The sequence below is a fragment of the Pleuronectes platessa genome, chromosome 14 (genome assembly GCF_947347685.1).
Source record: "Pleuronectes platessa chromosome 14, fPlePla1.1, whole genome shotgun sequence".
Lineage (NCBI taxonomy): Eukaryota > Metazoa > Chordata > Actinopteri > Pleuronectiformes > Pleuronectidae > Pleuronectes > Pleuronectes platessa.
In genome coordinates, this window is record NC_070639.1 from 10,455,166 (window position 1) to 10,730,155 (window position 274,990).

The 274,990-nt window shown below is 41.7% G+C and overlaps 13 protein-coding genes, 1 long non-coding RNA gene and 1 pseudogene across 35 annotated transcripts; 7 read left to right on the top strand and 8 right to left on the bottom strand.

The window, feature by feature from the left end:
* Positions 1–6,013: 6,013 nt before the first annotated feature.
* On the bottom strand, positions 6,014–32,129 carry gsk3ba (glycogen synthase kinase 3 beta, genome duplicate a). Of its 2 annotated transcripts, none has more exons than XM_053440630.1 (11): positions 31,273–32,129; positions 23,767–23,960; positions 16,893–16,976; positions 11,217–11,327; positions 10,149–10,279; positions 8,924–9,030; positions 8,643–8,740; positions 8,414–8,509; positions 6,770–6,956; positions 6,485–6,583; positions 6,014–6,084 (listed from the first exon to the last, which is right to left on the bottom strand). In XM_053440630.1, the coding sequence occupies exons 1-11, from the start codon at positions 31,358–31,360 to the stop codon at positions 6,014–6,016; spliced, it is 1,266 nt and encodes a 421-aa protein (XP_053296605.1). In that variant the 5' UTR covers positions 31,361–32,129. The 2 variants fall into 2 exon arrangements, with proteins under 2 accessions (XP_053296605.1, XP_053296604.1); XM_053440629.1 differs by having other exon boundaries at positions 8,402–8,509.
* Positions 32,130–33,624: 1,495 nt separating this feature from the next.
* gpr156 (G protein-coupled receptor 156) lies at positions 33,625–47,687 on the bottom strand. Its single transcript, XM_053440704.1, has 10 exons — positions 47,439–47,687; positions 44,738–44,890; positions 40,791–40,918; positions 40,565–40,700; positions 40,365–40,475; positions 39,770–39,895; positions 39,549–39,644; positions 39,218–39,454; positions 37,726–37,884; positions 33,625–37,047 (listed from the first exon to the last, which is right to left on the bottom strand). Exons 2-10 carry the CDS (start codon positions 44,852–44,854, stop codon positions 35,713–35,715), a joined length of 2,445 nt encoding a protein of 814 aa, XP_053296679.1. The 5' UTR covers positions 44,855–44,890; positions 47,439–47,687; the 3' UTR covers positions 33,625–35,712.
* LOC128456507 (E3 ubiquitin-protein ligase TRIM68) lies at positions 41,200–43,873 on the bottom strand. The gene is made up of 2 exons (XM_053440706.1): positions 43,624–43,873; positions 41,200–43,205 (listed from the first exon to the last, which is right to left on the bottom strand). Exons 1-2 carry the CDS (start codon positions 43,814–43,816, stop codon positions 41,557–41,559), a joined length of 1,842 nt encoding a protein of 613 aa, XP_053296681.1. The 5' UTR covers positions 43,817–43,873; the 3' UTR covers positions 41,200–41,556.
* A 4,600-nt stretch (positions 47,688–52,287) lies between the features above and the next one.
* LOC128456229 (leucine-rich repeat-containing protein 58) lies at positions 52,288–62,207 on the bottom strand. Its single transcript, XM_053440319.1, has 4 exons — positions 61,463–62,207; positions 55,492–55,620; positions 55,105–55,382; positions 52,288–54,676 (listed from the first exon to the last, which is right to left on the bottom strand). The coding sequence occupies exons 1-4, from the start codon at positions 61,921–61,923 to the stop codon at positions 54,483–54,485; spliced, it is 1,062 nt and encodes a 353-aa protein (XP_053296294.1). The 5' UTR covers positions 61,924–62,207; the 3' UTR covers positions 52,288–54,482.
* Positions 62,208–63,140: 933 nt separating this feature from the next.
* LOC128456488 (follistatin-related protein 1) lies at positions 63,141–85,669 on the bottom strand. Of its 2 annotated transcripts, XM_053440680.1 has the most exons (11): positions 85,480–85,662; positions 85,337–85,393; positions 71,497–71,598; positions 71,096–71,225; positions 69,537–69,569; positions 69,033–69,163; positions 67,772–67,890; positions 67,261–67,373; positions 66,122–66,232; positions 65,897–65,991; positions 63,141–64,439 (listed from the first exon to the last, which is right to left on the bottom strand). In XM_053440680.1, the coding sequence occupies exons 1-11, from the start codon at positions 85,636–85,638 to the stop codon at positions 64,398–64,400; spliced, it is 1,092 nt and encodes a 363-aa protein (XP_053296655.1). In that variant the 5' UTR covers positions 85,639–85,662; the 3' UTR covers positions 63,141–64,397. The 2 variants fall into 2 exon arrangements, with proteins under 2 accessions (XP_053296655.1, XP_053296657.1); XM_053440682.1 differs by lacking the exons at positions 63,141–64,439; positions 65,897–65,991 and having other exon boundaries at positions 66,108–66,232; positions 85,480–85,669.
* An 8,187-nt stretch (positions 85,670–93,856) lies between these two features.
* Positions 93,857–148,665, top strand: LOC128456483 (nectin-4). 9 transcript variants are annotated; one of them, XR_008341843.1, is made up of 18 exons: positions 93,857–93,964; positions 94,077–94,680; positions 94,778–95,104; positions 95,186–95,273; positions 97,324–97,393; positions 97,493–99,672; positions 99,766–100,083; positions 100,165–100,252; positions 100,778–100,913; positions 102,277–102,718; positions 102,818–103,144; positions 103,226–103,313; positions 103,839–103,974; positions 105,338–105,772; positions 105,870–106,196; positions 106,278–106,365; positions 106,914–107,001; positions 107,121–108,069. XR_008341843.1 is itself a non-coding variant. In XM_053440675.1 (8 exons), exons 1-7 carry the CDS (start codon positions 108,906–108,908, stop codon positions 115,694–115,696), a joined length of 1,125 nt encoding a protein of 374 aa, XP_053296650.1. In that variant the 5' UTR covers positions 108,237–108,905; the 3' UTR covers positions 115,697–115,699; positions 115,916–116,499. The 9 variants fall into 9 exon arrangements, 1 of the variants encoding a protein (XP_053296650.1); XR_008341847.1 differs by lacking the exon at positions 93,857–93,964 and adding an exon at positions 110,423–110,542 and having other exon boundaries at positions 93,989–94,680; positions 107,121–107,243; XR_008341844.1 differs by lacking the exon at positions 93,857–93,964 and having other exon boundaries at positions 93,991–94,680; positions 105,338–105,437; positions 105,592–105,772; positions 107,121–108,068.
* LOC128456487 (nectin-4-like) lies at positions 119,074–137,567 on the top strand (annotated as a pseudogene).
* LOC128456482 (nectin-4) lies at positions 140,551–148,665 on the top strand. The gene is made up of 8 exons (XM_053440674.1): positions 140,551–140,709; positions 142,220–142,558; positions 142,654–142,956; positions 144,820–144,916; positions 145,747–145,901; positions 146,591–146,705; positions 146,779–146,866; positions 147,083–148,665. Exons 1-7 carry the CDS (start codon positions 140,661–140,663, stop codon positions 146,861–146,863), a joined length of 1,143 nt encoding a protein of 380 aa, XP_053296649.1. The 5' UTR covers positions 140,551–140,660; the 3' UTR covers positions 146,864–146,866; positions 147,083–148,665.
* A 2,612-nt stretch (positions 148,666–151,277) lies between these two features.
* On the top strand, positions 151,278–179,342 carry LOC128456485 (nectin-4). Of its 4 annotated transcripts, none has more exons than XM_053440679.1 (8): positions 151,279–151,590; positions 154,126–154,464; positions 154,560–154,862; positions 155,849–155,945; positions 164,055–164,209; positions 164,882–164,990; positions 165,064–165,152; positions 165,369–167,904. In XM_053440679.1, the coding sequence occupies exons 1-7, from the start codon at positions 151,542–151,544 to the stop codon at positions 165,122–165,124; spliced, it is 1,113 nt and encodes a 370-aa protein (XP_053296654.1). In that variant the 5' UTR covers positions 151,279–151,541; the 3' UTR covers positions 165,125–165,152; positions 165,369–167,904. The 4 variants fall into 4 exon arrangements, 3 of the variants coding, with proteins under 3 accessions (XP_053296654.1, XP_053296653.1, XP_053296652.1); XM_053440678.1 differs by lacking the exons at positions 154,126–154,464; positions 154,560–154,862; positions 155,849–155,945; ... (2 more) ...; positions 165,064–165,152; positions 165,369–167,904 and adding exons at positions 172,978–173,316; positions 173,412–173,714; positions 175,482–175,578; ... (2 more) ...; positions 177,440–177,528; positions 177,745–179,342 and having other exon boundaries at positions 151,360–151,590; XM_053440677.1 differs by lacking the exons at positions 151,279–151,590; positions 154,126–154,464; positions 154,560–154,862; ... (3 more) ...; positions 165,064–165,152; positions 165,369–167,904 and adding exons at positions 170,886–171,046; positions 172,978–173,316; positions 173,412–173,714; ... (3 more) ...; positions 177,440–177,528; positions 177,745–179,342.
* On the bottom strand, positions 151,985–170,944 carry LOC128456490 (uncharacterized). The gene is made up of 4 exons (XR_008341851.1): positions 170,073–170,944; positions 169,871–169,970; positions 154,754–154,819; positions 151,985–153,441 (listed from the first exon to the last, which is right to left on the bottom strand). It is a non-coding gene; the product is annotated as an uncharacterized LOC128456490 (long non-coding RNA).
* Positions 179,343–181,783: 2,441 nt separating the features above from the next.
* On the top strand, positions 181,784–190,711 carry LOC128456484 (nectin-4). The gene is made up of 7 exons (XM_053440676.1): positions 181,784–182,182; positions 184,692–185,030; positions 185,126–185,428; positions 186,779–186,875; positions 187,701–187,855; positions 188,541–188,722; positions 188,941–190,711. The coding sequence occupies exons 1-6, from the start codon at positions 182,134–182,136 to the stop codon at positions 188,717–188,719; spliced, it is 1,122 nt and encodes a 373-aa protein (XP_053296651.1). The 5' UTR covers positions 181,784–182,133; the 3' UTR covers positions 188,720–188,722; positions 188,941–190,711.
* A 910-nt stretch (positions 190,712–191,621) lies between these two features.
* LOC128456489 (gap junction alpha-8 protein-like) lies at positions 191,622–201,112 on the bottom strand. The gene is given in 7 exon segments (XM_053440683.1): positions 191,622–192,310; positions 192,446–192,473; positions 192,564–192,696; positions 193,224–193,529; positions 194,180–194,275; positions 199,185–199,226; positions 199,840–201,112. Coding segments are annotated over 7 exon segments (1,974 nt in total). The 5' UTR covers positions 201,104–201,112; the 3' UTR covers positions 191,622–192,205.
* A 20,274-nt stretch (positions 201,113–221,386) lies between these two features.
* gja5a (gap junction protein, alpha 5a) lies at positions 221,387–230,869 on the top strand. 2 transcript variants are annotated; one of them, XM_053440538.1, is made up of 2 exons: positions 221,387–221,641; positions 228,313–230,869. In XM_053440538.1, the coding sequence occupies exon 2, from the start codon at positions 228,417–228,419 to the stop codon at positions 229,572–229,574; it is 1,158 nt and encodes a 385-aa protein (XP_053296513.1). In that variant the 5' UTR covers positions 221,387–221,641; positions 228,313–228,416; the 3' UTR covers positions 229,575–230,869. The 2 variants fall into 2 exon arrangements, with proteins under 2 accessions (XP_053296513.1, XP_053296514.1); XM_053440539.1 differs by lacking the exon at positions 221,387–221,641 and adding an exon at positions 227,045–227,340.
* Positions 230,870–232,136: 1,267 nt separating this feature from the next.
* Positions 232,137–238,810, top strand: acp6 (acid phosphatase 6, lysophosphatidic). Of its 3 annotated transcripts, none has more exons than XM_053439630.1 (11): positions 232,137–232,333; positions 233,535–233,760; positions 233,842–233,970; positions 234,794–234,924; positions 235,087–235,166; positions 235,244–235,331; positions 235,518–235,650; positions 236,411–236,511; positions 236,669–236,761; positions 236,845–237,010; positions 237,097–238,810. In XM_053439630.1, exons 2-11 carry the CDS (start codon positions 233,542–233,544, stop codon positions 237,229–237,231), a joined length of 1,275 nt encoding a protein of 424 aa, XP_053295605.1. In that variant the 5' UTR covers positions 232,137–232,333; positions 233,535–233,541; the 3' UTR covers positions 237,232–238,810. The 3 variants fall into 3 exon arrangements, with proteins under 3 accessions (XP_053295605.1, XP_053295604.1, XP_053295606.1); XM_053439629.1 differs by having other exon boundaries at positions 232,138–232,324; XM_053439631.1 differs by lacking the exon at positions 232,137–232,333 and adding an exon at positions 232,359–232,714.
* A 319-nt stretch (positions 238,811–239,129) lies between these two features.
* bcl9 (BCL9 transcription coactivator) lies at positions 239,130–268,270 on the bottom strand. Of its 6 annotated transcripts, XM_053439900.1 has the most exons (11): positions 267,024–267,079; positions 266,805–266,910; positions 265,552–265,711; positions 250,504–250,984; positions 246,459–246,772; positions 245,748–245,855; positions 245,414–245,600; positions 244,685–244,781; positions 242,415–244,581; positions 241,652–241,921; positions 239,130–241,538 (listed from the first exon to the last, which is right to left on the bottom strand). In XM_053439900.1, the coding sequence occupies exons 4-11, from the start codon at positions 250,788–250,790 to the stop codon at positions 240,508–240,510; spliced, it is 4,461 nt and encodes a 1,486-aa protein (XP_053295875.1). In that variant the 5' UTR covers positions 250,791–250,984; positions 265,552–265,711; positions 266,805–266,910; positions 267,024–267,079; the 3' UTR covers positions 239,130–240,507. The 6 variants fall into 6 exon arrangements, with proteins under 6 accessions (XP_053295875.1, XP_053295871.1, XP_053295874.1 ...); XM_053439896.1 differs by lacking the exons at positions 266,805–266,910; positions 267,024–267,079 and adding an exon at positions 267,938–268,270; XM_053439899.1 differs by lacking the exons at positions 266,805–266,910; positions 267,024–267,079 and adding an exon at positions 267,538–267,871.
* Between the last annotated feature and the right edge of the window lie 6,720 nt (positions 268,271–274,990).

Here is a 274,990-nt window from a genome sequence, read left to right on the forward strand (position 1 = left end):
ATGATTGATTTACAGCGGTTACGTTCAAAAGCAAAAAAAATAAATACACGGGAAGATGTTGCATTGTTAAGTCTTGTACACAGACATGCAGATATACAGAACTCAGCCCAGTGCAGCTTCTCTGCTTTTAGTGACAGACGCACAGTAACACAGGCAGCACTTAGTTCATGACTGTGGGTAAATGTGAAAGAGGCTTCAGTTGCTGCTGCTTTACTGGTTTAATTGGTTCACTTGACTATTCTCATCATTTGTGTCAGTTTCATGTCTCTATAGCTTTTTTCTACTGCCCCCAAGTGGTCAAAAAAGTTTTTTATTTGAGTTTGAAGCTCAGCATCGCGTTAGTTCATGCAGGACACGAAGGTATGTACGGTGGCCCTGAAAGCTCAACGAACGGCAACTTAAGAAAACACATGCAAGTTGACAAAACACCTGCAAAAAGAGAAAAGCGCTGCAAATACCGGAACGAGCTGCAAATAGAGAAACGCGCAGCAAATACCGTAACGCGTTGCAAATAGAGAAACGCGCAGCAAATACCGTAACGCGTTGCAAAAAGCCAAACGCGCAGCAAGAAGCCAAACGCGCAGCAAGAAGGCAAACGCGCAGCAAGAAGCCAAACGCGCAGCAAGAAGAGGCCACAACACAACGGAAGTGTTTCCAGGGGACAGCTAAAAGTGATGGACACTGCTGCCACAAAAACGTCCAATACACCATAGAAATTCGGTTCCACACAGGGTTCGGCCACCCGCGGCTCTTCGGCCCCTCTGCAGTGGCTGTACAGTACAATGTTGTGCATATGTTTAGCGAACGCTGAACTTAACGAATCAGTTTTCATATTATTAACGTGAACGTAACGATGAACGTGAGTGAACGTCACGTACATTTTTTAAATCATCACCGTATCAGGCCATCATGAAATACCAGGAGCGGGCGAGTGTGTGTGTGTGTGTGTGTGTGTGTGTGTGTGTGTGTGTGTGTGTAGCGAGTGCTCCGGTCCCGGGCATAGACTGTATATAGGTCCCGGGTCCCGGGGCTCAGACCCCGCCCACTCGCTCTTTTGATAGTAAAGGTTTTGTACCCCTGCACACTATGGACAATATATTGCCTCACAAACAGGGGCTTTCTTGTTAGCGCTGTTTACTCAGTTTAACAGGAGAAGACGACATGTCTCTAGATCGGATCATCTTCCGTGATCAGAGCTCACTGTGGCTCTCTCCGAGTGAGTGGGCGGGGTCGGAGCGCCGGGGGACACACGTACACACACACACACACACACACACACACACACACACACACACACACACACACACACACTCGCCCGCTCCTGGTATTTCATGATGGCCTGATACGGTGATGATTTAAAAAATGTACGTGACGTTCACTCACGTTCATCGTTACGTTCACGTTAATAATATGAAAACTGATTCGTTAAGTTCAGCGTTCGCTAAACATATGCACAACATTGTACTGTACAGCCACTGCAGAGGGGCCGAAGAGCCGCGGGTGGCCGAACCCTGTGTGGAACCGAATGTCTATGGTGTATTGGACGTTTTTGTGGCAGCAGTGTCCATCACTTTTAGCTGTCCCCTGGAAACACTTCCGTTGTGTTGTGGCCTCTTCTTGCTGCGCGTTTGCCTTCTTGCTGCGCGTTTGCCTTCTTGCTGCGCGTTTGGCTTCTTGCTGCGCGTTTGGCTTTTTGCAACGCGTTACGGTATTTGCTGCGCGTTTCTCTATTTGCAACGCGTTACGGTATTTGCTGCGCGTTTCTCTATTTGCAGCTCGTTCCGGTATTTGCAGCGCTTTTCTCTTTTTGCAGGTGTTTTGTCAACTTGCATGTGTTTTCTTAAGTTGCCGTTCGTTGAGCTTTCAGGGCCACCGTAGGTATGTGCTCAGCTGTCATAAGCTGTCAGCTACTGAGAGGTTTATACATGGGGCTCGTCAGTAACTCATCAGCCCCCTCCCTCAACAAAGCCGTCACTTTAAATACGACCTCCTCCTCACTGATCCCAACTCTGCCACTCATGCCCTGCCTTGCTTGCCTACAACCCCAGGGTGCTGCATGGCTAATCCGGGGAACATCCAAAGAAAGGATCCATCCGCGCCAAGCATAACCGTATTCCCATTTGTGCAAGTGTTCCTGACTGAGTGTATCATACTGAAATTGTCATTTATGTTTTTTGAATTAGCTTTCTGTTATTATACAGTGTGTTGAATGTTTACTTGAAGTTGATTTGATGTTTTTTTGAATAGACTATCCCAGACAAGTGTGTGCTTTCTCAGAGAATGAAAAGAGCTGCTGTGGCAAAGACAAACACATGTTTGTTTCTTCAGGCTGCAGTTTTGCATTTTGGATCATGCACAACAAGAATGAGGTCAAATAGAATTGCTCCTAAAAGTAAAGTGTCATTTGCAGCAAGACAAACAGTGCCCCCTAGCGGTCGTACTGGAGCAAAGGATAACTGATAAAATATGAGACTGACCGATCTGTTGGTGCCACAGAAAAAATAAAGCTGGTTATGTGTAAAACCAAAGAATGTTCTAAAAATGTACGTTGGGTAAAAAGAATGATGTTCTAAAAAGAATTTAATAAACAAATATTAATAAACATGATTCTTAAGAGTCAGGGTTAACCCTTTGTTTTTGTAAATTTACTGCAAATAGATCCAACTATGCTAAATTGTATGTAGTACACACTCTAGAGAATTAAAGAGCCCTGACAGGTGTCCAAGGCTGATGCATCAGAGCGCTGAGAACAGATTGTATTTGACATCTAAGAACTAAAGGAAAATTGCAACCTTTTAAAAAAATGTAAAGACATCCATGAAGGAGAGACAAAGAGACACTAAAAGAAGATGTAAAGACAGTCTTATTTTATCATTTCCAGGCTATCCTACTCTTTATTTAATGCAAATTACAGTACCAGGAACTATTCCTCAGAGCACGCAGGGGGGATATTTACAGAGGTGCACATTTAGCATACCTTCACAGAAACAAAACAAAAAACAAAAACAAAAAAAACAAATGAAATAAAAATTTCAGTCACAAACAGAGGCATTCAAGTAGTAGTACTGTTTATACAGGATGTTTTTTGTATTTTTTCTTTTCATTAGCCCCAGTTAAACCCAGTGAGCATTTGGAACAAGTATATATGGTGGCATAATAAAATGAATTATAATATACCAGCACATTTACTCGCTCGTCTTCTTTTTTGGTAGCTTTTGTGGTTGTTTTTTATTGAAGGGTGAAGTGGTCAGAATTTCCGGTTGAGGGTAGCAACACGTTCATGAATGCGAAATTACAGCAAGCGGGAGACAAGGAGAAAGGCTACATGACTCGACGACCCCTTTAGGTGCTACTGAATTCCCCCCACCCCATCCCCACTTCGAAAATAGAGGAGAGAAGCAACAGAAATATCCAGAGAGAAAAGAGTCAGAATACGTTATTGCCTCTGAGGATGGCTCATCACAACTACATCATAGTTTGGCTTTGGTAACAGAACCAAAACTTTGAGTAATACAGAAACGGTACTGTATTCGTATATATACAGTAAATGAGGCCTTTTTTCTTTTAGAACCCCTGCTGTCATCCACAACACGCCACCTCCCCCCAAATTCGCCACACACGCCCCGGAGTCCGTCTAAGGACTGCTGTGTTGTACATGTGAGTGTGTCCAAGATAAAACATCTATTAAAATAAACACTTGTCTATATTTTTCCATCTTCAGTTAAGGAAAAATATCCTCACGATTACCAATGTCTGTATAGGACATTAAATGTGCAATGAAAAGGGAGAAAGAGTGGGAGAGAGAGGGAGGTTGGAAAGTTGTGTGTGTGTGTGTGTGTGTGTGTGTGTGTGGCGGGTTAGCAGGACATTCAACAGCACCAAAGGGAGAGTCACAATATTCGGGTGGGTCGGTGGCGTGGGCTGGGTGAGGAGGGGGCGAGGAAACAAGGCGAAGGTGTATGAAAGCAAAGGCACTCCAAACTATAGTTACACTATACATGACTAGTTCTTGTTACAATAATACAGCTGTCATCTACTGTACTGTACAGGTAAGATTGAACATATGGCTGGATAAAGCTGATCATTATCGTCATCTACAATATCCATGAACATCAGTTTCGCCCTGATTCTGGTTTTTCTTTTCATCTTCTTTTTTTTTTATCTTTCCCTACCCTTCGTCATCTTTGTTTTTGCTCATAAACAGTACATGGGTCTGCATATATACATACCTTGAACACATGAAAAACGATAAATCAACGTAACATTTAAAAAAGAAAAAAAAACAGACAAGTCAGAATTTTGGTGAGGAGCATTTATACTGTATATACAAATTCTGCTTTTTTTATTAATGTATTTATTTTTATTTGCTTTTTCTTTTGTTTTTTTTTAATGTAGTGAGTATTCTCTGTAAATAAGACGCTTGGACAGACTGTACCGTGTGGCTTTATGTGCGGCATGTGGAGGACAGAGAGAGAGAGAGAGGGCGAGTGCTAGGCTAACACTTCAGTCAGTGGTCACAACACATGAGGAAGTCAGCGGTGGAGCCGAGGAGGACGACCGCCGAGACTTCTCAAAGAGTCGAGAGAAGAAAGAAAAGTTTTCAGAAACAATCTCGACTTCTTCACGGAGACGAAGAGGAAGATCTAGACCGTGGGGAGAGGAGGTGTCTAGACGCTGCACTGTCACAGAAAAAAACACTGTTACAGACAGAGTCGGTAAAAAGACAGAGAATAGAGCGGTGCCCTAAATCCACTGACGGCCTTAATACAGACGACACAGGGGAACGGAGAAGTGACGGCTGGAGTCCGACTGCGCTCCAGCAACAAACTGAGGAAAAAACAAAAACACCACCACATCTAAATCTATCGTCTTTAGGCAGCGGCAAATATTGCCACTGCTCTACCAGATATGAGCTCACCATAACTGATTTCTGAACCATTGTAGTTAATATACATATATCTATATATACTTTTTATACATAAGGAAAAGTAATATATAAACTGTGTATGTATGCATGTTTTTTTTTTTGTATTGTATGTATATATTATACAAGCACACAGGACCAGATACATGTCACATCCATCGCACATGGCGATCCGAAAAAACTAAATAAAATAAAAAGCCTGCCCGGGAGTAAATCAAAGGAAAATTAAGAACAAGGTCGAGTAAAACCGTTCGCTAAACATTTAAAAACAAACCCCAGGCAATGAAAAAAAACGTGTCAAAACATTACCTCCACGGTTGGACTGCTTTTTTTCCCACATACATCAGGATCGTCATGCATCCATGTGTGTGTGTGTGTGTGTGTGTGTGTGTGTTTATGTTTATTGAATGTGTGTGTATACGCGTGCGTGAGCCTCATGCCTTGTTTGCAGAAGTGGAGATGAGAAATGAGAGGGTATGGTGACCCCCCCCCGAGGTGATCCTAACCATACTCAGGCCATGCACTACAAGACAAACCAAAGGAGGGAGGGAGGGAGAGGAGGGTGTGGGGGGAGGCAGAGGATGAAGATGCAGAAAAATGGATCAATGCAGGGGGGAGGACGAGAGGAGTCAGGGTTGAGGGACGAGGGGAACAGCTCAGGACTTTTTTTCTACAGATTGTCCTCTTACAAACATTAGCAGGCTAGCATTGTGTATACATGTACAGTGTACTTTTAACAATAGTACAGTCGACAACACCTTTGGCCCTGCGCATTGCTTCCCCGCTGAAAGAGCACGGAGAGACGTCTTCGATGGAGGATGGAGTAGAGTTCAAACAGCTGGATCGGGCGTGGGGGGGGTGGGGGTTGTCAGTCGGGGATAAAAGAGAGAGAGGCTTGGGTTTTGTGTTCGTGGTCGCGTAAGGGCTGTCGTCTTAGCTGTTGAGACCGGACTGCGTCAGCATCGCTCCGCTGGTGTCAGGGAGGAGAGCAGGGCAGAGCAGAGCTGGGCAGTGCTCCCCCCCTTGGCCGGGGCAATGGAGAGGCCGTGGGGCTGAGACCGGGGCGGGGCGCGGTGGCGGTCTGCGGGCTCAGGAGGTGGAGTTGGATGCCGAGGCCGAGGCGGTGGTGGTGCTGGGACCTCGCTCTGTGCTGCTGCCATCTACGGTCAGGAAGAGGAGATGATCTTAGAGCGACAGAGACACAGTGAGAGCATAAGGTAAAAGTCTGTGTTTTCATTATTACGCAGACTTTACAGCAACTGCACTGGAAAAAATGTAAAGCAGGGAAGGTTTGTTTCCTCCTGCAGCCACTGCTGTGAGCTCAGCTTCAGGGTGGACTCACACTCCCAGGAGTAAATAAGTGAAACTGACTCAGTAGTATAGGTATGTCCATGCTTTCTGCTCAATGTTAAAAATTGTATAAAAGCATAAACTGCTCAGAATGACTTCTAGCATGATGTTAGGAACAAGGATGAAACTTGTTTGCACACTGGCAGCAATAAAAAGCCTCAAGTTTAGCCTCAGACAACAAGTGGCCAGTGGAGGAGGCGTTGCTCTAACCTGTGGTGGCAGAGGTGTTGGTTGGGGTGGAGGCGGAGGCCTGGCTGCGGGCGTGGGCCGGGATGAGTATGGAGGCCAAAGAGGGATTACTGGATAATTCTGAAAGAAAAAGAATGAGATATGATGTTGTGTCTCTGTGACTTTTGTAAAAAAGGGGAAAGGCAGGAAAAGTTTGAAGTAAAAAGAGGGATGTAATCAGTTACATTAACAATAATAAAACTGACACTATATGATACATTTTCGTCCTCTCAGAAAATGGATCTGTTTGAACTTCAGTGTTCATACCTTGGGTGGTGAAGTTGAAGAGGGAGGGCTTCTCTCTCCCGTTGGGCAGCTTGACGTTGGGTTCGCGCAGCTCGTCAAAGAAGGAGTGTGCGCAGGCCTCCAGGGGAGTGAGGCGGGCCGTGGGCGTGTACTCCAGCAGACGAGAGCACAGGGCGATGGCCTCGGGGGGCGTGCGCGGCCGGAACACCTGAACACCAGTCAGACACAAAGACGGGTGTCAAAACGGAGATAGTACGAGGTATATTCTATTTTTGTCAAGACATTTCACACACACACACACACAACAAGTAGATGTTTCCTCCACAATGGTTGAACTGATCTAAATGCTGAGTCACATGTAACACGATGAAGGTATATGAATGAATGAATCTGATTGTTGCAGCAGTGAACAGTAGTAAACTGATTGCAGTAACAGCGAGCGACCACAGCAGGGAGTCCAATAACCTAACAAGAGAGCCTGCTGCAGCCTGCTGATTGGATGACTCTGTTATCCAATTGAACAGCTGTGGGTGGGACTGCTGAGGGGGAACCAGGTAGAGAGAAGGTCCCTGAATCTTTTACTGACAGATTAATACTTCATATAACTTAAAATGAAAGCATTAACCATGAGAGATGGGTTCATATGTCATCATCAGACTGAAACAGAGAAGAGAGTAAGGAGCGGCTGAATGAGCAGGGACCAGCCATCTCATATGTATTCAGGCGGCTGTTCAGATTTGCCCTGAGGTTTCAAGGCTATGAGGAGGAGGTTTTACCTGAGATGACACGGGTTCAACACCACAACCCACCCTACAAACATGTTGGGCAGCATTGTTCAAGTGTTCCTGAACTCACAGGTGCTTGGGACTTCACAATTTTTTTTCGAAAAACGTCCATCTATCAGGTTTTCATGTCTTTGTGCTACAGATTGTTAAGAACAAAAGTTGGAAAACATTCTCAGGTTGATGGACATTTTCTTTCCCCAGCCGGTTTAACCACCAAGGGCTGAACACAATATTGTGGCACAAGCATTTTGACAGGTTTTTGACAGGACCGCGGGAACAAGAAAAGCTCTAATCTAAAGTTTTCTTACATTTTTTCATCCACACTAAATGGGAAACCTTTGCATTCATAAGACAATTTGAAAAAGGAGCAAAAGGCCGTTTGATGAGAGTATAAAGCTGCCACACTGAATGGGTAAGAGCAGAGTTCATACATTGAGCATCGTTGTGAGTTCAGCAGCTAAAGCTGTTTATCCCCAAAAATATAGGAGCTTTATTTGTAATAGTTTGAAGGTTAATTTCTCTTTTCTTTTTGTCAAGTAAGCCTCGTTAACATTTGCTCACCGAGGATTTTAATATTGTATTAATGAGACTTGGCGATGGGGTTGCACACATATATGCAAATCTCATCAGCCACTGGCTAATCGTGAAGGAAATTATGTAGTGTGAACTTAGCTTAAGAGCTTTATTGCAACTGTTTACAAATGTATTATTCTATATATTTATCCTTCTAAAAACACGTGGGTTAGTGGGACAGCAGCTGTATTGGATGGAGGTGATGTCTATGGAGCAGCAAGCAGGTATGTGGTCTCAACAAGCATGGAGAGATGAGGTGGCGGTGAATCTTAAAGAAGTAAAAGGGCTCCTGTACCTGTTGACTCACCTTAGTCCAAGGATGTGCCTTGATCTGGGGGAACTTGAACTCGGTGTAGTTGGGGTTCATCTCACGGATCTGCTCTCGGGTCGGGGTGCCGAGAACCTGGACAGAAAAAGATAACAGGCAGAACACAGCGTTACATCTCCTGTTTACTTCTTCAGTCACCTCAGTGCTGTGTATAGAGGGTTTTTACTCCATGTGAACCCCCCCCCCCCCCCCCCCCCCCAGTCTTTACCTTGATGATTTCAACCAATTGATCCACTCCACTGTCACCAGGAAAGATTGGCTGCCCTAGCAACAGCTCTGCCAGTACGCAGCCGGCTGACCACACATCTGAAGGAAGAGGCCAGTCAATGACAAGAAGAAGAAAAGGAAACAAATACGACACCAATCTACTGTTGTGATGCCAAAAACACATAACACGTGATAATGTTCTCTTCTCTTTGTCGACTTATTAAAATAATGAGTAAAATTCAATAACCCACTTAAATGTAGTGAGAGCTGGAGTCAGCGTACCTATACTGGAAGTGTAGTCAGTGGCACCAAAGATGAGCTCAGGGGCTCGATAGTAGCGAGAGCAGATGTAGGAAACATTTGGCTCTCCACGGACCAGCTGCTTAGCACTGCACACACACAACAATAATAATCAACATCATCAACATCATCATCATAGTCATCAAGAGCATCAACATCCTACTCTGTAGCATTTTGGCGAAAAGAAAGGAAATATCGGCCTAAGGAAAAGCAATGTAAATAGGATTTGCATGTGTGAACTAAATAAAAATTCTGCCTGCCTGCTTATTCCAAATGACACTGGGTAGTAGTATCAGTTGTTACACACATCATTACCCATTGGTCTGCAACACAGACTCTAACTTGCACAAGTAACATAATTTGGAGCCAGTCTGTGCGTGGTGATCGAGGGATGGACCAATCGTAACTCAGTCTCAGCTGTCAATCATGACATTTCAACCCATTTTCATAGCATTAAATAACTAATTAAAACCAAACTTAATGCAAAATCCACACTTGCACAAACGTCCTTGAGATAAAAACTACTTAACCTGACAGACAACTTCTTTGAGAGAAAATTATCCCTTAGTTTTTACTTTATAGTTTGGCCCATGTCCCATCTGCTAACATGGAGGGGTATATTGTATTTGTATGACCTAATCAGCAGTCAAACATCACAGGGTGATCGAGGCGCTTTGGTGTCATATTTGGGGAGCTGTCACGTCGACCATTTTTATACAGTCTAAAGTCTACAGGGTCCATATGTGTCAGTTTGATGAGCAAAGGAACAGGTCAGCAATTTGAGGAAATACACTTCTGATCGATACCATTCTCATATCTGTAAAATGCCTATGAGGATACAAGTAGCAGCCAGTTAGCTTAGCTTAGATTAAAACCTGGAAACTGACGACTCAGCTCTGTCAAAGGATAAAGGAATCTGCCTGCAGCACCTTTAACTTCGAAACATTTTAAAGTTGGAAAATCACTTTATTGCAGAATAAGCCTGGAAATGTGCAGGACTATTTCTTTGCAGGACACCTTGTCATTACCTCATATATACCAAACAGATAAGAGTGGCATTGATCCTCTTGTCTAAGACTCAGCATAAGGTGGAATAAGCATTTTTTCCAAAATAATAATAATAATTCACACTGCTCCTTCAAATGCCAGGAAAAGCCAGCTCACAGTTGAGTAAACTCCACAAAGTTGTGCGTTCTGGGTTGCTCACCTGCCAAAGTCACAGAGCTTGAGCACAGCGGTCTCCGGGTCCAGCAGCAGATTCTGGGGTTTGATGTCCCGATGGCAGATTCCAAACGAATGGATGTAGGCCAGGCTCCTGAACAGCTGGTACATGTACAACTACACGCACAGAAACAGGCACACACACACAGGTTATGACTACACAAACAGCAAGCTCAGTTTTCATTACAGGGTTTAAGTCTGGACACAACCACTCGAGAATCGATTTCAGCCCAGTCAAGTGTGTAATGTTTTATCAGCAAATGTTTAGACGACAGAGTCACACGCCGCTTCTTTAACTCCTGAATCTTGTTAGTCAGGCCGTGTCGCGATAAAATAAACTATTTTCCTGCAGCTGCATGGTCTGCTTCTTCCCTCTGATTCAATCAGAGGACTTGTTATTTTGGTGGACGGTGCACTGGGGTATATAAACTGATCCATATTTCATGTTATACATGTTGATCTTTCATATACACTTTTTAAACTACTCAGAATTTAAAATAGTAATGTATTCCGACATATGTGGAATTAAATGGAGCAAGATGAAGACAAATTTATGTTAAAACGAGTAAACGCATGAAAGGTCATCTCCTCAAAATGTCCATCTTTTGCAGTGTGGAAATGATTAACTGTGGGGTTTTGTTTCAATGACTCCACTGTGATTAGAAAGTTAATGTCGTTTTGCGATCTCAAATTATTCTCATATTTGTTTCACATATCTGTCAGTTTTACAGTGTGGAAAAAAATAAGTCATATTAGAGGTGGAGGAGGTTAAGTTTACCTTGTTGGGTAGCTATCTTGCTGATTCTTTACCATATATATATATATAAATACATATTTTCATAATAAAGTAAATTTATTAATTAACCTGAAGCAGAAGCAGTGGTGATACCTGGTCAATTAGCCTGATTAATAAATTAAGAAAATGAATCTGGACATAACTGATTCTAATATTAAAATACAGTGCGAGATATCGGTGAAATATCTCCCTGTTCTTGTTAATAAATGATCAAATATATTCTGGCCATGATGGTTACAGACACACACACTTTGATACCTTGACAAAAACCATGGGCAGGGTCTGTTTGGCTCGGCTGTAGTGTCTTGCCACTCTGTAGACAGTCTCAGGAACGTAGTCCAGGACCAAGTTCAGATACACTTCATCTTTCTGTTGGAGAGAAGCACAAACAAGAACAAAGAGGTTAAACCATGTGCACAAACACAAACCAGGTGAATAAAGCAGAAAAACTGGAAATTGGGACTTTTGCAGAAAAGCAAACAGAAGAATTAACCCCTACAAGACGCCCTTGTAAGGCTACAGATCCCAACGAAATTCCTTTTAAATAAATTGAATAAAAATTACATATATGATCTATATATGCACACATTCATGCACGTCTCCTTTATTTTTCTTTTCTCTCTCTCTGTCTGTACTCCCTCTCGTTTCTCGTTGTCTAGTGTGTCTCCCTGATGAAGGAAGCTGATACAACTCATGTTCTCCTTCACAGCACTCGTTTCAATGTCTCACTGCAGGATTCGGCCCCTTGCATCTCTTTCCTCTCTCTAACTGGGGATCCATTGTACAAGGCTCTATCCCAAGGGCAGGAAACACACAGGCATGCATCATGATGGCCTGTACTCCAACAGCGGCCACAGACAATGATATCATTTCCTCATTTCCTGGTTGGACGAGGCCCGCCTTGGAGGGCAGGGTCGTGCACGTTTGACCCTGAAAGGATGCTGCATCTGAGGCTTCTCTACCCAATTATTCCAGGACTTCCTGTTTGAACGGAGTTACTGGGTGTTTCTCGTGAAACTATTGTTCAGGAGATTTAAGTCACGACCGCAAACCGCACTCGTGCTGAAATGCAACAGTTGGGAAATATTTTTAGACACAATGCACCTTATAAACTGACAAAGGAAGTTACCCTCATACTCAGACATCCTCAGTCATGCATTCACAACTCGCCTGCTGCTCCTTGATAGTGCGTTAGGAGGGAGAGCAGCAGACGTCAGATGACACATTTGGACTGGGTGACGTGAAGAATACTTCCTCTATCATTTATGCGATCTTTGACTGGGAGCTGGTGTGGGGTTTTTTTTGTCTGATTTTAAAATCAGAATATTCTACTAAATCAAATGATGCATTACTCCATCTCTCCCTACTTTGCCAATGACACCAACGCTGCTTTCAGATAGGCACTGAACTTAACACATTCTCCTGACATTTTCTGGAGGGGCTGAATCTGAAAACACAAATGTACGAGTTAGTTTTCCTTTGTGTGGGAAAAGTCTTGCAGGAAACATGTCTGCAACATAATGTGTTTAATGGACCTGGAATCTTGGAGAGCTGGATTTCACCAGTGGGGAAGAGAACGTGTGAGTGGCCGCTGTCGATGACCAGTGTCCGACCAACAAACACACACCTGTGAGACTTTCTGCCTCAGGATAATAAATCCAGGCTTTCAAATTAAATTAATAAAATTGTTTCCCTGCTGTTCCTCTCTTCCCCTTTCACTTGGTTAGGGAATTGGTTCGTATCCGCCTCCATGTGTGAATGTGTGAACAGTCTGCACAACATGCAGCTTCGGCGGTGAACAGAGCTGGTCTGCCGAGCGCAATGAGCGAGCTGGACCTGTGAAAGCTAGACCTTTAAACACACACCTCTGTCACTGCTATCACACCAGCCCCGTAACACCCCTGTCTCTCCAGTAACCACGTGTGTATGTGTGTGCGTGTGTGTGAGTGTGTTCGGTTGTGTGTGCGAACAAGCCCTTTCCTCCTTCACTAGCAAACCTCCCATTGATAACATTTGTGACGGCTGCAAGGCCCTGCTCCGCCTCCCGCTAGTGCCACCAAAGCTATATTTAGCCTAGCAACAGCGATGACTCACTTCCTGCCTCACTACAAAGCCACTTCCTTGGCTTGTTCCCAGATGGTTAGCCGGGCGGGGATCTGATTGGCTTCTCACTCGCTCCCCGGCTAAATAATTCAGCCTCTAATTTGCTGAGGAGATCGCCTGCGCCTGAACAACGGCCTCAGCTATCCATCAACGGCAATCACTGTTATGTCATGTTGCAGGATTGACGGATGGAAGCGGTGCTGTGTGGAAGTCACAGCTGAGCTGGACGCAGCATACACGACAGTTTCTACAAGTCTAGTTTATGTGCTTCATGGTCAGGTGCCCCTTGTTGAGCTTGGCAATCATAGTTGACAAATTACATTACATTACAAGTCAGCACTTGACTTAATGCAAATGGCAATCCAAATCATTTTAGTCATTTGCACAACAGTCGGTGCTAATGAATCTGTGAAATTGAGAAGGATGACAGAAAGATTAATGAATGAGGACAGATACAACACAATGCACATCTGTGAATAAGCCTATAATATGAGTCATATGAGACGCATACATGTCATCTTATACACGTGTCCCTTTTCTCTCACTGTTTCAGCAGCTCTACAGACCAATCACCACACCTTACTTAAAGACTAGACGCAACCATATGCCGTCTATTAACATGTGGAGGTGGTCATATATTTTGGAGTACATGTCCTGTATGTAGGGGTCTGTTTCATAATCCCTTATATTAAAGAACCCAATAGGATTTTCACCACTGGAAGGACCCAGGGCAAAACTGTGCTGCAGTCTCTTGCAGCACATTTCCTCCTCCTCTCTGTGAATAATAGTATGAACCTAGTCATTTTATTTGCCCATCACATAAAGTGTATGCTTACTATGTATTCATGCTCGCTATCCTTTCAATCAAAAGGACAACAGAAGGGACTGGAACTTATAATTATAGTTTATACTCTGTTTCAATGACCAATATTATGAGACAAATTTTCAGTTAAATCGCAAAAAATAATTGCCACGCAGAAATACTGAGGCAATGAGAGTATCTGAGGGTTAGGAGCCAGGAACGGTTGCCCTCTTTGCCCAGCTGCTAATCCAGCCTAATGTGAGAGTTCATTACATCAAACATTCAAATGTAAACAAATATATAAGTTCTGCAGGACAACTGACAAAAGGAGCTTGTTCTTCAATAGGTAAAGAAAATAGACACAGACGGGTCCTCGGTATAGAAAGACAACAAAGGCTCCACTCAAGGCTTTAGAAGACTAAATACCTTTGTGTTATATGCTTTCAAATGTAATATTCCTAATTAAGTTGTATTTATTTTAATTTATTGGTAATTTATTTCAGCACAGAGTCATTGACACACTGGGATCAGATGGTGTGACGCAGTAGGAGGACTGGTGGGCTCTGAGTCTTTGCAAGATAATTAAGCCCAACAACACGTGGGTTTATATCTTCATGCCTTGAGTGGTTTATGAATCATAATTAACGTTGATGAAATAAATTCAACAAAACCTGAGAAAGAACTGAATGTTGGAGCAGAAATAAAAGAAGGTAACTTAAACCTGCTGCCAAGAATGGTGTGTGACAGAATATTGATTTGTACATCAGATTATCAAACTGTAGCTGAAAGCAAATGTGTGCAAATGTATGTGGATGTGATTTGAGAGTCAATAAAAGCAGAGGGAAACTGTGTCAGCTGAATGTCGTGCACTCTTGCTCTGAGGAGTTGAAAGTCAACCCGCTATTTGCTAACCTGCCCACGCCGTTTGGTGCAGTGGCCTCCTGTTTGAACAGTATAATACAAGTGGTTAAAGGGTAAAAGCAAAAAGGACACCGTGTGTGTCAAGCACACCACATGTAAGTGGTTACATAAGACTACCTGTGCACATGCTGACGGCTACAGTTGCAGCAGTCCCGGGCCATCTCACAGCTGCACCCAGCATGACCCTCACATCAGGACACCAGCAGCACCGGCATACACTTGACCTGACCTCATCTTGACTTTTCGTCAGCCTTGATTTCCCTTTTATATCCATCAACTTGCCGGCAACTACATAGTCGTCCACCCACCTCTCTTTCCTAGTGACATTACCTTTTCCCCTACTTCACTACTCTTTTTTTCCAACGCAGGGCTCTATGGGTGGTAAATCCCCACACCAACATGGTGCCAGTCTCCATAATTAGCCCAGAGTCATACGGTGAGGGGGGCGGAGAAGGGAGAAGAAATGTATACATGACAGCAGACATAGGAGGGGGGGTTTAAAGGGTCTAAAGGTGAAACTAATCTAAGATGCAAACAAGAGTAGCAGATTATTAAAAATCATGTGATTGTGAAAGGCAGGCTGGGACGGAGTAGGGCTGCTCAGTGTGTCAGTATACCAAGACGGCGCTGCCTGCCCAGTGGTTAGTGGGCTCATGACATGACAAGAGGGGTGGGAAGACGGTGGGGCTTAAAGCGTGGAGGGGAGGGATTCTTTAGGCTATAATTAACCAACACCCTCCAGTCCAGTAGACTAATGCCCCCTACCCATCTTTTCCCACCACTCAACATCACCACCACCCTATAATCCAAGACAGCTTTCCATGGCCTCAGCTAGTGTGCGACAGGGAAGCATTCCTCAACGCAGAGTCATGGGTATAGTCCCAACAGCCTGTGTGCCAGCTCCATGTGTGTCTATATTTGACACATGGACCTCTGGCTGTTTGTCAGCTAGCTGAATGACATAGTCCAGCCTTGTAGTCTCCAGGGGAAGGGCCGAGGGTTGACGGAGATAGACAGAAGGCCGAGAGGGACTTCCCTGTCATGATGTACAGTATGTACTAATGTAAGGCACCACAGGCCAGCAGGCAGACAGCTGAGGGGAGATGGGGGCAGCACAGGGAATATTGAAAAAATAGGATAGGCAGAAATATCCCAGGAAAATAAAGACAAACTCTGGCTGAAGAGTAATGGAGAAAGTTAGAAAGTGCTGTGACCATGAGAGAAAGCTAAATTATTGGACTAATCTCAATGCTCACTCACTTTAAATACCCACTAAGCTCAGGGATAGGGTTGGGCATGGAGGTTCCAATCTTAAGGGAGGATGCAAAACTAACCTGACTAAACACCTTGGTCTGCACGGTATCCAAATTAACGAGAGTAGAGGTTTCAACGTGTTGCGCCGGTCTCCCTCTCCCTCAGAAACCCAGACATCCTCCTCAGTCAACCCTCAGCCAGCACCTCATAGCAATCGGGTAAGTGAAAATTAAGTAACATCTGTCTTACCCTTATTCTGTGTTGTTGCAAGTGCAAGTGCACCAGCAACCCACACAGACGTACCTAATCGTCTCTCATCAACGCCCACACGCTACAGCTCTCTAAACTGTAAATTAATCGACTGTTGCTGTGTTGTCACTTTAGCAGGTTTCAATGTTACAGTTACACTGCATTGAATGAATAAAAGAAACAAGATTTTATTAAATCATGTCATTCGACAGCAACTGCTTGAAATGTTTTTCCAAGGTCCATAAACTGAGGTCAGCTGTGAATATGAATACGGCTTGTGTAAAGGTTTATAAAAATAAATATTCTTTCTGTGAAATTTTCTGGTCCAGCCTTTTAAAGAATCGAAAATGAGAATCAGTAAGAACTGGAAGAATCAAAATCATTAAAAATCAAACGATACCCAACCCAATATATATGTATATATACCCTAGTTTCCTTCTTCTCATTTGGCCTAAAAGTGCCTGAATAACATTTTTTCTTGGTGACAAAAATTACCTCGAAAAACTCGACACTATCTTCTCATCGCTGAATTGAAAGTGCAGCACTTCATGCGGATACAGTTAAAATGAAGATACCAGAGGGGGGAAAAAACTCAGTGAGCTGACCTTATCACCACTGGAGTAGAAGAAGTAACGCAGGCGGACGATGTTGCAGTGGTCCAACTTCCTCATGATCTGCAGCTCACGGTTCTGAAAAGACAAACAAACATAAAGGACATGTTCAATTTAAGATTCAGACATTTAATGCGAGTGTGTGAACATTGAGAACTTGTCGTTGGACCCAGAGCACAACGAAGGGCGGTTTTATATAACTGTTAGACACTTGGACGTGACAATAATCTGGAAGTGTTAGGTGTCAGCAAATCAAAGTCCAGCAGTAATGGTTGCAATATGGCAATATCGAATGGTGCTTAAAAAACCTGCATCACTACGTCTCATGACACACACAATAGAAAACACACATCCTACTAATAATCCTCCCGAACACAAAATCGTCTTGTTGTCAACCTCGTCACTGTCACAAACTCAGCGCACTAGATTGTAAGGAATGAGAATTTGGAGGGAAAAAAATATGAAGTTGGTAGCTGCAAAAGAATGTTGATAAACAGGAAAGTGGATACTCATTCTTTCATGGAAGATCGGCTCCCACAGGATAGAACATGACGACGTGATTATGCAGGATGTGAGAATAATGTGTTCAGCGTACTTATTGGTCCAATTCAGTCTTCACAGAAAAAGGTTGTGGATATGGACTTTTTCAAGGACAGGCAGGAATTCAAGCATTACATTAAGGTAAAACAGCTCCATTATAGCTCACCCTGTCACCCCCAGTGCATTGTGTGTTGAATTTATATAAAGTGCTTGTGTAACATTGTGCGGAGTGCGGACTCACTTTAGACACTGCGACAAGAGGATGCTCGAAAAACAGAAATGGAAACAATACACCGACAAAACCGGTCAGTGGTAGATTCATATATTAATATATTAATATACATATTATTTTTCTGAATATCAGGGTATGCGATTTACATAAAATCAACACCTGTTTCTCCCTCAAATTTGCATAAATTGAAATAACTAAGCATAATAAGCAAGCTAACATAATTTTTTTCACATCTGTGCTCAGTGGTTTCTGGGAGCAGCGAGCGATTTCCATGCAAGAGCCAGCTCCTGTACGGAAGAAGTATAATAAGAAAGAAGAAATCAGCTTATAGCTCACTACCGAGCATATTCAGGTGCATGTACAGCACCACCTGACACAGTGACTCACTAGTACGATAACTCACAGGCTAATTTCCTGCTTGACAGACTGAGCCTACTGGCTGAGAAGCAAACTGCGTGGTTGTCTGGCTCATTAAAAACAGAAAAGCCAATTGAGCAACACAAAAATATTCAACCTACACAATGCTTACCGTGGTTTTCTGGACTAATACAGTTTCAGGATGTGCAATTAACTAGGTGACCTAACCGCTAGATCTAATTGGCTAAAATGGATGACATGGATTTTGGGGGCCGCTGCTGATATTCGTGAGTTTAAAATTTCACATTCTAAAGTATTGGCTGATAGATAGATTTGAAACAGAATAAGCAATGCTTTCCAATATGTCATTATCAAACCCTTACAGACAGAGAAACATAAATTAAGCTTAATATTTTACAGGTTAACCATAAACTTTACAATAAAAAAATTTAAAAAAGGAGAGATTCTATTTTTGTTTGAAATCTTGAGTGGCTGACAGGCTGACGAGCTCAACTACCCGACTGTCTGAATGTGCTGCCAGCTGACGCACCGAGTGTGTGACTAATGAGATCCCCTGTTAGGTGGGTCAGGTCCACACTGGCTGGTGCAGGCGGATATGCTGTTGCTCTTCAACACTCTTTACGAGGATTTAATTCACACTGTCATTTTTTTAACAGAGCAGAGTGAGTCGACTGTCCACCTACACCCCCTCCATCCTGAAGCATTGACAAGCTCCAACACGTACAGTTCACACAAACCGCCCTCTGCTTTTTCTCACCACACACAGACACACACACACAACCCTCAAATCATGAAGTGACATCATAGCATGTGGGTCACAGTCCAGCCATGGAACCATCGAGCGCTGCAGGCAACGCCCTCGTCTTCTTGCGGAGTACTGGGGAGATTGTTTGAGGTTGTGTTTCACTCTGTGTATATGTGTGTGTGTGTGTGTGTGTGTGTGCGTTGCAATGTGTGAGAAAGGTGGTACCATGTGGAGGAAGAGCAGACGGGCGGTTCAGTGAAGCCCTGCTCAGCTCCAGTTATACTGCAGTCATTCCTGCTGACCTGTCATCCTCTAGTGTGTCAGCAGAGCAGCAAGCAGAGACAGAGAGAGGCAGAAACGAGACAGATGGAGGGGGGAGAGAGTGAGGGAGAGAGAGAGAGAGAGAGAGAGAGAGAGAGAGAGAGAGAGAGTGAGCGAAAGAGAGAGAATGCCCCAATTGCAAGCTGCTAGGAGTGCCACACCTGAGCGCTTCAATCTGCAAGACTAATCCACATCCAGTTCCCAAAAAGATTAACAGCAGAGGGCAATCTCACAACAACCCAATACACACGCATAGTCTTCCACTTATAAAACACTTACTGTTCAGTTAGTAAATTACATGAAATGCAGAGAGTGGATCAATCTCAGAGGAAAAGGTGATATTCATTGTCATTAACATTGCTAATGGTCGATGTCACAAAGGTATGTGTCTGATTCACTCAATTTAAACTTGCATGTTTCTGGTAGTATGTCCCTCAGTACTTTGGCTGCCCTGTCTGTGGTCAGTCTCAAGTAGAGTGTGGATAACTCGACTTTGGAAGTGACTTTTGAGTTTGGGTCGGGCTTTGTTAGTTTTCTCTTGGGCTCAAGACATGTTCGGACAGAAAATTGCGGCCAGAGCCTCACTATAGTCTCAACGCCCTTCAAATTTAATCAAACAAATGGACACTATTTTCAGCTAGTATTTACAATGTATTCAAAGTATACCATAGTTTGCAACTTTATCATTGACGTGGTTTTAATTGTGATGGGATATTTAGCTACACAAGGTTGTGACTACACAAACAATACCTGTTAAGCCTGAAACATGCTTCTGCGACTGCGTCTTTTCACGCCGCTGTGGCGCAAGACTCGTTGTCATCCATGCTTCCCCAACCGTTGCGCGTCTTACAAAGCAATTCCGCGCCAGAACACTAGGCGGAGTAATGCTTTTTGTCGAAGACGACCTGAGAGATGCCTTCTTTGTGGGTGTGGCAATCGTTGTTGACTGTTTATTTACCTTCTTCCAGTCGTGTTCTCCATTACAAACACACGGTGAACCATGGCAGAGAGTGTATTCACGATTCGAACCGAACAACAATTGATTGTGCTCATATTTTCGGACCTCTTCCGACAGGAGTTCTTCCCGGTTGTCCATTCTTCTCTTTAAAATCTTCCGTTGTTTCTGCCTGTATTATGGGGCATGAAACCGGAAATGCAGCTCCAGAAGGGATGTAGAGCAGACCAATCACAGCCTTGCGGGCTGAGTGAGCTTGCGGAGCTTTGCCGTAAATTTTAGAAAAGTGGGGCGACGCCCGTCAGCACGTAAGAAGGGATACATAAGCACGTAAGGGACCCGGAAGGGCTCTTGCGCTTACGGGCCCATGAAAACGCAGAAGCATGTTTCAGGCTTTAGTCCTAAACATTTATTGGTTGGTATTTCTTTACTACAAAAAATATAGACAAAAAGCAATGCTCCATAAGAACAAATACCAGAAATGCTCTCACACTGTGCGTTAATTCATATGTGAGCATCCATTTTCCAATAGGCATGTGATCCCTCAGATGGGAGACGAGAAGAACCCATCCCATAATGCACCAGGAGCCAACTGTAAGCCCACCAACATTGTCTCACACATTCATCAGCTACACAATAACACAGATCCTTTTCACATGATTAGTTCAAGGAAAAGGAACAGTAGAACGCAGGTGTTTGGTTGTGTGTTTGCGTGCAGCGTGGGTACATACACTCGACGGCGCATGCTTGGCAGTCATGTGAGGAGTCTTAGCTGTCGTTTGCCAAATTTTTTTCTTGTAACAAGCTGTTCAGAAGGACAGGCCGAGGGTGTGTGTGGGAGCAGTGAGACAGAAAAGCGGATACACAGCAAGAGACTGCCGAGGTCGAGGATCTGCTTTAAAGAAGAGATTGAATGATCTTTATCTGACCACTGAGCAACCTGCTAGTGTGCACCAACAACAGGCAGGATATGACCTCACCGTGGTCCGCCTGCAGTCACAAGTAGAGAGAGGGGGGGGGGGGGGGGTATCCCTAACAAAGATTGCACATCTTGTGACAGATGGCTGACCCCCCACACCACAAAGGGACCTCATTCATATTGTCTAGTTTCGGCTAGCTGTGGACCAGCACCTGCTGAAACACTGTGTTGAATCTGCATGAGGCTAAGCCCAGGGCAGAAAGCTGCTCAAGTATTTAGGTGAACCGGTTGGCTCAGCGCAGCTTTCCCAGGGTGAGCGAAAAAAAACGCTACAAGCAAACACATGTGACTTAACTTCAGAAACTCACTGTAGTTATAGTTTGTCCTGCCATCCCCCTTCATTGTCATACTGCGCTTACACACCCTGACCCTCCTGAGTCAACGTAAATCAATCTGAAGGAGACAGCAACTTACGCTCATAGTGGAGTGAGAGTGAATCCGGTGCACATTAAACACAAATGTGTTACTTTTCATCTTTACTAATTTAATGGTTATTTTCATGGGGATAAGTAGATAACATGGCAGTGGGTTAATATCAAGAATGTATTTAACTATAATAAATTAAATTTGAGACCAATGTCATTAAGACATGAAGGAATACCTGAGTCTTACAATTACTAACACTACCCCATAACTGAAGTCGCAGAGTACAGAAGAATCCTTCAAACTCCATTTTATCTCTCAAACTACTGGCAGAGACAATAGGTAGCAACAGGTTTTCCCACAGCCAATCCAAGTGTACTGAGATAAATTATGTAGATGTGTTTGTTGATAGTTATCAGTTACACTTTGCTCTTGTTAAAGTGCTAATATCTGTATCATTGAGAAACAACTATTACAAATGGAGATAAACTATGCATTTCACCAAAATATTTCTATTAAAGTATGAGACAGAATATGTAATATTTGAACGCATTTAAAACTTTTATGGCATACAATTTAGATTACAAAAGGTTTGCCTTTTTCGACCCCACGGATAGGCTGCATGGACACCCAGTGCTGGAGGCTGGACTTTGTTGTGTTTGGACAGAGCCGGGCATTACGTTTGTCATCTTTGTGGTAAGCTAAGCTAACTGGCTGCGTGGTGTAGCTTCATTTTTTGCATACAGACATGAGACACGTGGTTTTGATCTCAGCACTGAAGACATTTTTTAAGAATATACAAAGAGGGAAACCTTTGACCTCATCAGTTTCTGTTCTCTGAGCTGGAAATATGTGTACAAACAGAAACTGTGCAAATGCAAGGCAGGTTATCTAGGTTTTTCAAACCACATGAGGATCCATTAGAGTCATGCATTGTATTGCATCATCTTGACTGTGTGCCCTGTTCATTAAAAGCCACGGCACGTGTGATATTAACTGAGAATTAACTAATGTGTGGAGAGCTCAGTGCAACCCGGGGCATACCGTTCATAAAAAAAATAGCTTTGTTCTGCAGCAGTTGGATCCTATGAGGCTTCTCATTAAAAAACGCATTCGGTTCTCAAGCCTCAACCACTGGCGAGTGGGGGAGTTGATAACGCGTCTCAAGTGTGACACGCAAACATTTAAATACCAAAAATAAATCAAACGTAGAAGACGCCGATGAATATTGTGTAAAAAGTTCGGGGTGATAAAAGCTGTCAAGAAAATCATGTGATCTACGCAGCGGAGTTAATACGTAATTTCCTGCCTCTGTCTGCTGCACCCAGCTGCTCCACCTCTCGCCTTAAAAATGTGGGGGATTTGTTGCTGTTAAGAATGCGACTTTTCAGAGAAACTCCCGCTGTGCTGTGCATGTGTGAAAGGCAGTAAACTCTGTTGCCAATTCTCCGTGTTTACCGGCAGATCGTGTCTGAAAATGGCTTAATACTTGTTTATTACAAAAACGAGATATATAGTTTTCAAATAAGGGGACACATGCCAATAAGTGTGAGTAAAGAAGTCTTTTGCCCCACGGAATGAGGATTGCATGCATTGCATCCATTCCAGACAAAAGCCAGTTGTGAGTTTTTCGACCAGTGGAAAAAGGGTTTTAAACTGGACCTTATTCAATAATATATACAAATCCTGTTTCACCTTAGCCCGATCATGTTGGGCTCCTCTAACCCTTAAGCCTTTAAAACTTAATGAGAATCTTAACAGCTGTCCTGCAGGCTTTAAAGTCTCAGTTCTTTTATCTGTGAGCTGGAAAACAGCAGCTGGAAAACAGCAGCGGTAAAACCGGCGGTAGCCCCCCCACCCCCCCACTGACCAAAGGGACAGAGACAATGTCGCCCCAGCCGAGGGACAACAAGGCCATCAGTCAAATCTATTCAAAGACCAAGAGTAGGATTCCAGCGGAGCTTTGCTTGGTAGGAAATATTTCCTCAAAACTAAATCTGACAGATGAGTTAATGGGTTCATGTTTGTTTTTGGATGAGGAGACCTTCCTACCACTACCGTATACAAACAAATGAGAAGAAAATACACTCATCTCAGTATGAACGTGTCAATAGAAAAGTTCTGAGCTCCTTTTGTTCGGCAGATTCTCTGATCTCACTGTTCTTGTGAAAGATCACTCCATTCATGTCTCTCCCAGTTACTCAGTCACCTTCATTGATTGAACAAACTTCCATTCTGGTTACGTAACAATGTAACATGCAGCTTTTCTCTGTCCTTTTCTTATCTGTTATTGACGAGTGACAAAGTTGAGTAAGCTGAAAGATAATGTGGATTGTGTGAGTGCATGTTCTTTACCTTAAACCTCTTGTCTTGCAGGACCTTCTTGATGGCCACCAGCTCTCCGGAGTCGCAGAGCTTAGCCTGGTAGACGACGCCGAACGAGCCGTTGCCAATGACCTTGGTGTCTGTGTAGCTCACCTCCTGTGGCCGATCTGGGCCTTGGCCCGGAGTGGCCACAACTGTTGTTACCTTGCTTCCATCCTTATCCCCTAAAAATGGAGAGATAGAAAAAAAAACAGATGCTCAGAACAAGGTAGTGATTTTGCAAAAATCAAAACAGACAAGTTGAATACTTTCCCAGAGCCAAACTGCTGCATCTAATGACGAAATTTGACAGTTGACCTTCTCTGCTGTCAAATGTCTTGGCTGAGATAACCAGAACAATATGGCCTCCTTCTTTAGATCCAGCCAGTTTAAACCCCACTGGTTCAAGCAATGCTTCCTGCAGCTGTTGTACTAATCTGCTCCCAGCTGACTGGTTGACTGAATGTGACTCATGTCTGAGCTGATACCGAGCATCTAAGCTGCAAATATGTCTCAAACAAATACTTCAACTGTTTGAACACCGTGATGAAATATGATTGCATTGACCTCCTGACACAACAGATCTTTAATTTTTTATATCAGAAAGCATTGGTGCATTTCTGCAAATCAATGCATCAAATAGGGATTAGTATAAAGTTCGGCTAACTTTCTTGATCCATCCCAACAAGACAAACTCACCATCTACAATATATACACGGACCAACGCAATACCCTCCCTGCCTATTCATACCTGGCAGTTCTCCATCTCCATAATAATGTAAAATACCTCTTTAATACAGATATATCCAACTATACCGCCATTTACTTTGCCACCTTTGCTTAATTACAGTGTCTGATTTTTAATTGCATGCCAGCAACCCGGAATCAAAAGTGTGATCCAATGTCTCCACCCAGCTCTCCCTTATACACAGACATCCATTTCCACTACTGGCATACAGGCAGAACAGTTATTACCCCCATTCCTAGATTCTATCTTTTATAAGGAACAGTGAGGCGTAATTAAGGCACAACATTTTAGTGTTGAACAGGCTGTGTAAAGGAGGCTATAGGCCAAGCATCCACCACACTATGCGACAAATCCTCAGAACACCACCTGCATCCCCTCTAAATCAATATCCCTACTGGAGGGACTCATGTCATATTAGTGTACATCTCCTCTACACAAACAGCTGCAGAACAGCGTTGCATGTTCTAATTTAGGTGAGTTGCTGAGACAGAGGTGAAACACATTTGTCAACAGCCCACACTCATGATGATTAGTGGATTAGTGCTGCTTAATAACCGTGGCATGGTGTTATTTAATGGAAATGTTATGCATCAAGCTGTGGTAGCAGACCACCTTCACATAGAGGACACGTGTGATCATCTCGTGCCGACTTCTGGCAAACTCCCAGTATACAATCAGAGTGTGTGTGAGTTTCAACACCGACACACATCACAACATGGTTAAATAAACATCCATGGTTCATATTTAACACTAGAAACTAAGTCAATCTTTTGTCTGAGACACTAACTCAGGGGACAACTGGTCTGATCCATTTTCATACCCATTGGCTGGGCTTTTTTTGAAGCAGGGGCATTTTGGACACACACAGTGCTTTCATCAACACACACAGTTTCACACATTGGCGAAAGGAAATAAATGCCTTTCAGTATCAAACCCAGAACCATACAAAACCCCCAAGTTAATATGATTATGTTCAAAGAATGAGGCGAATAAGGGTGAGAGAAAGGTGTAGGGTTTGCGATAAAGAGGCTTAACTAACCAAGCCTGACCTGAAGCCAACAGGCATTTGTTTCGTTTTTTTTAAGAGGCCGACCCAAGCCCAAGATCAAGTAGATAGCCCAAACCCTGCATATCATTTTCAATTTTTTGTCCAATCCAACCGTCAGATCCTGGTGGGTCCCAACATGCTCTGCCGGGTAATCACTCTAATTTGCTCTCCAGGACAATGTCTAGAAAGAGAAACTGAAGACGGATTCCAAAAAGACTGAAATAGACTTTCTAGGAGAGAGAGAGCGAGAGAGAGAGAGAGACGCCTCTGTACTTCCTCTAACTGTGAGAAAAGTCTGTATATGCACACATACACAGCCCACAGCGAAGTCCTGTGTGAGACTATAAGGAAATAAGGACTGACCAGGCAATCCAAAAATAAATATTTGTTGCCTTGTGGGTGACTGATGATGAGGTCGGTGTGTAGTGTGACCTTTCACACACTAATCTGCTGAAGCTGGAAAATCATTTTCATAATCTTCAAAGATTTCCTTTCATTTTTATACAGATAGGGAAAATTGTCATAAACACAACCAGTGAAGGATTATCTTCACACAAAAGTCAACCAAAATTGAAATGAATCATTGAATCATTGCCATGGTTTATCGATCGGCCTGTCACAACAATAGAACTGGCGTGACAAATCAGCACGATTTAATGTATGTACGCCGTATTACTCAACTGGAAGTGCGAGCCAGGAGACAGCTGCTGGGACCTTTAGCCAGAGGCACCAATAGTTAATTCGGGTCACCAGGCTAGTTCAGGTCACAACTGAACACAGCTAATGTCCAAACAACACTATTGTTGAGCAGTGACAGAACACATGTGGGGTGTGGATATCCTTACACAAAGTAAGCAGTTTTGTCTGTGGTACAAAACTGTGTGGGCACGTTTTTCCACGAAACAAAATGAGGAAAACTGACCAATGATCAAATAAAGTAACTTGATTATAGGCTTGTATGAGGGTAAATAAAGTGTTGAATGATGTCCTGAAATTCTCCTTGTGACTGTTTTAATCTGAAATGTGGTTGGGTTTTTATTTCTTCAATGTCGCACATGGAACCCTCTTTTCTGCGGAGACTCTACTAAGATGTTAGCAGAAGCATTTCAGGTCCATATCTTCAAATCTTTTCTACACATTTGCAAATTGAATTCTATAAGGAGCCATTTTCTTTCATTGGTTTATTATGGATCAGATACAATTGCAGGCTTTCAACCTGTTTCTCAACAGCTGTGGACTGCAGGTCAAAGTGGCATCTGTGAAGAATGTATGAAGAGATTTGCAAAATTCCTCAACAGCAAAACAGAGTGCAACACAAGCAGAAGTGCAAATACATTACCTTGATGCGTGCAGGTATGCACACACACTCACCCTCGAAATGTTCCACTACTATTGCGATGCCGATTCGATAATCTACTTCATTGTTGGAACATCAAAGGAATGTCACCGCTGATACATGTCAGGCTTGGCTGAGCAGCGCTTAAATCGAGACATAATGGTATGAGTGTATCATTGACTTGACATGACATGGATGCATGGATTTTTAATTATCAGAGTGGTGTGGAGCCTGCAGAGACGTGGATGTCCAGTCCTGCCAACACATTGTCTACACCCAGAGACTGATCATCTCCTCGTCTCTTTATCTCCACATGCAGCTTTCCTTTAAATCTTTTGTGAGAGAGATTCTTCACTAATTGTCAACGTTTCATGAGGAATCAGAGAGCGTAATTAGTTCATTTTGTTTCTATCATCATCTGCTAAATGTCAGGAAGGGAGGGAAGGGAAAGAGGGAGAGAGAGCCGGAGCTTTGAAATGCTAAACAAGACACTTATTGTTCTTGGCCAGCTGCCTCACCCCAAAAAACAAAACCCAAGGGTGCTCATGTGAGCGTGTGAATGTATGCATGTATATGTACGTGTGTGTGTGTGTGTGTTTCCGTCTGCCTGTGTGGGAGGGGTAAGAGTATTCTCTCCAGAACACACTGGCTCCAGCTGCTTGAGATCACCAGCCAAGTTATTCACAGTGTCTGTGTGTGTCTGTGCGTGTGCGTGTGTGTGTGTGTGCGTAGCAGTGCGTGTGTAATGTGGATGTGGTGGACAGGTTAACACTCAGTGACATACAGAGGAAGAAGACAAGAAAAAAAGCTCAGGTAGATAACAAAATGGTAGAATATTTGAATAGCAAAGTCTATGAATGAAAATTCTTATTTTAGAAAGAAAATGCCAGAAGATAAATAGTCTATTTAAGTGTCTGTTGACATTTGTTGATGAGGACACCATGTTTTTCTATAAAGAAAACCCTTACAAGACAGTTGAGTCGAACTAAAACAAAAATTGCTAGTTACAGTTTAATTTGTCATCCTTTGTCTTCCATAACAGAAAACGTATAAACTTTAACACTAGAATTATTTTTCTCACAAAACAAGCAAATTTAAGACACTGCCTTTATCTGTAAGAATTTGTAAAGGGGTAATTTTCTTTCTTCTTTTTTTGGGGGCCGATAAGATTAATTATTGGTTGTGTTCGCGCTGCAATTAAACACAAATAAAAAAGGTCAGAGATACATGGCATCTAAATCTATATTTAGAACCATTTCTGAATTTAATTAGCCAGAGGTAAAGGGCAGTTCCTGACATTTCACTCAGAAGCACAAAGACAGCCCCAAAACTCAATGTGTCCTTCACCATTTAAGTCCAGAATAAGACGATACATGATAATGTTACAATAACGAAAGCCTATATCAAGTATCATACTACGTTACTCACACTACATCGAGGGGTTGCTTCACCCAGTCCTACATCACAGGTTTCATTCAAGTCAACAAGTGCAGCTGCTTTTATTATGGACACATGTCGACCCACAAACCTTGAGGATCAGTGTCAGACTCTTCAGCAATCATCAAACCAGTTCCTGAATCATGTTCATCAGCTGGACAACAAACAGGAGTGGTCTGATCATTTCAACTAGCACCTTTTGTCCGAGTCCTTGCCACAATTTAAATGGATTGTCTTTAAATATTGTTGCTTAACCACTTCACTCTGTGGCTACATCCGTATTAATGGGTTTTTTGTTTTAAACCTGGGCTTGAAACTAAAATTATCTCTGTCTAAAATGAGCGTTTTAGGTAACGCACCTGAAGACTCATACCACGTGACCATTCAAGTACACTTAGCATGTGTGTGCTGTTGCAAACAGGAAGCAGATCTTCTGCTCTGCAGCTGGTTGCTTGGTTACAGAAAATACGAACAAAAGCAGTGATGGTGAAAAGTTAAACGAGGGATTTCCTTTGTTTTCATTCAAACCAATAAATTGGTTTGCCATGCAAAGTTATTCTGTTTTTGTAAGTAAAGTATATTATTAGTCATTTTCAGGCTGATTTAATGGCAACTTCACAGGCATGAATGGCACAGAATTGTCTGATTAGATTTCCATTGGACCTATTGTAACAAACTGTGAAAACCAAATGAAGATAAATGATAGAAACAGCCAAGAAACCCACCAATATCAGCTCCCCAAAGTAGCTTATTTTTATTTGAACACAAATAATCTTCATAATGTGTTCAGTGAGCAAACAAAATAAGAGTCGAAAATGAGCAGACTTTTCCCTTTAAAAATTCAGTTTCTGTAAAATGTTCCAGCTTCTTGCGTGATGTCACAATCTCTATTTTATTTATTATTATTATTTGGTTTATATACACTTTACCTCAGAAAGCTCCTGAGCCGTCACATCCTCTACTTTTCTCTAGGGGACTGAACACCACCTGCGTGTAGGAATACGATTATTTAACACCTATTTAATTGGACGATCCCGCTATAGACTTCAATGACTGATAACGATGTATCGACCTACCAGATGAGCCTCTTGTAGAGAACAATATTTTCAGGTTTCATATTTTCAAGAAACTAAGGCAAAATTGTCTGGTGTAAAACTGGTGCAATGTTAAGTCCACAAGGTCAGTCAGGCATTCTGGAGCTAATTCAGTAGATTATATCTACACAATAATTAGGCCAAAGACTCTCAGATCTCAGTTGAGCCAACTTACTGACCAGCACAACACTTCGTAAGGGGAATAGCATTTTATAACATCGCCATGAAGGATCCACACTGACACGAGCACACCAAAGCTTCAACACCCATATCTGGGGCAGGAGAAGTATTGGGTTAGGGCTGGGAGTGCTTCTGTGCGCGAGTGCGTGCGTGCGTGCACCCTGGTCCGCTAAGTGGTTTTCAGTGCCAAGGCCCAGAGGAGAGCCTCAGCCTCAGGCCTCACCCCACTAACACACATCATGACAGCCTCACTTTTTCCGAACACACACCCAAGATGTGTCTGCATTGCAAGATAAGAGTGGCGAGGCTAGGTAGGTAGATGTGTCGAGACAGGACAGTCATTAGTCATTAATACTGTGGATTTAACAGTTAATGATTCATCATGCTAAACTAGGACCGGCTAATAAACTCACATTTAACCATTATTATAAGATAAACTTCTAAATTTCATATTTCCATGTAAGAAACTAGATTAAGTAGATTTTAATAACTTGAATTGGGGCTGAGCAATAAAACTATCACCACCTAACGGAATATGATTTTGATCGATGGCAATATAATAAGGGTTCAATAAATAGCAATATATATTGATTGTGCATTGTGTAAGCAGAACTAGGAGTTACAACAAACAACTGATCTACCTCGGATTTGTTTCAAGGAGTTTAAAACCTCAACATTCACTCAGGAGCAAAAAAATCTGGTTTTAAACATTAATGTGACATGTATCGCGATAATTATCGATATTGACGATATTAATATTTGAATCTGGATATCTTTTTGGGCTCTATGCAGCTAATATGATATATATAGCCCTAACGTGAACTTACAGTATCTGCAGTCTATGACACCCACACATACACACCCTGTGATAAAATGCGGTAAGTTGAGAAAAGGGAGACATTTGAATATCCAACATGAACTGTCAGATGAATGAGTGTAACAGGGACGGATAACAGGGATGTCACGAGGGGGAGACATTTAAATAGATTTGTCTGTGGACCAACACGGCAGCCTCCCTTATTCAGCAGGTACAGGCCTGGGCGGTCTCGTGGCTCCATCTCTGCAGCCAGGCTATAACCGGCCTCTTGCCTAGGTGCCGCTTCATGACACGGGGTATGGTTTTGTCACACTCCCTGACAGACGTCCGATTTCGACACACAGCACGCAGGATCAGCACAGAACCGGCCCCTCTCCGGGATCAGTTTCCCCCCGAGTCAACTATGGGCGCACCTTCCGCTCTGACAGTTGCGTAACAGACCGGCCCTATCGCTTTAACCTTATTACGCATATGGTCGGCGATGTGTAGCAACACCGCCGTGAGATCCGATCAAGGCTGAACAGTGCGGTGATCCGACCGCATTGTGCGGGCGAAGAAAGCGGCTTGCCTTGTGGAATCTAGGCCGGAGCCGGTGCTGCCTTCACTCCCGGCCACGGCACTGCCCGGTGCGGCCTGCTAACCCCGAAGCAGGCGGTGTGGCCCCCGGGGACCAGGCGGTGTGGGCGAGCCGTGTGCCGCTGAGCACCGGACAGTCTCAGACACTGATACAGACATGCAGCGGTGCTAAAGCTAACACATTTGAGTGAGGGGGGACATGTAGCCCACACTGGGGCCTGGTGCATGCAGAGAGGGGTAGGCTACTAGAGGTGTACTTACTGCTGACTTTCATGCTGCCGAAAGCGGAGGGCTGCGGCACTGGTTTGCAGCTCTCCGCGAAGGATGTGGTCCTGGGCCGACCCGACATGATCCAAATCCCCGATACGTTTCTCTCGACCTCCGGGAGACTGTGACTTGCTTAAGCGGCGGGGCTGATCGATTCGCAGACCCTTCTCATCCAAAGGAGGACTGCCAGTAAATGAATAATGTCACAGTAATGCACAGGGTGGTCAGGCAGAAAGATACCCCTTTATCCCGCTGGTTCCTAATAAAACGACCCTGTTCTGTCTCAGCAGCGGTCGATCAGAGCATCGTCTCCTCTTTATATTCCAGGTTTTTCTCAGCGGGCCTTAGCAGACACGTCTCCGACTGAAATAGTCATGGATCTGGCCTCTCCCTGTGGCCCCCCGGTTAAAACCCGACTGCAATTTTTCCTTCTGGAGGCAGAATCAGTTTCACAAAAGATGAAGCGGGGCTGGGTTCGGATAAATCGCGGATAAATGCGGCGTTTACGTGACGATTCGGGGACACATGCGGCTCCTCTTCATATCCCGATGTGGAGGCTCAATGATCCGGCTGCCATGGCGGCTCCTTCGCTATATACGCTAGCCTACAGAAGCTCCAACGGAAAATCTGCCAGTGGACACGGTCTTCTTCGGCGGCTTCACGCTGGCTCCACAACCCGCTCTGCCGCCGTCTTATTTCGGCGTCTTCACCGAGGCCCCCGGGGCAGCGAGCTCCACAGAAAACGACGGACTCTGGACGAACAGTGCGACGATACCCGATTTCTTTTTTTATTCCTTCCCCATAGGTTTCGGTCTCGCTGTCTTTGTCGCGGCGCACATAAGCTACGCTACTTCCGTACGGGGCTACAGGGATAGCTCCGCCGTCGAGGGAGGCGGTTCACGCTGCTGACGTAACCCGCGACGGAGAATAGGAAAATCTGTGAACGCGCAAACGTCGAATCTGGGGTGGCTAGTTCAGCCAATCAGGGAGACTTTCCTTCACCAATGGGCGTTGACCTTATTGCTCTGAGCCAATAGGAACGCGGCTCTCCAGCACCACATGGCCCAATTTGCTTGGCACCGCCCTCGTGACTTCTAAAGCTTTTTTCCCAGTGCCGCCACAGGGACAAGGGGCGGGCCTGCACCCGGGATTGATGACTCCGTCGGCCAATGGGAGCTCCAGGAGCGGCCTGTCAGTTCAGGCGGCCCCAGCTGTCACAGTGCACCGGTGCTCATGCAGCACTGTTGCTATGTTAGTCCCACAAGTCCCCCCCCCCCAGTCCCTCCTCAACACTTTTAAACTCATATAAGTCATGATCATGTACGTGGGAGTATGTGCATGGCCGCCCCGTCACAGCAGCTCTCTAACCGGCTCAGTTTGATCTTTACATATTTATCTATGGGCCCTTAAAGCAACACTATATGCAACTTTTACTACATTAGAATTTTAGAATATAGGGCAAGATGGTGACTGTCCCTTGAACATGTCAAGGTCTTCTGCACAATTTAAAGGGATAGTCCACCGTAAAATGAAAATGCACTCATTATCGACTCACCACTCTACTAGTGGAGGGGTGGGTGAAGTGTTGCAGTCCACAAAACCCTTTTGGAGTTCCAGGGGTAAAGAGCGTTACAGCCAAATCCAATACAATTGAAGTAAATGTGGACCATTTCTTCGAATGTAAAAAACTACAAATTTGACTCGAAATGACATCATGTGCTTGGTCTATATTTTAAAAGTAGCGGTCATTATGTTGGATTTGGCTGCAAGGCTGTTTACCCCTGAAACCTCAGAAGTGTTTTGTGGACTCAAACACTTCACCCACCCCTCCATCGGCACAGGGCTGAGTAGATAATGAGCCAATACATTTTTTTTAATGGACTATCCCTTTAAGGCAACACTATATGCAATTTATTTACCTTCAAATTTTGAATATAGGACTAAATGGTGCGTTTGCAGGTCTTCTGTGCAATTTAAGATACCAATACCATTATCTTTTCCTCTCCATTTTATGTTTGTGGCTTTATATGGACAGCTAGACCTTGAACGTTGAACCTGTACCAACGCTTTAGATTAATATCAGTTGATACTAGCTATTTATTTTGGTTCTTGGCAAATTGTTATTGTTTATGCCTCTGTTATAAATGTCGATGAGCCATGAATAAACGTTTACCAAGTTGTTAATATTTGACTTTTGCTCCCAATCCTAAACGGCTCTTTGCATAAATTAGACACTGCGATTTTTGCAATCTGGTTCCCATCCAAAAAATGTTCATGTCAAAGGCTTTTAAGTGATCAACAAAGCATTAGCAGATGATTTATTTACTATTAATAAAACTACTTACAACTTGACCCAGTACAAAGAATTACTTATTAGAAATCGTTTGTGCGTCTCTAATGACCTTAATCCATCTGGGGTGAAGTCTATTGGAACTAATCTTCATCTATTTCTATTTTTGCAATAAGTGTGGAATGTCTGTTGCGTTACTTGGAGAAATATTTATAAGTATGATAAACTATTTTTATTCCACAATTCTACATTTGCTCCACTGTTTTCTGATCTGAGACAGAATGCAGGTCACTTATCTGGGCTTGGCAGGAAAGTAGTTCCCTCTCCAGAAAGATGCTGGTAGTCAGTCTTTTGTGTGGTTTATTAATACTCTGCTCTTTATCAAAGGGAATTTCTCCCAGGCTGCCCCTCAATGGTCCACATGCAGAATAGAGAGAAACAGCGTCTCAAAAACCAAGCAGCCGAGCTGAAGTAACGCAAGAAGCTGCTTTTCCAGCATCTCCCCAGGCGAACTCACGTTTTCCCATTAGATGAAGGGAAAAAATTAAAATACAGAGAGAAGATAGAGGGCTAGAGGGAGATAAAGAGATGGGTACATTAGGAAAGAGACATTTAAAATAACAGGGGGAGCTGGGTGCTGATTCTGTTTCTGTCTGTGCTGGAGAGATATAATAAAACTCCAGAATCTGTCTTTAGGAAGTATTTTGGTAATGATTAAGGTTAACATTAAGAGAGTCTGCTTTTTGTCCCCCCCCTGACAGACTAATCCTGCTTTATGCCAGACCAACAGTTTAAATCACTTTCTGTTTGTCTGTCTGTTATTTATGCAGTACATTTTTTATTATAGTATTATATAGTATTAAAGTATTGCCCTTGGGGTGAAGTAGTTTTCCTTCCTGTTATATGTCGTATTAAAAGAGGTGAAGATGCAGCATGAATATGAAGTGATGTGGTCTTTCTCTAGAGAAAACCGCTGATGATTTGAGGATCTGATTAAAAACAATACAATGGTACTGGGAAAAGTGTAGAAATGTACCAGTGACCTGTTTACACCAGTTGCTCTGACAGCGTGCGGTGTCCCATAAACCAGCTGTGGATGGGAAGCATGTGACGACAAGTGCTGTGTTGTACAGACAACGCAGGGCCTTTAAAACTTAAAGTAAACAACAAAATGCAGATTATGCAACAAAATGGCAGTGCAACATTTTCATTAACGCATTTGACAGTGAGAAACAATAAAAGAGACAGAAAATGACTCTGTACTCCCAAAACAACCGCTAATAAATATTAAAATAAATATAACATAACTAATAACTGTCACGTGAAAACTTTTCAATTAGATTTTCTTTGTTTTTCTCTACTCTAAATGGCTGGCTTAGCCCTAGAACACTAACGTCGGGTGTTCTTTAGCCGAGCGAGTGTGATCGTGGGATTCTCATTGTGTGGCTGCTGTCTGAGTGGCGTGGGTCCTTGGGTAGCTTCAGTCTGCTCACTGACGCCATAGAAGGTCGGCTAGTTTCCCTGCTCCCATCCCTGTTTTTTCCAATAGGCACGTGTTCGGGTAATTTTTTCACCCGGAGTTAGTGATAGAGGGTAAAATATTTGTTGAATATGATATAAGTTGTAAATGATGCAGGGAGACTGTGCCTTCACCAGACATGTCCCAAGAACGGCTGGACCGGAGAACAATTTTCCAGCTCTATTATTTTTTTTGGGGGGGATTTTTCTTTAACGACCCCCTAATTTTGTACTAATTTTAGATCCTTTTTATAGGGTCCCCCATGATACCTTTTTCCCGTTTTATGAGATGTTACATCCGCGAAAAGAAGAGTACTTCAAATTGCCATGTATTGTTGTACATTAATATATTTTGATCATTAGCATTTTGTATCGGGTATATTATATCGACGTTAGTGATGGTGTGACTAATTTCACGTTAGTGTTCTATGGTTCAGACAGTTTTGGAATGAAAGGGTTTCATGTGACAGCAGAAATAAGACCATAAGTAATATTTTAAAAAGTAAACAGCAGGACATATTCACTCAAATTATATACGATACGAATTTGCCATATGTTTAATACAATTTACGACATGATTCCAATGGTAAAAAGGCATGGCCCTGTAAAGTGCAGTGAACCCGTGCTCATACAAAGGTGGGTTTGAGGTCTTCTTTGAACACCACAGGGTGCGAGGAGCGGTACAGGCTGGCGAAGCTTTCGTACTCGCTGTCCGAGGAGTCCGAGGAGTCCGAGGAGGAGAGGAGCGAGCCCCGCTGCAGGCAGGAGTCGCAGTACGGACGATGGTAGTAACAGTAGTCTGTTGAGCTGCTGGAGTCTGAGTCCCAGTACCCACAGGAGTCTCTAATGCGTCTGTGGTGCTGCTCATTATCCCCACCTGCCTCCACATCAGGCGGATCTGTGTGATTGTTTTCTGTGCAGCGCAACGCTGAACATCTGTGACACCTCGAAACGCTCCTCCGACTCTTTCTTTGGGCTTTATGGCTTTCTGCCTCCTCCTCATCCTCCTCCTGCAGCCCAAGGTCACTGTTATTGACCTGGAGGAAGGTCCCATCCACAGTCGCCTTGTCATGGTTCCCCCCTGGATGTTGGCGTTCATACTTTTCCTTTATCTTCCCACATCCGGTGTAGAAGCAGGGAGGCGTCAAACCTCTTCTGGAAGAGTTGAACGGCGGCCGACGTTTTCTCATGGCGTACGGGGAGATGCTGGGGTAACGGAAGAGGACGGGCGGATGAGGGGAGCGTGGCGTCCGCAGGGACAGTGGCGAGAGTGCAGAGAATTTTGACTCAGAGGGCGTCCTGGCTGTTTGACTGGGAGATCGCAGTGCGCCTTCCAAGACCGCATCCAGGCTGAGCTCATGGAGGATCTCCTGCAACTGCTCACTGCTCACAAAGCCAGTCGGCCTCAGCTGAGATGCCTGGCCACAATAGTTGCTAAAAGTTTCAACTGGAAAGGGGTTCAACCCTCTACGGCCCTGTAGGGACGTGACAAAGTTGACGGTCTGCTCTGCTGTCCGAGGTATTCCAGAGGACGGGAGGGACACGGGCTGTTTGAGATCCCCCCCTGTTCTTGTGTCTTTGTCTGTAGAGCCAGGGATCGACACACTCTTTAGATTTTCATCCGCATACACATCGTGAGATAGCGGGGAGGAAGCCGTCCTGGGGTTCGAGGAGTTCGGAGCATCGGGACACTCTGACGACAGCGTAATGCCGTGTGACGAAACAGCAGCAGCAGTGAGGTGAGGAGGTGAGAGTTGAGATTTAGCGACTCTCTGAGGTAGAGAAGAAGAAGAGGGGCCGTCGGACTGAAGCTCCGTGGTCTGAGTGGAGGAGGAGTTGAGGTTGGTGGCAGAGGAGTCCATGTTCTGGTCCTCGCACGACTGGCTGGCTGACATGAGGCGCAGCAGTTTGTCCTTGGCGTTGCCAACCTGCTCCTGGAGGCTGTCAATCACAGCGTTTTTCTACAAATTATAAACACAAAAAATATTTTTAGATGTAGAAAAAAATTCGATATCTCAACAAGATTTGCAGTTTTCTGACTGAAATGTTAAATGTAATATTATTAAGCACAAATTGTATATATATATATATTATATTTTCGACTCTATTAAAATGTCATCGGCATGCTTTTGTAATGCTATTGAAACCCTCAGTTCCTTCAGTCTACCTCATATGAAAAGGCTTTGTCTGAATGAGTAGCACTAAATGTAAGGAACAGCCAAGGTCAATGGGAGTACAACTGGTTTTGCATGTAGTTTTGCATTTGGTCACTAACTGGAAAAATTCAATGGCAATCCATTTTGCAGCTGCTGATATTTCAGTCTGGACCAAAGTGATCTCTATTAACAAACCCTGCATGTCAGATGACAGCCAATGGGCTCCGAGATTGGGACCAAAGTGGAAGATTGACGGACAGATAAACATTACCACGAGTATGATTGAGCTTCAATATATCCCACTGTGCTTTCTAATGTCAGACACCACCAGCAATAATGTTAAAGAGAAGTGTAATCTAAATAGCTGACAACAACAAAAAATCTTTGTTGTTGCATTATGAGAAAAACATCGACATGCTCATAGAGATTCAGTAAACTTCTAATTCCTACTTGTTAAGAAGCAGATAAGAACTGCTGCAGTACCTCATTGAGGAGTTTTTTCATGGAGTTGTTCTCGCCCAGCAGGTAGTAGATCTCATCCTGGCTGTACGCAGACGGCTGGCTCTTACTGGGGCTGCTGAAATACTTCGCCATCTGACCCGGGTTGTTCTGATCCTCTTCAAACTGCCGCCACTGGGTCAGCTGTGTAAGAAGGTTTGGAGGCGTTAAAGAATGCACAGATCGTCTGCCTGACTTTCAGCTAAACATGGCAGGAAGCAGTGAGATAAAAAAAAAAAAAACTGAAAGCAGGGAGGAGGACAAGTAGTAAGAGTTGTAGATGCAGGGCTGTTTGCAGGTCGTTTAGGTGCACACCTCATTCCATTCTGGCGTGCAGGGAACACTGTTTTCAGTGTTTTGTGTTGTGGGAGATTTATTGTTCTTGTGTACTTCAGGTTTGTTTACCTGCAGGGTTGAAGGCAGCGCTGGTTGTCAGCAGGACAGTAAATTGTTGTGCCTGGTATTTTAAAGTTTAGTCTTGAAAAATCTTGGAAAATCTGTATGAATTATAATGTAGTTGCAGCAAAGTGTTATTTTAAGGTTTTTTATATTTGTTTCCCTGCAGAGCACCAGTGGGCCACTTGCTGCTCTTGCCACTTGACTATTTTCTTTCAATTTCAATTGCTAGGGTTGCTTTTTCTTCCTTCTCCGCCCTGGAGAATGAGCTGATAGCAGAAAAACATCCTGGTACGTGTATTACCCGTGGGGTGAACTGGTTTCCTTTTTTTATTGCTATTGGTTGCTTACCGAGTCAACTTGTTGTCTCCTTTCTCACTTTAAGTGCTCTAGGGTTGGTCACAGATATGCAGTCAGGACGGGCTTTACACTGTTAGTGTGAAAATGTTGCGCTGTGTTAACTCAATTGATGTGCAGGAGTAATGAAATCAGTGTGTGCGGGTGTACATGTGGAACTCAGCCAAAGTAGAGCCGAACTTCTCCTTTATTGTCATTCCTTATATTATAGCGACCTGTTCAGGGTGTAACATGTAGAAATACACAGGTTAAAAGTAAACGTCACCGGGATGTTTGACCAGGTGTGTTTGAGTGGGTTACTCATCGTTCAGATATTTCCTTCCTCTCTCCAGTGAGGAGGCATTCCTGTACCGTCACATAAACCAACTCGCAGAAACCCGGAGAGTCGTAAATCCGTTTGCCGCAGCCTACGTAATTTTGACTCATAAACACTTTCTGTGTGAATCACCCTCCTGTGAAAGAGTCGGCGCATTTAGAAATAGGGCGGAGCGGGCACCAAAGTCACTCACAACGTTTACCGGTTATGTCGAAACAAGAAAGGGAAGTCATACAAGTATCTGTGATTCGTCTGTCTGTTTGTCATATGTCTGTCTGATTAACTGTCTATATCCACAGACGGTTTCCAGACTAAAATCCTCCCACGACACTTCAAAAGCATTTCAGGTGAATAAAGTTTCTTTCTTCCTCAGCACACTCATGCATCTTGTGTTTGTTTTCCTCTGACCTGAGGCACAAACAGCATACAGTTAGTGGCTAGTGTGCACATGAAGATGGCTCCAGCCACGGTGCTGTAGACCAGGTTGGGCCAAGCGTGCAAGAAGACGGACACAGGGATGACCACAGCCGAGGAGAGGGTGACCAGGGTGACGGCGGTTATGATGGTGGGAGACTGGTTGACTGGAGGGTGGCTGACGTTGCTGGTCAACCCTGCCAGGTAAGTGCCATAGAGGAGGAGACTGCCCTGAGGAAAGATGGAGGAGACAAAGGGCAAAGATGATGTGAAGCAACAAGTTGAAATCCCTCAGCTAATGCAGGTTAAGTCTGAGATGACTTACCTTCTGAACAGCAATAATGATAGCCCATAGATCTGAGTAGACACAAGAGCAAGAGTCCATCTGTGACAATGTGTAGGAAACGTCTCTGTCCACCACCTACATCAGAAAATAAAACGCTTCAGTAATGACTTTAAATCTGATTATATTTTCGGAATACTTAGTTGACACAATGGTCCCCACACTGTTCTTCCATTCTTTGCAAAATCCCCGTTCGATTCTACCTTGACAGCAGCTGCGACAGACCGTGAACACCTGATGGGGTCTGTGAGGTTCCAGAAGGTGAGAACCAGCAGGTCCACCAGGATCAACAGAGCCACCAAGCCCATCAGCTGGATGTCTCGGATGATCTGAGACAGAAATCGGCGTCAAATAGAGATCGCATCAAAAAAACAAGCTTGTTTTATCGAGAGCTACCTCTGTGTTTCCCAACACTCAGTGGATACTATGAGTCTCTGACTGTGATGCATTGGACTAAGAATCACTGTGTAAGTTGATCCAGCTTTGCATAATAGAAAACATGTGACAGAATTTATTTATATCTCTTTGCTTATTCGTCATTGGTTTAATTTCAACTGAAGTATTTCGAGATATGCCATTATATACTAAAGAAATATAAACAAATAAATATGAAAATTACAGAAAATATGTTGACCTATATTCAAACTATATTTTTTACCGATACTATTTTAGACCCCATGTCTGCTTTGCTTCTGCAGAAACCCAGCCTAAAGTTCAAACTGTTTACCAAATGTTAAAAAAAAGGTCTAAAAGTTGCATGCATGATGGAGGGAGGAGTGAGTGAAGAGCAGGCCTCACCACTCTCTTGTCGGGCAGTCGCTGGGTGAAAACCCGGTACAGTCTCCACGTCTTCCCCAAAATCGGGCCGAACACCAGGGTACTGCCGACACACAGGGTCCAGGTTCGAGCCTGTAAAGTAGGAGAAAACGCTGCAGCATTTCCTGACTGAGATTTATCCAACTGTATGATGAACAGGGTGATGTGGCGCGAGCGCTTACTTGGATCACAGCCGAAGACGCTCCACCCTGCCAGTGTGTGCGTTCATCCACGGCAAATAGGAAGCCACTGCTGTAGGTGAGGAGACTCCCCACCAGAGTCAGGATGTTCAGATTAGGACTGGACATCTTCACTATCCTGGGGACACGACAAATGCGACAATTAACCTTCAGTAAATTAATTATTAGAGTTTTTATACTGCGTGTTTATCTATATTTTTTACTGCACCTGTTGTTCTTGAAGCGCAGCGTGAAGAGGAGGAAGCAGAAGGCCAGCAGGATGCCACCGGAGAGCAGCGTCCACACCACAGCACTGAGCACCGGGGAGAGCGAGCGCCTCGGGAGCTCCACTGCCAGCTGTGCACACACACACATGCACATGGACACGTCTTAGAATCACATCTGATATATCGGACATGTCGTTTTTATACATCAATGTCGTTGGAGTATTGTTTAGATGTATTCAAAACTTTCACTTTGTTGGAAAAGAAACAGAAAAGAGTGAACAGGGTGCATTCGAGTGAACGGAACTTTATTAAATAAAACAGAGCAAGAATCATCATGTGAAAGATTTTCTAACTCTAACCAAGGGGCACTCAGTAGAGAACATCTCTCCACCAAGGCCCAACAATCGCCATTTAAAGGAAAACACACATTTTTATCTGGATCTGCACCAAATTGCATGTAATCATCCGTCCACTGAACATATTTTCCATCAAGAGCCATGAATTATTTTGTGGGATAATGCCCTATTTCAAAATGTTTAAGAAAGAGAAAAAATAATCTTGGATCTTCCCCCTGATCCAGATCTGCACCAAAAGTTAGTGGTTTCTTCCGTGACCCATACCACATCTTTCCAACCTGGTAATCTGTCTGGTAGTTTTCGCGTAATCCTGCGAACAAACAAACAAACAAACAAACAAACACAGACGAAAACATAACCTCCTTGGTAGAAGTAATGATACAAAAAGAGCCAAAAGCATTCGAGCCGATTTTTAGACGTTGACAGGCGAGATGATCAGAGGTGCAGAGTTGATGCCACCATGATTTCGCCGTGGGTTGAAGTAGGGGAAGAGTCGCTCCTTGAAGGAGTACCCAGTGAAGGAGTATATATGGGAGGCAGATTCCGCATTGTAAAAAGAGACCTGCCCCCACTCCACATCCACGTAGACCCCGACTCTCAGCGGATTCTCGACCAGCGGCACGCAGACCGGAGTGCTGCTGAGCGCCCAGTAGCTCTTGTCCCTTCTCATCCCCAGGGTCCAGTAGCCTCCTTCGGGGTTGAGCATACTTCCTCCTTTTCTGTTGACGGATTCCAGCCCGACTCCGATATCCCACTCTGTCTTCCCTTTCACTTGGACCTCGTAGTAGAACCTGCCACAGGAGAAACCCTGCTTCCCCAGAATACTAACACCGGGGTAGAATCTCTCGGGGTTGTCAGGGAGGCTCAGCGCCACATCCCCGTGATGGACCTGTTTCCTGTTCTCAGACAGCACCAGTTTGGGATGGGCCGTGTCCATGTCCAGAGTCACATTCACAGCAAACTGCTGAACCCGCCGAAACTCGCTCTCACACAGCCTCTTCACCTCAGTCTTGACGGTCTCCTCCAGCTGAGTGACCACTCTCCGGACCGCTCTCCTCACCGTGCCCACGTACACAGCGCTCTCCACCTCAGTGTCGGACCAGTCTTTGGTGGCTGGTGGTGCGGAATAAGCTGGAAAGCTCTGGAGAAGGTAGAAGTCATCATCAGAGTGTGAGAGCTGATCCAGCTCTGTGCTTCTTCGCCTCAGCTCATCGATCTCCTGCTCCAGCTCAGCGACGAGTCCCCTGGCCCTGCTTTCAACTTGTTTCTGCTTTGCACCGATCGCCTCCACCACCTCCGTCTGTCCTCTCTGGACAATCTGCAGCAGTTTGGTGAAGACTTGCAAACTATCCTCAAGCTCTCTTTCTGTGCTTCCTTTGCTGAGCTCAAAGGTTTTGTCAATTTTGCTGATTTTCTGCTGTCGACCTCGGATCCTCTCTTCCACCTCTTGGTTTACCTTCATGATCTGAGCTCTCTTTTCTCTGCTCTCGTCTTCAATGGGAACCGTGCGATGTGCCTTGTGGTCTCTCTTGATGCACAGCTGGCACACGTACGACTGGTCGGTGCTGCAGAACAGCTCCAGGAGTTTCTCGTGCTTCTCACACACTCTGTCTCTCATGTCCATCGTGGGATTGACCAGCCGGTGTTTTTTGAAGGTGCCTAGAACATGATGAGGCTCCAGATGGGTCTCACAGAAGGAGGCCAAACAGTCCAGGCAGGATTTCTGAGCCTTGACTCTTTTCCCGACGCACACGTCACATGAAACGTTTCCCGAACATCGGCCCCCTGCGCTGGCTTCGCTTTTGTCTTTTTTCTCCAACGACTTCTTGAACTGGGAGGCCACCTCTGAAATGAAGGTGTTCACTTTGAGCTCGGGCCTCCGGGGGAACTTCTGCTTGCACATGGGGCACTGCGACACATTCGCGCTCTTCCAGTATCCCTGTACGCAGTCTCTGCAGAAGTTGTGCCCACAAGGAGTGGAGACCGGCTGGTCGAACAGATCCAGACAGATGGGGCAGAGGAGCTGCTCCTTAGACAACACACTGCCGGCAGACGCCATATCTGGGAACACATCCAGAGAGAAAGGCAGGTGGGATTTTAGAGAATAAATTGGCTGCATTCCTGGTATGTTTTTTTCTTTGCACTGTACTATGAGTGCTGAATACAGTTGTTCCTCATGAGCCAACTGCTTCCACGAATAGTAACAAATGTACGGTGTTAAATTTCCTCAGAGGATGTTTCATTGTAGCAGCCACTTTTAATGTCAGGGGAGTAAAACATACAATAATAAAGACGGACCGTTTAGACGTTAAAACTAAATAAAACAGTACATTCAAACTCTATCTTGTCTCATTAAGCATTACCATAACAAAGCACAAACAGCTCCCTCTTCTCTTTCCCCTGGGTGAAGATCTACACTTTGAGACCGACACATAAATGATCAACATGAAGCACGAACGAAATCAAAGAGATAACTCACCTAGATTCTGTGTGTTGCAGAGCGGAGAGGAGTGTGTTTGTGTTTCCAGACGCGGCGCCTCTGCTGCTTTCGTTTCTATTTGGAAAGTCACATTACACGCTCCTGCCTCATGTTGCTGATCTCCACTCGCTCTTCTCTTAAAGGCACCAGTGACTGTGACGATACTAAACATAGCTGCGCCAGTCCTTCCCATTAACCTCTCCAGATCCCAACAGCTGAACCGACCTCTTGAGTAGATTTAGAACCCATGTGATGTGTTTGATTTGAGTCTGTGCATCCTTAATCTTCAGACAATTCACCAACATAAAATAGTGGACAAAGAAAACTTTTAAAGGTGGTTTTAAAATGCCGGATTAACTTTGTAATTGTAATTGAATTGACTTGTTACTGAGTCAAAATAATATCTATAATAAACATTCAACTGAAATATCTACATCACTTACAGGGTTTCTATTTACCCTTTAACCTTTTGGATGGCCCAGGAATATTCTGCTGGTCAGAAAAGCTGGATTTTATGGAGCTTTGTCTGCAAACATGTGGACATGTATGAGCCTGGGGGTATGTCAGCCGCACTGTGTTTTTTTTTGTGTTTGCATGTACATATACAGTATATAAATACACAGACAAATGCGTGTGTACATGGCATTTTCATACCTCAAGCATCATATGTACACCATATTAATAGATTTACTTTTGCATGTGCATGTGTGTTTGTGTGTGCAACGGAGACAGAGAGGAATTCGAATTCCTCCGCAAAGGCCCAACAGACGCCTTAAATTCAGGAGAGGTCAAGCTGCACCAAATTGTGCAGACTGGTTGATATCAGTCCCCCAAATATGCAAGATGTTTTTAAATCAATTTACCTGGAAGGTTCCTTGGAAAATGGGTGAAAATGTCAGAAGAAATTACTATCTCACAATGTTAAAGAACGTGACAACATTTCCTGCTTCTGCTCCTTTGTCCAGATCTGCACCAAAATTGAATGATGTCTTCCAAGGCCCATGTCCCATTACACGAAGTTGCATGCAAATTGGTGAAGTAATTTTTGAGTAATGCTTCTGACAAATAAACAAACAAACAAACCAACATAGACTCCTTGGCGGATGTAACTTACCGTGCTGAGGCTGCATAGTCTCTGCAGAATGTCAAGACCCTCCTGCCTGTTGACCCCTGCGTGGATGAAGCACAGAGGGGAATCACAGTGGGAGCTGCAGTTTAGCTCAGGCTCCATGACTGGCCCCGGTCTGTCTACTCTTACACACACATCCTGAGGAGAGAAAAAACAAGAAGACATGATGGGTTTGAAGACGTTTGAGAATGAAACACACAGCCCTCCACTGAGCTGCAGAACAGGAAACACACTGGGCACCGGGGAGACACATTAATGTGAAGTGCTGGTTCTATTCCCTGATCTATAATTCACTCAACTGTTGTAGGGCTTGTAGTCACCACAGTGTGGTGCTGTCACAGGAACCTCTGAGAGGAAACAGTGGGAGCATGGATGTCATTTGAGCTGAATTTATATTATACCAAAAAGGAAAAGGACCCCAGGCACACATCGATGGAAGAGAAGATCACAATTTAATCAAGATCAGATCTAACCGAGATTAATTAAGTATTTTTTGTTCCCACCACAAAACAAATTGAGCTGTCGAGACTTGGCGTGTGGGACAGGAAGCCTGTCAGTGTGTGTGTTTCTGCTTATCCTCAGTTTCCACAAGCACTGCGTCACCACAGAAGTGAAGCAGCCAACACCTGCTCACACACACACACACACCGCTGTGTCACACACATCTGTGCACAAGACCGAGACACTGCGAGTGAAACACAGCAGAGCTATCATTTACAGTTTCACTCAGGGACAAATGATGTGCAATCATCCGGGTTATTTATGGCACTTCGGAGAGAATCACTAAACAACTGTTTGTCACTCCTGCCAAAGGCATTTTTATGAGGCTGAAAGCCGCGCTGCACTGACATGTTGCAGGTTTAATGATGCGCCGTGCTATCACCTGATGCTCTGAGCTGGAACTCGCACAGACTCTGGGGAAAACGCTGCCGTGACTCAGGTACGTGTCGCTGAGACTATGTGTGACCACTTGCATTGATGGAATTAGGCAGACAGGTGAGTGTTGAGATGAGTAGCGTGTTGTTAGGAATCGTGTCACGTCATTGTCTGTGGAGTGACTAAGATAACCTGAGGGCTTTGTTTAGTTAGATTACAGAATGAATCAAAAAAAGTGGGGTAAATATATACTGACAAACTAAATCAGATTAGGACATGATAAGTAAATAAACCTCACAGTGACATGAAGAACTATTCGATTAGTAATAGAGTTAGTCGGGAGTGACCTATTTCCAAAAAGTAATGATGTTAACAGAACAATGAGGACCTCTGGGCAGCATGTGTGGGAAATGTCTGGAGATCCTGTCCAGGGCCTTTCGTCACTTTCCTATTTTAGATCACAGCTCTGCTGCTTCCTGCAGGAAAAGCCGGCAGAGAGAGGCATTTCCGCCCGTTTTTCAAAATCCTGGATCCATCGATCTCAGCTCAGGAGAAAACCCTGCAGAGGTCAGGAAAGGTCGGCCAACACCTACCATGGAGGGGTCACCATGAGCTACGAGCACAGGGCCCGTCCCCCGGGCTGAGTTTGGTTTTATGGACGTGTTTTGACAGTTCACGAGTCACGAGGAGTGTCTGAAGCCTAAACCGCAGGTAATACCTGAGCTACCTGCGGCCTTGGAGGTTTCACTTAAATGTAGGGCGGGCCTAACCTGTGTGCAGCAAAGCTTTTAGCTGTAAAGGGAGGCCCTGTGTCCTCCAGTTGCATCTATTTAAATAACTAATACATTTTCTGAACTAAGTCTGACATACTTTTTTACAAAAAAAGAGTTAAAACGTTTCATTGTCCTGTCAATCTCTGTGCTTCCCTTTTAAGATTAGAGAGGCGGCCGCTGCCAGATGTAAAGCTCGCTTCAGGGGCCAATATTGAAACATTCCTCCTCACTCAGTAATCCGTTTATAGGTTTATTCTTTAAGCTGAGTTAGAATGCAATTTACTGACCCTGAAATCTCACGTCAAGCTCGACACACGTCCAGATTAGGCTGCAGGTTGGTTCCATAGACTGGTCACACATGTCAAAATGACATCTAAAAAAGCCTGCATGGGTGCAGTATAGAAGGGCTATGTCTGTGTCTTTGTATGTCCATGACTCTGTGTATCAGTCTATGATCTGCATATGTGAATGTAGAATAAAATATAATATTTTCACTAAAATGAAAGAAATGCATATTTAATAATAATAACAAGAAGAAGAAGAAGAAGAAGAAGAAGAAGAAGATGAAGAAGAAGAAGAAGAAGAAGAAGAAGAAGAAGAAGAAGAAGAAGAAGAAGAAGAAGAGGAATAGCCCTTTGAAATGATAGATAGATAGATAGATAGATAGATAGATAGATAGATAGATAGATTAATATTTTGACTATTATCCATGGGAATAGGGAAATAATGGCGATTCTGGTTCTTTGAAACATACTAATATAGTATAATATTATTTACTAAATTCATTTATAGAGTATTTTACGTCTTCTATGCTCTTCACCTGTAACAGACTTGATCATTGGTAGATTTAAGTCATTGGAAACGATGCGTAAAAATTCGTTAAACCATGTGTTTCCTCTGCGCTGCATCCAGTCGCAGTCGGTGAACGGTCAAATATGAGAGTGATGGACAAGACTTATTTAGAAGAAATAAACACGTTGATAAAGATCAAGGAATAAAAGATAAAGCTCCGAAAAGAGAAAAAAAAAGAGAGAAACCTGTGTCTCCAAAGCGCGCGGTGGTTCCCGTCGCCTCGTCCCGCTCCAGACTCCATTGCGTAAAACTCCGACAGCTTTTAAGGTGAGTAGAAAGCAGATGAGTGGATGGTGTGTTCTCTAACATAGCGGCAAAGTTCCCATAGCGACACGGCCGACTTGGATTGAATCCCGCACACTGATCCGTTCATCAACCCGTCGGTGCGCAGCCCGGGAAGGTCGAGTCACTCAGGGAAACGCTCCTTAGCAGACTGCCCAAGTTTTCATCTGAGTGCGCAGGGAGGCGTGTGCGTCCGAGGAGGGAGGCGTGTGAGAGAGTGTGTGTGTGTGTGTGTGTGTGTGTGTGTGTGTGTGTGTGTGTGTGTGTGTGTGTGTGTGTGTGTGTGTGTGTGTGTGTGTGTGTGCGTGATACTTTTCACCTCCACAGATGAGGGATGGGGGGTGTGACGTGAACCATGCCGCGCAGGAAGGCTGTGACCGTGCGGGTGCATCGTGTTGCAGCAGGGTCACCCGGGGGACTGGGTGGCGCGCTCCCTGTCCACAGTGCAAATAAATACACTGAATAACAGCACCTGCTTTAATGGAAAGACAAACACACATAATCTCTATTTTCAAACGCATGACCTCCATGGGAAAGAGAGTGCGGGCTGGTAATCAACAGAGTGCGGCACGAGAAATCTCTGCTGCATTTTTCTCAGCCAGAAATAAGAAGCATGAAGGTGTTATTAAAATGTCACAGAGATTTACAGTGTGAGCCTCATACACCGGGTCATTCCTGATGAGGGAGTGTCACCATTTCTGTCAGCGGTGTGTGGGGAAAGACCTTGTTCACCCCTTATTCACATACACACACACACACACACACACACACACACACACACACACACAGGTTGTGGTTTAGTTACATGCAGTTTGCATTTTATAAAACACGTTTTTTAAGAATTGTCTTCAGCACATTTGTGTCTCGGTTGTGAAAATCATTGTGCTGCTGCAGTTTGTCTTTTGGAAAGGTGATAAACTCATTTCCCTTCATTGTGTTTGCACCCAAATGTTTCAGTTTCAAATTCTGCCTAGTTTTAATGGAGATGAGAACAACCAGGTGAAACCAGCACTGATGCTTTCTATCAGACTGATTTTCATTTTGCACACTACTTGGCTCATGAATGCTTTACGCCCATTTTCACTATGTGTATTCATTAATATGAACATCGGCACCTGTAGTTCCTGAGTACATTAACCAATAGACTAAACTTAATGAGAAGTTGCAGAGATCAAATATTTATGTTTTTGGATTTTTTAAAGGAGACATGTTAATGCCGCTTTTCAACAATTTGACATGTGTTTCTCTGGGCCTTACTAAAACATTTGTCATATACTTTGGTCGAAATAGCAAAAAGGATGAAAAACCAAACTGCAGTGATATTGCCATTTTTCTAAAACGTTTTTTTATAAGATGTCCCCTTTAAATTGAGATGAAAAGCAATTACTGACAACAGTGTTTCTTTTAACTGATCTCCTCTTCTGCCGATGGAAACTCTGACGACTACAGTCACACTATGAGGTCAACAGAAAGGATAAACCCATCCTGAGGTAATCATCTAGCAACCAAAGCTCTGATGCAGAGAAACAAGGGGAAAAAAACCTTTCCTCTCGTGTGTTTTGGATCAAATTAGTTACATTGTCGTCCCTTTGAAGGACTGATTCCCTGTCGCCGGCTCAGTTTCACCCAAAGCGTGGCGATCGCTCTCAGGTTTCTCCCAAGATCAGGTTCAAGACAGACGGCCCCAGCAGCAGGTGGACTGCAGCCGCGCTCAGGTTACCAGGAGCGTGAATATTTTATACTCAAAAAGCAGGAGTCAAAGAAGAGAAGCTGACTCTGGATGAAACGGGACGCGTGTCGTCCGTCTGAGGTTACCAGGGATCAAGTCTTACATTAAGATGTTCTAATTAACAAATACAGGTGTCAACGATGGTCTCTGTGTTTTCTCTAGACCACCACATTGCCTGCAAGTCAACAAAATAAACCACTGTGTCCTGACATGGAAGCATCGGCACCTCTTACTCTACCTGGTGCTAGCAATGGAATCACAGATATGTTTCTCACCCTGCAGTTGTTTCCACATGCGCAAATAGGACATTTGTGAAGCAGCTCTACAGAAAATATTACAGCACAAATTTGAATCACGACAAAATATTCAAACAGCTACAAGCACTTCACGCTTCAATGAAATGGGGGCGCACAAGTTTTTTCTCACAAGCCCAAAATATGTCCTGCAAAGGTTTATCAAACATTCAAAAACTTGAAGTCGGAGATCATCGTGATCATCATGTATGGCTGCAGAGGGCGCTGTTGCTCAGTAAAAGTGACATAGTGGTGCTTTAAAGTTGCAAGAAATCCTTTGATTTATAAATTAGATTATTCAGATAGATGCATTCAGGTTTTTTTACAAGCACACAAAATGTGATATACAACTGCAGAGTGTGGAGTTATTTGTTTCGCAAAATTGAAAATACCAGTGACTCTTATTTGACTCATAACTTCCAGAGAGTCACTCCAGCCTGTAGCGGTTGAGACTGTGTCGATGGAAAAGCATTGTTCTCTGTGTGTGAAGCACCTCCGACCCCCTCCAGCCCAACCGCGTCCTTGCCAGAGCCTGGACGCTCCCCTGTGACATGCCCAGGTTTGCCCGCTAACATACCCAGAAACAAATCCCTCTCTGGAACGCCACAGCTCCTCCTGCAGCGTTGCCATGGACCAGGATTATGGTCCTGATCAAAGCTCCCCAGCAGGCGCCATTCATTGTGTCTCTATAGTGAAGGCAGGGCCAAGCATCAGCCTCCTCTCAGTTTCTAAAAGGAATCTTCCAGGTTGGGTGTTGAAAAGCAGCAACTGATGATGCAATAACTGGCAGATAATGTGTTGGATGAGCCAACACATTATCACTTATAATTAAGTTGTTCATATGACACATAACAGTTTATGCAATCAGTGATTTATTGAGGGTGTAAAAACAATTATTACTAATAATGTGAAAGTAAGCATTTCATTTCTTTCCATACAAACATTATTTTGAGTTAAATGAGAAAGTTCTTCTCAGCTTTTCATGGATTATAAAGTTCCCTAAGCGTGCACGTTGCGTGATGTGGCTAAACGTGACACCTTGACTTGACTCGGGAGCCATTCATCTAAACTTTTCTTATTGACTCCGCTGAAAGGGTGATGTTTTCTTCACTGTCTGTTTGTTTGTCAGTAAGCAAAATGACACAAAAAGAACTCAACAAATGCCTACGATGTTTGCAGGAAGGATTCATTTTGGTTGGGAATCCGAAAAAGGAGACGGATCCAGGAATATTTGTTTTACCTTCCTCAACTTTGCATTTTCACAGTCGGGGAATATTTCATGAATCTTGACCAGGCATTTTCAGGAAACTGATATGTGTGTGTGTAACTGTCACAGCTTGATTAGAAGAGATTGTTGAATAAGGGAATAACATGGGGTCATGATTTACCATCACTTAGGATCAATGGCACATTCAGAGGAATTGAAAGGCGGTAAGAACAAGTTGTTCACCACAGCAATCAAACATGGTAACACAGCAGTGGGTACATTTCTTTCCTTCCCTCTCTAACCCCCTCACCTCCACCGAGACCTCCTCCTGTGCTGCGGCCTCCAACCAGGTTTTTGTCCAAGTAAGAGTTGGATTGTCATCATTGTGCAAAAGCTTGGGCTGAAATTTGAAACATCTAATGTGTGAGGTCTGGCGTGCATGTTAATTCACACTGGTTATACTGTGAGGTTATTTGTGCCGGTACGTCTCTGACCGAGGTGATAAGAGGCTTAGAGTATAAAAAAAAACCTTTATGTGAAAGCACCGCTTTGTTTGACCCACTGATCACCACGGATACTGTATGTGCGACTGGTGACCAGTTTCAAAATCTGCAGCCAAAATAGGTTTTGCATGGCAGATACATACCACATAGATTTATGAGACACAAAACAACACAATGGAACATTTACCTGGCAGAGTTGCGGACGATTAAGACAGAGAAAATAGCTTCCTTCATTGAAATCAATCCATTTTCAAATCCGGCTTTTATGGTCCTAAATTCAAGGTTTATTTTATTTTCTGTGATCCAGAGAAACCTCATCCAGAGCTGCATCTGCCTTTTACAACTCATTTCTTCAAGCTCATCATCAGCTGCATCTCAGGTTGCATCTGTGACAGCGTCCCAGGACCAAGAAAACATGCCGCGTGCGAGCCTGCATACTCATGTGCACACCGACCTACGTTAGTGCAACATGATCTACACAATCCACACGTCCACACAATGTGGCCGTGTGGATCATTTCCTGGGTGCCTGCTGTCGCTGGAAGGGTCCTAGCTGCACATCAAAATGAAGGTGTAAAAAATAAAGAAAAAATAACACAGGAACCCAGCTGTGACCATTCAAAACAACAACAAATATGTGAAACTGAAAGAGCATCGATGTGACCAGACGGGCCTTAAGAGAAACAGCGAGGTGAAACAAAAGTTAACGGGATGGGAGCAGAAAGTGTGAAAGGACGAGGGAGGAGAAAAAGTGGCTGGTGGCTCTTGGCAGGTGATGTTAGAGGATTAGCAGATCGGTTCTGGGTTACAGAAAAACTTTTTCAGTATTATTCAGCCACGAAAATGAACTCACCTTCAAATGCAAATGAAACCTGGACACATTCAAACAACTTCAACTGCTTCACGTAAACACACACAAACTCTCCGACAGCACAAACACACTGTATCTATGAAACCTTAATTAAAAACTGCACATGAAATACCTATTCTATTCATTTGGCAATGATGAAATCACACAATATTGGCATTTTAAAATATTACAATCAGTCTTTATTAATGTTATATATAACTGTACAGTCTACATACATTATCCGAATGGGGTAATAGTACATACAATTAATATATATATATATATCAATATATCTTCTATGTAAGTGCCATCTATTCCTGCAGACATTTAAATATGTGTTTAACATTAGAAAAGGGATTTGTATAAAAGAAGTTCATTTTGTTATAAAAGGTTACTCTCTCTCTTAATCGTGGTTAAGCTGATGAGTATAAAAATCACTTATAAAAAGGACTTGTTAAACTTGTCACATTTCAGGGTGCATAGATCACATTTCTTCAAACTCTTGTCTCGCTGTATTAGAAGTCACCATTAGTAAGGCACTTGATATGCTCATGTGTAGATGCTACTGTAACAGAGGGGCGTCGCTGGTTTTCCTTCTCGCTAATGGACACTAAAATACCTCCCAGCCTCCCACACAAGCTGAAGGATGAAGCAGTGATGTAACTGGGAACAGAACCACTATCGTCTCGGTTCCTGCCTCAAAAAAAAGAAAAAGGTAAACTACTTCTGGCTGCAGGCTGCGTTCGCTCACTTTAACTGTAAATGTTTATGTCCGAGAGAAAACCTACAGCCCCGAACACAAACATTAAAGGGTGCCACTGTGTTTGGCTGAATAGCTATTGTTTCGGAGCGAACACGGTTTCCCTGGTCCTTCCCACATCCACTTCCTGTGAGTAAGCCTGGACAAGCATTCCATCACATACACACAGAACCCTTATCCTGGGTTAATTTATAACAACAATACCATAATGTCAAAAAATTAAAACTTTCAAGGTTGTGTTCAATGTGCTGACGGGGCAAAAAAAGGTTTAAATCTTGATCTGCTCAAATTATGCGAGACGGCCTAATTGCACCACACACACAGCGTAAATAAGGTCATCTCACACGTTGTGCTCGGTCGGCTCAGAGAACCGTGGTGACAAACTGGTTATTGTTTCTGTTGACGTACAAGACAAAGCCCAGACTTTCTTTTTTTTTCCAGTTAGCAGAGCAGCTTTGAAGTTCACTTGATCAAAGCACTTAAAAACCAAAGCTTGCTAAGTGTTTTCCAGTAGTTGGACAAAACCCACTTTGTTCATATCCAAACTCTCAGAGAATACAGACTAATGCACTTAATGGATAGAAGAAACAAAAGCACCAAGTATTGTATTAAAGAGAACGTATGGTTCCCTGGAAAGGAAAAGAATCCTGCCGATGCCTCAGTGTTCACAGTCCAAACAGGAGCTTTACTGCCCTCCAATGTTCCACCATGACAGCAGCACTTTCACACAGTCATGAGTGTGGATTTGCAGCTTCGAGGGAAATGATTCCTTTATTCGTCATGTGGAGAGTGATGTCATGAGGGAACTCATTTCCATCCAACCATTTTCATAAAATGGTCGAAATTTTTTCCAAGACCCCAGTAGTAAATGTTTTAGTGGCTATATGTAAAACTCAATGTACAGTACATCCAGGAAGTATTCAGACCCCTTCACTTTCGCCACATTTGGTTATGTTGCTTCCTTATGCTGTAACGGTCTGACATTTCAAATTTAGTGCATGTGTCACATTTCTCATCTGTAAGATGTTTTGACATATTGATTGGAGTCAACCTTTGGTAAATTCAATTGATTAGACAGGACTTTGAAAGGCACACACTGGTCTATATAAGGTCTCACAGTTGCATATCAGAGTAAAAACTAAGCTATGAGAATGAAGAACCTGCCTGAGCTAAGACAGAGGATTGTGTCGAAGCAGGGAATTGGGTAAGACTGCAAAAATCTGCTGCATTGAAGGTTCCTAAGAGCAAAGGGGCCTCCAACAACCAGACTTCTTCCAATTAGATAGTAAGGATGCATCAAATCTAAAACCAAGACTGAAAGGGTACTGAAAAACATCCACAATCTCATACAGGAGATCTTTAAACCCCAAACTATTTTCACTTTATCATTTCGGGCATTCAGTGACGATTGATGAGACAGAATAAATCTTCAGAGTGAAAAAAAGATTTAGGAGTCTGATTACTTCCTGAATGCACCGTATGAGTGCGTATTTGTATGTGCATTTATGTAAAGGCAAGTCTGACGAGCCAAGGTCGTGTCTGTATAAATGTTGAGCACAGTGACAAACTGACGAGGCTGGGCGTGGTCACAGGTTCCTGTGGCGTGCTATCCCAGAAGCACCCTCTGAAGGCGGGCCGCCGGCACGCTGCTCTCGTCTTCCGAGTCCGCGTCGCTCGGGGGGTTGGAGCTACAGGGAGAGGTGCATTCTGGGGAGCACAGGTAGTGCATGAGGGGCAGCCGGTACTTCCCACAGAAGTCCACAAATTTGATCTGGCGCACACATGAATCAAAGTAGACGCCTGGAGAAAGTGGAAAAACCAAGTCAGGTTCAAGTGGCTGGTCAGTGACCTGAATTGTTCAATGTGACAAATGCATACAATAACACAACACAATTAATACAATAAATCGCCACCATCACCAGGCAGGAAACGGTAAAGGGAAAGACAAATACGGGAAATGTTATCACATCACTTCCCGACAGAGATCAAGACCCTACAAGAGTCTACAAGATAAAACTGATGAGTCACCGGATCATAAAAAGAAGAAGACACATAAAGCACATTCATGAAAAACAAACTTTCCTCATTCATTTGTGTTTTTCTTTAAATGAATAGATGTTTACTTCTAGGTCTTTATAAGTCACACATATTGAATGATATATGACGGAGCTGCAGAAAAGTATTCTAACATTACAAATCTGTTTTTTTCTCAGACACTAAACTCTTACCGGCACACTTAGGGTTGGGACACTTGCTGGCCAGGTCCAGGTATCGTAGCAGATTCGAAGGCATGTCACCGGGGTAGTATTGAATATTTCCGCTCTTGACCGTACGTCCGGCCAATTCTAGCAGCGAGGGGGGGTCGTAGGTCATCTCCTTGACAAAGCGCACCACCAGTGGGTTGCCTCTGAGGCTGAGCTCATGCAGGTGCACCAGGCAGAGGATTTCCCTTGGCAGGTAGGTGAGCAAGTTGTTGTGGAGACTTAAAGATCGCAGCGAGTGGAGCCTGGGGCGAGACACAGAGGTAATGAATTCAAGAGGGCAATAACGTTCTGTAGGGATGTGATACACTGCAGGTTGCACTGGAAGGACGTTGGTGGAGGACAGCAGTTTACCTGGTGAGTTGTGGGGGGACACTTTGGATGCGATTGTCACACAGGACCAGGTAGCTGAGGTAGGGCAGGTTCGCCACTTCCGGGGGAATGGCTGTGATGAGGTTTCCGCCCAGATACAACAGCTCCAGACTGACAGCAAAAAAAAAAGAGGCGGAGAAAATCAATATCACAATTCATTTAGGATTTGAATGCGTTTTGGTCGCAAATGCTCTTTTATCAGAAGTCCCTGAATTCACTTTTAAACTTTTTCCCACAGTCAGTCATTATGTATAAAGTTGGTCCTGTTAGAGTGCTTTACTGCATTTAACCCATTTGACGGAGATACAATTATTGATGTTTAGGTTTTTAGTAAGTCTTTCAAACCTTTCTGCTTGCTGAATAATTTTTACCTACTCAATTGCAGAGAATGGTATTAGATGGTACAGTCGGCTCAGAGAAGGGGTGGAGCTCTACTTCTACTACTGCTTTACTATAGTACAGGGAGTAGTATAGCAAAGCAGATGACCCTTTCATTTCTTATATATTATTATTACATTTCATTTTTTTTAATGAAACAAGTTGTGGTTGTTTGCAGGGTTTGCACCAGTTGCAGGGTTTCTAGAGGTGACATTTCTCCACCTGCTGCTTGTACTTATACTATCTTTCTATTTCAATGGGTTAAGATGCAATCGAGGGGAATTGTTCCAACCCTAACCCAAAGCAAAATGACCCGAGTCCAGAACTGATACACACCACAAGGGGGAGCTAAAGACATGTGGTTTCATGCAAAATAATCCATAAAGTTGTGCCTATGTTTCTGTGTTAATTCTTAGAAAATATCACAGACAACATACAGAGGTAAAAACACTACAAAAAATACCAATGATTTAACGAATCACCAGAGTATTATTTTATTTTTTTCACTATGACATCCATGTCTTTATGCATCATCCCCTCACAGAAAGTTTGCAAAAAACATTCAAGACCAACAATATTATTCATGCGATGACCCGCATCAAATTTATATATAAGGCCAAACTGTGAAGTTCATTAGTTAGTTTTATTAAGACAACTAAAGGACCCTGGAAGGTTAATGGAGGTATGGAGCACCCAGGAGATGATAGTGAGTGAACCGGAGAGACGGGGAGAGGGCGATGGATCGCTGGTCAGCGGAAGTAAGCCGTCGGGCCATCTGCCTGCAGGAACTGATGACACAGCGACTGCGGGACAGGAAGCCATTATGCTGTCCTTGGTGGCTGAGCACTGAGCGAGCTCCTCTGTGACGGGAATGGAGACATTCAGAGTCTGCTCTCTGTCCTCACTGACACAGTGACACAAATCAGCCCCCAGAGATTACAGTGGTTTATGGGGCGTATCAAGGACAATACACAAACTGTTTTTGCAAGCAAGCAAAATCTTTCTCTCCATTCTCCATTCTTTCACTTGATGGTGAAAGAATGGCTAAGATTTTGGAAAGGAAAGAGACCCACAGGAGGAGGACCCTGTGTCTTTCTCTACACACGTCAAGACATGATCATTCACATTCTGCCTGAATTCGGTGTAAATTGTTTTTTTTTAAAGGAACTCTTTTTCATAAAGTTCTACCTCCTGTTTGATAAATGTGACGATATACCAAAGAGGCAGATATTCAATATGAGGACCCCACCCCACTGAGGTTATTTTTACTTGCTCAAAGCTTTTCTAAGATGACCAAATTGGGCTTCTCTCAATAACGCCCATTATTCTTTGCATGTAAACATCGAGCTGGAGAAGCAAAGTTAGAACCTCTGACCTCAATCTACAGAATTTGACACTCTCCCTCACCCACAGCTGCTTGTTGGCTGCTGTCCACCTCCTCTCCCACATGTCTCACTTTATTAGCTAAAGCTATCCTTACATGACCCTGTTTTGCTGCTTCAGCCGACAACAGCAGCACTGGTTGGATCCTGTGCTGCTGTACTATTCATTTTGAACTATTCAAAATGCAGTGCTAAGCATACCAATTGGAGTATTCAGCTTCCCCTCCTGTGTTTGGTCAAGTTTGGGTTGTATCTCTTGTACAGACGTTTTGCAGCTCCTCAAGGTGAGCTCATAGATGAGTCTGTTTTCTGACGTATGTATTTGTGTGAGGGGGTAGGATAAGGAGGGACTGGGAGAATCCATGCTTCGGCAGTAGCTCCATAACCATGACATTTAGAATATTACCTACAATGCTAATAAATGACTTGCAGGGTGCAGGAGAAATGAGAAAAAACTCATCAACAACCACATTAGCTTGATGAAAATGAAAACATCCACTAAATGTACGGTTATTTTAAACATTCACAGATCCTCAAGAAGGGCTGGGCGATATGGGAAAAGATCTGATATATATTGCCATATAAATCAAATGATCAGAATATATTTACATTTGTGTTTATGTACAATGTCCTTCTTGTACAAATGTCTTTTCGTATGCATAAAACTGAATTTACTTGCACGTACAATCATCCTGTGCCACTGCACTTTACTTGACGTGATAGTGTGTATTGTTAATGTGTCCCACACAGGACGACCGGACCTTTAACGAGCGTCTGACCCAGGAGCAGTGGTGTTAAAAAATTATTCAGCGGTGGAAACCCGCTAAAACAATGAACGTAGCAGAAAACGTGATTATGTTCAGTCACTGTATCGATGCAGAGTCGTCCACCTCTCTGCAGGAGCCCAAACATTAGCACATGTGATGCTGCTTCTGCTGCTCCTACACTCTGTGCCATGAGCATCAACCTAACATGACTTGGCTGTAGCTCTATTCGAGCCACATGATTGGTTCGGCGCTGCTATTCTCATTATCATTGGATGTTCTTTAAGCCTGTCAAAACATGTCTATCAAGAAAAAGTTAAATCACAATTTTTCTCTTTTCATTATCGTTTTATCGCTCATCCTTTTCCTCCAGGTAAGATCTCTATAAGTTTAGGGTGCATATGAGTAAGCAGCTCGAGATGTTTGTTAAGTTCATGAGACCTGGCTCCATGTGACTAGGTTCAGAGGCGGCTTTCATCCTCTGCCTCTGTGAAAAGCCACACTGATTTGTTTGTGTGTGATCAAATGAAGACGGTTGGATGTTTGACCTTTGGCCTGCCACCTGTCACTGACTTGCTACTGTTAAACTGAGGAAATGATAAGATAGACACAGTTGGCTGGCCTTTCTCGGTCAGATTAGTCGCTGCTGCTACATACACAGTTGTAAAATTGGTGCCATTGTTCTCTTGTACATTCACTCATGACTTATGTTCCTTCTCCTCACAAGAGATTGATTAGACCTACTTGTTTGCCTGTGTGGCCACATGTACTAACAGCAGTGTCTCTGCCTTTATTTTCTGCAATGCTGTTTTCAATATGTTTTTCTTTATTAAGGAGCTTTTGTTTTAAATGTTTTGCTCAACACTACTGGATACCTCCCATTAGTTATAACAGCCACTTTGTTCATGTCTCCAAACCACATCCTGATGGTTACAGGAACGGTTCTCAATTATCCTGCTTCCAGAATGAATCATGATGTTTACAGGATAAACTGACGGGAAATGAACATGCGAGATAGCGACAGGAATAAAACTGATAGTAGTAAACAAAATTTCCTTAAAAGTAATTCTGAACCAACGTGTAGCATGAATTGATCACCTGAACATGGTCAGTTCTTCTCTCTATTCACTTTTTTTTAATTCAAGTGCTTAAGACTCTTGCTTGATAACAAAAGTGTGTCAACTCTTCTGACTTACATGAAACAGCAGCTTAAGTGTGAGTCAAGTAAACAAGAAGGTATTCAAAGCAGATGTATCACATAGATAGCAACAGCATAATAAAAGCTGACTCTGGCAAACAGCAACCAAAGACTCTTGATGTCAGGATGAACTTTGGTGTTGCCATTTCGCCAGAGGCCAAACATCATTGTGAAGATAACACTGAATGAGAGGAGGTTCAGAACCACTACTTACATGCCTTGAACATCTTCTGCATCTGTAATACATTATTGTATATTCTAAAACCGTTTCACTGACTGATCTTGTACTTTCCTGTCTTTAGATTTTTCCTCCAACTACTGTACTTGCCTCTTAATTTGCTTTATCTAACTTATCTTTGATATTTATAATATCTTTGATATTTATCCACTTCATAGCTTTGTTATGCACCAAACACCAAAGCCTTATATGTCAAAAACCTACCGATTCTGAAATGTGCCAAATGTGGCACTGCAACTTAAAAACAACTTTCAATCCTTCACTGTTCTGCAAATTGTTGCCTCATACATTTACTTAAAGTAGTTGTGTTAGTAGCTAAATCTCCAAAGTGGCGTGCCCAAAAAACCTGCTTCGTTTTTCAAAGAGGTTAGTAGGTGAAACGTTTATCACCAGTCTGTAATGAAAGCTTGACTATCAAAGGCACCTGTACTTTGGTAGTTAGGGTTCAGATTAAATAAACATGATGATGACCTTTTAGCTTACAAAACTCACGTGGGAAACAAAGTGCCTAAAGCAACTGTTGCCCAGGTGCTTCTGCAGATGCAGCTTGACAGAAGAGTGACAAAGGGCAATAATATCAACATGTTTTTGAAAGTATCAGAGAAAAAAAGTGGGGGTCTATATTTTGCAACTGCATGATAAACTGCAATAACTCCAATTTATGCATGTGGTTGAATATCAACAGTGTCCTTGAGATGTTTAGGCCAAAAAGTATTGCTTGCAAACCTTATCAAACATGACTGATAATAGTATTAAAAAGGTCCAGTGTGGAAGTTTTAGGTGAAAGGGATCTTTTGGCAGGAATTGAATATAAAATAATCCTGCTTGTGTTTACATGCGTGTTTCATTTAAATAGACCAAATTAGCCTAGTACTGGCTCTTCACATTTAAATACTTTCTATTTGAATCTGGAGCAGGTCCTCTCTGCGGAGGCTGCCATGTATTTTACAGTAGCCCAGACGGGACAAACTAAACCCCTTTTCAGTTTTAATGACAACTGACGGCTACTACAAGTTTCCTTTAATGTTTGGAAGGCGAGGGTGAGGAATATTCAGCTGCAACATGCAACTTCACCAGTAGATGTCACAGTATTCTACACACTGAACCTTTAACTTCATACTGCAAACGGGGTGAAAATGGATGGACCAAGTGGGAGAATGAACTGGCTGCTTCGTCTCCAATGTCCACACGGAACAATCCAGTAAGTTCAACTAAACTAGCAAACTAGCTAGCTATGAAGAGTGATGCAAGGCTACACGAATTGGTCTACACCATAGATATATATAAAGGCTAGATGTCTCGGCCAATGGAGTCGAACATCCGCACATGGGGGCCATCTTGCCACAGGCAGCTCGCTCACCCATAACATTGTGTTGTAGTGGTACGTACTTTTTAAATAACCATAACTTGCTAAATTCTCAACCGATTTTTAAACGGTTCGGTTTGTAATAAACGTCAGAGATGTAGTTATGTAGTTATCTAGCCTTTATATATATATATATATATATATATATATATATATATATATATATATATATATATATATATATATATATATATATCTATGGTCGACACTGTATCCATACTTATTCTCACTTTTAAAGATTGGTGTTGGGTAAAGGTTGCTTGTAGAATTCGGTGACATCTAGTGGTAAAGTTGCACGTTGCAACCCCCCCTTCCAAACATGAAAGGGAACCTGGGGTAGCCTTCAGCTGTCATAAAACTCAAATGGGGTCTGGTTTGTCTCAGTTGGGCTACTGTCAAAAACATGGTGGCCTCCGTAGAGAGGACCCAATGTAGATTTATAGTATTTTATATAACGGGCTCATTCTAGGCTAAAGAAAGCAACACTTTACAAATTAGATGAATACATCACTAGGATTAATTTATACAGAATTTCTGCCAATGGATCCTTTTCAACCAAATCAGATACCCTGGACCTTTAAGTCATGGCGGGTCGGGGGGGGGGGGGGGGGGGGGCAGTTGACCCACCTTGTCAGGTTCTCTATCTCCGCAGGTATGCTCTTCAGTCTGTTTCCGCCGAGCGACAGCGACTGCAGCCGCGGCAGCTTGGTGCACTGCAGCGGGATCTCCGTGAATCGGTTCCCGCTGAAGTTCAGCACCTCGAGCCGCAGGCAGCCGAACTCCTTTGGCAGCGAGAACTCGTCCAGGCGGTTGTTCTTGGCGACGAGGGTCCGCAGGTTGCTCAGCCGCGTTATGCCCTCGCAGATGGCGGACAGTCCGTTGTTGCTGATGTCCAGGAACTCCAAGTTGCAGAACAAGCAGACGGACGAGGGCAGCGCGAGGAGCCGGTTGTAGTTCAGGTACAGCTGCCGGGTGTCCCGCTTCCTCTCCTCGCTGACACCGTCGGTGCTGAACGTGCTCAGGCTGAGGCGAGAGAAATCCAGGACTCCGTCGCCCACCGCCGCCGCTGCTCCTTCGTGAATCTCCATTTTGAGTGATTTACTGTGAATGTAAAAGTGAACAAAGTCCTCGCAAGAGCTGTGGTGTCGGCTCAGCGCCCCCGTCAGACCTCGGGTTAGCCCCAGGAGTTGTTGTGGATGTTCGGCCAGGAGCTCGGGAACTCTTCTCTGCGACCGCCCGCAACATTTACCCGCATCTCTGGTGAGAAACTGGGTCTAGTTGAGTCCTGAGGTGGAACTACGGCGGCTCCGCATGACTCCACCGAACAGACTGACCACAGAGCAGCACGGAGCCTCTGCAGCTATGCTCCCAGAGGAGGGACACAGGCTTTCTGGCTTAATGATTGGACAATACCCGTAGTAAATCACGCCCACTCCGATGCTGATTGGCTAATCTTTCAATCTGTCACTATACAGAACTTCACATAAATAATCTATAACAAGTTTATTAGTACGTTTTTTATAACTTTACGCAACAATAGCTCTGGTTGTTGTTGTTGTGAGTAAGTTTACACGTTTTCCAACAGTACGGTGGCCGTGACGCCGACTGCCTTGCTTCCATATGCGATTATGCAACCTCCCTCCTCTGTTGCATTATGCAACTTATTGAGATGTGCATAGAATGAGAAGGAGGCGCAGGGCTGTGTTCTGGCCAAATGCATAGGACCATGCAGCCTCAAAGCAAATTGCACTACATTATATCATGTGTTCTGTGCAGTTTCAAGCAAATGTGTAAAGATTTTAGAATAAAAAAAATGACAGGATCTCACAACATATGATGCACTGTGGCAACATCCAAAAGTATATGAATATATATAACTGTCCCACCAAGAGCAACTGAAACCCTAATTTGTCTTATGCATTGTGAAACCTACAAACAATTTAAATAGTGTAAGTATGTGAAGGTGTATTCATGCAGTATTTGCCATATACCAAACAGTAAGGATGTGCACTCAAATGCAACAAAATACAATTAAGAGATTATAAAGTTGGGAACATAAGTAAGTCATTATGAGCTTCTTAGTATTTGTCGAGGTAACCTTAAATTGGTGTAATAATAGTAATAGGTTTATGTCAGGTATGTGCAGAATTTTTTTTTGGGGGGGGGGGGTATTAGAGAGTATTTTGTAATATACTCTCTAGTTCAGATTCAGACATTCTAAATCAGACATATTAAGGAGTAATTCCTCATTCTTTACTCTGTATTTAAAATGTTGGTCAGATAAAATCACCCACGCACAAAGCAGTTTTGTAGTGTATGGGCTTTATTGGCATACATACATGTTCCTTACAGTCTCTGCACTTTTGGTGAAATACAGAGTTTAGCTAGAACCAGGTAATGCAACTTTCACACAGTTGATGGAGTCACAAAGCACTAGGTTAATGCTAAACGTCAGTAAAGCGCACTCGCTCTGCCATGTGGCCATAAGAGCCCCTGTGCAGGCAAAGAGAGACCTATACTGTCTGCAGGTCTAAGGCACTGATTTTTATTGTCAACCCTCCCAATTCAGATACAGGATTTTAACAAATAATTTTTTTTAACAAAACCAAACTTCTCTCAGCATCACACCTTATCAGCACACACTCATCACACACGTTCACACACACACACGCACACACACACACACACACACACACAAGCACTTTATATGCACCAAAAAATGATGCGTCTAAGCTACTTAAGTTTACAGTGAGGCTAGTCCTGCTGTTAGAGTGGATTTGAAAGCACAGGTATATTGTTGTTGCTGGGTCCAGAGTAATGTTTTACCTGGAGAGTTTTGTACATCATTCAAACATGTCATCAAGACTTTGGTTTCAGTTTTCATCGTGCTATATTCAGATCATGTCTCTGTTTTTTGCAGTAAAATCATCACCTAAGCACTAAGATATAAACAGAGTTCAGGCTTGTGATAAACTAAAGCCTAGGGAAGCAAGAGAGAAAAAAAAAGAAGTGCAATGGTCAAGTAGTGGCTGACTGTGGCAGTTCTACATGGCTGCAAAATCAAAAACACTAGTAGCTATACCCTCATATCTATTCCAGCTCCTACAACCAAACTCCTGACCATTAAACCTAAAAATGCTGCACCAGGTCTGCAGAAGTCAGTCTTAAGCTCTGCATTCTCAACAGGTGGATTCTCATAGTTCCTCAACACTGTAAGCCTTCTCAAACAACGACTCCCACTTTCCAGAAACGACTCAATAGTTTGTTTCAGAATTACTGTAAAAATATAAAGGATTGTGGTAAAAAAATTGCCCCGGGGCTAGTGTGGGGGCAAAGTAATACAATCAAACAAGACAGTACTGAACACAAGGGGAATCCTAGGATACTCTTTGATAGCCCCTGAATCTAACAGACAACATCACAAACACTTGCACAATGTAAAAATGTATAATTGACAAAGCAGAGCAAAAAAAGTCAGCTTAATACTGACACACGGCCACAAGGTAAATCAAGTATGAAAGAAGGTCGATGGCGTGCATCCTCTCCTTCACAGCGCCCTTGTTTAGGCCTCCTTTGTGCTGCTCTTCATCTTCTCCACGGTTTCCTGTATTTTCAATAACAACAAACATGGACTCAAACATTTGATATATATATATATATATATCACATCATTTAAATAGTGTATAAACAATAATGTGAGAACAGATTTGCATAAGCACCTTCCAGCTTTTTGGATGTTTTAAGTTTATCTGAAGTACACATATGATATACAGTTGGGTAGGTATGTAGGTATGAAGGTAGGTCAGAAAAAAGGTAGGTCAGAGATAAGAATTAGATAAGTAGATGGGAAGGTATCTATCTGGGATATTTTATTGATCCTAAACTGAAAAATTCCTGTGTTACAGCAGCAATGTATCACTGAAGTCGTATCCTTTAAAAGCAGCAAAGGTCCCCATGAGAGAATCTAGCATTAATCTGGTCACACTGTAACCCACAGAGCTGCATTCGCATAAAGTGTCATTATATTCCGGCCTTCTGGAGAACATACATGACCTTGCTGACCCAACCATGGCTTCCAGCCAAAGCCTGTCATGCTCTCATACCATCATGTGAGCACACAAACACACACACACACAGGCTTCTCACACATTTAGATGTTGTACAGGTTTTAGAACTAGGCCATAAAGCAAGAGTGGTTCTAGAACTCTATTCTTTATTCTAAATTGGCGGAGGTTCTTTAATAGTATTCAATATCTACACCCATTGTTCTTTGTCTGGGGAGGTTCTAGAAATTCAGAAGAGGCAGTGGTGATTGTGCCGTTCTAGCTGTTGGACATTAGCCATTGTTTGCCCAGAGAGACTAAACTATTCCTGATAGCACTATGGTTCTGACAGTCTGGAGAGGTTCTAGACTAATTTGTGTGGTCAACTACTGCATCACAAAGGGAAATTGGTTCTATCCGATGTCCGGAGATGTTCCTGTAATTTCCCAGAAGGGCTGTGAGTAAGAACGCACATGTCCAACTCAAATGCTCCACACATTTTTTCCAGCTAACCCCCTGTCAAATGGACTTACAAAAATGTACGAGTGAGTCCATGTGATAATACAGAAGTAAAATGTCTAAAGAATACAATAATAATCGTGTTCATTTGCTTGTTTTATCTACCCTCTATTTCATATTCATTGGCCTTTCATAGTTGTATTGATTTCATTTAGAAAACATTTGTGTATTTCACAACTTTTGATTTGTTGTTCGCCTTTTGTGCCAAGAGCCGTAAACCCTACTCACTCAGATTGTCACATAAAAATTTACAACTACCAATTACTATGTGAATTATATTGTGCTGGCTTGGCAGTTTGATTCAAATTCTATATCCAGAAACAGTTTAGACACACAGGCCATGTCAGTATTATTTGATAGATCTGGAATCCTATCAGCAGTGGGTAATGATGGAGCTTCACACTTTGCCCAGAGCATCTGTCCTTTAATGTGCAGACAGTCTGAGATATTTGCAATTAATATGATTCACTAAATTATTGTTTTTATTGCAAAAACAGACCTGGTGCTTGTTGAGCTCAGCCACACGGAGGTTCCACTCCTCCTCAGTCATCTCTGCCCCGGTATCTGTGGAATCATCCAGAGCCGCCATTTTGTCTGCAGAGGTGATAAAACAATAAGAAGAGATAGAATGAGACGGTCAAATGGGATCATTTAACTTGTGAGTCGATTAAAAACATTCAAATGAATAAATGGTGTAAAAATGATCTACACTACTTTGACTCACCAGTGCAGGTCATGGCAGTGCACACCCAGTTGCCGCATGCACAAACACAGCGGTTACACTCCACCTGGGTCTCTGCTCCGTCCTCGTATGTCTCATCCTCCAACGCGCATTCTGCAGAAAGACATGTGAGGAGCTGCTCAAGACCACAGATAAGAGACTGTAGCAGAGGGAACATTTCAACTGTGTCACTTAAATTATTTCAACCATGACCCAGAGATGTCAGCATTTAAAAATGCTTCATCATTAATCCAGAAGCTTAATTTTGAAGTCATATGCCTTGTTTGCTGACTAGTTTTGACTTACTAGTAAAAAGACAGCATATCTGGCAACCCACATGATAATCATCTGTGTTGGAGAGCCTGTGAGTGTGTGTGTGTGTGTGTGTTGGTAATAAGCTTCCTTAGTGCAAATATTTCCGATTGAGGACAGCTTGACCCATTGAAGACAAAAAAACGTGCCTCAAATTGGAAAACAAGCTGAAATATTGGTGGTTAAAGTTAGGTTATGTTTAAGGTTATTTTTAAGGGTTAAGCTAAGGGTGTTAGGCAAGTAGTTATTATGGTTATGGTTAGAGTAGGGGAAAGTTTTCAGGAAATTAATATAACGTCCCACAATGTCATTCATCAAGTGAAGCTTTTTGGTTCAGTGACCTAAAGTGAATCTTTTCTACTCATGGCTTATTTGTGCTGCCTCAACGTATGAAAACAGATTTGTCTGTTTCAAACAATGTAACCGCCACTGTCCACGTATAATCCGTCCTTTTCGAAGGCATGGTTTTCAAGCAATACATCCACAAACATGTCGACCACAGAGAAGGTTTTGATTGGTCTTAAGTAAGAGGCCAAAGCCAGAAAAAGGTTAGGTGACATCGTAAAGAAGCCTGTAGTTTCTAACTAGGTCACTAAGCCTCCTCTTTAAAGGTTCAGCCATTGTTTAAATTCCTTCCTCATGTCTTTCGGTCGACTTACTTGAACTATTAGCTCCTTCTGTTTTCATAATGTATGAATCTATGGTCAAGGACTAAAGAGAAGAGACTGAGGCTAATTTCCACAGCTCACTGGATGTCTAACCCTGTCAGACCTGCATCCTTATAATATATCTAACTTTATGTCAAAGTATAGTTGTCCCTTTGAGCTCACTCTTCTCTGGTGGATTGAAGCCAGGTTTCAGGCAGTTGAGGAACTCGTCAAAGCTCAGTTTCCAGTCTGCGTTCTCATCCGAGAGCTCGATGAGGGCGTCAACACACAGGCTCCTGTGAATCACACACACACAAAAACAGAATAAATATCAGCTGCTCCATACACTGAGAACAAGATCCAGAAGAAATGAGTATTCTCTGAAAATACTCATTGGTTTAGAGTGTTTTATTCTTCAGAGCACAGGTGCTTGTGGCGGAGTTGGCTCCCACAGGAGGCCTTCAGTAATGTTGGCACTGGACTGGAAAGGGTTCAGTGACACACTGTGTGAGCTCAAAATAGCAGCTCAGGAAAAAAGATACGGGTCTGTCTGTACAAACATAACCACAGAAGAAAATGTTCCCATGGTCTGTGGCACTGATGAAACAAACTAGAATCCAAACAGTAGTTATCCCCCTCCACCCTCCACCCTTCACCCTTCACACACACACTCATGTAAGCAAGCAGACCCGACCTGAGCAGCTTGTTGCTCTCCTGGTCGGCGTAGGACTGCATCTCCACGACCGACTCGTTGTGCTGGATGAACTTGAGGAGCTCTGAGGAGTCCAGCTGAGAATCACCGTTGTCGTAGGACTGCAGAGACATGGACAGACACAAGGGAGGCACAGTCAAAGTCTCTGTAGAGTATGAAGAAAAAGGCTAAAATGTCACAATGAAATTCTCTACTGTCTGAAGCAAATATTACACAATCAGGGAGCCACACTTTACTTTATCAACATGTGTCATGTGCACATGCGTGATAGACATTTTTAATCGAAAGAATTCATTAGTGATACTAGGTCCAGGAAATAATGCCCTGCTGGGATCGCATTATTTCCTATACAGTGTGGAGATATCTACTACGCATATGCTCGTAGAAGATGGACTTTCCGCCATCTTGTCTGCAGGCAGGTCCCTCTCAGGCCAAACAGAATGAATCACTATGTGTGGCTGCAGAGGGCGCTGTTGTTCAGATATCTTATTCACATACGTGTATGCAATCTTTTTACATACACACAAAAGGTGATATTCAACTGCAGAAAGTGGAATTATTTGTAAACAATGAAATGCTCAAAATATTAGTGGCCCTTATTTGTCTTATTTGAGTGTCCGTCCCTTCTGTAGAGGTTGAGACTGCGTGGATGGAAACAGTATTATTCTGGGTGTGTGAAGCACCTCAGACCACCATGAGTAATATCCAGTGTTCAGTCAGTTCAGTGAGTGGGACCAGGAAGTCAGAGCTCCAGTCAAGACACATATGTTTTTCTCTATGTGGAAACCACCTAAACGCAATGGAAATGGAGCCCAAAAGTTTAAATAGTGTTGCATTAAATACCAAAATAAATGCTTTTACACATCCTCACCCCCCCCCCCCCCTTCTCTCTGGAGCTCTAACAAGAATAGGTCATTTTATGTCTGCTGAGCCTCTCATCTGATTGGCTGAAGAGTACAATCTACTCTTCTGCTTTTATGTCACTCATGTCTGCCCACAGTGTGGCTGGGGTCCTCCTCTACAGGTCAGAGATCCTCATTAAACTCAATACAAACTTATTGGCTGATTCAAAGGTCTGTCCTATGAAAAATTTGACACAATCTGAGCTGTAAGGGGTCATAGTGGCTGGTGGAGGCCTGCATGGATAAACATATCAAGGTATTTGGTGAAAAGGATGATGCCCGTGTTCATTAACCGGGGTCCATTAGACTTCTCTGCACCCCAGCAGAGAAACGATACCCACCTTGAAGTATCTTTGCAGGATGTTGGAGAAGTTGGATCCTTTGACAAACCAGCCATCGGGGACAACCTCAGTCTGCAGCCACTGGATCACGCGACCCCGCAGTTCATTGCGGTCGGCGGCGTAGCACACCACTGCAGGGCGGGGACAATTCAATACGTCAATGGCATTAATAATCATCCAAGGATCAAAAGGATCCAATCTAACTTGCAGGCTATGTCAAGGCTGACCCCTGTCCCTGTGTGACTACGTCAGTATGAGAATTGTTCTTTCCATCAGATCATAAACTACAGTTATGTCACACACGTAACAGCCACATCTTAATACATAAGACCAGACATTAACCCCGAAATCCTGAATTCAAACTAGAAAGTAATTCAATTTTTTTAATTTTTTTATTTTACTAAATACACTTGAAAACCTCCAAACATAATTTCACATTTCTATATGGTACATGCAACCTATGCAAGCAAGCACACACTCACACATGCCCTCACACACACTCACCTGGGCTGGCAGCTGCCTGCTCTCTTTTCCTCTCTAAAAGGGATTTAAAAACAGAGAAATCAATCAATCAAACAGTTTTGCATTTGTTTTCCTTTTCTTCCACAGCTCAGATCAATGTTCATGCCAGCGTGGACAAAAACAGTGACATCATCGTCATGTGAGAGCAGCGAAAGTTAAGTCAAGATAGGAGTGTAATATTAGATATATAATAGATAGGGTCAAGGCCCGGAGTGTGAACTTGATGGCAAAGTGATTCATGGTTGTGGCTTTATAAGGCTCTCTATGAACCCGCTCACCTCACATATCAGTGCTGTGTATATGGGCTCGTTCAGAGATCAGCTCAGTTCCCTGTATTCACTTATCAGCATTTTTGTCTGGTGGGGCAAACGTAAAGAGGAGCAAACTGTCTCTATGTTTCTCTACATCGCACATTTTGCAAATCAGAGTTCAAGGAGAATGTGAGATTCTCAGTGTCATGGGGTAATAAAGATTTGAGCTCGTTTTTCATATCGGGCCAATGCTGAAATAAACGAGTAATAACAAAGTTACAGTGAAATATTCCGACCCTGCATTTAACAGATGATACGTCAATGCACATCTGAGGACAAACTTTATGTATTTTCTCTATTCTTCAATATTACTACTATTATATTTTACTATTTTATTACAATAAAAGTATGAATTGTATCTGTGTTAATTGTATGAATTCTAATTGTTTTTCTAAAAGTACTTTTCTTGACATTCTACATTGTATCATTACTACATATAAGATAATCTTTTTAAACTATTTATTAAATAATAATTTAACCACAATTGTTTCTATTTATAAAAATCTTATACCTGTACACCAATGTATCATTGTATTGGTCATGTTCCAAAATGTGTGTGTCCTACAAGATGGAGTTTCTGAACTTTTTATATTTTCTGACATCTCTCTACTCTATTCTGATTAACTTTGAAAAATGCCATGAATATAAAATGTGTTATTATTATTAGGGGTAGTGATGCACTGATATGAGATCTGGTATTGTTGTCCATACTTACCTTTTCATGTTGGACCAGTTTCCCCGGCATTAAGAATGAATTGTTTCCAATACCAGTAAAATATTTCAATATTTTATTGCAGGCAACTGATTTAAATGAGCAAGATCCGTATAAACCTATACAATGTCAGCTGTGTCTGTGTGGCTGAATCACACAATTTCAGTAATGTCTCAGAATCAGAATATAAAAGACATAGACATAAAAGAAATAACAACTTCAAAGTCATGTAAAAGGCCTTGCACCCTGTCCAGGTGCAAGTACCCCAGACTATCAAAACACTATATTACCCTTGATAAGAACAACTTTTTAATTATTGACGAAATATTATTATGGTCCTAATTTTCCACTTGGAAGGGCAATCTGAACTTGGAAACAACAGGTGATAATATTATTATCAAGGCCAAGCTTTTTCCATGACAACAGGGCAAAAATAAGCTGTTGCGGTACATTGTGTGACACTATTGGACGTTGTGGTGGAACGGTTCAGTCGACAGTATTATCTTGTGTTCTCTTACCTTGGCAGTGTCCGTCATGGGCCACCTGGATTTTCAGGCCGGTCAGACAGGCGTCTCTGTGCAGCTCACAGTGATTCCTGTAGGTCTTAGCATTGCTGCCGCACACTGACCTCTTGTGGGGCTTACAGGTCTGCAGAGTGAGAGGAGAATGTCATCTCATAAAGTCTTTTCAATTTTCTTCTGTTCTTGTTGTCCCCTACTTTCAATGCCCTCCCTAATAATACGTTTAAAAAAAAAAAGAAAAGGTACACAAGGAAGTTCTTTATGTGAAGAAACGAAGTTAACCTGATTTTATTTTCGAGTTTAAGGAGGTATGAACTTCTAAGGCCTAAATTTCCACAAAGAAAACCTGCACAGTATTCCAGTTTAATAGTCACGATACACTAAAGCCATACACTCACCTCTATACACAGACAGCTGGGCTCCCCCTTCTCATTGACAGCACACTCTCTGCCGGCCCCACAGAACACGTTGGCACACACTTTGCTTTTACTCTGCAACTCCTGAGAGAAGAAGAAAAAACAGATTGATGCTTTAAAAAAAAACACTGGTTTTACACACAGGGCTACGCTGTTGAACTAATAACGGATCTGAAAGCACTGAGATGACACCGGCCACGTTTCATAACACATACTAATTACTGATTTGCATACGGTATGGAGAGCAATTTATTTAAAGGACAAAAAACAATTAGTGCATAACTCCTGAAGAATCTAAATAAACTGTAAAGTCTTAAAAAAGTGTAATGGATTTGTCTATTGATATTCTATCAACACACATTAAAAACATGTATAAATAACAGAAATAACTTTCAACTCAAATATATTTGATCTAATCCTCCCAAACTCTGGTACATAGTTCAACATTTTGCATGAACCCGATCCAAATCACTGTTTGACATAGATTCCTTCTCGAGAGCATTCACCTCTAGGGCAAACCTTCAATGACTAATAGCAGTTCCCCACTAGGTGGTGCTACACCATGAATTTCCACTACATCCACCAACGTGTTGAATTCAAATGTCCATAACTTTGGGCTCAGGGTTCTTGCAATTTTTTAACATTCACTCTAAACAAATTCAGAAGGCAGAATATGAACACTTCATAGTTAAAGCTTGAACGCTTCTCTATAATGCAGTATTCATGTTTTGGTATCTCCACTATTTACTGAGATCTCCAGAGACACATTTATGTTTGCCGGTATAGTTGCCATGTCAACCATAGCCAGACTCGGCTCCAACAGTGTCAGCTGACCGTGCTGCACTCAGACAGTAATGGAAACAGTGGAGCTGGTGTCTTGAGTGTTGATTAAGTAAGGTAACGCTGCACATCAAAAAACTGGAAGGTCTGAGGGCTGCTGTACATCTGAACGAGCTTTTTCTAAATTAAAACCTTGAAGATCCTCATTCCTTTTCATTTAAATGTCTAAAGATATCTTGTTTCAGTCCATCTTATCACTCCAATTTCCTCTTGTTGACATTTTAACGCTTCTGTTTCTTTATCCTTCATTTGTTTGCTATTGCAGACCACCGGTGGACTCGCCAAATAAAAAAAAAAAAAGAAGAAGTTCGCTGGAGCTACAAACCGACCAATCACAAGACGCCAAGCGTAGCTCCAAGAGAGGTTTTACGACCTCACACCTCCTCCTTCTCCGTGACTGCTTGTACATGTGTGACACTTTATTTTTTGTGTAGTTGTGTGTGTGTGTGTGTGCGTGTGTGTGTGATTGTGTGTACAGGGTGCTTCCACATCTGGAGCCTGAGCTGTGTTTTCCTTTGGGCCCATTCCCATACCCCGTGAAATCTTTTCTCCGCCCTATTTTTCCAGACTCCCCTCCTCCTCGTCCTCTCTAAGCTGCGGTTTCCTGTAAGAGCCAGACGAAAAGTTGGCCTTCTGCGTATGACGGCACGTGAGTTGGCCCTAAAGCCCCGGCGCCTGTTTGCGAGCTCCAAGGTCCTGGTATGTGGGTTAAAATGAAGGTGGATCCACGTGTCTTGAGCTCTCGTAAGCCCAGCAGTGATGGAACATAACTAGATGGATACAGGGGAGGGGTGGTGGTCACATGCGAGCATCAGAGTACAGCAATTTTAACCCTGAAGTGGTGAGACGAAAGGGATTGTAGGTTTCTGCTCTATGCAGGCGCATACACACACACACACTCCCACATACACATTTGCACTCAAGAGTTGAGGTCATGGAAAATCTTCAAAGCGATCCCTGTGGCCTTGAGCATGTTGGACAATCCAGTTTGTTAGACACAGATGGGCGAGAGAGAGAGAAGCCTGTTGAAACCTGTAGAAACCTCAGATGAGAAGATGAATAATGGATGGACTCCTCTCATGAATCTGGTATAAATGAAGAGCGCCGTCTGTCTGTCTCTCTTCGACTACAGGCAGCAGAGCAACCCTGACATTTAGCTAACGACCACAGAAGCACAGGGCCCTTTTTTTTCTGATCAAGTGGATTGTTGCTATGATGAGAACATGCGCCTGCTCTGGTGGCAAGATATAAGATGTGTCAGTCAAATGCCACCGGGTACCATAATTAGAACACAGGAGAGTGTGTTGTTCAGATTTGATGACTGACACAGTGACGTGGAAGACGTCAGACAAAGTGAAACAAACAGCTCTCGAGATGTCAGAGTGGTCCGTCCACCTTATGAGATCATAAATCATTTTCTGTGTTAAGCCTGGAGCCCTTGTTGTTGCTATGAACAGCAGAAATTCACCATTACATGCACCATCATAGAACATTTACTTTTGATCATGATGCAGGATGTGGCATTCACATACAGGCAATATAGCGACAGCTCTTCATAAATTCCCATTTATATATGAATGTGACATTATCCATGTTTCTGATTATCCGTATTATAGACGGCATATACAGATGGATGACATGACTGCGCCCAAAAAGTGAAGCCTAACCCCCCACTGATGGCTGGCTGCAGTATGGGTTATAAACCCTGTCTCTTACATGTTAGTAGATGGGACATGAACTTAACTGAAAACTAAAAAAGTCAATCTATCAGTTTTAATATCCAATATGTAAATCCTCTCAAGTAAGTAATGTAGAATCTAATTGTTTAAACCTCAAACACATAACCAGGAATCTCTAGAATTCCTCCAGAACTGAGATGGTGCAGGGCATGTTAACACACTTATCAACCCAATCACCGACAGAACAGTCGTTAGGGAAAAAGTACAAACTCATCACAAACAAAAACAAACACACCCCGCTTTGTGCGCGTCCTACTTTAAAGACATCAATTTTACATCGCGGCCAACAAATGCCTGCCTCATTTACCTCCTCTCCATTTAAAAACGATTACAGAAGCCAGAGCTCTGATAAGTGACTGGCGAATCGTACCAGATTAAACAGAGCCTTTCAAACCAATGCTGCCTCCAGCATATTACTGACTGCATATATATATATATATATATATATATATATATATATACACACACACACACACACACATTCGTCACACATCCTTTTCCTTTGCCATTTTCCCAGTTCCACTCCTTATTTGTCAGGAGGTTGAAGAAGATTAACACATTTAAGTTATGTCTCTCACGACTCTCGGAGCTCCATTTTTCATCTTTCTACCTCTGAGTGGAGCCTCACACCTCACGTCTATGTGTGCTTTAAATTTCTGTTGTGCTGTAATTCTCACCATCTTGTCATCTTATTCCCTGTGCCATGCCCTTTTATGGCTGCAAGACGGGTGCCAGTGAACCGAGACCAGACAAATGAGGAAAAAATAAGATGAGCAGAGGAGGAAGAATAAGAGAAGGAAGAAAGAGGCTTTGAGGACAGAATGACTGTTAACTGAGGAACAGGTAGATGGTGGAGAAAGAAGAGGAGAGGCGATGTGCGCTCCGATTTTAATTTATCTCCTGTCACATGTTGAATGGCTCCACACTGAGGCAGACGTGAAATTAAAGGGCAATGTATTGGCCTCAATTAAAAAGCGTCTTTTATTTTCCACTGCTGATGAGAACACATACAGTCGGGCAGCACTGGGGCTAAATCTGCATTTACAACACCTTTGAACAGCTTCCTGAACATCATCCTGCACGTCTGTGTCCTCACACAGACACACACACACACACACACACACACACTGTGTCTACAGCTACTAGGGCCAAAATTGTCTGGCTTCAGACAGCTGATGTCTGGGCCAAGATTCTATTTTCCTTTCATCGTACACTGTTTTTCTTTTATCAAACAAAACACAAACAGTGATACTTTTTTACAAGGTGTTTTTAGGTCTAGGCGTCATTTTGGATAAAATCTCCATAAGCAGCTATCTACTTATGAATGCTAATAAATGTAAAAGCCGAGAGCCGATGTGTTCAGCATTTTCTTGCACTCTCCATGGACAGTTACCTGCAGGCAACCATCGGCTGCTAAACTGTGATTGGTCAGGCTAGAAGCAGAAAGCAGAAGTCTTACTGCCCCAAGATCTTGTCCCTGTCTGCAGATTCTGCATCTTCACATAGAGAAGATACGTTTTACCTCATCAGGACTGTGCTTTGGTCCCCATGAGGTCTACACACATTTCAGTGTTTATGCTCGAAAAGATCTTAAAGAGGAAACAAAAACGAGTACACACACACACATACGCACAGCTCGACTAATGGAGCTTATCCGCTGATAAGTGCATGTTTTGCGTGTCGTATGTGTGTTTGAGTGCATCTTAACGATGCTCCATCGATCTAACACACCAATCAATGACTCTGCTGTGGGTGTCACCTTATGGCCACTGTGGATCGGTTCCCACAATGCACTCTGCCCATCATTAGCACAGGAGGCATTGATCAACACGCTGCCATGGATGTAACGACAACAAGCAGCATAGAGGAAATTGCTTGAAAAAAAAAGAAGAATAAGTTCATTATTCTGTGAATGAATAATGGGATAACATGAATTTCTATAGCAATCAACATGACTAATCAGTTTAATTAGAGTACCTGACATAATAAGCTTCATTTAATGCAATCCACTACAAGAAGCCTGCAGCAAATCCTTCACATATCGAGCTTTTCTTCACACTGTTGGAGAGGTGTTGATGCAGCTTATTGTGGAGGCTCTATACTTTCCTGCTGTTGTCGAAACCGTTCTGCATTTCTAAAAGGTCAAAGGTCGATCAGATTGAACTGCATTGACATCTATATTACACAGTTTCTGTGACTGAATGTGACTGAATGTCATGTGATCAATTTCATAAAGATAGGATTCATAGGTTTTTGTGTAGATGAAGTGAGAAGGCTCGCTGTTTTCCTTCCCCTCAGGTACAGTGAGTCTGGCGTGTGTGTTTTCATGAATAAAATATTGTGATATTTGACAACTTGAAATATAATATATCCCAGGAGGGGGGAAGGAGATGGACGATGATATTACAATTCATTCGAGTTGCCAGTGCACATTCACTGTTTGTTCTACCCAAGAAAAAACAGCTCTGACTACTTTTTCTCAAACCTGCTCCTCCCTTGAATTTGTCACAGCAAAAGAACATAAATCTGAATAATAAATGACAATCAGAGTGAAGGCAGTTGATGGTAATTTAATTTTGTATGAAAAATAATGAGATGAATGCAGAGTATGGACAGAGGGCTCCATCCGTTTTCGTATACGCAACCAACGTTTAGCATAAATGAGCCTTTAGACACAGCCAGATTAAAATCTTAACCGCTGTCTGTAGCTGAGATGCTCGCTGTGGTTTCATGTCTACTTTACAGACACGAGAGAGGTATTCAACACACGTCAATTGTGAGAACCATCACAAGCAGAGCAACACTGATGTTTGCCGTTGTAAAACAACAGTGACGCTAGTTTCACAACCGCAGCTGCGACCTTCAGACTGACAGATGGACGGACAAATGCATGCACACACAGCAAGTCTTCTTCACCCTCGCAGCCTCAAGGTGTCAGTCCCCTGTGTTTTACATGCATGTTTTAATGACAGCGAGCTGAAACACTGGAGACAGAGCAAGAGACAGAATCGGGAGAATGAGAAGGTGGTGAGGAAGGGGAGGGGGGATGTACATTCCTGAGCTGTGTGCGCCTCAGCTGGGGTCCAACAGAGTTCGCCTTGAGCCAAAATGTCCTCAGTATCTAGGCCACAGAGTCGCCCCTGCTCTCCCCCCCTTCTCTTGCAATTCCCTCTTTACCCCTGTGTTGTCTCTGCAGCTCTCGTTCGTCCGGTGGAATCATTAGGTGGACACAGGAGGAAGGAGGACAGGGAGGGCAGCCCGTCTCCTTCACCTCCCTCTCCCTCTAACCAGGCCTTAAACCCCAGTTTTCCTCTGCAAAGGAGTTTGGGTGAGCTCATGGCTAAATTGGCAGCACAGGGGAGAAACTTCACAGCATGTCATCGGCTGCAGTTTTGAGTCATAGACAGAAAAGCTGTAGCGTTTAGCCTCAATAATTCAAGTTCCTTCCATTCTCAAACTCTCTAGTCTTCTTTTCTTGTCATCTCTAAAGTTGTTCGACTGTATCTTCATACATATCAAATCGGGTTCAGCCTCATCTCGTCTGTACTCGACAGCCTCTGGAGATCAGACGTACAGTAAAGCAAGAAGCGCACAGTCAACCCACAAAAATAACACAATCCGGTGACATGCTTCCTTTTGAGCCGAAACGCCTTGTTAGTGTTTTGTGGCTTCATACGACAGGGAGTTGATAGTGGAACTGGCAGGATGTGTCCTTGGAATAATAAGGCCAAAGGCAGACTAATTTGAGTGTGTTAGAAAGATATGAGCGCTTTGCGGCCGCTCGACGGGTGGTCTCAAACACTCTCTGTGGGGACAGGACTGAGATTAGATGTGCAGAAACAAAAGGGGCCGTGCATGGGTAACGACCGCTCTACACCGACCTCCCTGTTTTTCTTCCCCCTGTGTCTTAGTCAATGTGAAAGGAATGCACCAGCAGACGGGATGATGTCACCCCAAGTCTGCAGCCCCTTGCTCTACACCCACCGGCCTCCGAAGAGAGCTGAAATGTACCAACTGCGCCCTGAAAGAAGTGAGACAACAAAGCGGGGAATAACCTCCAGAAAAACATGGGGAAAAGATAAACAAAGGACACGAGGAGAGACGGAGAGGGAACAGAGAAAGTAAGAGAGAGAGAGAAAGAGACGAAAGAAAAGCAGGAAATAAGTCATGGTCTGAGCACAGCCACATCTGTTAGCAGTTAAAACGTCACCAGAGAACATAAAACGCTATGAACACAGCACCACCCCCCGGCCTGCCCTCCCTTGTTTGCCCTGTTGTCACACTGCAGAGACCAATCTGTCCCCTGTCCCCCACCACTTGACCCACGTCAATCCCATGGCAGATTTGTCCCACCATCCCCTCATAAAGTGCAGATCTTGTCAGATTTTCTCTCCGCCTCTCTTCTTTGTAACCCTATGAATTTGACATCGACCCTAAATTTTCCGCCTACTTTCTCTCTCGCTCTCTGTCCACTTTTCTCTCCAACCCCTGCTCCATTCTGGGCATTCCTCCACTGCCAGAGAGGAAAGGAGGGAGGAAGAGGAGGAAGGAGGGAGTGAGGAGGGAGTGAGGAGGGAGGGTCTGTGCTCGGCTCAGGCCAGGGGAATGAGTAGATTCCTTGCCCTCGTCTCTGTTCCCTCTTTTGAGGCCAGTATCGGGGCTAAAGGCTGGAGCATGTTTGTAGAAGGAAATTAAGCGATTTACAGGCTATAGGATGGGTTCCAGCCAAATTTAAAAACTGTTTAAGTACGAGCATGCAACTTTCCACCACCCTGATCTTGTCAGATACGATGGGTTACTGTGGAGGTGATGGGACACAAACCAGGTCTGATAAACTCCAACTAGACATAACTGTTCCTCACAGTTCACAGGGAAACAGTTTGAAACTAAAATGGCAGATCTCATACCTCCACCAAGGCTCAACAATCACCGTAAGCCAGATCAGGCTGCACCAAACTGCACACACTTAAAATCAGGCCCTAAACAGGCTTGATTTTATTCAGCAAGATTCCAGCTTCAAAGAGTAGTTGATTAATCAGTAATCTACTTTTCTAAACTAACTATCGCCTGACAATTAAATACTGAAATATTTCCATGGGAGGGTTCTCCAGCTCAATGTGTTGATCAGATTAAACAGATTCATGTTTCCATGACGACTCCTGCTTAACATGTTTTTCGCAGTTGAACTCACAAATAAACCTGATGACCTGCACAATCCTTTACAAGTCTTTTACACAGGACACAGGTAAAAGACACAACGTCCCACACATATGTCTGCAATGCTTTTTATAGGGAAGACACAGACTCACTGAAGACTGGAAAAACGTAGCCTGCTCTGATTAATCCGGATTTCTGAAGCACATAGATGTTACAGTCAGACTTTGGTGTTAACTCTATGAATGCATGGAACCAACCCGCCTTGTGTCAACAGGATATAGTGATGGTGTTGTGGGTGTAATGGTTTGTAGAAGGTTTGCACAATTTTTGGCACATTCTTAATACCACATCATTGTTTTAGAGGCTACAGCCTATTTGAGTAAAGCTGCTGACCATGTGAAAGGCTTTACGGACTCAATTTGCCATCTTCTAATGGCTTCTTCCAGGATGATAATGCTCCGAAGCCTACGGTCACAGAGTGGTATCATGGAAACTCAGTGAGTTCAGTGGACTTCACTGGCTCCACAGTCAAAACAGAACATTTGGGATGTTGTAAAAAATGAGATTGCCAGAATGAATGTGCATCTGACAAATGTGCAGAAATGATGGGATGCCGCGTCGCCATGTAGCAGAATCTCAAACAGATTGCCACAGATATCAGGATCAGGATTGCCTCCCAAATAAAACGTCTGTTTCCACAAAGTCTGGGTATCAGAATCAATATTGGGAAAGGAACATTGGTGTGACCCACACGTTGTGCAGTTTAGCAAAACATCTCTTGCAGTTTAACTTGAAAAATAGTTGATGATTATTTTTCTGTCCTAATCAGCTTATAGTTTTAGTTCTAAAGGAAGACAGGCTGAACAGAACGAACATTTCTGAAACACTCACAAATTGAATCAGCAGATCAAAAGAAGCCAAGTTGTTTTAATTCTGTAATAGAGATCTGTAAGCCGCCTTCAAGCTGCAGTAGCTGTCGAGGTGTCTGCTCTGTGGTACAAGGATTTTTATAACGACGGCCAAGGAGTGCAATTGTCACCAGTTAGTCACTCATCCTACCGTGACCTCCTGCTCACAAAGCGCAGTGCATTTCACATGCAGGACCTGCTCTCAAGGTGCATCCTCGACCCAGTGTGATCTCTGGTGGACGTGAATGGGCAGCATAAACTTTCTTTGTCAGTTAACCTTATCAGAAAACTCTGTGATGCATGTAGGTCGCTTTGACTGAAGTAAATGGACCCATTCTTGGATTTCAAACTATTTTTTCTCACACGTCGCACTAATGACGGTGATTCATTGCCCCCGACAAATAGAAAGGAGGAGAACAATGGGAAATTGTCTCGGTTTATAACCTGCATTCACTACTTATCTCTAGCAAAAATGTCTGCACAGTGGTTTCTGGATATACTCCAGAGTTTGTCTTTCACTGTTTCGGGTTAGACCCGTTCATGACAACATAACAATCTCCAAAGCGTTCAGGTGCCATCAGTTCTATATGTTTGGCACCTCTTCTTCATTCTCAAAGGTCTGGATTCTTTTTTTTCAGCTTTACGCTCATCGCGTCACCTCATCGATATCCTCCGAATAATCTCCTGCTGTATTATCATGTGGGCTCACTCAGACATTCTCTTTTTTACTTTGTGGCTGGCAGGAGATACTCCAGAGCCTCTGACATAGACATTTGTATTCTCACACACAGTCACTGCAGATGGCTTTTTCCGAGATTAACCGGAGTTGAGTGCACGTAAAAAAGCAGATTCTGACTCCTCTTTGGTTTGACGAGGGATCTCATTAAAAACCAGGCCGTCCAGATGTTTTTCAACTCCCAAACCTCCAGTGGTGCATGTTGGTATGTTACATATATTAATTATCTCTTACTCACAAACCCTCGGAGTAGAGTTTAGCACTCCTGTTTGTCATTTGTGTGTGCGTGTTAATTTGTGTGTGGTGCCTTCAAGTGCAGGGTGCCCGTAATGATACGATACCGGCACAGCTGCTGAGCTAAATGAGGACTCCTTTTAAGACAAGCCAGGAGTGAGGAGAACACACTGCAGGGACATGAAACACAGTCCACCCCCACCTTCTTTCTCTAGCGCCCTCACTGCACAGCCAAGTCTTACCTAAACCCCACTCCCCCCGGCCGCAACTGCACGACTGTGGCTCCATTTCCTCTCTGTTTTACATCACTCTATCTCGCCAGCGAGACCACGCTCTGTGCGCAGAACCCATGACTGGATGTTGAGCTTCAGTAATTAGAGCAGGCTGATATAGACAGAGGACACAGCGCCCCCCGCCCCCTTTCCACCCGCTTCAAGCTCATGTTCCCTCCACCTGGGCGGATATTTTTAGCCCACCTTGAGTGAGAGAGGAACTGTTGTCAACATGGCGACACGTTGGGTTGTGGCTGTGACTCAATCAGAGCCTGTTACAAATCTGTGGCCTCAATGAGAGAGCATCGTCTTCCTCTAGCCAGCTGGTCTCCTTTATCTTCAGAACTCTCTCGCTTTCGATGTCTGCGTTCCTCAAGCTCCAGAGCTGCTGGCGATAACTAATTTAACCCAAGTGTCATTCCACCCTGTCCAACCGATGAAGCAGGGTGACACAATAAACACTGCAGGCCACGCAAACAGAAGTAAACACCATTCTCTCTGTTTGTATATGCATTTGTGTGTGTGCGTGTGTGTGCGTGTGTGCATGTCCTCTGAGGCCGCAAACTCTTACGACTTTACTGTGCCTGCGTCTCGACCTCCTCTGCATATCAAACAAAGTGCAAAACATCCAGATTTTTATTCACAAGATGCTTATCTAGTTGCCAGCCTGCGCGCACCAAGTTCTCCCACATAGTCTTGACCCCGGCAGACCCCTGCCACACTACATCTCCGGGTTGCTTATCTTCAAGAGCTGCAATTTCTCGCCTCAGGAAGCACACAGGCATTCTCCTTCATAATAAATCAGGAGATTTTAATAGCCTACCTACACCCATTGCGGAAAATAAAAACAGCCTCATCGGATCCACTACTGCGAGGGGCTTTGCTCCGACTTGTTGACCTCCTTTAGACAGCTCACTGGTATGCCAGTTCAGGCCCTGCCCACGGCCGGTCAACAGACCATATATTATCAGGGTAATTACCTTTGGAGAAAAGATGCCTTTCTAATACCTCCCCATTAACTTCCCGGCTACACTCAGCTGACTCTGGCTCTGTGCTCCGCATTCACCGAGCCATACCTCGCAGATCACGGCCATGAATCTAATAAAGATTCAAACAAAAGGACATTGTGCAGCTACAAAAAGGTAGGGACAGAGGTTTAGGCTCAGCTGAGGGGGGGGGGGGGGGGCTATCATGTCATAATGGCTGTTGAGGCAGTTGAGACGCTAACAGCCATGTGTGTGTAGCTGTAAAGACAAAGTGAGTGTTTAGAAGATTCTATCCTCTAATTAGTCAACAGCAAATCTGGACAAAAATGAAAGGAAGTGAGTTGGCTGTTTATTTTCTGCCTCCTTGACTGTCAACAGGTCAACAGACGAGTCAACACAAAGCCAGGTGTTCAACAGCTGTGTCTGGTGAGGTTAAGAACGTCAAACACTACCGGCTGTCTTTCTCTCTCTTAAAGGGAGGGTTTGACACTTTGGACACGTACGCCGAGACCACCAAACCAAAGACGATGGTAGTGGTCGTGTCATGGTGCCTCATATAGCAACAGAGCTGCAATTAGACACGATGAGAAAGTTTTGAGTATTTTTTAACACGTGCGCCTTTAGCTGTTCGGTTGAGTTGAAGCCTGATACTTTAGCATCACACGTCTCTAGCTTACAGGCGTATGAGTCGTGGGATAGGTTTGCCTGAGAGGGATCGTTTCTCTCTCTGATGGAGGGCAGAATTTGTCAGAGGCTTTGAAATGGGACGGACTAATTGTGCCGCAGTGACGCAATCTTATTGACCCATGGCCGCTGAATCGAAACACAGCTCTTCCCCTTTCCAGACTTTATGCTCAGCAGAGCTAAGTGGCTACTGGTTCTAACTTTAGAATTGGTCTTGAGAGTGGTACCCATCTCATCCGAGCGTCATGAACCAAAATAAAACTGCAAATTCCTCAACATGTCAAACTATTCCTGAACTGAAACTTTATTGATTCTCTGTTTTATATTTCCAATCCTTCCCTGCATGCCACAACAGCAGCTAATCCAACAGCACATCCTCTCAGTGTTTACCCAGAGGTTGGACCACTTAGTGATGCAGTGCGAGACCCTTACGCTGAGTATTCTCTCAACCCTTGAGCACACAGGCAAACACACATGTTGACTCTGAGTGACCACCCAAACATGTTTGTGTTTGTCCGCCATTAGAGCAACTGCCAGTTGCCGAGGCGTTTTTTTTTGCTGAACCACGCGGCAACATTGACAACCAGGGCCGGGCAAAGCTCAGGGCGAGCAGGGCCTGTGTGATATACACAAACACCCGCCCTCCCAGTCTCTCTCTTCTTTTCACAGCTGTCTGTCACTCCTGTGTCACTCTTGCCTTCTTGTGTCGCCTTTTGCTGAGCTGTTAACTTCACAACTCCAAAAAAAGACAAATCTAGAAGGGCTCTATGAGAGTACGTACTACAGCCAAGACCCACCAGTCCCCACACACTCATAAATATCAGTATTCAAAGCATGTTTGAACTTATTCATCAGGATCCACGAATTAGTCTCTCTCAACGAAAATGTTGAATAATGAAAAATCTGAAAAAAAAAAAAAGATCATGGATTTGCCCCCTGATCAGAATCCACACATTTACTTTAAATGGATGCTTCCCTGACACATAACACACCCTTCCATCAAGTTTCATGCAAACAATCTGCTGCTGTTTGCTTCACCCCATAACTAAAAAACGAATTAAAAATAAACTAAACAACCGGTGACAATATCACGGTCACTGACACTGACTCCAAAACTAGTATTATGTGTAACATTAGAGCATACACCATCTACCAGCTGCTCACATTATATATATTATAATGTAGGTTTTTTTGTTTTATGCACGAAACACCAAAGCAAATTCCTTGTATGTTAATTTTCATGTTTGTGTGTGTTTCTGTGTGTGTGTGTGTGTGTGTGTGTGTGTGTGTGTGTGTGTGTGTGTGTGTGTGTAGGGGTGGTTGTGGGTGTGTTTCCGTGTGTGTGTGTGGGTGTGTATGTGGGTGTGGGTGTGTGTGTGAGTGTGTGGGTGTGTCTGTATGTGTGTGTGTTTGTGTGTGTGGGTGTGGGTGTGGGTGTGTGTGTGTGTGGGTGTGTGTTTGTGTGTGTGGGTGTGGGTGTGGGTGTGAGTGTGGGTGAGTTGTCCAGTAGAATGCAAAAAGTGATTTGTTTCAGCTCCCAGACAACAACAACCACCACATGCCTTTCCAGTGCATCATAGGTCTGGTTAAACAATATCAATAATTAGCCCAATGAGAGAGAGAGAGAGAGAGAGAGAGAGAGAGAGAGAGAGAGAGAGAGAGAGCAGTGAGAGAGCATAATTGATGTGCTTCAGAATTATGATTAATGGGTGTTGGTCAGTCTCTGCTCATAAAGAAGAGTTTAAAACCACAACCTTCACTCAGGAGCCAAAATCTCTTTTCAGACTGAAAATAAACGATAGTGTGACATTTACGCGTGATAACTAGCAACATCGTGTGCCGTGAAACCTTGTTATCATGATATAATTGTCGATGGTATCGTGGAATGTTTATCTTAGAAATGAGAGCGGTGTCCCCGTTGGAAGAAAACTCTCCCACTGGCAATTAAGTAGAAGTGTGAGCTCGACTGTCTCCATAATGAGGCTCATCATCGGGTACATCGCCGACATTAATGCCATAATTGGTTCTCCTAAAGAAGATAAATGCCACAACAGGCTGACTCAGTCCTGGAGGGGAGGGGGGGATTTCCCCACAGCACCGTCAGTTAATGGACTGACTGATTCCAGATGTGTTCTGGAGCCGGGTCGTCTTTGAGAATAGGAAGAAACCCGCTGTGTTGTTCAAGTAACTCCAGACGCCACTGAGTCAGGAGACAGTTGGTGGTTAATGAAGAAAATGTCTTTTGAAGAATTGAGGCCAAACTTACCTCGGCGCTGCAGAGCGCGAGGGAGAGCAGGAGGAGCGCGGCGACACTTCGCAACATCTGGACAGAAATAGGAGAAAGTGACGTTTAGTGAAGAGGAAAAGAACCTCCGCTTCTCCGAGGGAGAAAAACTTCTTCCTCGTTACCGTGTGTGTTTGAGGGGCTGCTCCGCTCGGAGGGGGATGTGCAGGACGGGAGCTGGTCTCTGGTCTGGGCGCTCGGTCGGGACAGGGTCGAAGCAGGAGCCTCCGAGATTTTCGAGAAATTTGAGGAGCGCTGAGGAATTCGTGTCGGTCCATCAGCATCTCCCTCCTCCTCCTCTTCCTCCTCCTCCTCCTCCTCCTCCTCCTACTCTCTGCAGCCAATCAAAACTCCTGGGATCCCGAGAGGACGTTTACTCAGCAGAGGAGGGGGAGGGGCCAGGGAAAGTGTGTGTGTGTGTGTGTGTGTGTGTGTGTGTGTGTGTGTGTGTGTGTGTGTGAGTGTGTGTGTGTGTCTGTGTCTGTGTAACAGTCAACGGTGTGGAATCAAAGTCCCTAATATTAAAAAGAATTCATTTAGCAACAGATTTTGCCTTACGTTCAGGTTTACAGTTAAAATCACAGATGGCCAAGTTGGTTTGAGAACAACTTTTATGTCTAAGCATATGTTGACTTTTGTCCAATAGGCGTCAAAAGAACATTTGATGTTGTGGTATTTTCTATTTCTAAAGATGCTTTTATTCATGTGGCCTACCTATTTAAAAAATATTTTAAAGGTATTTGTTTTCAAATATACTTTTCAGCTTTTGATTATTATTGATCACGTACTCACATGGTTATTGCTGTTTTGAGTTTGTACCCTTATGGTTTTATGCACTTATTGGATATTGCTTTGGATAAAAGCATCAGCCAAATGATATATAATGTAATGTGCCAACAGTATATCCTTCCGTACACTTTTCTGCTTTGGTAAAGTATGTTTTAGTTTTTCAGTCACAATAAGATGTGATGTAAGTATAGTTTATAGTGTAAATACCAAAAAAAAGCTCCAGGAGGCTTAGATTTGTGATGTGTACCGAGGATATTTATCCATGTGAAATCCTATTTCAGCTGGACATCACACATTGTTCAAGCTACATTATACAATGTCCCTTTCTCTCTGTGCCCTTCAATCAGACCAACGGGTTAGGGTTAGTTTATTCACAAAGGCCGTGTGTAGAAAGACCTTTCCCCCCCGTGTGCTGAAAGATTAATGTTAAAGGGTTCCTAGGATTTCTGTATTTCAGGGTTACAAACCACCACTGGTGTGCGTGCCCCAGCAGCGGTAATTAAAGAGTGGTTAAGCGGGACGTTCTGAGGCATCGAACACCGTAGCACACTGAATTTTGAATAGAAAGAATGGAATAAATGAATTTTTTCCCCTCTGCAAGCCATCAATTATAAATAGCTCCATCCCCTCTGAGGAAGAATACCTGTTAAAATAGACGCTGTGATTATTCAACACCCTCGGGCTCTTTGTCATGTGTTGTTTGTTTTTTTATTTCAGAGTCCGTGTGCCTGTGTGTGTGTTTTTCTGGTGTTTCTCATTCTTCCTGCAGATATCTCGAATAACGATCGACAAAAAAGGGGAAAGAGCGGAGCTTTAGGTATGAAAAAGTTTATTTTATGCTCTTAAAGTGGCTCTGTGCATATTACTGTGCATGGAAATGTTTTAATCCATTGTCTCACTTGACCTTTGTTTGCCTCCCTGGTTTGCTGGCACACAGGAAGCTGTGTGAAATAGAGGAAAAGTTTTTATTTTTATTTCTCTGCTTGCCCTTGGGGGCTACAAAACAATTATTCAACTGTGAAGCTAACCTGGAATACTAATGCAGAGATGACCTTCACTCAGCATGTTGGAGCGACGACCGACCTAAACCTAACTTTCTGGGTTAAATGTTAGAACTTGTTGGCAGCCAGTCTGGACTCATACAAAACACGACCGTATACATGGACACTTTTGAAAATGCAAAAATATTAACACTGAAAGAGAAGCATCAGTCTCTTTACAGGTCTTGAGGATAACTACTGTGTATATATATATAGGTAGTTATCTGTATTCTGTTGCTCCCGAGGGACCTTTGTGAAACCTGAAAAATTTTGGGTAATGTAGGAAAGACCTAGCCTGAAGTTGTCATACTCACAATTCTAGTCAGAATGTGAGTCTGATACTGATCCATTGGGCTGTGATTATGGGGCGTGTTTCAACCGAACCAGGAAAAAAAAACCTACAACCAATCAGAGCAACGTAGTATGTGACGTATGTTAAGCGACTCATTGTGAGTTATTTACTAAAGGCCGAATATAGTCGGGTTGCACGCACGCACGTATGCACGCAAGACACGCAACACGCCCCTTTCGTGCCCTCTGCGGGCTTGCGTGCGTCCGCCAATTTTTTTAACTACACGACAAAGCGACGCGAGCCTCACGCAGCCGGAAACTAGACTCCGGACGGGATGTAGTAGGCAGACCAATCACAAGCCTTGCGGGCTGCGTGAGGCTCGCGTCGCTTTGTCGTATAGTTAGAAAAATTGGGCGATGCACGTAAGCACGTAAGAAGGCTGAAGGAAGCACCGCGCTGCACCAAGGCTGCCTCGCGCCGTGCAGAGATCGTTTCTTCGTTTTTTATCGCGCCAGGAAACACACTGAAAAATGATTTTAAACGATATTGATGACATATTTTATATGATATAAATTATCAAATATGCATCTCATGATTTGAATTCCCCTTCTGTTGTCCTGGAGTTTTAATTTGACCAATGACATTATTAAATGTCCCCCTCTGCCCATCCACTACAGCCACACTAGCAGTGATAAAGATAAAAAGAGAGAGAGGGGGGCTACGTATTCTCCACATAGGCTTGAGTGGAGAATACGTAATTTACCCTCGACACCCGACATTTAACGGAGCAAACAGCGGAGAAGTTCTTCAACATGGATGACATTAAATTAATAATTGAAGTGGAGAAGTGCAGTGAGTTGTATGATCCTCGGAACATATTGTATAAAGACAACACCAAGAAAGACAAATGTTGGATTGCTGTTGCTTAATGTTGGAGCAAAAGGTAAGTATATGCTTGAATACTACTGGATCAACAGGTCATATTATTAGCGCTGCCCGGCGGTTCAGCTTCGCTTCAGCGTCCGGTGTGAACAGCCAAGCGCCGGCGCGATAGGGATTAGCGCGGCGCGGCGCTCTGGCGTCGCCTCCGCGTTCTCTGTTCCTCTTTCAAAATGAATGCGCTGTCGATGTCTTCTAAAACAGAATCAAATGCAGCATCTACACATCTCAGCTCTCCAGCGGCAGGCATGTTTGTTGAAAACGAATTCAACCAAAGCGCACTTTGATGACGTGGTGGATTACGTTACCGTTGATCATCTGTCCATCATCGTATAAAGCCCCACCTGACAATCTGATTGGTTTCGGTCACTTTCGAACCGGGCATAATTTCTCCCCAACGGAGCGACTCCGGACCAAACTTCCCGACCTCAAATGTTGTGGGCGGGGCTAAGTTCGTCTGGCATCCAGGCTAGGAAAGACCCATATCTCTGCTTCGGAATGAATAGATTTTGATCATAAAAACATTGTCTGTTATGAGTCTGACAGTTTTACAGGACTGCACTCTAAGTACATGGAGCCCTGATTTATAGGTATTTCAAAGCATTTACTGACACTATATTTTATCTGTTTTCGACCCTTTTGCAATACAATGTCCACATAGGCCTGATCAGTGCTTTTCAAGGTAATTGCGGTCGAAGGTTAGAATAAATTATCACCTTGGTTGAATTTTGAAAAAAGGGACCGCATTCTTGCTCAAATGAAACCGCGAGTGCACCTCAGGATGTGAGCTCTAGCCAGAACCTGTTTCAATCAGCTGAGCGCTCAATTGGGTACGAGCAAAATTCAGTGCTCTGCAGAATAAGAGATGAAAGTGATGTGATATAAGAGTCTATTTGGCGCTTAGAGCCATTGGTTGAAAGGGGCTGCACACTATAGGACCCCCCCCCCCCCCCCCCCCCCCCCCCCCGGGGTCTTGACAATGTGGCTGATGGGATCTAGAGATGAGATGCTTGGACTCGACTGGGCTTGACTGGGATTCTGGATATGGAGACTGATGGTGATTCAAGAAGAGGAGACCCTCCTTCTTCAAGCAGCAAATCCCTGGAATGACAGCAGAGAACGAGCAGAACAGAATTCAAGTTAGATAGCATCAACATGATTGGCTGATTGAGATCATGGCAGTAGTGTTAAGCGTGTTCGTTTATCCTAAATATGAGAAGATGAGCCAAACTCGGTTTGTTCAATCAAGTATTTATTTAGATAGCAATGAAAGGTAACAATCAGCAAAGCAATGGGCATCCAACAAGTCTCATCAGAACACGAGACCCATCAGAGCGCATCAAACAGCCGGCGCCTGTCTATTTTATAACAGTAGATCTTGGTTCTTCCTCCTCGAAAGTGCGCAGGCGTAGCCCCTCCTTCTTGGCTTTGGAATAAGGAAGTGACAAGTCTCAAAATGTTCATGTCTTGACCAGCCTTGACACAGCTGATGGCATGTGGGCCAACGGTGTTGACAATTGGTGAGAAGATTATTGTGTTCTTGCTATATCAAAACAATGTTCTGTTTGTACAGACATTCAAAACAATTTAACCAAAACAACGAAACAGCATTGTGACGCAGACACATTCTAATTTTCAAGATTAAACACTTGGAAGGAAAGGGTTATTATTAATCATTTGCGTGAAGGCCTTATCTGGCTCAAACTACTTCTATCTTTATTCATTTAGAGTTGAGTTAGACACAGACTATAGCTAAAATATTGAAATCCTAACAGTAGTCTGATTGGATTACCGAAAACATGCAACAGCCACTAGATTAAAAGAATCGGGGAGAGCGAAAAGTCTTCCTTATTGAACTCTCCCTTAACTTCATTCGGATGACTCTCTTTCATATATTCATTAATTTTCTGTATTTATTTCTAGTGCTTTTCGAGGCTTTATGACCACTTATAGCTCTTTACAGTACAGTTTTGTCATTGACGAATTCAGTGCATCTATGTGCAGCACTTTCTCTTGCAGACATCCCTCACAGACTGAAAGCACAGCCAACATGATCAATCCAATTTTATTTGTAGAGCCTATATTCACAAATCTAAAGTTGCCTCATCGGGCTTAACAAGGTGCAGCATCCTCTGCCCCAAACTACACTCGAATAGGATGAAGAAAGACTATCACCTTTCCACTTTTTAGCAGGGGAGAAATAAAAATGCAGAAAACTCGCAAGTGAGGGACAGAATTGCAATGTGTGATGACAGTCATTCAGAGGTCAAGCATTCATGAAGAGAAGGGGTCGATTATTAATTCTCATAATATTCATTAAGTTTGTTTATGTCCAACAGAAAAGGAGCCTTTCGTGCAATGAAAAAGTGATTGACAGTTCATCCTATTCTTCTCCCCGTCTTATTCTTGATAAATGCACATATATATATATATATATATATGTATAATGGGCTCCAGACATTGCCCCCCCCCCCCCCCACTATTAATGTGAAGTATTAGAAACGGACTCACGTTTACAGCAGATTTGATTTCACAATGCTCTGCAAATCAGTTGGGAGAATATGAATTCTTGATCAGACAAATTGTTTAAATCTTTTTTTGTTCTTCTTGCTGCAACATCCAACAAATAATACATACCCGGCCTCTTCGAGCGTGAAAACCTGTGTTCTGCCGCCGCTGATTTAAATTCATGCACGTGTTGCATGCGAGCGAACCACACAGCCTTCAGGATGGAGCACAGAGGTGTTAAGCTCCTCTGATGTCTCTCCCTGTTCTGCCAGGGGCTTTCTGAGAGGCATCTCAGATATTCACAAACATCCATCAATGCCTGTAAGGGTCAGAGTGGCCACGGACACATGCAATCACTCTCGCACACACTTGCAGGGAAAACATAGCACACACATTCAACAGTCTTATTTTCTTGCTCCTGAAATTGTCTTTAACCACAGTTTTACTGTCGTGTCCTTCTCAGCGGCCTGTTGAGGTGAGATTCAGATGGAGCCTGTGTGTCTTTCTGTGTGTGGTATTATCACTACACAGTGTCCTCATGAGAAATGCATTCTTGGTTGGTTCTATGTCTCCGTGTGACACAGAAAACATAAACATTTTCTACGCAAGAGTGTGTGGTTGAGGTTTCCTGTTGGTGCTTTCGTGTGGGGGAGGACCCTGCAGAATCAGATAATACATGCAGCATGTCGGTTTCACTCGGTTGTGCCCAGTATCACTTTATAACTTCCCATTAGTGTGCTCTGACGAGTGGGACAGAGGGATAATGAGTGTAGTCCAAAAAAAACGAATCAATGCTAATCATGGTCGTGTTGAGACAGATGGTCTGGACAGGGGTTTCTATCTGTAACTGAAACAAATGTGTGACGTTGAAAGAGTGTGCATCTCGTGTGTGAGATGTACAACGGTCTCTGTTCCTGTTTGTTTGCCAGACCTCTTCTCACTCTGTCTCTGGTGAACACGGCCGATGGCGCCTGCTAACTGCCATTACCATGACCTCATTCATTAACCTGGCATTTAAGGGGAGGGGGAACTTTTTAAAGCTGCACACAAACACCCACATTTGCACATAGAAACACATACAGTGACAACCAAGTGAGGCATGGGGTGGGGAAGTTTGCACTGCATCAGACATACAAAGCACAGCTGTCCCTTCACACGCACAGATTTGCACACATACACATAAAACACATTTTAACCATGTTTTCCCATCAGTCCTGAGCGGAAATCCAGATATTTTCCTGAAATATTCTGTCAGACGAGATTCAAGAACTTTTGACGTTAAGGGATAATGCCCCATGTCAATGTCCTGTAAACAAAAACAAGTGACTTGAACAGTGGCTTTTATACCAATGGCTTTTATACGTTCTATCCTACCTCCTGCTTTCTCTACTCAGACACCAAACATCGTTTGAATGTCTGACGCAAACAATCTCCTCCTGCATTGTTCAGATGTGAAAGGATCCAATTTCCCGGACATTTTAAAGTCTGAAAACATATAAAGACTGACTCCTGGCAGTTCTGGCACTCTGCAGGCCTTTAATCTACCATTAAAAATATCTTCTGCCTGTAATCAAATTCTGCTCCATTAAGGAAGAATGAGAAAGAGAGGCAAGACAGAGAAAGAGGTAAGGACAAAGGGAGGTATAATAGCAAATTAGCTCGCATGATATCAATGGTTCCTTTATGAAGAACAGACCAAAAATACCTACTGGTTACATGCAGGCACATGGGTAGAAAACAAGGCTTTATGGGATGTATTATATTATAAATTGACCATGGTACTACCAATTGACAGCATGGCACCACCACCAATCATCAGGACACCACAGACACACTGACCTGCTGTTTTTGCCATAGTGAAGAGTAGTGGTGTAAACAGCAGCTCCTGCTGGCGAACAGGATAGTTAAAGCCCTTCCTCACCACACATGTATCACTACTGCCTCCCTCTCTCCATGTATAATCAACTCTGCTTTGAAAAAACCTGTAAAATGAACAATCACCCCTAATAAACAGCACATGCATCACTCCCTGGCAGAGCACAGCCAATGACGCTGTGACTACCAATCAAAGCCGTTCTCTGAATTTAAGGCCAGAGCTGATAAAAGCCTGAGAGCATGTGTTTGATACATTCGTAATCAATCCAGAATCTTTATCCATTTTCCTCATGTATTTGCAGTGTATCATTGATTGTATTTCCAAGTCACCAGTCGGAAAATGACAGTTGAGTCTGTGAGTCACCAGATATTTTCAGGCGGGCAGAAATGAAGAAACTAGACATGTTTTTTTTTTTTCTAAGTGTTAAATTTCACACATACACCACACACACACACCCAGGCACACAGACACACAGACATTGGCTTACCCTTAAAAAAAGAGAGTGAAACATTCTTCCTGTATGAAGTCTCTTCAACAAGGATTGTTACTTCGGTGTTTGGTGTATGAAGGAAACAAAACTAATTAAGAAATAAATAACGTAGTTTAAGGAGAATGATTAAGACATTAGACTAAAGCACAAGAGGAATAAGGGGAAAAAGCTTTACAATATACAAAAATGAAATAGGTCGAAATAGAAAACGAGATGTTTAGAAAAGTATGTACAATATGAAAATATGTGCCGGTGGCAGTTGGTGTATGTTTTAATGGTACAATTAATGTCCATTTAGGGGTCAGTGTCACTGACTGTTTAGTTTACATTCATGTTCTCGTCTTGGTTTAACTCATTCACACCTTTGTACAATTCCTTTATCCTGCAATGAGAAACATAACATTGAAAGTATTATTCTCACGACCTGGTCAAGAATCATGTTATGGTTTGACGGCAGGGTTTCCTCACACACTCATTCGGAGGTCAAAAATTTATTTCACAGTTTTGGACTGGAGGGAGTGATGTCAAGCCTACTATCATTTTGTCCTCTTGTTTTCATTCGCTAACTAATGGCCAGCCCGGGGGGAGCAGAGCCAACCAGGACCTGGAGCTCAGCCACCTTAACGTGCCTCCTGGATCGAGAACAACCAGAAGAGCCTCTGCAGTGCAGCCACAGGTCCGTCCCCCTATTGAGTCATCCCTGGGTTATCTGTCTTCTTTGCTCCTCTCCCAAGATGAGGGGATCACCCTTCCTTCTGCTCACGTTTACCTCCGACCTTTTGTCACAGAGAACCCGAGGAAAACCCATCAGGAAATTTCTCCTACCTTGTCTCATGCTCCTGCTGGAAAACAACCTGCGACCTCCATTGTCCGACCTGGCCCAGCTACCTGAACTTTTGACTGGCACATTCAGTTTTCACATTTATCTTTACTCATAATAACATTAACCGTCGCCTCAAATCAAGCTAAAGTATGTTCTGTTATGGGTTGAGCATGAGGAAGAGCTTCGGCAGAGCAACTTGTGAAATAACTGTCAGGTGTTAGTTCACAGTGTAGATCGTAAGGCAGTGTTTTCCTGCAGCTGCAACATCTCAATTCATCACATGATTGACTAAAATCAGCTGGATAATGATTTTCAACGTTCCTAATTTATTGCAAAAGACAGAGCACAATTATAATTTCTACAGGACTTAATTATATCTGACATACTGCTCTGAGCTTGGTCGAACAGAAACTAACCACTTCCTTTTCTCTGTGCCTCCTCCACAGACACTGATAACGGCTGTGAAGCTCTAGTCTGTCTCTCTCTCGGCTTAATGATCGCGATGTTCCACTTGAACCAAGCTGCTCTGCTCTCTGTTCATCTCGTAATTATGTGTCCTGTCCTCACAGGTACGTCAAAGTTTATGTTTTTAGATTCATAGGTTTCTGCAGATGTAATTTACAAATTTCATTTTATACTGACTGTTTTTCTCCTTTTTCCTGGTAGCGATTTTTGAGTTTTTTCCAGGTGACCACAGAGATATCCTGGTGTCCAGCGGAGACTCTCTCACGTTCACTTGCAACGTATCCACAAACGGAACAATACAAATCAACTGGACCAAAGACAAATTTCTTTTTGCTCACTCTGTGATATACAATACGACTTTTTCAAATTTCACCTCTGACAGAGTGAGAATAGACATTGACTTTCCTTCAAAGCTGAACATTTCGAACGCTCAGCATGAAGACTCAGGACTATATCAATGTACTGTGACTGACAAAAAAGGTCCACACAGTAACAAGTGGAATTTAACCGTGGCTGGGACACCTCCAGGTAAGCAGGGCACCGGGCAGAGTGCAAGTCAAGGTTCACACTGTCCTGCTACTTGCTTAAATACACTTTATTTTCTTGCAGAAGTCCGGTCGTGGTATTTTCTTTACACAATTCTACTTGGAGTTGTGTTGCTCCTCTTTGGCATCACTGCAGCTGTTTGCCTCCACAGGTGAGTTACATCTTTTAATTGTTAGATTCTGATGAAACTGAATAATTATGGATGGATCTGGTCATTTATAGAGCAGTTAGCAACTCTGGGAACTAAAACTGATTTGACTGTAAAGCTCAATCACAGATAATTCATTTGAAGGGGCTTCCAGGGACCTGCAAGGACGTCCCTTCATCTAGGTTTTTTTTGTCCAGGTATTTCTACTTTATATTAGTCCTCTAAATATGCATGATTTGTTTCCCCCAATCAAGATCCATACAGAAAGCCTTTTTCACAAAGAAATTGAAAAGATTTCGTTCGGATCTGAGCTAAAAATATAATGGTTTCTTTCTCGCCCGATGTTGCATCCTTCCATTATGTGTCGTGGAAATCTTTTTGGTCATTTTTGTGTAATCCTGCTGACAAACAAACAAATAAAAAGACGGGTGAAAACATAACCTCCGTTTTTTTAGATGGTGGATAAAGTAAAAATAAAGTTTTTGAATATTTAGAAAGTCCTTCCAAAGCTGTGATAACCACAATGTTTCACCAATCTGCATAAGGTGCATTAACCCACTATGGCTCTGTGTTCATGGCAGTTTTAACAGTTGTACAAGCAGCTGCAGGTCATTTCCTGACCTTGAGGTTTGCTTTGTCCTGTGGTCAAGATATTTGTTGTGCACAGTGGAGGGTGCAACATTGGGAGGAAATACACAAAGTGCTGCCAATGGAAATGATCTCAGGACCACATCTATCACTGTGGTCATGTTCAGTCTGATATTTATTGCAACCTGAGGCCCGATGCAGGATGTAAGATCAGGCTTAACTCTGGGTTATCAGAAAAAAAGAAGCATGCTTCAATTCTTATCAGAGAAAATATCCATGATCACCTGCACCTCTAATCTGCTCCGGAGCAGGATGAGTTCAAGCCCAACTGAGTTCACAGGAGAGTTGGAAATAATGAGCAGAATATATTTTATGGATGAGTAGAATTGTTTGCTGATCCAGACCTTTCATGGGTCCACTCTGGTTTTACAACAAAATAATGAATCACACAAAATAAATATGTGATGAATAAATATTGCTTTATCTCAACATTAGAGTTATTTTATTCCGACAGGATTCATGACAGTGTTGATGCTTTTATTATGATTCCATCACTGCAGTTTATGACTTTGGGATGAAAATAGCAGATTAGAACTAAACCCTCCGTCATGTCTTTTATTAGAAAAAATATTGTTTGTTTATCATCAGATAATAAAACAAAAATACTCACTAAGTAAGAAATTCAACAAAATTCCTGAACTTATTTACAGAATAACATTATCAGGACTTTAACAATCAGAAATTAATTCAGCTGTTTATTTTTATACATTTTGTGGTAGCAGAATTTCCCTGCAGATATCAGCGTTCACATATAAAGTACTTTACTACGATGCTCTCGTAATGAACAACTCTTACATATGAACGCTGGCAGCTGCTGGTAGGAAAAACACGAGAAATCAAATCTGGGGTACGTAGTACTTGGTTCAGATGACTGTACTACGAACCAAGTAAAGCAGTAAATCATCATATCGAGCTGGAACTAGAGAAATGTTGTTGTTTTGGTTTGAGAAGTTATGGAAATTGATAGTCAACTGTATAAAGGTTTTACCGTGGCACTCAGTAGAACACAAACATTGCCAAGGCCCGACTTTCCCTCGAGTTCATTCAAGCCACACTAAATTTGACATTCTCATAAATATCAGTCCCCTACATTAACTGATTCCTCAAGATGGATGAATTATTCCCTGGGAAATAAATGTATATATTGAAAAATACCCTATGTTAAAGAAAGTGGGGGAAAAAATCCTGGATCCCTGCTAAAATTGAAACGGTTCTATCTTGGCTCATCCTGTCATCAGGTTCTGTGGAAATACGTTCAGTAGTTTTTGCATAATCCTGCGGACAATAAAAAACAACAACAGTCAAATGGACAGGGGTCAATAACGTCCTTGGCAGACACAATAATTTACCTGTAGCACCTGGGATGTGACGGTTATCATTACAGATCATTGCTTTACCTTTACAGAAAACTGAGGACCAGGACATCAAATCAGGACCTGGCCCAGAGCCAGCTTCATCTGCAGTCAGGAGGAGAGGTCAGAGGAACATTGTTTTCATCTTCACACGGTCACATTTCCTGTCTTTTCTTTCCCGTAGAAATGATTGAACTTTGCTTTGACGTGTTTTCTCTGCAGGTGGTCATCCCTCAAGTTCAGGCGGGCCCAGAGAGAAGAACAAATAACAAGCACAGGAGTCAGTACCAGGAAAGGCTCAACTCAATCTATGGTCTCTAGTGAGTTAACGGGAAATTCAACAGAAACACGACAGAGTAATTTCAACTTCAAACCAGATGCCACAAGTGAGGACTGCTGGTGTGCGTCATCAACACAATGAAACCAGTGCATTAACTTTGATGGTAGATTCTGTATTTCACTCTTTGTATTGTAATGTTTTTATATATGATGGTTTACTGCACTCTGAGGTCTCTGAGGAAAGTGGCTTACAGAGTTTGTTGTTCATGGCAATAAAGTTAAGGACACTCAAAAGGCTTTGACTGACAGTCGGTGGCCTCTAGTGTCTAGAAAAGGAATTGAATGTGGTTGTTTCTATCAAACTATTTTATGATCCAAAGACCAACCAGGTCAAGTTTGAGTCATGTTTTTATCTTCATTCTATTCATTTAATGCAGATTTATTGTCTAATTATGCAGGCAAGGTAAAATAATAATAATGATAATAATAATAATGATAATAATAATAATAATAATAATAATAATAATAATAATGATTACTTTATTTGTATAGCGCTTTTCAAAACAGCCATTACTTAGTGCTTCACATAGAGGGTAAATAAAAACAAGAAAGAAAAAAACCAAGCAACAATTGGCAAAATAATTAAATTATTTAAAATCAGAGATCACAATTTATGTAATATAAACAAATAAAATGCTACAACATCATTGAAAATCATCGGCAACAAAATGGATAAAAGAAACATAATGATAAATACAAATTCTCAAGTAAGAGCCATTTAGTAAAAGTTACTTTTAAGAGACGGTTCAGGGCAGGGGCAACCTTTACTATCAAAAGAGGCATTTTGCCCTCTCTTCCACCAAATAAAACTTGTCTGGAGCCACAAAACATATTTGATAACACATCCTATCAAGTTATATTTATACATAATTATACTCAGCGTTGTGCCAGTTCACACCTACAATGAACTATTTTATTATGTCCATACAGATGAAAACTAACTTATTTGCATTCACTCGTTGTTTTTTGAAAGCTTTTTCAATGTAGGATTGTTTTTTAATGCCATTTTTAAAAGCAATTTAGATTTGCTTTGTTTCCAAATCGATGGTGTCGGGTCATGTGTGCGTGTCGCTCCGGTCACTTTAACACCGAGTCCTTACTGAGCCTAACGTCTCGTGTTGTACTGAGCACAAACTGTTGACGAGTCATTTTCAGGATGTTTAAATGCAGTCTCATAACGCTCAGAACAAACCAGCTGCAGCTTCTGCTCTGATCTTTGAGCAGCAGTGCTGATCTATGAGCAGCTGAGACCAGAGGAACTCAGTTTTTACGGATTCCACTGTTCTTCTGAAAAGTCACTGAACGTCTGCTACACGTGAACGAGCTCTGATCTCAGTGTGTCTCTCTGAGCGACTGATTAGTTCATTTCGTCGTTCACGAAAAATATAATGCCTTAAATGAACATCTCTTATTGAATGCGTTCATACACAACACTGCACAGGGAGCCACTGCAGAGGGGCTGAGGAGCCGCGGGGTGCCGACCCCTGGATTAGACAAATGTCACCAGTGGAGGTTTAAGGACCCTCGTACAGAGAAAGGTTATTTTAACTTAACAGATCAAGTTAAGGTAATAGTGTTCAATTGTCCTGTGATAAAAACAGTTATCTTTCTTCTCAAGAGCATCATACGGTGTTTGTCACACTGTGAAACCACACTCAGCAGGAGGGTCACACTCTGTAGGCATCTTGCACATATGTGGTTTTCCTGCCGTTGAGAAGGTCAGTGACATACATTTTATATTTTAGTTTGTGTTATTTATACCCATGATTTTCATCGTAATTTTAGCGTCAAGAGGGATGGAGCTTGAATTCTCAGTGATCTCATTTGAAGTAAATCATCATATTTGTGGTTTCATTCACATTCACCGGGCATACTTTAGTTTCAGGTTTCGACAAAGAGCAACTAACCACTTCCTTCCTTTCATCTGTGCCTCCTCCACCAACACTGATAAAGTCTGTGAAGCTCCAGTCTTTCCTCTCTCTGTCTAATGGCCGCCATGTTCCACTTGAACCAAGCTGCTCTGCTCGCTGTTCATCTCGTAGTTATGTGTCCCGTCCTCGCAGGTACGTCTGAAGTTTATGTTTTTAGATGCATGATTTTCTGCAGATGTAATTTACACATTTCATTTTATACTGACTGATTTTCTCCTTTACCAGAGTTTTTTCCAGATGACCACAAATATATCCTGGTGTCCAGCGGAGACTCTGTCACGTTCACTTGCAACGTACCCACAAACAGAACAATACAAATCAACTGGACCAAAGACAAATTTCTTTTTGCTCACTCTGTGATATTCAATAAGACTTTTTCAAATTTCACCTCTGACAGAGTGAGAATAGACGTTGACTTTCCTTCAAAGCTGAACATTTCGAACGCTCAGCATGAAGACTCAGGACTATATCAATGTAATGTGACTGACAATAAAGGTCGATACAGTAACAAGTGGAATTTAACCGTGGCTGGGACACCTCCAGGTAAGCAGGGCACCGGGCAGAGTGCAAGTCAAGGTTCACACTGTCCTGCTACTTGCTTAAATACACTTTATTTTCTTGCAGAAGTCCTGTCATGGTATTTTCTTTACACAATTCTACCTGGAGTTGTGTTGCTCCTCTTTGGCCTCACTGCAGCTGTTTGCCTCCACAGGTGAGTTACAGCTTTTAACTGTTAGATTCTGATGAAACTGAATAATTATGGATGGATCTGGTCATTTGTAGATAAGTTAGCAACTCTGGGAACTAAGAGTGATTTGACTGTAAAGCTCAATCACAGATAATTCATTTAAAGGGTCATTACCTCCAGGGACGTCCTGTCATCTTGTTATTCATGTGCAGGTTTTTCTATAACAGTTAAAGTGAACGTTATTTCTTCTGCTCATAGCGTTGGTTGGTTTGCTACTGAACGGACTTTGTGTTTAGATTTACTACTTTATTTTACTTCTACTACTTTACTACTAGACATTTGTACTTTGCGCAAATTGCACACATAGGTAATTATTAGTCATCTAAATACGTGTGATGTTTTAAACACATATTTCCCCCCCTGCCACTTATAGTAAATATGTGTCTCTAGATCAAACTCATTCCCAGTAAACCGCAACAACCTGATCTCAACTGGTGTCCGTCTTTTATCAAAAAACGTATCTCTCTTATCACAATTTTACTTCGGCAGAATACGCAGGGCCGGGACCTCAAACAAGAAACGCGGTGACCACAGGACTCTGACTTGTGCAGAATACAGACTCATTACAAGCGGTGGTAAATATGAAGCGATGGACTCAGTTCAATGGCCTCTACTTGACTGACAGGTATGAAGATCACATTACAGCTAAATAAGAATACAGAGATATTTTGGACAGATATCACAAGAGAGAGGACATTTTGTTAATGATGATGTATACAAATAAATGAATCCACAAAATGTTCACAGAGGCCAACCTCATTGTAAAAATATCCCAAAGCAATGTTTCACATTATTCTATGGTAACCAGACAGCTCATTTCATCTTTCTGTGGCTGGGCATGTGACCATTGCATGCATGATATACAATATTTCAACTCTGCTATTCTGCCATTACTGACAATATCTGTCAATTAATTTACCTTCCATTATGCTACAAGCTGTCTATTCTAATCAATGCTGTAAACACCCTTATCTTTCTGATGTTCTCCATTACACGTGGCATCTAATGCACTTCTATCCGTCATGGGAGAGGGATCCCTCACATGTGGCTCTCTCTGAGGTTTTTTACCTTCTTTTCCCTCTGTGAAGTGTTTTTAATTTTAAATGTTTTACTTACTCTTGTTGACGGTTAAGGGCAGTGGATGTCACACCTTGTTAAAGCCCTATTAGACAAATTGTGATTCGTGAATATGGGCTGTATGAATAAAATTGATTGATTATTGATTGATGTAAAATATACTTGATGTTGAGATGGGTGACAGCTTCTGTTTGGTTGTTTTATTTTTTATTTTTTGCTTCGTTGTAGTTTGCCTGTTTTGGTAAGCACCTGAGAGGAATGAAAATAAAAAATACGGAAACTGTCTCTCATGTATTGATAGAGTTTGACAAATATAATGAGGAAAGATGGGAATTCTTACGAAGAAAATCTAAATATTATTTTAGAAAATGTGTTAGGAAACACATCAAGGAATATACATGTGCTTCTATTGAACTACTTAAGAGAAACAGAACTTAAGAAAATAATAATAAAATTGTTGTTTAGTTTTGTCTGCTGCCAAGCAGACAAAATGTGTATATGCCATGACTTTATTTGTATAGCGTTTTTCAAAACAGCAGTGCTTCACGCAGAGGACAAATAAAAACAAGAAAACAAGACATCTGAAACAACAAGCAAAATAATTCAATTATTTAAAATCAGAGAGCACAATTTATGTAATATAAACAAATAAAATACTACAACATCATTGAAAATCATCGGCAAACAAATTGAATCGAAGAAACATAATAATGCATACAAATTCTCAAGTAACAGCCATTTAATAAAGGTACGTTTTAAAAGATGGTTCAGGGTGTAGAGGACTAGACAAATGTCACCAGTGGAGGTTTAAGGACCCTCGTACAGAGAAAGGTTATTTTAACTTAACAGATCAAGTTAAGGTAATAGTGTTCAATTGTCCTGTGATAAAAACAGTTATCTTTCTTCTGAAGAGCATCATACGGTGTTTGTCACACTGTGAAACCACACTCAGCAGGCGGATCACACTCTATAAGCATCTTGCACATATGTGGTTTTCCTGCCGTTGAGAAGGTCAGTGACATACATTTTATATTTTAGTTTGTGATATTTATACCCATGATTTTCATCGTAATTTTAGCATCAAGAAGGACAGAGCTTAAATTCTCAATATTCTCATTTGAAGCAAATCATCACATTTGTGGTTTCATTCACATTCTCCGGGCATACTCTAGTTTCAGGTTTCGACAAAGAGCAACTAACCACTTCCTTTCCTCTGTGCCTCCTCCACCAACACTGATAAAGTCTGTGAAGCTCCAGTCTTTCTCTCTCTCTGTCTAATGGCCGCCATGTTCCACTTAAACCAAGCTGCTCTGCTCGCTGTTCATCTCGTAGTTATGTGTCCTGTCCTCACAGGTACGTCAAAGTTTATGTTTTTAGATTCATAGGTTTTTCTGCAGATGTAATTTACAAATTTCATTTTATACTGACTGTTTTTCTCCTTTTTCCTGGTAGCGATTTTTGAGTTTTTTCCAGGTGACCACAGAGATATCCTGGTGTCCAGCGGAGACTCTCTCACGTTCACTTGCAACGTATCCACAAAGAGAACATTACAAATTAACTGGACCAAAGACAAATTTCTTTTTGCTCACTCTGTGATATTCAATAAGACTTTTTCAAATTTCACCTCTGACAGAGTGAGAATAGACGTTGACTTTCCTTCAAAGCTGAACATTTCGAACGCTCAGCATGAAGACTCAGGACTATATCAATGTTATGTGACTGACAAAAAAGGTCCATACAGTAACAAGTGGAATTTAACCGTGGCTGGGACACCTCCAGGTAAGCAGGGCACCTGGCAGAGTGCAAGTCAAGGTTCACACTATCCTGCTACTTGCTTAAATACACTTTATTTTCTTGCAGAAGTCCGGTCGTGGTATTTTCTTTACACAATTCTACGTGGAGTTGTGTTGCTCCTCTTTGGCCTCACTGCAGCTGTTTGCCTCCACAGGTGAGTTACAGCTTTTAACTGTTAGATTCTGATGAAACTGAATAATTATGGATGGATCTGGTCATTTGTAGATAAGTTAGCAACTCTGGGAACTAAGAGTGATTTGACTGTAAAGCTCAATCACAGATAATTCATTTAAAGGGTCATTACCTCCAGGGATGTCCTGTCATCTTGTTATTCATGTGCAGGTTTTTCTATAACAGTTAAAGTGAACGTTATTTCTTCTGCTCATAGCGTTGGTTGGTTTGCTACTGAATGGACTTTGTGTTTAGATTTACTACTTTATTTTACTTCTACTACTTTACTACTAGACATTTGTACTTTGCGCAAATTGCACACATAGGTAATTATTAGATATCTAAATACGTGTGATGTTTTAAACACATATTTCCCCCCCTGCCACTTATAGTAAATATGTGTCTCTAGATCAAACTCATTCCCAGTAAACTGCAACAACCTGATCTCAACTGGTGTCCGTCTTTTATCAAAAAACGTATCTCTCTTATCACAATTTTACTTCGGCAGAATACGCAGGGCCGGGACCTCAAACAAGAAACGCGGTGACCACAGGACTCTGACTTGTGCAGAATACAGACTCATTACAAGCGGTGGTAAATATGAAGCGATGGACTCAGTTCAATGGCCTCTACTTGACTGACAGGTATGAAGATCACATTACAGCTAAATAAGAATACAGAGATATTTTGGACAGATATCACAAGAGAGAGAACATTTTGTTAATGATGATGTATACAAATAAATGAATCCACAAAATGTTCACAGAGGCCAACCTCATTGTAAAAATATCCCAAAGCAATGTTTCACATTATTCTATGGTAACCAGACAGCTCATTTCATCTTTCTGTGGCTGGGCATGTGACCATTGCATGCATGATATACAATATTTCAACTCTGCTATTCTGCCATTACTGACAATATCTGTCAATTAATTTACCTTCCATTATGCTACAAGCTGTCTATTCTAATCAATGCTGTAAACACCCTTATCTTTCTGATGTTCTCCATTACACGTGGCATCTAATGCACTTCTATCCGTCATGGGAGAGGGATCCCTCACATGTGGCTCTCTCTGAGGTTTTTTACCTTCTTTTCCCTCTGTGAAGTGTTTTTAATTTTAAATGTTTTACTTACTCTTGTTGACGGTTAAGGGCAGTGGATGTCACACCTTGTTAAAGCCCTATGAGACAAATTGTGATTCGTGAATATGGGCTGTATGAATAAAATTGATTGATTATTGATTGATGTAAAATATACTTGATGTTGAGATGGGTTACAGCTTCTGTTTGGTTGTTTTATTTTTTATTTTTTGCTTCGTTGTAGTTTGCCTGTTTTGGTAAGCACCTGAGAGGAACGAAAATAAAAAATACGGAAACTGTCTCTCATGTATTGATAGAGTTTGACAAATATAATGAGGAAAGATGGGAATTCTTACGAAGAAAATCTAAATATTATTTTAGAAAATGTGTTAGGAAACACATCAAGGAATATACATGTGCTTCTATTGAACTACTTAAGAGAAACAGAACTTAAGAAAATAATAATAAAATTGTTGTTTAGTTTTGTCTGCTGCCAAGCAGACAAAATGTGTATATGCCATGACTTTATTTGTATAGCGTTTTTCAAAACAGCAGTGCTTCACGCAGAGGACAAATAAAAACAAGAAAACAAGACATCTGAAACAACAAGCAAAATAATTCAATTATTTAAAATCAGAGAGCACAATTTATGTAATATAAACAAATAAAATACTACAACATCATTGAAAATCATCGGCAAACAAATTGAATCGAAGAAACGTAATAATGCATACAAATTCTCAAGTAACAGCCATTTATTAAAGGTACGTTTTAAAAGATGGTTCAGGGTGTAGAGGACTAGACAAATGTCACCAGTGGATGTTTAAGGACCCTCATACAGAGAAAGGTTATTTTAACTTAACAGATCAAGTTAAGGTAATAGTGTTCAATTGTCCTGTGATAAAAACAGTTATCTTTCTTCTGAAGAGCATCATACGGTGTTTGTCACACTGTGAAACCACACTCAGCAGGAGGGTCACACTCTATAAGCATCTTGCACATATGTGGTTTTCCTGCCGTTGAGAAGGTCAGTGACATACATTTTATATTTTAGTTTGTGATATTTATACCCACGATTTTCACCGTCATTTAAGAAGGACAGAGCTTAAATTCTCAATATTCTCATTTGAAGCAAATCATCACATTTGTGGTTTCATTCACATTCTCCGGGCATACTTTAGTTTCAGGTTTCGACAAAGAGCAACTAACCACTTCCTTTCCTCTGTGCCTCCTCCACCAACACTGATAAAGTCTGTGAAGCTCCAGTCTGTCTCTCTCTCTGTCTAATGGCCGCCATGTTCCACTTGAACCAAGCTGCTCTGCTCGCTGTTCATCTCGTAGTTATGTGTCCCGTCCTCGCAGGTACGTCAAAGTTTATGTTTTTAGATTCATAGGTTTCTGCAGATGTAATTTACAAATTTCATTTTATACTGACTGTTTTTCTTCTTTTTCCTGGTAGCGATTTTTGAGTTTTTTCCAGGTGACCACAGAGATATCCTGGTGTCCAGCGGAGACTCTCTCACGTTCACTTGCAACGTATCCACAAACAGAACATTACAAATCAACTGGACCAAAGACAAATTTCTTTTTGTTCACTCTGTGATATTCAATAAGACTTTTTCAAATTTCACCTCTGACAGAGTGAGAATAGACGTTGACTTTCCTTCAAAGCTGAACATTTCGAACGCTCAGCATGAAGACTCAGGACTATATCAATGTACTGTGACTGACAAAAAAGGTCTACACAGTAACAAGTGGAATTTAACCGTGGCTGGGACACCTCCAGGTAAGCAGGGCACCGGGCAGAGTGCAAGTCAAGGTTCACACTGTCCTGCTACTTGCTTAAATACACTTTATTTTCTTGCAGAAGTCCTGTCATGGTATTTTCTTTACACAATTCTACCTGGAGTTGTGTTGCTCCTCTTTGGCCTCACTGCAGCTGTTTGCCTCCACAGGTGAGTTACAGCTTTTAACTGTTAGATTCTGATGAAACTGAATAATTATGGATGGATCTGGTCATTTGTAGAGCAGTTATCAACTCTGGGAACTAAGAGTGATTTGACTGTAAAGCTCAATCACAGATAATTCATTGAAAGGGTCATTACCTCCAGGGACGTCCTGTCATCTTGTTATTCATGTGCAGGTTTTTCTATAAAAGTTAAAGTGATTGTTATTTCTTCTGCTCATAGCGTTGGTTGGTTTGCTACTGAATGGACTTTGTGTTTAGATTTACTACTTTATTTTACTTCTACTACTTTACTACTAGACATTTGTATTTTGAGCAAATTGCACACATAGGTAATTATTAGATATCTAAATATGTGTGATTTCCCCCCCCAATCAAGATGCAGTACTTCTACTACTGCTCTTTTGCCAATTATATTAAATATTAGTTTCACTCTAGATCAAACTCGTTCCCATTAAACAGCATCAACTTAATCTCAACTGGTGTCCCTCTTTTATCAAAAAACATATCTCTTTTACGACGCTTCTACTTCTGCAGAATACGCAGGGCCGGGACCTCAAACAAGAGACACTGTGACCACAGGACTCTGACTTTTACCCGGTTTCATGTTAAGTTGGGAGGAGAGGTAAGAAAGATTCTGTGCTCACTCAAACTTTCATCTTCTCGTGTCTCACTTCACATTTTTTTTAAGTCTATACAATTTCCTGCCAATCTGTTTGGACTCTGATCTATTCTTCTTTTCAGCACCTACAGGGGGCGCTGCCTCCTCAACCCCAAAGTTGTGCAGAGTACAGACAAATTACAAGCGATGATCATGGTCAATATGAACCGATAGACTCAGTTCAGTGGTCTCTACTTGACTGAGAGGTATGAAGATCACATTACAGCTGAATAAGAATACAGAGAGATCTTTGACGAATATCACAAGATAGAGGACATTTTGTTTATGATGATGTATGTGCAAATATATTAATATATGTTGTAAAAATATTCTAAAGCAATGTTTCACATTATTCTATGGTAACCAGACAGCTCATTTCATCTTTCTGTGGCTGGGCATGTGACCACTGCATGCATGATATACAATATTTCAACTCTGCTATTCTGCCATTACTGAAAATAATCCATCAATTAATTTACCTTCCATTATGCTACAAGCTGTCTATTCTAATCAAGGATGTAAATACCCTTATCTTTCTGATGTTCCCATTACACATCTACTGCACTTCTGTCCGTCCTGGGAGAGGGATCCCTCACATGTGGCTCTCTCTGAGGTTTCTACCTTCTTTTCCCCCTGTAAAGTGTTTTTAATTTAAAATTGTTTTACTTAATCTTGTTGACGGTTAAGGGCAGAGGATGTCACAACTTTGTAAAGCCCTATGAGACAAATTGTGATTTGTGAATATGGGCAGTACAAATAAAATTGTATTGATTGATTGATTGATGTAAAATATACTTGATGTTGAGATGTGTTAACACTTCTGTTTGGTTGCAAAAAAATAAAAATACGGAAACTCTCACTCATGTATTGATAGAGTGAGACAAATATAATGATCAAAGATGGGGATTGTTTCGACCAAAAAGCCAAATATGTCTTTAGAACATGTGTTAGTAAATACATCAATGAATATAAATTTGCTTCTAATGAACTACTTAAGCCAGGGGTGTCCAAAGTTTTTTTCCTGAGGGCCACATACAGAAAAAAATATGAAGGACTGGGCCACTGACGACGCCACGCCCCTGTTGAGTTTGGCACCATCTGGTGTCTAAACTGAGAAGTGCTATACAGTTGGCCATAGTCCATTATATTACATTACATATGTTATATTATATTTTTAGACATTGATGCGGGCCAATTACAAATGGATGGCGGGCCGCAGATGGCCCGCGGGCCGTAGTTTGTACACACCTGACTTAAGCGAAACAGGGATTAAGAAAATAATAATAACATTTTTGTTTAGTTTTGTCTGCTGCCAAGCTATTGCTTCCACTCCAGTGCATAAGGTGACAATAATGCACCTTTGAGCTAAAACTGCCAGGAATCCCCATAAACACCATCACGGACATTGAGGAGCAAAGTAGAGGGTGCAGAAGTACAGAGAAATGAATAAAGGGACCACATATGCTGAGGCTGTTAAGAAAGTTACAAAATTGAGCCATCACTATAGACAATCGTTTTCAAAGGTCAAACAAACTGTTTGGTGATGGGATTATCAAGAAGGAGAGAGCTGGGGAGGTCTTACACTTCCTTAAAAATACAAATATATATCGCATAAACTGCAGTGATGATGATTCCCTACCGGTGGGTGGCAGTAAGGCACTAAATAGTGCCTAGTCTGCCGGAAAGAAGAAGAAGAAGAAGAAGAAGAAACAGAAAGTAGAAGTAGAGCAAATCAGTGGGCGCGTTTTATAAACGTCCAAACTTCGCCTCGTGTTGTCGTTCCAGCCGCAGGCATAGTCTTCTTTCCCCGTCTGTCTTCTGTATCATCGAGTTAAAAAATGACTGGATAAACGGAGAAACTCAACAACATGTGGCTAATGTTATTGTTCATCCTGAACGCGCACACACACACAAACGGTGAGATGCTCTTTAATATTCAGTCGCCTTTTATTAGGTGTACTGGAGCACACTGGAGGCTCCATGACAACACGTCATGATAATAGGCTAGTTAAGCTAATAATAATAATAATAATAATAATAACGTGAGTTGGTTTACAGTATAATAATATTTACAGGCACACAGGTACAGTTTTCTGTAAGAATCACATGTCTTGAGGAAAGACAGTTACTCACAGGAGGTAAAGACAAAATACATTTTTATTGAAATTAGAAACGGTGAATTAACACTAATCGTGGAGAAAAAATTCTATAAGTGGAGTGCTTTCCACATCGTATTTACATATTAGGATCATAGGTATATTTGTATCATAATTGTAATTACTTCTAATGTAATTTATTTATGTTTCGTTCTGAGAGATGAGATTTATATTCATTTCTAGTTTCAGAAAGAAGTCAAATAGGCATCTCATCCTCTTTGGAGATTAGCATCTGCTGAAAATTAATCTTAACACTAGAACACTAACGTCGGCTGTTTTTTACCCGAGCGAGTGTGGTCAAGGGATTTTCATTGTGTTGCTGCTGACTAGCTTCAGTCTGCTCACTGACGTCATAGAAGGTCGGCTAGTTTCCCTGCTCCCATCCCTGTTTTTTTCAATAGGCACGTGTTCTGGTGATTTTCACCCGACGTAGGGATAGAGGGTACAATAGTCGTTGAATATAATATAAGTTGTAAATGATGCAGGGAGACGGTGCCTTCACCGGACATGTACCGAGAACGGCTGGACCGAAGAACAAGTTCACAGCTCTATTATTTATTTTTTGGGGAATTTTTCTTACTACTGCCTAAGTTTTCACAAATTTTAGAGCCTTTTCATAGGGTACCCCATGATACCTTTTTTGATTTTGTGAGATGTTGTATCAAGGAAAATAAAAGAAGAGTATTCAAATGGCCATGTATTGTTTTACATTCATATATTTTGATGAGAAGTATTTTTAATCGGGTATATTATAGGGTAAAATGTACCGGAAATTACAGGATACACTGAGCAGTGAGCGACCATGTACGGCGCTCGGGGAGCAGATGTTGGGGGAGTAAGGTGCCTTGCTCAGGGGCACTAGACAGGGTAGGTCGTCTCTCCGTGGAGTCGAACCAGAGATGAACCAGAGACCTTCTCTGCCCATAGTTCAAGTTTCTGCCACTAGACCACCGCCACTCACAGTGCCTAATAATGATATCCATGCCCTCGGGTTTTCACAGCCAATATATTTGAATTGAATTCAGGGATTTTCATTTTACTCATTCAGTAAAGAAACCAGCTAAGTTGCTTTAGAACAATTCAACCTGTAAGCTGCCACGTAGCGCAGGTGTAAGAAACAAAGCATGGCTGCCAGAGAGTCCAATCAAATGTGTTAGGATTTCTTGCATGTGGCTTTTTAAGTCTGTTTGTGCTTTTAAATAGACTGATAGGTTTTATTTTTTTTACAGCTCTCCAGGTGATTGGAGGAAACAGGACTGTGGTGCAAGGACGTACAGTTACATTCAACTGCAAACTTGTTGACAACACAGAGACTGTCAACCAGATTTCATGGCAGAGGATGACCAGTTTTTTCTTGACTGTTCGGAAAAAAAATGGACCAGAGTATGTCAATGGACGCGATGATCGAATTCAGTTTATTGGGAGCTTCAATGAGCTTGATGGATCTTTCCAGATCTCCAATGTCTCATTGCAGGATGAAGACATCTACACTTGCATCTTCACTTTGTTCCCCAGCGGAACTCACAGCACACATATACATCTGGATGTGCTCGGTAAAATTTTAATTTGGTTAAAAAATCTTTTGTGTGAATTAGAGAAGATTCCCTTCTTGGGCATGTTAACCTTTTGTGTCTGATAACTCTTTCAGTGCCTCCTGTCATACGTGTGAAGGATAACCTTCCTACTTTGGCTGATAAGGAAGTTTGCATTGCCACCTGCACGGCTGCTGATTGTAAGCCTCCGGCAAACGTGAGCTGGCTCACAGGTAGCTTAGCAGACAACTTGAGGTCAACAGCCAACTCCACGCATCATGATGATGGTAAGACTACCACAGTCAGCTACCTGTTTGGAGTACCTACCATGGATATCGACCAACAGGTGGTCCACTGTGTCGTCACCAGTCCAGCCCTGTTGAAAGAGGCAAAGATCCCCTTTACTATACAAGTTTACTGTGAGTATACAATCACTCCTCTACCTCAGTTTCTGATGAGGCTTATTTCTCATTCACAACATCAATTCTTTTTGAAAGATTACAGTTTTCCTAATGGTTAATTATATTGACGTCCCTGCACACTCAAAGGTGTTTTCGAGCGCTGCTCTCATGTTGAAGGTGGTTGAATCTGTGCTGTGGATTACAGGACCCCTTGCATCCCATTGATAAACACTGTTGCCTGTTTTAAAATCATAATTACAAACTTGTAGGTGTTTGCCTCAGTAATACAGTCTCAATATGTCCCTGCTGTTATTGACTTCTAGTGTTGAATAATTTATTTTTTGCAGAACCTTATGATGTTGTAGTAAAGTTGACCTTTGATGTTTTGGATATAAAACATAATCCCTTCATCATTTTACCCATGACGCATTAGTGTAACAATTATTGTGTCAATTGTTTGCTCTTTCTGCACATTCTCTCCTCTCTATCGCATTCCCTCTTTAGCAGGCAAATTCTGTTTCATTTCCCAATGACATTAGTTTAGTGTATGATTTCTTTTTGGATGTCTCTGGTGCCACACTGCCGAGTTGAAATGATTCACTTTTTCATGGATTGATTTAAAATCTTTAGAGAAAGTGTTTGTAAGTGCTTAAATACAGAGTACAGAACTCGGCAGCTGAGGATGAACATGGATAGCATCTCCTAATGAGGCATTCTGTACCATTTTGTTCTTGTACCATCTATGGTCATTGGTCACATCAAAAAACATACAAGGAAAGGCATGAGAAATACAAGCTTTAAATTTTTTTCAATTACAGTACTCAAAGCAAGAAAGCTAAGCTAATCTTTTATTTGTCCCACAACAGTATAATACACAAGTTATCATGGTTTAGCAAGATCATGAATGACACAATGGACCTCTGTAAAGACTAACACTGAGGTGTGCTAAGTTACAACCCCAAAAAACAGTTTTTCAAGTTTGCAGTTCCAAAATGACCATGAAACATTTAAATGAAAATCCCACAGTAAGCAAGGTAACAAGATAACTGTTTAATATTTTTTTGATATAAGACATAACACAGCTGGTTCTCCTTCGGTTTCTTGCAGTTGCGCCTATGGAAGTGAAAATTGTTGAAAATCTCAAAGACTCATTTCAATGTGTGACTGATGCCAACCCCAAAGCAGAATTTAACTGGACCAGGTACAGTAATTAGAATCAATCCATTTCAATGGAAAATGTCTTAACCCAAAATATTTAGTTCATTTATTGTATGAATTTGGATGCGTTTGAATTGTATATTGTGTTACTGAAGTAAGGAGAATGATCACAATTGCAATGAATCATTTCTAAAGGTGTTGGATGAAGTCCGTAGAAACTGCGGAGCGTCTCACTCTGACATTTGTGTTCACACATGATCCACAGAGTCCAGTGCATGTCTGAAAGCAGCTATACAGACACAGGCACTTATAATCACACTGGGTTAAATATCATACAGACAGAAATTACATAATTTGCTTACAGAGGGAGTAAGTGAGTATAGCGACTTTGTGAAAACAAACTAGTCACTGAGGGGCTGAGGTAGGGCCTAATGATTTGAATGACGCGCTGATCCAAAAATCACTGCTACCTGTAAAAATGCGTATCCACTTTTATTACAGAAAAAGAAGATCATCTTATTGAAACATGCAACGGAAAATAGCATGCTGCGTGGGGAAGTTTTAGCGGTCAACAAAAAATACAGTGTCCCCACTCACCCTCTCTCCGTCCTACACAGGTGCTTATATAAACTATAACCCCAACCACTATCCCTATAACCTATTTCCTTCCAAATCTATATGATCATAAGTAAACAACAAATGAGAAATAATCCCAAAATACAAATCCTTACCATCTTATATCATAACTAACATAAAAATAAAAATCTTTTTAAAACTTATTTATGGCTCCTTCAGTGAGATCCAATCACAAGTCACAGGAAACACATTCAGGATTCATTTTAGTACCAGGTGTGAACAGGGCTAAAGATGTCTAAGTTTGACTTATGAACTACTTGAAATTAGCCTGACGTTGTCATACTCACAATTCTAGTCAGAATGTGAGTCTGATACCGCTCCATTGGGCTGTGATTATGGGGCGTGTTTCAACCGAACCAGAAGGAAAAAAAACCTCTTGTCTCAATTGGATAGACCTACAACCAATCAGAGCAATTGTAGTATGTGACGTATGTTAAGCGACTCATTGTGAGTTATTTACTAACGTCGGGTTCACACCGGACGCTGAAGCGACGCTTAAGCGCAGCTTAAATAGCTTAAATAACAGCTGGCTCCCATCCACTCCCATGTTAAATCTTTGTGCGGGTCACACCGGAGGCTGAAGCGCCGCGCTGCACCAAGGCTGCCTCGCGCCGTGCAGAGATCGTTTCTTTGTTTTTTATCGCGCCAGGAAACACACTGAAAAATGATTTTAAACGATATTGATGACATATTTTATATGATATAAATTATCAAATATGCATCTCATGATTTGAATTCCCCTTCTGTTGTCCTGGAGTTTTAATTTTACCAATGACATTATTAAATGTCCCCCTCTGCCCATCCACTACAGCCACACTAGCAATGATAACGATAAAAAGAGAGAGGGGGGCTACGTATTCTCCACATAGGCTTGAGTGGAGAATACGTAATTTACCCTCGACACCCGACATTTAACGGAGCAAACAGCGGAGAAGTTCTTCAACATGGATGACATTAAATTAATAATTGAAGTGGAGAAGTGCAGTGAGTTGTATGATCCTCGGAACATGTTGTATAAAGACAACACCAAGAAAGACAAATGTTGGATTGCTGTTGCTTAATGTTGGAGCAACAAGTAAGTATATGCTTTTATACTACTGGATCAACGGGGGATATTATTAGCGCTGCCCGGCGGTTCAGCGTCGCTTCAGCGTCCGGTGTGAACAGCCAAGCGCCGGCGCGATAGGGATTAGCGCGGCGCGGCGCTTTGGCGTCACCTCCGCGTTCTCTGTTCCTCTTTCAAAATGAACGCGCTGTCGATGTCTTCTAAAACAGAATCAAATGCAGCATCTACACATCTCAGCTCTCCAGCGGCAGGCATTCAACCTAAGCGCACTTTGATGACGTGGTTGATTACGTTACCGTTGATCATCTGTCCATCATCGTATAAAGCCCGCCCTGACAATCTGATTGGCCCGGTCGATTTCGTACCGGGCATAATTTCTCCCCAACGGAGCGACTCCAGACCGAACTTCCCGACCTCAAATGTTGTGGGCGGGGCTAAGTTTGTCTGGCATCCAGGCTAACTTGAAATTCTAGAGACAGCTAGAATCTAAAGTTATCATCTGATTAGTTGCACATCTCTACAGCGTGACACATGTTGTGTCTCTACAGCAGTCGTCACTTGGCTCCATGTTTGATACTCATTCTTGTTTTCTCTGCCTCAGAGTTGGCAAAGCGTGGCCTCAGTCTGGTGTCAGAGTAGAGGGTGGAACACTGCAGTTTCTGACCAGGAGCTCTGACCTGAATGGCCTCTACCAGTGTACCGCATTTAACTTGCATGGAAGAAGCACTGTTTACATCTTTAGATCTGTGATTTCAGGTGAGGTCTAGTTTTGCAATCTGTTTAGGCTGTTATGAATGTTGACATCTTTTCTGAATGAGTGTCTGCGTTTGTGTCTCTTTATAAAAATGTTTAAAAAACGATTGGAATCAAAAAAAATATTTCTCCCCTAAATTATTGATAAAGTTGGACATCAGGACTGCTGCAGGTATTTAGTCAGGATTCCTCTCATTCGCCTTCTGTCAAGGTTTTCTTCAAGGGATAGTTCACCCAAAATAATAAAACAACCTCCAAACTGCTCGTGTGCTGTCATCCAAGTGTCCGCAAGCCCCAACATTCAAATTTGACTTCAAATGAGGTCATTTACACCATGTTTAAAGCCTTAAAGTCCACCAGAAGTGTCTTAGCTAATGGGCGTTAGCACGTCCGACGGTCTGTGAATGCACCTCATAGAAAGACATCAGCTGACATTTAGGCTTAATACACAAAGTAAATGATCTCGTTAGGTGTCGAATTCAAATGTTTGGGCTTGGGGACACCTGGAAGTAAGTAAGTGAGTGAGTGAGTGCTTCATCACAAAAGTTGCAGTGCACGATGAAGCACCACAGAGCTCAACATGTACAGTACCTATCAACCACAGTGACAAGTTTTAGGGAGATAAGCTGACAGTATTTCCTCTAACTGTGTTCTTCCTTCTTCTTTGTTTTTTTCTCCCTACAGAATCCTGCATTGTTTGTTGGATCTTATTTGCTCTTCTGATCGTCCTTATCGTAGTAGCAGCAGCAGCAGCGTGGTGTCTTTATAAATCTGACAAACTTCCATTTTTAGGTTCAAGGTACCAAGTTTAGTAATACTGTATTTTATATCTAATTATTGTATCTCCTATTAACTGATGTTTGATTGTTTAGGAGAGTCCCGGTCACACGTGGGGAGGCGGAGGTGATAAATCCTGAGGAGACGGCTTTTAATGAGGACCTTCGAGACGCAGAATAAACGGTAATACAGGCAGAGATAGAAGAAACGTGTCATATTTAATTTGCTGCAATACTCTTTGGCTCTTAAGTTTCCCTCAAATGTCAATTTAAAACATTCATTAATAATAAAGCCATTTCTCATGCAGTTATTAGGGGTATTTTATGATAACAATACATTTCATAATAGCTGTTACTTTGAAAATTCATGATATTTTCTTTCTTACATTTTGTGTCTTAGGGAGCATGACACCACCTCTGCTACACACATGTTCGTCCAGTGAACTGGTGCAACAGCTCAGGTGCATCAGTTAAACCCCTGCTTTTCAAAGTGGGGGTCCCGACCCCCAAGGGTATGCCAAGGGAGTCACGGAAACTGTCAGGGAAATGTTGCAATAAACTTAGAATTATTATTAAATTAAATATGTTTTTTAGATATTATTAATCACTGCATATCGAAATCTGTGTCCCAGGATGCCAATATTTTTATTTAAAAAAAACACACAGTTCAAACCAATCAGAATTGAGCATCCTCTGCATCAGAAAGTTGCTAAAAATAGCCAGCTACCTCCTGCTAAAGGCAAAATGCACACATAAAAAAAAAAAATGACCATCAGACAACCAGACTTAAGTTGACTCCGCTGCAAAACTGCCACAACCACCGAATGCGACCTTGGCATCTAAAACGCTGAGGTATGAAATCTCTTCTTCCATTTGCCACCACATACCTGAGTCTGGCTTTTATGTATACACACACTCCAGTTTTTATAAATATATGTGTGCTTATGGTTGATATTACTGTACAGAAAGGACAAGATATGTTTTTAATATAAAAAAGTTATTAATAAAAATGAGGGAAATAATTCAAGAAGTTGTATGTTTGATATTTGATATTTGCCATCATGTCGCACATAATTTTTTATTAGTTTGCAACTGGGGGTCCCCGACAGAGGCTTATGCTATATGGGGGTCCTAGGCATGGAAATGTTTGGGAACCCCTGAGTCCAAGGGATAGTTGACACAAAAATTGAAATTAACTCCCTCGATAGAGGGGTGAGTGAAGTGTTCATAAAACGTTTTTGGAGTGCCAGTAGTTTGTAGAGGATCATGCAGCACGTTCACATATACACACGGAACTAAGATGCACTAGAAAAATCTGAGGAGCAAGCAATTGAATACTGTATATCTATACGTACACTCTAGTTAATTTGTTTATTTTTTCCTTGACACATCTGATATGATATGAAACTGAGTTATATGCTTATATGGTATCAAAAAACTGAATCTATATGGAAACTGACTCTAACCTGGTTCTGCATGTAAACAAACTGACTGAGAAATTTGAAGAGGAATCTTTAAAACATAAAGTGATAAAAGTATTAAATACACAAGTTCAAGCTATAAAACAAACATATAATTATTCGTAAAATAAAATAATACAAAAGTGAAAACCAGAGACATCAAAAATAAGTGTAACAGAATAATTATGTGTTTATAATTATAATGCTTGTCTTGAATAGAACTCAACTGAAGCTGAGTGAGAGTATTGTATTTACCTCAAGTGGTTACGAAGTTCACTGGATATTTTTTGGATCTGTCAGGACAAGGCAGTGTGGAACAAGCTTTCAATATGTTTCCAATCAATCAGTTGCTTGTTCGAGTACCTCAACTGAAGTGAGACTGAAGTCAACAGTGATGTTCTGTGTTACATCACTACAAAGAAGAGAAAAAAGGATAAGATGAAGTCTTTACAATTCTGCTGAATGATCTGAGAAAAAAAGGCAACACCAGCTTCGAAATGCACCAACGCATGTTAGCTGGGTACAGAACAACTTCTCCCTCTAATGCCAAATCAAATGTGAAGGTGTTCTCCATCTTAAGTTAGCATGCTAGCATTTGATATTTATCAGTATCATTATTTATACTTATGATATTTCACAATTTTTTACTCGTTAAACGTTCCTTCTGCGGGGATTCTGTGGGTTGATACTTTTCATTCAGGTAAACCAGTAGGTCATTAAACACTAAGATTAAAGGATTCATCATCTGGGGCGACTTCGAATTTCTAAATAGTTTTGGTTTCAGATTTAGTCTTTAGTCGTCATGTTTTTTATGAATTCAATGAAGCATTGTTTACATCTTTAGATCTGTGATTTCAGGTGAGGTCTAGATTTTGCATTCTGTGTTTGAATCTGTTATGAATGTTGCCATCTTTTCTGAGTGTGTGTGTGTCCCTTAATTTAAAAAAAAAAAAAAAAAAAGAAAACGATTGGAATCCAAAAATGTATTACTCCACAAAATTAATAATAAAGTTGGACATCAGGACTGCTGCATGTATTTAGTCCTTGGCTTGGACACCTCCAGGTAAGCAGGGCCCCGGGCATAGTGCAAGTCAAGGTTCACACTGTCATGCTACCTGCATAAATACACTTTCTTTTCTTGCAGAAGTCCTGTTGTCGTATTTTCTATGCACAATTCTACCTGGAGTTGTGTTGCTCCTCTTTGGTATCACTGCAGCTGTTTGCCTCCACAGGCGAGTTATAGCTTTTAACTGTGGCTCTGGGCAGAAGCTGATATGGATCTGTCAATTAAAGAATTGTTGCAGGAAGGTGAAATAGCAGATCTGGCAGAACATGTAGACAGACATCCGAAGAAATGATGGAGAAACCATCTTAATACTTACACTGATGGTTCAAGGGATCCAGAAAGCAATAGAGTGGGATTTGGTTCATACATCCCCCATGTTAAAATCTGTCAGAGTAGAAGACTACCAGATGGGATTTCAATATTCACTGCAGAGTTAAATGCTTTATTGTAGGGTCTGTGGTGGGTGGGAGATGGAGGCTGGGATGACGTTGTACTGTGCACAGGTTCCTTATCTGCCCTAGTGGCATTGGTGGGGGAGAGGGAAACGGAGCTAGGCCAGATATAATTGGGGAGATTTTATTGATGGTCCCTGAATTGGAGAGACAGACAGAAAAGGGCAGCAAAGGCAAGTTTAGCAGAAATACAGTGGATGTGCAAGTGCCACTTGAAGGATGGAGTGTCGTAGCATCATCAGTGAGAGGGGCAATCAGATATGGCAGCAAGGGTGGGAGGGAGACATCAGAGGAAGAAAGCTATACAACATCCAAGCATCAGTTAAACCTGTCAATAACATATCCATGCCTCTAATAGGTGAAATCAATCTGATGAGGTTAAGGCTCAGGCATTGTGGACTAGCAAGTGGGTTGGTGCTTGTGGGAAAACACAGAGATGGAAACTGTGACAACTGTGGAGTCCTGGAGTCCGTTGGGTGGCAGTACAGCACTAAATAGTGCCTCGTCTGATGGTAAGAAGAAGAGGAACCGGAAAAGAAAGAGTAAGAAGAAAAATAGAGGCGGAGCAAAGTAAAAAAGTAAACAAACCATAGGTGGATCTTTTATGATCGGCCAAGCCCTTGTGTTGTCGTTCCAGCCTCAGGCATCGTCTTCTCTCCCCGTTGGTCTTCTGTATCATCGAGTTCAGAAATGAATGGATAAACGGAGAAACTCAACAACATGTGGCTAATGTTATTGTTCATCCTGAACGCGAACACACAGACAAACGGTGAGATGCTCCTCCTCTTTAACTGTCACCTTTAATTACCTGTACTGAAGCAGGGAGCACGAGGAGAGAGGGGACAAAGGCTCCATGACAACACGTCATGATAATAGGCTAGTTAAGCTAATGATAATAATACTAATACTAACTAACTAATACTTGTAATAACGTTAGTTGACAGAACAATAATATTGACATGCACACAGGTAAAGTTTTCTGTAAGGATCATACGTCCTGAGGAAAGACTGTTACTCACAGGAGGGAAAGACAAAAATCATTTGTATTGAAAATAGAGTCGCTGAAATAATATAATAATCGTAGAGAAAAGCTTGTTTGTGCTTTCCACATCGTATTCAGCTCTGATGATCATATTTATATTTGTATGATATCTGTATTTACTTCTATCTGTTCTGATGATGAGAATTATATTCATTATATTTGTAGTTTCAGGATCAATAATGGTACAGATAATTAATAAAGGTGAAGTGTAAAGTTGTCACTACATTTGCATAATCAAATGTTACACTGAATTTTGGAATGTATATAGTTTTCAGTACTGCAATTGACTTTTTGTTTAAATATTAGGTGCTTTCTACATTTTTTCCACTAATTTCACCGCTGAGCACCTGTTTCTTCTCGTCCAACACATTTCATTGTACTGTTGCCCACGTGCTAACTTGCACATGAAAAATACAATTTTTCGAAACTACAAATGAAAACGGAAACGGATAGTGGCGACTATAAAAAAAAAACTGTACAAAGGAGGTCAAATAAGCATCTCATCCTCAGCAGCTACTCATTTTGATCTTCAGACAGTTTAACAAGCTTTCAGCCAATCAGAGTGAGGTGTCTGGTAAAAGGGTGTTTCCAAGTGCTGTAGCTGCAGGAGAAAAACTGTAACCGCTTTGTGTTCAGACCAGCATGCAATACGTTATGTTAACACTGCACAGAGACACAGGAAATCAAACACACACCAATCACCAGGCATATACTAAAGGCATGGTGACTCCTATTTAACAACTCACAGTGCCTAATTATAATAATCCCTGCTATGCCCTCTGGTTTTCACAGCCAATATATTTTAATTGAGTTCTTTCATTCAGTAAAGAGGATGAAGAGAACAAACCAGCTAAGTTGCTTTAGAACAATTCAACCTGTTAGCTGCCACGTAGCGCAGATGTAAGAAACAAAGCATGGCTGCCAGAGCGTCCAATCATATGTTTTAGGATTTCTTTCATGTGGCTTTTTAAGTCTGTTTGAGCTTTAAAATAGACTGATAGGTTTAATTCCTTTTACAGCTCTGCAGGTGATTGGAGGAAACAGGACTGTGGTGCAAGGACGTACAGTTACAATCAATTGCGAACTTTTTGACACCACAGAGACTGTCAACCAGATTTCATGGCAGAGGACGACCAGAATTAAAGGAAATAAGGATTTCTTGACGATTCTTGAAGCAAATGGACCACCGTATTTCAATGGACGTGATGATCGAATTAAGTTTATTGGGAGCTTCAATGAGCTTAATGGATCCATTCAGATATCCAATGTCTCATTGCTGGATGAAGGCATCTACACTTGCATTTTCACTTAGTTCCCAAGCAGGAGTTACAAAACACATATACATCTGGATGTGCTCGGTAAAATTTTAATTTGGTTTAAAAATCTTTTGTGTGAATGAGAGAAGATTCCCTTCTTGGGCATGTTAACCTTTTGTGTCTGATAACTCTTTCAGTGCCTCCTGTCATACGTGTGAAGGATAACCTTCCTACTTTGGCTGATAAGGAAGTTTGCATTGCCACCTGCACGGCTGCTTATTCTAAGCCTCCGGCAAACGTGAGCTGGCTCACAGGTAGCTTAGCAGACAACTTGAGGTCAACAGCCAACTCCACGCATCATGATGATGGTAAGACTACCACAGTCAGCTACCTGTTTGGAATACCTGCCATGGAAATCGACCAACAGGTGGTCCACTGTGTCGTCACCAGTCCAGCCCTGTCGAAAGAGGCAAAGATCCCCTTTACTATACAAGTTTACTGTGAGTATACAATCACTCCTCTACCTCAGTTTCTGATGAGGCTTATTTCTCATTCACAACATCAATTATTTTTGAAAGATTACAGTTTTCCTAATGGTTAATTATTTTGAAGTTCCTGCACACTCAAAGGTGTTTTCGAGCGCTGCTCTCGTGTTGAAGGTGGTTGAATTTGTGCTGTGGATTACAGGACCCCTTGCATCCCATTAATAAACACTGTTGCCTGTTTTTAAATCATAATCACACGTTTTTTTGCAGAACATCATGGTGTTGCAGTGAAGTTGACCTTTGATGTTTTGGATATAAAATATAATCCCTCCATCATTTTATCCATAATGCATTATAATTTTTTGGATAGTTTGCTCCTTCTACACTTTCTCTACTCGCCATACGGCATTTCCTCTTTAGCAGGCGAATTCTGTCGTTTCCCGATGACATTAGTTTCGTCTATGATTTCTTTTTGGAATGGCGCTGGTGCCACACTGCTGAGTTAAAATGATTCACTTTTTCATGGATTGATTACAAATCCTTAGAGAGCATTTGGAAGTGCTTAAGTACAGAGTACAGAACTCGGCAGCTGAGGATGAACATAGATAGCGTCTCCTAATGAGGCATTCGGTGCCATTTTTTCCTTGAACATCTTTCGTCACATAAGAACAAGAACAGACGTGAGAAATACGGGCCTTAAAAATGTTTTAATGAAAGCCTTTTGGATATACATTTATCAATTACAGCACTCAAATGAACAGTTTAATAACAGTTAGGAGGCTAAGCTTATCCTTTATTTGTCCCACAATAGTATAATCAATGAGTTATCATAGTTTAGCGAGATCATGAATGACACAATGGACCCTAAGCTGTGCCAAGTTGCAACCAAAAAAAACTGTTTTTCAAGTTTGATGATCCAAAACATTAAAATAAAAAGCCCATAGTAAGCAAGATAACCCTGTGCACAGTGGGATGGAGATCCACAAGTGCTTTTTAATATTTTTTCATATAAGACATAACACAGCTGGTTCTCCTTTGGTTTCTTGCAGTTGCGCCTATGGAAGTGAAAATTGGTGCAAATCCCAAAGAAGACTCATTTCAATGTGTGACTGATTCCAACCCCAAAGCAGAATTTAACTGGACCAGGTACAGTAATAAGAATCAGTCCATTTCAGTGGAAAATGTCTTAGCCCAACAAGAATATATTTATTTCATTTATCATATGAATTTGAATGTATTTTGTGTAACTGAAGTTACGTGAATAATCACAATTGCAACGAATCATTTCTAAATGCGGAGCATCTTACTCTGACATTTGTGTTCACTGTTCAAATTTAAGGAAATAATTCCAATTACATTTAGACCTGTATTATCCGTAGATATAAACAACAAATTCTTTAAAAACCCGAGCTCTATTGAGATCGACCACCTCGTCGATAGCTCTTTACACTCATTACAATTAACATTAGACTCCATAGCGCCTCTTAAAAAGAAAAATGTCAAACATAGTAAATTAGCTCCGTGGTATAATTCCCAGACAAATGAGTTAAAACAATTATCAAGGAAACTAGAGAGGAAGTGGTGCCCCAGCAACCATGTTGAAAATCTCTGGATGAATAGTGTTAAAGTTTATAAGAAGGCCCTCCACAAAGCAAGAGCTGTCTACTATTCAAAACTAATAGAAGAAAACAAAAACAACCCTAGGTTTCACTTCAGCACTGTAGCCAGGCTGACAGAGAGTCATACCTCCACCGAACCAAGTATTCCTCGATCCCTAAATACTAATATCTTTATGACATTTTTTTTTCTTCTTTTTTTTCACTTTATTTATTGGTTTTCACAATTGACCATGAAATCTCATACATACAGACGTATATGAACAAATCCCCCCCCCCCCACCCCAGGGGACAAACAGAAAAGAAAAATTAAATAATAGTAATAAAAAAATATATATATATATATTTACAGTTATAGGTATGTAATAAAAGGTTGCCATATCCTGCTGAAGTTATCATTAGGACGTCGCAGAGCCAGTCTGATCTTTTCTAGCTTCAAGAGTTGCAGCGTATCTCTAACCCAATGTTTATAGGAGGGCGGGGCAGCCTGTTTCCAATTAAGTAAAATTAGTCTTCTCGCTAAGAGGGTGACAAAAGCAATGCGATCAGATTGTGCCCTAGGAAGATGGTCATCCTCACATTGGATACCAAATATAGCCGTGAGCGGGTTCGGCTTTATTGGCCTTTTAAATATCTTGGATAGGGCATCAAATATAGAGGACCAGTAACCCGAGAGTCTCGGACAAGACCAGAACGAATGAGCTAATGTTGCAGGTGAAAAATTGCATCTGTTACATGAATCATCAATTGTTGGATACATCTTTGCGATTCTAGCTTTAGACAAGTGCAGTCTGTGTGCTACTTTGAATTGAATTAGGCCATGTCTGGCACAGATTGATGAGGAGTGTATCCTTGTAAATATATCTGACCATTCAGTATCTGTGATTTGTAAATTCAGATCAGCCTGCCATGCTTCTCTCAATGCATCAAGAGATGCCGTCTGTAAAGATGAGAGTTTCATATACATAATGGATATTATACCTTTATTAGATGGAGCTGTTGGGAATAGAGTATCCATGGGCTGTTGTTCAGGGATTGCGGGAAATTATCTAGTTTGGTTACGAATCCAATCTCGGACCTGTAGAAATCTTAAAAAATTTGATTTTGGTAAATCAAATTTAGCTCTGAGCTGGTCAAATGAAGCAAAAATACCTGCTATGTACAGATCTTTAAATGAGACAATACCTTTCCCACGCCAGACTAAGAAAGAGTCATGCTCAAGTGAGGGGGGAAACTGATGATTTGCCACAATTGGGGCACAAAGCGAGCTAGCCTGCCAACCGAAGTGTTTTCGCACCTGAGCCCATATATGCAGAGAATGATAGACAAGGGCGGCAGTAGAAGCACGGCATGGTGTGATAGGCATTGCTGAATACAACAAGGCTGGGAGGGATAATGGGAGGCTCGCATCAGCCTCCATTTGGACCCAGGCAGGGGCTTCGTTGTTAGCATAGGTTTGAAGCCAATAAGCCAAGGCTCTCAGGTTACCTGCCCAATAGTATAATTGGAAATGAGGCAAAGCCATCCCACCCATCGATTTGGGTCTTTGTAAAAATTCCCTACGGATACGAGGTGGTTTCTTATTCCAAATGAAGTCAGAGATGATCTTATTGAGGTGTGAAAAAAAAGATTTGTTGATAAAGATTGGTATAGTTTGGAACAGGTATAAGAATTTGGGTAATATGTTCATTTTTATTAGGTTAATTCTGCCAGCTAATGAGATAGGAAGAGAAGACCATTTGTCGAAGGCCATCTTGGTGTGTTCTAAAAGAGGAGTAAAATTAAGTTTAAAGAGATCTGAGATTTTCCGAGTTACAACTATACCCAAGTATGTGAATTTGTCAGTAGTCACCTTAAAAGGATAGGAATTAAAAGAGAGAGATTGTGCAGCAGAGTTGACAGGAAAAAGCTCGCTTTTTGAAGCATTAATCTTATACCCAGAAAGCTCGGTAAAACGATCCAGTGTAGTCATAATGTGCGATAAAGTATTCTGGGGATCGCTAATATATAACAGTAAATCATCAGCATATAATTATAGCTTATGTTCTTTTCCACTCCTTAATATGCCGCGAATCTCGGGTGAGGAGCGCAGTGATGCTGCGAGAGGCTCGATAGCTATCGCGAATAAGAGGGGGGATAATGGGCATCCTTGTCTCGTGCCACGTTGCAACGGAAAAAAATCTTTATGACCTTTTTTAATGATAAAATTCTAACTATTAGAAATAAAATCAACCATCTCTTGCCCTCAATTGGCACTAATACCCTACCAACAACAGCAATCTCAGAAACGGCTGAAAATCCCTCCCATTACTTAGACAGCTTCTCTCTGATCACCCTTGATCAGTTTACCAAAATAATCTCAGGTTCTAAACCAACAACCTGTATCTTAGATCCGATTCCAATAAAGTTACTTAAAGAAATTCTGCCCCTAATTGATATTTCGTTACTTAATACAATTAATATGTCATTATCATCAGGTTATGTACCACAGTCTTTTAAAATAGCTGTAATCAAACCCCTTCTCAAAAAAACCACCCTAGACCCATAGGTTTAGTCAAATTACAGACCAATATCTAATCTCCCCTTCATGTCTAAAATCTTAGAAAAAGTTGTAGTCAATCAGCTGTGTAAGTTTCTCCAGGAAAATAATATATATGAAGACTTTCAGTCTGGGTTCAGAGCCAATCATAGCACAGAGACAGCCTTAGCAAAAGTCACTAATGCCTTTCTAATAGCTTCAGATCAGGGACTTGTGTCTGTCCTCGTTCTGTTAGATCTCAGTGCAGCATTCGACACACAATTGACCATCACATTTTATTACAAAGACTATAACAGTTAATTAACATTAATGGAACTGCCCTTACCTGGTTTAAATCTTATTTTTCTGATCGCTCTCAATTCGTGCAAATTAATGATGAGTCATCTGTGCGCACCAAAGTTAACCATGGTGTTCCACTGGGCTCTGTGCTTGGCCTAATTTTATTCTCATTATATATGCTTTCACTAGGAAACATAATCAATTTCCACTGCTATGCGGTTCACACACAGTTCTACTTGTCATTAAAACCTGAACAAAGTAATCAAAGTAAACTTCGAGCATCGAGTCTCAAGGACATAAAAACCTGGATGACTCGCAATTTTCTCCTATTAAACTCAGATAAAACAGAGGTTATAATACTTGGCCCTAAACACCTTAGAGTTACATTATCTCAAGATATACACTATCGTTCAAAAGTTTGGGTTCACCCAGACAATTTTGAGTTTTCCATGAAAACTCACACTTTTATTTATCAAATGAGTTGCAAAATGAATAGAAAATACAGTCAAGACATTGACAAGGTTAGAAATAATGATTTTAATTTGAAATATTAATTTTGTTCTTCAAACTTAGCTTTCGTCAAAGAATGCTCCCACAACAACTCAATGGGTTTTAGATCTGGTGACTACGCTGGCCACTCCATTACAGACAGCATACCTGCTGTCTGCTTCTTTCCTCCTGTTGTAGGAGGAAATTGGCTCCAATCAAGCGCTGTCCACAGGGTATGGCATGGCGTTGCAAAATGGAGTGATAGCCTTCCTTATTTAAAATCCCTTTTACCTTGTACAAATCTCCCACTTTACCAGCACCAAAGCAGCCCCAGACCATCACATGACCTCCACCATGCTGGACAGATGGCGTCAGGACTCTTCCAGCATCTTTTCACCTGTTCTGCGTCTCACAAATGTTCTTCTGTGTGATCGAAACACCTCAAACTTTGATTCGTCTGTCCATAACACTTTTTTCCAATCTGCCTCTGTCTATGTCTGTGTTCCTTGACCATATCAATCTTTTATTTTTATTGGCCAGTCTCAGATATGGCTTTTTCTTTGCCACTCTGCCTAGAAGGCCAGCATCCCGGAGTCGCCTCTTTGCTGTAAACGTTGACACTGGCGTTTTGCGGGTACCATTTAAAGAAGCTGCCAGTTGAGGACCTGTGAGGTGTCAATTTATCTTACTAGAGACTCTAATATACTTCTCTTCTTGCTGAGTTGTGCACCGGGGCCTCCCACTTCTCTTTCTACTCTGGTTAGAGCCCGTTTGTGCTGTTCTCTGAAAGGAGTAGTACACACCTTTGTAGGAAATGTTCTGTTTCTTCGCAATTTCTCGCATTGAATAGCCTTCATTTCTAAGAACAAGAAAAGACTGGCGAGTTTCACATGAAAGTTCTCATTTTCTGGCCATTTTTAGAGTATAATGGAACCCACAAATGTGATGCTCCAGATACTCAACTAGCTCAAAGGAAGGCCAGTTTTATAGCTCCTCTCAGCAGCTAAACAGTTTTCAGCTGTGCTAACATAATTGCACAAGGGTTTTTCAAGGGTTTTCTAATCGTCAATTAGTCTTCTAAGGCGATTAGCAAACCCAATGTACCATTAGAACACTGGAGTGATAGTTGCTGGAAATGGGCCTCTACACACCTATGTAGATATTTCATTAAAAACCAGACGTTTCCACCTAGAATAGTCATTAACCACATCAACAATGTACAGAGTGTATTTCTAATGAATTTAATGTTATTTTCATTGAAACAAACAGTGCTTTTCTTTGAAAAATAAGGAAATTTCTAAGTGACCCCAAACTTTTGAACGGTAGTGTAGCTGCGCTAGACGACATTGCCCTTGCTTCCAATGAAACAGTCAGGAACTTGGGAGTGATCTTTGATCCTGATTTGTCCTTTAATTCACACCTAAAACAAATTTCTAGGACAGCCTTTTTCCACTTGCGTAATATCTCAAAAATTAGACATGTTACATCGAGACTGGACTATTGTAATTCATTACCAACAGGCTCCAGATCCGAAAGTATAATGACCTGTATAACCCGTCACTGACTGGCAGATTTGTCCGCCAGAAAAAGGCTATGAGGAGCAGCAGTGGCTATGTAAAGAAACAGTCGACGAAGAAGAAAGAAGGCGTCTCTAAGGTCGTCTTCGACAAAACACGTTACTCCGCCGAGTGTTCTGGCGGGGAATTGCTTTGTAACACGCGCAACGGTTTGAGAAGCATGAATGACAAAGAGTCCTTCGACACAGCTGCGTGAAAAGCCGCAGACGCAGTTGCAGCACGTGTCCTGATGAGAACCAAGAAAAGAGAGAACATTTCTCCAGTATTAGCATCGCTACACTGGCTTCCGGTAAATCTAGAGTAGAATTAAAAATTCTCCTCCTCACTTTCAAGGCCCTGAATAATATGGCGCCATTTTACCTTAAAGAACTGTTAGTACCCTATCAACCCACTAGAGCACTTCGCTCCCAGAATTCAGGCTTACTTGTCGTCCCTTAAGTCTCTTAAAGTACAGTAGGAGCCTGAGCTTTTAGCCATCAAGCCCCTCTCCTGTGGAATAATCTACCACTTTCAGTTCGGGAGGCAGACACCATCTGTTTGTTGTTCGTTCCTTCCTTTTTGATAAAGCTTATAGCTGGAGCTAATTAGTGCGGCAGAACGTTACTTTTCCTATGTTCTAAAATAGGAAGCGTTTAGTTTAAAAGGGCATAGAGGTATTGATGGCTGATCTACTGAGTGGGCCACATGGTTTTCATGGTACTACAATACAAACCAATAGCCAGTCAGATTTTTATATAATGGTGGATCCAGTATGGCGGATTTTATATCGTGCGGGCTGATCGCAGTGGTAATGGCGGATCCTGTGTCGCCTTGGCATCATATAATGGTGGTGGACCACGACCGAGGTCAGCGGCTGATGATGGATCCTAATAAGCGGCAGTGGACAATGACTGTGGACTATAGTGGATCCGATCTGGATGGCGGATCATAATCTTGCTGGCTGCTGACCATAGACTATGATTGCAGCAGGACTGCTTGACATATAGTATTGAAGTTATCCTTCAAAATGTTTACCCTCATCAATGCTGCTAAAAACTTTAATCTCGATGATGTTTTCCTACACCTGACATCTACTGCACTTCTGTCCGTCCTGGGAGAGGGATCCCTCACACATGTGGCTCTCTGTGAGGTTTCTACGTATTTTTACCCTGTTAAACGGGTTTTTAGTAGTTTTTCCTTACTCTTGTTGAGGGTTAAGGACAGAGGATGTCACACCATGCTCAAGTCCTATGAGACGAATTCTGATTTGTGAATATGGGCTATACAGATAAAATTTGATTGATTGGGCGGCGTGGCCTAGGGGGTAGAGTGGGCATTCTCCAACATGAAGGTTGCCGGTTCAATCCTCACTCTTCCCCATCTGCATGGCGAAGTGTCCTTGGCAAGATACTGAACCGCTAAATGGCCCCTCATAAATGTTGAGTGTACTAAAAATGTAAGTCGCTTTGGACAAAAGCGTCAGCTAAAATGACATGTAATGTAATGTAACATGTAATGATTGCTTGACATGAGTCCAGTGCATGTCTGAAAGCAGCTATACAGACACAGGCACTTATAGTCACACTGGATTAAATATCATTTTACTTCACCATCAGAAATGACATAATTTGCATACAGAGTGAATACGTGAGTGTAGCGACTTTGTGAAAACAAACGTGTCACTGAGGGGCTGAGTTAGGGCCTAATCATTTGAATGACGCACTGATCCAAAAATCACTGCAATCTGTTAAAATACGTTTAAACTTCAATTAAAGAAAAAGAAGATCATCTTATTGAAGCATGCACTTACGGAAAGTAGCGGGTTGCATGTCAAAGTTTTAGCGGTCAACAAAAAATACAGCGTCCCCACTCACCCTCTCTCCGTCCTACAGAGGTGCACAGGTGCTTATATAAACTATAACCCCGCCCCTATCCTTATGACCTATTTCCTTCCAAATTAATATGATCACAAGTAAACAATAAAGAATACAAATAATATTCCCAAAATACAAATACAAAACATCTTATATCATAACCAACATAAGACTAAAGACTTTTTACTTATTTATGGCTCCAGCAGTTAGATATAATTACAAGTCACAGGAAAAGCTTTCAGGATGTATTTTAATAGAAGGTGTGAACAGTGCTTAAAACTTGTAATTATGACTTATAAACTACTTGAAATTCTAGAGACAGCTAGAATCTAAAGTTATCATCTGGTCAGTTGCACATCTCTACAGCGTGACACATGTTGTGTCTCTACAGCAGTCGTCACTTGGCTCCATGTATGATACTCATTCTTGTTTTCTCTGCCTCAGAGTTGGCAAAGCGTGGTCTCAGTCTGGTGTCAGAGTAGAGGGTGGAACGCTGCAGTTTCTGACCAGGAGCTCTGACCTGAATGGCCTCTACCAGTGTAAGGCATTTAACTCACATGGAAGAAGCATTGTTTACATCTTTAGATCTGTGATTTCAGGTGAGGTCTAGTTTTGCATTCTGTGTTTGAATCTGTTATGAATGTTGCCATCTTTTCTGAGTGTGTGTCTGCCAGTGTGTCTCCTAATTTAAAAAAAAAAGCGATTGGAATCAAAAAAATTATTTCTCCCCTGAATTAATGATAAAGTTGGACATCAGGACTGCTGCAGGTATTTAGTCAGGATTCCTCTCATTCGCCTTATGTCTAGGTTTTTCTACAAGGGATAGTTCACCCAAAATAATAAAACAACCTCCAAACTGCTTGTGTGCTGTCATCCAAGTGTCCGCAATCGCCGACTTCAAATCATTTACACCATGTTTTTAAGCCCTAAAGTCCACCGGAAAAAGCTATTGAGCGTTAGCACGTCCGACGGTCTGTGAATGCACCTTTTAGAAAGATACCAGCTGATATTTAGGCTTAAAACTGTAAATTACATTGTTTCGAGACGAATTCGAGTGTTGGGGCTTGGGGACACCTGGAAATGTAAATTGTTTGTGTGTGTGTATTTGTACTTCATCACCAAGTTGCAGTGCACGCTGAAACACTACAGAGCTCAACATGTACCAATCAGTCACTAAATCCCTGACCACAGTGACAAGTTTTAGGGAGATAAGCTGACAGTATTTCCTCTAACTGTGTTCTTCCTTCTTCTTTGTTTTTTTCTCCCTACAGAATCCTGCATTGTTTGTTGGATCTTATTTGCTCTTCTGATCGTCCTTATCGTAGCAGCAGCAGCGTGGTGTCTTTATAAATCTGACAAACTTCCATTTTTAGGTTCAAGGTACCAAGTTTAGTAATACTGTATTTTATATCTAATTATTGTATCTCCTATTAACTGATGTTTGATTGTTTAGGAGAGTCCCGGTCACACGTGGGGAGGCGGAGGTGATAAATCCTGACGAGGCGACTTTATGAGTACTGGCTTCGAGACGCAGAATAAACGGTAATACAGGCAGAGATAGAAGAAACGTGTCATATTTAATTTGCTGCAATACTATTTGGCTCCTAAGTTTCCCTCAAATATAAATTTACAACATTAATTATTAATAAAACTATTTCTCATGCAGTTATTAGGGGTATTTTATGATAACAATACATTTCATAATAGCTGTTGCTTTGAAAATTCATGATATTTTCTTTCTTACATTTTGTGTCTTAGGGAGCATGACACCACCTCTGCTACACACATGTTAATCGTGTGAACTGGTGCAACAGCTCAGGTGCATCAGTTAAACCTTGGGGGTCGGGACCCCTGCTTTTCAAAGTGGGGGTCCCGACCCCCAAGGGTATGCCAAGGGAGTCACGGAAACTGTCAGGGAAATGTTGCAATAAACATAGAATTATTATTATTATTTAATTAAATATGTTTTTATACTGGCTTTTATGTATACACACACACTCCAGTTTTTATATATATATATATATATATATATATATATATGTGTGCTTATGGTTGATATTACTGTACAGAAAGGACAAGATGTTTTTAATATAAAAAAGTTATTAATAAAAATGAGGAAACTATATTAAGAAGTTGTATATTTGATATTTGCCATCATGTCGCACGTAATTTTAAATTAGTTTGCAACTGGGGGTCCCGGCCAGAGGCTTATGCTATATGGGGTTCCTAAGCATGGAAAAGTTTGGGAACCCCTGAGTCCAAGGGATAGTTGACACAAAAATTGAAATTAACTCCCTCGATAGAGGGGTGAGTGAAGTGTTCACAAAACATTTTTGGAGTGCCAGTAGTTTGTAGAGGATCATGCAGCACGTTCACATATACACACGAAACTAAGATACACTAGAAAAATCTGAGGAATATCTATACGTACACTCTAGTTATTTTGTTTATTTTTTCCTTGACACATCTGATATGATAAGAAACTGAGTTATATGATTATATGGTATCAAAAAACTAAATCTATATGGAAACTGACTCTAACCTGGTTCTAAAATAATCAAGAAACATCATAATCATTATCAATAACAAACATCAAATCATAGAAGAAAAATCGACGAGTCTGCAACCCTGGTACCTTGCATACATACAGAATCACTGGCGATGAGGCCACAATAGGTAGCCACTGCTGTTTTGTGGAAAGGAAACAAAAAAAAAAAAGTTCTTTCCCTGTAATGGAGCAAGCGTCCAAAATGAAAAAAATATGGAAGGAAATCAGGTCAAACAAAATCATTTTCTCATTAACCATTATCAAAATGTAACACACTGTATTGATTGGCAAAAGTAACTCATATTAAAATGTAATAAAACGTTAAATGTCAACATAAAGTATATCTAAGGTTGAAAATATCATAGGCCTTTAACATGGTGTGACATCTTCTGCCCTTAACCCTCATAAAGCGTAAGGAAGAAAACTACTCAAAAAACCCTTTTCACAGGGTGAAAAATAAGTAGAAACCTTAGAGAGAGCCACATGTGAGGGATTCCTCACCCAGGACGGACAGAAGTGGTATGTATATATTATTAAGTATGTACAAACTTCATAAAGTAACACATCAACCTTAAAAATTCAGAGATTTAAATTAAGGCATCAGAAAATATGAAGTTGAAAGGATAATTGCAGTAGCTGTTTTTTGTCATAAGCAAGCTGGAGGGAGAAAATAACATAAAAATGAAAATGAAAATGAAAAATAAAAAGAGTAAAATAAAACTAAATTTGAGTATCGTCATCAGAATCATCTGTGCTGTCAGTGTCCAGGTAAGTAGTGATGTGGAATAGGTTACAGATCAAGGGGACCTGAATCACTTTTCTTGTGTCTAGTAAATTTGTATGTGCTGGACGGGTCTGAGAGGACACTGTAGGTAAAGAGGAGTTTGTTAGATCATCAGAAGCTTTTCTAGGAGGGTGTCTCGACAAAATAATTGGAAAAAAAATAATTAAGGAGATCATGGATAACACGAATAGTGAGCCTCTGAGGCTTTTGTCTCTGATCTTCTTAACTGGGAACAGTGGAGTGTGGACCGGTGCATCAGGGAAGGGGACATTTACACCAGCCTGCAAAAAAGATTCAGAAACAGGACGTATACCCTCCACTGCTTCTTGTCTGAGTGGATATTGTTGTTTACATGGTCTATAATCAGATTTTGGAGTGATTTTGACTGGATCACAGTTTCTGATGAGGCCCACATCAGATTTGTCCTTTACCTACAATGTTTCAGGCAGATCTGAAAGTAGAGGAGAAACATCAGAGGGGCTGGTCAACATCGCATAAGAATGAAGGTGATTTTCAGTCACAACAAATGAGCATGTGTCTGTCACATGTGAAGTGCAGTGCAATGAATCCGTGTGCATAACATCAGAAAAAAGGGTGATAAGAGAGTGTGACGTGGAGAGCAGATCAGTGGAGGCATTTATAGGAAGTTGCAACTGATATGCAAACAGCTGCTCATGTGTGGTCTGTGACATTGTGAAGGTGGGTGAAGAAGAATTGTGTGTAACCGTCACTCCATCAGGGGAGGATACTAAATTGAGGCCTAACACAATCATCAAATCTCTTCCTAATAGATTAACTGGCCAACAGGTAGACAACAGAAAATCATGTTCAAACCTTATGGGATGTTTGTCTAACTGAGCGGCGCATTTGAAAGAATATAAAGCGACCATTCAGCTCAGGAGATGTGGGCAAATCTGACATCCTAACCACAGAATAACCTGCACCAGAGTCGACCATTACATTAAGTTTGTGACCGTTAACTTGGAGTTAAGGCATTTTCTTAAAGGCATTACTATTGTACTTAACATAAGAACCACAAAGTTGTTTGTAATCTGGTGTGTGTGTGTGTGTGTGTGTGTGTGCGTGCGGTTAGTAATGCAAGCTGATACTTCTTTGCAGTGGCATGTATTTGTGTGTGTGCTGGAGCTTCTGTGTGTGTGTTTCCCTTCCCTTCTCTGATCCTCGGTGGGTAGGCTGGACGTCTCCTCCCCGTCTGCCCCCCCCTCACTTTCTGCAAAGTTCAGTCGGCAGTGAAAGTTCTTGTCTCCCCGTCCCTTCGCCGTTGGGGGCATTTCGTTGCCCAGTGTCCTTTTCCTCTGCAGATGAAACACTCATCTTTGGGAATGTTGGGTCGTCGAGAGAAGCTTCTCCCACGGCCACGCCCCCCTCTTCCTGGTTCAGTGAAGTTGGCTCTGCTAGCAGTGCTATCTTGTCTGCTTAGCCTTGACAGGGTGGACACAGCCTGCATCATAACGCTGTGTTGATTAAACAGGACAGTCAGACTTGTGAGGAAATCTCCTACGATTTCGTCTGGTTGTTGTTTGCACCCCGTTATTTTGGACATGTCACTTTTATTGGGGAAGGCGGTCCTCAGGGCGTTGAGGAGTGTGTTGAGAGCGTTGACGTATGTTGCATTACCCGCATCATCCCAGTCTGGTGGAGTCAGACGGAGATCTCCCCCACAGTGCGGACACATCTTTGCAAAGTCAGTGGGGCCTAAGGATGAGGAAGAGGTGGCGTCATGATTCAGTCCTCCCGCTGCCCCGTCTCCATAGACTGGGAGAGCGGTGGGTGGCGTCTGAGATGGGCCTGAGCGTTGATTGGTGGAGTCTGGTCTCTGCATCATGTGGAGGAGGGTTTTGTCGTTGGTGAGGAGAAGGCAGGCGTTGAGAAGAGGACTGCCACACCCTTTCAAAAGGAGAATACAGAGATCTATATGATTACTTTTCAACATTCTTTCCAACATTATCACTTTCCTTCTTGTCAACCTTAGACAGAAAACGACCTTTAAATTATCGTTTTCTGTCCCTACACTCTTTATTTATGTTATTTTTTGTTGCCCTTTTTTTTTTTTTTTTTTGATTCTTCCTCTTTCTCGAGGAGTTTCTCTCTTAAAAGTAAAAAAATTTAATGTCGACACTGAATGACCCGTTATGAGGAAAAGCAAAGTCTCTGGACCATACTGGAAGAAATGTCACACTATCCCATCCGTGCCTTGCAACCACAGAGTCCACAATAGGACCCTCTGGGCTTTGGGGTCCTTGACTTCCCTTGTTACCCATCCTATCTGGTCTATGAAATTGGCTTATCAACAATTTTCATAACCTTATTAATTAGCTGTGTGAAAAAGGACTCATCAACTATTTTCACAACACTCTAATTTAAGACGTGGACGTCTCCACGAATCCTTGTTTCTTTCTCCGGCAAAACAGGAAAAATGCCTTCAACTAGGATGATTGCCACAAGATGGGTCAGATTAACATTAATAATTCACAGTAATCCAGAGAGAATGACTAATACACCTGTTCCAAATAAAACCCTTTAAATGTATTATTTCTTATGTTTGATTTCGTATTTGAGAAATCATCTAAACAGTCGTGAAAATCAGAATTTCAACATCTCACCAGATTTAAGATGACCAAAGAGAGGTCTTTGGATCCCTGTGAAGAAGGTCCAGAACCCCAGTTTTTTCGGTCCTCTCTTCTCTTCAGTGTTGGAGGTAGAGGCAGAAGATTTTCTCTCCTGGGTGATCAGCCACCGAAGACTTCTCGGGTCCAGACGATCTTTCAAGGGATCCTGTTCGTGACGCCAAAATTGTGATGGAAATTCATCTTGAGATTTGAAATAATGAAATCAGACTGGAGTTGCCATTGAGTCTTTATAATAGTAATCTCTGCAGAGATACACAACAAGCACGGGTGCTCAGGATGGAACAACTGGCTGCGAAGGTGAAAAAGCCAGGACTTATACAAAGAGGCGTTTCATAAGACAGCATGAGAAAAAGAAGACATGCCAGAATTAATACAAAGAGGAGCTTCATAAAACTTAATATGAAAAAGATATGAAATCCTCCTCAGTGCTCATCTGCTGTGTCCGTCCGCTGTAGCAAACTCCCAGTTTGCTAAGGCCACAGTAGTGAGACACCTGGTCTGTTGAATTTTCCCTCACAGTATGTAAACAAACTGACTGAGAAATTTGAAAAGGAATCTTTAAAACATAAAGTGATAAAAGTATTAAATACACAAGTTCAAGCTATAAAACAAACATATAATTATACGTAAAATAAAATAATACAAAAGTGAAAGCCAGAGACATCAAAAATAAGTGTAACAGAATAATTATGTGTTTATACTTATAATGCCTGTCTTGAATAGAACTCAACTGAAGCTGAGTGAGAGTATTGTATTTACCTCAAGTGGTTACGAAGTTCACTGGATATTTTTTGGATCTGTCAGGACAAGGCAGTGTGGAACAAGCTTTCAATATGTTTCCAATCAATCAGTTGCTTGGTTGAGTACCTCAACTGAAGTAAGACTGAAGTCAACAGTGATGTTCTTTGTTACATCAATACAAAGAAGAGAAAAAAGGATAAGATGAAGTCTTTACAATTCTGTCGAATGATCTGAGAAAGAAATGCAACACCAGCTCCAAAATGCACCAACGCATGTTAGCTCGGTACAGAACAACCTCTCCCTCTCTTGCCAAATCAAGTATGAAGGTGTTCTCCATCTTAAGTTGGCATGCTAGCATTTGATATTTATCAGTATCATTATTTATACTTATGATATTTCACAATTTTTTACTCGTTAAACTTTCATTCTGGGGGGATTCTGTGGGTTGATACTTTTCATTCAGGTAAACCAGTAGGCCATTAAACACTAATATTAAAGGATTCATTATCTGGGCAGCTTTCAAATTTCTTAATAGTTTTGGTTTCAGATTTAGTCTTTAGTCATAATGTTTTTTATTCTTTTAACTTCTTTTTATTTTGCTAGCCTATTTATTCTTTCTTATTTATTAAGGCTTTATATCTTTATTTCATGATCAAACATTACTAATACGTCCTGGTTTTGAAACTAGATTGTTTGCACAGCAGTTTGTCGCTTAATCAAAAAAAAATACTGTGAACGAGAAAATGATGGAGAGGAGAAACATTTATTTTAGATGCACAAAAACTCTGTATTAGTGTGGACGACAGATGTAAACATAGCGGAAGGATGTTTTAATACAATCGTAGTAGTGTGGATGTAGCCTATGTTTATGTGTCCTGTAAGTTTAAAGTGAGGGGGATGGTAAACTACTGCTTCTTTTTTTTGTTTTCTTTAATCAGCAAAGTAACCAAATTTTTTCTATCTTTTTGCTTTTTAAAGACTGAAAACATTGATGCATAGTGTGCTCTGTTTGTTTGCCTACATGTTTTTAAGGAATCAAATATACCCTTTCAATGACGTGCTGAAATGTTTTTTGCATGTTCTGTGCCTTAACATTTAACACTGAACCCTTGCGTGTTTTAAAGTTACAGTATATCTCCTGTCAACTTTTGCACTAGTTGGGATAACTGTCATTTGCACTTATATTACAATAAAAGACGAGATAAGCATTACAAGGAATGTTTTACAGTGTGTTTACTCTACACCCACCGTCCTTGATGGTGAATATTACTTCAGGAAAATAGTTTTCCCTGTATCACATAGTATTTCATGGGTTAAGGGTTGCTAACTCTGATAAAGGGCAGAGTAAATAGCAGCTGTCACAAGCCAGTCTTGGGGAAACAAAAAGTCTTTGTTGGAACTCTGCATTTAAGTCGGGTGAATAGCCACTGTTCTGACACCAGAGGAAAAAATAGCATTTAGAATGAGTTTGTTTTTAACATGTGGATGTAGAGCAGTGGGTTTTTGATCACCACCACCGTCACATCTTTCACTACACACCAATTCACGTTTTCTTTTCTCGTCTGTCTGAATACAAAACACATGACCTTATGTGCACTGAAATGGTTAATGGTGTTTCTTCCTGTCTACACTGGTGGAGTTGCATTACTTGGATGGCTCAGGTTACCAACTTTGTTGAACTTTAGAATCACTTTTTATACCACAGGCTGTAAATAAAGATGGACACACAAGTTTCCATGTCCTCCCACAATCAAGAAATTAATAAATAAGAAATCTTTCCTATACAAGCCCTGTCATCTTGCACATTTGGAGCGAGAGTCTGAAACTAAACTTGTCAGAAACATTACACTTGAACAAACATCAGTGTGAAAGGAACTACCTGAAATGACAGAAGCCATCTTTGAGAGTAACTCATTTTGGTCAATGTCCCATTTAACAACATGGAGGAGACAGGATTTTGGACCTACACTGCAGCCGGCCAGGCATTGTTTTCATCTTTAGATCTATGATTTCAGTTAAGGTCTAGTTTTTGCATTCTGTGTTTGAATCTGTTATGAATGATGCCATCTTCTCTGAGTGTGTGTCTGTGTGTGTCTCTTAATTTAAGAAAGAAAGGATAGGAATCCAAAAATATATTACTCCACTAAAATAATAATAAAGTTGGACATCAGGACTGCTGCATGTATTTAGTCCTTGGCTGGGACACCTCCAGGTAAGGAGGGCCCCGGGCATAGTGCAAGTCAAGGTTCCCACTGTCATGCTACCTGCATAAATACACTTTCTTTTCTTGCAGAAGTCCTGTTGTCTTATTTTCTATGCACAATTCTGCCAGAAAATTAACCTTGACAAGACTGAACTACTTTTCCTCCCAGGGAAAGCCTCTCCCACCGACGACCTGACTATTAACTTTGACAACTCTGTTTTAACCCCCACTCAGACTGCTAGGAACCTGGGTGTGTCACTCAATAGCCAGCTCTCCCTTACTGCCAACATTAATGCAACAACACGGTCCTGTAGATTCATGCTGTACAACATCAGTAGAACATGTCCCCTTCTCACTGAGAATGCGGTTCTGGTCCAGGCTCTTGTCATCTCACGCCTAAACTACTGTAACTCCCTCCTGGCAGGTCTACTTGCTAGTGCCATTCGACCTTTGCAGCTCATCCTGAATGCAGCAGCTCGACTGGTCTTAAACCTAAATTCACTCACACTACTCTGCTCCTCCGCTCCCTTCACTGGTTAACAGTGGCTGCCCGCATCTTGTACAAAACATTAGTACTTGCGTACCGTGCTGCGAGCGGATCGGGTCCAGTCTACATCCAGGACGTGGTCAAACATTACACCTCCTGTCCATTCACTCCGCTCTGCTTCGGCCAATGGGCTTGTTGCAGCCTTACTGCGAGCTAGACACTCATCAATATCACGACTGTTGAAGGTTTACACATCTTCCGCCGCAAACTAAAAACACACCTCTTCTGACTATATCTTGAATACAATTTTAATTAACAATTTAGTTGCACTTAAATGGCACTTACTTATAGCACTTTCTATTTTTGCTTTTGAAGAAATTGTACTTTCTTGATTCTTGTAGTTCTGGGTTCTTACCCTCATGGTTGAATTCACTTATTGTGAGTCGCTTTGGATAAAAGCGTCAGCTAAATGAAATGTAATGTAATGTACCTTGAGTTGTGTTGCTCCTCTTTGGTATCACTGCAGCTGTTTGCCTCCACAGGCGAGTTACAGCTTTTAACTGTGGCTCTGGGCAGAAGCTGATGTGGATCTGTCAATTAAAGAATCATTGCAGAAAGTTGAAATAGCAGATCTGGCAGAATATGTAGACAGACATCCTAAGAAATGATGGAGAAACCATGTTAATACTTACACTGATGGTTCAAGGGATCCAGAAAGCAATAGAGTGGGATTTGGTTCATACATCCCCCATATTCAAATCTGTCAAAGTAGACTACCAGATGGGATTTCAATATTCACTGCAGAGTTAAATGCTTTATTGTAGGGTCTGTGGTGGGTGGGAGATGGAGGCTGGGATGACGTTGTACTGTGCACAGGTTCCTTATCTGCCCTAGTGGCATTGGTGGGGGGAGAGGGAAACGGAGCTAGTCCAGATATAATTAGGGAGATGTTATTGATGGTCTCTGAATTGGAGAGACAGACAGAAAAGGGCAGCAAAGGCAAGTTTAGCAGAAATACAGTGGATGTGCAAGTGCCACTTGAAGGATGGAGTTTCGTAGCATCATCAGTGAGAGGGCGAATCAGATATGGCAGCAAGGGTGGGATGGAGACATCAGAGGAAGAAAGCTATACAACATCCAAGCATCAGTTAAGCCTGTCAATAGCATATCCATGCCTCAAATAGATAAAATCAATCTGATGAGGTTAAGACTCAGGCATTGTGGACTAGCAAGTGGGTTGGTGCTTGTGGGAAAACACAGAGATGGAAACTGTGACAACTGTGGAGTCCTGGAGTCTGTCCAACATATTCTGATGTATTTTCCACTCTATGCCAAAGAAAGGAGGGAGCTTTTGATAGGATAAGGCACTTATCTGTAAAAAAAAAACTGTTTGGTGATGGGATGTACAAGAAGCAGAGAGCTGGGGAAGTCTTGCACTTCCTTAAAATTACAAGTTTATATCGCATGAACTGCCGTGAGGATTCCCTACCGTTTGGTGGCAGTACAGCACTAAATAGTGCACAGTCTGCTGGAAAGAAGAAGAGAAAGGGGAAGTTCCCCTGCGGATGAGAAAGATTAAGAAGACATATTAATGGATAATCGGAGAAACTCAACAACATGTGGCTAATGTTATTGTTCATCCTGAACGCGAACACACAGACAAACGGTGAGATGCTCCTCCTCTTTAACTGTCACCTTTAATTACCTGTACTGAGGCAGGGAGCACGAGGAGAGAGGGGACAAAGGCTCCATGACAACACGTCATGATAATAGGCTAGTTAAGCTAATGATAATAATACTTATACTAACTAACTAATACTTATAATAACGTTAGTTGACAGAACAATAATATTGACATGCACACAGGTGAAGTTTTCTGTAAGAATCATACGTCCTGAGGAAAGACGGTTACTCACAGGAGGGAAAGACAAAAATCATTTGTATTGAAAGTAGAGTCGCTGAAATAATATAATAATCGAAGAGAAAAGCTTGTTAGTGCTTTCCACATCGTATTCAGCTCTGATGATAATATTTATATTTGTATGATATCTGTATTTACTTCTAATGATCATAGTTATATTTGTATCATAATTGTATTTACTTCTAATAATTTAATTCATTTGTGTTTCGTTCTGATGCTGAGAATTATATTCATTATATTTGTAGTTTCAGGATCAATAATGGTACAGATAATTAAGAAAGGTGCAGTTTAAAGTTGTCAATACATTTGCATAATCAAATGTTACACAGGATCTTGGAACGTATATAGTTTTTAGTACTGTGTTTGACTTTTTATTTAATATACGGGTCTTTCTACATTTTTTTCACTAATTTCACCGCTGAGCACCTGTTTCTTCTCGTCCAACACATTTCATTGTACTGTTGCCCACGTGCTAACTTGCACATGACAAATACAATTTTAGTTACTACAGATGAAAACGGAAACGGTTAGTGGCCGACTGTAAAAAATAACTGTAAAAAGGAAGTCAAATAAGCATCTCATCCTCAGCAGCTGCTGATTATGAATCTATATAAGTTGTAAATGATGCAGGGAGACGGTGCCTTCACCGGACATGTATCGAGAACGGCTGGACCGAAGAACAAGTTCACAGCTCTATTATTAATTTTTTTAGGAATTTTTCTTTAACAACTGCCTAAGTTTTCACAAATTTTAGAGCCTTTTCATAGGTTCCCCCGTGATACCTTTTTTGTTTTATGAGGTGTTGTATCGAGGAAAATAAAGGAAGAGAATTCAAATTGCCTGGAATTGTTCGCATTCATATATTTTGATGAGAAGTATTTTTTAGCGGGTATATTATATCGGGTAAAATGTACCCGACGTTAGTGATGGTGTTACTAATTGTACGTTAGTGTTCTAGGGTTAACAACTCACAGTGCCTAATAATAATAATCCCTGCCCTCGGTTTTCACAGCCAATATATTTGAATTGAATTCAGGGATTTTAATTTTACTCATTCAGTAAAGAAGATGAAGAGAACAAACCAGCTAAGTTGCTTTAGAACAATTCAACCTGTTAGCTGCCACGTAGCGCAGGTGTAAGAAACAAAGCATGGCTGCCAGAGAGTCCAATCAAATGTTTTTGGATTTCTTGCATGTGGCTTTTTACCTCTGTTTGTGCTTTGTAAATAGACTGATAGGTTTTATTTTTTTTACAGCTCTCCAGGTGATTGGAGGAAACAGGACTGTGGTGCAAGGACGTACAGTTACATTCAACTGCGAACTTGTTGACAACACAGAGACTGTCAACCAGATTTCATGGCAGAGGACGACCAGAGTTAAAACAGATAATTTTTTCTTGACTGTTCGGAAAAAAAATGGACCAGATTATGTCAATGGACCTGATGATCGAATTAAGTTTATTGGGAGCTTCAATGAGCTTAATGGATCTTTTCAGATCTCCAATGTCTCATTGCAGGATGAAGGCATCTACACTTGCATCTTCACTTTGTTCCCCAGTGGAACTCACAACACACATATACATCTGGATGTGCTCGGTAAAATTTTGATTTGGTTAAAAAATCTATTGTGTGAATTAGAGAAGATTCCCTTCTTGGGCATGTTAACCTTTTGTGTCTGATAACTCTTTTAGTGCCTCCTGTCATACGTGTGAAGGATAACCTTCCTACTTTGGCTGATAAGGAAGTTTGCATTGCCACCTGCACGGCTGCTGATTCTAAGCCTCCGGCAAACGTGAGCTGGCTCACAGGTAGCTTAGCAGACAACTTGAGGTCAACAGCCAACTCCACGCAGCATGATGATGGTAAGACTACCACAGTCAGCTACCTGTTTGGAGTACCTGCCATGGATATCGACCAACAGGTGGTCCACTGTGTCGTTACCAGTCCAGCCCTGTCGAAGGAGGCAAAGAAACCCTTTACTATACAAGTTTACTGTGAGTATACAATCACTCCTCTACCTCAGTTTCTGATGAGGCTTATTCCTCATTCACAACATCAATTATTTTTGAAAGATTACAGTTTTCCTAATGGTTAATTTTATGATGTCCCTGCACACTCAAAGGTGTTTTCGAGCGCTGCTCTCATGTTGAAGGTGGTAGAATCTGTGCTGTGGATTACAGGACCCCTTGCACCCCACTGGTAAACACTGTTGCCTGTTTAAAATCATAATTACAAACTTGCTGGTGTTTGCCTCAGTAATACAGTCTCAATATGTCCCTGCTGTTATTGACTTCTAGTTTTGAATAATTGCCAGGAAAGGTTTTTTTATTGCAGACCATTATGATATAAAATATAATCCCTCCACCATTTTACCCAAGATGCGTTATTATTTTTTGGATTGTTTGCTCTTTCTCGACTTTCTCTCCTCTCTACGGCATTCCCTCTTTAGCAGGCGAATTCTGTCATTTCCCAATGAAATTAGTTTAGTCTATGATTCTTGTTTGAATGTCTCTGGTGCCACACTGCCGATTTAAAATGATTCACTTTTTCATGGATTGATTTCAAATCCTTAGAGAGCATTTGGAAGTGCTTAAGTACAGAGTACAGAACTCGGCAGCTGAGGATGAACATAGATAGCGTCTCCTAATGAGGCATTCGGTACCATTTGGTTGTACCATCTATGGTCACATCATAAAACAAACAATCTCGATCTGACAGGTTAGTATCAACAATCTTGTTAACAAAAATATCTAAACCTTTGGAGATCACTAAATCTAATCTGTGGTCGTGGTTATGAGTTGGAACAGCGATATGTTCAGTAAAATCCAAAGGGTTCAGAAGTCGCATGAAGTCCATGACCTTGCAGGCCGAGATGATTTGACCCTGATTGACTTACTCTGTGTGAGAAGTAGCAGTCTGTACTGAAATCTCAGAAAACAGCATTCTTTTAAAAGCAGCCGATTCACTTTAAACGTGGACAGACATGAGAAATACAAGCTTTAAAAATATTTTTAATGAAAGCCTTTTTTATATACATGCATCAATTGCAGCACCCAAATGATTTTTGAACAGTTTAACAACAGTTAGGAGGCTAAGCTAATCCTTTATTTGTCCCACAACAGTATAATCAGTGAGTTATCATGGTTAAGCAAGATCATGAATGTCACACTGGACCTCTGTAAAGACTAAAGGCCGGCGCATGATTCTGCGTTTTCAAGGACACACAAGGGCCTTTGCGTGCCTCTTGTTTGCTTGTGTCCGTCGCCCAATTTTTCTAACTATACGGCAAAGCTACACAAGCCTCACGCAGCCCGCGAGGCTGTGATTGGTCTGCTAACTACATCCTTTCCGGAGTCATGCCCCATAATACCAGCGGAAACCACGGAAGATTTAGATGAACGAATATGGACCAAATAGAAGAGCGTTTGGCAGAAGAGATCTGAAAGTATGACCACTTGTATAATGGAAGATATGGGACAAATTTGACCGCCAGAAAAAGGCTACGAGAAGCAGCAGTGGCGATGTAAATAAACAATCGTAGACGACTGCCACACACAAAGAAGGTCGTCTTCGACAAAAAACTTTACTCCGCCTAGTGTTCTGGCGGTGAATTGCTTTGCAACACGCACAACCCTTGGAGAACCAATAATTAAAAGGAGTCCGTCGACACAGCTGCGTGAAAAGCCGCAGACGCAGTTGCAGAAGCATGCGCCGGACTTAACACTGAGCTGTGCTAAGTTGCAATCCAAAAAAAATGAACTTGAAACATTTGAATGAAAAGCCCACAGTAAACAAGGTAACCCTGTGCACAGTGGGATGAGATCCACAAGTGGTGTTTAACCTTCGGTTTCTTGCAGTTGCGCCTGAGGAAGTGAAAATTGGTGCAAATCCCAAAGAAGACTCATTTCAATGTGAGACTGATTCCAACCCTGAACCAGAATTTAACTGGACCAGGTACAGTAATTAGAATTATCTATTTCAGTGGAAAATGTATAAGCCCAAGAAGAACATATTTAGTTCATTTATTGTATGAATATTGATGCGTTTGAATTGTATTTTGTGTTACTGAAGTAAGGAGAATGGATTGTAACGAATCATTTCTAAAGGTGTTGGATGAAGTCCGTAGAAACTACGGCGTGTCTCACTCTGACTTTTGTGTTCACACATGATCCACAGAGTCCAGTGCATGTCTGAAAGCAGCTATACAGACACAGGCACTTATAATCACACTGGGTTAAATATCATTTGACTTCACAGACAGAAATGACATATCACGGAAATAGCGGGTTGTGTGAGGAAGTTTTAGCTGTCAACAAAAACGGCGTCCCCTCTCACCCTCTCTCCCTCTTCCACAGGTGCACTGGTGCTTATATAAACTATAAGCCCTGCCTCTATCCTTATGACCTATTTCCTTCCAAATTCATTTGATCACAAGTCAACAATAAATAATACAAATAATATTCCCAAAATAAAAATTCATTACATCTTATATTAAAACTAGCAAAAAAATCAAAATCTTTTTTAAACTTATTTATGGCTCCTTCAGTGAGATCCAATCACAGGTCACAGGATACACATTCAGGATGCATTTTAGTACCAGGTGTGAACAGGGCTAAAAACTTCTAAGTATAACTTATGAACTACTTGAAATTCTAGAGACAGCTAGAATCTAAAGTTATCATCTGATTAGTTGCACATCTCTACAGCGTGACACATGTTGTGTCTCTACAGCAGTCGTGACTTGGCTCCATGTTTGATACTCATTCTTGTTTTCTCTGCCTCAGAGTTGGCAAAGCGTGGCCTCAGTCTGGTGTCAGAGTAGAGGGTGGATCACTGCAGTTTCTGACCAGGAGCTCTGACCTGAATGGCCTCTACCAGTGTACCGCATTTAACTCACATGGAAGAAGCATTGTTTACATCTTTAGATCTGTGATTTCAGGTGAGGTCTAGTTTTGCATTCTGTGTTTGAATCTGTTATGAATGTTGCCATCTTTTCTGAGTGTGTGTCTGCCAGTGTGTCTCTTAATTAAAAAAAAAAGTGATTGGAATCAAAAAATTTATTTCTTTAAATTTATGATAAAGTTGGACATCAGGACTGCTGCAGGTATTTAGTCAGGATTCCTCTCATTCGCCTTCTGTCAAGGTTTTCTTCAAGGGATAGTTCACCCAAAATAATAAAACAACCTCCAAACTGCTCGTGTGCTGTAATCCAAGTGTCCGCAAGCCCCAACATTCAAATTCTACTTCAAATTAGATCATTTACACCATTTTTTAAGCCCTAAAGTCCACCGGAAGTTGCTAAGCTAATGGGCGTTAGCACGTCCGACCGTGAATGCACCTCGTAGAAAGATATCAGCTGACATTTAGGCTTAAAACTAGAAGTAAATGACCTCGTTTCAAGATGAACTCGAGTACTGGGGCTTGGGGACACCTGGAAATGTAAATTGTGTGTGTGTGTGTATTTGTACTTCATCACCAAGTTGCAGTGCACGCTGAAACACTACAGAGCTCGACATGTACCAATGTTTGTTACTAAATCACAGACCACAGTGACACGTTTTAGGGGGATAAGCTGACAGTATTTCCTCTAACTGTGTTCTTCCTTCTTGTGTTTTTTTCTCCCTACAGAATCCTGCATTGTTTGTTGGATCTTATTTGCTCTTCTGATCGTCCTTATCGTAGTAGCAGCAGCAGCAGCGTGGTTTCTTTATAAATCTGACAAACTTCCATTTTTAGGTTCAAGGTACCAAGTTTAGTAATACTGTATTTTTTATCTAATTATTGTATCTCCTATTAACTGATGTTTGATTGTTTAGGAGAGTCCCGGTCACACGTGGGGAGACGGAGGTGATAAATCCTGAGGAGACGGCTTTTAATGAGGACCTTCGAGACGCAGAATAAACGGTAATACAGGCAGAGATAGAAGAAACGTGTCATATTTAATTTGCTGCAATACTATTTGGCTCCTAAGTTTCCCTCAAATGTAAATTTACAACATTAATTAATAATAAAGCCATTTCTCATGCAGTTATTAGGGGTATTTGATGATAACAATACATTTCATTATAACTGTTACTTTGGAGATTCATGATATTTTCTTTCTTACATTTGTTGTCTTAGGGAGCATGACACACACCTCTGCTACACACGTGTTCGTCCAGTGAACTGGTGCATCAGTTAAAGGGATAGTTGACCCCAAATTAGAAATTCACTCACTTGATGGACGGGTGGGTGAAGTGTTCAGAAAACCTTTTTGGAGTGCCAGTGGTTTGTGGAGGATCATGCAGCACGTTCACACATAAACACGGAACCAGGTTACACAAAGTAATCAGAAGGAGCCACAATTGAATATTGAACTTCTATACGTACACTGTAGTTACGTAGATAATTTTTTCCTTGACCGTTTTTTGAACAGAGTTATATGCTTATAAGGCATCAAAAACCAGAATCTATATGAAAACTAAGTATAACCTGGTTCTTCACGTTAACAAACTGACTAAAGATTTGTGAGAATTTTGAAGAGCAAACTTAAAGTGATAAAAGTACTAAATATACAAGTTTCGAGTTGAAGCTATAAAATGAACAAAAATGAAATTACACAAAGGTAAAAACCAGAGACATAAAAAATAAGAGTGTGTCACAACATTATTATGTTAAAATAATTACACTTGTCTTGAATAGAACTCAACTGAAGCTGATTGAGAGCATTTGTATTTACCTCAAGTGGTTACGTATTTCACTGGATATTGTTTTGATATGTCAGGACAAGGCAGTGTGGAACAAGCTTTCAATATGTTTCCAATCAATCTGTTGCTTGTTCGAGTACCTCAACTGAAGTGAGACTGAAGTCAACAGTGATGTTCTGTGTTACATCACTACAAAGAAGAGAAAAAAGGATAAGATGAAGTCTTTACAATTCTGCTGAATGATCTGAGAAAGAAATGCAATACCAGCTCCAAAATGCACCAACGCATGTTAGCTGGGTACAGAACAACCTCTCCCTCTAATGCCAGATAAAATATGAAGGTGTTCTCCATCTTAAGTTGACATGCTAGTATTTAATATTTATCAATATCATTATTTATATTTATGACATTTCAACATATTTCACTCGTTAAACGTTCATTCAGGGGGGATTCTGTGGGTTGTTACTGTTCATCAAGGTAAACCAGTAGGTCATTAAACACTTAAGATTAAAGGATTCATTATCTGGGCAGCTTTCCGATTTGTAAATAGTTTTGGTTTCAGATTTAGTATTTAGGCATCAAGTTTTTAATTGTTTTTACTTCTTTTGATTTTGCTAGCCTATTTATTCTTTCTTACTTATTTAAGCTTCATATCTTCCGTCCACAAGAGCATTTTAGCTCTGCGTCCTTAATATTCCTCAGTAACATTTAGTTTAGAGAAACTACTGCTTTTTTGTTTCTTTAATCAGCGAAGTAACTACAATTTTTATTTATTTTTGCTTTTAAAGACTGAAAACATTGATGCATCGTGTGCTCTGTTTATGTTTTTGTTATTTTAAAGGAATCGAAGATTCAATGACATGCTGAAATGTTTTTTGCATTATCTGTGCCTTAACATTTAACATTTAACCCTTGCGTGTTTTAAAGTTAAAGTATATCTCCTGTTAACTAATGCACTAGTTGGGATTACTGTAATTTGCACTTGTATTCCAATAAAAGACGAGATAAGCATTACAAGGAATGTTTTACAGTGTGTTTACTCTACACCCACCGTCCTTGATGGTGAATATTACTTCAGGAAAATATTTTTCCCTGTATCACATAGTATTTCATGGGTTAAGGGTTGCTAACTCTGGTAAAGGGCAGAGTAAATAGCAGCTGTCACAAGCCAGTCTGTGGGAACAAAAAGTCTTTGTTGGAACTCTGCATTTAAGTCGGGTGAATAGCCACTGTTCTGACACCAAAGGAATGACCTTATGTGCACTGAAATGGTTAATGGTGGTTCTTCCTGTCTACACTGGTGGAGTTGCATAACTTGGATTGCTCAGGTTACCAAATTGTTGAACTTTAAAGTGACTTTTTAAACCACAGGCTGTAAATAAAGATGGACACACAAGTTTCCATGTCCTCCCACTATCAAGAAATGAATAAATAAGAAATCTTTCCTATACAAGCCCTGCCATCTTGCACATTTGGAGCGAGAGTCTGAAACTAAACTTGTCAGAAACATTACACTTGAACAAACATCAGTGTGAAAGGAACTACCTGAAATGACAGAAGCCATCTTTGAGAGTAACTCATTTTGGTCAATGTCCCATTTAACAACATGGAGGAGACAGGATTTTGGACCTACACTGCAGCCGGCCAGGCATTGTTTACATCTTTAGATCTGTGATTTCAGTTAAGGTCTAGTTTTTGCATTCTGTGTTTGAATCTGTTATGAATGTTGCCATCTTTTCTGAGTGTGTGTCTGTGTGTGTCTCTTAATTTAAAAAAAAAAGGATTGGAATCCAAAAATATATTACTCCACTAAAATAATAATAAAGTTGGACATCAGGACTGCTGCATGTATTTAGTCCTTGGCTGGGACACCTCCAGGTAAGGAGGGCCCCGGGCATAGTGCAAGTCAAGGTTCCCACTGTCATGCTACCTGCATAAATACACTTTCTTTTCTTGCAGAAGTCCTGTTGTCTTATTTTCTATGCACAATTCTGCCAGAAAATTAACCTTGACAAGACTGAACTACTTTTCCTCCCAGGGAAAGCCTCTCCCACCGATGACCTGACTATTAACTTTGACAACTCCGTGTTAACCCCCACTCAGACTGCTAGGAACCTGGGTGTGACACTCGATAGCCAGCTCTCCCTTACTGCCACATTAATGCAACAACACGGTCCTGTAGATTCATGCTGTACAACATCAGTAGAACACGTCCCCTTCTCACTGAGAATGCGGTTCTGGTCCAGGCTCTTGTCATCTCACGCCTAAACTACTGTAACTCCCTCCTGGCAGGTCTACTTGCTAGTGCCATTCGACCTTTGCAGCTCATCCTGAATGCAGCAGCTCGACTGGTCTTAAACCTAAATTCACTCACACTACTCTGCTCCTCCGCTCCCTTCACTGGTTACAGTGGCTGCCCGCATCTTGTACAAAACAGTAGTACTTGCGTACCGTGCTGCGAGCGGATCGGGTCCAGTCTACATCCAGGACGTGGTCAAACGTTACACCCCCGTCCGTTCACTCCGCTCTGCTTCGGCCAATGGGCTTGTTGCAGCCTTACTGCGAGCTAGACACTCATCAATATCACGACTGTTGAAGGTTTACACATCTTCCGCCGCAAACTAAAAACACACCTCTTCCGACTATATCTTGAATAAAATTTTAATTAGCAATTTAGTTGCACTTAAATGGCACTTACTTATAGCACTTTCGATTTTTGCTTTTGAAGAAATTGTACTTTCTTGATTCTTGTTGTTCTGGGTTTGTACCCTCATGGTTGAATGCACTTATAGTGAGTCGCTTTGGATAAAAGCGTCAGCTAAATGAAATGTAATGTAATGTACCTGGAGTTGTGTTGCTCCGCTTTGGTATCACTGCAGCTGTTTGCCTCCACAGGCGAGTTACAGCTTTTAACTGTGGCTCTGGGCAGAAGCTGATATGGATCTGTCAATTAAAGAATCATTGCAGGAAGGTGAAATAGCAGATCTGGCAGAATATGTAGACAGACATCCAAAGAAATGATGGAGAAACCATGTTAATACTTACACTGATGGTTCAAGGGATCCAGAAAGCAATAGAGTGGGATTTGGTTCATACATCCCCCATATTCAAATCTGTCAAAGTAGACTACCAGATGGGATTTCAATATTCACTGCAGAGTTAAATGCTTTATTGTAGGGTCTGTGGTGGGTGGAAGATGGAGGCTGGGATGACGTTGTACTGTGCACAGGTTCCTTATCTGCCCTAGTGGCATTGGTGGGGGGAGAGGGAAATGGAGCTAGGCCAGATATAATTGGGGAGATTTTATTGATGGTCTCTGAATTGGAGAGACAGACAGAAAAGGGCAGCAAAGGCAAGTTTAGCAGAAATACAGTGGATGTGCAAGTGCCACTTGAAGGATGGAGTGTCGTAGCATCATCAGTGAGAGGGCGAATCAAATATGGCAGCAAGGGTGGGAGGGAGACATCAGAGGAAGAAAGCTATACAACATCCGAGCATCAGTTAAACCTGTCAATAGCATATCCATGCCTCTAATAGATCAAATCAATCTGATGAGGTTAAGGCTCGGGCATTGTGGACTAGCAAGTGGGTGCTTGTGGGAAAACAGAGATGGAAACTGTGACAACTGTGGAGTCCTGGAGTCCGTTGGGTGGCAGTACAGCACTAAATAGTGCCTAGTCTGCTGGAAAGAAGAAGAGGAACCGGAAGAGAAAGAGTAAGAAGAAAAATAGAGGCGGAGCAAAGTAAAAAAGTAAACAATCCATCGCTGGATGTTTTATGATCGGCACAACCTTGGTGTTGTCGTTCCAGCCTCAGGCATCGTCCTCTCTCCCCGTCGGTCTTCTGTATCATCGAGTTCAGAAATTAATGGATAATCGGAGAAACTCAACAACATGTGGCTAATGTTATTGTTCATCCTGAACGCGAAGACACAGACAAACGGTGAGATGCTCCTCCTCTTTAACATTCAGTCACCTTTAATTAGCTCTACTGAGGCAGGGAGCACGAGGAGAGAGGGGACAAAGGCTCCATGACAACACGTCATGATAATAGGCTAATTAAGCTAATGATAATAATACTAATACTAACTAACTAATACTTGTAATAACGTTAGTTGACAGAACAATAATATTGACATGCACACAGGTAAAGTTTTCTGTAAGGATCATACGTCCTGAGGAAAGACGGTTACTCACAGGAGGGAAAGACAAAAATCATTTGTATTGAAAATAGAGTCGCTGAAATAATAAAATAGTTGTGGAGAAAAGCTTGTTATTGCTTTCCACATCGAATTTAGCTCTGATGATTATATTTGTATGATATCTGTATTTACTTCTAATGATCATAGTTATATTTGTATCATTATTGTATTTACTTCTAATAATTTAATTAATTTGTGTTTCGTTCTGATGCTGAGAATTATATTCATTATATTTGTAGTTTTAGGATCAATAATGGTACAGATAATTAAGAAAGGTGCAGTTTAAAGTTGTCAATACATTTGCATAATCAAATGTTACACAGGATCTTGGAACGTATATAGTTTTTAGTACTGTATTTGACTTTTCATTTAAATATTAGGCTTTTTTTTTTTATCTTCTAGTCCAACACCTTTCATTGTACTCTCTCCCCCGTGCTAACTTGCACATGACAGGAACTAAAAAACAAACGGTAACGGTTAGTGGCTTGATGGAGCAGCTGCTGATAATGAATCATAAAGGATTGTCGTTGAAGTTTTCAGCCAGTCAGAGTGAGGTGTCTGGTAAAAGGGAGTTTCCAAGTGCTGTAGCTGCAGGAGAAAAACTGTAAAGGCTTTGTTCTCAGACCAGCATGCATTACATTAAGTCAAACACCCCTCAGTCACCAGGCATATACTAAAGGCATGGTGACTCCTATTTAACACTAGAACACTAACGTCGGGTGATTTTTACCGGAGCAAGTGTAGTCATGGGATTTCCATTGTGTTGCTGCTGTCTGAGTGGAGTGGGTCCCCCATGATTGCTTTTTTTCGTTAAAAAAATAAAAGAAGAGTACTTCAAATTGCCATGTATTGTTGTACATTAATATATTTTGATGGGAAATCTTTTTTATCGGATATTTTATATCGGGTAAAATGTACCTGACGTTAGTGATGGTGTTATTAATTGTACGTTAGTGTTCTGGGGTTAACAACTCACAGTGCCTAATAATAATAATTCCTTTATTTTAATTGAGTTCCCTCATTAAGTAAAGAGGATGAAGAGAACAAACCAGTTCAGTTGCTTTAGAACGATTAAACTGTAAACAGACTATTATAAGCCACCTGTAAGCTGCCACATAGCGCAGGTGTAAGAAACAAAGCATGGCTGCAGAGAGGTTCTGATGCTGAGAATTATATTCATTATATTTGTAGTTTCAGGATCAATAATGGTACAGATAATTAATAAAGGTGCAGTTTAAAGTTGTCAATACATTTGCATAATCAAATATTACACTGCATCTTGGAACGTATATAGTTTTTAGTACTGTATTTAACTTTTCATTTAAATATTAGGCTCTTTCTTTCTTTTTTTTTACTATTTCACCGCTGAGCTGACCTGTATCTTCTAGTCTAACACCTTTCATTGTACTCTCTCCCCCGTGCTAACTTGCACATGACAAATACAATTATAGAAACAGGAACTAAAAAACAAACAGTAACGGTTAGTGGCTTGATGGAGCAGCTGCTGATGGTGAATCTTAAAGGAGTGTCGTTGAAGTTTTCAGCCAGTCAGAGTGAGGTGTCTGGTAAACGGGAGTTTCCAAGTTCTGTAGCTGCAGGAGAAAAACTGTAAAGGCTTTGTGTTCAGACCAGCATGCATTACATTATGTCAACACTGCACAGAGACACATGAAGTCGAACACACCTCAGTCACCAGGCATATACTAAAGGCATGGTGACTCCTATTTAACACTAGAACACTAACGTTGGGTGATTTTTACCGGAGCGAGTGTGGTCATGGGATTTCCATTGTGATGCTGCTGTCTGAGTGGAGTGGGTCCCCCATGATAGCTTTTTTTCGTTAAAAAAATAAAAGAAGAGTACTTCAAATTGCCATGTATTGTTGTACATTAATATATTTTGATGAGAAGTCTTTTTTATCGGATATTTTATATCGGGTAAAATGTACCCGACGTTAGTGATGGTGTTACTAATTGTACGTTAGTGTTCTAGAGTTAACAACTCACAGTGCCTAATAATAATAATTCCTTTATTTTAATTGAGTTCCCTCATTAAGTAAAGAGGATGAAGAGAACAAACCAGTTCAGTTGCTTTAGAACGATTAAACTGTAAACAGATGATTATAAGCCACCTGTTAGCTGCCACATAGCGCAGGTGTAAGAAACAAAGCATGGCTGCCAGAGAGTCCAATCAAATGTTTTAGGATTTCTTGCATGTGGCTTTTTACCTCTGTTTGTGCTTTGTAAATAGACTGACAGGTTTTATGTCTTTTACAGCTCTGCAGGTGATTGGAGGAAAAAGGACTGTGGTGCAAGAACGTACAGTTACATTCAACTGCGAACTTGTTGACAACACAGAGACTGTCAACCAGATTTCATGGCAGAGGACGACCAGAGTTAAAAAAGATAATTTTTTCTTGGCTGTTCGGAAAACAAATGGACCAGAGTATGTCAATGGACGCGATTATCGAATTCAGTTTATTGGGAGCTTCAATGAGCTTAATGGATCCATTCAGATCTCCAATGTCTCATTGCAGGATGAAGGCATCTACACTTGCATCTTCACTTTGTTCCCAAGCAGGAGTTACAAAACACATATACATCTGGATGTGCTCGGTAAAATTTGAATTTGGTTTAAAAATCTTTTGTGTGAATGAGAGAAGATTTCCTTCTTGGGCATGTTAACCTTTTGTGTCTGATAACTCTTTTAGTGCCTCCTGTCATACGTGTGAAGGATAACCTTCCTACTTTGGCTGATAAGGAAGTTTGCATTGCCACCTGCACGGCTGCTGATTCTAAGCCTCCGGCAAACGTGAGCTGGCTCACAGGTAGCTTAGCATACAACTTGAGGGAAACAGCCAACTCGACGCATCATGATGATGGTAAGACTACCACAGTCAGCTACCTGTTTGGAGTACCTGCCATGGATATCGACCAACAGGTGGTCCACTGTGTCGTCACCAGTCCAGCCCTGTTGAAAGAGACAGAGATCCCCTTTACTATACAAGTTTACTGTGAGTATACAAACACTCCTCTACCTCAGTTTCTGATGAGGCTTATTTCTCATTCACAACATCAATTATTTTTGAAAGATTACAGTTTTCCTAATGGTTAATTATATTGACGTCCCTGCACACCAAAGGTGTTTTCGAGCGCTGCTCTCATGTTGAAGGTGGTTGAATCTGTGCTGTGGATTACAGGACCCCTTGGTAAAATCTGTTGCCTGTTTTTAAATCATAATCACACGTTTCTTTGCAGAACATTATGGTGTTGCAGTGAAGTTGACCTTTGATGTTTTGGATGTAAAATATAATCCCTCCATCATTTTATCCATAATGCATTATCATTTTTTGGATAGTTTGCCCCTTCTAAACTCTCTCTACTCTCCATACGGCATTCCCTCTTTAGCAGACGAATTCTGTCATTTCCCGATGACATTAGTTTCGTCTATGATTTATTTTTGGAATGGCGCTGGTGCCACACTGCTGAGTTAAAATGATTCACTTTTTCATGGATTGATTATAAATCCTTAGAGAGCATTTGGAAGTGCTTAAGTACAGAGTACAGAACTCGGCAGCTGAGGATGAACATAGATAGCGTCTCCTAATGAGGCATTCGGTGCCATTTTGTCCTTGACCATCTTTCGTCACATAAAAAAACAAGAACAGACGTGAGAAATACGGGCCTTAAAAATGTTTTAATGAAAGCCTTTTGGATATACATTTATCAATTACAGCACTCAAATGAACAGTTTAATAACAGTTAGGAGGCATCATAATCATAGTTTAGCGAGATCATGAATGACACAATGGACCCTAAGCTGTGCCAAGTTGCAACCAAAAAAAACTGTTTTTCAAGTTTGATGATCCAAAACATTAAAATAAAAAGCCCATAGTAAGCAAGATAACCCTGTGCACAGTGGGATGGAGATCCACAAGTGCTTTTTAATATTTTTTCATATAAGACATAACACAGCTGGTTCTCCTTTGGTTTCTTGCAGTTGCGCCTATGGAAGTGAAAATTGGTGCAAATCCCAAAGAAGACTCATTTCAATGTGAGACTGATTCCAACCCCAAAGCAGAATTTAACTGGACCAGGTACAGTAATAAGAATCAGTCCATTTCAGTGGAAAATGTCTTAGCCCAACAAGAATATATTTATTTCATTTATCATATGAATTTGAATGTATTTTGTGTAACTGAAGTTACGTGAATAATCACAATTGCAACGAATCATTTCTAAATGCGGAGCATCTTACTCTGACATTTGTGTTCACTGTTCAAATTTAAGGAAATAATTCCAATTACATTTAGACCTGTATTATCCGTAGATATAAACAACAAATTCTTTAAAAACCCGAGCTCTATTGAGATCGACCACCTCGTCGATAGCTCTGCACACTCATTACAATTAACATTAGACTCCATAGCGCCTCTTAAAAAGAAAAATGTCAAACATAGTAAATTAGCTCCGTGGTATAATTCCCAGACAAATGAGTTAAAACAATTATCAAGGAAACTAGAGAGGAAGTGGCGCCCCAGCAACCATGTTGAAAATCTCTGGAAGAATAGTGTTAAAGTTTATAAGAAGGCCCTCCACAAAGCAAGAGCTGTCTACTATTCAAAACTAATAGAAGAAAACAAAAACAACCCTAGGTTTCACTTCAGCACTGTAGCCAGGCTGACAGAGAGTCATACCTCCACCGAACCAAGTATTCCTCGATCCCTAAATACTAATATCTTTATGACATTTTTTTTTCTTCTTTTTTTCACTTTATTTATTGGTTTTCACAATTGACCATGAAATCTCATACATACAGACGTATATGAACAAATCCCCCCCCCCCCCCCCCCCCACCCCAGGGGACAAACAGAAAAGAAAAATTAAATAATAGTAATAAAAAAAAATATATATATATATATATTTTTTTTATATATATATAGACATCATGTCATCAATAGAACAAAACAAACAAAACATAAAAAACAAAAGGTGTGTGTGACAGAACATTCGTGTGGTTTTCAGTAATGATAAATGACAATATATACTGTACATGACATATAGGACAAAACTTCACACTTGTTGAAGCAGGTATGTAATAAAAGGTTGCCATATCCTGCTGAAGTTATCATTAGGACATCGCAGAGCCAGTCTGATCTTTTCTAGCTTCAAGAGTTGCAGCGTATCTCTAACCCAATGTTTATAGGAGGGCGGGGCAGCCTGTTTCCAATTAAGTAAAATTAGTCTTCTCGCTAAGAGGGTGACAAAAGCAATGCGATCAGATTGTGCCCTAGGAAGATGGTCATCCTCACATTGGATACCAAATATAGCCGTGAGCGGGTTCGGCTTTATTGGCCTTTTAAATATCTTGGATAGGGCATCAAATATAGAGGACCAGTAACCCGAGAGTCTCGGACAAGACCAGAACGAATGAGCTAATGTTGCAGGTGAAAAATTGCATCTGTTACATGAATCATCAATTGTTGGATACATCTTTGCGATTCTAGCTTTAGACAAGTGCAGTCTGTGTGCTACTTTGAATTGAATTAGGCCATGTCTGGCACAGATTGATGAGGAGTGTATCCTTGTAAATATATCTGACCATTCAGTATCTGTGATTTGTAAATTCAGATCAGCCTGCCATGCTTCTCTCAATGCATCAAGAGATGCCGTCTGTAAAGATGAGAGTTTCATATACATAATGGATATTATACCTTTATTAGATGGAGCTGTTGGGAATAGAGTATCCATGGGCTGTTGTTCAGGGATTGCGGGAAATGATCTAGTTTGGTTACGAATCCAATCTCGGACCTGTAGAAATCTTAAAAAAATTGATTTTGGTAAATCAAATTTAGCTCTGAGCTGGTCAAATGAAGCAAAAATACCTGCTATGTACAGATCTTTAAATGAGACAATACCTTTCCCACGCCAGACTAAGAAAGAGTCATGCTCAAGTGAGGGGGGAAACTGATGATTTGCCACAATTGGGGCACAAAGCGAGCTAGCCTGCCAGCCGAAGTGTTTTCGCACCTGAGCCCATATACGCAGAGAATGATAGACAAGGGGGGCAGTAGAAGCACGGCGTGGTGTGATAGGCATTGCTGAATACAACAAGGCTGGGAGGGATAATGGGAGGCTCGCATCAGCCTCCATTTGGACCCAGGCAGGGGCTTCGTTGTTAGCATAGGTTTGAAGCCAATAAGCCAAGGCTCTCAGGTTACCTGCCCAATAGTATAATTGGAAATGAGGCAAAGCCATCCCACCCATCGATTTGGGTCTTTGTAAAAATTCCCTACGGATACGAGGTGGTTTCTTATTCCAAATGAAGTCAGAGATGATCTTATTGAGGTGTGAAAAAAAAGATTTGTTGATAAAGATTGGTATAGTTTGGAACAGGTATAAGAATTTGGGTAATATGTTCATTTTTATTAGGTTAATTCTGCCAGCTAATGAGATAGGAAGAGAAGACCATTTGTCGAAGGCCATCTTGGTGTGTTCTAAAAGAGGAGTAAAATTAAGTTTAAAGAGATCTGAGATTTTCCGAGTTACAACTATACCCAAGTATGTGAATTTGTCAGTAGTCACCTTAAAAGGATAGGAATTAAAAGAGAGTGATTGTGCAGCAGAGTTGACAGGAAAAAGCTCGCTTTTTGAAGCATTAATCTTATACCCAGAAAGCTCGGTAAAACGATCCAGTGTAGTCATAATGTGCGATAAAGTATTCTGGGGATCGCTAATATATAACAGTAAATCATCAGCATATAATGATAGCTTATGTTCTTTTCCACACCTTAATATGCCGCGAATCTCGGGTGAGGAGCGCAGTGATGCTGCGAGAGGCTCGATAGATATCGCGAATAAGAGGGGGGATAATGGGCATCCTTGTCTCGTGCCACGTTGCAACGGAAAAAAATCTTTATGACCTTTTTTAATGATAAAATTCTAACTATTAGAAATAAAATCAACCATCTCTTGCCCTCAATTGGCACTAATACCCTACCAACAACAGCAATCTCAGAAACGGCTGAGAATCCCTCCCATTACTTAGACAGCTTCTCTCTGATCACCCTTGATCAGTTTACCAAAATAATCTCAGGTTCTAAACCAACAACCTGTATCTTAGATCCGATTCCAACAAAGTTACTTAAAGAAATTCTGCCCCTAATTGATATTTCGTTACTTAATACAATTAATATGTCATTATCATCAGGTTATGTACCACAGTCTTTTAAAATAGCTGTAATCAAACCCCTTCTCAAAAAACCCACCCTAGACCCATAGGTTTAGGCAAATTACAGACCAATATCTAATCTCCCCTTCATGTCTAAAATCTTAGAAAAAGTTGTAGTCAATCAGCTGTGTAAGTTTCTCCAGGAAAATAATATATATGAAGACTTTCAGTCTGGGTTCAGAGCCAATCATAGCACAGAGACAGCCTTAGCAAAAGTCACTAATGCCTTTCTAATAGCTTCAGATCAGGGACTTGTGTCTGTCCTCGTTCTGTTAGATCTCAGTGCAGCATTCGACACACAATTGAACATCACATTTTATTACAAAGACTATAACAGTTAATTAACATTAATGGAACTGCCCGTACCTGGTTTAAATCTTATTTTTCTGATCGCTCTCAATTCGTGCAAATTAATGATGACTCATCTGTGCGCACCAAAGTTAACCATGGTGTTCCACTGGGCTCTGTGCTCGGCCTAATTTTATTCTCATTATATATGCTTTCACTAGGAAACATAATCAATTTCCACAGCTATGCGGTTGACACACAGTTCTACTTGTCATTAAAACCTGAACAAAGTAATCAAAGTAAACTTCGAGCATCGAGTCTCAAGGACATAAAAACCTGGATGACTCGCAATTTTCTCTTATTAAACTCAGATAAAACAGAGGTTATAATACTTGGCCCTAAACACCTTAGAGTTACATTATCTCAAGATATACACTATCGTTCAAAAGTTTGGGTTCACCCAGACAATTTTGTCTTTTCCATGAAAACTCACACTTTTATTTATCAAATGAGTTGCAAAATGAATAGAAAATACAGTCAAGACATTGACAAGGTTAGAAATAATGATTTTAATTTGAAATATTAATTTTGTTCTTCAAACTTTGCTTTCGTCAAAGAATGCTCCCACAACAACTCAATGGGTTTTAGATCTGGTGACTACGCTGGCCACTCCATTACAGACAGCATACCTGCTGTCTGCTTCTTCCCTAAATAGTTCTTGCATAATTTGGAGGTGTGCTTTGGGTCATTGTCCTGTTGTAGGAGGAAATTGGCTCCAATCAAGCGCTGTCCACAGGGTATGGCATGGCGTTGCAAAATGGAGTGATAGCCTTCCTTATTTAAAATCCCTTTTACCTTGTACAAATCTCCCACTTTACCAGCACCAAAGCAGCCCCAGACCATCACATGACCTCCACCATGCTGGACAGATGGCGTCAGGACTCTTCCAGCATCTTTTCACCTGTTCTGCGTCTCACAAATGTTCTTCTGTGTGATCGAAACACCTCAAACTTTGATTCGTCTGTCCATAACACTTTTTTCCAATCTGCCTCTGTCTATGTCTGTGTTCCTTGACCATATCAATCTTTTATTTTTATTGGCCAGTCTCAGATATGGCTTTTTCTTTGCCACTCTGCCTAGAAGGCCAGCATCCCGGAGTCGCCTCTTCGCTGTAAACGTTGACACTGGCGTTTTGCGGGTACCATTTAAAGAAGCTGCCAGTTGAGGACCTGTGAGGTGTCAATTTATCTTACTAGAGACTCTAATATACTTCTCTTCTTGCTGAGTTGTGCACCGGGGCCTCCCACTTCTCTTTCTACTCTGGTTAGAGCCCGTTTGTGCTGTTCTCTGAAAGGAGTAGTACACACCTTTGTAGGAAATGTTCTGTTTCTTCGCAATTTCTCGCATTGAATAGCCTTCATTTCTAAGAACAAGAAAAGACTGGCGAGTTTCACATGAAAGTTCTCATTTTCTGGCCATTTTTAGAGTATAATGGAACCCACAAATGTGATGCTCCAGATACTCAACTAGCTCAAAGGAAGGCCAGTTTTATAGCTCCTCTCAGCAGCTAAACAGTTTTCAGCTGTGCTAACATAATTGCACAAGGGTTTTTCAAGGGTTTTCTAATCGTCAATTAGTCTTCTAAGGCGATTAGCAAACCCAATGTACCATTAGAACACTGGAGTGATAGTTGCTGGAAATGGGCCTCTACACACCTATGTAGATATTTCATTAAAAACCAGACGTTTCCACCTAGAATAGTCATTAACCACATCAACAATGTACAGAGTGTATTTCTAATTAATTTAATGTTATTTTCATTGAAACAAACAGTGCTTTTCTTTGAAAAATAAGGACATTTCTAAGTGACCCCAAGCTTTTGAACGGTAGTGTAGCTGCGCTAGACGACATTGCCCTTGCTTCCAATGAAACAGTCAGGAGCTTGGGAGTGATCTTTGATCCTGATTTGTCCTTTAATTCACACCTAAATCAAATTTCTAGGACAGCCTTTTTCCACTTGCGTAATATCTAAAAAATTAGACATGTTACATCGAGACTGGACTATTGTAATTCATTACCAACAGGCTCCAGCAGTAAAGGCCGGCGCATGCTTCTGCGTTTTCACGGGCCTGCAAACACAAGAGCCCTTCCGGGTATTTTCTAACTATACGGCAAAGCTCTGAAGGCCTCACGCAGCCAACAAGGGATGTGATTGGTCTGCTAACTACGTCCTTTCCGGAGTCGCATTTCCGGTTTCATGCCATATAATACCGACAGAAACAACGAAAGATTTAGAAGAACGAATATGGACCAAATAGAAGAGCGTTTGGCAGAAGAGATCCGAAAGTATAATGACCTGTATAACCCGTCACTGACTGGCAGATTTGTCCGCCAGAAAAAGGCTATGAGGAGCAGCAGTGGCTATGTAAAGAAACAGTCGACGAAGAAGAAAGAAGGCGTCTCTAAGGTCGTCTTCGACAAAACACGTTACTCCGCCCAGTGTTCTGGCGGGGAATTGCTTTGTAACACGCGCAACGGTTTGAGAAGCATGAATGACAAAGAGTCCTTCGACACAGCTGCGTGAAAAGCCGCAGACGCAGTTGCAGCACGTGTCCTGATGAGAACCAAGAAAAGAGAGAACATTTCTCCAGTATTAGCATCGCTACACTGGCTTCTGGTAAATCTAGAGTAGAATTAAAAATTCTCCTCCTCACTTTCAAGGCCCTGAATAATATGGCGCCATTTTACCTTAAAGAACTGTTAGTACCCTATCAACCCACTAGAGCACTTCGCTCCCAGAATTCAGGCTTACTTGTCGTCCCTTAAGTCTCTTAAAGTACAGTAGGAGCCTGAGCTTTTAGCCATCAAGCCCCTCTCCTGTGGAATAATCTACCACTTTCAGTTCGGGAGGCAGACACCATCTGTTTGTTGTTCGTTCCTTCCTTTTTGATAAAGCTTATAGCTGGAGCTAATTAGTGCGGCAGAACGTTACTTTTCCTATGTTCTAAAATAGGAAGCGTTTAGTTTAAAAGGGCATAGAGGTATTGATGGCTGATCTACTGAGTGGGCCACATGGTTTTCATGGCACTACAATACAAACCAATAGCCAGTCAGATTTTTATATAATGGTGGATCCAGTATGGCGGATTTTATATCGTGCGGGCTGATCGCAGTGGTAATGGCGGATCCTGTGTCGCCTTGGCATCATATAATGGTGGTGGACCACGACCGAGGTCAGCGGCTGATGATGGATCCTAATAAGCGGCAGTGGACAATGACTGTGGACTATAGTGGATCCGATCTGGATGGCGGATCATAATCTTGCTGGCTGCTGACCATAGACTATGATTGCAGCAGGACTGCTTGACATATAGTATTGAAGTTATCCTTCAAAATGTTTACCCTCATCAATGCTGCTAAAAACTTTAATCTCGATGATGTTTTCCTACACCTGACATCTACTGCACTTCTGTCCGTCCTGGGAGAGGGATCCCTCACACATGTGGCTCTCTGTGAGGTTTCTACGTATTTTTACCCTGTTAAACGGGTTTTTAGTAGTTTTTCCTTACTCTTGTTGAGGGTTAAGGACAGAGGATGTCACACCATGCTCAAGTCCTATGAGACGAATTCTGATTTGTGAATATGGGCTATACAGATAAAATTTGATTGATTGGGCGGCGTGGCCTAGGGGGTAGAGTGGGCATTCTCCAACATGAAGGTTGCCGGTTCAATCCTCACTCTTCCCCATCTGCATGGCGAAGTGTCCTTGGCAAGATACTGAACCGCTAAATGGCCCCTCATAAATGTTGAGTGTACTAAAAATGTAAGTCGCTTTGGACAAAAGCGTCAGCTAAAATGACATGTAATGTAATGTAACATGTAATGATTGCTTGACATGAGTCCAGTGCATGTCTGAAAGCAGCTATACAGACACAGGCACTTATAGTCACACTGGATTAAATATCATTTTACTTCACCATCAGAAATGACATATAATTTGCATACAGAGTGAATACGTGAGTGTAGCGACTTTGTGAAAACAAACGTGTCACTGAGGGGCTGAGTTAGGGCCTAATCATTTGAATGACGCACTGATCCAAAAATCACTGCAATCTGTTAAAATACGTTTAAACTTCAATTAAAGAAAAAGAAGATCATCTTATTGAAGCATGTACTTACGGAAAGTAGCGGGTTGCATGTCAAAGTTTTAGCGGTCAACAAAAAATACAGCGTCCCCACTCACCCTCTCTCCGTCCTACAGAGGTGCACAGGTGCTTATATAAACTATAACCCCGCCCCTATCCTTATGACCTATTTCCTTCCAAATTAATATGATCACAAGTAAACAATAAAGAATACAAATAATATTCCCAAAATACAAATCCAAAACATCTTATATCATAACCAACATAAGACTAAAGACTTTTTACTTATTTATGGCTCCAGCAGTTAGATATAATTACAAGTCACAGGAAAAGCTTTCAGGATGTATTTTAATAGAAGGTGTGAACAGTGCTTAAAACTTGTAATTATGACTTATAAACTACTTGAAATTCTAGAGACAGCTAGAATCTAAAGTTATCATCTGGTCAGTTGCACATCTCTACAGCGTGACACATGTTGTGTCTCTACAGCAGTCGTCACTTGGCTCCATGTATGATACTCATTCTTGTTTTCTCTGCCTCAGAGTTGGCAAAGCGTGGCCTCAGTCTGGTGTCAGAGTAGAGGGTGGAACGCTGCAGTTTCTGACCAGGAGCTCTGACCTGAATGGCCTCTACCAGTGTAAGGCATTTAACTCACATGGAAGAAGCATTGTTTACATCTTTAGATCTGTGATTTCAGGTGAGGTCTAGTTTTGCATTCTGTGTTTGAATCTGTTATGAATGTTGCCATCTTTTCTGAGTGTGTGTCTGCCAGTGTGTCTCCTAATTTAAAAAAAAAAGCGATTGGAATCAAAAAAATTATTTCTCCCCTGAATTAATGATAAAGTTGGACATCAGGACTGCTGCAGGTATTTAGTCAGGATTCCTCTCATTCGCCTTATGTCAAGGTTTTTCTACAAGGGATAGTTCACCCAAAATAATAAAACAACCTCCAAACTGCTTGTGTGCTGTCATCCAAGTGTCCGCAATCGCCGACTTCAAATCATTTACACCATGTTTTTAAGCCCTAAAGTCCACCGGAAAAAGCTATTGAGCGTTAGCACGTCCGACGGTCTGTGAATGCACCTTTTAGAAAGATACCAGCTGATATTTAGGCTTAAAACTGTAAATTACATTGTTTCGAGACGAATTCGAGTGTTGGGGCTTGGGGACACCTGGAAATGTAAATTGTTTGTGTGTGTGTATTTGTACTTCATCACCAAGTTGCAGTGCACGCTGAAACACTACAGAGCTCAACATGTACCAATCAGTCACTAAATCCCTGACCACAGTGACAAGTTTTAGGGAGATAAGCTGACAGTATTTCCTCTAACTGTGTTCTTCCTTCTTCTTTGTTTTTTTCTCCCTACAGAATCCTGCATTGTTTGTTGGATCTTATTTGCTCTTCTGATCGTCCTTATCGTAGCAGCAGCAACGTGGTGTCTTTATAAATCTGACAAACTTCCATTTTTAGGTTCAAGGTACCAAGTTTAGTAATACTGTATTTTATATCTAATTATTGTATCTCCTATTAACTGATGTTTGATTGTTTAGGAGAGTCCCGGTCACACGTGGGGAGGCGGAGGTGATAAATCCTGACGAGGCGACTTTATGAGTACTGGCTTCGAGACGCAGAATAAACGGTAATACAGGCAGAGATAGAAGAAACGTGTCATATTTAATTTGCTGCAATACTCTTTGGCTCCTAAGTTTCCCTCAAATGTAAATTTACAACATTAATTATTAATAAAACTATTTCTCATGCAGTTATTAGGGGTATTTTATGATAACAATACATTTCATAATAGCTGTTGCTTTGAAAATTCATGATATTTTCTTTCTTACATTTTGTGTCTTAGGGAGCATGACACCACCTCTGCTACACACATGTTAATCGTGTGAACTGGTGCAACAGCTCAGGTGCATCAGTTAAACCCCTGCTTTTCAAAGTGGGGGTCCCGACCCCCAAGGGTATGCCAAGGGAGTCACGGAAACTGTCAGGGAAATGTTGCAATAAACATAGAATTATTATTATTATTAAATTAAATATGTTTTTATACTGGCTTTTATGTATACACACACACTCCAGTTTATATATATATATATATATATATATATATATATATGTGTGCTTATGGTTGATATTACTGTACAGAAAGGACAAGATGTTTTTAATATAAAAAAGTTATTAATAAAAATGAGGGAACTATATTAAGAAGTTGTATATTTGATATTTGCCATCATGTCGCACGTAATTTTAAATTAGTTTGCAACTGGGGGTCCCGGCCAGAGGCTTATGCTATATGGGGTTCCTAAGCATGGAAAAGTTTGGGAACCCCTGAGTCCAAGGGATAGTTGACACAAAAATTGAAATTAACTCCCTCGATAGAGGGGTGAGTGAAGTGTTCACAAAACATTTTTGGAGGGCCAGTAGTTTGTAGAGGATCATGCAGCACGTTCACATATACACACGAAACTAAGATACACTAGAAAAATCTGAGGAATATCTATACGTACACTCTAGTTATTTTGTTTATTTTTTCCTTGACACATCTGATGTGATAAGAAACTGAGTTAGGCGGTGGTCTAGTGGCAGAAACTTGGACTATGGGCAGAGAAGGTCTCTGGTTCGTCTCTGGTTCGACTCCACGGAGAGACAACAAAAGACGAACCTGGATTGATCTGTCCAAAAATCCAAGAGTCTCCCTACCCTGTCTAGTGCCCCTGAGCAAGGCACCTTACTCCCCCAACATCTGCTCCCCGAGCGCCTGTACGCGGCTGCTCACTGCTCTGTGTGTACTGCACAAGATGGGTCAAAAGCAGAGATTAAATTTCCCTACCTGCATGAGTGTGCCTTTGCATGACTGTGCATGTGTTTGGGATGAATAAATGCATCTTAATCTTAATCTTATATGATTATATGGTATCAAAAAACTAAATCTATATGGAAACTGACTCTAACCTGGTTCTGTATGTAAACAAACTGACTGAGAAATTTGAAAAGGAATCTTTAAAACATAAAGTGATAAAAGTATTAAATACACAAGTTCAAGCTATAAAACAAACGTGAAATAAAATAATACAAAAGTGAAAGCCAGAGACATCAAAAATAAGTGTAACAGAATAATTATGTGTTTATACTTATAATGCCTGTCTTGAATAGAACTCAACTGAAGCTGAGTGAGAGTATTGTATTTACCTCAAGTGGTTACGAAGTTCACTGGATATTTTTTGGATCTGTCAGGACAAGGCAGTGTGGAACAAGCTTTCAATACGTTTCCAATCAATCAGTTGCTTGGTTGAGTACCTCAACTGAAGTGAGACTGAAGTCAACAGTGATGTTCTTTGTTACATCAATACAAAGAAGAGAAAAAAGGATAAGATGAAGTCTTTACAATTCTGTCGAATGATCTGAGAAAGAAATGCAACACCAGCTCCAAAATGCACCAACGCATGTTAGCTCGGTACAGAACAACCTCTCCCTCTCTTGCCAAATCAAATATGAAGGTGTTCTCCATCTTAAGTTGGCATGCTAGCATTTGATATTTATCAGTATCATTATTTATACTTATGATATTTCACAATTTTTTACTCGTTAAACTTTCATTCTGGGGGGATTCTGTGGGTTGATACTTTTCATTCAGGTAAACCAGTAGGCCATTAAACACTAATATTAAAGGATTCATTATCTGGGCAGCTTTCAAATTTCTTAATAGTTTTGGTTTCAGATTTAGTCTTTAGTCATAATGTTTTTTATTCTTTTAACTTATTTTTATTTTGCTAGCCTATTTATTCTTTCTTATTTATTAAGGCTTTATATCTTTATTTCATGATCAAACATTACTAATACGTCCTGGTTTTGAAACTAGATTGTTTGCACAGCAGTTTGTTGCTTAATCAAAAAAAAATACTGTGAACGAGAAAATGATGGAGAGGAGAAACATTTATTTTAGATGCACAAAAACTCTGTATTAGTGTGGACGACAGATGTAAACATAGCGGAAGGATGTTTTAATACAATCGTAGTAGTGTGGATGTAGCCTATGTTTATGTGTCCTGTAAGTTTAAAGTGAGGGGGATGGTAAACTACTGCTTCTTTTTTTTGTTTTCTTTAATCAGCAAAGTAACCAAATTTTTTCTATCTTTTTGCTTTTTAAAGACTGAAAACATTGATGCATAGTGTGCTCTGTTTGTTTGCCTACATGTTTTTAAGGAATCAAATATACCCTTTCAATGACGTGCTGAAATGTTTTTTGCATGTTCTGTGCCTTAACATTTAACACTGAACCCTTGCGTGTTTTAAAGTTACAGTATATCTCCTGTCAACTTTTGCACTAGTTGGGATAACTGTCATTTGCACTTATATTACAATAAAAGACGAGATAAGCATTACAAGGAATGTTTTACAGTGTGTTTACTCTACACCCACCGTCCTTGATGGTGAATATTACTTCAGGAAAAGAGTTTTCCCTGTATCACATAGTATTTCATGGGTTAAGGGTTGCTAACTCTGGTAAAGGGCAGAGTAAATAGCAGCTGTCACAAGCCAGTCTTGGGGAAACAAAAAGTCTTTGTTGGAACTCTGCATTTAAGTCGGGTGAATAGCCACTGTTCTGACACCAGAGGAAAAAATAGCATTTAGAATGAGTTTGTTTTTAACATGTGGATGTAGAGCAGTGGGTTTTTGATCACCACCACCGTCACATCTTTCACTACACACCAATTCACGTTTTCTTTTCTCGTCTGTCTGAATACAAAACACATGACCTTATGTGCACTGAAATGGTTAATGGTGTTTCTTCCTGTCTACACTGGTGGAGTTGCATTACTTGGATGGCTCAGGTTACCAACTTTGTTGAACTTTAGAATCACTTTTTATACCACAGGCTGTAAATAAAGATGGACACACAAGTTTCCATGTCCTCCCACAATCAAGAAATTAATAAATAAGAAATCTTTCCTATACAAGCCCTGTCATCTTGCACATTTGGAGCGAGAGTCTGAAACTAAACTTGTCAGAAACATTACACTTGAACAAACATCAGTGTGAAAGGAACTACCTGAAATGACAGAAGCCATCTTTGAGAGTAACTCATTTTGGTCAATGTCCCATTTAACAACATGGAGGAGACAGGATTTTGGACCTACACTGCAGCCGGCCAGGCATTGTTTTCATCTTTAGATCTATGATTTCAGTTAAGGTCTAGTTTTTGCATTCTGTGTTTGAATCTGTTATGAATGATGCCATCTTCTCTGAGTGTGTGTCTGTGTGTGTCTCTTAATTTAAGAAAGAAAGGATAGGAATCCAAAAATATATTACTCCACTAAAATAATAATAAAGTTGGACATCAGGACTGCTGCATGTATTTAGTCCTTGGCTGGGACACCTCCAGGTAAGGAGGGCCCCGGGCATAGTGCAAGTCAAGGTTCCCACTGTCATGCTACCTGCATAAATACACTTTCTTTTCTTGCAGAAGTCCTGTTGTCTTATTTTCTATGCACAATTCTGCCAGAAAATTAACCTTGACAAGACTGAACTACTTTTCCTCCCAGGGAAAGCCTCTCCCACCGACGACCTGACTATTAACTTTGACAACTCTGTTTTAACCCCCACTCAGACTGCTAGGAACCTGGGTGTGACACTCAATAGCCAGCTCTCCCTTACTGCCAACATTAATGCAACAACACGGTCCTGTAGATTCATGCTGTACAACATCAGTAGAACATGTCCCCTTCTCACTGAGAATGCGGTTCTGGTCCAGGCTCTTGTCATCTCACGCCTAAACTACTGTAACTCCCTCCTGGCAGGTCTACTTGCTAGTGCCATTCGACCTTTGCAGCTCATCCTGAATGCAGCAGCTCGACTGGTCTTAAACCTAAATTCACTCACACTACTCTGCTCCTCCGCTCCCTTCACTGGTTAACAGTGGCTGCCCGCATCTTGTACAAAACATTAGTACTTGCGTACCGTGCTGCGAGCGGATCGGGTCCAGTCTCCATCCAGGACGTGGTCAAACATTACACCTCCTGTCCATTCACTCCGCTCTGCTTCGGCCAATGGGCTTGTTGCAGCCTTACTGCGAGCTAGACACTCATCAATATCACGACTGTTGAAGGTTTACACATCTTCCGCCGCAAACTAAAAACACACCTCTTCTGACTATATCTTGAATACAATTTTAATTAACAATTTAGTTGCACTTAAATGGCACTTACTTATAGCACTTTCTATTTTTGCTTTTGAAGAAATTGTACTTTCTTGATTCTTGTAGTTCTGGGTTCTTACCCTCATGGTTGAATTCACTTATTGTGAGTCGCTTTGGATAAAAGCGTCAGCTAAATGAAATGTAATGTAATGTACCTTGAGTTGTGTTGCTCCTCTTTGGTATCACTGCAGCTGTTTGCCTCCACAGGCGAGTTACAGCTTTTAACTGTGGCTCTGGGCAGAAGCTGATGTGGATCTGTCAATTAAAGAATCATTGCAGAAAGTTGAAATAGCAGATCTGGCAGAATATGTAGACAGACATCCTAAGAAATGATGGAGAAACCATGTTAATACTTACACTGATGGTTCAAGGGATCCAGAAAGCAATAGAGTGGGATTTGATTCATACATCCCCCATATTCAAATCTGTCAAAGTAGACTACCAGATGGGATTTCAATATTCACTGCAGAGTTAAATGCTTTATTGTAGGGTCTGTGGTGGGTGGGAGATGGAGGCTGGGATGACGTTGTACTGTGCACAGGTTCCTTATCTGCCCTAGTGGCATTGGTGGGGGGAGAGGGAAACGGAGCTAGTCCAGATATAATTAGGGAGATGTTATTGATGGTCTCTGAATTGGAGAGACAGACAGAAAAGGGCAGCAAAGGCAAGTTTAGCAGAAATACAGTGGATGTGCAAGTGCCACTTGAAGGATGGAGTTTCGTAGCATCATCAGTGAGAGGGCGAATCAGATATGGCAGCAAGGGTGGGATGGAGACATCAGAGGAAGAAAGCTATACAACATCCAAGCATCAGTTAAGCCTGTCAATAGCATATCCATGCCTCAAATAGATAAAATCAATCTGATGAGGTTAAGACTCAGGCATTGTGGACTAGCAAGTGGGTTGGTGCTTGTGGGAAAACACAGAGATGGAAACTGTGACAACTGTGGAGTCCTGGAGTCTGTCCAACATATTCTGATGTATTTTCCACTCTATGCCAAAGAAAGGAGGGAGCTTTTGATAGGATAAGGCACTTATCTGTAAAAAAAAAACTGTTTGGTGATGGGATGTACAAGAAGCAGAGAGCTGGGGAAGTCTTGCACTTCCTTAAAATTACAAGTTTATATCGCATGAACTGCCGTGAGGATTCCCTACCGTTTGGTGGCAGTACAGCACTAAATAGTGCACAGTCTGCTGGAAAGAAGAAGAGAAAGGGGAAGTTCCCCTGCGGATGAGAAAGATTAAGAAGACATATTAATGGATAATCGGAGAAACTCAACAACATGTGGCTAATGTTATTGTTCATCCTGAACGCGAACACACAGACAAACGGTGAGATGCGCCTCCTCTTTAACTGTCACCTTGAATTACCTTTACTGAGGCAGGGAGCACGAAGAGAGAGGGGACAAAGGCTCCATGACAACACGTCATGATAATAGGCTAGTTAAGCTAATGATAATAATACTAATACTTGTAATAACGTTAGTTGACAGAACAATAATATTGACATGCACACAGGTGAAGTTTTCTGTAAGAATCATACGTCCTGAGGAAAGACGGTTACTCACAGGAGGGAAAGACAAAAATCATTTGTATTGAAAGTAGAGTCGCTGAAATAATATAATAATCGAAGAGAAAAGCTTGTTAGTGCTTTCCACATCGTATTCAGCTCTGATGATAATATTTATATTTGTATGATATCTGTATTTACTTCTAATGATCATAGTTATATTTGTATCATAATTGTATTTACTTCTAATAATTTAATTCATTTGTGTTTCGTTCTGATGCTGAGAATTATATTCATTATATTTGTAGTTTCAGGATCAATAATGGTACAGATAATTAAGAAAGGTGCAGTTTAAAGTTGTCAATACATTTGCATAATCAAATGTTACACAGGATCTTGGAACGTGTATAGTTTTTAGTACTGTGTTTGACTTTTTATTTAATATACGGGTCTTTCTACATTTTTTTCACTAATTTCACCGCTGAGCACCTGTTTCTTCTCGTCCAACACATTTCATTGTACTGTTGCCCACGTGCTAACTTGCACATGACAAATACAATTTTAGTTACTACAGATGAAAACGGAAACGGTTAGTGGCCGACTGTAAAAAATAACTGTAAAAAGGAAGTCAAATAAGCATCTCATCCTCAGCATCTGCTGATTATGAATCTTCAGAGAGTGTCGTTGGAGCTTTCAGCCAATCAGAGTGAGGTGTCTGGTAAAAGGGGGTTTCCAAGTGCTGTAGCTGCAGGAGAAAAACTGTAACCGCTTTGTGTTCAGACCAGCATGCATTACATTATGTTAACACTGCACAGAGACATATGAAGTCGAACACACACCAGTCACCAGGCATATACTAAACGCATGGTGACTCCTATTTAACACTAGAACACTAACGTCGGGTGTTTTTTACCCAGGTGAGTGTGGTCAAGGGATTTTCATTGTGTTGCTGCTAACTGAGTGGCGTGTGTCCTTGGGTAGCTTCACTGACGTCATAGAAGGTCGGCTAGTTTCCCTGCTCCCATCCCTGTTTTTTTCAATAGGCACGTGTTCGGGTGATTTTCACCCGACGTGGTGACAGAGGGTACTATATTTGTTTAATATAATATAAGTTGTAAATGATGCAGGGAGACGGTGCCTTCACCGGACATGTACCGAGAACGGCTGGACCGAAGAACAAGTTCACAGCTCTATTATTAATTTTTTTAGGGATTTTTCTTTAACAACTGCCTAAGTTTTCACAAATTTTAGAGCCTTTTCATAGGTTCCCCCGTGATACCTTTTTTGTTTTATGAGGTGTTGTATCGAGGAAAATAAAGGAAGAGAATTCAAATTGCCTGGAATTGTTACACATTCATATATTTTGATGAGAAGTATTTTTTATCGGGTATATTATATCGGGTAAAATGTACCCGACGTTAGTAATGGTGTTACTAATTGTACGTTAGTGTTCTAGGGTTAACAACTCACAGTGCCTAATAATAATAATCCCTGCCCTCGGTTTTCACAGCCAATATATTTGAATTGAATTCAGGGATATTAATTTTACTCATTCAGTAAAGAAGATGAAGAGAACAAACCAGCTAAGTTGCTTTAGAACAATTCAACCTGTTAGCTGCCACGTAGCGCAGGTGTAAGAAACAAAGCATGGCTGCCAGAGAGTCCAATCAAATGTTTTAGGATTTCTTTCATGTGGCTTTTTACCTCTGTTTGTGCTTTGTAAATAGACTGACAGGTTTTATGTCTTTTACAGCTCTCCAGGTGATTGGAGGAAACAGGACTGTGGTGCAAGGACGTACAGTTACATTCAACTGCGAACTTGTTGACAACACAGAGACTGTCAACCAGATTTCATGGCAGAGGACGACCAGAGTTAAAAAAGATAATTTTTTCTTGACTGTTCGGAAAACAAATGGACCAGATTATGTCAATGGACGCGATGATCGAATTCAGTTTATTGGGAGCTTCAATAAGCTTAATGCATCTTTCCAGATCTCCAATGTCTCATTGCAGGATGAAGGCATCTACACTTGCATCTTCACTTTGTTCCCCAGTGGAACTCACAACACACATATACATCTGGATGTGCTCGGTAAAAATTGTATACGGTTAAAACATCTATTGTGTGAATTAGAGAAGATTCCCTTCTTGGGCATGTTAACCTTTTGTGTCTGATAACTCTTTCAGTGCCTCCTGTCATACGTGTGAAGGATAACCTTCCTACTTTGGCTGATAAGGAAGTTTGCATTGCCACCTGCACGGCTGCTGATTCTAAGCCTCCGGCAAACGTGAGCTGGCTCACAGGTAGCTTAGCAGACAACTTGAGGTCAACAGCCAACTCCACACATCATGATGATGGTAAGACTACCACAGTCAGCTACCTGTTTGGAGTACCTACCATGGATATCGACCAACAGGTGGTCCACTGTGTCGTCACCAGTCCAGCCCTGTTGAAAGAGGCAAAGATCCCCTTTACTATACAAGTTTACTGTGAGTATACAATCACTCCTCTACCTCCGTTTATGATGAGGCTTATTTCTCATTCACAACATCAATTATTTTTGAAAGATTACAGTTTTCCTAATGGTTAATTATATTGAAGTCCCTGCACACTCAAAGGTGTTTTCGAGCGCTGCTCTCATGTTGAAGGTGGTTGAATCTGTGCTGTGGATTACAGGACCCCTTGCATCCCACTGGTAAACACTGTTTCCTGTTTTAGAATAATAATCAAAAAACTCTATTTTTGCAGAACATTATGATATAACATATAATCCCTCCACCATTTTACCCATGACGCATTATTATTTTTTGGATTGTTTGATCTTTCTGCACATTCTCTCAGGCAAACTCTTTCATTTCCCAATGACATTAGTTTAGTCTATGATTTCTGTTTGAATGTCTCTGGTGCCACACTGCCGATGTAAATTGATTCACTTTTTCATGGATTGATTATAAATCCTTAGAGAGCATTTGGAAGTGCTTAAGTACAGAGTACAGAACTCGGCAGCTGAGGATGAACATAGATAGCGTCTCCTAATGAGGCATTCGGTACCATTTTGTTCTTGTATCATCTATGGTCACATCATAAAACAAACAATCTCGATCTGACAGGTTAGTATCAACAATCTTGTTAACAAAAATATCTAAACCTTTGGAGATCACTAAATCTAATCTGTGGTCGTGGTTATGAGTTGGAACAGCGATATGTTCAGTAAAATCCAAAGGGTTCAGAAGTCGCATGAAGTCCATGACCTTGCAGGCCGAGATGATTTGACCCTGATTGACTTACTCTGTGTGAGAAGTAGCAGTCTGTACTGAAATCTCAGAAAACAGCATTCTTTTAAAAGCAGCCGATTCACTTTAAACGTGGACAGACATGAGAAATACAAGCTTTAAAAATATTTTTAATGAAAGCCTTTTTTATATACATGCATCAATTGCAGCAGACAAATGATTTTTGAACAGTTTAACAACAGTTAGGAGGCTAAGCTAATCCTTTATTTGTCCCACAACAGTATAATCAGTGAGTCATCATGGTTAAGCAAGATCATGAATGTCACACTGGACCTCTGTAAAGACTAAAGGCCAGCGCATGCTTCTGCGTTTTCAAGGACACACAAGGGCCCTTGCTCACCTCTTGTGTGCTTGCGTGCGTCGCCCAATTTTTCTAACTATACGGCAAAGCTACACAAGCCTCACGCAGCCCGCGAGGCTGTGATTGGTCTGCTAACTACATCCTTTCCGGAGTCACATTTCCGGTTTCATGCCCCATAATACCAGCGGAAACCACGGAAGATTTAGATGAACGAATATGGACCAAATAGAAGAGCGTTTGGCAGAAGAGATCTGAAAGTATGACCACTTGTATAACGGAAGATATGGGACAAATTTGACCGCCAGAAAAAGGCTACGAGAAGCAGCAGTGGCGATGTAAATAAACAATCGTAGACGACTGCCACACACAAAGAAGGTCGTCTTCGACAAAAAACTTTACTCCGCCTAGTGTTCTGGCGGTGAATTGCTTTGGAAAACGCACAACCCTTGGAGAACCAATAATTAAAACGAGTCCGTCGACACAGCTGCGTGAAAAGCCGCAGTTGCAGAAGCATGCGCCGGACTTAACACTGAGCTGTGCTAAGTTGCAATCCCAAAAAAATGAACCTGAAACATTTGAATAAAAGGCCACAGTAAACAAGGTAACCCTGTGCACAGGGGGATGAGATCCACAAGTGGTGTTTAACCTTCGGTTTCTTGCAGTTGCGCCTGAGGAAGTGAGAATTGGTGCAATTCTCAAAGAAGACTCATTTCAATGTGAGACTGATTCCAACCCCGAACCAGAATTTAACTGGACCAGGTACAGTAATTGGAATCATCCATTTCAGTGGAAAATGTATAAGCCCAAGAAGAACATATTTAGTTCAGTTATTGTATGAATTGGATGCGTTTGAATTGTATTTTGTGTTACTGAAGTAAGGAGAATGGATTGTAACGAATCATTTCTAAAGGTGTTGGATGAAGTCCTTAGAAACTACGGCATGTCTCACTCTGACGTTTGTGTTCACACATGATCAGCAGAGTCCAGTGCATGTCTGAAAGCAGCTATACAGACACAGGCACTTATAATCACACTGGGTTAAATATCATTTGACTTCACAGACAGAAATGACATATATCACGGAAATAGCGGGTTGTGTGAGGAAGTTTTAGCGGTCAACAAAAACGGCGTCCCCTCTCTCCCTCTCTTCCTCTTCCACAGGTGCACTGGTGCTTATATAAACTATAAGCCCCGCCCCTATCCTTATGACCTATTTCCTTCCAAATAATATGATCACAAGTCAACAATAAATAATACAAATAATATTCCCCAAATAAAATTCATTACATCTTATATTATAACTAGCAAAAAAATATAAATCTTTTTAAAACTTATTTATGGCTCCTTCAGTGAGATCCAATCACAGGTCACAGGATACACATTCAGGATGCATTTTAGTACCAGGTGTGAACAGGGCTAAAAACTTCTAAGTATGACTTATGAACTACTTGAAATTCTAGAGACAGCTAGAATCTAAAGTTATCATCTGATTAGTTGCACATCTCTACAAGCGTGACACATGTTGTGTCTCTACAGCAGTCGTCACTTGGCTCCATGTTTGATACTCATTCTTGTTTTTCTCTGCCTCAGAGTTGGCAAAGCGTGGCCTCAGTCTGGTGTCAGAGTAGAGGGTGGATCACTGCAGTTTCTGACCAGGAGCTCTGACCTGAATGGCCTCTACCAGTGTACCGCATTTAACTCGCATGGAAGAAGCATTGTTTACATCTTTAGATCTGTGATTTCAGGTGAGGTCTAGTTTTGCATTCTGTGTTTGAATCTGTTATGAATGTTGCCATCTTTTCTGAGTGTGTGTCTGCCAGTGTGTCTCTTAATTAAAAAAAAAAGTGATTGGAATCAAAAAATGTATTTCTTTAAATTTATGATAAAGTTGGACATCAGGACTGCTGCAGGTATTTAGTCAGGATTCCTCTCATTCGCCTTCTGTCAAGGTTTTCTTCAAGGGATAGTTCACCCAAAATAATAAAACAACCTCCAAACTGCTCGTGTGCTGTAATCCAAGTGTCCGCAAGCCCCAACATTCAAATTCTACTTCAAATTAGATCATTTACACCATTTTTTAAGCCCTAAAGTCCACCGGAAGTTGCTAAGCTAATGGGCGTTAGCACGTCCAACCGTGAATGCACCTCGTAGAAAGATATCAGCTGACATTTAGGCTTAAAACTAGAAGTAAATGACCTCGTTTCAAGATGAACTCGAGTGCTGGGGCTTGGGGACACCTGGAAATGTAAATTGTGTGTGTGTGTGTATTTGTACTTCATCACCAAGTTGCAGTGCACGCTGAAACACTACAGAGCTCGACATGTACCTATCAATCACTAAATCACAGACCACAGTGACAAGTTTTAGGGAGATAAGCTGACAGTATTTCCTCTAACTGTGTTCTTCCTTCTTGTGTTTTTTTCTCCCTACAGAACCCTGCATTGTTTGTTGGATCTTATTTGCTCTTCTGATCGTCCTTATCGTAGTAGCAGCAGCAGCAGCGTGGCATCTTTATAAATCTGACAAACTTCCATTTTTAGGTTCAAGGTACCAAGTTTAGTAATACTGTATTTTATATCTAATTATTGTATCTCCTATTAACTGATGTTTGATTGTTTAGGAGAGTCCCGGTCACACGTGGGGAGACGGAGGTGATAAATCCTGACGAGGCGACTTTATGAGTACTGGCTTCAAGACGCAGAATAAACGGTAATACAGGCAGAGATAGAAGAAACGTGTCATATTTAATTTGCTGCAATACTATTTGGCTCCTAAGTTTCCCTCAAATGTAAATTTACAACATTAATTAATAATAAAGCCATTTTTCATGCAGTTATTAGGGGTATTTGATGATAACAATACATTTCATTATAACTGTTACTTTGGAGATTCCTGATATTTTCTTTCTTACATTTGTTGTCTTAGGGAGCATGACACACACCTCTGCTACACACGTGTTCGTCCAGTGAACTGGTGCAACAGCTCAGGTGCATCAGTTAAAGGGATAGTTGACCCCAAATTAGAAATTCACTCACTTGATGGACGGGTGGGTGAAGTGTTCAGAAAACCTTTTTGGAGTGCCAGTGGTTTGTGGAGGATCATGCAGCACGTTCACACATAAACACGGAACCAGGTTACACAAAATAATCAGAAGGAGCCACAATTGAATATTGAACTTCTATACGTACACTGTAGTTACGTAGATAATTTTTTCCTTGACCGTTTTTTGAACAGAGTTATATGCTTATAAGGCATTAAAAACCAGAATCTATATGAAAACTAAGTATAACCTGGTTCTTCACGTTAACAAACTGACTAAAGATTTGTGAGAATTTTGAAGAGCAAACTTAAAGTGATAAAAGTACTAAATATACAAGTTTCGAGTTGAAGCTATAAAATGAACAAAAATGAAATTACACAAAGGTAAAAACCAGAGACATAAAAAATAAGAGTGTGTCACAACATTATTATGTTAAAATAATTACACTTGTCTTGAATAGAACTCAACTGAAGCTGATTGAGAGCATTTGTATTTACCTCAAGTGGTTACGTATTTCACTGGATATTCTTTTGATATGTCAGGACAAGGCAGTGTGGAACAAGCTTTCAATATGTTTCCAATCAATCTGTTGCTTGTTCGAGCACCTCAACTGAAGTGAGACTGAAGTCAACAGTGATGTTCTGTGTTACATCACTACAAAGAAGAGAAAAAAGGATAAGATGAAGTCTTTACAATTCTGCTGAATGATCTGAGAAAGAAATGCAATACCAGCTCCAAAATGCACCAACTCATATTAGCTGGGTACAGAACAACCTCTCCCTCTAATGCCAGATAAAATATGAAGGTGTTCTCCATCTTAAGTTGACATGCTAGTATTTAATATTTATCAATATCATTATTTATATTTATGACATTTCAACATATTTCACTCGTTAAACGTTCATTCAGGGGGGATTCTGTGGGTTGTTACTGTTCATCAAGGTAAACCAGTAGGTCATTAAACACTTAAGATTAAAGGATTCATTATCTGGGCAGCTTTTGGATTTCTAAATAGTTTTGGTTTCAGATTTAGTCTTTAGGCATCAAGTTTTTAATTGTTTTTACTTCTTTTGATTTTGCTAGCCTATTTATTCTTTCTTACTTATTTAAGCTTCATATCTTCCATCCACAAGAGCATTTTAGCTCTGCGTCCTTAATATTCCTCAGTAACATTTAGTTTAGAGAAACTACTGCTTTTTTGTTTTCTTAAATCAGCGAAGTAACTACAATTTTTATTTATTTTTGCTTTTAAAGACTGAAAACATTGATGCATCGTGTGCTCTGTTTATGTTTTTGTTATTTTAAAGGAATCGAAGATTCAATGACATGCTGAAATGTTTTTTGCATTATCTGTGCCTTAACATTTAACACTGAACCCTTGCGTGTTTTAAAGTTAAAGTATATCTCCTGTTAACTAATGCACTAGTTGGGATTACTGTAATTTGCACTTGTATTCCAATAAAAGACGAGATAAGCATTACAAGGAATGTTTTACAGTGTGTTTACTCTACACCCACCGTCCTTGATGGTGAATATTACTTCAGGAAAATAGTTTTCCCTGTATCACATAGTATTTCATGGGTTAAGGGTTGCTAACTCTGGTAAAGGGCAGAGTAAATAACGGCTGTCACAAGCCAGTCTGTGGGAACAAAAAGTCTTTGTTGGAACTGTGTTTCTTCCTGTCTACACTGGTGGAGTTGCATAACTTGGATTGCTCAGGTTACCAAATTGTTGAACTTTAAAGTGACTTTTTAAACCACAGGCTGTAAATAAAGATGGACACACGAGTTTCCATGTCCTCCCACTATCAAGAAATGAATAAATACGATATCTTGCCTATACAAGCCCTGCCATCTTGCACATTTGGAGCGAGAATCTGAAACTAAACTTATCAGAAACATTACACTTGAACAAACATCAGTGTGAAAGGAACTACCTGAAATGACAGAAGCCATCTTTGAGAGTAACTCATTTTGGTCAATGTCCCATTTAACAACATGGAGGAGACAGGATTTTGGACCTACACTGCAGCCGGCCAGGCATTGTTTACATCTTTAGATCTGTGATTTCAGTTGAGGTCTAGTTTTTGCATTCTGTGTTTGAATCTGTTATGAATGATGCCATCTTTTCTGAGTGTGTGTCTGTGTGTGTCTCTTAATTTAAGAAAAAAAGGATTGGAATCCAAAAATATATTACTCCACTAAAATAATAATAAAGTTGGACATCAGGACTGCTGCATGTATTTAGTCCTTGGCTGGGACACCTCCAGGTAAGGAGGGCCCCGGGCATAGTGCAAGTCAAGGTTCCCACTGTCATGCTACCTGCATAAATACACTTTCTTTTCTTGCAGAAGTCCTGTTGTCTTATTTTCTATGCACAATTCTGCCAGAAAATTAACCTTGACAAGACTGAACTACTTTTCCTCCCAGGGAAAGCCTCTCCCACCGATGGCCTGACTATTAACTTTGACAACTCCGTGTTAACCCCCACTCAGACTGCTAGGAACCTGGGTGTGACACTCGATAGCCAGCTCTCCCTTACTGCCAACATTAATGCAACAACACGGTCCTGTAGATTCATGCTGTACAACATCAGTAGAACACGTCCCCTTCTCACTGAGAATGCGGTTCTGGTCCAGGCTCTTGTCATCTCACGCCTAAACTACTGTAACTCCCTCCTGGCAGGTCTACCTGCTAGTGCCATTCGACCTTTGCAGCTCATCCTGAATGCAGCAGCTCGACTGGTCTTAAACCTAAATTCACTCACACTACTCTGCTCCTCCGCTCCCTTCACTGGTTACTAGTGGCTGCCCGCATCTTGTACAAAACAGTAGTACTTGCGTACCGTGCTGCGAGCGGATCGGGTCCAGTCTCCATCCAGGACGTGGTCAAACGTTACACCCCCGTCCGTTCACTCCGCTCTGCTTCGGCCAATGGGCTTGTTGCAGCCTTACTGCGAGCTAGACACTCATCAAAATCACGACTGTTGAAGGTTTACACATCTTCCGCCGCAAACTAAAAACACACCTCTTCCGACTATATCTTGAATAAAATTTTAATTAGCAATTTAGTTGCACTTAAATGGCACTTACTTAAAGCACTTTCTATTTTTGCTTTTGAAGAAATTGTACTTTATTGATTCTTGTAGTTCTGGGTTTGTACCCTCATGGTTGAATTCACTTATTGTGAGTCGCTTTGGATAAAAGCGTCAGCTAAATGAAATGTAATGTAATGTACCTTGAGTAGTGCTGCTCCTCTTTGGTATCACTGCAGTTGTTTGCCTCCACAGGCGAGTTACAGCTTTTAACTGTGGCTCTGGGCAGAAGCAGATGTGGATCTGTCAATTAAAGAGTCATTGCAGAAAGGTGAAATATCAGATCTGGCAGAACATGTAGACAGAAATCCGAAGAAATGATGGAGAAACCATCTTAATACTTACACTGATGGTTCAAGGGATCCAGAAAGCAATAGAGTGGGATTTGGTTCATACATCCCCCATATTCAAATCTGTCAGAGTAGAAGACTACCAGATGGGATTTCAATATTCACTGCAGAGTTAAATGCTTTATTGTAGGGTCTGTGGTGGGTGGGAGATGGAGGCTGGGATGACGTACTGTGCACAGGTTCCTTATCTGCCCTAGTGGCATAGGTGGGGGGAGAGGGAAATGGAGCTAGGCCAGATATAATTGGGGAGATGTTATTGATGGTCTCTGTATTGGAGAGACAGACAGAAAAGGGCAGCAAAGGCAAGTTTAGCAGAAATACAGTGGATGTGCAAGTGCCACTTGAAGGATGGAGTGTCGTAGCATCATCAGTGAGAGGGGCAATCAGATATGGCAGCGAGGGTGGGAGGGAAACATCAGAGGAAAAAAGCTATACAACATCCAAGCGTCAGTTAAACCTGTCAATAGCATATCCATGCCTCTAATAGATGAAGTCAATCTGATGAAGTTAAGGCTCAGGCATTGTGGACTAGCAAGTGGGTTGGTGCTTGTGGGAAAACACAGAGATGGAAACTGTGACAACTGTGGATTCCTGGAGTCCGTTGGGTGGCAGTACAGCACTAAATAGTGCCTAGAGGAACCGGAAGAGAAAGAGTAAGAAGAAAAATAGAGGCGGAGCAAAGTAAAAAAGTAAACAATCCATCGCTGGATGTTTTATGATCGGCCAAACCCTGGTGTTGTCGTTCCAGCCTCAGGCATCGTCTTCTCTCCCCGTCGGTCTTCTGTATCATCGAGTTCAGAAATTAATGGATAAACGGAGAAACTCAACAACATGTGGCTAATGTTATTGTTAATCCTGAACGCGAACACACAGACAAACGGTGAGATGCTCCTCCTCTGTCGCCTTTAATTACCTGTACTGAGGCAGGGGAGCACGAGGAGAGAGGGGACAAAGGCTCCATGACAACACGTCATGAAATAGGCTAGTTAAGCTAATGATAATAATTTCAATACTTGTAATAACGTTAGTTGACAGAACAATAATATTGACATGCACACAGGTAAAGTTTTCTGTAAGAATCATACGTCCTGAGGAAAGACGGTTACTCACAGGAGGGAAAGACAAAAATCATTTGTATTGAAAATAGAGTCGCTGAAATAATAAAATAGTTGTGGAGAAAAGCTTGTTATTGCTTTCCACATCGAATTTAGCTCTGATGATCATATTTGTATGATATCTGTATTTACTTCTAATGATCATAGTTATATTTGTATCATTATTGTATTTACTTCTAATAATTTAATTAATTTGTGTTTCGTTCTGATGCTGAGAATTATATTCATTATATTTGTAGTTTTAGGATCAATAATGGTACAGATAATTAAGAAAGGTGCAGTTTAAAGTTGTCAATACATTTGCATAATCAAATGTTACACAGGATCTTGGAACGTATATAGTTTTTAGTACTGTATTTGACTTTTCATTTAAATATTAGGCTTTTTTTTTTTATCTTCTAGTCCAACACCTTTCATTGTACTCTCTCCCCCGTGCTAACTTGCACATGACAGGAACTAAAAAACAAACGGTAACGGTTAGTGGCTTGATGGAGCAGCTGCTGATAATGAATCATAAAGGATTGTCGTTGAAGTTTTCAGCCAGTCAGAGTGAGGTGTCTGGTAAAAGGGAGTTTCCAAGTGCTGTAGCTGCAGGAGAAAAACTGTAAAGGCTTTGTTCTCAGACCAGCATGCATTACATTAAGTCAAACACCCCTCAGTCACCAGGCATATACTAAAGGCATGGTGACTCCTATTTAACACTAGAACACTAACGTCGGGTGATTTTTACCGGAGCAAGTGTAGTCATGGGATTTCCATTGTGTTGCTGCTGTCTGAGTGGAGTGGGTCCCCCATGATTGCTTTTTTTCGTTAAAAAAATAAAAGAAGAGTACTTCAAATTGCCATGTATTGTTGTACATTAATATATTTTGATGGGAAGTCTTTTTTATCGGATATTTTATATCGGGTAAAATGTACCTGACGTTAGTGATGGTGTTATTAATTGTACGTTAGTGTTCTGGGGTTAACAACTCACAGTGCCTAATAATAATAATTCCTTTATTTTAATTGAGTTCCCTCATTAAGTAAAGAGGATGAAGAGAACAAACCAGTTCAGTTGCTTTAGAACGATTAAACTGTAAACAGACTATTATAAGCCACCTGTAAGCTGCCACATAGCGCAGGTGTAAGAAACAAAGCATGGCTGCAGAGAGGTTCTGATGCTGAGAATTATATTCATTATATTTGTAGTTTCAGGATCAATAATGGTACAGATAATTAATAAAGGTGCAGTTTAAAGTTGTCAATACATTTGCATAATCAAATATTACACTGCATCTTGGAACGTATATAGTTTTTAGTACTCTATTTAACTTTTCATTTAAATATTAGGCTCTTTCTTTCTTTTTTTTTACTATTTCACCGCTGAGCTGACCTGTATCTTCTAGTCTAACACCTTTCATTGTACTCTCTCCCCCGTGCTAACTTGCACATGACAAATACAATTATAGAAACAGGAACTAAAAAACAAACAGTAACGGTTAGTGGCTTGATGGAGCAGCTGCTGATGGTGAATCTTAAAGGAGTGTCGTTGAAGTTTTCAGCCAGTCAGAGTGAGGTGTCTGGTAAACGGGAGTTTCCAAGTTCTGTAGCTGCAGGAGAAAAACTGTAAAGGCTTTGTGTTCAGACCAGCATGCATTACATTATGTCAACACTGCACAGAGACACATGAAGTCGAACACACCTCAGTCACCAGGCATATACTAAAGGCATGGTGACTCCTATTTAACACTAGAACACTAACGTTGGGTGATTTTTACCGGAGCGAGTGTGGTCATGGGATTTCCATTGTGATGCTGCTGTCTGAGTGGAGTGGGTCCCCCATGATTGCTTTTTTTCGTTAAAAAAATAAAAGAAGAGTACTTCAAATTGCCATGTATTGTTGTACATTAATATATTTTGATGAGAAGTCTTTTTTATCGGATATTTTATATCGGGTAAAATGTACCCGACGTTAGTGATGGTGTTACTAATTGTACGTTAGTGTTCTGGGGTTAACAACTCACAGTGCCTAATAATAATAATTCCTTTATTTGAATTGACTTCCCTCATTAAGTAAAGAGGATGGAGAGAACAAACCAGTTCAGTTGCTTTAGAACGATTAAACTGTAAACAGACTATTATAAGCCACCTGTTAGCTGCCACATAGCGCAGGTGTAAGAAACAAAGCATGGCTGCAGAGAGTCCAATCAAATGTTTCAGGATTTCTTGCATGTGGCTTTTTAAGTCTGTTTGTGCTTTGAAATAGACTGATAGGTTTTATGTCTTTTACAGCTCTGCAGGTGATTGGAGGAAACAGGACTGTGGTGCAAGGACGTACAGTTACATTCAACTGCGAACTTGTTGACAACACAGAGACTGTCAACCAGATTTCATGGCAGAGGACGACCAGAGTTAAAACAGATAATTTTTTCTTGACCGTTCGGAAAAAAAATGGACCAGAGTATGTGAATGGACCTGATGATCGAATTGAGTTCATTGGGAGCTTCAATGAGCTTAATGGATCTTTTCAGATCTCCAATGTCTCATTGCAGGATGAAGGCATCTACACTTGCATCTTCACTTTGTTCCCCAGCGGAACTCACAACACACATATACATCTGGATGTGCTCGGTAAAATTTTGATTTGGTTTAAAAATCTTTTGTGTGAATGAGAGAAGATTCCCTTCTTGGGCATGTTAACCTTGTTTGTCTGATAACTCTTTTAGTGCCTCCTGTCATACGTGTGAAGGATAACCTTCCTACTTTGGCTGATAAGGAAGTTTGCATTGCAAACTGCACGGCTGCTGGTTCCAAGCCTCCGGCAAACGTGAGCTGGCTCACAGGTAGCTTAGCAGACAACTTGAGGTCAACAGCCAACTCCACGCATCATGATGATGGTAAGACTACCACAGTCAGCTACCTGTTTGGAGTACCTACCATGGATATCGACCAACAGGTGGTCCACTGTGTCGTCACCAGTCCAGCCCTGTCGAAGGAGGCAAAGGTTCCCTTTACTATACAAGTTTACTGTGAGTATACAAACACTCCTCTACCTCAGTTTATGATGAGGCTTATTTCTCATTCACAACATCAATTCTTTTTGAAAGATTACAGTTTTCCTAATGGTTAATTATATTGATGTCCCTGCACACTCAAAGGTGTTTTCGAGCGCTGCTCTCATGTTGAAGGTGGTTGAATCTGTGCTGTGGATTACAGGACCCCTTGCACCCCACTGGTAAACACTGTTGCCTGTTTTAGAATCATAATTACAAACTTGCTGGTGTTTGCCTCAGCAATACAGTCTCAATATGTCCCTGCTGCTCTTGACTTATTGTGTTGAATAATTGCCAGGATAAGTTTTTTTATTGCAGACCATTATGATATAAAATATAATCACTCCAACATTTTACCCATGATGCGTTATTATTTTTTGGATATTTTGCTCCTCCTACACTTTCTCTCCTCTCTAAGGCATTCCCTCTTTAGCAGGCGAATTCTGTCATTTCCTAATGACATTAGTTTAGGCTATGATTTCTGTTTGAATGTCTCTGGTGACACACTGCCGAGTTAAAAGGATTCACTTTTTAATGGATTGATTTCAAATCCTTTGAGAGCATTTGGGAGTTCTTAAGTACAGAGTACAGAACTCTGCAGCTTTGGATGAACATAGATAGCTTCTCTTAATTAGGCATTCGGTACCATTTTGTTCTTGTACCATCTATGGTCACATCAAAAAAAAAGGGTCTGACAGGTTAGTATCAACAATCTTGTTAACAAAGATATCTAAACCTTTGGAGATCACTAAATCTAATCTGTGGTCGTCGTTCTGAGTTGAAACAGCGATATGTTCAGTAAAATCCAAAGGGTTCAGAAGTCGCATGAAGTCCATGACCTTGCAGGCCGAGATGATTTGACCCTGATTGACTTACTCTGTGTGAGAAGTAGCAGTCTGTACTGAAATCTCAGAAAACAGTATTCTTTAAAAAGCAGCTGATTCAATATAAACGTTGATAGGCATGAGAAATACAAGCTTTAAAAACGTTTTTAATGAAAGCCTTTTTTATATACATGCATCAATTGCAGCACCCACATGATTTTTGACATTTGACAGTTAGGAGGCTAGGCTAATCCTTTATTTGTCCCACAACAGTATAATCAGTGTGTTATCATGGTTAAAAAAGATCATGAATGACACAATTGACCTCTGTAAAGACTAACACTGAGATGTGCTAAGTTACAACCCTAAAAAACTGTTTTACAAGTTTGCAGTTCCAAAATGACCATGAAACATTTGAATGAAAAGTCCACAGTAAGCAAGGTAACCCTGTGCACAGTCGGATGAGATCCACAAGTGGTGTTTAACCTTTGATTTCTTGCAGTTGCGCCTAAGGAAGTGAAAATTGGTGCAAATCTCAAAGAAGACTCATTTCAATGTGAGACTGATTCCAAACCGAAACCAGAATTTAACTGGACCAGGTACAGTAATGAGAATCAATCCATTTCAGTGGAAAATGTCTTCGCCCAATATGTTCAACTATTTAGTTAATTTATTGTATGAATTTGGATGCATTTGAATTGTATATTGTGTTACTGAAGTAAGAAGAATAATCACAATTCCAACGAATCATTTCTAAAGGTGTTGGATGAAGTCGTAGAAACTACGGCACGTCTCACTCTGACTTTTTTGTTCACACATGATCAGCAGAGTCCAGTGCATGTCTGAAAGCAGCTATACAGACACAGGCACTTATAGTCACACTGGGTTAAATATCATTTGACTTCAAGGTCAGAAATGACATATCACGGAAATAGCGGGTTGTGTGAGGAAGTTTTAGCGGTCAACAAAAAATACAGCGTCCCCTCTCTCCCTCTCTCCCTCCTAAACAGGTGCACAGGTGCTTATATAAACTATAAGCCCCGCCCCTATCCTTATGACCTATTTCCTTCCAAATTCATATGATCACAAGTCAACAATAAATAATACAAAAAATAATCCCAAAATACAAATTCATTAAATCTTATATCATAACTAACAAAAAAATAAACTTATTTATGGCTCCTACAGTGAGATCCAATCACAAGTCACAGGAAACATGTTCAGGATGCGTTTTAATACAAGGTGTGAATAGGTCTAAAACTTGTATGGATGACTTATTAATACCTGGAATTCTAGAGACAGCTAGAATCTGAAGTTATCATCTGATAAGTTGCACATCTCTACAGTGTGACACATGTTGTGTCTCTACAGCAGTTGTCACTTGGCTCCATGTATGATACTCATTCTTGTTTTCTCTGCCTCAGAGTTGGCAAAGCGTGGCCTCAGTCTGGTGTCAGAGTAGAGGGTGGAACACTGCAGTTTCTGACCAGGAGCTCTGACCTGAATGGCCTCTACCAGTGTACCGCATTTAACCCATATGGAAGAAGCATTGTTTACATCTATAGATCTGTGATTTCAGGTGAGTTCTAGTTTTGCATTCTGTCTTTGAATCTGTTATGAATGTTGCCATCTTTTCTGAATGTGTGTCTGCGTGTGTCTCTTAATAAAAATAAAAAAAGCGATTGGAATCCAAAAATGTATTTCTCCCCTAAATTAATGATAAAGTTCAGGACTGCTGCAGGTATTAAGTCAGGATTTTTCATATTTGCCCCCTGTCAAGGTTTTATTCAAGGGATAGTTCACCAGAAATAATAAAACAACCTCCAAACTGCTCGTGTGCGGTCATCCAAGTGTCTGCAAGCCCTAACATTCAAATTCAATTTCAAATGAGGTCATTTACACCATGTTTTAAGCCTTAAAGTCCACCAGAAGTGTCTAAGCTAATGGGCGTTAGCACGTCCGACGGTCTGTGAATGCACCTTGTAGAAAGATATCAGCTGACATTTAGGCTTAAAACAGTAAATGACCTTGTTTCGCGTCGAATTTGAATGTTGGGGCTTGGGGACACCTGGAAATGTAAATTGTGTGTGTGTGTATTTGTACCTCATCACCAAGTTGCAGTGCACAATGAAGCACTACAGTGCTCGACGTGTAACTATCAATCACTAAATCACTGACCACAGTGACAAGTTTTAGGGAGATAAATTGATATTATTTCCTCTAACTGTGTAACTGTTCTTTCTTGTGTTTTTTTCTCCCTACAGAACCCTGTGTTGTTTGTTGGATCTTGTTTGCTCTTCTGATCGTCCTTATCGTAGCGGCAGCAGTGTGGCATCTTTATAAATCTGGCAAACTACCATTTTTCCTGGTCACACGTGGGGAGGCGGAGGTGACAAATCCTGACGAGATGGCTTTTAATGAGGACCGTCAAGAAGCAGAATAAACGGTAATACAGGCAGAGATAGAATAAACGTGTCATATTTTAAATTTTCTGCAATACTTTTTGGCTCATAAGTTTTCCGCAAATGCAAATTTAAAACATTAATTAATAATAAAGCAATTTCTCATGCAGTTATTAGGGGTATTATATGATAACAATACATTTCATTACAGTTGTTACTTTGGAAATTCATGATATTTTCTTTCTTACATTTTGTGTCTTAGGGAGCATGACACAGACCTCTGCTACACACATGTTCGTCCAATGAACTGGTGCAACAGCTCAGGTGCATCAGTTAAAGGGATAGTTGAACCCAAATTATAAATTCACTCACTTGATGGACGGGTGGGTGTTCACAAAACCTATTTGGAGTGCCAGTGGTTTGTGCGGGATCATGCAGCACGTTCACACATAAACCAGGTTACACAAAATAATCAGAAGAAGCCACAATTGAATATTGAATTTCTATACGTACACTGTAGTTACATAGATACTTTTTTCCTTGTCTGATTTTTTTATAAGATTAGAAACGGAGTTATATGCTTATAAGACATAAAAAACCTGAATCTATATGAAAACTAGGTATAACCTGGTTCTGCATGTAAACAAACTTACTGAAGATTTGTGAGAAATTTGAAGTGCAAACTTAGTGATAAAAGTACTAAATACACAAGTTTCAATATGAAGCTATAAAACAAACACAAATTGAATACGAAGGTAAAAACCAGAGAAATAAAAAATAAGAGTGTGTCACAACATAATTGTGTAAGATAATTACGCTTGACTTGAATAGAACTCAACTGAAGCTGAGTGAGAGTATAGTAGTTACCTCAAGTAGTTACGTATTTCACTGGATATTTTTTTTATATGTCAGGACAAGGCGGTGTGGAACAAGCTTTCAATATGTTTCCAATCAATCTGTTGCTTGTTCGAGTACCTCAACTGAAGTGAGACTGAAGTCAACAGTGGTGTTCTGTGTTACATCACTACAAAGAAGAGAAAAAAGGATAAGATGAAGTCTTTACAATTCTGCTGAATGATCTGAGAAAGAAATGCAACACCAGCTCCGAAATGCACTAACGCATGTTAGCTGGGTACAGATCAACCTCTCCCTTTCTTGACAAATAAAATATGAAGGTGTTCTCCATCTTAAGTTGGCATGTTAGCAATTGATAGTTATCAGTGTCATTATTTATATTTATGACATTTCAACATTTTTCACTCGTTAAACGTTCCTTTTGGGGGGATTCTGTGGGTTGTAACTGTTCATCCAGGTAAACCAGTAGGTCATTAAACACTAAGATTAAAGGATTCATCATCTGGGCAGCTTTCGAGTTTCTAAATAGTTTTAGTCTTTAGTCATCATGTTTTTTATTCTATTAACCTCTTTTTGTTTTGCTAGCCTATTTATTCTTTCTTACTTATTTAAACTTTAAAACTTTGTTCATGACTAATCAGAAGTGATACGTCTTGGTTTTGAAACTAAAGTTATTTCCGTCAACAGGAGCATTTTAGCTCTGCGTCCTTAATAATCCTCAGTAACATTTAGTTTAGATAAACAAAAACTCTGTATTAGTGTGGACGACAGATGTAAACATAGCTGAAGGATGCTTTAATACAAACGTAGTAGTGTGGATTTAACCTATGATAATGTGTCCTGTAAGTTTAAAGGGAGAGGGATTGTAAACTACTGCTTCTATTTTTTTTATTCTTTAATCAGCAATGTAACCAAATTTTGTCTTTCTTTTTCGCTTTTTAAAGACTGAAAACATTGATGCATAGTCTGCTTTGTTTATGTTTGTGTTATTTTAAAGGAATCAAAGATACCCTTTCAATGACATGCTGAAATGTTTTTTGCGTGTTCTGTGCCTTAACATCTAACACTTAACCCTTGCGTGTATTAAAGTTACAGTATATCTCTTGTTAACTAAAGCACTTGTTCGGATTACTGTAGTTTGCACTTATATTACAATAAAGGCGAGATAAGCATTACAAGGAATGTTTTACAGTGTGTTTACTCTACACCCACCGTCCTTGAGGAAAATAGTTTTGCTTGTGTCACATAGTATTTCATTGGTTAAGGGCAGAGTAAATAGCAACTGTCACAAGCCATACTCTGGGAAACAAAAAGTCTTTGTTAGAACTCTGGATTTAAGTCGGGTGAATAGCCACTGTTCTGACACCAGAGGAAAAAATAGCATTTAGAATGAGTTTGTTTTTAACATGTGGATGTAGAGCAGTGGGTTTTTGATCACCACCACCTGTCACATCTTTACTACACACCAATTCACATTTTCTTCCCGTCTGTCTGAATACAAAACACATGACCTTATGTGCACTGAAATGGTTAATGGTGTTTCTTCCTGTCTACACTGGTGGAGTTGCGTAACTTAGATTAATCAGGTTACCAAATTGTTGAACTTTAAAGTGACTTTTTATACCACAGGCTGTAAATAAAGATGGACACACGAGTTTCCATGTCCTCCCACTTTCAAGAAATTAATAAATAAGATATCTTGCCTATACAAGCACTGCCATCTTGCACATTTGGAGCGAAAGTCTGAAACTAAACTTATCAGAAACATTACACTTGAACAAACATCAGTGTGAAAGGAACTACCTGAAATGACAGAAGTCATCTTTGAGACTAATACATTTTGGTCAATGTTCCATTTACCTACATGGAGGAGACAGGATTTAGGACCTACACTGCAGCCGGCCACTAGGTGGAAATCTTTGGCTTCACTTTTGGGCAACAGTCATGTCGTCCATCTTTATATACAGTCTATGATTTATACCAAACTAGGGATGTACATAGATGTGTTCAGTGTGACTACGAAGATCAGTAGCAACCCATAAGCTTCTTACTGTCGTACACACTTACTGCAGCAGAAGAACACTTCACTTACTGTTCAATACTTTATACGTTTTAACAATAATTTGTTTCCAGTTATTAATGACTCTGAACACATCAAAATCAAATCAATTACATTTCATATTCTATTTTATCATTGCACATGAACCCAACTGAAAGTCTTTAGATAGATAAGGTTCCTGTGCCACCCACACTGCTGCCACGTGCGTCACTGAATGTTGTATCTATGACAGATAACACAAGGCCTGTTACAGCTGCTCTGTGCTGTGAAGTATCTGTTAACATGTTTCTGTCATATGTACTGTTGTGTTTAAATTTTACGCGAGTCAATATTTGTATTGTAAGAAAATAGATCCAATGGCTGTGAGATCTGACAAATCCACACATTTATCTGATGAAGGTGATAAAAGAAATAATTAAAAAAAAACGTTCAATGAAGTTTTCAGGTAAAAGTATAATTTTTCAATACATATAGTTCATGTCCTGAGAAAGCAGTTTAAAATTCTAAGAACAAAATGAGAGACAGGTTTTCTTTTATAGTGTGAGGTCTGACACTTCATGGTTACTTCCTCTTCTTGCGGTCTCCTTCTCTCTTCACTCACTGGACTGCGGTTTTATCGCTGGTGAGCTCTGGGCTTGAAATGGGCAGGCTGACAGCTGCGATGACGACCAACGTTAATTTCCAAGCAATTCTCGTAAACATCCCCTGTTTGTTCCTGCTAACGAAAAAAAACAAAAACAATGACAGAGCAAAAACGTGCAGGCTCTGCAGGTAAACAACCACATACAAGGTGAGAGAATAAACTAAGTCTTCAGATTATGTAATGATGACGACATGATAAGTCTTTATTTACCATTACTGGAGCCGGCTCACTGTTATCTCTGTAAAGGAGAGCCACATTTGGTTTTTGCTCAAGCAGTTTATCTTAACGGGGTCATGTGTCAATAGAGGCTTCAAGCGAAGACACTTACTCTGCACGGCAGTTGCTGACTCTTCGTAGGATGATAAAAGTAAATATGAAGGTCAGGCAACACACATATAGAACAGTTGTAGCCACAACAATTATATGCACATGCTTCCTCCTCTTTCCATCTTCTTTTTTCTCTGGAAGAAAAAGACAGTTTCGCTGATTTTACCATAGGTGTAACATGCAAACTAAACTCGGCTCACAGTCGTGTAAAGACAGTTTAGTTTTACATGTATGTCCACGTCAGGCAACTGTTTCATAAAGGAAGCAATGGTGGGTGATGTAGTGTCATGTTGTCTTGTACCCCATGCAGTTGGGCACGAGTATTCTATGTGTAGTTATACTATTAAATCCCATCTGAAAACTTTCTTCGAATCCATTGTTTTTGTTGAGGCCTCATAAATAAATGAGTTCTGATCCGATCCCTCAGAGACTCCGTTGTTGTATCAGGTATAAAGTGGATGCCAATGCAGTCATCCCTTAGGGTGTGTGTGTGTGTGTGTGTGTGTGTGTGTGTGTGTGTGTGTGTGTGTGTGTGTGTGTGTGTGTGTGTGTGTGTGTGTGTGTGTGTGTGTGTGTGTGTGTGTGTGTGTGTGTGTGTGTGTGTGTGTGTGTGTGTGTGTGTGTGTGTGTGTGTCCTTTAGTTGAGGGCTGAGTATCACACCTGTAATTATCAGCTCCAATTTGTGTATCCACACTCCCTCGAGCGCGGTGATGTCACAGCTGTAGTTCCCTGCATGAGCCCTCTGGACGCTGTCTATCACCAGTGCGTACAGTTGGGTCCCAGAAAGAGACATGTTTATCTTCAGCTTCTCTGCTTTTTTACTGGTGTGCAGGTCCGGTTCCTCTGTCTTGATGCTGATCAGGGTCACACCGTTTAATTTCCACGTGAGCTGTTGGACCGTGATGTTTGACGTGTTGCAGGCTAGGGTCACATGGCTGCCCTCCAGTTTTGTGATGACGTTTCCCTCTGACGTTCAAATGAAAAGATGACATTTTCATGAACCATTCTTTCTCAGTTTAGAGTTAAAGGAATAGTTTGACATTTTGGGAAACGTATCTGTTTGGTTTCTAGCCGAGAGAGGATCGTTACTGCTGTAACATGCTCTGGAAATATGAAGCCACTGCTAAAAGTGTGGTAGCTCATCTCAGCTCGAGACTAGACCTGTCCAAAGGTATCAAAATACAACAGCAAGTGCTAGTTATTATTTTTTTTTATTAAAAAATACTGTTCCATACATCACCTATTGTTTGGAAATATGTGGAACTACTTACATTACCTAATTTAGGACTAATTAAAAAAGAAGAATTTTAAAAAGTATTCTTATGGAACGGATAAATCTACGGAACAACCTTATAATTAATTGAAAGCCTGTTATACAATTTAAAGTTTTAAAAGTTGGTTTTAAAATAAAGGTAAATATGAGACGCTTGGTAAATGTATTCATATGATTTTGGGTCTGGGCTCACACCTACCTAACAACGTTCCTAACTAGTACCTACAAATACCAAGGTGTAAAAACTAGTCAAAGAATAGCGTGTAAGCATCTTTCCCAATATGTTGAACTATTCCTGTAGCTCATTAACTCATTATCCTGATTATTGTGTTGTTAATTTTACCTGCAGGAGAGACAATCCAGAAAATGCAACATATCCGGAACAACGTTCTGTTGATGCTCCAATATGTAGAAACATCATTCATCGCTAAAATGTTATCTGGGTTTGAGATGGGGGGGGATCAAATCTTTCAAGACTGGTCCGGTCAACACAACTAAGCGATATCTGAGTCAGGCACAAACAATAAAAAGCTGCAACACAAAAGGGGTTGTAACGAAGTTATAGAATCAGAATAAAACATCATAAATAAAAATAACTCTATTACACTTAGAGAAGTTCACATCCCTTTCATTACCAGACACCTTGAGATAAATATCACTTTCTTACCGGCAGTGACTTTCTGTGCAGTTCGGTCCCCTTCTTCTTCCTGAACTCAAAACTAGGGCTTCAATTTAGGTTTCAATTAAATTTAATTTCAAGGCAACATGAAGGCATATTTGTTTTTATGTATTTCGAATTATATTTGTGCCAGAATAATAGTCATCAACTCACGTCTTTGTGTATGACTGTGTCGCTGATGTCTGCTTAACCTGCTGGGACCCCCCACAACACACACACACACACTATATGCACAGTTGAATTGTTTCCATACAGGAAGTCAATGTTGAGCTTTGCTGGCCGTCAGAGTGAAGTGGGGTTACATTTTTTTGTTGTTGTAGGTGTTGAAGGCTGCAGAAAGGAAACTGATCTTATTCTTGCAACTTCAGGACTATGAGACGCCTAAGGTCACATTTAATGTTTTTCTTTCATGAAAATGCAAACCAACATTTAAAATTGAGATGTTTCATGATTCCAGTCCATATCCAATAAAACAGAAATGAGTCTGCTTGTTGTCAGACAACAGAAACTCCTCTCACATGCTTGTTTTCTGAAGTCATGTGGTCTAGTGGGTGGAACTGGGTGATTATATGTCTGGTTAGCTCAAGTGTTTGTTGCAAAACAGTCAAGCAAAGCCCAGAAGCAGCTCCAGTATCATCAAGAGTCACATTACAACATGCACACAGACGCACCCAGTTTACATTTCTGGATCCGTTGTGTTTCTCCAACTGAGAGAAAAAGCATCAGTTGATCCAAACACTCATATGACTCTGTCCATTTGACGCTGACATAAGGATTTTGAAACTCTCTCGTTCCCCCAGTTACCGAAGCAGTCTTATGTTGTTTGAAAATTGGTGTTTGATTTGATTATAAAGTATTTTCAAATCCAAGTGCATTTTTCGGCTAAAAATAAAATATGTAATTTCAGCCTCTCAATCAAAAGAGCTAAATTGAGGATGACGTGAAGCAGCGTAGGATCATGGGAGATGTTGTCTTCTTCGGCACCAAATAATGTCCGTTGATGAGGTAATGTATTAAAGTTTACGCAGCAAAACAATAATCAATGATCAGCAATGAATAATCATGATCCATTACAAGTGACAATACAAATGCTGGAATGAAAAAGCAGCTAACTGGCTAACAGCTAGCAGTGTGTGTTTTTCCTTCATCGTATGTCGTTGCAAAGATTCACCACATTTCATATCCATAAACGCAGAATGACAAACCCTGACGATAAGTCCACAGGATTTCTCTGGGAATTTAAAAACTATATCAAGACTCGATGGAGAAGCAACAAATATGTCTAAGAGGGAATATTATTATAATAATTTTGGTAATGATACAAGATAGATAGATAGATGGACTTTATTGACCCCAATTTGGGAAACTATTGCGTTGGGGTGGGTTTGTATTTTGGGATATTGTTGCTTATCTATGGTTTATTTGTAATCATATTAATTTGGCAGGAAGTAGTTCACATGGGATATGGAAAGGGGTTATAGATTATATGTTCACCTTTGTGTGGGTTTGAGGTATTTTCGAGGCCCAACCTCAGCCTCTCAGTGACTCATTTGTTTTCTTGAAGTCGATACACTCGAACACGAGTAAAGAGAGGATCCACTGAAAGAATGAACAGAGGGCATGTGATACCACTGGGGGATGTAAATGTAGAAAAACCAAGATGTTGCAATATACGGAAACTCTTGCTGAAACAGAGTCACACATATACAGCTCAATGAGACACGCCTCAAATGTTTTATGGCCCTTAAAATAGTTCAATATATGAGATATGAAATTAAACCAAGCGGATCCTGCCACTGAGTAAGGCCTGTAAGTTATAATGTTGCCTTCCTCAGTGCAAAACCATATGTTGTAAATTGTAAATGTATCTGACTATAGATGTGAATGTGATTCTTTGTGTTCGTTTAGGCCTTCGACAGACTTGTATAGAACTACCTTGTATAGTATCTACTTCCCCCTAGTGGTAGGATATGCCAAAGTACATTTACTTAGTTACTGTAGTTTAAGTAGATTAAGTCTATCAGCAATACTTCCTTATACTTTCTACATCTCTGTATTTTTAGAAGAAGAAGAAGAAATTATAAAATGGAGTCAGAGGAGGTCAAGACTCACTACACTTGGCAAGTACCTTTACTTTGAATCCCTGAAGTATTTTGAAAAGCAAGTAATTACCTACTTTTACTCAGAAGAGTTAATGTCTTTTACTTGAGTATATTTTGTCTATTTATAGAAGTCAATGGTGGAAAGTAATCAAGTACATTTAATTTGTTGAACTATTATTTTAATGTACCCCTACTTTTCTTGATTATCTATAATACACTCTAGATTGAATGTATGTACTTTTTACCCAACTTAATTAATATGATACATTTTGTCAAAAGTGAATTTGCAGATTCAGATTATTAATAGAAAATACGATCAGATAATAAATTATGATGAATCAATAGGTTGAAATAAGACTCACTTAAAATATGAGAAATAGTTCAAATCCAAATTTTACAAGCTGTAACCTTAAGTGATGAATGCATCAGTAAGTATGAAAGTATATGTTATAATACAATTATGATATTTGACATATTAAGTGCTTTAAATTTTGGTCCATCAGGTTAATCAATTCTTCTGAATGCAGCAGTGTGTGTGTGTGTGTGTGTGTGTGTGTGTGTGTGTGTGTGTTTTTGTGTGTGTGTGTTTTTGTGTGTGTGTGTTTTTGTGTGCGTGCGTGCGTGCGTGCGTGCGTGCGTGCGTATTTGTTTTGCAGAGAAACACTGACACAACACTTCTAGACCACGTGTGACTTTTTATTGCGTTGGTTCACATTCCAAAAGAAGATACTGCCACACATCTATCAGCTAAGAAGACTACAAGTTAGTAAAAAGAGTTTTTTTTCTTTCCAAAAGATTAATATTGTCTTCTTACAAACATACAGGCAATGCAATAGTCATATACAAAAAATCATACGCCACCAGTCACATTGGTGTACACAAGGACCAGTGTCACGCTTTGGTTGAAACACTGTTAAATGCTTTAATGTATTAAATGTAACAATCTGGTGATTCATCGAAGGCGCTTTAATTCAGATTCCACAGCAATGGATTATGGGAGGCAAAGGGATGGCAAGGGGTCACACAGGGGTCAAAGCTGCCTTCTCTCTCAGAGTTTCTCCAAAGCCGTTTGATCACACCCCCAGAACCAACACTGTGCAGCGTATGTGTGTGTGTGTGTGTGTGTGTGTGTGTGTGTGTGTGTGTGTGTCTGTGTCTATGCACACAAAGGCACTTGTGTGATCATAAGCTTGCACTGCGTTGTCACACCTGCAAACGTGCAACTTTGTGCACCAGGATCTTCTAAACATGATTGAAATGTCAGGGTTGTATTTTAAATATTTGTTCTTTTAAATATAAGAGCGGAATAATAGACACAGGTTTCCATTTGTGGGGGTTGGGGGGGGGCGTGGGGTTGCATACAGGAATGAATCTCAGATAAAAAAAAATTGCAAATAGAACATCACAGTCACATTAAGTCCCAGAGCAATAGAACCACTTGCTACAATTGTACAACATTTGACGTCTTACAGTTACAGATAAGGCACAGGAAAATCGCACAGTGGCAGCTGTTTGAATCAACACAGCCAGAGAACGTGAGAGGAAGATTAGTGATAAACGTAAAGGCATACTTCAAGGCTCAATGCACTTTGTACTGTGAAAATATTTGCTCGTTACTTTCAAAGAAATTCTCAGATAAAGATGCAATATAACACGGCATGGGCATTTTCTGTCTTTATTGAGTTTGTGAGATTCAATCTTGTGGTCAAAATTATAACAGTGAAAATAACTAAAAACAGCCGTTCAGCAACATTATGTACATTATTAGACACACGATAGGGCTTTATGTACAGGGGGGAGTTGTCGCTATAGTTTTTGGTTTCTCTCTGAATTTTAAAGCGTGTCACAACTGTTTTCTCCCGGGGGCATAAGGACCAGCTACATGGTCAGGCAAAATCGAGTGGAACCATTTTTTTTTTTTTTTTTCACAGCCAGGTCAAGGATGCTTGTTTTCATTGATGAGCACGGTTTCTTTTATTGTCTCGCCTCCATCAATACTTTGTGCTGATGGTGCGAGATCGCTATCGCCCGGACGCGTGTTTGCACAGCGCGAAAAGAGAGGATTTGGCCTGAGGTCGCTGCTATAGTTCATTCTCTGATAGGGCGAAATGAGCCCCGCTCTCTTCCACGGACAACTGATATCACAGCGCAACAGTTCGACTCGAAAAGCAACTAAATAGAAGCAAATCTAAAATGGAAGAGATTCACATTGAAAAAAAGACATTCAACATGTGGTCTTTTTTTTTCCGTTTTTTCTCGCTAACTCAGCTCTGGCTGTGCTACCTGGTATATAAACATGAAAAGGAGAGAAATGTTCTGAAATTCATGCACATCTCTCTTCACTTGAAAGAATCCTGTGTAAACGGATGCATGGATGAGGTGTTATGAGGGTCAGAGGCCTTGAACAGAGTCTAAACCTCGGAATGGGCAACAACAAAAAAAGAAAAAGGAACACTCTCCTCAACCTGAAAAAGGGATTTTTCTTCTTCTTCTCCTCAAAAAGCTGTATATGGAGTTGCACTTTATTGCGTGATTCCTCTACGTGAGAGCCCTCTCGCCCGCAACGCTCGAAGCCGCGTGCAGCATTTGCAGTATGCCACCGTTTGAATGGGATTGAAAGTCAGTGCCCAGCAACAGCCGAATTACTGGTTTGCAGACACACAAATATATCGTAACTCTCTTTTCCCTACCTACTTCAAACCCCGTGTAAAAACGTCTAACCTCCACCGTTTATGATTAAAACTCTTTCAATAGAAAAAGATGTTTTTAAAAATTGAACATGGATTTTGTCAAGTAAAAACATTTCCCGCCTGCATGTGTCCTTTTCACATTTTTTTTAAATATAAGAACACGCTTAATAAAAAAACCTACTCCTCCCCCTCTTTTAACTTCTACTTTTTATATATATATTTATTTTTTTATCACAAACACTCAGATTTTTTTGTCGCTCGGTAGAATTGTTGCCTGTTTCAAAGGTTTTTTTTCTCCCTGTTCATATCTGTTTTTCATCCACTTGGTTTTTGACCTGCTTGTTCAAGAGTGTTCGTTGTCGTTGAGTTAGGTGTGTGTGTGTGTGCTCTCTTATGTTGAACATTTTGCGTGTGCAGGTGTACATGCTCTCTCTCTCTCTCTCTCTCTCTCTCTCTCTCTCTCTCTCTCTTTTTCTCTCTCTTTCTCTCTCTCTCTCTCTCTCTCTTTCTCTCTTTCTCGCTCTCTCACAGGTTCATACAGTGAGATCGTCTGACCTGGCCCTGCTGCTGGCTTTGCTCAGTCGGCTCAGCGGTCTGGTGTCTTCTATCGTATCCGTGGCCTCCAACGCCACCTCCGTCGGAGTTACCCCCTCCCTGTTCACTGCCTCCTCTACCTCCACATCCTCATCCGCAGCCTCCTCCACCCTCTCCGCCTCCTCCGGCTGAACCTTCTCGGCCTCCTCCTCGTGTAATGTCACCCCCGCTGTCGCAGTGGTCTGGGCGTAAGAGGGCAGAGTCTCATCGTACACCTTAGAGATGTCATCCATGGGCAGCACCTCCTCAGCCTTCTCCTCCAGGCCCTGAAAGGGTGGGGCCCCTCTGCCAGCCTCCATGCCAACCTCGGCCAGCGGGTAGAGGTGAGATAAGGGGGGACCTTTCTCCTCCTCCAGCAGCCTGTAACCTTTTGCCCTCTGCAAGGAGGACACAGCCAGAGGGGGCAGGCTCTTCCCTAGTGGTGGCAGGGGTGCCGAGCCCTCACCTTGGGCCAGGGCCGGGGCAGGCTTACGAAAGACAAAGCGAATCTTCTTCAGGCCCAGGTGGCTGATCTCCACAAAGTTGAGGAAGAGGGAGACACAGGCCACGGCCAACATGAAGATGATAAAGACGGTCTTCTCCGTTGGCCGGGACACAAAGCAGTCCACCGTGTTGGGACAGGGCCAGCGGCTGCATTTGTACAGTGGCAGGATGCGGAAGCCATACAGGAAGTACTGGCCCACCACGAAGCCCACCTCAAACAGTGTCTTAAAGATGATGTGGCAGATGTAGGTCCTCAGCAGAGTTCCCTCCAGCCGAAACTTCTTGCTTCCTTTTGTGCTGGTCTCTTTCGTGGTGCGGACGCTTCCCTGATCGGGGGCCAGAGGGAGACGCTCCTCGCTCAGCTCCTGCTGCCGGCTAAGTTCTGCCTCCTCGCGCTCTTTACGTTTCTCCTCCATGTGGACATGGTGCACAGCGTGGCCCACATACACCAGAGAAGGTGTGGACACAAAGATGATCTGCAGCACCCACAGGCGGATGTGGGAGATGGGGAAGGCCTCGTCGTAGCACACGTTCTCACAACCAGGCTGCTGTGTGTTACAGACATAGTCGGACTGCTCGTCGCCCCACACAAACTCCGCCGCCGTGCCCAGGATGAGGATGCGGAAGATGAAGAGCACCGTGAGCCACACCCGGCCGATCACCGTAGAGTGCTCGTTAACTTCCTCTAAAATATTACCCAGAAAGCTCCAGTCACCCATGATCGGTCCGTAGCACTGCAGAATGAAGGGTGGGGTATGGAGGGAGATGGAGGGTGCACACGAACAGGGAGGGAGGGGTAGGTGGGACAGACAGGGGGAGGGGAATAGAGATTTCCAAAAGTAAGAATGTTGGAGAGGAAAACTCGAAAAAAAAGTCAAAAATCAAACCTGAGCCTGAATTTCATGACACGGCACACGTTCCGAAAAGAGAACTCCGAAAATCTGAAACTTTTAAAAGTTTTAAAAGGCTTTTGAGTCTATTCTGTTTATATTGCACGATTTAAATCAAAATCTCATATATTAGATCAGAACTTTTAACAAGACCTTTTTTTCGCTGCTCGTTCTTTCTGGAAACATTATTAACTATTTTGAACATTAACAAAGGTGAAAACAGAAAAAAAATCTCTAGCGCTGAAAAAATTCGACGAAACAACTCAGGAATAAAAGCCGCTAAAGAGATATCAATGTTTTAAATATAATCCCATGATGTGTAAAGTATGATATGGGTGAAATGTAATGAAATGGGCAACTTGCCACAGCTGCGGCTCCGGTGAAGTTGAGTCCTGATCCGTTCTCTTGGCACCCGGCAGGGAAAAGTGATCTTTTTTCTGCCCTCTTTCCCACCTAAAGCCCTGTCCTTGTCGCCCCACTGAGCAGATGTGAATGAATCGGCTCTGATGGTTGGTTTTTAGTTTGCTGCAATATTTAAGCTTGGAGCCAGACGGCCTTTATTTGCCGGGCGACGTGTGGTGACGCAGTAGACAATAGGATCAACAGAGCCAGAGCGAGGATGTATGGGAGCAGGCCTCAGGCTCCCACACCAACATGGACACTGTACTGCCGGGGCAGCGGGTCCACAGCAGAGCAGTGTAGCTGCATGCGTGCAACATCCTTACACATATGTATATGGTATGTAGAAACATGGACACAGTAGATGAAACAACAGCAGCTGATACGCCTCCGGCCTCGCTGACATGCCCAACATTAAAGCAGGGAGGCAGGTCAGCGGCAAACTATCGACTCAGGGAGGAATGACGGAGAGTTTACATCCTTATATATTGACACTGGATATTGTTGTTTGTACAACTACAAAATATATTATTATATAATAGAAAATAATTTTTGAATTATTTTTGTCAAAAGGAGGTGCTGACCAATCTTTCCCTGTTTTCTTTTAATAATATGAATGAATGAATAAAGTTTTATTATAGATTCATCCATAGAAATCCACCTACAACAGATCAAAATACTTTGTTTGCATTATAAGACAATTTGAATAATATACACAATGAGATGTTCAGACCTTTATTTTAGTCTTTTTTTTAGTCTACAACAAAATCTTAAAATAAATAACAATACTCGAGAAATCAGATTAAATACTAATTCAATAGTTCATCATGCTTTTTGGACTTAATGAATTAACTTAAGCATAACAAAATCCAATTAACTTACCCTTTAAAAATGTTAACCATCCGTACACCTGAATATTATTGAACCATTTCAAATTTCAATCCTCCCAAATCACGTATTTCACATATAGTTTTCCTCATGAATCTAAATCTGTGAACTTCAATAGCCAATAGAACAATATCAGTTCCTAACTGTGTAACTAAAGACTAAATGTAATACAGTAGATCAAAACTAAACTGTTGCTTTATATGCATGTGTCCTTCATTTTGTCAGGTTTTTTTTGTGTTGAATTCAAAGCTTTTTGATCGTGTGTGGTTGTTTTTTATTGTCATATTAATTGGGACCTTTTGGTAATAAAAAAAACCACATTATATTCATGGCAGTGCTTTAAAAACAGAACTAGTCTGCACTATCAAGCGTGAGTTTCCACATTTTCACAAAGCAGATAACCAACTGCACCTTTGTGTGTTTGTGTATCATCATATCTGTGTCACTCAGCTGGAATGTGAAGAATGTGAACCATTGAGCGAAAGGACAAACCGAAATGTCGCTATCGGGGACGTTAGTGCAACTTTTCCCGGCTCGGGAAAGAAAAACATTTCAGCAGCAAACTTTGATCACAGAATTGTTTGAAGTGAGGAAAGAGCCTCCGCAAGACCCAGAGAGAATTCAACTGTGGAAATCTCCCGAGTTCTCACCATGAAATGAGCTCCAGGTTTGCACAACTACATTAAATAATTTTATATCAACTCAATTCATGGACTTGACTGAAGTGCACAGCTTCGTGATTTAACCCCTTGACAATTTAAAGTCTTTTAAATGTATAGTATCATGTGTCTGAAGTGACAAGCAACATCCAAATTATTTGAATGCTTATGATCATTTATTTAGCATACTATAATCATATATATATGTACATATAATAAAGAAAAAGAAGAAGAAAAAATTTGAACTAAAGCTTCCGACTCATGAAAAATGTACATTGATTTAGAAACATTAATAAGCCCCAGCTAACTTTTAAGTGTGTTTTGTTTTCTGCAACTTGCACTTGTTTTTACATCTTTATTTTATTTTCTTCAATAATTCACTTTCATGATGACACCCCCCCAAACACACACACACACACACACACACACACACACACACACACACACACACACACACACATACCTAATATAGAATAATTGTACGTAAAAAAACTCAATGTTCTAATTTCTACTCATGCAGGCCACCTATAGTAATGCCTCATTTGATACTGACTTGTTTGACAAACTTTAATCCAATGATGTTGATAGTTTTGACAATAGACAAATGTTTCAGTATGAGTGTATCCAACTCCTTCAAACACAGCACTTTGAGTTTTAAAATATTGAATGTTTAATTATTTTTTCATAAAACACACGTAGACTTTTCAAATGTTTATTTGAAGAAATCTTTTGCTTGTCGCTTATAGAAATAGTTTGGAACATTGCAGACTCGGAATGACACTGAATCACCAAATTAAAGGAAAGAACACAATTACATGGCTGTCGGGAACAGACAGTTTATTTACAGTCACACAACCCACTTCCTGTGTAATTTCCAGGTTCAACAATTGTTTCAGGTTCACAGAGCCAGGATTTTGTCATGTAGTGGAAGAGATTTTAACAATGACAATTTCCTTGAAGGCTTATGTGCATGTGTGTGAATAACTGGCGTTTCTTGATTACACCTAAACCCCATAAAATGTATTTGATGTATTAAATGTATTCATGTTAAAGATTTTTATTAGATTGTTTTGTTTTACAGGAGCCAAAATCTTTTTATTAGTATTCTAGGGTGTCCTGTTTTTAAATCAGTTGCCTTGAATTACAGCCTTTTAAGTTTGAATTAATTTACTAAAGAAAGTGACAATTTTAATATATAAATTTAAAGGCAACAATACAAAACACATTTTTTGGATTAATTTATTGGTGTCAATGTTTTCTTTTAAAATTATTTTTATCAATTTGTGAAATGAACAATTGGCATGAACTCGTACAGCAAGTTCGCCTTATTACCAAAATCAATTGATAAATAGAAGTCATCATTCCTTTTATGGCAGTGTCTCCCCTCTGCCCATATGGTCACAGCGCTCCCTCACTCTCTCAACCAATAGCGTTCTCAGTCCTGGATGACATCACTGTGCTGGTGAAGTAGAAAGTCCCCCTCTTGATGTCTGCCCTCTGAACTCTTAGTCAGTGGCCTCCACGGATTCCCACTAAAGCCAGAGTGAGACACTATCCTGCCATGTTCAATGTCCCCAAATCATTTGCTACAGGTTCTCCTTCTCTTATTTGACTGGATGGTCAGAACTAGTCCCTGAAAATATCCAGGAGCAATGACATCTCCTAAACCTAAACTTTAGCTCTCCTCTGGGCCCTGGGTGGCACATGGGCTCGGCCCGTTGTGTCCAAGGATGGAAGCCATGTTCAGAGTTCTGTGCAGGCATCAGGGTGTATCCACTGACCTGGGGGACCAGTGGACTCCCTTTAAAGAGCAGGGTGTTGGTATAGTGGACGCTTGCATGCTAAGCCCCACGGTGGGCCCGTGAATGGCACCGGGATTTCAGACAAAGACATGATGTCATGATGCAGGGTGCGGACTCTATTGAGCACGTGCAGTGAGGCGTGAGGCCAGATTAGACCTCCGAAGCAGGGCACCAACTGGCCGTTAATCAGAATGCTAACACGCTAACAAACATATCGTACGGCGATCTGCCTACGGCGCGATGGTGCCACGCGCTTCCTGCTCGCTGGGCCTTTGAAAGACGGGAAGTAACTGAAATCTTACTTTTATAACGACCTTATCAACGTGATGCAACTGAAGACATGTTTTTCATCAAACAATAGGTCATTCCAACACATTGGCAGTGGGTTGGGTTGGACTTTGGCCTCATGGTTACATCTCACACAATGCACATCTCCACCCACTCACTGAGGAGGTTGTTCTTGTGCTTTCTTTCTACAGATCTACCACAATGGACACATAATGACTTCTGTCTGTATCTTTTGATCCAGCAGAACTTAGAATCCTTTAGTGTAGGAGTTCTGGGTCGTTTATTGGCCCCATTGATCATCTACAGTGCCTTGCATAAGTATTCACCCCCCTTGGACTTTTTCCCATTATGTACTGTTATTAACTGGAATTCAAATAGACTTAAATAAACTTTTTCCCGTTTGATCAACAAAACATGCATAGTACTTTGGAGGTGCAAAATAAATGTTATTGTAACACAAACAATAATGAGATCAAAAAAGTTGACATCTGTTGGGTGCATAAGTATTCACCCCCCTGTGTCAATACTTGGTAGAACCCCCTTTCGCTGCAATTACAGCTGCAAGTCTTTTGGGGTATGTCTCTACCAGCTTTGCACATCTAGAGATGGAAAGGTTTGTCCATTCTTCTTGGCAAAAAAGATGAAGCTCAGTCAGATTGGATGGAGACCGTCTGTGAACCGCAATCTTCAAGTCTTGCCATAGATTCTCTATTGGATTGAGGTCTGGGCTTTGACTGGGCCATTTTAAGACATTAACATTCTTTAATCCAAACCATTCCTTTGTAGCTCTGGCTGTATGTTTAGGGTCATTGTCCTGCTGGAAGATGAACCTCCGCCCCAGTCTCAAGTCTTTTGCAGACTGCATCAGATTTTCTTCAAGGATTTCCCTGTATTTGGCTCCATCCATCTTTCCCTCTATTCTGACCAGTTTCCCTGTACCTGCTGAAGAGAAGCATCCCCACAGCATGATGCTACCACCACCATGTTTCACTGTTGGGATGGTGTGCTCAGGGTGATGGGCAGTGTTGGGTTTTCGCCACACATAGCGTTTTGCATTGAGGCCAAAAGTTCAATTTTGGTCTCATCTGACCAGAGCACCTTCTTCCACATGTTTGCTGTGTCTCCCACATGGCTTCTGGCAAACTCCAAATGGGATTTTTTATGGATCCCTTTCAACAATGGCTTTCTTCTTGCCACTCTTCCATAAAGGCCAGATTTGTGGAGTAGACCACTAATAGTTGTCCTGTGGACAGATTCTCCCACCTCAGCTGTGGATCTCTGCAACTCCTCCAGAGTAACCATGGGCCTCCTGGTTGCTTCTCTGATTAATTTTCTCCTTGTCCGACTCTTCAGTTTGGGTGGACGGCCTCCTCTTGGTAGGTTTGCGGTTGTGCCATATTCTTTCCATTTTCTTATGATGGATTGTATGGTGCTCAGAGAGATGTTCAAAGCTCTGGATCTTTTTTTATAACCTAACCCTGCTTCATATTTCTCCACAACTTTATCCCTGACCTGTTTGGTGAGCTCCTTGGTCTTCATGATGCTGTTTGTTCAGTAATGATCTCCAACAAACTCTGAGTCCGTCACAGAACAGGTGTATTTATACTGAGATTAAATTGCAGACAGGTGGACCCTATTTACTAATTATGTGACTTGCAAATGTGACTTGTGAATGCAATTGGTCGCACCAGATCTTTGTTAGGGGTTTGTTCAACACTTTTCAGATTTTTATTTGTAAATAATTGTGAAATCCATGTAATATTTCCCCCCACTTCCAAATGATGCACTATTTTGTGTTGGTCCATTACATAAACTCACGATGAAATAAATTTTAATCTGTGGTTATACCATGACAAAATGTAGAAAAGTCCAAAGGGGGTGAATACTTATGCAAGGCACTGTATATGTCACTTCTGGTCTGCCTCCACTCTGTCTCAAGCAAGGACCACAGCACTGATCCAAACTGCAAGCAGTCATGCTAACGTAATTCATGCAGCAGGTTCTGAAGTAGAAATAACGACAAGAGGAAGAAGATAATGATATGGAGATAATACTGTGTAAAGACAAGAGGAATCAACTGCCCCACAAATAAGATACGAGGTGTAAAGTGGGTGGTGAAGTCATGCAAGACAAAGATAAATACAGTATGAGTTTTTAGAGACCTTGTTTCTCTGAGACTTTCTTTGAGAATGAGGAACAACATGAGCAAAAGCATAGTAACAACAATAGATCACCTGAATATGTACAGTTTACTCAAATAAAAATTACATTTATTTTTAAGAATTTTAGCTTGTAGTGACGACCCCACAGTAAATGACCCGCTAACTCTGTAGTTCCCCTCAGCTCTATCAGGCTTTAAAGCATGTTTGCTCCTTCATTCCTGTCCACAGATTGAATGTTTTGGTTCACTCCTTCTGCATAGCTATACAATACAAATATTTGTAAAGAAATCCCAGTACAGGACCTCCCAGCATTAATTCCTTATAAGAAATCATCAGTAATGACTCCTATTTACCCCTGATTCTGATACATGGCATCCTGCATCCTGCAACAGGCATAGTTTAATTTGTTTTTCTATATTGTCTAAATGTGACTCTTATTATCTTAAACAGTATCTAAACAGCATGTGATGCAATACAGTTCGACCACGTGTGCAGCAGATAGATGTTTCTCAACTGCACCTCCCTGTGACCACCTCTGCAAAATGCTCTAGATTTAACAAAAACAACACCAGATCATGAAGTACAGTATAACAGAAGATTGTCATGATCTAAATTCACTATTATGCTTTCATAAGGAAAAACAACTAATGTTAAAGACTTACAAAATGTAAAACCTTTGTATATATAGAGAGGCACACATAATTCCTATTTCCCATGATGAAAGAAGACAACAAGCATTATTCAATGTAATTTACTGTCTCCCTGTGTCAACCGTTCTCTCTCATGGTAATTGGAAAATAGAGCGAAGTCTCAGGGCCCTGTCTAACAGCCGTTGCAAAACATAACACACTTGTCGTTGGTAGTTTCCGACAGATGTAGTTGTCCATTTCCTCTTCCTGTTCCACTTTCACTGATCTGATTAACCGTAGGTTTGTTGGTTTACAAACGGTGTGTGTTGCCACATAGCATCTAGAGAGAGACAGTGGAAAGCGACCCTAAGCCTGTGGACCAACAAAACCCATGTCTGATGTCAGTTATAGAGTATTTCCAACCTATTTTAAAGGTTTTCAGGTTGTGAGATTTAGGTGGAAAGAAATTTAATATAAAATAATCCTATAGTGAGATTTTCACTAGTGTGTGATCATCTAAACTGTATGAATTGTTGCTTGCTTTACCATAATATTTAAAAACGTTATATTTACATCTGGAGCAGGTCCTCTCTACGGAGGACGCCATGTTTTGTACAGCAGCCCGGACTGGACAAACTACTCACCTTTTAAGTGTTTGTGACAACTGAAGGCTGCCACAGGTTCTCTTTCACATTTGGAAAGGGAAGAGGAGGGTGAAATGAGGGGTATTCAGCTGTAATATGCAACTCCACCACTAGATGTCACTAAATTATACACCCTGAACCTTTAAAGCAGTGCACGTACACATTGCTTGTTACACACACATATGGTCTAATTGTGATCTGAGTGAAAATAAACTCCTCCCTCTAACTGCCTGGAAAATCCACTTTTCTAATAGCAATATGGATAGATTACTTTATTTTTACACTGTATATACCATCTCTATTTCAATTCCTTCTATGTACACATTTTTACATGTGTTTTTATCCTATTTTTATATTTGATCCTTTACCTTGTAGTCTCATATTGTATGTGTGAGGGGTGTTGGGTATTAGGCATTTTTTGCTCCACACAAAATGTCATTGTACCTGTACAGTCAGTGACAATAGACAATATATATTCTTTTGAACCTCTTAATGGCTTTTATGGATATAAACTCATTAGTTTATTGCATGGTATGGTCAGAAACACATCCAGACTATAAGAGCAGCGCTTTTCAAACCATGCAGCCTCTTTTCCACCGTCAAAGAAGCATAAGTGGATTGGGACACGCCCTGAATGCCCTCAATGTGTAAGGCACTTCACACCATGTGCTTACATCGAATATAGAGCCCTTATTCTTTGACTTACAGTTCATCGCTACATTACATTTAGAAGAGTTTACTGTAAAAGGCTTAGAGGTTTTGCTGTCGGCAAAACAAATCCCGAGGTCATGAGATTCAGCGGTCTTCATGTATAACACACTTCAAACTATCTTTGAATGGTCCACTGGAGATGAAGGAGGGAGGTCGGGGTGCAGCACTGTCTATTCAGCAGAGGATGTGCAACCAGCAGATTTGAGCCTGTCCACAAACACAAAGGATCACTTCAGGCGGCTATTTTGAGTAGTTGTAAAATGCGAGTTAATATTTAGTTGCAACAGACCAGATGAACGGCCTGAAGATTACTGAAGTCAGAGTGATTCCTCACACTTCGTTTGAGCTTGCATTCACTTAAATGGCACGTCTGCCGGCAGACTAGTCACATACCAAACATTTAACAAATACCATCATAAATACTTACTTTCCTATTTAACTGAGTCCATCTATCCAAATAACTTTGTATATTACGTGTTTATGCTTTTATTCAGCAATTGTGTTATAATTTTACGTTAGAATATATTAGATTATATTTAGTTCATAGTATCAATTAAAATGTAAAACACTTAATAAAATTAGCAAAGACATTGTAATATTGCTGTGTGACATAACTTCAGACCGCACCAAATAAACAATAAAAGATCTTTGCGCAGGTATTTATTGAATTATGGCTCTGGGAAAGTCGGGAAAGTAAAACCCGACAAATCTACAGTGTCTCTGGACCAAATCTATTTTTCAACAACTATATAGTGCCACATGTGTAGCAATCTGATAAATAACTACTAATAATAAAAAAATCTACGTCCACCCTCTGAGCCTCCCCTAAAAATCCTTGAATGGTTTACTTGAGAACAAGTGTTCGATGCATTTGATGCTCAAAATTCCGAGGGAAATAAAGGGTCTAATACACTTAAATATTTAGCTGACATTTGCACACTAGAAACACTGTATTATTTGACCTAGTAAAGCCATGAAGCCTTGGAAAATAATTAAAAGTACAAAATAAGTTAAGATCACAAATCACATTATTGATGGTTCAGACTGAAGTCTTTAAAACCAGGCCACTGATGTGCAGCGGTATGACAATGGTTGTATCTCTCTCTAGATCAGGATGTTAAAAAAACATTTGGGGGAAAATACAACCCTCTGGCAGATAAAGTAGTTCAAATTAGTTGCACCAAGACCAACTGGAATATTAAAATGCTGTTGACACAGTTACGAGCCAGTCAAGCTACTCACTTCAGAATACCACATCTTTGTTTCTTGTTTGAAACAGATTTGAAAAATATAAACTTAGTGATATTATAAAGTAAAATTTATTTCACAGGCCTAATCCTTAAGAGGAACAATTCAAATATAAATTTAGAACACATTTTCTTAGGTAAGATTTTTTTGGTTGATAGCATTCTGACACTAATATTATCTACAGAATGTTAAAAGGTGATGTGAAAGACATCTGTGTTGTATCAAAGAAACATGCATGGGGAAGTTAGCATGCTTACCGGCTAGCCACCTTAAAAAGCTACTTCTTGTGACACCCAGGTGAACGCACAGCTACCCAAAAGTGAAGCCAAAGTATCTCTACCCCCCCCCCCCTGGTGGCTGGCTGCAGCTTAGATCATACATATAATAAATTAAATAAAGGCCGATGCAACATCGACCAAACTAAAAAGGTAAAAGTACAAGACAGAACATTTTTCTCAAAGATGGTTTCTTGGAATGGGGTGAGCTGAGCCCTGATTGGTCCAGCCCATCCAGCTTTTTATACAATCCCTAGGCTTTGTGTAGTAATCAAAATAAAGCGGTTGAGGAAAATGCAGGTTGAGGAAATGCCTTCAACTGCAATTCAGTGCATTTACATTGGGCTGTGGCTACTTTACCTAAGTTCAAAATATATTATGTTTAAATCTTTGCAATAATTTATGAACTTTGAATTAACCTCCCAGTTGGAGGAAAACCCTCCTATTTCCCAGCTCAGCTCATGTTTCAGTGTCTTTTCTTCTGTGTCACTTTTTTAATCACATGAGCGTCACATGAATTGTCTGTGTCATCCATAGTTGGACATAACACAGAAAGGAGGCATTCACAGCGGGTTTAAAGAGATGGTATCAGTGATGCCCTTCACTGATACAACATGACCTGAGGGCAGTGCTGAGTCCCATGACATAGCACAACACTGAGGCCTCAATGGCATAAGGCTTATGCTTAAAGACAGAGGTGCACTTGTTTCTCCACACTTGTTTGTTTAGTGCGCAAACATGAGTCCATACAAACTTGTGCCCATATGTGTGAGTTTCATCATTTCCCTTTGTGTTTTAGTGACCCACTGCCTTAGTGACAAAGCCTCACTTTTTCTTTGTATGTTTGTTTCCCATGACTCATGACTTCTCCTGCATAAATGGGGGAATTAGATATTAAGAATCCAGCTGGTTTTCTTTTTTTGCTCTGCGACCTCTTTTCTCTCTCCGCACTTTCACTCCAACAATTTCTCATTTCCTCCCAGAACCAAGCAATCGTTTCTTTCCTGCGATGGTGAGAAAGTTTGATACCGTTCCCAAAGGCGTCCGAAATTGAACCGAGCAAACAGTGGTGACCCTGCAGCCACTCGCTTCAGTATCAGCCCGACAGAAACTGGTGAGAGGACTGATAAAGGTTGCTGTCCAGTGGTTCGATATAGTGAAATTAAACCTGAGAAATCTACAGCAATCAGTCACGGGGAAATTCAATACGTGCACATAAACAAAGACCCATGAGCAATGTTAACGTACACACGCCCACCGGCCCGACAACATGTGTCACATCTGGTCCCGGGCCACATCATTGTGTATCCGGGGGCTGAGTTCTTGTCGCACGGCTGGACTTGGGGTTCGACCATTGTGTTTGTGAGGTCAGATTTGTTGAATTTGGACTGAATCGCTGTCTTTCATGTGCTCGACTGCTCGCACAGACGATGGCCTCGTGGGAAAGGGTCGTTTAGAGCCTGGAAATGTGTGACTGTTAGACACACTTTAATACAGGAACCAGCTCACATGAAAAAGGATTTGAGAAGTGAGAAAAGTGAAATGCGTCACTGCGAGGAAGAAGTGGCGCTTAAAAATCATATTTTGTTCCTCCGTAAATATTTTTCGCCGGCTATTGTATGACAGTTTAAATACAGATTGATGGCTGGTACGATTACAAGCGAGCGCAGAGTGTTTAGATGGTGAGAAGTTCGGACTGTTTAGACTCACTACCTGCTCTTGTGCTTTAAGGTTTCCCCTTCCATGTCCTGTTACAACACCAGCACACACCACCCTCCTGTGTCTGTGAGGGGGACTGTGCTGTTAAAGGGCCCATTATTGTCTCGTCTGAGTGCATGAAATTCTTGTGATGTTCCACCAGAGAAACACAGGGAAGCACACGAGGGAGATGTTATCAGACTGAAGCATTGACTGCAAGTGGTTACAAAATAAACTGGTACAAGGTTTCATTTTATAAAAGTTTAACCTATTTAAGGCTTGAACCTTGAAACATTCAATAAAAAATATTTTGTTGTTGTTGTTGTGGTTGTTCCTCAGTGACACATGCAACAACCAATAGTTGGTGAAGCATAATTTATGACTTTTTAACCTGGAAATTAAATGATGCACAGGTTTATTTAGTTAGTTCAATATGCAAAATTGAATGTGTGTTAACTATTGTGGGTATTACCTGCAGCCACCAGTTGTATTTTATCAATGTGGGACGTCCGACATTAGAAACATTTTCCTGTGTCAGTGTTTCTCAGATCATTCAAAATTCCAAAAATTTAAAATAGTGACCATGTCTCCTACTGTGCCCCACTGGTTCCTGTTAAACATTGAGATTTAGTGTCTTGAAGTGTTTGATTGTAATATAATTATACCAATTTACATTATTAAGACTCTGTTGAGAACTGTAATGGTAAATGCTCTGTATCTTGTCCATCCACACATACATTCACATACACATTCATACAGTACATCTATGTGCAGCACTTTCTCTATCATACATCAGTCATACACGGCAGGCACAGACCTCAGGGGCTATTTGAGGTTCAGTATCTTGACTAAGGACACTTCAGCTCGCAGAATGAGGGAGGAGGGGATCAAACAACCGACCTTCTGGTTAGTGGACGACACGCTCTACCCCCTGAGCCACCGTTGTGTGTTCATTTTAAAATCGATTTTAAAATTATATTGCTGTCTTGCATAGAACTGCAAACAAATTTCATAATTCATACTTCTTCGTTCCCCAAACTTATTTTCTTCTCTGAAGTCTGGATGTTTATGTCACAGATGGTCCTGTAATTATATTCTTTGGCAGTTTTATAGGAGCAGGCCCTGCTTCAGGAAACCAGCGAACCTGCCAGCTGAATGTTGTCTGGGCCTGAGAGAGAGAGAGAGAGAGAGAGAGAGAGAGAGAGAGAGAGAGAGAGAGAGAGAGAGAGAGAGAGAGAGAGAGAGAGAGAGATGGGAGTGAGAGACGAGGCTTGAATTGTTCTCAACGGTAAGAAAGGAAGTGGAAGGGCAACTTCCTCTCGGTGTAACGCCGGGCACCATGGGAGGGAGAGGAGAATCGAAGGCGACACAATGGAGAAGGGGTTGGGTGCAGGGCAGACGGGAGGTGTTAACGGAGAGAGGATGTAAGCCAAGTGTGTGACTGGATGTGAGCGAGTGGATGAGAGAGAGTGAAGGTCTGGATGAATTATGCTGAGCCGAGACGACCTCGGAGAAAGTTTCCAGTTCCAGACTTTAGATTCTTGTGTTATTCCGTCTTGTTTGGTGCAGCAGCAGTATTTCTCAAGGTCTGACCCTGACCTTCCTCCAACGCAGCAGCACGCCTTGTGACTGCTTTGCATTCTTATCATAATCCTCCTCCATTGGAGATTGGATCATCTCAGACAAGTCTTTCTTGTAAGGGACATGGATGTTTTTCATTAGGTAACATCTGCACCTCAGTTGTTGCATTCACATAGACATGATTGGACACAAGTACGCAAATATGTGCCTATTCTGTTTGTAAAAGACATGTGACATATAAACCTATGTGAGGGAGATGTTCATAACCAGAAGATAAATCGTTCTCAAATGAAACCACAATTACAGAGCTTGAGAATAAACCTATAACGGCTGACATTTTGATATCTAATTTCCTAATGCTGGATTGTGGATGATGTAATGCAGATGTTTTTAATATCGTAACACCTGCTTTTCCTGCTACGATGCAACATGCTAACTGTCCTCCAGGACAAGGTTCCATTGATGGATTGAAGGACAAAGAGTGGAAGATGATGTGTGCATTACTTTTCTGACCTATACAGTGCTACACTGTGATTATTATGAAATATTGGGGATTTATTCGCATACAAATGTAAATTCCTGCGGTGTTGGTTCTGATCAACCTGCTAACTCATTTTATGGTAATTTAGGGGCGGCAGAAACAAGCCAACAGTGACATATTATTACACTTTGGGTAGATTTACATATATTCAAAGATACATAAACGTTCAAGTTTTTCTGTCCACCTGATGGAATCTTAATAGTATTACCTCTTCTTTCAGCTCAGTTTGGTTTACCACTATATCTGCTTCTTGGAGATCCTCCTCATTTCCATGTCTCAACGCAAATGTTGAATAGCCATGTGATCCATTATTAAAAATCACACATTGATTAGATATAGTTTGATTTAAGATTTTAAAGGGAAGTTTTCCGGTGCTTTAATATGTTGAATATTATTACGTAAACATACTCATAGCTCTGGCCCTGGGAATCGGATTATGTTAATGTTTTAAACATCTGAGGTCTGAAACAAAGGGAGGATGAAAGGAAATTAGGATTTTGGATAAAAGCGCTTGAAGGGTGACTAAGGTGCTGAGAAAAGCGGCGCAAGGTGGAATGCTGTGGCTGTGTGTATCGCTCAGGGCAGGAAGAGCTGAGAGTTGAAATGTCTGTGGAAGGCAACACCCTGTGTGTCTCTATCAGGGGAACACATGGCCCCCTCGACACAGGATGATTTCCCAACTCCTGGTTCCCTCGGTCGGCCAGCTGCCCAACACAATGTTATCTGCGGATAGGAGCGCGGGCACACACGGTCAGCCAACCTCCTCCAAACACCCGCCAGAGTTTCTCACACACTTTGAGAGGGTGAGAGCAATGATTTATGATTAAATGTTTTTTCCTCGAATGAAACCTAGTCACCCCTACATTGACCAAGACGAACAGGAAGTCATAAAACACAGCCACAGAGAAGTGTTTAAGACAGAAAACAACCCCCCCAAACTTTATTCAATCTGAAAAAATGTCCCCAGACATTTATCTATTCGAATTCGATGTCAAGTATTTAGCAGAGAGGAGGGGGCTGAAATAAAAGGCCTGCACGGCTTATTCGTGGCTCTTGGCCGGCGACTGCATGTGGCACGTCCACTGGACCTCATGAACAATACCGTCCTTTCATTCACTGTTTGTTTTCAGGGATGTATGTCGCACATGTAAACACACGTACAGCCCTCGTCTGTCTTCAGCCGTCATCATACACACATAAAAGATATATACTCGAACAAAGTCGATCTGTTCACACACGCGCGCGCGCACACAGACACACACAGCGCCCATCTGTCTTCATGTCTTGGTTGTCTTGGGTGAGGGGTCTTATAGATATCCCTCTTCCTGCGTTTGTTAGGCCGCTCTTTTCGCTGTGACTGGACGATGGGATGCTGTAAGTCCACATTGGTGACGGGGGGGGGGGGGGGTATGGCATTAGGAGTGCGAGCTTCCTCCGACTCTGCCCACATCTTGATAACCTTGTTCTTAGAAGGGCGTAGGAGGAACTGACAAGGTCCAATGCATGAGTGTTGTTTGCTTTCATTTTGTTAAACCATCAATTGTACAAAGAAACCTACAGCAATCTTATGAAAACCGTTTTCAGAATAAAAACATTGATAGAGGGTTTGAACAACGGCCCCAACAATACTGGCTACATGAGGCTAATGGGCCTTTTTCATAGCAGACATTTGGACTTTGCACCCAACGCAGCAAAATCAGTCTCCTTCTTTAACATCTTCCGAGATAATTTCATGGTGATCACGGAATGGAGCCGTGGGAGAGAGGTACCACCAATACTTCAGTCTCAGCTCTCAATTATGACGTTTCATTGTGTTGTTATAGTTTATCAAATAACTGATTAGCCTACATTCAAAGCTTATAATTAAAATGAGCACTTGAACATTATCTGATAAGAGCTACCTAAAAGGAAATGTGTGGTTTTGATACAAAGACTAAATTGAAGACATCGTTTCTCAATTCAATAAAATGCTCTGCAATGTCGTGCAATGCTACTCCTGGTGTTACAGATTGCTATGAGCACACTTTACATACAGTATTTCTGTCTAACTGGCGTCACTGAGTCAGACTGTATGACTCCTTCTCTCCTTGTGCTGATGTTACACCGTTGGTTCGACACGTCACAAATAAACACGTCAGTGGTTTTATTGCCAAGTTAAACAAGAACTAAAAGACACTTTGTCTTCCAGGCTGTGGTTCCTCCACTCACCACCTGCTGCCTTCTAATATAATTTGCACATAATTACACATGTGTGACCCACATACTGTTGAGCGTATAGTCGTCACTAATACCTCCAGTATTTCAGTCAGGGTCAGAGGTCGGCTGATAACAATAGCATCAGTCTGAATGTGCAGACTGAAACCATGCTGGAAACAGATGAAGTCGTGAGTGACAGAAGTCTGAAATACATGACAACTGACTCGTCTGCCAATGTCAGCTTCTGGCTATCCCCCCCCCCCCCACCACACCACACACACACACACACACACACACACACACACACACACACACACACACACACACTCAAACCTCTGTCCTCCTATAGTGAGCAAACAGCACAGCCTGTTTGCCTGGAAACCTATTAGACATCTTATTAAAATTTCAAGAAATCCCATTTAAGAACAAAGTAGCAAATTAATACTACAACAAGTGTTGCCTGTGTTAAAAGGCCAAAGCCTGACGCTGGTCTCTGCACCAAAGAACTACTAAAAACATAAAGGAGCCACTTTGTTGCACTGGAACACTGACACGTTCTTTCATGACGATGAACAGGGGCGCTGTAGTTTATCTGAATTAAATCCATGTGTACCATTTTGCTGCTAAAACTCGCTAACCCACGAAATATATATTAATCTACAGTTGAAAATAGTCCACAAAAAATGCGATATTTGCCCATGCTTGAAGCTGAGGGAGAAGATTGTTGTTTTTTCAGGGTCAAGTTCACAGACAAGGAAGAAAGTGATCTTTTTGGTCTCAGGATCCATTTTTTTAAGGACAATACGAGCAAGAGACAGCTCAACACACTTCTTAGTCCACTCACTTACTTATATTCCAATATGTCCTCACTTAAAAGTGAATTTTCCTTTGGATGCCCTGCAGCTCGGCCAATTAAACTGTCCTTCGGTTATTTTGGTAGGTAAGAGACAAAGCTGGTGGAGGATACAGCTTCCTTTGGTGATGACTTACTACAGATTTACAACACATTACAAATATCTATTAACCATACACAACAGCCATATAACTTATAAAGTGTGCCTCACTAGACAGTGGCAGCCTCAGTTCATTTCAGGGCTTGAGCAGTTGCACTTTTAAACCAAGCATGAAAAACAGTTGATAAAGAAATAGGATTTTTCATTGAAACAAATAATTTTGTATTAAAAGGAAAAAGGGAAATAAGCTACAAGAGGACAAAGGTATAAAGGAAGAGGAGCTAACACAAAAAGGTAAAATGAATGAAAAAGGTTGATAGTATTTTTTACCTCAGCAACAGGATGTTTTGGACTCAGGACAACATGTCACCACTCGGTGCAAAGTGCAGTAAATGGGTCTGCTTGACAGGAAGTCTGTGACAAAACAACATGCCAGTGCAATAATGGATCACTTAAGACGGTAATTCAAGGACGGTTTACGCAGAAGCATGAGTGAGTAACAGTTTGAACTTGTGCTGTATGCGTTCGCCTCAGCTGGAGCAACCTTGACTTCCTCTTCTCTGGAGTTTAACGCTGCATTTCATTATGGTTTAGGCAGCCGCCAGTGGAGGACAGTGATGAGTTGGAGGGTGAACATGAGGCTGTGATGACCGTGTCCATCAAGCCTGGCTTCCCTCGGACTGGAGTGAGGCAGGGCTGAAATGGGTCTGTGTCACGAGCAGGCAGGGGTCACGCTGGTGGTTTGGACAGGGAGGGCAACACTAATGCATCCTGGCAGCGGGGGCTTTTTCCATCAAACACTCAAGCACACATACTCAACATTCAAACACAGGAGCGCACCATAAACACCCGCAGTAGTTGTCTCCCTTCTCATTGCTCCAGATCTCTCTGTAACCGACACACCGAGACGTCATCCGTGGCAGCACTTAGGAGAAGTGATGCGATTAAGTGAAGTCGTGGAACATGACTTCTTTGTTACGAATCCCTTCAATCTGGAACTCTGTGTGAACGTGGTTCCACTTTTAAATCCATCCTGATGAGCAGCACAATGGAAACGAGAGAGTTGCATTTAAACTGTGGAAGGCTAAGTAATTAACAATTAGCAGCAGAAAATGTCCATTTCTTCAAACGGCCGACGAGGACTCAGGGGAAGTGGAAAGCTCCGTGGGCTTTTGTTTAAGGAACTTCCAAAATAACAATGAACCCGTGACCAGCAACCTTTTCAAGATGCAGAATGGAAAACGATGATTTAGTCTAAGCATTAGTGCAACATGAGGTAGCACGAACAGAACATGCACTGACCCACTCCTTATAAATAGGCTTTACGCAGGAACGTTTGTTTTTTTCTTGTGAGAGCAAGAAAGGACTTAATGCAAGTCCAAGAACAGATGAAATATTTAGGAGGGATACAGCAGGGATGATGTTTCAGGGTCATTGCTCCTGGCCAGAGGTCTGGCAGGGTTGGTCATGAGATCCCTATTACTCAGTTTTCCCAGTTATTTATACATGCAAAACCATTCTGTCTGCTCTCTGATCAAAGGCACAGTTGTTTTAGAGGAGATTTCAGCATTTTAGATCACTCACTCAGGCCATGTCATTGGTGGGACTAGGAAAATTGTGTCAATGAACCACAAAACAAATGTTGATTATGTTTGATTCCATGAAGCTGACAATAAATAATTCCTGAAATGGCAAATGGAAATAACCTTTTAAAGGAGTTTAAGGTAGTTACAACAGAAGTTTGACCCTCATGACTGTGTGGTTAACATGAAGCTATACAACCAGGCGCCTGTAAGCTAACCTATACATTTTCAGCAGAGATCACATATTTTTGTTTAAATCCCATTGACACTGGTGTTGGATCTTTTCACCACCAACTCTCTTGACATTTCTGTGGAGAATCTCCGGAGTTCAGTGGAAGTCTCAAAGCAGCTTAGGTCTTATGTGTGGTTCCAAACACACAAAGTGTAAAAATAACACCTAAAGCTTTGCCTTCCCAATGATTTCTTGGCTGGGTGCAGTTAATCAAGTGAAGCTAGCCAGTTTCTGGCGGTAGCGTCATATTATGTTATGGTGAAGGTCTGAAAAAAATGTCTTTATTTGGTTACATTAGGGCCTATTTCTTGACCAAGCGCTGTTCCTCTGTAAAATTAAGCTAAAGGCTAGCCATCTCCAGGTAGGAGCATCATATCAAATTACCATTCAAATGTGAGAAGAATTGATTTGGGTGGTCACGCCCCCAGCTATCTTCTCCATTTACAGTCACTTGAAAGATGGGAGCTGGGCTCACCATCTCCTGGAGGTATCATATGTTATAGGTAAAGATTTGAGGAAAATTAACTCATTTGAAGCCTGAAATCTACCATCGGCAGATGGATACCCTTGCTTTGTTCCAGTAAGTAACTGCACTTGGCCCAAAAAGGTTGAGAACATAAACTCGAGTGGTTAAATTCCTGTTTATTTCTTGGCTCGGTGCAGTTACTTGCTAGAATTGAGCTCAGCTAACCATCGGCTGGCGGTACCTTCATACTGTATCACCATGAGGATTGGACTAATCTCAAGGACAAGAGAAATATGCCATTGAGAGTAAAGTCACATTTGTTGTTGAAAGTGCCATGCACGCGTATTCCCTCACCACATAATTGAAATGCCTTTGAAAGTTTGCCCTTTAGCAAGGAGGAATCAAACCTCGAAAGCCTTCCAGTATATAATAATAGCGTGTATCTGCGGGCAGGCTCGGGCACTGAGAGATAATCCCGGCCTGAAACTCACACCACATACAGCAAGAGAGGGATCGGAGGAGGAAGGCAGCAAAAAGAAGGATGTTTTAGTTTTGTTTGTTACTCTTTGTTTGCATCCAAGACCTCAGCGTGGGGGGGTTCAGAACGACACAAGCCCTGAGAGGAGCAGGAGAGAGCCCAGAGAGAAATCAGGCTTTGAGGTAATATATACATTATATTTCTGTCTTTATTTTCAGCTTCTTGAAACCCAAACAGTTATGATTCAAAATAATAATAAAAAAACAAATTTTAGTAGCCTACCTCTATTCCATTAACTCATCACATTCACTTAGTTTCACCTTTATTCAGATTGAAGTCGCAGAAGCTTAAGTAAACACATCATCGACCTTTTGACAAATAAGACAGCACAGAAAGAATCAGTCACTGAATTAAATATGTATTTCTTTGATGTCTCGCCTTACAGGGATTTCATTGTGCCTGGTGCGGTACAAGTGCAAAGGAGCACTCGGTAAATAGGATTCTCTGGAAGTTTACTCTGAGTGGAACTGCCATTGATCCCAGAAAACAATTCCACTTCCTCCCCTGCTGCCGGAGAATGCTTCCCAGCAAAAAATAGAGAACCAGGGATGTAAGAAGAAAAAGGGAGGTGGTGGGGGAGAGAGGAGGAGGAGGAGGAGATGGAGGAGGAGACAGAAGGCAGGGCCATGGGGGGGGGGACTCTCGTGATGCCCAGCTTTTCTTCTCGTGCCCCCCGTGTTGACTAACAGTCTGGCTTTGGGACGACACTGAGCTCGGACACCGTCGTCAAGAGGCAGCTCCTGTCATTGTTCAAAAGAAGAAGGTGGTCCCTCCATCACACTCGTCCTCACCTGCCATCTCACCAGGGCCTCTGACATGGAGCCTCTACCTCTTTAGAAGCAGCCGCCCAGAAAACTCTCCAGCAGAACAGCAGGTAAGAAAGCAAATTAACTTATCACAAGTTAGAAGACTTGCAGATGTTTGGGTAAACGCTGTCCGCATCCCTCTTCAAGACTGTATTAGTCTCTAAGGGAGACAGGACACAGTATCTCAGAGGCCTGGTGTATGTTTGCATCGTCCCCGTCGTCCAGGCAGGTACAGCTGCCCCCCCACTAGCTCCCTCTTCTTTCATCTCGCTCTGTTTGTCTTCTCCTACTTTGCCTTCTCTCCTCATAACTCCCACACGAGTCAAATACATTCAAACAAAGACAGAGCCACCTGCAGTGTGGGCAAACTGGATTTAGACTCAGAGAGACTGTTTCCTGTCTCTTAACCACCGTAATATGCCAATATATAAAAAATTTGGAAGTGTTTTGGCTCTAACTAAGGCATACAGTCATACTGCTGTTCTCTAATCTGAATTGATGATATGCATGGCTAAAAGTAATCAAGTAATCAATCAACCAATAATAGAAAAATGCTGGAAAACTGAAGAAAAACATACTTTTTATTAAGGAAGGTTGCCAGCTCAGAGGTAAACAAAAAGACAAAGGAGGGGAAAACTGCACACAAATAAGTCTAATTTAATGTCTTTATTCAAAAAACTAATGTCAGAATATCCTAAGAAAACATATCAATATGACAAAGTAGAAATACTTCATAACAAGTAAAACCTTGTGTTCAAAATGTTGCTCAACAACATGTATAGTTAAAAGTATTCCCTACGTATAGATAAAATGTGTCGTGCATTATACTCTAACACTCGATTATCAGTGTTTTACCAGATTTAATGTTATAGTTTGACAGTTACCTATTTCTTTTCTGGTATAATTTACTAAATAACAATCAATCAAATATAGTTGTATAAATATAGTGGAATAAAAAGCACACTATGTAATTTCTGAAATGAGATTGAGGATAAGTATTAAAAACATTCAAGTAAAGTGCATGTACCTCAGAGTGCTTAACTACGCTGTAAGAGTCATTTCAAAGATGTTAATGATCCATCACTTCTTAAAAAATTGATTCGTAAAAGTGACATGATTCAAGATTTTGTTTTAAAAGCCATTAAAGTATCGAAAAAAGGATCATCGCTTCAATCAGCAATCTGAGCCGGAGCCGAAGTTCTTCTATTTCACACTGAGGACAATCTGACACTAAAAGGAAATCAGCATTTTTGCAATAGTGTGAATAAAGTGTCCTCAATAAAAAAGCAATATAGCCAGATGATGTTGCAAGCTATATAATCCAATACGTACATTATTACATTTTATCACAAATAAGATAGACTTCAAATGATAAAAACCAAAACAAACATCCAGTCTGTCACTCTCCAGGAATAGCAGCAATCCAGATATTTCAGTCAGCACGCGTCTTACACAGAACCTTCCTCCATGAAAACGCCTCGCAGCTGTCTCCCCTGACGGCTCCAGTGTAATGCCATATGCAGCCAAACAATGGATCATAGCAGGGCTGTGGGTCTGTGTACAGTATGTGGGCAGATGAAGAGCCAGACCGCCATGTAAGGTAGCAGGCAGCGCATCGGCCCGCCGGCTTCTGCTGGTGTGACTGATATATGGCAGCCTAGATCCACGCTGGCCTCTAAGGGCTTGACGACAGGTGACTCACACAAGTGGGACGTTTTCTCCCCCACATCCCACATCAGACGCACTTTGTAGGTCACACTCGCCCGAAGCCCACCCTCTCCACCAGACCCGATACAGCCAAACTTAAACGTGCTCATCCTTGACCGTTACGCCGGCACTCGTGGGGCCGAGCAGCAGTTCAAGTTCGAGAGGCACGCTCCAAATGTAACGGTTGAACTTCAACACATAAGTGCAAATTGTCGTTCTAACACAATAAACAGGCCTCATCTCTCCCCATAAATGTCTTCATTATGCCTCGGCCCAGAAATCAGTATTGATCCCTCGGGCTGGTGGTAATAAAAGTCACTGAGCTGCATTCTGGGTATGTTTGGCATCCTGTGTGCAGATCTGTTGATTTGAACTCAGACTGACGGAGCTTTTGTACCGAGAATCGAGCGGCTGTGTGGTTTGGTTTGACTTGTTCCGCGAGCTCAAGCTGTGTCTGTTCCACTGAAACACTGCTGAGCTGTCACAACGCTGCGACTTTAAGTGTTGCTGGCAGAGATATTTTGGTTCGAGAGCTGCTGGCACATGGGCTCCTTGTTTGGGATCATTTAATACGAGCTGCCACGTACAGTTTGTATATCTTAGTGACTCTGCTAAATCAGGGAAACTCCTATAGAGTTATTAACAATCACGGGAATTTAAACAACAAACAATGAAGCTAAGCAGAATCTGGCTCGGAGGCAGTTTGTGGATTCGGACATTAAGTATTCATTGGATTGTGTTGTGTAGTTATGTTGTTTAAAAGAAAGAGGACGAATTAAGAGAAGAGGTTTACAGATGAATAACTCAGGATTGTTTTCCCCTCTACTCTCCTAAAAAGCCCATCCAACATTATTTTACCTAAAATGGTGATGACTGTGAGATTTGTCATTTCTGAACAACTTTTCCCATAAATATTAATCCCCAAAAAACAGCAGTGGTCAGTAAGAAAAAATGTACAAAATTACAGGATATTGGTGTTACATTAGTTCTTGTAATAAATGCACGGCAATGGATTCCATAAAATACCCTACTAAATGAGTATTAAAGGTGGTCTATCTCCTGAGGCCACCATGCCAAATTTGGGTCTCTCAAATATTTTTAGATCCCAACTTCAGGGGCCCCTCCATTGTGAGTCTGTGTGAGCGAATAATTCCCTCTCGATGTCAAATACTTTTTTTCTGGGAAAGAAATGACTTTTCTCTTTCTAATGAGCACAGTACATGTACTTGTCACACAACGTGGCTTTTAGGGCTGGCGCGTTGAGATGTGATGGAAGATTGCCAAAAAATCGACTCAATCTCCAGCAAATCCTCTCACACATGTAATAACACAACTGCACTTTTCCTTCCACTGATGTTCGTCTAAACATACGTTCAAGGGAAGCAGGCAAAGGAAATGTACACCGCCACCGGCTAATTGTTTGTATTTTTATGAGGATGTCGCGGAGACGGCCGTGTATCCTGATCCTCAATGAGGATCCGGAGTCTGTCAAGCGTGGCATATGGAGCTGAAAGATGTACATGACTCAGGGGTTGTTTAAATCAACCCGGCCCCCTGTTGTTCCTGGTCTGTGGATTCAGTGCAGGCGGAGGGGGGACCAGTGTTGGAGACACAACTGTTTAAACTCATAGGCAGCTTTTATTTTACTTCTCTGTTTGGAAATACAAACTGAAGAGTTAGAAATGTTGGAAATGCAAATAAAAATGACACTAACATAACTGAAACTGCGCGTCACGTTCAACTGTGCAGTAAAACACATCGTGATGCGCTCCTATAAAACTTTAAACGCCTGGCTGAGGGGCCGTCTCATCCCACACTGAAGGAGAGTCACTGCCCTCTAAGGTAAAACCGTGTCCAGCAGGCCGGAGAATTTATCGTTGTGCTACAGGGTGAAGAAAACACACTGCCTTTATTCCTGTAGCTCTGCAGCAGACTTCACTCCACACTGGTGCAGTTTGGTGGCTGCGTTTTCCTTCCCTTTACCTCTGTGAGCTGCCTGGCTGCCGTCCAGACCAGCTGAGTGTCAGTAGGCCTCTGAACGGAGAGTCAAACACAGCCACATTCACTGGGGCCAGTTTGACCGTGAAGTGGTGAAATCACTGCAGTTATTGGCTGCACGGTTCCCACAGTGTCCGCTTTGTCACTCTGTCACACCAGTTTATCATCTCTCGACGACACCTTTCCAGTACGTGACGCCCACGTGAGATCATCCCTGTGCAATCTGCTCCATTTGCGCAGCTCACCGTTCTGAGCGCCTCATAACCAGATTGTCCATTACTCCTCCTTTACTCTACCAGAGAAATGATAAACAAATATGACAGCCGGGACGCTCCACAGGCAAACCAGACGGCTCAGCACAGGGCACGATGTGTCTCAGTAAATCCCCGGTTATTGCCGGGCTCTCCGAAGGCCAACTGGAGTGCAGGTATCACAGAGACAGAGGTGGCAAAAATATGCTTTTAGAGCCGACAGGTTCTCTTGGCTGCCACTTTTTCAAACTCCCCTCCCTCTCCCTTTAATACCTTGTCCCTCTTGTCCTTCGGAAATCATATTGTTTGAGATTGCTTCCTCTGAGAACAGGAAGGGGTAGTCGAGGGAAAGAGACGAAGACAGCTGCCTTTTTCCTGGCAGGTCTCATATTGTCATGTTTAGCGCTTTCCCACGGCTATAGTGTTTCTGTTTATTGTTTTCATATTGTATCGGTATAAGTATGATGGCCCAACAGTCCCCTTATGAAACCACATTAACATAACATTACATGTCATTTTGCGGAATGCATTATCCAAAGCCACTTACATTCAAATTCTTTCAGGGGCCATTTATAGGTTCAGTATTTTGCCGAAGGGCACTTAGATTGGGAAGACTGAGGATCGAACCGCCAGACTTCTGGCTGGAGGACGACCCTATGGATTTAAATTTGGATCTGCACCAAATCTCACACACTCGTAAATATCAGTCCCCTGAATATACATGAAAATGACGTGAAAGGGAAAATACTTGTAAATTCCTGGATCCATCACCTGATACTGATCCACACCAAAATGGAATGGAATCCCTTTACCCACACTGCATCTTTCCACCAAGTTTCGTCCGTGCTGTAGTTTTTACGCAAAATATACTCAACTGATTGCCTTGAAACTCTATGGAGCGCTGTGTAAGGGGCCTGACCCAAGAAAGAACCCGTTACTTTCAGATAAATAGATCCAGATAAACGGGAAGATCCACAGGTATTTTTCAACTTCATTTGACAAAGCAAGATGGTGCATTGCCTTGGTGGAGATAAACACACTCCCTGAGCAGCATATTTTACATTCAGGAGCATGAGATGATATTTCACATCACATATTTGAACTTTGAATCAGTCCAGGAAGAGATTTCTTTGTTGCCAGGGTCTGAGTAAGTGCGGAAAACCGTTGTCAGTAATATCAGATAAAAAAAAAAAAAACACAAGACCATTTTAATGTGTACCTCCTGTTATTGTGCAGGCTGGACACCTCACCTCCTTCCCCTAGACTCCAGTTCTGTTTCTGATTTATTCCAGTAAAGATCATGAGCTTTATCCGATCAAGCCTCTGGCGAGTTTTCTCAGTTCCCAATTCCCTAAACTGAGCGTCCAACTGGTCTCCAAAGGTGACCATCAAGCGGATATTAGGTGCATACTGGAAAACAAGTGTCACACCGCCGACTTTCCTGCGCTGTGCACTGGTGTTTATCAGCCCTGGGCGTGGATGGAGTTTCCTCTCCCACATGTCCTGGCGGGGGTGTTTTATTTGCCACCTCCCCATGTTGTAAAGATAAAGAGCACAACGCTATGATTTTTCCATCTTACTGCCATATATATACTTCACAGAGACACCGAAAGAGGGGGAGAGACAGACAGAGAGACAGACAGAGGGTCATGTTCATTTAGACCATCTCTCTCTCTCTCTCTCACACACACACATACATAACCGGGCAGGCAATTCAGATCCCGGCACCCACAGTGGACTATTTAGCAGGATCTCTGTGGGGACATGGACGCGGCCGCTTATGGATCACACATGGAGGGAGAGGAGGGATGGTAAGAGATAACATCAACTCTCTGTTTGGCTTTTTTTTCACTCTCTGTTAGTGTAATTATTAGACTGTGTATCCTTTCCTCTACCTGGCAGACCATTAAAGTACCAGTTTGTTTTCTATGGCTTTGCCGTGGAGGGCGGCTACTTCATGTGTGTGACGTGTTGGAAAAACCTGTCAAACTGTAACTCTCAGCCGTTCTTTCTTTATGTTACAACTCGTCTGCTCTTTGAGCTCCAATTGCATAGAAAAAACTGTAGGTAGGCTCATCAACACGGTGCATATAGATGTCCTAGGTCATCCCTCACTGGAGTTTGATGAGTTTTCCTTAACCCCTCCATGTTTGGTTCATACCCAAACTATCACACTCGTACATAGACAGACACGCACCACATAGATGGAGGAGTCTGATTGAGGTTTGAGATGGTTTGGATTTGCGGCTCGTACGAGGGTTTAGTGGTTGCAGCGGACATCAAGGTCCTCGTTGTGAGTGACGTCTGCTGGTTAACGTGCCACAGGCCAGATGGAGCTCAGGCAGGGTCACGGCATCAGGAGGACAAAGGTTTCCTGCTTTGATTTGCCCAGCGGCGGCCAGTTAACCTCTATCTGTCATATGCAATTTGGAATGGGAAAAGAAGGAACTTAGAAAAACAACAACACACATGACATAATATGACATATTTCTCTTAAAACAACTGGATTATTTACTTTTATGTGACTTCTGAACTTCCTCTCCCTCCCTCCCCCTGTCATTCTCTTTCTCTCATGGGAAAAATGGCTGTTCTCATGCCATAGTGTCCAGTCCTCAAGCACTTCACAGACAGAGAAGCTATTTTTATGTATACGATGCTACACACAAACACGCCGAGGTCATTTCTTCAGCAGGAATGAGCAGGACCTACAGATGCCTATGACTGATAAACTGTATTTATCTCTTTTTCCTTCTCTCCCTTCTTCCGTCCCCTCTCCACCCCAGTGACTTCACCTTTTCACCTCCACCACCCCCTCATCTTGAACCCTCTCTCCTCCCGCTCTGATCTCTGTGTCTCAGGTGTGTGTGTGCTAGGCCTGTGAGCAGCAATGGGGGACTGGAGTCTCCTGGGGAATTTCCTAGAGGAGGTCCAGGAAAACTCCACTTCAGTCGGGAAGGTCTGGCTCACCATCCTCTTCATCTTTCGCATCCTTGTGCTCGGCACAGCCGCCGAGTCCTCCTGGGGCGACGAGCAAAGTGACTTCCTGTGCGACACTCAACAACCGGGTTGCACCAACGTGTGTTATGACAGCGCCTTTCCCATCGCCCACATCCGTTACTGGGTGCTGCAGATTGTTTTCGTCTCCACGCCATCCCTCATCTACATGGGGCATGCAATGCACACGGTGCGCAGGGAGGAGAAGCGGCGGAGGATAGAGCAGGAGGAGAGGGAGGGAGGAGGTGATGGGGAAGGAGACCTGGAGGGGGAGAAGGAATACTTCCAGCAGAAGGAGAGCGTGAAGGATTTGAAACCTGTGTCTAATGGGATTGGTCGTATTCGCCTGAGAGGAGCGCTGCTGCAGACTTACGTCCTGAGCATCTTGATCCGCACAGTAATGGAGGTGACGTTCGTCGTGGTGCAGTACATGATCTATGGGGTGTTCCTCAAAGCACTGTATCTGTGCAAGTCATGGCCCTGCCCCAACCCGGTCAACTGTTACATGTCCCGGCCCACAGAGAAGAACGTCTTCATCATCTTCATGCTGGTGGTGGCCGGCGTGTCTCTGCTGCTCTCTATTTTGGAGCTCTACCACCTCGGCTGGAAGAGCATGCAGAGGTGCGTACGCAGGAAAATTATAAAAAGGGACAACCAGAGAGCTGTGACAGTGGCCGCATCTGCAGCCTTGGAGCAAATGGGCCTGCCGAGGCCCCCAGCCACCTGCACCCCACCCCCTGACTTCAGCCAGTGCCTGGCAGCACCAAGCTCCATGAACCCCATGACCTCCATGGCCTCGCATCCCTTCAACACCAGGATGGCGCTGCAGCAGAACTCTGTCAACTTGGCCACCGAGCGGCATCACAGCTGCGACAACCTGGAGGACGAGGAGGACTTCCTGAGGATGAGATACGACCAGGCACACATGGAGATGCCCAACAGTTGCTCCCCATCCCCCAAGCTGCACTCCGGCTACATGAAGGACAAACGCCGCATGAGCAAGACCAGCGGGAGCAGCAGCCGGGCTCGCCAAGATGACCTGTCAGTGTAGAGAGAGTGTGGAAAGACTGACTGACAAGGAAGAAGAGGAGGGCGGGGTGGACCTTTCGAACCAAGATAAAGTGACTTGTGAAAGTTTTATTTCTGAATGAGGAAGAACTGATTAACTACGCAAACTCTGGCATTTGGGCCTGACACTTAGCAGTCGGGCCTACAGACTGTGGAAGGCTACAGAAGATGGACTGACAAGCCACATTATGAAGGCACACGGAGATCTGTGAGTGGACCATGTGAACTTGACGTGTGAAACCTCTGTGAGCAGAGAGATTTAAAAAAAAAAAAAAAACTGATAACCAAACTGCAAAAGGAAAACAATGTTGAAATGAGAACAGGGTAACAGGTGTGATACCTGTGACTATTGCACATTTTTATGTTTTACCATAAAAACTAACGGAGTGAAAGAGACCAGAATGAGGTGCTGCATGGCGCTTGGTGTGAGCGGACTTAGGGAATCGTTCATAGTAAAACAAACTATTACACACATCTCAACTATTCAATTAATTCTGGATCAGCCTGTGAATTTAACAATCAAGAGTTTTTTCTCCCACAGCAACAGTTACACAATGCAAAGAAAACTTGATGTACAATAAACTGTGAAGCTTGCTGCATATTTGCAGTGAATGAAGGTTAAGTGCCTTATGAAATATGTAGATTAAGAAAACATCAATTTCCAACACATCTTTTTTATTTGTTTCAAGAGCCATGTTACTCTACTCAAACGGCTTGTTGACCTGTTAACCTGATTGCACTACACAGCACCTGCAGGTCAACAAACGAAAATGTTACTGAACAATTATAATCTGAACGAGTGTGAGTGAAACTTTATTCATGATTCATATGTTTGACAGGGGCCTTGTGCAGAGGTGGTAGAGAGTATGTAGCCAGTTAAAAGAAAAGAGAAGGTCCTGCATGGGCGGCGGCTAAGAGATGATCCAGCCACACGGTGGCAACATTGCACTAATGTTTTTCACTTGTTTTTCTCCTGGAGCCATTGAGCGTATACTGAATTTGTCCGTATGCAATGTGTGTTTTGGTCCATTACTTTGAATGTGTTTCATTTCATTTCTGTTGTCTGTTCTTATTGTTTGCAGTTTGTGAATGAACATCCTTGAAAATTTTGTTTTTTTCGTTTAATCCTACATATCCACACAATAATCATTCTGCTAAGAAACCAGAGATCTAGATCAGTCTGCTGTGCGCTCACTGCACTTGTTTCACAGACATTTATACGGCAAATGTCTTCACTAACCCATCGCAACTCAATAAATCATCAATTGTCAAACTGTTGCTCTCAGTATGTGTGATTTTATTTTAGAATATAGGACAAGAGGGTGAATATCCCTTATATGTTTGAAGGTCTTCTGCGCAATTTAAGTTACAACTGCCATTTATTAACTTGGTCATTATTCTTAGATTTCAGTGTTTTCTACATATCACCGGCTCAGATATTAGTACTCCACATGTGCCAAGTTTTTTAACACACAGCTCTCTGCATTATATTTTGAGAAATTTACAAAGATGTTTAAAAACACCCAATCTCACAATGTTAAAAAGCTACATATGGAAATGAGGTTACCAATCAAAGAATGAGAAGAAGTCTGCACAAAGTGAGGCCATTTTCAGCTGCACACTGATGAAGAGCAGTCATCAGTGCTTTCTTTTTTCCGCTTGTTGTCACCAGAACCAAGCGGCAGGTAACAGATGGTGGAAGATGGGGTGTCTGTATAAAACTTATGGGCTCTATAAAAAAGTGAAGCTCTGGTAACTAACTTATCTCCTAAACAGTGGATGCTTCCATCTAGTTTCTTTTTTGTGTGATTTCACAGTTTGTTTGTATTGTTGATTTCTCCCAACAATTATCTTTTTTTTTAAACACTAGTCAACTGGATGTTCAAATTGGACACATATTATTTACCAGGCACACTTAACTCATGGTATAGAATATAATATACTCTTCTTTTATTAATACAGATATAAAAAATCCTAAATACAATATTTTGTATCGATATGTAATGTATATTTGTATGTTGTTTTGATATAAAGCGTTAATATTATTTTTATAAATGTATTTACAAAAATGTAATAAAAAAACGCATTTAAAGTCCCCACAGAGTATAGTTTATCAGTTATGAACAACCTTTGCAGGTACACACATCATACCCATATCCTCATCATCAGTCGGTATTTATGAGCTTTTATATAATTTTGTATAAATACAGAAAATAATCACTACACATGAGATAGTAATTATCTTTTATATTATCTTTTATAATTCAGACCCTATTAAAATTCAGAAGATTTATACGTTGTCATTGTTTTCATTAGTCTCTGAGTTCAAGTCTCAATCTCTTTTATATAAAAAATCTGCTTAAAACGTGCTAAAATGTATTATTATTATTAATATTTGTATTATTAGTAGTAGTAGTAGTATCATTATTATTACTTACGTCCTGTAGATGGCAGCAGGAGACTTTGATGCTTTTTCTCCAACGCAAATCTGATAAGCGAAGAAGACGAGGAAGGTCAATCATATAACACTAACGTAGGTGAAATGTAGTTTTATTCTCACAGCTTTCACGTTGACTGATACAGCGGAGCGGCAGCTGCAGCCCTACAGCTCCCAGCATGCCTTTCGGCGCGACCCCCTGGCGACAGTAGCCTGATGAATGAACTGATCTGAGACTCAACACCGAGTTGTTTTTTTCAAACGCGAGCAGCTCGACACAGGTTTTTAACATCACGGTAAGAAAAGTAAGAGCGGAGACATACGTCACGTGTTCCGTCAGGGATCACACACAGACGGATCGTGTTAGCATGTTAGCATGTTAGCACTGCACACAGACTTCATTTCCGTGCTACTGTTAGCATCAACTCTGTAGAAACGTTTAAGTTGTCCAGATCACCGTCATTTGATATTAATTTAATGTTGGACTCTTGCTAAGCTTCTTGGAGTGTTATAGTGTTCAAGTTCGCCCTCATGCGACTTTTCTAACAAGCGTACATCCTCAGTAATGAGCTGGAGCTAACTCTGCTTTAGAACTGCTGCTACTATAAACAGGTTATTGTACATCATCATCTTCATCATCGTCAGTGGTTTTACCAGGGAGTGTCAGTGATCATTCAACTCAGCAGGTTGGTGCATAACAAGTGTCACAGCTTGAGATAGAGTTCAAACTTTTCCCTCTAACAAACTTTTCAAATTAGTCTATTCAAGTCTGTCAATGTGCAGAAAGTGAATCTGCAACCATTTTCCCGACTGTACAATCAAAGTCAAGTATTCAAACATTAAACACGTGATTCCAGGCTCCGTGGGTCGGGTGCTGCTTCCCTGGTTCTTCACGTCGCTGTTAACGTGATATTTCTTCTTGGTTCATTGATCGACAGTTGAAGTCGACCTCTTGAGCCCGATGACGTTGCATTTTTATGTTTAACTGGCAAAACAATGAATTGATTAAATTGTCACATTGGTCGATGATTAAATGAATCTGATCTTCAGTCCAAACCTTATTAAATACTTATAATTCAATGGGTTCTGATTAAATGTGATGAACTTTTTTACAATTCATTTCAGAGATCAAGTGAGAAAACAATGTTCATTTTACTCTACGTTAATAAAATATTAATTTAAACGCATGTTAAGGAACCAAGATTTCGTCCTTTCTTCCTTTTTAAGACTAATGTTTCCTTTATAATCAAACTGAATTTCTTAAGTTGTTGGCCTGAAAAAATAAGCTGTTGACATTTGATACATAATTGATAATGAATCTTTCTGTGCAGTTGTGCTACGTTACACAGAGGAAGTTTCAGCTGGTGTTTACACTGTGGCCGACTCTGAGCCTTTCTCTCAACACCAGCAAAGATAATATCTCTGTCCCTATTGCTAAATATGAATATATTTTCTCTCAATATTAACCCTGTTAATACTAAGCCTATCTGATCCCTCTGTTCACAGCACAGCCATGAGGAATCTTTGGACAAAGGCCGGTGTTTTCGGTTCAGTGTCCGTAGCTTTTGGCTCGATGCTCTGGTCCCAGAAAAGCACCGACTCCGACCCGGTTGCCTCCAGTTGCACCGCTACTGACCCAAATCCCAGTTCTCCCTACGATCTAAAACTGGTCCAAGTCCTGTTCCGACATGGTGCTAGAACCCCGCTAAAGTCGATACCTGATGTGATGGAGGTAGGGCTCTTTTTCCTCTTACGTTCTTGTGCTGAAGGTAAATGTGAAGATTAACAACTGGGCACATTTGTCTCGTCAAAGGTCCAGTGGGTGCCGACGCTCCTGGAGCCTCCAGCTCACACCCACATCAACTACGTGGTGACGGACCTTCACGGTGGCCCCAGGCCCTCGGCGCCTGTAGAAGACAGCTATAGGAGAAACCTACTGACTGTGAGTAGCTGTGTCCTGCAGTGTTAAATTCAGTGAGTCAATGAAGGCGGTGAGGGAACAAAACTTTATCGCAGAAACTTGCGTAGCTGCTTCTGAGGCTTTTTGGGAAGGTAGTCACTGAATATGTACACAAACCCCGGTTTTATTGCAATATTGTGTAACAGTCGAGTCTTAACTGATAAAGTACAAACAGAGGCCTTTGTCAGAGCAGACGTTCAGACGCGTCACAGCAGGTGTAAACATTAACACGGACTTAACCTGACGTTGTGCAATCTGTCACAGTTAACCTGGACACTCCCTGGGGCCAGAGAGTCGTCAGCACAGTCGGTTCATCTGTGCTTTCTATGTTATGATGGGTTAATGTCTGTCAGTGACAATTGATTGAAAAGACAGGAAGTGTCCCGCGGATACAGAAACTGTGTTTTTGTATATTCTCATATATGAAATCATTGATTCCCCTCACAGCCTCTAGTGGCCACGGTTATGTATTACAAAGATGTAATACGACCCTAGACCAGGTTCATTCATCCTCCTGCTAGCTGTAATACCTCTGAACTGTGAGTAGAGCTTCCCAGTGAGCTAGCGTCCCATCTGCCTGCTGCTGTGTCCGTGGAAATGTTCGATTTCTGTATTGAGTTCTGCTTTTTTCGAAACTAAATCCTGTAGCATGGACTCCTGCCAAGCGTGTGCTGCCCTCACTTTGGGCTCCTGCATGCGACGGCAGGTGTGTGTGTGTGTGTGTGTGTGTGTGTGTGTGTGTGTGTGTGTCCGTTGGGTCGAACCTGTGAGTAAAACCTTATCCTGTTTGTGGCGCTCCCGGCAGGGTGGCACGTTCCCCGGTCAGCTGACCACGGTGGGCATGCAGCAGCTGTACGAGCTCGGCACAAGGCTGCGGAGGAAGTACATCGAGGAGACTCCCTTCCTCGGCTCCACTTTTAGTCCGGCTGAGGTCTAGTAAGTGTTGCACATCTTGACAGGTAGAAAGAGCACAAACAACTTATCGGTGCCCCACAGTAACATTGGGTTTGTGAGTTCAGTGCAAAGGATTTCAGCCTAAATGCTTTTCTATTTTTAAGTTGGCTGCCTTCCATGACCCCTTTTTTTTCTTTTTTTTAGTGTGCGCTCCACTAACATTGTGAGGACCATTGAATCTGCCAAGTGCCTGGTTGCAGGGCTCTTTCAGCAAAAACAAAAAGGTAGCGCAGACACCCTGATGTGCATAATGCTCTGGATCTCATCTCACCCTTAATATAATTTTCTCCTCAACTTGCAGAAATTGTTAATATATTCACAACGGGGGCCGAATCTGAAATCCTGTACCCGAACTATCACGGCTGCAAACTGCTCAAACTCCTCGGCAGGTAGGTAGAGTGAAATCCTCTCATGCCCAGCACACAGTCAGGCCCAGGCCATCCTGTGCGTTTCGCCACCCGAAACTGGAACCTCGAATAATGTGTTGTGCAAAATTATAAGCAGAGTTGAGATGCCTCTGACAGGTTGTCATGGTGTATCTGTGTTTCGCCGCTGACACTGTGTGTTCTGTGCAGCCACCGCTGGGCAGAGTCGTCCACTCTGCCAGACATCGCAGTAGACCTGCAGAGCATCCAGAGCGCGCTGGGCATCGCCGCTCACCAGCACGTCGACTTCATCCTCATTAGGGACGACATGGTTGCCAGAGAGGTGACACTGCCACATCACGATTCCTCTGACTTTTACTAGCTCCCACCACTAGCCATCAGTACACATATCATTATTATGAAGATGCCGAGTCGGCTGCAACCTGCAGAGATTCAACATATTTTAGAAAGTTAAAAAAAGAACAGATCCAGCAGGACTTGAGTTTTAAATTGTTTTAACTCATTTCTCCTTATTTAAGATCATTTAAAATAAGAGCAAAGATGTCAAATCTAAAGACTTCTATCAGTGAAGGCAAATCATCAATAGACTTTTTTCAAAGCTAAACGATAAGAGTTGTATCAGATTTTTTTTGGGGGGGGGGATACTTTTGTAGATGTTCAAATGTATTAATTCCAGGGTGTAACAGTGTAGAATGAGACCACTACACAATCTGAAACAAGACAGAGGGGCGGTCCACACTGAGCTTTGATTAATTTACTCATTTCCTTTCCTTCTCAATTTTCCCTATCAGGCAAAACCAAATTGTGAAGACCTGCCTTTTACTCTCACTAACTATGTTCAGATCCACCTGGCATCGGTTACAACTCATTCAAAGGATTAGACCGTTTCATACATTCATCCACATTCTATTCAAACACAAACAAATACGTGTTTTGGGGTTTTTCTACAATAGACAGCATTTCGTAAAGATAATTATGGGGGGAAATGGAAAAAATATCTCAATGTGCCAGAAACTGGAGGTTTTCTTTGTCTGCTGGCGCCGCACAACACGGCTGACTGTCTTGTTCCTGCACATCAACAGACACACGGCCTCCCCTGTCCGCCGGTGCTGGACACCTGGAGGGACAAAGTGGAGCAGAGAGCTGTGGATATGATCTGCCATGTCTATGAACCCAGCAAAAGGTTAGATTTAACAAAGTCAACAGAGGGTGGACCCTGTCAGAAGGGGTAGATTCACAGTTTCACAATAACCCTCTATCTCTGTCGATAAGGAGAATTCACACATACTTTAGTATCAGGTTCAACAGCTCATTTCTTTCTTGTCCTGTGCTTCTGGCAGGGAGAACCTGCAGCTGTGCGTGGGACCTCTCCTGCACACATTGTTAACCAACCTGGACGAGAACGTGCAGGGCACCTCATCGGAGCCAAACAGGTTGGACGCCTCAGTCACACACACATCGCCGGCTGTGTTCGGCCTGCACGTGTTCCTCTGTTAACATCCTCTCTCTCTAACAGGAAGCTGTTTTTGTACTCTGCACATGACACCACGTTGATCCCCTGCCTGATGGCTCTGGGGGTTTTTGACATGAAATGGCCACCGTACGCGGCTGATATCACCCTGGAGATGCACCAGCACCGACAGACCAATGAGGCCTTTGTCAAAGTGTCATACATAGACCAGGTACGTGGGTGACAACGTGTCCACACTCGTCTTGATGAGCCGTTGCATTTCTTTGAGATTGACTCAAGTTGCCTTTCTCTCTTTAGGATCTACTTATTCCAGGTTGCAGTGGAGTCTACTGCCCCCTGCAGGAGTTTAAGGAGGCCCTCTCTGCGTTCTCAATGAGCTCAGAACACTACCAGTCACTTTGTAACAGCACAGGAGGCTTAACCGAGCCCTGAGCCCACGACACGCCGTCGAGTCTGGACACAGCTCCTCATGACAGTTAACCCCGACACACGCATCATGTGGTTTTTTTTTTTTCTCGTCCTCCGTTTACATGCCATTATCATTATACCTCACTGTCAGACGACACTGTAGAAAGTCCTGCATTACAGCCTCGTTCCAGCCTATTACAATTATCTGATATCACGTGCTTAGCACATCAGTGTGTGTTGGCTTTGTGTTAAAGGGTGCTGTCATTACTTGTGCTCCTTATTGTCAACACATCCCAAAGGACTACAATGAAACCAGGGTTGTCTAAAATGATCAAAGTAAGGATTCCCCTCCATACAGGATAGAAACGATTCTGTGCTGGATGACACCTTTTCTTAAGCTATCTTGTTCTCACTTTTTTTTTTACATTACATGTCATTTAGATGACGCTTTTGTCCAACGCGACTTACATTTTTACACTCAGCATTTATGAGGGGCCATTTAGGGGTTCAGTATCTTGCCAAGGACACTTAGGCATGCAGATGGGATAGAATGGGATTCGAACCGGCAACCTTCTTGTTGCAGAACACCCGCTCTATCCCCTAGGCCACTTAACCCTTTGAGGGAGAAGCTGTTTCTGACAGGAATAGCTCCTGTAGTTAACTTATATATGCGTATATTCTGTACTTAATGGCCCACAACATTTCCCATTAAAATTGAAATTTTCGGACTCAGTCGAAAGCTCAACATGAAACACGAGTGAGCACAACAGCATTAAGTCGAACAAACTATGCAGGGACAGATGCGCAGATGGAATTACACTGCCGCATTATTTTATGTTTACATTTGGCAAATTCAAACTGGCTCCTCTCGCTAAAATTGGAAGTGCTATTAAAACAGATGGTTTCATTTTTTAAAAGTTATATCCTAAAATGACTAGTCTTAGTGAATGGTTCTCGGACATGAGGAGTAATGTGTGCTTAGGTCGATTGTATAAAGGAACACATCCTCTCAAATGGTTATCGACAAGCATCTTAAGTTATCGGACAACGATGAAGGCGTTTGGCACACAGTAGTAAACAGAATCAACACATTATCATTCAGAGGATCAACTGCAACTGAAGCTCTTTTAGGGATTTGTTGACCGTTGAAAAATACTGAATATAATCTGCCTTTGCTTCAAAGCTTAAACCTTTACTGCACTTTAATCTTAACAGCAATAATCTTTAAGGTTGAATCAAGCGGCATCATTATATCAGATTGTTAATGCCGTCATTGTGTTCATTTTAGTCTTTCATATCCAGTCTTGGGGTAGTTCCAAACATGTACTGTATCTGAAGTGGATTGTATATTTATGTGGAGATGGACTTCTCCATAACAGAGTAAAACCTGCAGAAAGGGAATTATTCTGTATGTTGAAGACTAAGTTGCCTTTTTATGGGGATTTGCTGGTAGTAACGGACACAGTATAATGTATAAACACATGCCCATTACATATGTTTCTGTGTTACAATAAAATGTATAATACCTCATCAGTGGAAGTTTCCAATGACCAGAGGCATAACATGTAGAGTTTGATTTGTTAGAAATAAAGAATTTAATCAATGGAGTATTTTTTTGTTGTTGCGGACAGTCATGTACGTGACTGAAATATTCAGACCAGCTAAGTCAAGAGTAATTAGAGTTTGAATGCATCAACACGCTCCCACCTATTTGAAGTGTGGTTTCCTCTTGCTAAAGCACTTCCTGATAAATGTTCTACATGGCCACGCTGCATCTTGGTATAAGTCCTTCCTGCTGAAAGTCGTTGAGCCGGTTTGACAGTACAATGACAAAAGACACCTCCCAGTGCGCTTAGCTTGACTACATGCAAGTAGAGCCACGTAGACACACGCACAAGTACACACACTACATGGACAACATGTATATACCAAAACAATATCTTTTATTTGTAGTCCATCACCACAGCCCTGGTAGGCTATTCTGCACCAAAGCCAATGGAGAAACACATGACAAGCTTATACAATAGAGAAAAGAGAGGAAGTCAACTGGATGGTAAGCAGTACTTGTTTACATTTCCGTGTGTCTCGCTCCGGACACCACACCTGCCTCACTAAAATTTTACCAGATCTACCTAGCGCTAGTTCTATAATACCTGGCATACCTGCTGTGACATTTGAGCCACGCCTGTCCCATTCTGCTGACCATTGGGGGGGTTTTATTGCTGTGGGAATGATTATTACCCAGAGTCAACAAGAGAGTCAAAACAAAACAGGAACACAACAGGAACAAGAAGAACACACAGAGCACATCTGGGTAGTAGCAGTATTATTCACACTGGTGAAAGTTTGGAGTCCTGAAAGTTTTAGAGCACCGTGTCAAATAATCATCCACAACTTGAAATGGACAAGAGATAATCGTTGTGCTGCAAAGCTGCCAGGACGCTCACACTTATTGTGTTGCAATTAATGGTAAAAATAGAGAAAGAAGACGCTTTCTGCAGACGGTCCATGTTTGTGCTTTTTTAATAATACTATTATCTTAATGAGGTCATAGTTTGGTTTGTTATACACTGGAGTTACAAAGGAAATTAAAATAGACTAAAATTCGAATAGCCCACCAATGGTAAACAGTACAGTATTTTTAGGGGGCATTCCTCCCCCAGTGAAAGTTGGGTAGGAGGAGTTGAGAGGTCACTGATAGAATGCCTATACATACAGACACATACATACATACATAACACACAAACATACAGTCTGTCAAGCACGCATACGCACTCTCACACGTATATACTGTACAGAAACAGTCAAAACAATGGAGCGAGAGACAAGATGGAGTTCCACAAAAGTCTTCACAAAGCACAAATTCTTCTTATTCCGTTCCCCTGTTCCATACCACTTTCATGAGAAATTTGTTTGTTTTTTTTAATTTGAAAAAAGTAGACATATACTGTAGCATCTCCACGCTGACTTTTAGTTAGGTTGATTCCTCTTTGACGATGTAGTCATCTTTATAGTCAGATAATCAAAAAACACAAGAACAGTTTTGCGAATTCGATGCACAACAATCCCATACATTCTGAAGTTCATGAGTCAAAATTAAATGTTCTTGTGGCAAAAAGTACTCCAAATCTGGGCCTGTCCTAGTCTCCATTGGAATAGTTCCCACAGGACATTAATGTTTCGTATTATACTTCCTTTATTTGAGTCCATCAGAGTTTTCTTAACACTCTAAAAGTCATGGTCTTTACTCCATCCTTGCATTTTGTCCAAGAACATTCTAGATACAAGGTTTCTGTTGGATTAGAACATTCCAGGCCCGGGACTGAATCCCATGTCCATGTCACGTGGCCTCATCTGACCCCCCATCATCATTGTCTGCTGTGGGGGGCCGCCCATGCCCTGCAGTGACATCATCATATTAGGTGAACCGCCAGGGCCTGGGTGGGCCATTTGTCTCCCCTGCATCATCCCTCCCGGACCCCCAGGGGACATCATCCGGTGCTGGGGACCCATCATGCCCTGGCCCATGAATCCCGGTGGCCGCATTGAGTTGTGGCCGGGGTTACCCATTGGCATATCTTGGGGGCCCATTCCCCCACCAGGGCCCCCAGGCATCCCCCCCATCCCCTGCATGGACATACTCATCCGTGGCGGGCCATCGCCCATCATGCCCTGCATTGGGAAGCCAGAGGGGTGAGGTGGTTTTCCCCCAGAGTTGTCTCCTCCGCCTCTAGGGAAGTAAGACAGAGTCTGGCTCGGCTTCTCTGATGGGATTATCCTGGACAGGTCAAACTCAGGAATGCCAGACGCTCCCGGCCGCATCACCTCGTGAAGATCTGCATCAGTGAATCCAGCTTGCATGTTGTTGAACTCTGGACCTCCAGGGTTATTGGGTTTGCACATAACTCCATCTCCCCCATGAGACATGTTCCCCATCCGTCCTCCCATAGGTCCTTCTCCCTGGAAGCCCATGGGATGGCCAGGAAAACCTTGAGGACCAGGACCGTTGTGTGGGGAGAAGGGGCCTTGCTGCGAAGGTGACTGGGTCAGGGGGTATCCCTGGCTTCGATGAGGGTAACCCATGCGTCCCTGGCTCATCATTTGTGGATTTACCATACCTTGGTCTTGGGGATTTTGTGGCATCATCATGCCATGAGGCATCATACCTGGCCCCATATTAGGGGCATTTGGAGAGGGCATCTGTTGAGGCATGCCATGGGACAGGGGTTGGGATCCCATTGGATTCATACCCAGAGGGCTGAGGGCTGGCATGGGTCCTGCATTTCCAGGCACCATCATACGTGGATTTCCTTGGTGGTTCATTGCCATACCTGTATGAGCAAGACAAACAAAAATTTATAATATGTTATGTAAAAGTCATTGCAAAGTATATCACAAGAAACAACAAATTAATCAAGGAACAGAAACACTTCAGATGTCTTACCATTATTGTTCACTGAAGGCAGGTTCGGGGAGCGAGCCGGAGGCGAGTCGTCATCAGAGCTGGCAACTGTCTTTATGGCATCATGGTAGAGTGGGGTGGAGCTGGGCATTGCAAACTTGGACATGCGTGACATCATGATGGAGAGAGGGTTCTGGGATAGAGTAGGCTCAGGTGGTATTGTGTATGGACTGCCAGACGGGACGTTGCCTGGGTGGGACATGGAGCCAGATGGAGCCCCTGATTGAGGGGCTGAGGGAGGACCGTTACCACCTAGAGGAGGGCAAGATGAGCAGGAGATGACATGACAAGGAAATGATAAAACAGTGTTGACTTTTCATTCTGAGGCAGTGTTTATGTGTAATGGTATTAGCAATAGTGACACCCCTTAGGTGGTGTTGCTTAACCCACCCGTTATAATGCAGTGGCCATAAGATGGAGCCATTGGCCCATAACCCACTTAACCCCAGCCCTCATACAGTCGTATTAACACATGAGTGATGTACTAGACTGCCTCCACATCGATTGGATTTTCAGTTTTGTAGACGGTGTTTGTCATGATCATTCAGTATTTTAAAGGTGATATTAATAATTGCAGAGACCAGAAACTTTTAACTGACAACTATTAATGTGTCATCAAACCATTCCCTAATATTATTTATTATCGACATTCGAAAACATGCACTGCAAAATGAGGACAAATATTGTAAGAAGAAGCAGTGGAATAAGTTGATAAACACAGAAAAGGGAATAAAGATTGTTGTACCTTGATCCATATTGCCCATCATATTTGGTGAGGTGATACTGAGGGGAGGCTTGCCACCCTGAGATGGTATTCCCGGACTCTGCATTGGGGGTTTTGGTGAGGAAGCCCATCCCGGAGAGGGGTTAGGAAGAGAAGGAGACCTCATATGAACAGGAGAGGCCCCTGCTGATCCCATCATGGAGTGGGGGGATTTCATTGGTGCTGATGATTGGGGAGGTGGAGGGGCATTCGGGCCTGTGGGACCAGTGAGCATGCCAGCCAGCTGGGACGGTGTCTGAGGCGATTTAAGGTTTCCCGAGGGAGAGCCCATCATTGGGGACTGCACTTGCCTTAGAGGTGGGGACTTAAGTGGGTTGACACTGGGTGAGTTCCCCCCTCCTGCTTGGACATTTAGATCTGCTGGCTTGCGACCCCTCTGACCTTGTGAAGGGCCACCAGAAGGGAGGTGGTTCATACGGCCATTACCTCCTGATGGGTTGGATCTGTGCTCTGGACCAAATGCTTGTTCTGCATGTGGACCCCTCATTCCTCCAGGACCACCGGGGAATGGCCGCCCAGGCCCCATGGGAAAGTCGCCTGGCTGCTCAGGGAAGACAGGACCCTGCATAGGCCTGCCCTGTGGACCCATATTCTCCATTGGAGGTCCTCCCCCTCCTCTCATTCTCATTATCTCATCTGGACTCATATTCATGGTAGGATCTCGTAGTTTGGAAGGGTGCATGTGCGGTCCCGGGCCAGGACCCATGCCAAACTCAGGCCCCATTTCTCTACCCCCCATTCCTTGAAGCCTAGATGATGGACTCATAGGACCATCCCCTGGCATTCTAGGAAACATACCCATGCCATTACCAGGTTCCATTCCACCTCTTTGATGCCCCATCATCCTTTGCATGTCCATCATCATCCCAGGAGGGAGGCCCTTCTCTCCACCCATTCCTTGGTGGAACATTGCTTCTTGGACTGACTGAGGATTTGGGAAACGCTCACCACGACCCCCTGGACCAGCAAACATTCCCCCAGGTCCTCCAGGGAAACCTCGTGCGTCTCCCATCCGGGGGGGCATGTCATCGGGCCACCCCATTCCAGGTCTTGGGGGACCTTCCATCTCAGGATTCATCATACCAGAGAAGCCAGGCATTCTCTGCATATGTGGAGGCATACCTCTGGGGCCAGGGCCCATGCCCATTCGTTCTTGGTAGTGCTCTGGTGGACCACCTGGACCCCCCCACATCTCTCCTGGCCCCATCTGGTAGGGAGGTGGGGGCCCACGCATCATGCCACGTGGACCATGAGGGTGCATCATCATGTCTGGAGGAAGTGGCCGGTGTTGCATTTCTTGTTTCTTCCTTTTCTCTTCATAAAATTCCTGTTGTAATTTCAACCAAGCCACCTGTTCTGGGGTCATTTGATCTCCATCTCCACAGCCCCCCGGAATCCCCATATGTGGACCCATTTCATCTTGTGGAAATGGGGGCATGTCCCTGGGACCATGCGGTGGGCCAAAGGGTGGGCCCTGTGGACGGGGGCCTCCTGGCCCACCTGGGGGGCCGAGGCTCTGCGACTGTGCCATCATAGCCTGTAAGGGGCCCTGCTCAGACCTCCGGGGTGCACCATCAGGGCCTCCATCGTGCGCTCCACCATGAGACTGCGGGGGCCCAGCTTGTGGGGCATCGCGGTCATCAGGGAAAAGCATGCGCTGGATATCTCTTAAGGTCTGCAGAGAGCGCTGCCGATGCTCCAACTGTTCTTGGGATAGACCCTCTGTGTTGGCCTCCATGTTCAGCAGCTCCTGGGCCAGCTGCTGCTGTTGTTGCTGCTGCTGGGGTGTCAGTCCCGAGCTACTAGAGCCTCCACCCTGCCCTCCTTCACCTGTTGTTGGAGGGTTGAGGCCTGCCTCAGGTTGGGTGACAGGGGCCTGGTCAACTGGAGCTGTAGTGTTACTGGGGCTACTGCCAGGAAGATTTTTGGATTCCATGCCTGCAGCAGATGACCCTTCCTGTGGAAGAACACCAGGCTGGTTCCCTTGGTTTGAAGGCTGGGGTGGGGCTGGCTCTGCCATGCCAGGTAAGGACGGTTTTGATCCAGGCTGATGGCTCTGATCCTGGGCATGGGATGAGGGCTGCTGAGGAGGCTTAGAGTCATTTCGTAGAGCACTTGCTGCATTGTTCTATAACAAAGAGTGAGAGAAATAGGATTAAGTTATGATAGTAATATGATGCTGGTGTTTGTGGGCTTATGTGAGTAATACAAAAAGGTATCTGTGTCTTTACCAGGAGGAGGTGAGCTTTGTCCTTGCTGTTGGAGATGTTTTTCATGTGGAAGGAAATTATATTTTCTGTGTGGCCAGTTAGAACTGCATCGGCTGCCCTGAGGACAAGAAGGCAGACAGTCAGATATCAGTCATCAGACACAATAAGTGTGCGTGTGTGTATACGGTGGGCCGGGTGAATGAGTACTAGATGAGTCCATGAAGGTAATCCCAAGGTCAACTGACGAGGCAAACTACTGTGCACACACAGAAACACACCTTCCCCGGGCATCCACATATTTACTCTCTAATTCCCAAAAGAGTGTTAATCTAAGCAGTGTGTACGCTCCCACTGAGAAACACATGCTTGTGTAGATCACACAAAACAGATTTAGGCTATAATTGAGAAAGTTTGGGCAATGAATGGGAGAAATGGGAAGCTAGTATCTTAATGCAATACACAAACATCAAAGAACATAACAATCACTGTTGACAGAGGCACAGAGTTATACTTAAGGCAATTGACATTGTTAGTAATCCCATTTAATTTTGAACCGTAGTTCTACAAAGGGTTTCTCTGTGGGTGTATGCTTTGCATATAAAAAAAAAAAAAAAGTCTACATATTTGACGATGATTTAATTTGCCTGTCTGAACACATTAATTATTAAAGCTTGGAGAGATACACTTAAACTGTAAATGCTAATCAACAAAGCAAAAGCGTATTAGCAAATGATAACTCAGCTTCCTTACTTGTTGGCCATCTCCGTGGTAAAGACATAAACAAGTTTTGCGCCTGGTTTCTGGCCGCTAGCTGGCTCTGTTGTAGAGCCCTGGCCTCCCATTGTGTTGTGGGAGGGTGTCGAGGAGCGACTGAGTCCAGCATTGGAGGTAGAGTGTGTGACTGAGTCCTGGGGCTTCACGTCACTGGAGTTACAGTCTAAGGGAAGACAACACGAAAGACCATGAATTTAGGGACTAGCGCAGGATTATGGGCAACAGAGTTCTACTACATAGTTGTCATCAGTCAAGTTGATCATTGGAGGAGCTGCTTCACATGCTTGGATGTACACGTTAACACACTTACTGAAGAATCCTTTGTCATCTTCATCACTTTCTCCCCCAGAGCACCAGTCAGCTCCACTGTACGGCTGCCTCCGCTCCGCCACACACATCCTCTTTACCCGGCTACTATCTGCACACACACATAACGTCAGTGAGCTACAGTTTATCAGTGCGAGTGACACGTATACATGGACACCAATATTCGTTTAATAACAAAACCATGAATAAGATTCTGCCATGTAAAGAGCATTTTCTGATGACCTTAAGGTATGCAGTGTTACATAAAGATACTAAATTAACAATGGGATGCAATTAGGTAACATCTGCAGAATCTGAATAAATTTGATAAACTGTCTTAATAACAAATTGTATGTATACAACTACCAGATCCGCAGGAACCATTACAGCACAAACACAAGAGACATTTCACTGTTGAACATTAACACTGTACCTTTTCTTCCTATGCAGAGCATTTCAATGCATTTCATTACAAACAGATACATTCAGTAAGCATGAGAGCACAGCTACATATTATTCTACTAAAAATATCGTAAAGAAAGTCCTGCACCTTGCCTACCTACCTTAGTTTAATCATTTCAACATTCTGGCAGGAATGACAAACAGCATTTTAAATAGTCTTAGATTTTATAAATTCATATCAGACTTAAGACACAATCTTACTGCAACTACCAGCTGGACATTGCATTATCTGACTGGCTACAGTGGTTTGTACCTTTTTCTTCACTCGTGGGTGTGCCGCTCTCTGGCTGCTCAAACGACTCCACCGAGGTGCTTCTCTCCCTTTTGACTTTAACCTTGGAGCTTGGGCCAGAAGTCAGACCCTGGCCATTCTTTAGCCCCATGCCCCCTGCCACATTCTGAGCCCCTTTCGTGCCCAGGGTCTTGGGATCACAGGGTGAGGACTGTGATTGGCTGCCAGTGCTCCCTGGTTTCCCCTGATTGGGCATTTTAGAGTCCATCTGAGGGGCAGTGGAGGGGGACATGACGGGAGGTGATCGTACCATGGCCTCCGTCTTAGGTTTCGGGCTGAGAGACAAAAAGAGAAAACTATCAGAGGAAAACATTTTATCAATAGCAGTACAACAAAGGCTCAACATATATCAATATGATGCTTTTGCTTTGTCCACTTTGAGGAGGCATTAATCACAGTGTTCGTCTTTTTCAATCCTTATTAGAGTTTCAAACCACACCCTTTAATCCAAAGCAAAAATCACTCTTTAGCAATAAGAAATTAAAAATGTGACAGACATGACAATTATCGATAAATGATATGGATTTTTTTAACTTGAAATGATTTTTGGCCATGACATCCAGCCCGATTTTCTATTTGATTAAAAACAGGGCTATGTGACTGATTAATTGCAAATGTAATTGTCCATTTTAATAGGGCTGCTCGATTAATCGAAATTTAATCGTGATTACGATTATGGGGTCAAACGATCTCCAAACTACTATAATCGAGTTGAAACGATTATTTGGCTCTTTTTTTTTTTCTGAAAGAGACGCGCATGCGCAATTCAGTCCTTCCCCCAAAGCATTCAGCGGCCCAGCTAACTGGCTCTCACTCTCAAGCAGCCGTAAAGTGAAGGAAGCAAGTTGTGTGTGTGGTGATCGGCAGTTAAAAAAACCACGCGAGTGGAAAGCAGGGAGGGCAGCAGCAGACCATGTAGCGCGCTCCCGCCTGGCTGTTCAGACCGGTCAGACCCGACCGCGGTTCTCCACGCCGGTCAGAGTGTTAGGATTGCCATCATTAAGGTTTTGAATAATCAGGCACCGATATCCTGGTTTCAGGGAGGAATAAGACACGCAGCCGTCATCGGTGTTTACCGGAACCGGAAGTGATACAAAAAAATAAAGCATAGACTTCAGAATAAGGGCATATATTAATAATAGTTTAAATAATCGTGATTTTTTGATATTGTCTAAAATAATCGTGATTATGATTTTTTCCATAATCGAGCAGCCCTACATTTTAATCACAAGGACTCTTCTAAAATGTTATGTTTTGTCATCCTACATTATTTGTGACCTTGTTTCCATTTATGAAACACACACAACAAGGAAGAAATGGGGCATATCAAGCAAAAACGCCTGGGGCTTGAAGTCAGGTTACCCAGTAATCATGTTCTGTGAATTGGGCACTAGCCAGACGAGGGGAGGGGAACATACTCAGGCAGCTGGCCATCCATGAAGTCTGATATCCCCCAGCTCTGCACTATAACAAGTACCCTTGTTACCTAATGTGGTGCCCAGGACAAGGGGAGGGTGAGGACCAAAAGTAAAATGTTGTACTCGGTTTATTGGTCCATGCAACTGCTACACACAATGTCATTAAGACATCCACAAGTTGGCATAGAAGTCTAAACATGAGATTAGGTTATCAGTCTTGGGATTTCAATGCACACCGCTAAAGTTTAAGAAATATACTGTTGAGACACAAGCCATGTGCAAATAACTGCTGCTCACTAGTTATGAGAGCAGTTAAGGCAAGCAGGACATATCCAACTGGCAGAGAACTCTCTCACCACACCCTAATCTCTTTCTCTGTCTCTCTCTCCCTCAAACACATACACACATTTGTAGCATGAAACAAGCGCCACCATATTTAAAATGCGCAGCAACGGCCTAGCGACCTGTATGTACGTACACGCAGACACACAACTAGAAAAGGAGGCAAAAGGCATAACCAGAATTTTGGCAGTCCAGACAGCCGTTTCCCGAGGCTCCAGAACCATGAGTCAGCAGGGAAAACTTCCAAGTGTAGTGTACTCCCTGACCCTGGAACTGCTCTGGATCATACATTGGGTCCTTTCAGTTAAAGTAATGGAGCGGAGAAGCTGATCCTAGATCTGAATTAAGCACAACCTATAGACTAGTAAACTTTCTAAAGCACAGGGGTATGGTTAAAGTGACGTGCTCAGGTTTGTGTCCATTTAATCACAGTGCCGCTGATCACAAACAGTGTAAACACACTTGGTAATAACTTGTAAAAGCTGCATGATAGCTTTAGTTAGATAGTTCAGACACTTAAAAAAACACAGGTCTCACTCTTTGCTCTTTGTGAATGGAGATAGCATATTCTCTCCCAATTTACACGAGTTTCCTCAAGGAAGTCTGATTTGTACCCTCATCAAAAACACGCCATTCTGCCATTGAACAAACCACTGGCCCTAAAAACTGTTGATCACTGTATTCAAATGATTGGGATGGGTAAAAATAAAACATGTTAAAAAAAAAGCTGTTGGACCTGCTCCTGATCTCCTTTTTTAAAATTCTTAACTCTGCACATAACGCACCTTGCAACTGGTCAGAGTCAGGACGTACCCAACACTGGAATGAAGAATGCACTGATCACTATGCAACCCATCGAACAGCTTTACAGAAAATGGACACATACAGTTTTCTAAGTAGTTTGGGGTAAGTTTTAATCCTCGGCTTTCAAGACTACACCAGGCGTATATTCACCATGGTAACTAATGCTGCACACCCAACCTGCTCCAAAACAGGTTAATATCAGAGGATCAGCTCAAAACCTTAAACGTTAATAGCCCAACCACTGTCCAATCAGATCACTGGATCAGATCATTGGTCCTGCAGGATCCTAAACAGGACAAATTACTTTACAATAACGTGAAATTTTGTAAATAGTATTAAAAATAATTAAAGTTGATTTTCTTGTGGAATTGCTTTGCTGCTCCAGACTTTCCTTGAATTTCTTTAAATGGAAAAAGTATCTGCACACTGCTTCCATTGCTTTCAAGTAAACAGTTTAGTGGGATTGACCTCAAACATCAACTACCTCTCTCCAGCAGCAGAAACCGTCCAAACAGTGCTTCTCTTTTTTTTTTATCTGCATCACATGAGAATTTGATCGACAAACGAGCAAAAATACCTACTCAGTAAGAGATTCATTAAAACTCCTGAATTCATAACAGTACAATCTTAGCCTTACAGTTGTAATTGAAACCCTTTTCTCGTAATGCGGTCGAATGTAACTTTCGCCTGTCTCCATAATTAAATTACCTGCAGATATCAGTGTTTCGTCTCATATCATATTAAATACTTCTTGCTAATGATAACTCTGCCTCTGTTACATAATTACTTTCGTAGCTCGAGGGAAAGCCTGGGGTTAAACCCAGAGTTAACAGAGCGATAGTTTAACCTCATCTTCCTAAATGCCAGAATGTCTGGTTCAAGGCTTAATGGAGCCATATAGAAAAAGTAAAAGTTATACTGGCTTTGTAGCACAGGGGATTTCCCTTCATTCATTCTTGAACTAAGTGCATTTCTATCTTGTCCACAGTTATTGAATACAGAGCACCAATGACAGCTGATTTCTTTAATTACTTGTAAAGTAATAGAAGTGGATGCAGTGGATAGAAGCCTGTGTTGCCCCAATAAAGTCTAATTATATGTTATTGATGTGGAACAATGCAACTTAGTGGTTCAGTCATCAGCAGTTGGCAGAACAAAGGGAAAAAACTTGATTTTGTTTAACTTGCTGCTGATAACAATGCTGTGCAACCGTAAAAAAGAATGTGTTTAACATAATGACAGTGAATTGTTACTTGGTGTGCAGTTAAAATGCTGTGCTCCTGTCGGCTCATATACTCTTTGGATGAATGCACAATATTAATTAACATTCAGATAAGTGTTTTGCTGATTAGGCTCTCTCTCAGGCACACACACTTATTATTATAACAATGACAGCCCTGTGTAAGTGTATCACTGCATTAAACCAAGAGTTTTAACCTCACCTCTGTGTGTTGGTGGACGGGGAGTTCTTTAGCCTATTGGAGTGCATTGATGGGGCTCCCAGGACTACAGAGCAGGGTGGAGTGATGAGCTGGTGAGGACTGCCCGTGTGCGTAAGCGGCGCTTTTGCGCGCACGTTCCTTGAGCCAGGAACAGGATTCCCGATGTTCGAGAGGTTTCCCCGACTGTCCTTGGCCTCCTCTCGCTCTTTCTTCCCTCGCTCCTTCTTGTTGAAATGTGTCGGTGCTGTTCCTGCCGCCGCTGGCCTCTCCTCTTGGACCTCCAACATATTCTCCACGTCCTTGTGTAAGTGTGTCTGTGTGTATGTGAATGCGAATGTAAGTGTGTGTGTGAGTGTGTGTGTGTGTGTGTATGTGTGCGTGAAAATGTGTAAAAACAATAACAGTAGTCCAGGAGTCTTTTCTTGTTCGGGGTGTATTTATGAAACTCCCCCAAGGGGGCTTTCAACGGCCCTCGGGCACACTGTTGAGAGGAAACAGAAAAAATGGATAGTTAGCTAAATTGAAACAGGGGCTGCATTCTGACCAAACTTAAAAAAACATTCCCCCAACAACATTTAGATACCAATCCACCAAAGTAAAACTAAAACTGCTCAACAGATTATCCTGAAACTTGCAGGAAGGCTGCGGTATGGGTAAGGGAAGAACACCCTAAATTTTAGTGGGTAACCAGGATCTCCCCCCACTTTTGTTGGCATTGTGTGTGTGTTTTATCAAATTTTTGCATATTTATTGAGAAATACTGCAGAAATGAAGTAAATCTGGCATGCAAGTGCTACCGTCTATGATCATGAGAGTTTGTGGATAATTATCTGGATTTTTTTAAATCAAAATAAGTATTTTTAGGAGAGTGCTCCTTATTTAGTCACTATAAAAGAAAAAAACTATAGAGAATGGATCATTTTTTTTAACAGTTTGAAGAACATTTGTGTACATGTTAAATGCAACCGTTAACAGTGTCGTCATTACATTCTATGTCCACCAGAGAGCACTGGCAAGTTCTTTTTTTTTAGTGGTTAAATGTCACAGAAAATATCTTTTGAATATTTGAATTTAATAAAGTGTGTTTTGTTTAAGTCAAATAATGTCCCGATCATAAAATATTAGAATTTTTAACCTCATATAAATCAGTCCATCAGGTTAGTCCTAGAAACATAACAGATATTAGGTAGGGTATTGAGTTATCTATGCAAATACCAGCACTGTAGTCTATGTATAGCAAACAGTGGAGTGTGGTGGTGGAGTGGGATAAGTCCAACAAACCAACACTGTGCGTTTCTGTTACTGTGTGTTTTTGGTGAGTGAGGAAGAAAATTGCATGAGAATCTGAGCCTGCTGGAGAGAGCGGCCCAGTCAGTCAGATTACACTGTCATCCTGAAAATATTTAGGAGCTCTTCCAAAACACTCAACATTGTAACTGGCTCCAGAGCTCCCCTGGGGAGAGGGAGGTGGAGAGTTTGGGGGAGTTTTGGGAGGAGGGGGGGTATCACTGAGAACCCCACAAATACAGCCAGCGACTCCTGCTACAGCAGCAGCAGTCTCGTCTGTCGCTGGTCTACAGGCGAAGTGATTTACGGCTCTCAGGGCAGCAGATTACTATTGCTCACGAGCAGGGGCTGGCGAGGGGGCAAAGAACAGAGGAGCACTGACTATCCAAATTACACTGATTAGACTAACCTTTAAATACTAAAACATACTGCGTTACACATCAGTGGAGACTGGAGTGGCCTGATTATTGATGGCTGAACTGGTGATTTGGCTGCATATTTACAAAAGTAACTAAATTCTGAGTAAAATTACTGTTGAAAATAACATGCATTGGTACAAAACAGGAAACACTGCAACACAAGATCATACAAGAGTAACTGTTGCAGCCATGATGTAACACACATCCAAGCTGCCCCTATACAAAGGGGCAGCAGTATGTGAGAACGCAAATGTCGGTCAGTTGCTCCGGACTTTCTCCGGGGGTTTACCTGCCAGAATACAGATAATGTTTCCAACCTAAAGGAAGAGAATTATCTCCTGATGTAAAACAGTTGTCAAATGCCAACGAAGATGTCACCGAGATTCGAGAACTGGCCTACGCACAGGGCAGAGCATTCATAGTTGTGTAGGTATGTGTGGGTCGCGCTGCAATTAGACCGCCAATACGCATGGTGGTAGAGTTTCCATGCTGGTGTTGAATGTCTTACGGTTTCTGGTCCGCGTATTTACAAATTCTCTGGCTTCTGTTTACTTCATAACAATTCAACAATTTTAACTCTTCTAGAGTGTACTTTTAGAGTAATGGCAGACTATGTGGTTTATTACTTTCTCTTACACAGCAGAGGAAAACTTAATATTGGGTTTTAAGAGCAATTGAGACGGAAATGTATTTACGAGTTGAAGAGCTGAGACAGCGGAAGACACTTGCACACCATTTATTAGCATTAGTAAAAAAAAAATCTACGACAACATTTTCACATTCTCCATCTTTCAAGAGTTTCAATGATTTGTGGGAACCGATATCATATTAATTTTAGGAAAAGCTAAAAAAAACTCAAGCTCTGTGAGAGCAACATTATGATGTCATCAAAATCCCAACTGCGACGGTTCACCACTCTCGCAAACATGACCAGTGCGCATGCTTGGTTTTTTATTGTTTGTTGTTTTTTTATGAGACAATAAGTAAGTGCTAAAGCTCAATGTCTTTCGACCATGATGGAAGACAAAAGTGTTTTTGTCGTTTCCAAAGACGCTCAAAGGTGGGATGAAAAGTAAGTCACAGAGAAGAGCAGGACTGCAGTAACGTGCCTCCTGAAAGTCTTTCCTCAAAAGGGACTTATTTGTACAAAATTAAAAACAATAATGATGTCAGTGGCCGCAATAGTGAAATGTGAATGAAAACCTTTTTTCACGTCCACACAAAATTGTCAGGAGGGTGTTATCAGATGCTGCTCCACCATCCAACAGGCACTTCATCTGAAGCCGAGTGACCCCCTTCAGCATTTGGTGTTAAGCTGGAGCCTCAACTGAAATGGGTGACGTAGCGGACGACTGTCCAGAGAAACCAATAGAATCCTGATCAGTTTGCTGAACCAGCCTGCTGCCTCATTCAGCCTTTAACTAGCAGGCACCTCTTCAAGGGGTGTTATCTTAACCTAAACCCCAATCATTCACAAACGTGTGTAATGCGAGAATGTGCACGCACAGAAATTAACAGCAGCACATGTCCATCACCTGTTCCCTCCAATCGCACGCTAACGAGACACTAATTAGGTACCTTGCTGACATGACTGTCAAAAGGGGTGCTCTGACACACACACACCCCCACACACACACAGTGCTACCAGCGCACAAACGCACAACAAAGCAACGCAGAGGTGTTCAGAGATTTCACTCGCTCCATCTCCAGTGAAGACGCGGGCTGTCTATCACAGCTCAGACGAGGAGGTGAAGTGCACACAAGTTAATGGGGAAACAGTATAATGAGGCTGGAAAAATTGAGCTTTTTTGCCTCAGCTACAAATACGAGGTTCCACGTTAAAAAAGGGGCAGAAAACTGTTCAATTCAATTACATTTGGGTTTCCCGATGCGGGTGGCAATAAAAGGGGAGCGTTTCATTTCATGCTTATGTAACAGTCATTGTACACGAGCTGGGTGAAGTGTCGAGAGTAGTCCCTTCCCAGCAACGTCACCCAAACACCTCTGAGGGGGAGATGGGAGGATTAATACCGGTGTAGTATCCACTGTTTAATACCACTGGTACGGATTGGGATTTACAAGGCAGGATCCTTGACCTTGTCAGTCCAATAGATTGAATTTTAAACACAGCAAGGTTACAATGAACATATTATTAGGGTTGGCGGAGTGGAAACTCGTCCAAACAAACATAAATACCCACCTCTCTTCCCTCAGCTCAGCCCTGCTGTTGGCTGCAAAAAGACATGCTGATGTTTCAGTCTTATTTATGCAAATCCCATTTTGCAGTTCAGTCACAATGGCGTATTGCTCCCTCATCCTCGCTCTCTAGCTCCCCTACCCGGTATCCATCTGCTCGGCCTCCATCTCGAAAATGTATTTAAACCGTTATTTGTTTCTGGATGATATCAGAAACATTAGTTCCACCCCTCGTTGCAGCTTTCTGCAAGGCAGCCTGAAGAGGATGGAGCCAAACAGATAAGCCTTACACAAAAGCCCAACTTACACGTACCAACTTCTCATTCAAAGCAAATCACCATGTATGCATGCAACAGAAACCCACTGTAGGATTATTTTATAGTCCGATAGGTCTGAGGTTGGCTTTTATTCTCTTATGTTCTGAAAATGCAACACTAAGGTCACCCTTAACATTGAATTATTCCTGATGTGGCTATACTAAAAGGATGAGCCACGACATTAAAAAAAAACTGCTTTCATGAGAATGTTATACATACAGATCTTGAGTCAAGCTCTGTAACTGAAATTGAAAAAAAAGCCAGTTGGCAATTATGGGCTAATGGCACAATGAGATTCCATACTTTTCCAAAATGCTCCTTAGAGAATGTTTTAATGTTGTCATTAGTGTCTTGAGACCAAAGTATCAGGAAGAAAAGCTGGAAACAACAGGTACTACTCTGTGGATTTACCTCGTTTTACTCTCGTCATACGAGTAATAAATTTGATCTGATTAAACCGGCAGTGTGTGGGAGTTTGATTGTTTTATTGTTAAAAAATTACTAAACAAACTCTGCATCTTTATTCTCGGGTAACAAAGTGTTACAAATGTACAACTATGAAACCAAAACCAGACTATAAAATGTCAGACAGTAGTGAAGTGATACTTGAATGTTCAAAAGCCGGAATATTTACAATTTACTATGATAAGCATCAAATCCTCTGATCTAAGAAGCAGGAATTGGTTTTGTATTTTTGCTTGAAAAAATGTCTAATAGTTGATTGTTAATATAGCTGTCAACTAATTGTCTATCAATGATGACGCCAAAGAATCATGTGGTAGTATTCTGGGTTCTACCATGAAAATGGCAAAGTACAGATCAAAGGTGAGATGAGCCTTACAACAGACCTGCAGGCTCACCTGTTAGCAGCAGCAGAGGAGGAGGCACCAGAGACGAGAAGAGCCTGGTCAAGTGTTCAAGCTCTTCTGATGCGTGTGCAGGGGGGGTTCAAATATAATCAAACAAATTCCGGGTCGTCTTAAATTCATTCAAACGCGATTTGAGGAAAAGGTGATTGCGCTTGTATTTATTCTACAGTTTAAATTCAAGCATAAAAAAAACAAAAAAAAAACTACTTCCTTGTACAGAACAGGTTTCTTTACACAACTAGTTGTTACACATACTTGCCGAGCTGCTAGTGGAGCATAAGCTCACAGCAGAAAGAACTAACATTAACTCTATTTTCAGAAGGACGTCCACACACTGTACTGTGTGGAACATCCCACCGTACCCTGACAGAGAAAACACCTGTATGGTCACCTGTCGAGGGTCCTTCCTGAGAGCACTGTCCCAGCATGCCACACCCTGCAGATAGCACTCGTGACTCACTTGGCACACACAGAATGCAAGGAATGCAGAGTGTCGCTAAAGATAGAGCTGTGACGCCAAGGAAGTAACATTTGACATAATACATCTACTGTGACATGAAGGACAGTCACACAAGTATGACTGGGCCCCTGTTTCTCCTGAAACCAAGCCACACAAATATTTACAATGACATTTTTAACTTTTTCTGCATTTTCCACACTCTGCTAGGTTCATATCTCCCTCCTGACGTCTGTTTAAGTCTTTCCCTCTCACTCACTGTTACACTCAGTGTCAGCTGCCTCTCCGCTGCTTTGTCTATCCTTCATTTGTACAAGCTTAACCACTCCACTATCTTCAGCTCATCTTCTCCTCTGGCCAGCAGACGATGCCCCTCTATCCCCAGGGAGGCGACATGTGTGTAATGTCACAGTTTGTCATATCATATCGTAGTGACAGAAGCCTTGCCATGTCCATCAGGATGATGGAAGGGACAATGAAAACAGGAGGATGGGAAAGGGGCGTGATACAGAGATACTCTGAGGAGGAAGGGGGGTTATTACACAAGTTGATCTCTTGAGCGAGTAAGCGCGTGTACACACACACAGCTGACTCACTAGTGACACATCTGCTGGCGTAGCCTGGGCACCGTGCCATGTGTGGTGGCCAGCTTCAGCAGCAGGACTGGCACTCAGCACTCCAGCCTGTTCTAATCTCCGTCTCTCTCTCTCTCTCACACACACACACACACAGCACTTCCATCTCTGTGCATCTGCTCTCTGTCTCTGCATCTCAGGCTAAGTGGGTGTGTCTTGTTTACACACAAACACACTAGGACGTACGTTGTCACAGGTCACTTCTTGAGACATTGCATTTCCTGGAGATTTACCCTATGCATAACCATTACTAACCGAAACGTAACCTGCCCCTAACACACGCCATTCAATATCATACTGGGTAACTGCCGCCATTGTTTGTCTGCGCTGAGTGGGTGTAAATTTGGGGTGTGCCAGTGTCAAATAGTACAAGTATTGTGAACAAAAAATACAATGGTGAAGAGAGTTTCATGATTCATCCTCATCAAATCTTATTTGTATAGCCCAGATTCACAAATAATGAGTGGGTAATTTTTTTTAGCTTTTCTTCTTTTAAGAGTAGCAACCAAATTACGATGCTACAGCTGAGTTTTGATTCACGTGGAATTACCAGGAATCAATACTCGGGTACCAGATCTTAGGTACATGATAGCAAATCTGGGTTAAGAGCAAAGGAGACCTCAGAGAGAAGTAGTAAGAAAGAGAGGCTGACATGTCTACATACTCCAAATTTAATAGAGGAAGGGGAAGACACAAACATGAAACGGAAAGTCAGGGAAAAGACAAGTTGAGAACGTGGTGAAGAATTTTAAGAGACAATGTGGACAAGGCTCACTGCAATATTTGTGATGACCAGAACAACACATGTAACGGGAGTGAACAGCAGCTGCAAGTGCAGATGAAGTTGAACCATCGATGGACAATGAAACATTATTTGAGGCATCAACCGTTTTGTCACCGTTTCCTGGTTATTAATTAGCTAGTAGGATTAACACTCAGCCACTGACTGCAACCAAAAATACCTATCAACATGTTATTTGGTCAATAACATAAGAGAAAATGCAAGTGGTAAACTTACAGAAAGAGTTAAGTACTAAAGTACATGTTCCAGTAACCACCCGTTTTGTGTAATTTCACACTTTCCTGAAATTCTGCCATTAGTGCAAATCAGTTCAATTATTCCAGGCCACATTTTTTTACAGGGGATGTTTTTGGACTTGAAACTGAATTGCAGCTTTTGAATTAAGGTTAAAATAAAATACACTTAGAAACACACAGTTGACCAGACGTTGGGTTAAATCTGTTAAATCAGTTCACGTTAGTGTATGTTGTCATTTTGATTTCGGTCCTAAATAAAACCATTTTAAATGTTCACTGCCCACATTGGTCACATTCAGCATGCAACACCTAATCAATATGCAACAACTTGCGACAGTGGAACTTCTTTCCCGTCAGGCGTAAACAAATAAGCCAGTTTTTTGCTTATCACCACAAATTTGCTTCCATAAATTTGTCACAGTAGTTAAAATGTGAGCACAGCAATCCATGTTAAAGCAGCTACAGCTATTTCACTACTTCATTTTCCAATTGTGCAGCAGTACTGTAGGTATAGAGCAGAGGTCTTCACAGGTCACCTCAGAGATCTCTTTTCCACCTAAACGGTGCACAGCCAGTTCTGAACTTATCAGAATCCACCCACATCTTGACAGGTTTGAGAACCCAGCGTTACCACTGGCACTCCATATCAGTTAGCATTTCTAATACACCTATCGTAGTTTGCCAATTTACATCAAAAATCATGAGGAAAAGCAAACATAGCAGATGCTGGGGTTATTTACGTTGTAAGGGAATCATGGCTGATAGAATGTAACTGCTTTGCTTGCCTTTAATAACTTGTAAAGAAATTACGTCTTGCATTTCAGGGTCCTGGAAAGCATCTGACAACTGCTGCTTTTGTGCATGTTTTTTTCAAAATGGAGGAGAATTTATTTTGGTAGCTCCTCCCATATTTAATGGCATTAGTGGTTCCAAATTTAGGATGAGCAATTCTAGGGTAAAAAATCGGAATCGGCAGTACATCAGTGGAAAAGAGTTATTATACAATATTGAGCAAGACCAGGCAATGGTGGGCCAAGTCCAAATTATACTTTTTCTCTCCGAGTAGGGTCTCAGGAAGGAATATGTCTAATAGATTAACATGTGTGTCAAATTGCAAAGGAACCGATTCAACTGCTTGTTAATTTGGTAGCACATCATCCTGCAACACCAATTAAATGTTGGTGGTCTCACTCTTTCCGTTCAAATGAACCACCTTTGGAGTCCACTCCAAATTACCCTCAGGTCTCTGTCAGACTGACTGATTTGTTTACTTCAGATCCCTTTTGGACTGGATTTTTTTAATAATAATTTACTGTTTGCACATGGGTTAAGGTAGGTTTTCCACAGGATCAACAATTTGAATGCATGAACCGGCATTAACTGCTGAAGAGCTTCCTCTGGCTAAGCAAACTAAAACTGCTAAATAACACTGGGGTTCAGTGTTAATAGTCTGTACTGTAATAAACTGTAGTGACTGATATTACCAGTAGATAGTAAAAAACGCTCAGAGTGGAAATGCATACATGCAAAGCAAATATGCAAAGCTTCTCCATACAGTAGGTTTCTCTCACTTGTGGATCAAATGACAAGCCAAACAGAAACACCATTTGCTGTAGAGAAACTCTGCTGCCCTCTCTGCAGACCCCTTCTTTCCTCCCTTCCCTTGACCGTGCTCTCTGGTCCGTGACTCCCTCCTTCCATCCAGACGGTCGCTCCCACACTCGGGCCACATTCCTCCCTTGCTCATGCTGGGAGGACGTCTCCTTGTGGCCAAAAGCATTGTGGGAAATCCCAGTGGCCAGGCCTTTAAGGGGCCATGTAGACCACTGAGAAAGAAGTGTACAGGAGTAGTGAGTTACTCGCTTAGTGTTCAAAAGGCCCTTTCTGCAAGCCACTTGCAAATATACTACCCTCAAGCAAAAAAAAAACCACTAACAAGCATAATTAATGTCTTGATACTGAGCCTCAGAACAAACACCAAAGAAACACTACATATGCATATTTCAAGCAACAGACAATACACCCCACGCTGTGCACAACCTCAATTTAGAGCAGTTAGAACATTAGACAGAAAAGGAATTAAACGTTAGGAAGTGCGGCCCAAACCATTTTTCTTTTTCGTATATTAAAAAAAAAAAATCACTAAGAATCAAACAACTGCTTCTCAACCTGTCAAACCACGTGACCCACCTCAGGCATCTCAACTGACCTGGCATTACAACACACAAATATAATTAACTCAGAACAGGAGACTCAGATACACACTCGCATACATGTGCCGATTCCTGTGCTATCAAACAACGAAATTAGCAGTGTGGAGAGAATATGAACCTGATTGTGTCCCTGAATTACCCCAGATTGGCCTGTTGTCATTGCAATGGAATTTTAAACGCGCTGACTAACACCTACCCAATTAACTATACAAGCAGAGAGCAATCCACACACACATACTAACTATCGCACATAGAAATGCTCACATGTGGCAGTATTTAGCCTAATAACATCCAAGATGCACTGCAAACAGAGCTACTTAATGGCATCTGCTGTTCCCATGAGTCAGAGCTTTGTGCTTTTTTGTCTGAGCTGCCTTTAGGTTCCTCAGAACCTATGAATGCTTTCCAACATTTGGCCCTGATTTTAGCCTCAAGGTAATATGTAAAGCGCATGCAGAATATCACCCCTATAAGCCAGGTAAAATTGAATCCTGATATTAGCTCAAACTAGCTCCGTGCTCCTCACACATTATATTTTCAGCAAAGAGGAGACGATAACTGTCACACTATGGTATGGTGGACTACCTTTCATAGCTGCTCTCAAATGACTACAATGGCTACTGGATTTCACATGTTTACACTACATTTGAGGCCTATCATTGTTTTTCATTACATTCAAGGTGGATAACATGGATGATTTGAGTCACAAGCAAAAAGCAATCAAACATTTGCCTCCTTTGTTTGTGAGTAAAGGCAGCAACTCACATTAGTATTATAGTTTAAAGCAAGTGTGGCACAATTTTTTTTAATGATGCGAGTCCTGACAAGGGTGGTTGGTTAACAAATATATAGACAATGACAAACATACAAGTGCATCTTGCTTGACACAACCAAAACTTAACAGTGAAGTAATAGAAAGAAATGAACATGATGGTGTTACTCTCCAACAGACTCAAGCGGCCAGTAGTCTTGTAGACAACACATGTCCTCTTTTTATGCATCCATTTTTTTTGAAGTGACTAACATAATATGCATTAACTGCTTAATCCAATATTTAGAAAAGCAACCATCAATATTCTACATCTATAACATGCAAAAGTCCAAATTGGTGTTGCATTAGCACGTCATTAAACAATATACATATAGGTCCGAGATGAGTCAGACCCTTTGTCATGTCTTAATATTATAACCTTGACCACTACATCTAATTAGAAATTTCTGGGCATGATCAAGATCAGAGTAGAAAAACAAGTACCCACGAGAGAAAATTTGATTTCACATCAACCAATTTTTTTAGTTCTTAGTGAAAGACGTCAAGATGTTTCAACCAAGTGTCTAAAAAGAAATACAATCACAAATAACACAAATTCTGCATGTTTATAGTGTGATTGACACAGTGCTATTAAGGCGTTCACGTAAAGATCTGACTCCTTCAACACAAACCTCTCCTGAACTGCTCATCACATTGCATTGAATGAATTATTACCATTCATGTTTAAAAACTACATCATTGGTATATTGATGGTGTTGCTTAAACTGTCTTTAAATATCCACTAATTGATTAGTAAACCACTTATCAGCTGTTTCTATAAAGCCATTTTCAGAAATGACCTGTGGGCAAAATCCAGAGAGGTTTACCCAGAGTTTGCTTCTCACACATGCATAACACAGCACACTGTTCTCTGCACAGACACGTTCACAACAGCAACAATTATTCAGGTGAGAGGTGGAGCAGCCGGGTGCTGCATAAAGAGGCAGGAAGTGACGTACAAACTCTGCTGCGGAGATCATGTGATCTTCTCTGCTGTGTTCACACATGGACTTCTCCTAGATAACGGACATTATACCAGGGGGCCAGGGGGAGAAAGTCTGCGTCTCTTTCAGGGAAAAAACTGAGGGAACTGCGGAGTTCAGTGCATGTCTGACGCAGCTTAAAGGGATAGTTCATCCAAAATGAAAATTCACTCATTATCTACTCACCACTAGGCCGATGGAGGGGTGGGCGAAGTGTTTGAGTCCACAAAACACTTTTGGAGTCTTCAGATGTAATAAAAACAACAGAAAAACCATAACATGCCGCAGTACTGCTTGTGTGGTTTCACCAAAGTGTCCGCAAGCCCCCCGAGATTCATATTCGACTCAAAACAAGGTCATTTACATCAGGTTTTTTGCCTAAATGTTCTGATATCTTCAGATGAGGTGCATTCAGAGACTGTCGGAAATGCTATGGTCCTAAAGCTTAGTCACTTCTGTTGGAATTGAAGGATTAAAACACGATGTTAATGATCTCGTTTCAAGTCAAATATAAATGTCGGGGCTTATGGACACTTGGATGAGACCACACAAGCAGTATGGAGACATGTTTTATTACGTCTGAAGATAGGTCATTAATCAGCTGCAAGGTTTACCCCTGAAACTCCAAAAGTGTTTTTGGACTCAAACACTTCACCCATCCCCATCGGCATAGGGGTGAGTAGATAATGAGTGAGATTTAATTTCTGGGTGAACTATTCCTTTAAGACTGACGGATACACACACCATCACTTTCCACAGAATAAACATAAAAGGATCTATCGTGCCCGAAGCTTCCTCTCATTTACTCTGACATTTTAGTCAGAGGACACTTGATAATGATGATTTGACACAGTTGATTGATGCTCATCATGGTCTCATAAAATCACCAGACTGATTTCAAATGTACACTGAGCTCTCTATTGTCTAATGACAGAGTGGAAAATATCAGGAATCTCCTGTTCTTCCTGTAAGTAAACCACATCGACAATATAAAATCTGTAAAAACAAAGATTCTAGAAGATGTGGCAGACAAAACGTGATGAACACGTACATTATTCTTAAGTGTCATAACCATTCAGAGGATGTGTTGAGTTAAGTTGCTTGTGAAAGTCTTGTGTTTCAAACATTCTGTCATGGTTATGGATTAGATGGTTAACAATAGCAAAAATTCTGGCAGCTGGTATTATTATTATTATTTCAATTATCTAAAAAAATGTGTTTGATTATTCTGAGTTTGAAAAACTCGCAGACGCAGCCCGCAACGTGGCATAAGGCAATTAACAGCTTTCCTGAGATATTTTTGCCTTTTCAAATTGTTACGTCTGAATTGTGCTCCTACTTTGATTCCGGGAATGATAACTGATGTGACCGCGAGTTTGGCCTTTGCTGCATATCTCTCAAAAACTGCATTTAAAGCAATATCTGACACATTTCTAATGCTGGTATAGGTAGATCTCCAATTAAAAACAATGATTATTTGTGTCACAAAAATTGTGGTATGTATTTTTCATCTTTACTCATGGTGCTGTGTTAAATAAGGCTAACTAGTAACCAGTAGCTGGAGAGACTCTAAGGTTAGCTGGCTGCTTTTAACACAAGCAGTTGAGGTGACTACTGGTCGCAGAAGCCCCCCAAGTTCCACCTGAGAACAGCTCTGTTTGTGAGGGCCTCTCCGCTCAGAGCAGGACGAGCAGCCCGTCTGCGCCATAACTGTCAATCACTGCAGATAAACATGAAAGCAGATTGATAGGTACAGTCTGACTCAGCCAGAGACATCCCTGAGGATCATGTATGTGCAACATCCCACCACAGATCACCACAGGGGCCCAAGACCTCCTACACTGAAAATATATAAACATGTGGCTATTAAAAAAACACAATCATATTTATAGCTCCAATTGTTTGGAAAGGCACACAAGGCTGTTAAGGTTTACAACTTGGAGCTGGTCCTTGGAGTCCTAAAGATTTGTTTTGAAATAATGTCCTTCTATCTTTATTTAGTCTGTAATGTGCTCCTAAGTGATGATTGGTCTGTAATGGTCTGCACAGAAATGGATCAAATGAATAAATAAACTAAACACAATTGACGTACTTGTTTTTACTTGCTGAAAATGCTCTGTGGCATGAATGACTTAAAAATGAGTAACAGATAACTGTTATAGTAACGGGTGAGTTCTATCATTCAAACGATTTAAGAAACGTGTTTGGATTTTTAATTTTTAATTATATGCTCAAGCAGAGCATTATTTACTGAAAACCCTACCGAACAATTTTCTATAATTCTAATATCTCCATTATCTGTCCATTCACATGTTATGCTTAACTTTATTATTGTCTCCAGTTTCATCTTGTTATTGGTCTCAAACCATGTAAGGCACTTTGTATCATAGACTGTATTTGATGTGGCTCAGACACATCTGGCTAATAGTCACTATAGGCACTGATACTGATCTGATGTATCAGATCACATCAAATACTTATTTATTATGGAGAGGAAGTCATGACAACCCTCCAGTGTGACTGCTGGAGGGGAAAGGGCAATTTTTGAAATATATCAATATTAAATCAATAGCCACAGAAATAAAATTCTTAGTTGAGTCCTGATCTGCGATATAATGACTACAAATTATATACAGTAGTTTTTAGTTCTCGTTTATAAAGTGAGGGTTGAAAATGCAACTTCTATCAAAAAGTGTCTTGGAACATAAATTAATTCTTTTTTACAAGAGGGGACAATATGTTGCATTTGAATAGTTTTCTTAGGTAATACACGCACTTTCATTTTCTGTAGAGAAAAAAACTTGGGTCTAATCTACTGTATGTATATGGAGAGGAGCCTCCTGCCACCCACTGCACAGGCCATCAGACAAACCCCCACTCCAACACATTGCCCTATGTCATACACAACACAAGCCTTCGGGGTTTTAATTAGAAAACCCATGAAGCAAACAAATGCATGGAAACATGAGGCAAATACACAGAGGAGAAAATAAATCCTTTGCCGCTTTACATCAATATCCATTTCCCTGCATCCTTCACCTCACTGTGGTTTTTGGTTAACACGCTTTCGGATTAGATAGCAGATAAATAAACAGTGTGCGCTGCGCTCTCAGGGAGTGCGCCCTGACCGTGTTGTGTCCTCAGCATGTGCAGATCAGAGAATAAAGACAAAACATTGCGCTGATAGTCCAGAGCGGCGTGGCTCAGAGGTCCTTTGCCTCAAGCTGATTCCTGCAGCATCGAGAGCGGTCGCACACGGTAGTCGCTCCCACATTTCAAGGCCTCTCTCATCAAAAATACAACTATCAATGTTGGCATCTCCATAGAGAAATGTCAAAGAGATAATGGCCGACGCTACAAAGACCCTGGGCCTGGCTTGTTACCGCTGCATCATAGCAATGTTAAGCTATCGAGTTATGGCACAAGTTTGGCTTTTTTAACGGTTGTGCTTGATATTGTGAGAGAAGTAGAAAATTCTAGAGTAAAAGCTGGAAAACATGCACGCCTCGTTCTTTTTCACGTAAGGAGAAAACAAATACATCACTGCTAAATCTTGGCTGTTTCCAAATAAAAAAAAAATTGTTTACTCCTTCACCACTCCCCTAAAGTGGGTGTGTAGCAGAAGTTAGAATCATTGTCATAGCCCATCATCTCACGTATAGTGTCACGGGACAGATTTTACCCTGTACATACAATTATGCATAGAGGATGACCAACTGTATTAAACCAGTGTCAGGGGTGTATGCATGAAACAAATTGCAAAAAAAGGGTGTGAAACAAAGAAAAAAAATAGAAAAAGTCAGAGTTGAGCTTGGTTTCTTACCTCAGAAGCCCCCCTGCCCTTTCAGCAGGGCCTCATGTGGAGAACCAGGCCGATGGTCCCCTGGGCACTGATGTCTGCTCTCCCCTCCCAGTCAGCCACGGAGGCTGTGTGTAGGAACCTGGCCCACTCACGACACCCTACAGCCACAAGTCATTCACACCTGGAACACAGGGAGAGAACTTCTGCTCAGGGGGCGAAAGACAAGAAAATGGCAAGTAAATACACTCATGTTGACTTTACTAACGTGGGGCAAACGCATAACCACAGCGATGGTCACTGATGAGAGCACAGTGCCGGTGAATTCTTACATAGAATCATATTTACACTTCAGTTATTTTCCAATGAGCACATGAGGGACAACAAGACAGCGTTTGATAGACCATCAAGAGCTCCCTTGTCTCTGTGCGTCCAAGACGGTTTCCCCCTTCCGATAATTCATTGGCTCTCAAACTTTTTCAGGCGGAAGCCAAAAACAGTTTACGCTCCTCACCACCCGCCGACACAACTTTTAGGAATTATTACCACGGACAGAGGAAGCAACCAATCCAAGTTGAATTTTAGTTTAACTGTTGTTCAGTTCTAATACATAAAACCAATTCATTCTACTTAGTTTCACCCCACATTTCCCCCACTTGGTCTTCCTCATCACAGCGGGTATATAACCCCCTCGGGGAGGACGCCCCCGCAGCTTGAGAACCACTGGTCTGGTTATCAGTGGGGGCTAACAAATTGACATCAACTATGCAAAGAAAATAAGGTAGTTAGGGGGGAGCGTGGAGAGGATAAATATGAATCAGCCTCAAGTCTATGCAACAGATGTATGTTCGTGGCTGACTGCAGTGTTGCCTAGCAATCCGAGAGACCTGTACCAGGAAGGTTCAATCTCGGCAGCTGGCACGTATGCATTCAAAACTGTCCTTGGATGAGACAGTGAGCCCCCACATGAGTGGCTCTTGATAACAGCATCAGCTAAAGGAGGGCTGATGGGCAACCTGCAACAAAGCACTCAAAGATACCGACTCTCTCTTTATTAAATAGCCCATAATGGCGATTTAATGAGCTCTTGCAAAGTGTTAAATGAAGTAAAACAAATAAGTCAGAGCCACTTGCTAAGTAGAGTTATGAAAGGCAACGAGACTATGGGGTCAGTCAAGAGAGGAAAAAATTGCCAGGTATCAGATATCTTTTACTTTTACTCTTCAAGACCTGTGGATTTTTTTTTGTTCCACTCGAAGTTACACAGCGTCTCTTACTGTCGAACCCGTTCTGTGCCATGTTCAGCCCCGTGCTCCTGCCAAGGTAACACAGCACAATGCCACACAAGTTTTCCACCAACGGGGCCTACTCGAGGAAGTCGTCCTGAAAAAAAAAAATCCACAAAGCTCAAACTGTGCAAATAAAAACGTGAAGCACTTCCAACAACATCTACAACGGGGGACTAAGATTTCCCCCCTGAAATCTCAGCGCCTCACTGGGCAACTCTTGGCGGACAAAGTAATTCCATGGCGCTTGAAACTCCAGGAACTTTTTTTTTTTTCTTTTCTCCCTTTTTCCTAAAAGAAGTTGTTCCTGTTTCGCCAGAGAACTGGTGGTGGGGGGGGAAGGGAGGACTTCAGCACTCGCATTCATGGAGCCTCGGCCAGCGCAAACAAAGTCTTCCCCGAAGAGGGAGGCACTGGACGGCGGCGGGGAGCGAGAACAACGACGTCGGTCACAAGCACACACACATACCGCGGAGAAGACGAGGCTCGGTCCGCGGCTTTGTTTGATAATAAACCGGTTCGAGGCCTCGTCGGGGGGGGAAACACGGTCATTTTCAAGTTGTGCTAGCTCCGTTCACCATGTAACAATTAAAAATCGCTCGGTGGATGATAGGGCTGGTCGACACAATCAGCAGCCGAGGCCTATCACCTCGCTACGCGTTTATAAATCACACCAAGCACATTTTTTTTTTTTTTTTTTTAATGGAGGAAATACAATACCCACGGTGCGCTCCTCCTGAAGAATGCACAACACGCACGCTGCACCGTATCCCCTTTTTTCATTTTCACCAAGCACGGGCGGTCCTCCGGTATAATGGGGTGAAAACCAATATTTCTCCGCGGGTTTTACACCACGCCGAAAACATCGTGAATAATCCGCTTTTGTTGCGCCGCTGCTAGGAGGGGGGCAGAGAACAAACAAGAATCGGTGGAAAGGGTGTTCGCTGTCTGCCAGGCCAGACGCGACGTGGGTTTCTCTAGCCAGCCTTCGGGGACAGAGGCAGAGAAGAACGGATACCGGAGTGCGATGTCCCCGGGAGGAGGACCCGCGTGTGCCCGTTGCCAGGAGGCGAGCGGCGGTTCCGACTCTTTCTACCTGGGTCCGCGGCGAACAGAACACTCACCTGGCATGTTAGCTTAATCCCCGCTGTCCTCCGACGAAGAATATAGAACCGCGAGCCTCTCAAATCACAACATTTTCACGTTAACATTGTAAAATGGAAATGTGTCTCCCCCCTCTCGGCCGAGCTTTCCAGTGGTCCTACTCCATTACATCCCAGTTAAGATTTCCTGCCGGGACTCCCCCCTCGGTTTCAGCGCGATGGTTCAGCCCGAATTCTAAGTAGCAATTCTAGGTCAGGTCTGTGTGCCAGTGAGGACAGCGCGAGAGACCAGCGTCCTGCTGCCTGTGACCACCTCACTGAAAACACATACTAACCTGATCTCTATGTCAACCTCCTAACCACAGCGGCAGCTCGGCAGCAAACTTGAGGAAGTTTTTACAGGAAACTGTCATAGGTCTGTATTAGTCATGGATGGATCACTGAACAGCCCTACCGGGCCCAGGCTCAGGGGGCTGTGGGGTCAGGGGGCCCCCGGGCCACGCATCCCTATGAAGTGACTGTCAATATGTCTTGATTTGAAACTTTGGAGAACTCAGTTATAAAACCGGAAGAGGATTATCTCCAAGAGAGAGGTTAAACGACCGAGGATACAAAACAACTGTGAAGAGACTCAAAACAACTGTGTAGAGACATGAAACAACTATAAACGAATGCAAAACAACTACACGAATACACAAAAACTACAGACACAAAACATCCACAGAGAAACAAAAAACTACTGTGCACAGACATGAAAAAACAGCTACAAAGAAACAAAAGAAAACTACAAACAAACAAAAACTAGTGTGCAGAAACACGATACAATTACATAAAAACACAAAAACTACAGACACAAAACTATACAGAGACATGTAACAACTACAGACACAACACTACTAAAGAGACAAAAAACTATGGACAGAATTAAACAACAAACTACAAACACAAAACAAACACAAAGAAAAACAAAACTACAACAGACTCAAAACAAGAACCAATACAAAACAACCACAAAGAAACACAAGAAAGTATAAACACAAAATAAATAAAAAGACACACAAAATAACTACTGACACAAATCACTACCAAGAGACAAAAAACAACTACAGACATAAATCAATCACAGAGAAACACTATACAACTACAAAGATATACTGAACACTTGAGTCACCAAAGACACACAAAGAGCAAAACAGATGCAAACAAACTACACACACGAAAAGCAACCACACAGGATGTAAAATGGCCATAAAGACGATTAGAATAGCTACAAAACAACCCCTAAAATTAACATGGATGCAAAGCCACAACAATAGGACGCAAAGTGAACACAGAAGATCAAAACAACCATAAAGAAAGATTCAAAATCAGGATTGTTCGGTTCATGATTTACGATTAAGGTGAAAGTCTCTGCCTGGTAAAAGCTCATGTTTTTAATCCGTCTGTACAGATTATACCAGATTTGCTCCTGTATCTTAGTTGTCTTCAAACATGACCCAAGATAACCCTGATGACATCATCAGTATCAGTCATTTTCTTAGACTTGACGCAGTCCCTTTCTCAGAAACTCAGAAGGTATTTTCTTTGTTGCAGGAAGTGAGTAGCACTTGAATAGTACACTGGGTCAGTTCATGCTCACATTTTCAGACTGTCCTGCCTGGAAGACATTCACAGTAATGCACTCTGTTGCCCACATGTAACGGGACAAATAAAAGAGACCTAGATAGAGAATTTCAAATCCAGTGTTTTTTTTATCCTCCTCGTGCAGACGTGATGTGACAGTCACATAACTTCCTCAATTAAGCCAAAGCCTTAAATTAGGTGACTTGTTTCAATAATGTGGCTGAGCAGTTCATTTCCTCCATCAGGAGGCCGTAGTATCCCATTATACTGAGGCCGGTTTCAAATATTTTGTCAACCTAATTTGTGTCAGTGAGGGTTGGGCATCATCAGTTATGCACATAGTGATCCAGTTAATATTACAAGTGGAAAAAACATATCAAAAGACAAGAATAATCCGAGAGAATTTCTCAACCCTGGTTATTTTCTTTAAGCCACAATCATTCAGTTTAGTTTAATTTAGGAAATTATGAGAAAAGTAATGAAATTAGAATATAGACTGATGTCACTTGAATGGAAGAATAAAATTATGTTCAACCACAAATTTGCACACACACACACACACACACAGACTCACATCTCAGCGAGGGACTATCTCAAGCCTGCGACGCAGAGTGAAACATTAAGGGCATACAATGTGAGACTGGCCCTACTCAATATTTAATCATGATACATTTCAAATCCAGCTCAAATGTGGGATCAGGACAACTGGGGATTGAACGAATTGGTGTTTAAGTGCACACATATTTACTTTTTAAATTTTCTGCGAACAGTTTGAGAGCATGGTTAAAATGTACAAAGACAGAATCATGAGTGTATGGTATCTGTTGAATTGCTTTTATAAAAACAGCTCTGTCCCTAGGTTGTTGGCAACAAGGCTTCTTTTGCTCACGGTCTTTGAAGGGCCAATATAGCGAGGTCAAAGTTCAGTGCAGCAGCAGATTTGGAAGTGAGCATGCGCAAAATAAGGATGGCATCCTCAACAGTTCTGGTTTGTTGCATAGTACTTGTATCAATTAGGGCTGAAATTAACTCGATTTTATTCATTGTGGATTAAAAATGACATTTATGAACTCTCGATTGATCGTTTGATCAATAAAACTTCTGAAAAGGTTCTAAAATGTGCATTGTAATATCTGAAAGCTCATGTTTAAATCTCTTCATAATCTAAAGGTGCTCAGTTTGCTGGAGGACAGAGCCAAACACCATATACTGACATTTAAGAAGATGGAACCTGGTGCACAAGTTTAGCTTAAATATGTTTTTGTACACTGTTAAATCAGTGTGAACTCTCTCTCTCTCTCTCTCTCTCTCTCTCTCTCTCTCTCTCTCTCTCTCGCGTCAACCGTGTTATCATACCCTGTTCCTCTCTGCATTTATTGCACATGGCAGCAGAGTACACAAGCTACAGTGCGACCATTTCCGGCACTGAGCATTGTAGGATGACACTGTGCACAGGACACAAAATCACGGGATGCGAGCTGCATATTTGTGACTTTTGACAAGCAGGCCATGGCTGTGTCGGACATGTTTGCGCATGCTAGCAGAGATCAGTGACAACCACAAACCTCTGTCTCTCTGACTGTCTCTCTCTCTTTCTCTCTCATACACACACACACACACACACTTACACACACGTACACACAGTCCCTCCCTCTTCAGATCTGTGTGTGTGTGTGTAAGTGTGTGGGTGTGTGCATGTGTGTATGATAAACCCCACTGGTGGAGTAACAGTAGACTGGCAGTATTCCCAGACTGGGTTGCATTAGACATGCACACTAGCAAAGCTCTTCAGGTCGATGTTCTGGCTCTCCAGCGCTGCATCTCTCTGGCATGACTAACCCAGAATACTTTGGAAACGGCAAAAACAAAACCCAGAATCTGCGTTAAAAAGAACTGGAAAAAACGGAATCATATTTATTGCACCCTGTGTGTGTGTGTGTGTGTGCGTGTGTGTGTGTTTGTGTGTGTTTGAGTGTGTTTATGTGTGTGCTTGCCTGTTTGCCTCCTGCATGCAGGGGTGTGCGTGCATCATCTATGTGCATATGTGTGTTTTAGCACGACACCAACATTGACTGTTCACTTATCATATTACCATATGCATTATTTAAAGCTTCGATAAACAGTCTTATGCTGGAGAGACACTGAGAGGGAAGGAAGAGGCACCACACACGTTATGGATAAAGACAGTAACTCCGGCAAATTAATATGGAGAGCACTTGATAAAACACTATAAAACACAACCGTAGAGCAGTGGCTGGGGGGTTAGGGTAATCGGGACTGTGTACTTCCACGGCTCCTGGAGCTGCAGCAGCTTGTCAGGTTAGGGTTCGCTCATTACCAGGTATGTTGGCGATGCTGAGAAGAACACTGGGACGGACTGGGTTATCAAAATACTGAGACAGTGAGCTCACTCGCACAGCCGTGAGGTCACTTTCCAGAGTGTGGCAGCCTGACCAATTATCAGTCAGCCTGTTATCATGGTATGCAGTGTTGCTATGAGTTACAGCGACAAGCGCAGCCTCTCCGATCTCTAATGACGGCTGATGCAGCGAGATGCTGCCACTCGGCCGGTTCGACTCTAATTCCACTCCACTCCGTCGTCCGTGAACAGCCTCACACTTCCCTCTGTTGCAGATTTCAAACATGAAGACTGTAAAATTAAATTGTTTCAACACCATTTCACCTAATTCCCTCCCTTCCAGGCCGCCCTCTTCCCTCCTGCTCCTGTTTACTGTCGCCGGCAACCTTGTTTTCTGACTCTTCCCCGTGGCAGGTGAGTGTAAACAAGCCGGAGGACTGAAACAATGTTAATTAACCGATCATTAACGAGTCGAGGCGGACCCTGGAGATCTAAGCAGTTGCCCACCCACCTGCGCCCCACCATTTCACTAACTGGACTGTTAATGACTAATCAGAGGCAAGAGCGATTAGAATGCCTCCTAACGAGAAGGATTTATGATCGCGAGAGTCCATCATGCTCATGTGGCGGAGTTCTCTACAGTGAAAGCAGGAAATGAGCTCAGGTCCCGAGGTGGAGGAAGTGTTCAGGTCTTTTAGGCACCAAAATAAGAATTTAAAAATACTCGTTTTGCTGTTGTAGCTGCTCAGGGTCGAGGTAGTTTTGACCGAGCTTAAGGTGTAGGGTCCCACTGAGTAATTAGGGGTCATCAGCTGATTTATGGAGAGAGAAATGTTAAGCAAAGTATTGTGCATCACTTTTTCATTTCATTAGACGTATGTTCTTGGTTCGAATCTCAGTTTGGCTAATGCCCTGTCTGTGTTACTGTATTCTGTCACCTCTAAATGATTCCCGATTGTGTGAGAGATTGATTGTCTCTGTATGTCGACCCTGTGATTGGTGTAACCCCCTTTTCACCCATTGTTAGCTGGGATTGCCTCCTGGGATATGCAATGTAGATATGGGTGGACGCGTTTGGGATACAAGCCTCAAACCTTTATTTAAATTAGACTATTTGAGGAGTTTAGGGGCAAAGTGGAGCTGTGGGTGGCCCTGTAACCTCACAGAAAGACTATTCCTGGTTTGAATCCCAGTTAGACCAGTCCAAGGAGAGGCAGATTTGGGGTTTGGTAGTGTGAATGGTTGTTTGTCTGTATATATTGGCCTGAGGGATACGCTGGTGACCTGTCCAGGCTGTAACCCACGATTGGCTTTAGTTCCTCGTGTAAATTCCATAAATGATGGTTGAAATAGAAACATATATATAACAGATATGCATAATGAGGTATTTTGTAAGATGCAAAAAATGGATAATGGATAATGTGACTACAGCCCTACAGAGTTTACTTACTAAGCTTATACGTGGTTACGTTTTGGCCACTCATGGTCACGGCCCTTGGTTAAGGTTATGGAAAAATGATGGAAACAGAAAAAGTCCCCAGTGACTTGAATCATGAGACACCACACAGTTCACATTTAACCAAAACCACACGCACTGCAAATTAAGAAAGCACATGCAAATAGAAAAAACATGTGCGAATCAAGAAAACAACTCAATTTGACCACATGTGTTGCAAAAAGTCACAACACGTGCAAAATACAGAGAACGCGCTGCAAATTTGAAAAATGACAACAGAAATGTTTCCAGGGAACCCAAAAAAGTGATGAGCCTGGCTGTCGTTCAATGCTCTGTGAGGGTTTCATCACAGCATGAGTAGCAGACTTCAATAACTTCACAAAGCACTGAACTACAGTGGTGCTGTTCATAAATATAGTGCAGTGCTCCATTCACTTGTACACAGGCAGTTGCCGGTGAACATCAAGGCATTGCTTACATTTGTTGGGAAAACTTCATATTTTCTAAAACTTTGAAAGAGAAAGGGTTGGAAACATGAAAAGGGGCCCAAGTAAACAACGTGGTTTAATTTATCAAAATGAATTGAAATGCATAATCCTGTGTCGTTTTAATGAAAAACCTCCAGATGTGAAAGATGAAACTAAATCGTGGCGAGAAGGTTACTGGTTTGATCCCTTGGGTTCGGCCAGGGCCTCGTGTGGGGATTGCGTGTTGGCCCTGTTCACTCCAGGTTAACTCCATCATCGGGGTTGGGTTAATTGAAGACTCTAAATTGATGTGGATGTGAGCGTGACTGGTTGTGTGTCTCCGTGCATGTCCCAGTCCTGTGATGCGCTGGTGACCAGTTCAGGGTGGACGCCGCCTCTCGCCCACTGTCGGCTGGGATTGGCTCTGGCCTCTGACCTGTGTCCCTCAAAAAGAAATAGATGATGAAAGTATATTAACATTGCACTGGCAGTACTACTACTTGAGAAAACGGACCAAATCCCTTTCTATGTGAATGGCGGACATCGGTGACAATGGTGTACTTTCAAACGCCTCCCCAACAGAAGAGCGCCCTGACTCAGTGAGTGCCTTCTCTCCCCCCCCCCCCCCGCTCTATCTGTGTGTATGAATGCTTACCGAGAGGAAGCGATAGATGCAGACATTCCACAACCCATATTCACCCTCACTCTATCTTGTTGCCATGGGAACCGAAGCAGACGGGAGACAGGTTCATATCGGCCTCCCTCAGGTCTCCCACAGTCACAGTCTCCTTCTCTCTCGCTCTGTGTGTGCTGTCAGAGCCAGCTGCTCCTGTGTGGGCCACTGATACTCGCTGATTAAAGGAAGTTATAATTTGATTTTCTCAGCAGGCGCCGTTTAATAGAGCAGTTTAACTAAAGCTGTGCCATCCCCAGGGCTTATAGAAGAGGAGAGAGAGAGAAAGAAAGAGGGCAATATATATAGAGAGAGAGAGGGAGAGACAGTCATGCTAATCCCAAACACTGAGCCGTCACCCCACCACCAAACTCTCCCACTCACTCTCCCGATCTAATTCTGTTTGCCTATTTTATCGTCTCTCTCTCCCCCTCCATCTCTCCCTGTGTTCCCCTCGCTCTCCCTCCGCCTCTATTAATCTGTGAATCCCTCATTA

Coding starts and splice junctions, on each gene's coding strand:
- acp6 (XM_053439630.1), top strand. CDS start 233,542: ATGAGGAATCTTTGGACAAAGGCCGGTGTTTTCGGTTCAGTGTCCGTA. Junction 233,761..233,841: donor CGATACCTGATGTGATGGAG/GTAGGGCTCTTT, acceptor GTCTCGTCAAAG/GTCCAGTGGGTGCCGACGCT. Junction 235,332..235,517: donor CTGCTCAAACTCCTCGGCAG/GTAGGTAGAGTG, acceptor TGTTCTGTGCAG/CCACCGCTGGGCAGAGTCGT.
- LOC128456485 (XM_053440678.1), top strand. CDS start 151,542: ATGTGGCTAATGTTATTGTTCATCCTGAACGCGAAGACACAGACAAAC. Junction 151,591..172,977: donor CGCGAAGACACAGACAAACG/GTGAGATGCTCC, acceptor TGTCTTTTACAG/CTCTCCAGGTGATTGGAGGA. Junction 177,367..177,439: donor CTTCCATTTTTAGGTTCAAG/GTACCAAGTTTA, acceptor TTGATTGTTTAG/GAGAGTCCCGGTCACACGTG.
- LOC128456229 (XM_053440319.1), bottom strand. CDS start 61,923: ATGGAGATTCACGAAGGAGCAGCGGCGGCGGTGGGCGACGGAGTCCTG. Junction 55,383..55,491: donor GTCCCCCCACAACTCACCAG/GTAAACTGCTGT, acceptor GTCTCGCCCCAG/GCTCCACTCGCTGCGATCTT. Junction 54,677..55,104: donor TCCCAACCCTAAGTGTGCCG/GTAAGAGTTTAG, acceptor CACTTTCTCCAG/GCGTCTACTTTGATTCATGT.
- gpr156 (XM_053440704.1), bottom strand. CDS start 44,854: ATGGAGCCTGAGCTAAACTGCAGCTCCCACTGTGATTCCCCTCTGTGC. Junction 40,476..40,564: donor CGTCTTCGGCTGTGATCCAA/GTAAGCGCTCGC, acceptor CCTACTTTACAG/GCTCGAACCTGGACCCTGTG. Junction 39,645..39,769: donor CTGTCGCAGCTGCTGTCAAG/GTAGAATCGAAC, acceptor TTTCTGATGTAG/GTGGTGGACAGAGACGTTTC.
- LOC128456488 (XM_053440680.1), bottom strand. CDS start 85,638: ATGCTGATGGACCGACACGAATTCCTCAGCGCTCCTCAAATTTCTCGA. Junction 67,374..67,771: donor GAGAGCAACAAGCTGCTCAG/GTCGGGTCTGCT, acceptor TGTGATTCACAG/GAGCCTGTGTGTTGACGCCC. Junction 66,233..67,260: donor CTTCAATCCACCAGAGAAGA/GTGAGCTCAAAG, acceptor GTCTTTCTGCAG/AATGCGCGTTGGAGGATGAG.
- gsk3ba (XM_053440629.1), bottom strand. CDS start 31,360: ATGTCGGGTCGGCCCAGGACCACATCCTTCGCGGAGAGCTGCAAACCA. Junction 16,977..23,766: donor TGCAAGACAAGAGGTTTAAG/GTAAAGAACATG, acceptor TTGTCTTTTCAG/AACCGTGAGCTGCAGATCAT. Junction 6,584..6,769: donor CTTCAACTTCACCACCCAAG/GTATGAACACTG, acceptor TTTTTCTTTCAG/AATTATCCAGTAATCCCTCT.
- LOC128456482 (XM_053440674.1), top strand. CDS start 140,661: ATGTGGCTAATGTTATTGTTCATCCTGAACGCGAACACACAGACAAAC. Junction 142,957..144,819: donor CTTTACTATACAAGTTTACT/GTGAGTATACAA, acceptor GGTTTCTTGCAG/TTGCGCCTGAGGAAGTGAAA. Junction 145,902..146,590: donor CTTTAGATCTGTGATTTCAG/GTGAGGTCTAGT, acceptor TTCTCCCTACAG/AATCCTGCATTGTTTGTTGG.
- bcl9 (XM_053439896.1), bottom strand. CDS start 250,790: ATGTTGGAGGTCCAAGAGGAGAGGCCAGCGGCGGCAGGAACAGCACCG. Junction 241,922..242,414: donor GATGGGCAATATGGATCAAG/GTACAACAATCT, acceptor GCCCTCCTCTAG/GTGGTAACGGTCCTCCCTCA. Junction 241,539..241,651: donor GCCTTCAGTGAACAATAATG/GTAAGACATCTG, acceptor TTGCTCATACAG/GTATGGCAATGAACCACCAA.
- LOC128456484 (XM_053440676.1), top strand. CDS start 182,134: ATGTGGCTAATGTTATTGTTAATCCTGAACGCGAACACACAGACAAAC. Junction 185,429..186,778: donor CTTTACTATACAAGTTTACT/GTGAGTATACAA, acceptor GATTTCTTGCAG/TTGCGCCTAAGGAAGTGAAA. Junction 186,876..187,700: donor CCAGAATTTAACTGGACCAG/GTACAGTAATGA, acceptor TCTCTGCCTCAG/AGTTGGCAAAGCGTGGCCTC.
- LOC128456483 (XM_053440675.1), top strand. CDS start 108,906: ATGTGGCTAATGTTATTGTTCATCCTGAACGCGCACACACACACAAAC. Junction 108,955..110,422: donor CGCGCACACACACACAAACG/GTGAGATGCTCT, acceptor TTTTTTTTACAG/CTCTCCAGGTGATTGGAGGA. Junction 110,747..110,841: donor TATACATCTGGATGTGCTCG/GTAAAATTTTAA, acceptor TAACTCTTTCAG/TGCCTCCTGTCATACGTGTG.
- gja5a (XM_053440538.1), top strand. CDS start 228,417: ATGGGGGACTGGAGTCTCCTGGGGAATTTCCTAGAGGAGGTCCAGGAA.
- LOC128456507 (XM_053440706.1), bottom strand. CDS start 43,816: ATGGGAAGGACTGGCGCAGCTATGTTTAGTATCGTCACAGTCACTGGT. Junction 43,206..43,623: donor CTGCAACACACAGAATCTAG/GTGAGTTATCTC, acceptor ATGTGTTCCCAG/ATATGGCGTCTGCCGGCAGT.